Source organism: Halichoerus grypus, chromosome 1, assembly GCF_964656455.1.
Source record: "Halichoerus grypus chromosome 1, mHalGry1.hap1.1, whole genome shotgun sequence".
Lineage (NCBI taxonomy): Eukaryota > Metazoa > Chordata > Mammalia > Carnivora > Phocidae > Halichoerus > Halichoerus grypus.
In genome coordinates this window covers 108,726,493-109,014,850 of record NC_135712.1, presented here as the reverse complement: position 1 = coordinate 109,014,850, position 288,358 = coordinate 108,726,493, and the positions used below count along the sequence as shown (strand labels likewise).

Sequence of the window (288,358 nt, the reverse complement as noted above, 5' to 3'; positions counted from 1 at the left end):
ATGCCTCTAAAGAAATTCTCATTAATAAACTCTATAATTATAGAGTCCACATGGTTTGTTGGGCTAAAGATCAAAGAACCCCTTTACAAATAAGGGATTCCCTTATTTGTAACTCCTATTCAGATGGCCTAGAACCTCTAATTAGAACATAGGGGTACTTGTTATCTGGTACTTTCAGCTTGAAGGTCTCACCTGAAAACTGCCAAGAGAGGAAACATCCCACTTTAACATTCTATTTAGTGAATTGTACAGTATCACAAAAATAGCTAGTTGCAAAGCCAGAAAGAAAACTGTCACCTGGCTGGAAATCAATTAAATTAATAAATCTCCAGAGAAATTTGCATTTTTTCAGAGATCAAAGATAAAGGGTAAAATGGCAATGGATATCTGTGGTGTGTGTGCAGTAGTAGTGTGTGTGTGTGTATGTGTGTGTGTGTGATCTGTCTGCAACCCATTTTCCCTTCCTCTAATAACAGCAACCTGATTCTCTTCTAAGGAGCTACTCTGTCCATGCCTCAGGCTATGTGATTCAGGCAAGGTGTAACCAGTTCCCATAGTTCTAGCGATGGTTATATGAACTCAGTCCAGCCAATCATCAAATCTCATTTCTCTGCCCATATGTAATAACTGGTAGAGAGATGTACAAGTGATGTGGTTTAGTATAGTGAATGCCTCCTTAGACGTATTCGGGAACTTTTGGAAAATAGGTGATTTATTTATTCTGGGCTTGCTAACCAGGTTGAATCTAATTGGTAGTCCATTTTGCCACCAATGGAGATAACCTACCTAAGTACGAAGCCAAAACATAGGAAAATAATCCAAAAAGGAGAAAAAATCATGATGGCATAACCAGAAAGCCTGGATCCAGTCATGTCTGAAACCAAAGACTTGAAATTTTCTATTATATTGAACTAATAAGTTCATTTATGTATTAATTTATCAATCAATTTGCAACTAAAAGACCATAATTGAGTATTGTTTTCAACATTATGAAAGATAAAAAGTTTTCACAGGGACTATCATTCAGTGTTGATTGATTTTCCTGATACTTCTGAAGTCATATTTCATATGTAGTTGATTTCCCTGTGCCTATGACCCAGACACTGTCAATGCCCTATGTACATTTGGTAGTAACATTTGTGCAGAACCATTGGCTTGCATATTTAATCACCTGAGAGTCTTTGAGGGCTTCGGGCTGTTGAAGACTATTCTGCTCATGTGCTGATAAGACAGAATATCTGGGCCCTTTATGCCCCTGGGAGCAGCTCTCACTTAATGACTGTCGGAACTTGGTAAATAAATACCCTAGTTCCCTCATACCTTATTTGAGATGACACACAGCCTACCAGAGGTCCCTAGAAAGTATGAGCTACTATATCCACAAAGGTAGCCTGCTCAGTAATAAACATTTATTGGCTTCCTTCCCTATCCTAATTCACCATTTTCCACTTCTTTATTCACTTCTTGAGATCACCTCCCAAGTAAATTCGTACTCAGGGTCTGCCATTGGGGAAACCCAGTTTAAGACACTTTGCATTGACTATATGCCCTCCAACATACTTATATGTGCAATGGTGATTATTCACACTATGACTGTACGTGGTCAGACCTCACTATTCCTGGGCTTTCAAAACCACCCCAAGTATCACTTCCCCCTGTTCCATCTTGCTGGGACAGGTGAAAGGGAGAGAGGACTTCCTTAGTTGTATTCTTTTCCAGTTCTGAGGCTCTCAACCACTCAATACATGGGAGGACAGTGTTCTAAGACAACACCTTGTCCTATCTCCCACAGCCTTGCTAACCTAAGCAGAGATACCAGAACAGAGTGAGACAGGTAACTCTCCTAGAGAAAGAAATCACAGAGTTACCATGTATCTCTGAATATTAGAGGCTTTTCCCCTCTTATCTAAAGGAGGAAAAATGGGACAAGAATAGACTTTCCATAAGATTTATCATGCATTCTGGACAATTTTGAAAATAAAATTTCTCCCACACTTATATTCTTAAAATTACCTTTCCATTCGCCATCGTGCCTCCCATTTTACCACCTATTTTCTATTTCCTCAAACAAGATTAATGTTCCCTAAGAATATAGCCACCACCCTAGCTGTCCCCCAGGAACATTGTCATTTTAAAAGAGAAGTTTGTGCAATTATGGAATGTACTATTTAAAAGAAATAGAGATAATGGGACAAGTAAAATTTATAAATAATATGGAATAGATATTTGGGATAGGAAAACTTTCATATATTCTGCTAAAAAAAGAAATTGAGCTTCTAGCTCTAGATTTCAGGTATAGAGATTTTCAGTGGGGTCTCAAAATAGCTCCCTGCCTGTTGTAGCTCTCTTATTCCATTCCCTGCTTTGTGAAGGGTGCCCCCTGGAGCTTCACAGGATAAGGCCCTGTGCTGGGACCTGGTCTTCAGGACTTAGAGGGCAGACATGGATAGAGTCTATCTACAAAGACAGTTTATGTGTTAGGATTTGGGTACACACCCCTCTCCAAACATTATCTCATATTCTAATATGATCAGGTTTCAGAGTTATAGAGTACCTTTCTTTTTCCCTTGATGAAGATGCCACTGCTGAAACATTGTTTATGAAGTACATGCAGTAATTTTATCTGTGAATTCATAATATTGCCATAATCTCCCCAGTTGTTGTTGTTTTTTTTCATTTCATTGAACCAAGAAAACAGAAGCACATACCTGTGTGCACACATACACTTTATTTCTATGCCCTCTAGACACAAAGTTTTTCAAAACAAACAAATAAAGACAATTAATTTTGACTATCAGTCTTACACATTGGCTGCTCAGGTAATGTTTCAAAATTTTCAAATGTGTTCTTTTATATCTTAGAAAAAGTAATAACGTTTGCCCTGAGTATATAATATATGTGTGGTGGAAAATATAAATTCTTACCAGAAGAAATTCAATGAGAAAGAACAAGTTAATTGTTTCAGTTAGGAATTGTTTGTCTGCCAGAACAAAGAAGTAACTCTAGTGACTTAAATGTGGAGGTTTTATTCTTTCACGGAAGGAAGTCCAGAAAAGGACCTTCCAGGATAGGTATGATGGTTCCATGCAGTCATCAAGAGCCCAGGCTCCTATATATTTTTGCATTTTTAATATAATCTTCAATTTTCAAGGTCAAAAGATGGCTCATGGAAGAAGTAAAAAGTAGGGCCCTTTCTGGGTTTGGGGTTCCTCTGATAAGCAGAGTATGACATAATAAGTAAATGACCGATCTCTCTTAGACCTTTGTCTAATGTGGCTGTTTGCTAAACAATCACTTTTGCTGATGCTCAATCTTCTCTTGGGAAAAAAATGCTCAGTTTCTTCTACATTTGCCATCTCCCTGTGCTTCTATCTCAAAGGTGATATGCAATCTGGTGGAAAAAGTGTGTGGTTTCGGTGAATTAGTGTCTCTGGCAGGACAGTGCAATCCCCTAACCTCATTGTGGGTCTTTGCTGACATCCACAGGTCTCCCATGCCCAGTTCCTGACATCCTGCCACCTAGATATCTTGCTGGCTCTCAGGGCCAAAGCTTGTACCTATTGAACTCATAGCACATTTTTTGGCTACAGTGAAGCATGCTGTATCTCTACCTTCTTGATTCGGTTGCCTCTTAGCTCCTACTGGATATAGACCAATCCACCATCTTCCTATCCCAAATATAGCCTCCTAATTGGCAACCCACCAATTGCCTCTGCTCTCAACTCAATGTCCACACTACACAGGAAATGAAAGAGGCTCTGGAGTAACCCTAGAAATTCTATGTGTCTGACCATAACCCTCTGCCTTCTTAAATGAACTAGGCTGCCTGATGGTAGTATGAGATATCCTACACAGCAGTCTCCTCCTTAGGTACCAAGAAGGGAAGTAGGGTAATACCTTGGTATTACCATCATTTATCAAACATACTGCTTCTCTCTGGGTCAAAGCAGAGAGAAGTCTGGATATAGCATCTGACCTCTTGGAAACATTAATGTATTTTCCACTTTTGCCTTTCTAAATACGTGAACTCATAAGCTTGGCACTAATAGACCTAAAGTATCCATCTGCTGAAGGAAGATTAGAATTTATTACAAAAGGAAACCATTTATTACAGTGAGAATGAAAAAAGGAAGGAGATATTCTGCTTCTGATATGCAAATAGGATAATGCAGTAGAAAAGTGTCTTGCAAGCCAGGATATTGTCTTGAAAAATGATCTCCTAAAATTTTTTCATCTGTTTTCCTTATCCTCTTGCATTTCAATAACCAAACTTGGAGAATCAGCTTCACCTGGACGATCAGTTTTCACCCAATGTAGAGAATATACCCCTGTATGATTAAGGTTTGAAAGGAGGTCAGAGTCATAAGAGAGGCTGCATTTGGAGGGGAAAGCTCCCAGGAAATGGCAGGAAGAAGGACAGGTGAAAGATATTCCTCCAGAAGAGGAGAGAAAAGAGATAGGGACTGACTTGAGAGCAAGACTATCAGACATGTTTCTAAGCCCTGAGCCTTGATCATCCATACCTACTGGAATCTTGGCATGCTGAGTGAGGCCCTGAGATGTAGCTTTCCTCATCACCTTTGGTTTCTATATGACATAAAAAGGACATTGACATGGTTGAGAATCTGGTGTGGAGTTTGGCAAATGGGATGGCTTTGGCAGGACATGTGACTTTAGGGAAAGAACTACAGAATAGACCACCGTTTGGAGTCCAAGTAAGCATCACAGCATAGTATGAGAGGTGTCTATGGCAACATTAGAGACTGGGGTGGGGCTGAGTCATCCATTTCTTTATTCCACCCACTAGACTCTTACTAAACTCTCAGAAAGACTAGGGTGTGCACCACCTCACTCCAACCTCAAATTGGTACAGAATACTAAAGTGGATAAGCAACAACAGGTAGAAGGAAGACATTGCCCAGAGATTGAGGGTGAGGGAGGTGGGGGCAGTGCAAGCTGTGCCCAAGGACAGCAATGCCTTTCTGTCTCACCCTTCACCCCAGACATGTAGTTGTCACTTAAGAAGAAAAGCAAAGGAAAAGGGGTGACTCAAACTGAGCTATTCCTTTTTCCAGAGAAACTGAATATTAATTACCTAAAGGAACTATATAAATCTAATTGGGTTAAATTTTAAATTAGATTGGGTATTTAGTAACTTCTTTTCCCAATCCTTGGTGGGTGAGGGTTATCTTTGCCCATCTGAGTTATAGTAAGAATTAGGCTTTTGACTCCCATTATATTAGGTTTTCTCTCTCATATATTAGATTCAAAATCCTATCCAATCACTTGCTCCTCCATTTCAACATCCTGGAAAAAGAAATAAAACAGGACATATTCTACAATAAAACTACTTTGGACTAATATTTGGGAATAACCACATCTGCCTCCAAATCCTCATTAGCTATATTGATGAACTGAGCCAAATAATGAAGAAATTTTCACAGCTGTATTTAAATGTTTAGCTGGAGGCCCACTAGGCCAAGGCTTTCTTGGGTTTTTTGTCCTTACAGCTTCCTCACCTCTTGCCCTATTTATATTTCTTAAGAGATGGACTGTATAAACCTGTATAAACACATATGGAACAACCCAAACTCCGTGTTAGAGGAAGGAAAAGAAAGGTACTGATATAGGTTTAACTATATTGTCTTTATTCCTCCTATTAAGGATTCAATCTATTTTGGCCCTCAAGTCCTTAAAAGGGCCTGAGGGCATTATCTTTGTAGGATAGATAACAGTGGCCCCACTTCCTTCCTCTACTTCCACTTTATCTTTGAGACACAACCAAGAGCCCTCCCTGAAGGTTTTGGTTGTTAGGGCAGTGTGGCAACATGGTCCTCTGCTCACTACCTAAGAATATTTGCAGGAAAATTGCATAAGAGTTGAATCCTACATATAATTTTACTTCAGATTCATAAAGGATTTTCCATCAAGTAAACATTTTTCCCACTTTTTTCCATGCTTCTCAATTGGGATATGATAAGAGTTTTTACATATGTGGGAGTGGGCCAACTAGTGTGAGAAATCACCCACTCACATTTTCCCCCAAAAAATCAAATACTTAAAAAGACTTAACTAAAAATTGCTACTAAATTCACATGAATTTATGCTAAAGCAGGACTTCAAGGTAATTTTATACATGAAGCAGGCAACTTAAAGCTATGATTCCAAACCACCCCACTCTCGCCATCCCACCACTGCTCTCCATTCCTCAGAGATACATGCTGTCTCCAGCCATTGCCAAACTTCCTTGTTTCTTAGAGATTGGAAGCTTTGGAGTTCTTCGAATAGGTCCAAACTCAAGAGTGATCCTATTTAAGAACAGAGTTCCTCTAGGGAAATTTTCTACAACAATAGTACAGGAATGAAGTAAGTCAGAATTTGAAGCAGTATATGATCGTAGTGTACATTCAAGACAATCTGACCTGCAGATTCATGATTCAAATTCTCAGAGGCAGAGTTCTTGAATATTTAGATATGAATTATCCATATTTAATCAGCTAAGCAGTACCAATTAGGTTTTGAAAGAAGATTATGAAATTGTACTCATATAAATTAATGTTATTATTTGGGCCTGATTGTGTGTGTGTGTGTGTGTGTGTGTGGGTGTACACCCATTTTTTCTACTCTAGAGTGAAGCTTGTTCTGTGAGCTACCAGCTTGGTTAAAAAGCTTTGAAAACATGAGAGCAGTTCCAGTCATAACATTTGGACCTTCATTTCAATCCCATAATAGTTAGCTTAAGTAATGTCTAAATATTTCTTTAAGCCACAATATCCTATTTTCAGTAACAGACTCTAAATCATAATACACTGTATCTGCTTCTTTCTGACTTGGAACAAGTCTCTGTGTGGAATGGTTGTGAGCTCCTTTGAGATTTGTCAACTGCACCAAGGTATAAAGTAAGACTGGCAAAAGGAAATATGTTTGAATCCCTTCTCTGATGGAATAATTAAAAAATATATATATCATCTATATGTTCTGCACCTGACCTTGGCATTTGCTTCACATAGAGCAGAAGCACATCTGTGACTATTAAAAGGCCAGGGGCTGTCTTTGAAATTACAATGGTGTGCAATTAAGGAGAAGCTATTTCAGTTATCAACATACAATAACTCAACTGGCCATAGTTAAGAAAGTGTATAAATTCCAAAGGCATGCAAAACATCTGGCTTTGGATGCTTCTCCCTTTCCATAAATGATGTGTTAACTGTTCATGGGTAAGAGTACATATAGCACATTTTAGTGACATCTGTTTTAAGTTAGGGTTAATTGAGTTCCATTTGTGTGTGTGTCTCTTTTTTTTTTTGGCCCAAAATATATTAGAAAATACAGATCACAGCCGAAATAGCTCAGTTGGGAGAGCGTTAGACTGAAAATACAGATCAGGGGGTGAGGGGGAATGCATTTGCAGATAAGACTTTGTATTTCGATACATGTGTTAAGAGAGAAATAAACAATTAATATGAAACTTTCTGGAATCTTGTACTATACAATGACTCAGTTGTGATAACTGTCCCTAAAAGCATAAATAAGACCTATTGAGTAATTAGTATGTCCTAGACATATGTTAAGTAGTTACATTCATTATCTTTACTAATCACAGCAACAACTGTATAGGGGCCAGCGTTTTCATTGACACAGTTTTCCAAGGTAAAAGTTACTCGCCCAAGGACACAACTCTAGCAAAACTAATAGCCAGGATTCTTACCTAAGTGGTCTGATACCAAAGCCAACATTCTATAATTGCACTAATGGATTATAAAATTCCACTGTAGCCAAGCCATCACGTGGCATTGATAGTGCAGAGCCTTACATGAGATACTTTCAGAATTAGAAAAAACTTACAAAACTGTCCACCTTACAGTCCAGAGGCCATCTCACAACATTTGACAAGTAATTGGGATTGAATTTTTATCCCAGTAATCTATGTGACTTTTCACAAGTCTCTAAATCTCTCTGAATCTGGGTTTCCTAAGGTAAATTGGTTTTACCTGGCTGACAAATCCAGTAGGATTGTTATGAAGGTCCAGGGAGTTAATCTGTATTGAAATGTTTTGCATACTCTAAAGAATAATTTTCCAAGTGTTAAATCAAGAACTTACTTCCCAGAAATGGTAACAGATGTTCTAAGTGGAAAGAGTTTCCGGGCAAATTAGTTTGGGAAACTCTGCATACTGTCGTAAATATCCCCTCCGTGTAGAGGACATGTGTTGTCTTATTCAGACTCTCTGCCATCCTTTTCTGGTTATGGGATCCACGCTGTGGGTCATTACTCCTCCTCCCACTCCACATGCAGCTGGTAAAGCTGCTATTCACCCAGGAATGACAGCAGGGCACACTACCTTCTGCTCTGGAACATTTTAGTCACTGTAAGATTTGTGGCTTAGCAAGGTCTAAGGATGTGAACCCAGACCTGCGGGCGGCCATGACCTGCCCCATAGTAAAATCAACCTGTAGTAAAGACAACAAAATTAAACTTCCTTTTTGGCTGCTTCGATTTGGAGTTCTGTTTAATATACTCTTCATAAAGATTCACTATGAAAAACACAAGAAAATACTAGCAGATTTCAGTGAAGCATGGTTTGAAAATCAAACAAATGAAGTTAATTTTTCTATTTTTATTAATTTAAGCCATAGTCACCAAGAAACCACAAAAAAATGTCACATACCAACAAATTATGATACTCAGTAGGAGAATTACTGGGCTAGAATTACTTATAATGATGTTGAAGACAGAAATTAAGCATTAACAAAGAAATCAAGGGGCGCCTGGGTGCCTCAGTCAGTTAGGCTTCTGACTCTTGGTTTCGGCTCAGGTCATGAGATGGAGCCCCATGTCGGGCCCCACACTCAGCAGGGAGTCTGCTTGAGATTCTTTTCCTTTCCCTCTCCCTCTGCCCCTCCCTCACTCTCTCTCTCTCTCTCAAATAAAAATAAATAAGTCTTTTAAAAAAGAAATTGACAAAGTAGTTTATAATATTTTTAAGAATTTTGATATTCTGACGATTTTCTCCCTAGGTGTTCTACCCAATAGTCCTTTCGTTGATTCTCATGACAATATTCTCAGCAGATCACTGATATGTGACTATCAATTGCATTTTCTGTAAAAGCAGGGCCTGACAAAGTGTCCAAGATTGTGTGAAATCCCCCCAAAAACCTATGTCTTGTTGATCAACTTGTCAGCCATCACATCACGATGATTTTGTGGTCTCATATGATAATGGATTGAAACATTTCAGATTCACTTTATAATAATCTACTGGGGAAGAAAAGAAAGACAGAGAAAGGGAGTTTTCAAAATGTAAATGATGTTCTAAAGGTAAGACCATAGCAGCTTAACCCTGTGACTATGTAATTTTAAATATTGAAATATTTTCAGAAATACAGATATTTGGAATGGTGGAGTTTCAGCCTCAGCTTAACATGGCCTTCATCTTAATTGGCTGAGTCTCCACATTCAATACAAGATACTGAATTAAATAGCACCTTCGGCTCCTGACTTGCAGCCTCACTCTCAACAGAAGCCATGAGCCTCCCAAGATGGTGATGTATCTGTTAGCATGCTTTCAGTGAAAGTAAGAGGATGCTACTGAAAGTGGCTTAAACATAAGATGATATAGTGAGTCACAAAGATTTTATCATTGACCCAGGGTCTGTCCATCTTTTCTTTCTAATCCCTCAACTTTGTCCTCAGGCTTATCTCTTCCACCTAATTGCAAATTGGCTACACCAGCCCCAAAATTGCATCCCCACTCAAAAAAGTCTACTAAAGGCCATATCTTTTCCTGGTGCCTCTAATTCATGGTAATAACAGTTTTCCCAGGTGCCTCGTGACAGGCCTTCCCTTGGCTAGAATCACATCACATGACCATCTCCTTTTCTATTACTGGAAAGATGAATAGATGTCTTAAATTAACCAGTATTTACCTTCCTTTGGTGGACAGAGTAATCTCCTGATATTTCAATAAAACCATGCTTCTGTGTGGACATGGAAGGAGTGGGAAGAGGGAACAGCAGTATTTATCACAAGTCCCTTGCAAATAAAATTTTCTGGTACACAATTACAAAAAGAAAAGAACAATTTAAAATAAATTTAAAATAAATTTAAAATAATCTGAGGAAAATTAAAATAGAAATTACTTTAAAAATTGTCAATAAATAAATAATATTGCATTTTATGTTGTTACCAGAAATTATGTTGAGAGAAAATGTATACAACTAAAAATCAAAAGGAAATACTTACTTGAAAAAAATACCTTTCTGCAGCCAAATTAGAGAGAAAGAAAGCTATATAAATTATCACAATTTTGTTGACATTCTTCTATCCTGCTTTTTGAAATGGGTCTCCAATTGTCATCTAGACAATATACTTGATTAGATTAGATTAGATTCACAGATTAAATTCACACTAGAATTAGATTCACAGATTAAAGTTTTCTACAGTTAATTTGGCTACTTTATGAGTAGATTATATATATATACACATATATATAATCTATATATATACACATATATATAATCTATATATATACACACACACATATATACATAATGTATGTGTATATAAAAACTTCTTTTTAAGAACTGATACTGTTTCTTAAAGAATCAGGAGAGAAGCAGAGCCCAATCTAGATTGATCTTGTTTATAAAAAACATTCTTTACAGGATGCCTTTTATACACACCTGTGAAATATTTATCTCTCTGCAAATGAATGTGTTGGCACTCTGCCCCACAGAATGTAGTAAATTTGAAATGTAAGTGTGGAAATGAATCCTTCCTAATCCCTTTCATTAAATCAGATGTTTCTATCATCTGACAAAGAAATGTTTGATAGGGGTGCTAATTGGACTCCCCCACGCCTCCTCCAGGCCCAGTATTTTGGGGGCAGAAGTTAAAAATGAGTGCCTCCTTTCAGATGTTAAAGCACAAGCCAGGCACTTCAGAGAGCAACTCACCCCAAGGGGGAGGATGTGGTTCACATCGAACAGAGGCATCAAAGCAGGCCCTGTGCTGTAAGCTCTCCTGAAACTCTGCCTCCCCCTACCACATGAGCCTTGCCTCCAGGACAGAAATCACTCTGCTTTTCAGAGCTCTCTCCACCATCCCACATGGGCGCATTCTCATATGTCTTTACAACTTCTAGGCCTGGTATAAATTTCCCATTAGTTCAGACTGCTTTCATAGGCTTGCTAGTTAAGTGTCAGGGCTAAGGAGATACAGAGAACCATAGTGTAATTTAAAAGAAGAATGATCCATGTTTTTTTTTTTTTTTTTTTTAAGATTTTATTTATTTGCGAGAGAGACAATGAGAGACAGAGAGCATGAGAGGGAGGAGGGTCAGAGGGAGAAGCAGACTCCCTGCTGAGCAGGGAGCCTGATGTGGGACTCGATCCCGGGACTCCAGGATCATGACCTGAGCCGAAGGCAGTCGCTTAACCAACTGAGCCACCCAGGCGCCCGATCCATGCATTCTTTCATTATTCATTTAATAAGCATTTATTATCTACTAGGAGCTGTGGATAAAAATATCAAGAGTATGTCTAAATTTGCAAAATGGTCCCTGTACTTGAGTACTTTCAGCTAGAGAGAAAGAAATAAAATGGTAAAAAGAAGTACAGGAAGATTAAGAGATGCCATGAAAGATTTACAATGTATTAGTAGACTACCAAGGAGGAATTTTCTCTGAGGGGTTCAGAAAATAAAAGGTTGGAGGATGATATTTTGTTCATAAATATTATAGGTACATTGGGGCGCCTGGGTGGCTCAATCAGTTAAGCATCCAACTCGTGGTTTTGGCTCAGGTTGTGATCTCAGGGTCATGGGATCAAACCCCATGTCCAGCTCCACACTTAATGTGTGGAGTCCGCTTGGGATTCTTTCTCTCTTCTTTCCCCCCGCCCCCACGCTCTCACTCTCTCTCTCTCTCTCTCTCAAATAAATAAATAAATAAATAAAATCTTTAAAAAATAATAATAATATAGGTTTGCTATATTCCGCCATTACAACGTGAATGCAGTCTCTTGGCATATCCATCACATAACTGAGAATCATACGGTGTTCGTGGAATAAGGAATATGGATAACTCCATATCTCTAAATAATCACCCAGTAGACATAATACTGGATTTATTCAGTCCTGTTTGGTTGCATACATTTAAATTTCACCTTCTCTCAGAACAATATTTTTAGTCACTAATTTTACAGTCTGTTCTTAGCTCTTCTGGAAGATGATAAAGTACTGTAATAATTATTAATGAAGAGTTTTCTTTTATTATTCGTTTAACAGAGAGAGAGAACCTAAGCCCACACTCAGCGCATGCATTCGATTGTCCACCAAGGTCCTTAAAAGGCTTATGTAAAATAAACTTAGAATCTGTGCATTGTATCATTGGGAGGTGAATTGGAGGGTATATTGTTTAAGTCCTATTTACTCTGCAGGCACCTTTTTGACTCACTGCTATAAGTAACTATAAAACTCTTGAGCTAAGATAGTTTAAGTTGTCATCTGCACGAAGGAGGCCATAATCTATGGATCATTGACCAGACAGATAGTGAGAACTCAGCCTGTCCTATGGAAGCTCAGTAATAAGTGTTGACTATAACTTGGTGAGCCAGTGGATGAGATAAAAATCCTTCTGAATTCTCAAAGGGGCTTCTCAGTGGGGAGAATAAGTCAGTAAATAACTCAATATTTATCCCAGGTTCTCACAAATACTTGCCAGCACTGTACTTGTCTAGACCAAGTACTAAACTAGTCTTTCAGGTCCCCAAAGTCACAAGTCTTCAGCTCTAGAAGGTCCAGTTTCACTCACTGCCAGTCCGTCATTAATCCTTGATAACTGAAGGTCTTTTGCTGCTACAGCTTTTTCTGCAAACTTCTATAGACTCACCAGCAGAGGCCTGAATGACATGTATTTCTCAGCATTGATATCTCTCATTCATACTTCTGGTATGCAGCAGGATGCAAAGAATTCACAAAATGCAAAAGGATGAATGGCCTAGAAAACAATGCCTTGGACTTTGACCTACCCATCTCCTAATGTTGGGGATGGAGATTGAAAGGTGATGATCATGAAAGAAGACACTTCAACAGAGAGGGTTCTAGGAATATCTAAATAAGTCAATATGAAGTTCAATTTAGTATTTAAGAAACAGTACACTAGAAGACTAAACTTCTCTTAAAGGAAAACTTTGTCCATTCCTTAGCCATCCATCACATAACTGAGAATCATACGGTGTTCATGGAATAAGGTAGACTCTAGAAGAGAAAAATGCCCTACAGTACTATTCCAATTAGATCTCTTTAATCCTTGAATCACTCATTCACTCAGGAAGTTTCTTTTCATTCAACACTGGCTACCTAACTTGGGGGTTTCAGTGAAAAATGAAAGTCCGGGGCCTTGTCTTCAAAAAGTATTAAAAAATTGAAGATGATGACAGCAAAGGATTAAATCAAGAGTGAGTCTTTCTAAGTGCAGGCCCCTGTAGGGTTGCACATGTTCCACACTCAGGAAGCAGGCCTGTGCTCATTATCTGCTGGGCATTGTACCAAATAATACAGAAGACAAAATCTGAATAGGAAATAGTTCTTACCTTCAAAGAGCTTAAAATCTAGTAGGGAAGATGAGACATGTCCAAATCCATAAGTCAAGGATATCAAGGATGGCTAATTACCTAAAATGTGTCCACTGCTTAGATTAGAAGAGGGAATGGAGGAGCATATCCATGTTTGCTCCTCAGGAAGAGTGACTCTCTAGGTGCAATTCCCTCTCTCACATTATGCAATAGTCACACTTCTCGTTTTCAGAAGGTTCTTCGGTGCAGATGAAAGAAAGCACTGTTGCTTCTGACTGAACTGATTTCCACCTACTCTTTGCTTGGCTAATCCTGCCTCTTACTTTAGATCTCACAGTATTACTAGTTGAGAAATCCCCAAATTTAAATTAGGTCCCCCTGTTTTGCTCTCACGGCTTTCTGGATCTTTCCTTCTAAGCATTTGTCACAAATTTTTAATTTTACACTTAATTTGGTAACTTTGCTTTTATTTACAGTAATCTCTTCTTCAGTTGTTCACTGGCATTGCCCTCCATCCTAGCTTGGGGCCAGGGACATGGTCACACTTAATAGGTATTTGTTAAATAAATGCCTGTTAAATATCAATCCTGACAGAGGTAGAGGTAGGTAGGGGATAATAAGCTGAGAGGGAGAAAATGTAAATAAAAAGGTTGAGCAAACCTACAAGTTATAATTGGAAAACAGCAAAGAGCCCACTTTGGCTGTAGAGTAGGCTTGATTGATGGTAGGAAATAGAGGATTGAAGCCCTTGGGGAATTGGGTGGGGCCATATTGTGGAAAAGCCTGAGACCCTAATGGAGGAGTTTGGGTGTAAGTATAGGTAATGGGGATTCTTGTTGAATTTTTTTTAACCCAATAATTTTTTTTTTTTTTAGCAGAATATAAGAAAATAAAAAAACAGAGTAGTATTTGAAGCACAAGTGCTTCTAAGCAAGTTACGGGCTGATTGGAGTGGGTATTGGGGAAGAGGTGATTGTCTAAAGAATAGATTTAAAGAAAGTTAAGGCATGAATCCAGATAGAGGGAGAGGATTTGGGGAGGACATATGGAAACAAATATGAAGATAAGAAAAACACTTGACATTTTTTTAATAGAGTGAATTTAGTCATGTAACATGTCACTCTTGAGAAGCACTTTTTAAAACAAGCATTCTCCTTTTTTCTAACCCCTTGTTGAATTAATAGAGAAACTATTAGCTGTAGTACACTTGCCTAAAATAAGGAACTTAAGTTGAGAAACATGTGTAAGCTCAGTCTACAATAACCACACACAAAGTTTCATTTTTAGTCATTTTAACTTACAGAACTGCAAAGAGAGGCTGAATCCTCCATACTGTCACTTTTGGGGGTAACTTTAAATGTATTATGAAGAAAATTACCACCTACTAGAATTCATATTACTCAGAAGCATCTAAAGATGTTCTGACATGGAAGTTTAAGCAGAAAAAAATATCCCACCCCCCCAAAAAAAATTCAGGATCCAACAATAAATTATAAAAATAAAATATGTCCATTCTTGGAAAACTTTTTATTTAAATTAGATGTATGAAACAGAAACCAAAAAAAGCCATTTTTAAAATACACAAAAAATGTGCATTCCATCAGCATCTATCAAACATATTTATTACAGTGCTTTCGAGTGTTGATGTAAGGCAAATGTGCAACCCCTACCTCTGCTTAAAGGAAACAAAATGCTAGATTAATGGGGAAGAGGAATTCTATCTCTGTACTGTCCACAACAGGCTGGCATTTCACATCCTGACATATTGCTTCTGAACATGGCACGTGAAATTGGATGATAGTAAAAGGATTGTTGAAATTTAATGATTACAACACATGCTTTAAAACTCAAGGCTTCTATTACCAGGTTTATGACTCAGATATCCTTCCTAATAGGGTTATTTTTTTGTTGCTGTTCAGTTTTTAAACTCCTACTAGTTAATCTATGAAGATGAATCAGCCTGCTTCAGATCCTTCATCCATTTTGAGACTTTCTTTCAAACTACCCAAATTATTAATCAAGGCAATGTATGTTAGTGATTATTCACTCATGATTTCAACGTGCATTAATTGTCTATAATGTGATAAGAACTGTGCCAAGTGCTGATGACACAAAGAATAATAAGATAATGTAGCCCAAAAATAATTTTCAGTGCTCTGTCTTCTACTTTGATAATTATTTGGAAGAATATTAAACATTTGGTTCGCCTCACCTTGTAAAGTAACAGCAAATATTTTGCTTCTCACACTAAGCAGCTAATAGATTCTATTTCTGAGGTTTGAATAAAGCAAAATAGCACCACAGATAATGTAAACAATATTCCTGGATATCTTTTCATAGCTCTGGAGGGAAGATTGGTTTTGCTGCAAGCTAGTGAGGAGAGAGATGAAGAATAGATACCCTTCTGCAAAGAAATTCTCTAAACGGTAATAATTGCATTGAGTTCACTTTTTTTGCATTTAATATTTGTTAATTTAGATGTAAAAATTTTGCAAAATGTTTCTAAATTCCCCCTTGGTTTCTGGTAAAAAAAACAACGAGGCACAGAAGGTATAAGGTCTGTTTGACCTTAGGAGAAATATTTGTGGTTAGATAAGGAGAAAATTTGTTGAAAGGAATTTTATTACATGGGATGAGTAAACCCTCACCAATTTTAAGGAGCACCAGCATCAGTGATAGGACCATCAGTCTTCAGACAAAGTGAAGCAATTTGGTTTCGTCCACAGTTTGACTACTGTTTCCCACGCCTTAAAGAGGCGCGTAGGATTTTTGAGCAGGAATGTTAACACAGCTTCCCTGACTTGGAAAACACAAATGTGGAAGAGAAACAAGACCCACTGGAACAAAGCAACATTTACCAATATTAATCTAAATGAAACTCAGCCCTCTTCTCCTTTTCTATTGTTTTAGGAGCATAGTCATATTTATTTCACATTGACAAATCATGTTAGCAGTTGAAGAAGCTTGGCCACACCTGGTGTTTGCGTTGGTGTTATAAAGTGGTATAGAGGAGACAGAACTCTGCTCTGAAAACCAAAAAGTGGTCGATGTCAAATATGCCAGTGTGATACCGGAATATCCCTCAGGGGTCTTAAGCATTTCCACGCCGCTTAAATTCTCTGTTCCTTTAAGGACTTGGTTTTAGGGGTTTCTGTTTGTTTTGATTGTTCCTGTTAGGTTTGGCTTTTGTTTTTGTTTTGCTTTTATTTTTTAATCTTTAAAGTGAGTCACAGCTTCCTAACAAAAGAGAAGATTAAATTGTTAATGTTTAAAAATTGTTATGCACTCTGCTCACCTCCCTGGAAATCTTAAGGGTGCGGTGAACAGGGAATGGATTAAGGGGAAGGTCGTAAAGGCATAAAGACATAGTTTGCGAATCAATTTTCCGAGATTATTGCAAAAATGAACTCTCCCCACACAGGCTAACCTGAAACATTACAAGGTTGTTGAAGAGCCCTGAACAAAGCAATGATGTCAAACATCATTGTAAACAAAAGCTGGATCTGTGGGGGTTTGGGAGTTGGGTTATTGTCAAGAAAGCTGAGTGCTAGCATTGGTTCAGCTACTATCTATAATACAGATTCTCAAAATGTGGCAAGTAATCCTGAATGACCCATTCAAACATAGACTGCTGTGCACCTTCTGCACAGTTTCTGATTCAGTAGGTCCAGGGTGGGGCCCAAGAATTAGTAACAAGTCTTCAAGTGACCTCCCCCCCCAACCCCTGTTTCAAATAAGACCATTAAAAGAGGGGTTTGAATGAAATCAGGGCCACGGAAGGAAAGTAAACGTAGGAAGTGGCCACAAGGCAGAAGACATGAACAGACATTTTTCCAAAGAAGACATCCAAATGGCCAACAGACACATGAAAAAGTGCTCAACATCGCTCGGCATCAGGGAAATCCAAATCAAAACCTCAATGAGATACCACCTCACACCAGTCAGAATGGCTAAAATTAACAAGTTACGAAACGACAGATGTTGGCGGTGATGCGGAGAAAGGGGAACCCTCCTACACTGTTGGTGGGAATGCAAGCTGGTGCAGCCACTCTGGAAAACAGTATGGAGGTTCCTCAAAAAGTTGAAAATAGAGCTACCATACGATCCAGCAATTGCACTACCGGGTATTTACCCCAAAGATACAAATGTAGGGATCCGAAGGGGCACCTGCACCCCAATGTTTATAGCAGCAATGTCCACAATAGCCAAACTATGGAAAGAGCCAAGATGTCCATTGACAGATGAATGGATAAAGAAGATGTGGTATATATAAACAATGGAATATTATGCAGCCATCAAAAGGAATGAAATCTTGCCATTTTCAATGACGTGGATGGAACTGGAGGTATTATGCTGAGTGAAATAAGTCAATCAGAGAAAGACATGTATCATATGATCTCACTGATATGAGGAATTCTTAATCTCAGGGAACAAAGTGAGGGTTGCTGGAGTGGTGGGGGGTGGGAGGGATGGGGTGGCTGGGTGATAGACATTGGGGAGGGTATGTGCTATGGTGAGCGCTGTGAATGGTGTAAGACTGTTGAATCACAGACCTGTACCTCTGAAACAAATAATACATTATATGGTAAAAAAAAAAAAAAAAAAAGAAGAAGAGGAAGAAGATAGCAGGAGGGAAAGAATGAAGGGGGGCATATTGGAGGGGGAGATGAACCATGAAAGACTATGGACTCTGAAAAACAAACTGAGGTTTCTAGAGGGGAGTGGGGTGGGGGGATGGGTTAGCCTGGTGATGGGTATCAAAGAGGGCACATTCTGCATGGAGCACTGGGTGTTATACACAAACAATGAATCATGGAACACTATATCAAAAACTAATGATGTCATGTATGGTGATTAACATAACATAATTTAAAAAAAAAAGAAAGTAATGGAGCCTGCAATAGAGAGAAAAAACACCCTGCCTGAAACATTCAGTTTGCAAAGAAAATAATGAGTGTTGTTCTGGCTAAACTGAAAGGATATGGGCCTGATTCATCCTGTTTGCTTCTTGAACTCAAAAATCTTATAGGGTCCTTCTATATACTATTGAGATTCTAAGTATTCTAAATACAAACCTGATTATGACTTCATTAAATTTGGTCTCTGTATTTTGATAGCAGACAACTGAAGTTCATGGAGAAAATGAGAAATTGTTAAGAGGAAAACCACAGGGAAACATCTCAACAAGAGGGATTTTTTAAAAATAATTACACGGACTTAGGAATCTAGGGATAGGCTGCCACCTGCTAATGGAAGCTCAGGAACAACTAATCAAAGTCTGGGGCAATGAGTAGCACGTTGTAATGTGTGACCAATGGCTGGTCCACAAGGAAAAGGGAACCGACATTTATTGGGAGCGTACTGTGTGCTATGATCTCTTCTAGGTACCCTTTGAATGTTTTTCTCATTTATCCTACAACCACTGCAAGATGGTATTATTAAAACATTTTAGCGATGAAGAATCTGAGACTCGGAAAGGTTAGGAAACATGCCAGATGTCACATATTTAGTAAATGTGGGATCTGGGAACTGCAATCTGCTTTCCTCTGATGGCCATTTTGTTTTTTTATTCTGTCACTGCCTTTCCCTCAGCTGGAGAATTGAGAACTCTGAGAGGTCTGTCTCTATATCAAACCACTCCTCTGTCCTACTTTTCTATCTGAAAATAAATGACCAAATTCCCCTTTTTTCTTACAGTCAAATAACACAGCCACTACCATCCTCGAAGACAGACTATCCTAAAAGAAAGACTATATGTTTAGTTATGTCATGGAAATTACTCCGGAGAAAGTGGGGTAAAATGCAAAGAGCAGAAGTTTTGAGGGCCAGCTAACCTCAATGTACATCCTGGTTTCATTACTTGCTGTCACTCTGTTTTTCTGGGTGGCATACCCAGAGTGAGGTAAATCATATCTAATTTATATGAGAATAATCAGACCAATGTGACACAGCTGAGAACCAAGTGACAGAAGCATAATTCCTACCATCTTGCAGTTTACAGAAATACTGGTTTCTTCTGCTTCTCTCTGAGTAATATTATAAGCCCAAACACTCAGAAACTGTTTTTACTACTCCTTAGCAGCTCTCTTTTGTTTTTCTCAGCAGTCCCTTATCTTAACTCTTTTACTTTTGTTTCCTGTTCTGCTGGTCTCTTCCGTTTTGCACTGCTTCTAATCTTTCAGTGAGCAAAAATGTCTTTTGTCTCATTACCTCCTTAGAAAATACACACTAGCCAAGATCGTAACATTCTCTGGAGAAAAGATGCTGTCTGAATGCAAAGTTGAAGCAGCCTGAAATTGCACATGCATACTCATATTCCACAATTTAGTTTTTATGTGTATATTTCTATGAAATTAGTTTTAATCTTTCCTGATTATAAAAGCAAATATGCTAATTGTAGAAAATACTAAAAATACAGACATTTATTTTAAAAAGGAAAAATCCTCCAAAATCCTGCAACCCAGGAAAAAGCCTACATTGTTAATATTCTCAAATATTTTCTTACAGGTTTGTATTTACCCTGTGTGTGTCTGTGTGTGTGTGTGTGTGTGTGTTTATAATTGAGTTCCTGTGGCTTATTTCACTTGAAATTATAGCATATTCTTTCCCCCTGGTCATTATGATTTAATAACATAGTTTTAATGGTTGCATAATGTTTATGAGATGGCAAGCTCCGCCTTCTATATCTGTTTGTTTATAATCCCCCCACGAGAGGAGCCACAATATATCTATTTAAGTTACCATTGCTTGAAAAATAGGGCTAACGAGAAAAGACATGGTAGAATGCATGTCCAATCTCATAATTGTTTACTTAATAATTTGGAAAAAGTGTAGAGTGTACAGCTATGGATTTGGCAGCAGAAGAATTAATGAAAGTATCAAAAATTCAGTACCACAGTGATTCAGGAATGGTTTTATAAATTCATGTTATATTTTGTTATTATGAAAATGTTCATTGACATACCATTTTTGTTATTCTTTGGAAGGTAATCAACTTCTATAAATGCCCGTTGTGGCAACTGAGAATAAAGATGACTTTTGTATCTTTATATTTCTATGATATAAAAAGTATTTTTCAAGAAGGGAAACACCAGTTCCTAATCTTATACAAAATAATACAAATAATGGATGGATAGGGGTTTATATATTCACTGAAAGAAGAAAGTTTCAGATTTTAGATTGTGATTCTTTTATTATTTCATATTCCAATTGCTCTATGTACTCTTTATTCACATCTACTATGTGAAACCAGGCCATTTTTCATTCAGTGACTCTCAGTTTTCTAATCTGCAAAGGCAGTTGAACTAGATGATTTCTTAGGCCCATAATAGCTCTAATATGAATTTCTGTGTTCTGAAAGGTTAATTAATATGATTTCTAATATCAAAGCATAATAAAATTCTATCAGGCGCCTTGTTTTGGAGAATGGAAAAGAATATGCTTAAAAAGATTTATCAGGTTTTTTTCAGACATATTGTTATATATTAGTTATATTAAAACTTTAGAAATTAAAAAAATACATAAAGTATCATGGTTAACTATAGCCATTGATTACATAGAACTATATTGTGGGTGTTTCCATAATTCATTATAGTGATCATTATTAAATATTTATTGAGTTCTAACAAAAAGCTCTAGGAAGAGTATAAATCCAACTGGCCAGTGACCAAAGTCTAATTAAATAGCTCTAATCTAATACACAGTCAAACAATCAGGTATAGGCACAAAACATGCATTTAAAACAAACAAACAAACAAACTTTAGTTTAAAAAAGAATCCTATTATCAGAGCACTATTAGCCTTAATAAGACAGCCATTTCAGTAAAGGACAGCCAATGGAAATATTCCTTTATCTGGTAAGATAAAGGGTTACATAGGAAAGCATGCATTATCACAAAATTTTAATTGTTTGGAGTATTTGATAGTATAGAATTTTTTGTGTTGGCTCATAAATAGATTCCTTACAAAGTTATTTTTGAGGAGTACTTTAAGAGTTGCAATCTTACCATACAAAGACAAACTATAAAGTGCATACTTGTTCGCAGTGCCTCTCTGGCTTCTTTTTGACTCCCACCGAAATCAATCAAAAATAAATAAATAAAAATCAATCAATTTTCATTTTCTTTGGTGATATCTAAACAATGCCAATATATTTGACCAAAACATAGCAGAGTCAGAACTTTTGTTGGAATTCTGTAGAGGAATGCCTCCTGTGTTGCTTACCTTTGTCACGTGAACGCAGCGGGGACCCGGAGGCGTGGTCAGAGTAGTGACAGAGACTACCAAGGAATCGGAGAATCCCTTCAAGCATGACTGACCAGAATGGCTTCTACTCTTCACTCCTGTTTTAAAGATTGCTCAGACTTTTTCAAGAAATGTGTAGAAACGTGTGAGGTGCAGCGTGCTTCTCTTATTTTGCTGATAAAGACTCTCTGGCATTAGCCAAACAGGCTTCTTGGAACAGTGACCATTTTTAATGGCAAGCAACCGTGTCCTCCAACAAAAACCACCCTTTCACATTTTTTTCCTAAGCAGTTTGCTGATTTCCATTTAGTGTTTACTTTTTTTTTTTTTTGTAAGAGCCTTAAATGCCTTGCATTTTGGCAAAGTGAGCTAATTTTATCTTTTGGCTTCTAAATTATTTTAAAATAAACAAAAATGTTGACTGCTTGAACTTTCATTTTCACGACAATTGATATTCCTGACCTTCTTTTCATAGGAACTAATGTTTCTGAAGGTATAAAGAGGCCACTTATTTCGGTAAATAAAAAAGCATGGTCATTTACTATTTCCAATTACCAAAATTTGTGGCAAAGAATCAAAACATGCATATATCCAACCTGCGAAATAGCTGTAGTTAAAATATAAGCTGTTTAACATTAACTTTAATGTTAAGCAACCTCACAAATGCCTTCTCTACAAGCCAGGGCCTTGCAGAAAGCCATAAAAGGGAAGGAATATAATTTTGTTTGCTGGCACTTACTGAAAAGCTAAAATAGAATAGTAACAGAAATCATATTTGCCAGTTCTAACCGAAGGAGTTGTGAAACATCATCTCAGAAGATTGTAAGTTATTGTAAAAATGTTGTAGTTACTGTGTTATTAACTATGTTTTATAGGAGTTGAAACTTTTCTTTAGCTGAAGATTATTTGGAGCAAAAAACAACAATTAAGTAGCATAGAAAGATCTAAATATGTTTTTCAAAATGTATGCCACACAGTGATATGGAGCATTTTAAAATTTAGCTTTAAGTTGAAATATGGTAATTCATTTTTTACTCCCTGATGAGAATTAGATTTTTTGCAATGATAGTTTTCAAGTATGATATTATAGTTTTCAAGTAATATCTTTGTAATAATTCACTTATTTTTTCTGGTTGATGGACCAGAAGGGCAGTAAAACTATATGTTGTTGATTTCATAAATTCTGAATTTTTTAAAGCAAATTTTAGCATTTAGCAAGTTAGCTAAAGCACACATATAGTAAGAACTGGCTTGATTCATACAGTGGATTCTTCTTTTTTAAAGTGGCTCATTGACTGTGGCTTTAATGATGCAACCCTTTCAAATACATGTACGTGTTCGTACATATTGCACATATTTTGCAAAATTCATAAGCTTTGAATTACAGATTTGTATATGGAATTGCAAGGCACATAGGAAAAGTTTGAATAAAATGCTGCTTTGCTAGAACTCTAAAAAAATTAGTGCCCGCTATGTGTTTTATTTCCTAATATTGCAATAATGCACACTTCAGTTCACCTTAAAAAATGACTCCCAGTTTTGACCTACTAAATTATGTCATTACATTTCTGTGGGTTTTCAAGTGTAAATGTGAAAGATTTATGGAATTATTTTTCATTCCTTTTCTAATTATAATTTTTCAATCTATGTAAAGCCGAGGGAACATAACAAGAATGTAAATCAATTTATATCTCCGTGGGTTTTGTTTTAATAAAAAGAAAACGAAAAATTTCTGACTTTTTTTCTGAGATTGCTTGCTTATACAATCTGAAAAACAAATTTGTCTTAAAATTTAAATTCAAATATAAAACCTTTTGCCAAGATATGCATTTAGCACTTTTTTTTTTCTTTCAGAGAACTTTGTTCCCTGTAAGAACAATTTCTACTATTGAGGCTCTATGTCCCAAAATAGTTTTAAAGTGGGAAAAGTAGTTTTAAAGAATTTCTGTCTTAACTGGATTTACTAATGCCTCTCTTCTCCTCTCCACTGCCCTCACTCATATACACTTCAACCAGGCCTCTGGTCAACAAACCCACAGACTATTTCCTCCCTAGGTCAGGTGCCTTGCAGATGCCTTATGGGTTGCTCATGGATAAGGCAATAGAAATGTTATGCAAATGAGTTTCTGGGATACATGTTAATAAAAGGTACAGATGCAATGCTATGAACCAGCCGGCTTCTTTGTCCTCAAATGCTGAGTTATTACATGTTTGCGGAATAGGTTTAGGCAACGGGTGGATTTACACACAGCTCCATGTTCTGCAGGGAAATACAGTTGCTTCAGAATCAGGACAGCAAAACTTGGCTCTTCTGAACCTAGAAGAGAAAATCCTGACCCTGCCTACTTCCTTATTTTAGTGGTTTGGCTAACCAAAGCAAACACCCTTTAACTATTTGGGGAAGTAGGTTCTTTTATGGGTTTGAGGACTTCTCTAGATTTTTTTTTACAGGTTCTTCAGTCTAGGCTGTGATGTTTCCTGGTGTCTTCAAACACCTGAAAAAGCAAGATGTCTGTTTTCAGTTCTGTATTAGCTTCTCCTCACACTAAGAATTGTCAATCTCAGTTGCTCATGAACTTTTTTATTCCCTTGGCTTTTCACCAATGATATTCCTTAATTTATTGCTTTGAATTTCTATATTAAAGACCATCCATGTCCTGTATATTTCCCTCCTTACTCTTCACTGCATCTATCAATGTATCAGATGCCTCTGATCCTTAAAAGATGAGAATACAAGATATAAGTAGAAATTGAGGAGTTGTTTTAAATCTCAAACAAGAAAATTATTGGTGTTACACCTAGCTGGCATGAATCTATATACTCAAGTATTCAAGAAATTCCCTATTCTTTTACAATCATAATTAAAAAAAAATTAATTCTGACTCCTAAGACCTCTTCCCATGGGAATGACACACTACTGCCTACCTTGCCTCCCCTCACCCTCCCCTGGCCCTGGAGCAGGATTAGGGGACAGAATCCAAATGAGATGCAAAGGCAGGAATACATAGTACTTTTCAAGAATTTGTTCCTCCTCTATGTAGGACCAGTTAATTGTTGATCCTGCTTTGTTTTCTGTGTTCTCTTCTATATTTTAACAGAGGCCATAAAACCTAATTTCTATGTGAATTCTCCCAAATTGTAAATGTGTACTTAAATTAGGCGGTTTAAGTGAAATACAACTTTGAGCCAATTTAGCCCAATGGCCATCATTTTACAACTTTTATCCTGGACTTAATAAATGTCCTAATGGCACTTGCCATTAGGATATGTCTGCATTCTGTTCTGCCTGAAGGCAAAGGGTCAGTCTAGCTACCTTGTTTCTTAACTTTTCAAGGCCAGGAGGCTTCATGGAGATGTTCACTTAGATGGCCCCCCTTCTAACGTGTGGTGATTATGATTTATTACCTACCACTTTGTGCTTCTGGATTTTTCTGATACTAAAGGGTATGCACATAAGCACAACAATAACAAATCAGTTTAGCAAATAATAGGCATTGCATGAGTTCTTACATTAAAAAGTCTAAATGAAGGAGAGTTATACCGTGCTTTATAGTAATGGCATTAGTTTTATTATCAAAGTCATAAAAATGGAGCACTGCCTGAAGCTATTTCTAAATGCTCCCATAGCTCAGCAGTTAGGCACAAATTTCGGTGGCTTCTAGGCTCAGATTGATCTACACCATGTACCAACATTTCAAAGGAGCGAACTCAGTGGTTTATTTAGGGCGGTAGGAATCTTATTTTCTCTGAGTTAGTGCCAGCAATGAGCAAGTCCTCTCGTTCTACAGGTGATATGAAATAAGGATTTAACCTATCCCATGTGTTTAGGGACTAAACTCCCAAATTAAAGTTGAGGCAGGGAATTCAGGAGAGGGAGATGCTCGCAGAGTTTGCAAATACAGCTAAGATATGCTGTAGTGTTAACAGTAAATTGTTTTCTTCGATGCAAATGTAAAATAAGATAACAAAGCACCAGTACAGTGCTTCTGAGATAGTAGGTGCTCAACAAAGACTTACTAAAAGGAAAGAAAAGCCTTCTCATACCAGGTGGAACTGGACAAAGTGTTTGGCATATTGGTTTATTCTTTGCAGTTTTCATAGCACCACTACGGTGGGGAATATATTAGTAAAGGAGTGACACCAGAGGCTGGGACCCCAATGTATGATGGCTTCAGAAATCTAGGCAAGAGCTAATAGGTGAGGCTTGAATCTGGACATGGAAGATGGAAGGAATGGAAAGCAAGTTGCAAGAGATGATGCAGAGTAGAATGGGTAGGATTTGGTAGCAAAGAGAGAGAGATCGGGACGGGGCAGACTAGACAGGGATGTATACTTTTTTTTTTTATTATGTTATGTTAATCACCATACATTACATCATTAGTTTTTGATGTAGTGTTCCATGATTCATTGTTTGCGTATAACACCCAGTGCTCCATTCAATACGTGCCCTCTTTAATACCCATCACCAGGCTAACCCATCCCCCCATCCCCCTAGAACCCTCAGTTTCTCAGAGTCCATAGTCTCTCATGGTTCATCTCCCCCTCCAATTCCCCCCCCTTCAATTTTCCCTTCCTACTATCTTGTTTCAGAGGTACAGGTCTGTGATTCAACAGTCTTACACAATTCACAGTGCTCACCATAGCACATACCCTCCCCAATGTCTATCACCCAGCCACCCCATCCCTCCCACCCCCCACCACTCCAGCAACCCTCACTTTGTTTCCTGAGATTAAGAATTCCTCATATCAGCGAGATCATATGATACATGTCTTTCTCTGATTGACTTATTTCGCTCAGCATAATACCCTCCAGTTCCATCCACGTCATTGCAAATGGCAAGATGTATATGTTTTAAAGACTGAATAGTTAGGAGGAGAAAGGATCCCTTAATTAAAATTTTGGTAAACGAAGGGTTAGTTTCCGAGGATCTATATATAATCTGTTCTCTTTCGAACAAATCACATCATGAAGTTTTGCATCTGAAAAGTCTCTTTTTGGCTATTACCAATGGGACAGATTTTAACCTCTTCTATTTGGACTAAAAAGTCCTTTAACGTGAGATCTCTTACCGCCTTTCTAGTCTCTGTACAGCACCCTGAAGCCTTGACGTTCTACAGCTACTGAAATATACAGGTGCCTCGGGCATGTTATGTCTGTCTGCAGTGCCCACCTGCCTCTGCTCTGCCCAGCAAACTCGAACCAGTCCCCGCACAGAGAGAAGATGCCTCACTGCTGAGGCTGCTCCCAGCTCTCCCAGCTGATCACTCCCTTTGTTCTTGGTTACAATAGCTCTTGCTTATAACTTCAGTAATATGTTCCATCTCTAGTCTGTGGGCTTCTTAAAGAAAGGGACCATATAACATTTATCTTTGTGTTGCATGTACTGTGTGTAATAGCAGTTTAATAATTGTTAGTAAGATGATTTGAACATTTGAAAAGGAGAGTGGTCTGTGATGTTAGATTAAAAGGTAGGAGTAGTTTAGGGAGAGACACTGGCTGTGGGGATTTGTGTGGTTCTCTGGGGGAAAACTGCTCCAGGGCACCAGGGAGGCCAAGTCTAGACTCTCAGTCGCTGGAGAGAGAGACTGCCAGGGCAGGAAGAGAAAGCAGAAGGAGCAGACTACCTTTTAAAGAAGTCTGGCTGGGAAGTAAGAGAAAGAAGATGGCTTCTTAAGTTGAATACAATAATGAGGAAAGTTTATTTAGTTCAGTGACAATTTGGGCCTGCCTTCGCGGGGGAGGGGGGTAGAGAGGGATTGAATGAAAAAAGCAAGTGAGAGAAAATTAAAGGAGCTGGGAGACAGTGTGCTTGCGAGATGGGAAGAATTAGACTCAAAAATGTAGGTGATAAGGTTTAGCAAGGAAAATGGAGAAATCTCTCTTCCTCTATAACAAGAGCAGAAAGAAAAGGTCAATTGGGATGAGACCATACGACATTACAGGAGACAAGTGGAGAGTTCATATTCAGAAGCCTAAATCCTCTCCATGAAAGGGGTATAAAGATCTGCTGACAGGGAGACAGCCAGAAGTAAGTTTTAGATAGATAGCAAGCAAGGGCAAGTCAATAGAAAATAAACCAGTAAAATCACAAGAATATTACTGAAAAATGCTGAAAACCCAGCTGAGGTCAGGGAGCAGAAATTCATGCCCCTGTAAGACACATCTCTGATATCCTTGAGCAATATGCAGCTATGGGATAGGAGTGGAGAAAGAGATTGTGGAATGTATCCAGGACTGGGGAATAGTGCTAAGGACAGGAAAGCATAGATGGTTGACCATGGGATCTTAAACTTAGTAATGAGGCTAAGGAAACAGGGGGTTTCTCATACCTAAAGGCAGGACAAAGGGGTTAGAACCCAAGAGTCATGATGTGGACAAAGCAACAGATTCCATAGATGTATGGTAGCTCCTGACGTGAGGAGGAGGACATTGTGGACTGAGAGGCAGGTTTCAGAATTTGCTATCTTGAAGGAACACTTTTGGGCAATGACCAGGGTGTCTCTGCTGGAGTTGAACAATTGGGCCGAGGAGTTGGAAGGGACACCGATGGATGATGGCAGTGGTAGGGAGTGGACTGAATGATAGAGTTCAATCCAAGTGTTGAAGTTGTAGAAACTGAGTCTCCTGGAGGTCAGTAAATGGACTCTGTAAGGAAAGTAGTAACAACAAAAAGGCTTCAAAGGAGAAGGGCTTGGTGAGCGATAGTTGCAGAACCAGGGAGCCTGAGTGAGACTGGGGAGCAGGAATAATATCTCATCCTCCTGGTTCTGCTTTGGGAGAGTAGGACTAGTAGAGATGTCCTTTTGAGAAGGGACATAGTATCATGAAGGGAAACCGGTAAAGGCATAAGGGAAGAGGGAATATCGTAGGCAAGGTTTATAACCTGAATGAATTTGCTCACAATAGACAAATGTTAAATATATACCAAGGGAATATAACTAACACTAAAAGAAATAATTTCCCATTCAGAGGTTACCATTTTAAGACATAAGATGTTTAGAAAACACAGTATTTGTAACTAAATATACTGCTGCTATTCATGGAATACTTTAAAATAATTTCACATCTCAGAAAGTATCCTATAACCAATAGGTCCTAGTCTAGGATTAATTTGATTATTGACTTATGTGGTAATTTAGGTCATAATTTTGGGATGCTTAAAATTTTCTAGATGTCCTCTAACATACAATATAAAATGTTAACAGATAATAAAATAATTCACAGTAGTTCAGTAAAATTGAACAGTTTACTAAATTTTACTGAGTATAAAATATATACCGGGTACTGTGCTGTGGACTGAAGATGCTGAAGAGGGGTCATCAGAGAATAATCTCTCTCTCTCTCTCTCTTTTTTTTTTTAGGAATGCTGAGGTTTCAAACTATTTTTAATTTTGTGTAAGTATGCAAATAATATTTGAATGTAATCAGAAAATTTTGTGACATTTAGAAATAGATTATTTTGAACTTTAACCTTATTTTTAATAGGTATTTTTGACAAACATAAAACATTAAAACATAAACAACATTAAAAGATGATAGCACTATTTTAGAACATTAAAATATAGTAAAACTAGGTTGTCTATGAATTCTTACACATAAAAGTCTTAAATCCAAAGCACTTCATTTTGAATATATGTATTTATGCTCTGAGAAGATCTGGAATATATAGGTTTGTGTCTGTCATATTTGTAATTACTACTGTTTTATAAATTAAACAAATATTCAGAAATTAGTTCCTTTGGAAAGAAAGCAGAGCATACTTTTTTTTAAAGATTTATTTATTTATTTTAGAAAGAGAAAGAGAGCATGAGCAGGAGGGGCAGAGGGAGAGGGAGAGAGAATTTCAAGCAGACTCCACGCTTTGCACAGAGCCCAATCCAGGGCTCCACCTAATGACCCGGAGGTCACGACCTGAGCCAAAACCAAGAGTTGGGACACTTAACTGACTACACCACCCAGGCACCGCAGAGCGTGCTTCTAATGTCTTAAATGAAGCTTCTGTAAATTTTTGTGGTTTTCACATTATCTGAAGATTTAATGTATTTTCAGCTTCCAGGATGTTATAAGTTAAAAAAAAAAAATCACCGAACCACCAAAGAAAAAAACAGTTTTGAAATATAGTCCTTTATTGTGCTGAATATGGAAAGCAATCTTTCCCTTACACAGTTGTCCTATTGGGTGAAAGCAGGAAAATTGTTTCATGATTAAACAGTGACCAAGCAGTTCATTAACCCCTTTCTGCCTTTCTGGAAAGTCACAGGTATGTGGCTGACAAATCACAAAGAGCCACAGAGAGGTATAGGAGCAGAGATGAGGGTCTGTGAAGACTGCTAAGGAAGCTCTTTCATTATTATGCTGGATGCTGGTTCTGCTAACTGGGTCACTGGAAATTGAATCTACCATGTTTACAAATTCTGTTGTATAAAGCCATATTTCTCCGCATAGAGAAAGAAAATTGCTAAACAAAAATGCTAATTTTTCATTTTCTATGATTATTTTACCACCAAAGTTCCTCTAGTTCCAGGTATTCATTATTAAATTGGCATAACGACTCTATTCAAATCAGTTTTGCCTAAAACACTCAGTTTTAACTCTGGCCTATACTTTCCCCACCCAGGTCCTTTGAAAACAACTTGAAGTAGCATCCAGATTTATCCTCCTTCAATAAAGTTCCTTTTTTTTTTTTAAGGTGCTAATTGAATTCAAAGAAAATGAAAATTCTCTACCATTTTTACTAATTGAGTGTCTTTGAACAAGTGGCTAAACCTCTGGGGGGAAGAAAAAGATTGGGATGCTCATTTCAAGCATTAAATGAAACCATGTTTGTACAATAGATTCTCAACAAATGTTAGATTCCAGTGAACTGATTTACTGTTTGGCCAAAAGGAAATTGAGGCCACAAAAGTACAGGGAATTGAAGGATAGAAGAAAAAAGGAAAAAGAAAATTCAGATAGCTGTATGGTACCAATCAAGTTCCTTTAGATGTCTTTTACTCAGAGAATTAGATAGGCTCTTGCCAGAATATTTAAAATATATATGTGTTAATTTAACAAGTGCCAGGAATATATATTTATTTAATAAATTACTACTATACTGGAAGAATTTGGATAGCTTATGGATACATTATAATTATAAGATTTGAGTTTCATGTTCTATTGTTTTGGAAATTTTAAAAGCAAGTACCTTTCCTTGTCAAAAATCATACTTAATGTTGTATTTTTGCATGAAGCAAATTTGTTCCTGACAGCAGATGAGGAGAAGAGGGTAATAAACATGCTTGAGGAAATACCTTATATTTCTATGCTTCCTAAAAGATTTCTCAAAGGGGAACTATGAAAGAGAACAATTTTTCCCCGGGTTTTGAGAGAATAGGGGGGAATAAGCTTGGCTAGGAAAAGGAGTGTGGGACTTCTGATGGCCCAAAAACATGGAAGGGAGGGAGGGAGAAAAGGAGACAGGCTGTATCTCCCTCTGTCTGGATTTTCAGCCACAACTCCCACCCTGTATTTTCTCACCACCCATCTCTTGTCCCAAAGCTTAGGACTCCTGCTGACATGACCATGTATTGCTAGATGCATGTGGGTTCTCATTTACACCTCTGGCTTTAAACTTGACTAGAACCTGTCCTATTCCATTCTCTTTTCCCCGAAGATACTATGTGCTCACTTCTCCCCAATGACTCCTGTGCTCCAGGTCACCCATCACCTATTTAAGCTTCCCCATCTCAACTCTGTCTGGAGAATTCGAATCACAAATCCTCCCCTCTATACCGTCTCCACTACTGGAAACCCCTCATTCTTTCTACAAAACTGGATGCTCATCAGAAGGATATCTTTAGGAAAGATTGTTGATGGCTATGGAAAGTTCAGAGACACCCCTCAGCCTCAAGGTAGGAGCTTGCGCTCTCTCTCTCTTTCCACCCCACTCTCCTAAAATAGAATGTCTAAAAGTCGTTTGTGATTCAGCTCTTGCACTAAGGTGGACATTTGTAGTCACAAGATAGAGGGTTTAATTCACTAAGTCTTTGTGCCAAAAACCTTGGGATGAGGAGGGGCTTATATGGACCAACCAGTCAAGGTAAAGTTCTTCAAAGGGTCTGTCAGGAGGCATCTTACAGTGGAGGTGGCTAATGAAGGCAGTTAATTTGTTCCTGCCCTTCTCCTGACTTTTCATTTCTCGGAAAGTTTCAGAGAAAAAAAAATCACACTGCTTTCGCTGTAATTCATTTCCATCTTGTGGGTAGGAAGTTTAGGTCTTTTAAATGTCCATCTCCTTTCTTCCTCTAGCACCTTCTGTCCACTGACCTTTTTGCTGAATTCATGGCAGCTGTTCAGTCTCCCAGGGCTCCTGCCTAATTAGGTCTCCTATAATGTTCGACGTGTTCGTTCTGTCTAGCGGCTATCAACCCTGTTCCTTTGCCTTGCTTCCTTAGGCACAATCTCTAAGTTCTCATCATTATTCAGTTTTCAAGATCTTCATTGTAGTTCTCTGTGTCTCTGTCTATATCAATTAAGGATTTTGATTGCATATATTAAGGGAGGCTTAGAAAAGTTTTTTTTTTTTTTGGTTTTCTCATGTAACAGGAAATCTGGACATAGTTCTTAGTACTGGTTCATTGACTCCAAAATATTAGGACCTAGGTGTCTCTGATCCTCTTGACATTTGTGATCACAAGATGTCTGCTCTAGCTTCAGTCACCAAGTCCAAATTCCAGGCAAGACAAAGGACAGGGAAAGGCCAGGTGGCCACATAATAGCCAAATCAGCTTGTCTCTTAAAAGAGCTTTTTCCCAAACTGCACTCAGTAACCTCTACTTAGATTTCACTGGCCAACAATTACTCTAAAGGAGATTAGAAAGTTTGATATTTTAGATAGGTTTATTGGCTTTCACCTCAAAATTTTATTTTTTGTTAGGAGGAAGAAAAGGAGAATGAGTATTAGATAAGCAACAAGGAGCACATACTACATTGTCCTTTCTATCCTATTGGCTCCTAAGCCTTTATTTATAACAGAAAGAGCATAGGTTTTTGGATTAAGAACCCTGAATGTATTGGTTAATTTTATGTGTCCAAACAATGTGGCCTGGGGGCACCTGGGTGGATTGGTTAAGCGTCTGATTCTTGATTTCAGCTCGGGCTGTGATCTCAGGGTCATGAGAGTGAGCCCCGAATCGGGCTCTGTGCTGAGTGTGGGCCTACTTGAGATTCTCTCCCTCTCTTTTTCTCTGGCCCCCCCACCCCCACTCATGTACCCAATCTCTCTCAAAAAAAAAAAAAAAAATTGTGGCCTTGGCTAGTATACTGAGTTTGAGTTTGGGGTCCCAGACTTCTTAGTGACTTTGGACAATGTACCTGAGACTCAAGACTAGTTGAAATAAATCAGGGATGTTAAGGCTGTGCTCTAACAAGGTTGAATAGGTGTGTTTATGGTGGGTGGGAGTGGTGGTGGGGGAATATTAGACCTTCTCATTTCTGTAGTCTTGTTTCAACTTCACCGTCACTTCTCTTCAGTTGTATTTTTTTAAATTGAGCTTTCCCGTTAAATTCCACTTGAAGAAATGGACCTACTGATTCAAGTAACACACCAAGTGATCTTAAAGTTTCTTTCCAGTTCTGACAATTAAATGTCATAATTAAATGGATTCATCTTAACACATGCTGGGATCTCTACCTGCTGGGACCAGCTGGGACTATATGGCTAAGGGAACTGATTCTCAAAGTAGATGAACTCCCCAGAAGTATTCAATGCCCCCAATAACAGTGCCATGAGAGAAGTCACAAACGTAGACTAGATCGGTGTAGATATGCAGGATTTCAGTCTAGTGTATAGGGAACCATCGGTAAGAGTTCCCAAACAATAGTGACAGCTGAAGTCATGTGGGTTGTGACGTCATGGGTTAATGCCATTGTTCAGTTTGGCCTGAGGCTGCACAAGTAATTCTCTGCCTCTATGTGAGGTGGGGGGATGCTCCTGATCAGACTGCTTCCAGAACAGAGAGGTTAATCTTCATACGCAAGTCTCTGTTATCATGGTGAGCCTGTTTAGAGCAAGTAAAGTCTGACACTAGACCAGGTGACCTTTTTATTGTCTGAGAGACCCTTTGCTCCTGGAGATAATAAAACGATGTAATATAAATAAATCCTCTGTAACACCGCGGCTCCAAATACACACCCAAAGGTCAGCACAGTGTTTGAATGTAAAAATATCATTTCCATGTTCTTAAAGATATGTTTTCATTAAAGTTGTTAGATTATCACCCCCCCCAAAACACAACAACAACAACAACAACAACAAAACAAATCCTTGTTTTTCCAGTTGTGAGAACATTTCTGGAGAAAGACTTTAAATTAACTGGAGAATTGATGAATTGTGTTTAGACCATCTTACCACGCTACATGAAAAGATTTCTACAAGAAGAAAAAAAAGCCTTTTTGATCATAATATGGTGAAATATAATGCAAGCAGAGTTTATTGTTGGAACTGACTCTATTATTGGCCCAAACAAATTCTCTGTGAAATTTGACCAGCCTGCTTTTTGCATTTCATTCAGTTTATTCTATAATAGCTTTAGGAGAGTAGTTTTTGGCCGAAAGAGTATCAGATATGGCTTAATATTAATAATTGAAAATCTGTGACAGTATAAGTGGTTAAGAGCCCTTTTTTTTATTTTTTATTTTTTTTTTAGAAGAATCTGGTTTCAAGTCTTGAGTCCAAATACTTATTGGCTGTGTGACCTTGAACAAATGGCTTAATCTCTGTAAGTCTCAATTCCTTTACTTGTTAAGTAAGGATAATAATAAGAGTACCTATTGCCTGATAGGTACTGATTTTGAAGATTATATGAGGAAGTTCGTGTAAAATACTTAGCCAAGTACTTGGCACATAATGAAAATTCAGTTAAGTGCTAGTTATAGTTTTCCCATTTTGAAACAAAATGATGGCTAGTTTCAATAGATATAAATCACCTTTAATTTCTAAATAGAAGTGAAATCTTGTAAGTAGGTAGTGATTACCCTATTCACAGAGCTTCTTATTTGTAAACTAAAAACATTATCTCGATAGTATCATGGTCTAACATGGTTCTGCTCACTCTGACTTTGGAGAAATGTTCTCATGAAATGAAAGATCATACTTTGGATCGATCAATATAGGATCGGAGAGGAGGTCAGGAAAATCAGCATGAAGGATGAGGAGTGAGGAGGGAGACACGGATGAGCAAAGGAGTTGGGGGAAGAAAAAGAGAGGAAGAGGAGGAGGGAGGCTTTGTAAACAGTCTAGGATAACTGGTTTCTGGGTAATTGGAACTGAACCCTCAGCCCTGGGGCTGATTAACAATTGTACCTCTGCTCCCTGCTCTCCCTTTTACCCTCCACTGGGCATTGCTGCCGTTCTGGCTCTTTTCTCCCTAGTAGTACCCTCAGGCTTGTCTCAAGGTGATGTTCACAGGAGCTTCTTTCAAAATATCTGCAGCCACTGTCCTTTTACTACTTACAATTTAGGAATTCAAATTCTATAGGATCACTCTATAAAGAAGAAATGACAAAAATGAAAGTTATGATGGGGCGCCTGGGTGGCTCAGTCAGTAAGCATCTGCCTTTGGCTCAGGTCATGATCTTGGGGTCCTGGAATGGAGCCCCATGTCGGGTTCCCTGCTCCGCAGGGAGCCTGCTTCTCCCTCTCCGTCTGCCGCTCCCCCTCCAACCCCGTGCTCACGCAAGCTCTTGTGTGCACCACGCTCTCTCTCTCTCTCTCTAATAAATATAAAAATCTAAAAAAAAACTTGATTAAAAAAAAGAGTGAAAGTTATGAAAAATATTAAGCTTGCTTAGGAACCGCCGAAGTGACAATTTAGCTCAATGACCGAAGGATAAGTTTTGAATTGCTAACTAAGTGTTATCAAATGAGGCTACTGGTTTTTAGCCAGTTGAAGTGCTTCACGCTAAGATTGAAATCGGAAAGACTGCCAACCAGGAAGAGAAGGTAAAAGCAGGACTGACAAGGGATACCCGGTTGCATTAGTGAAGAGGCAGTAAGTCTCTCAAGGAGACTCACATTGCTGGCATTCGTTCAACTCGAGAGGAAAGCCGGGGCGCAAGCTGCGAGTCTGTAACTCTCATATACTTCAAGAGCATCTTGATCGACACCTCTACTGCATTCTGCTATGATAGGAAGTCTGTCTCCGTCTCTTAGATTATTTAGCTTTAACCACTACTCGATTAGCTATACCAGACTTTCTCACAAATCTCTATTTAACTAACACTTGCTGTGTATTTTTTCTCTTCATTCTTATTCTACTATCAGAAGCAGCCTAAGTTTTGAGTTCACATCTGTAACTATGGATATAACATTTCTATTTTTTCAGTTTTTTTTTTCCTTTTGTTGTCACTTGTGCTGGTGCAAGCTTTTCATCTCAGCCAGGAAGAGTGAAATGCTCAGTAACTGAGAAGTTCGTTTTCAGTCCAAGTGGGGGTTTTACCATAGGAAACCCTCAAGCAAGAATTTTGTAACAGACATGAAAAAATCTCTGACTCTAGGCATTGAACAGTAACATTCAAATCTCTTTGCATGAAGAATTCATACATATGTGTTGTTATTATTATTTTCCTTATTTCCATTCTGAGTGATGGTGTGATGAATTGGAAAGAACATTACTTCTTGGGCCACACAGACAGCGTTTGAATTCTGACTCTCCCCCTTAACTCTCATTGTAACCTTGAGCAAAAGACTTGACCTCTTGGAGTATCAGTTTTTCTTCTATAAAAGCGAGATGCTGCCCATTCTGGAGAACTATTAGAGTTTTATTTTCTAATGAGAACCCTATTTTGATTTCACAGTCCTAATGATACTATTCTATTATTCCTTCTACATTAAACACACAAATTTTGTCGTGTTTTTTTTTTTATTTCAGTTCTTTGGAAAGTAACTGTTATATAAAAAAATGGAACCTTTTGTAATTATTTTGGGAGGTAGATTTTTAGGATAGTGTTTGGTTGGAAAAGATGCTCTGAAGATTTTTTTCTTTTTTGTTTTTCCTTTAGGGTTTTGATTCTTTAGCTCTTGCTCCATAAAGACTCTTAGGTTACTCTTTCTAGTATGAGATAAATTAGATCTAAATCACATGTCCCTCGTTAAATGTACACGAGTTTTAATAACTTGGTTTAAATGAGTTCAGACCCTTTAATTTCTATTTCCATTTTCTGTCACATGAACTTAATACAAGATAGGATCTTAATTTTCCTTAAAATCTTTCCTCAAGAGTAGGTTTTTCATCTGACATTGGCCATTGGCACCAGAGTTTAGAGAGGAAAACTTATAATAGCTTTGTTGCAAGGCTTTAAAAAACAGAGGCAATGTTTTGAAGGCATAAATACTATGTCTAAAGGTTTTATAACACCTCATCTATCAATCATCACCAATGAAAGTAATATTCCATAAGTTGAAAAATAGTGGAAGCTTATCACTTTTGATGCCTTTTTCCATTTCAATCACTTTGCGGGAAGTCTTTTAAAATGCATTCCATATTGCCTTGCTATTGGAACAATGGTATTATTAACAAAATCTCCTTAATTCTCTTCTTCAAAATTCAAATTCCATTCTGGCTCATATTTGGCCATTTCTAGCTCCACAGTGTCTCATTTGCTACCACTGGTCAACCTTTATGAAACATCAAAACAAACAATAAACAAACAAAAAAGCTTGTTGCAATTGCACATAAAGTCAAAAATAAATGATGATCTTAAGGAATACTTTGTGATAGCTCTGTAGTGATCAGAAGTACTTTACTGGTGTTCTTCATGTTGACTCCAAATGAGTAAGGTTAATGAATGATGATTACTGATAAGTGGAATATTGCTGTAATTTTCTGAGATAGTCATAACTTAAATACTTAAATTTGATTCTAGACAATTTATGTTAGAAGATATGATGGGAAGGATATAGGGAAAAATATCCCAATAAATTAAATAAGTTAACCATGGTTTTGAGAGTCATGGGTGCATGGAATGACATTCGCTCTGTGTTGGATATTTTACTAGCAGCTAAAGGGAAGTTTATTTTTCTGAACAGATACCCCTGTGTTCCCATGGCACTCTACACCACCCTATATCATGGTTCATGTATCTTTTGGTAAAATTAAAATCTTTCTGCCCCTCTAGGTTAAAAAACAAACAAACAAACAAATCCTAAAGGGAAAGATATACCGATATCGTAAACACAAATATCTACCTAATATGCACTTATTTTCTAGTTGTAACTAAAAAGAATATTTAAGGTCAGTATAAAACCAGACAAATGCAGGAAACTGAGATAATGAGAAATAATTCACTCTTTCTGGTTTCAGTCATTGAGGGAATCTACTAGATAAAAACAAAAACAAAAACACAACTTCTGCTAAGCCCTACATTTTCTCTCTCTTCTAACTTTCAATCTCCTTATCCAGTCTCCTCTGGATAATGATTTAATGATTCTCTGCTCTAGGTATGCCCGTTGTGTTCATCACCATACACCGTGGAAGCTCTGTTCCTGTTCCTCCTTTGAGGGAAATCTCCTGGATTCAGCCCCAGCTCTGATCCACCAACGCTCAAGTCCTTGGGGCAGAAAGGGTGTGCTTTGTACAGAGCTACACCTCGTGTCCACATCCTTTATTATCCTAAGTTATTTTTAGACCCATTTTAAGGGCAGAAAATGGAAGTTAATTGAAGTTAAGTAATATGTCCAAGGGCACAAAAGAGAATCCATAAATCCGATATTAAAGCCAGGTTTAACCTCTCCCATGGTGCTGGATGCAGCACCCTGTTTCTTGGCGTCATCTTTTCTTGCAAGGAAGTCTATTTTCCAAAGCAACCTGGCATTTTTGTGAAAGCTCCTGCTGACAAACTCTGCCCTCCCTAGTTGCCAATGCCCCTTTCCTTCCAGGTTCTATATACCTAGGGGCGTTACCCTGTTATATTACAAACAGCTGCATATGGACACCAGATTGGTACACGGCACCCAGGAACTTGCATTTTAGTAGTGAACTTTGAAAAAACTAAACAATTTCAGTAACATGCTAGGATTTCAAGCACTGTGACCAGATTCTTGGAAGGTATTTGGGGGCAAACATATTTATTGGAGACCCATCAAAGACAGAAAGCTGTTTCCTGAGGTTTGTATAATCCAATCTTTTCTAGTCACAGAATGACAATTTATAGCAAATATTAGTGGCAGCGGAAAAGTTGCTTTATTTAGCAGGGAAGAGGGATATGGATGGAAATGGTAGATGTCTCTGTGTTGAAAGTGCAGATTGAGCAGGAAGGATGAAACATCAGAAGTATAAGGCAGACAGGAGGAAATGACAATTGAAAGAAATGTCAGAAGGAAAACAAACACACCAGATGCTCTTTTCACAGAGTCACAGTTTCCTTACCATGACAAGAGACAGAGGGAACGTAAGATTTCGTACCTACAGCTGACAAGGAATTTTCTCCAATTTACAGTATTTTTCCATTTCTCTACCTGTCCAATAGAACTGCTGTAATGATGGAAACTCTTTACATCTCAGCTATCTAGTAAAGTATCCACTAGCCCCATATGGCTATTGAGAACGTGAATGTAACTAGCACAACTGAGGAACTGATTTTTAATTTCTTTTATTAAATTTAAATAGTCTCATATAGCTAGCGGCTACCATATTGGACAGTGCAGCAGGCAAAATAGAAGTTGGAACTATTCCTCTACCATTCATTTCTGTCAGATAAGTTTTTGTTCATTTTTTATTTCTTCTAAATGTTATGAAGAATTTGAGGTTTAATAGCTAGTAGTCAACTTAGCTTATATCTGTGAGAAATCTAAAGCAAATGAGACGGATCAGACTTCTAAGCCTAGATCCATAATTTCAGCTATCACAAATAGTACTATTAAAAGAAAAGTAATTCCAAAAGTATGCATTAATAATTTCTACTCAAAAACAAAGCATGAAATTCATTTATGTAAAATGGCATAGGATATTAATGAGTTAAAGTAAAAATTATTTAAAACTGTGGTTCCCTCTGGGTCATGGAAGAACGTGCTATGTAGGAGAACATCAGCCAATGCCACAGACCTCCCTCCTCAGTGGTTGCACATTGAGAGGAAAGATAGAATGAAAAAAAAGAAAGGTGAGGATATAATGCAAGCTTTTCAAACTCAAATGTCTACCAGGCCTAGACAAGTCATGTAAATATGTGACTTGCAAAGCCATGCTAAGGGTGAAGCAGAGAGCACTGCACACTCTCCCAAGTTATTTTTACTGCTCTGGTTATGCCAGGGGTCCACCTGCTCAGCCAGTGTACCCCCAAAACCACTACTATTCCCCCAACCCACCTGGGGCAGCCACCTGGCCTCTGCCAAGTGAGTTTGAAAACCACTATACTAAATGATTCTAAAGTTTCCTCTAGTTCCAGCACCTTTTGATTCTGGAATTATCAGTCCAGATCTTAGGAGAGGGAGGTAAAAAGTGAGTCTTGTTTTAATCAAAATGCTGTATCTTGGAGTTTTGATGCATAAGGATAACTTTATAAGTACTACAAGTATTTATGGGATGGGGATTTGGAGATTATTGTGTGCAAGTTTTTTCTTATCTGAGGCACTACTTACTGTTTATTTGCACACCAACTCAGAGCTTCCAAATTAGGGAACCATCATGGGCTTCACCTAACTAGTAATATGCATGCCTTTTACATTTTGCATAACACCACCATATATCCACCTGCAAACAAGCCTAGGAACACAGTAAGTGCTCAATGAATGTTTAATGAAAGAATGATGCCGAGATTCCTATAAATGCACGTAATCAAACTTTTACACAATAAAACTAATTACCCAGTATCTTCATGATGAAAACTTCTAAATCTTTTGATTGTGACAGTTCCTGAGATGACAATCCTCATTTCAATTTGTGTTTTTGATGTAGTTTACGGTTTATTATGCAGTGGTTTGATTGCTCCTTTTATAATACGTTGCTTGGGTTCCTATTTGAATTCTTTAAAATAAAAATAAAAGGTGATATTTTTAAAATTTAAAATTTGAAAATCTTCAGGAGCCAGGAAAACACACTCAGTAATTTAAAAATATGCCTCTGTAGTGGTCCACAATTAACAAATATCGCTAGGAATTTATTGCTGTGTCTCCTTTAAGAAGACAAAGAAAATGGATAAAACAAGTTGTTCTGTCAGTGTAAATTCAGGCAAGAAATCTGAAAAGAAAAAAAATTGCTGGGGAGCCTGGGTGGCTCAGTCGGTTGGGCATCTGACTCTTGATTTTGCCTCGGGTCATGATCTCAGGGTCGTGAAATCGAGCCCCACGTCGGGCTCTGAGCTGGGCATGGAGCCTGCCTAAGATTCTCTCGCTACCTCTCCCTCTGCCCCCCCCCCATTTGCATGCTCTCTTGCTCTCTCTCTCAAAAATAAAGGAAAAAGAAAGAGAAAGAAAGAAAGAAAGAAAGAAAGAAAGAAAGAAAGAAAGAGAAAAAAGAAAGAAAGAAAGAAAGAAAAAGAAAGAAAGAAAGAAGAAAGAAAGAAAGAAGAAAGAAAGAAAGAAAGAAAGAAAGAAAGAAAGAAGAAAGAAAGAAAGAAAGAAAGAAAGAAAGAAAGAAAGAAAGAAAGAAAGAAAGAAAGAAAGAAAGAAATTTGCAAGTGGGGTGGGAGTTTGGGAGAGGACACAGACAATGTCCTTGACTCATTTTCTTAGGGATCCTGCTACAAATGTGCAAAGAAGAAATCAGGATAAAAAAGAAATTAGAGATGTGTGAGTAATAAAATGGGACAAAACAGAGTGAGATCCTGTATATTCCTTGGACAATCTTCACAAGTAATATTTCTATTAGTATTTATAAAAGTACTACCAGAAAAGTGAGTGGTTGATTTACTTCTAAACTCCAGGTGATTTTCTACCAATGGTTGGATGTTACATTAGACTTAAGTACATTATTAGGTTTTTAATGTTTCATTTTTTTTTTTTTTAAAGATTTTATTTATTTATTTGAGAGAGAGAGAATGAGAGACAGAGAGCATGAGAGGGAGGAGGGTCAGAGGGAGAAGCAGACTCCCTGCCGAGCAGGGAGCCCGATGCGGGACTCGATCCAGGGACTCCAGGATCATGACCTGAGCCGAAGGCAGTCGCTTAACCAACTGAGCCACCCAGGCGCCCCTAATGTTTCATTTTAATATAGTGAAAAGAATTCTGGGGCAGTGGAAAAAGAGCATAGGATTTTAAGGAGTACAAATAAACAAGTGACAAGTAAAAAACTCTCCTTCCATTCATTCTTAAATGTCATATTTTGGAAGTTTTGAAACCTGGATATTGATTATATGATTTTCTAGGTTTGTGAAATGAGCTACATAATTTTTTAAAAGTTCAAAAAACATCAGAGCTGATTAAGATCTTAGAAATAGTCCCAATGTCAACTTTTATAAATAGAAGAACTAAGCCTCAGTGGTTTGAAGATGACATAGTTGGTTGATGGCAGAAACTGATGTAGAGGTCAGTTCACCCAGCTCGCCCATCCAGGGCTCCTCTCACTCCAGCAGATGCCTCAGCCACAGTTAATACTCTCAGAGATCTCATCAGAGTCTGAGATGGCAAGAATAAATATACTCATGTGGATAACAAGACCATATGTTGGTCACCTGGGAATATGTAAATCTCTGAGTTCTTTTCCTTTGCATCACATGGTCTTTCCAGGTTCCCATATTGAAATATGTCCTGTCTTAAATGCATTGCCCAGCTCCCAGCTGTCTGTCCCTGGAAAACATCCTACTCCCTACTAAGCATCTCACTCCAAGTTTGAGTCAGGTGGAAATGCTTGCTACATAAAGATAGAAGAAATGACATATATCAGTGATATACATTCTACAATGAATATATTTTCTTAAGACTTTCCTGTATTTCTTTTAGTTTTTTTAAAATCATAAGTTACATAAAATAGTCCAGATAAAATTGTTTTCTATAACTGTTCAAACTTAGTTAATTTTAGTTATTTTAAAATAATATTTTATCAAAGATATGCTGAACCACTTAAAACTCCTAGAATATGGATTATTTCAAGCATTATTTTATTCATAAAATTAAAATATTTTGAAGGCCAACTATGTAGAAATAGTCAACTTCCTTCTTTTCTTTAAACACACCTGGGTGTTAGGGTCCTGTTGATGGCTCCTGCTGAGTCCATGGCTAGTGAACTACTTACTAGTCTCCTCTCTTGATGTTGTCAGGGTTTTGTCGCTCTCCTTGGCTGATATCAATCCCTGTCTTTACCACTCTTCATCACGGTGGACCCCATAAGTCTCTGCCCCTCCACACTCAACCCCTAGTTTATCTGTTCATTATGATAGTGCATTCCTACCTCAGCTCTCACCGTGTCGTCATGGCCAGTGTCCTCTTACCCGAAAGAGAATGCAAGAACATTAGGATTCATACCTGCCATTTGTCATTGAGGGAAGCTTGACAACTGTAACTCAAGATAACTGTTTAATTATACCACAGCCCCACAGTATGAACAGCACCTACGTGAACCAAGATATTCTTTGGTGGCCCGTGGCCTATAAATTCTAGGGAATTAGGCCATAGTCCTTTATTCTGTGAGATCTTTCCATCTATACACACATTTTTATCTTTTCACCAAACTCTCATCCTCAACTCTGAAGCTGGGTCGGAGTCTGAATCCTTGAGATCCCCTTTCATTTCTTTCTTTGACTCTCGAACGCTCCCTAGAAGATTTGTTAGTTTTATTCCTGTTGGGTAGAATTTCGTATCTTCCCTTTTCTTTTCTTTGATATTATGCCTTACCCTTAATAAAGAACAGATGAGGAAAGAGAAAGATGGAGAAGAGAGGATTTACAGGATAAAATATCTAATTGAGAGGCCTTGAATATGAATGTAATTCTAAAGGAGCATAACATTATTCTGCATATTCAAGAAAGACTCTCCTGATGGGGTAGCTAAAAATTATAATAAGTGACACACAGTCCATAGCTTCTCTCCATCCTATTCTCTGACCTCACCCCACACCCCCCATATATCTCCAATAAATATTTTTGGCTATGTGTAGTTTATAGGTTTTTATTAACTGTATGTTAAGTATCCTCAATTTTGTTCACTTTTAATGGCAGACTAAAAAATAAATTATGCCAATAATTAAAGTCAGTGTTAAAAATTTACCTCTGCCTGTTGTAAACCTTCAGAGAATAGTAATGGAATGCATCAATTCACGGGGCTTTTCTCAGTCATAACCCTAATTCCATCTCCTTCCTGTCTTTAGACCCATCTTCAATTTCAAATAGCATTTTTTTTGGCAATTTTTTTATGTTACATGTTGGGATAGTTTTCTTTGTGTTTATTTTGTTTAAAGATTGTGAGCTTCGGGGATCTGAAAATTTGTAGTTTTCAACAAGTATGGGAACTCTGTTCATTATTTTTGTCCTCTGCTGCCCCTCATTTCATTCTGGGTCTCCAGTTACCTATAAACTAGACTGCTTGATATTGTCCCTCAGAGCACTGAAGCTTTATATTGTTTAGTCTCTGTTTTTTCTGATTTCATTTTGCATAACTTCTTTTGCTATGCCTTTACATTTACTGATATTTTCTTCTGAAATGAATATACTACTGTTATTTTATCCAGTTACTTTCTAATTTCAGATATTTAATTTTCATCACTGGAAGTTCCATTGGTTTCTCTTTTATGTCCTCTATTTGCATCCTTGTTATGTTCATATTTTCCTTTATGTCCTTGAGGATATGGGCATATTTATAATAGATATCTTAAAGTTCTTGTCACCAATTTTGTCATCCCTTTCATTTCTGGGATTACATCTACTGACTGAACTTTCTTTGGGTTATGGGTCAAGTTTTTATCCTTTTTAACATATCTAGTAATTTTTTTTTATCAGGTGCCAAACACTGTGAATTTTAGGTTGCTGAGTGTTGGATTTTGTTGTATTCCTTTAAAGATTATTAGATATGGTCCACATTTTGGAAATTTGATCTTCTGAGTTTTCTTTTTAAGTAATTTTAGGGAAAACCTAGAACAAAACTTATTCTGGGCAACTTTAGCCCCACTTCTAAGATGCCCAGGTCCTTCTGTAGATTCTACTGAATGTTTTGTGTACTTAAGAAGGCATCTCTACTCTAGCTGATGGGAACTCAGTAACTCCCAGCTCTTTGTGAGTTTTGGGAATTGTTCATCTTACAGCTCCAACATAATTTTTCTTTCCTTGGATGATGTTCCTAGTCTGGATTCTGGATTTCATATTATTCATATGTATTTGATATTCAGCCAAATACTCATGGTCTGTAGCTCCTTCTCTACATAGTTTATCTCAGATACATTGTCCTGCAAACTAACTTCTACAACCTCTTCAAATTGGAATATCTCCCCAACTCAATAAGATTGCCAGGCTCATTTTGGTTTCTCCATTTCTATACTACAGCCCAGAAATGACTTTCACACAATAAGCTCAACTCATTTGTTTCTTTTCACAGAAACATTAGTTGCACTGCCTATGTTCCAGTTTCTGAAGATAGATGTTTTCTATATTTTGCTCAGTGTCCTAGTTGTTTATGGATTAAGGTTAATTCTAGACTCTGTTACTCCCTCATGGCCAAAAGCAGAAATATCCTTCTTTTCAAGCATGACTTCCTTTTATGCTTATGATTTCACTTCAGTTGCTTTTAACACGTAAGATCCTCTCCCACCACTGTGCTTATGTGTACACAAAATTAAAAGTTCCTGAATAACTGACTGCTTTCTCTTAAGTTGTTGCTCTTCTCTCTTCTCAAGAGATTCTAAGATATTTTTCATCTAAATTTTTGACTGAATATACGAAACCACTTTTGGGATAAGAGTGATTTGTACTCTAGATGAAGAATCAGGTGGTGGGATGCCTGGGTGGCTCAGTCGGTTAAGCATCTGCCTTCGGCTCAGGTCATGATCCCAGGGTCCTGGGATCAAGTCCTGCACCAGGCTCCTCCCTCAGCAGGGAGTCTGCTTCTCCTTCTGCCTGCCACTCCCCCTGCTTGTCCTCTCTCTCTCTTTGTCTGTCTCTCTCCCTCTGACAAATAAATAAATAAAATATTTAAATGTTTAAAAAAAAAGAATCAGGTGGAGATGCATGGGAGGACAGAATTGTGTTCTATTCACTCCTAGTATCTGGAGTTGTAGGCTGCCATAAGAATGAATTTTAAACATCAGTGAAAATAAAAGTATGGATATTACAATAGCCAAAATATAGAAAAAGCCCAGATGTCCATCAACTGATGGATGGATAAAGAGGATGTGGTATATATACACAATGGAATAATACTCAGCCATAAAAAAGAATGAAATCTTGCCATTTGCAGCAACATGGATGGAGCTAGAGAGTATTATGCAAAGTATTAAGCAAAGTAAGTCAGTCAGAGAAAGACAAATATCATATGATTTCACTCATATGTGGAATTTAAGAAGCAAAACAGATAAACACAGGGGGAAAAAACAAGAGAAAGAGGCAAACCAAGAAACAGACTCTTAACTATAAGGAACACACAGAGGATTGCTGGAGGGAAGGTGGGCAAGGGGATGGGTATTAAAGAGAGCACTTGTTGTAATGCACACTGGGTGTTATATGTAAGTGATGAATCACTAAATTCTACTCCTGAAGCCAGTGTTAAACTATATGTTAATGAACTAAAATTTCAATTAAAACTTGAAACAAACAAAACTACTCAAATAAAAAAGTATATTACATAGATTTTTATCATAATTAATTTATTATACTGTAACAGAAAGGAAATGTCCCCTTGGTAATTTATTTTTCTTTCCTATTCTAGATGTTTAGCACCTCTACATTTTCTATGAAACTCAAGATGATTTGACAGAAAGTTTTGTTATGAAAAATTTTTGAAACCTGGTTTTAAATATAACTGTGAAGTTAGGCAATTACTATTCACTCCAAGTCAGGAAGAGGAAGTAGCTGCAGATCTAGCTAGACAGAAATCATCATGGTTTTTAGCCTAGAAGATGAGAAATATAGCACTATTACCAAAATTGATCTTAATATAATCATTATCATGAAGTATTAGAGAACACATAACTTAACTTTATTCTATTTGAATCAGAAAATTCACAGGTTTCATAGGATGCAAATGGTTCAAAGATTGTATTGTATCAATGTTTTCATATTGTTACTCATATCTCCATAATACAATTTAACTGAAAAAAATTAATTTTATGTGCAGAATTAAGATATATTGTGGGCCCTAGAGGGAGAATAATACCCCCCAAATTTTGGATATTGACCTAAACCTTTATTCAAGGCCATCCAGAGTTTAATAATAATGTTGGGTTGTATAAATCTTGTAAGTACATAGAATCATATTTTTTAAATATACTCATAAATGAGTATAAGTCATCCTAAGTAAAATTACTCATTTATTCAGGTAAACAGCAAAGACCTTTTTACCACATACTTCAGAGGGCAATAACCCTGTGATTTTTTTTTAAACTTCAAATATTCAGCAGCATAAACAGTGGTAAGTTTGCCTTAGACAATTTGGAAAATTGCCTGGAAAGAGTCAGGGTGCTGCAAATTATTTTATCCAACATGAAATCTATGAATTGGGGAGCTGTAAACACTGTGTATGAAGGTACCACCACATTCCCATCTCCCTTATAGTTAGTTATAGGACTTCCTTGTAATAATATCCCTTTCAAGTATAACTATTTTCATGGATGATAGTTTATTGATTCAGTCACATTTCTGGTCTTTTGTAGTGCAGTTCAAGATTTTATTGTTTTCTTGACCAAGCTAAAATAAAACAGATGCAAGCAAATCAGACAAAGATGTGAATTTGACATGTGACTAATCAGAGAGTAGAATTAATGTTTCTTCCTTGTTTAGTTAAGCAATATTAAACATATTCTGCCATGGTGAACAAGGGGTAATCCTTTCGTAGTAAAAATTGCTAGGTTTTGGTAATTCTGACATTTGTAATCAATTAAGCATTAGAAAAAGTAAGAGAAATATGATACTAAAATCTGGGAAATCTAATAGACAACAGGAAGACCTACTGGTCTCAACTTAAAGTCTTAAGTGTTAATGCTCATGTTAATTTTTTAAAAAACCATTTATTACATGAGCACTTTATCCCTTAACCTTGAGCACCTACTACCAGGATAGTTCATTCATCGAATCACCCAGCCAACAAATATATATTGAATATGTGTGTATTTATATACGTATATATAATCATAACTATCATAACTAATGTGTCATGTGATGTGGGGCTGCAAATTACATTTGGTCAAAATGCAGCCATTTTAATATTCATTGTGAGATAAGAGAGGGACACTATCAGTACATGACAAGCAGAATTTATTTTTAACTCTCAATAAATTTACATTTGTGTTTTACAAGAATAAAGAATAATTTCAAAATGTACTGATACGCCAATGTTTAAAAAATTAATGTATCCATAAGTTCGGATGTTTCCAAGTGAGACAAGACTGTTTTAGTCACAAAATAGCTAACTGATGCTTAGGTCCATGGACTGTGATGTTCTTGCTTAGCAAGAAAATCTAGATATAGTGTGAGGGCATACTGGCAAGATCTTGGGATTAGTTGTCAAGAATCTGTGAGAGTTTAAATGGAAAGCACATGCCATTTTCATTCTAAGAATGGTATTTATTTTTTTAAAAAAAATATGCCCTAGACAAATATTTCAATATCAATACTCTGTCCAAAACTTTACCAGGGTGTATCATGTCCTGTTATATCAATTTTCCTTTTATACTTAGCTAGACATTACTTTATATATAGTAAGACAGTGAGTAAAAAATCTGAACTTGAGGTAATTTCATTTCATTTTCTTCTCTTTCAACATCATTTTATTTTTTTATTTTTTTTTAAACTTTTTTTTTTTAAGATTTTATTTATTTGACAGAGAGAGACACAGCGAGAAAGGGAACACAAGTAGGGGGAGTGGGAGAGGGAGAAGCAGGCTTCCAGCCGAGCAGGGAGCCCCATGCGGGGCTCGATCCCAGGATTCTGGGATCATGACCTGAGCCGAAGGCAGACGCTTAACGACTGAGCCACCCAGGCGCCCCTCAACATCATTTTAAACAAAAAATTATGATAGATTTAGATCATGATGATTTTAATAAATTAAATAAATTATAAATTATAAATCAATAAAGGAAAGACAGGGTGTAAAAAATTATTGATAAAGAAATTGATTAATATTTATAATATAGGCAGGGAATCCTTTAAGAAATATTTCTTGTTGAAAGTTTTCTTTCTAGCTGAAGAAACTTCTTCATTGTTATCTTTCCAAATAATCTATGTCACCATGGAGAAAGAAGATGATTCATCAACAATTTAGTACGTTTTATTCCAACCCTGTGTGTTTTTCAGAATCTTCAAACAGCTGAAATTCTTGCATTTAGAGTATATTTTAAAGTATTTCTATCCTTCAATCTTGCCACTTAATAGTAAATGTAACTTAACAACATCTAATTTTTAATCAGTGCTCATAAATTGAGGATTGTTAATTTTTTCTAATTTACTACATTGTGAGGGAACCAAAGGATTTAGTCTGTTAAATAAAAAATTAAAATTTCCTCCTTGAGAAATAATAGTAGAGAATAATTAGTTTGATGTTTGAATAATATATAAAATATACATATTTTCTATAGCTTTTGAAAATTGTCCACAATATTTGATAGGGAGTCACCGATGAATTTCTATTTTTCTCAAAAAATACGCTATAGATATGAAATAAATAAATCTCTTTACATATATCAACCACATAACTATTATTCTTGAAGTCAAAATAACTTGGACTCTCTAATATATTTAAAGTTTTGAAAGAATTAAAATGCTTTAGTATAATTCCATACCTAAACCAAAAAAACAAAACTATGTGCAAGGCAGTGGACTACGTGTTATTTGCAAAATCATTTTAAATTAACTGCCCATGTCATCACAGCACTTTCTTATCCTTCTAATCTATTTTATTAAATTGTTGAATAATTTAACTGTTGCCTTCTCCTTTGTTCCAGTTCACATAGAATCAAAGAATAGTCAAGAATTTAGAAATGATTTATTCTAAACCCCCTCATTTTACAGATACAGAAACTAAAGTCAGGAAAGGTGGTGCAATTTTTTCTTTATATTTGAAAGTTTAAACCTGTAGAAAAGCTGAAAGAATAGTACAATAAACACCAATATAACCTTCACCAATTGAGAACATTTGTCAAATTTGTTTGTTCTCTTTCTCTTTGCACACGTGTGTATGTATGTATATTATGTATGTATGTTGAACATCATGCCACTTCATCTCTATTTTAGAACACATCCTGATTAGGACATTCTCCTACAAAAGCACAATACAGTTATTAACCTCAAGATTATTTACAGTACTTCAATTATAACACCTACTGTTCAATTTTCTTTCTCCAACATGTCTTTTATAACTTGTTTTTTCTTCAAACCAGGATCCAATCAAATTTCATTTATTGTATTTAGTTAAGTCTCACTGAAATATTCTTATCAAAACAATCCCTAGGCTTCTTAGTTTTTGTTTTTAATGACACTGAATTTTGTGCAAGCTCAGGACAGATGTCTAGTGAAAAGCTCCACATTTTGGATTGGATGATTATTTCCTTATGATCAGATTCAAGTTAAACTTTTTGGGCAAAAATATTACATAAGTGATAACATATAACTCTCATTGCATTAATCATGAGTCACATAAAGTTACAGTGTGTCACTAATGGTGATCTTAAATTAGATGGCTCAATTAAGGTAATAATCACAAGATCTTTCCATTGTAAAGATCTGTTTTCCTTTTGTAATTAAAAAAGACTATATGTATGATGCTATTTTAAAACTATGTAAAAATTCTGTTTTTTAATAAACTTTCACCAAGTTATATGCATATGTCTTCTATCTTTGTCTAAATTTCATGTTACATTGGGGATTGCATAATGGTGATTTGCTAATTCTAGCGTTTTTTCTATGCTTATTGCTAACACTCCTCTGTGTGGAATATAGTTTCTCTTTTTCAGGCCTCCTTATTTCCTTACCCCTTCCAATCATTGTAAGGGCTCACTTGATCACAATTGTCCCTTTGGCCAGAGATCACTGTCTCACACATACTCCTCATCTTCACCATGGCCAATGCTCTAGTCCTTGTCCATGCACCAACATCCACCGTTCTGGCCACCCCAGTTATGTCTTGGGATCTACTCAGTCCCAGTTTACTTTAGGACTCTAAAGGGCTGAGGAAAGACTGGATGAGAGACCCAGAAGAAAGGAAGGACCCAAACTATTAATTTATAGTCAAAGGATTCAAGTTTAATGGAATCAAAGTTTGGGTCTCAGGATTAAGGCTGAGAGACATGCTATTTATTTATTTATTTATTTAAGTTTTTAGTGGACATTCTCAAACATAGCAGAAGCAGAAAGAATAGTAGAATAACTCCCTAAATGCCCACCACTCAATTTCAAAACTCAATATTTTGCCAATTTTATTGCATGTATTCCTCACTCTCTTTTTTTGTTGTTGTTGGATTATTTGAATACAAATCCCACACATCATGTCATTCCATCCTCACATGTCAGTATGTATCTTTAGCTGATAGGGTTTATGGTAGGTAGAATTCCAAGGTGGTTCCTCTAGATTCTTGGGCCCTTATGCATACACATCTTCTCTCAGTTATTCAAACACTAACATAGGCACTGCTGTAAAGAATTGTGCAAAAGTAACTAAGATCCTAAATCAGTTGACCTTAAAATAGGAAGATTTTTTTTGAGGTGGGTCTGGCCTAATTAGTCTAGGTCTAGAAATCAGAGACAGAGGAAGTCAGAAATTCATCCCATGAGAGGACTAGACATGCAAGATAATCTCCATTACTAGCTTAATGATAGAGGGGTCCAGGCAGCAAAAAAATGTGGTCTTAAAGAGCAGAGAGCAGCTTCTGATCAACAGCAAGTAAGAAAATGGGGACTTCAGTCCTAAAACCCCAGGGAATTGAATTCTGTCTACAACTTCTATGAGCTTGGACTCTATGCCTCTGATGGGAAGAGCAACCCAGAATGTCACTTAGTTTCAGCAGTTTGAGACCCTGATCAGAGAGAATGCAGCCATGCTGTGCGAGACTCCTGATCCTCAAAAACTATGAGATTATTTTTAAGCTGCTAGATTTGTGGTAATTTATTATATAGCCATGGAAAACTAATCTTTTTTTTCCCTAAATATAATCACCATACTATTATCACACCTGACAATCACTGCTTACTATGTATTATGTATGAAGGGTCTTAAAGAACAGGTCATCTTGGCTGCCATGTTATGTAAGTAGGCTTTTATGAACCCTTTGGGAAAGTTAACAACAAAGTATAATCTTATAACTATGTTCAGACAACTATAATTCAGACAACTAAGATACAAATAAACTTTTGGATCATATTCTAATAAAATTCAATGTCCGTATTTCTGAAATTAATCAGTTAAAGAGTTGTAATGAAATGATTGTGGAGACCAACTTACTTAGAACATGTTAAATCATGTCATACTTAGCCTCTCCTCTTTGATGAGTCTCTGCAATTTTAAATAATTCCAATGACTCATTTCTCTAAAAGTTTTTTTGAGTGTGTGTCATTTACATTACATAGGAGTTACTTCTCCCAAACATGCTTTTCCCCTTTCCAGTCTCTTTTGCCATATCCCCAACACTTTACTCAACCTTGTGCTTCAGGGTTTAGTTTTTAAAGATATAGGAACTATATAGAAGAAGAAATACCTGACAAAAAGATACCCAGAGATTAATACTTTTTTCTTCTGATAGTGGGTACACAGGTGTTCATCATATTGTTTTCTGAACTTGCCTTTATTTAGAATTTTGTTTCCAAGTTAAAAAGGAATCTTTCATTTTCTAAATGGTACTTTTTCTGCTTCTGATATAAATTCCTTTGTGAATTTTGATATCTTGCTCTTCTTCAATGCAATACTTACTGGATATTTCTTTGAGATTTTGACTACACATTTCCCTGAAAACTTCATTTGCCCAACTAACTTCCTTAAGTATTATAGTCCTTCTTTAAAGATTGCCTCCAGATCTTAGCTCTTTTTAGAAGTCTTCCCAGGTTTGGGGAAGAAAAATTATTGATGTATCTCACTCACCTTCAGCATAAGAACCACAAACACTTAATTCCTGAAGTCACATAATTACATAATCAGACAAACTGATTCCCAAGCTCTTCTCTTGCAAGTTGAGGCCTATCCTGGTTTGTAACAAATATTCCATGTGTGTGTGTTGGTAACAACAGAAGCTCTGGCAGTTGAAATTGCTTTGAATGTAGAGGAATCAAAAGCAGCCACACAAGCATGGCTGGTTGTTAAAAGATTTCAATCAGCAGTTCTAAATGTGTGAGATACACTTTTTACGAAAGGTTTCCAAATCATACACCCAAAATATTTCAGTAGCCTGGATATATATGTTCTGTAAGAATACGTGCTACTATTGTTCAAATGTATGTAGGTGATGATGTGAATAAGAAGTATTATTGAATTGATAGTAACTTTGTCATTATGTATTTTCCTAGCCTGTGAATAATAAAAATAGAAATGCAATTATATAGGATCCTCCTATATTTCTATGTTCTCCATTTTTGAAAAAAATTTACATATATGTGTATGAATCTGGAAGGATGTATGTAAAAATTGAATAATAATAATCCCCAATTGATTGAAACAAAGAGTGATCTCTATTGTCTTCCTTGTAGATTTATGATGATCACATATTGCTTCTATAAATCCTATCCACCAAAAAAACTCCATTTATATATGTATTATGTCAATATACACATATATTATATCTGTATGTGTGTATATGTGTGTGTATCTCAAAAAAAAAAAAAAAAAAGAATTTCCAGGAAACAAAAATGTATCATACCCTCAGAAACCTTGCAAACCACTGATTTAGTTAAGAACACAGAATAAGAGATTTGAGCTTTGATATTTTTGTGAATTTTCTATCGCTGTGAAACATAAGTGACTTCATTTGAAGCCTTCTAAAAGCTGTGTAACTGCTGGTAAAATTGGCTTTTAGGAAGAACGGAATGCATTAAGGCTCATGCAAATGTTTTACAACAAAATAGCACATTGTAAACTTCTCAATAATGATTACCAAGGGCTCAGTTGGTAGCGGCCAAATGGATATCCATACTTGCCATCAACTGTCAGAACTGGTCTTCAAAAGTCAAAAACAGTTAAGTCTATTGACAAAGACAGCTGCCTTCCAAGAGGAAAAATTAAATCCCCCCTAAGAAATACCATTTCTCTTTTTGGTGCTTACGGTCCCAAAAACTGTGAATCCCCACAACCTTCCTAAAGAGGCATCTCATCATTGCTCCAAACAAATAAAAAGCAAATAAATGAAGTGAATGTATAATTTTATGAGAGCTTCCAACATTACACAACACCACTGTTCCCTAGAAATCTTGTTCTAAAAGTAGTCCCATCTAACTCACGGGCCTGTGAGCCATCACGGTTACAGCACAGGTTAACTGTGGCCATCACCTACGGCTGTCACATTACCTTCTCTAGGTTAAGGCGTGGCCAGTCTGTGGCAACTTTCGCCTGGGGACGTTTCTCCTGACCTGACCCCCATTTGGAAACGTGTTCCTCTGTTGTAGCAGTTATGTACCTTGGAAGGAGAACATATCCTTTCTTTGTTTCACCACAGAAATAACAAACGTAGCCCTCACCCAGTTGGCTGAAACAAAATGTTTCACTAACCACATAAAATGCCTGTGTTCAGGAATTTTAAATATTCTTAGAGAGATAGGGTGTTATAAAAATTTTTCTGTTAACGTGATTCATTTGCTAGGACATGAAGACTCTTAGAATTAATATAATCATTGGTTAAAATTGCGATGAATGTTTGAGAAATGAAAAGTGTATCTCTAAACCATTTTACATTTATAAAATATAGAAAATGGAATGTTGATCAGAAAAATTTATTCAAGAAGTTACTCAAATATGTTGTCGATTAAAAATTAAACTTTTTAAAGTGTTCTGTTTTATTTTATATTAGTTATCCAAGAAGAATTGAAAGACTATGACTTGTATTTTAAAATTCATTAGTTCCATTAAACAAATATAGTTTTAAAAATCCTACTATGGGTGCCTGGGTGGCTCAGTCGTTAAGCGTCTGCCTTCGGCTCAGGTCATGATCCCAGGGTCCTGGGATCGAGCCCCGCATCGGGCTCCCTGCTCAGTGGGAGGCCTGCTTCTCCCTCTCCGACTCCCGCTGCTTCTGTTCCCTCTCTCGCTGTCTCTCTCTGTGTCAAATAAATAAATAAAATCTTTAAAAAAAATAAAATAAAAAAAATAAAAAAATAAAAATAAATAAAAAAAATAAAAATCCTACTATGGGCAAAAACCTGGGAGGGAACAAGAACAAAGTGAAGCATATTTTCCCCATTTGGAGCTGACAGTATATGGTATATTTTCTTGACTCTAAGATTCTTATTGTTTCTCTGTTTGAATAGGTCTTAAATTGGGATTGGTCTTTTAGTTAATGCATACATTAGGAAAAAAGTTTTTAATCATTTCTGCATCTGACATTTGATTTCATCATTCCACTGTACCTGATCGTCTAGAAGCAGGTATCAGAAATTGGCACACTACTTAATGCCACGGGAATGTTCCAAATCTCATTAGGGACAAAAGAATGCATAGGCAAGGTCTTGAGAGAATCCTGCTCAACAACAGATTATTTTTCTGGCTGCCTTCTCAAAATGGATAAGTGTTTCTATCCCTAGAGAGTCTGACATGTGTCCTTACAACTCCATGCAAGAGGATTATAGAGAAAGGCATCATTAATTTGACTGGGAAATCAGGAAAGCTTTAAGGACACTAAAACTGCCAGGTTATTTTTATTGAAGCATTGTTTAGCTTACATCAATTCCCTGTTCAAAAATATTAAATAGTTCCCCATTCTAATCCTAGAATTTGACTATAGGCTCACTTTCAACTGGACTCCAGTCAACTCCTGTACTTTAGGATCTAGTTGAGGGCTATGCTGTTTGATGCTATTGAACACTTGAAATGTGGCTAGTGTGACTGAGGACTGACATTTTAATTGTATTTAATTTTAGTTAGTTTAAGTTTAAATTTAAAAATTGGGGGTGCCTGGGTGGTTCAGTCATTAAGCGTCTGCCTTCGGCTCGGGTCATGATCCCAGGGTCCCGGGATCGAGCCCCACATCGGGCTCCCTGCTCCGCAGGAAGCCTGCTTCTCCCTCTCCCACTCCCCCTGCTTGTGTTCCCTCTCTCACTGTGTCTCTCTCTGTCAAATAAATAAATAAAAATCTTTAAAAAAATATATAAAAATAAATTTTAAAATTAAACAGGGTACAATTTTCTATATTGACTGCATATTGAAATATTACTATTTCTGTATATTAAGTTAAATAAAACACTTTATCAAAACTTATTTCACCTCTTTCTCTTTAATGTAGTAACTAAAAAATTTTTAATGATAGATGTGGCTTGCATTGTATTTCTAGTGGACAGTGCTATTCCAGGGACAATGAAAAGCTTGCTTTTCTTGATATTGATATTTACACTTCAAATAAAACATCTTTTCTTTTTTTTTTAAAGATTTTTTTTTATTTATTTATTTGACAGAGAGAGACAGCGAGAGCCGGAACACAAGCAGGGGGAGTGGGAGAGGGAGAAACAGGCCCCCCGTGGAGCAGGGAGCCCAATGCGGGGCTCGATCCCAGGACCCTGGGATCATGACCTGAGCCGAAGGCAGACGCTTAACGACTGAGCCACCCAGGCGCCCCACATCTTTTCCTCTATAGTTTTCTTCCTGATGTAAAAGACTTTTGTGGTTGTAAGTAACAGAAATCTAAGAATTTTTTGGCTCAGTAAATGAAAAGAACAAGAGTTCAGGCATAGTTGGAGTCTGGGACTCTGATGATATCATCAGAACTTGGCCTTACAGCTAGCCAATCCCAGCGAAATCAGAGCTTAAAATTTCCAGAAATAAGTCTCACTGACTGGCTTGAATCACCTACCCATCTTTAAACCAATCACTGTGACAAAGGAAAAGGATTAAACTCATTTGCCAGATGTTGGTCATGTACTTACACCAAGTTAGAATGTGAGGATAATTAATGCCTCCCTTACATGAGCTGATACTGAGGATGGGCTTGTTTCTCAGAGAAAAAAATCATGAAACTTATTACCAAAAGAAAGAGAATCAGTAAGGAATAAGAAAAAGTACAGATACCCTAAAGCCCTGATTGCCCATGCTAAAAGTAATTTTTTTCTTCTTCAGTGGTCATATTTCATGGCCCATTCCTTACCATGCCCTTCATCATCTTCTGATGCCTCCTCTCTGGCTTATTCTAATGTGCTCCTTTACGATCCCCTTTCCTAACCCCCCAGCTTATCCCTCCCAAATAGCATACTTCAGGCAGTTCCATGAATAGGATACTCTCTCTCTTTCTCTCTCTCTGACTTCTGTTTCTTTTCCAATTCCCTTCCTCTCCCCACCGCGCCCCACAAACCCAGCCCAGCTAAATACCCATGAAGTCCTCCTTATCCTTATCCTTCAAGTCTCAGTTCGTCGCTTGCTCTGAACTGCGATCCTGGATTCCCCCAGCCTAGTACATCTTCCATAATTTTCCACCTTTGTGTTTCCTCTGAAACTGTATACCTTTTACTATGTCACTTTCAAAGTAACATGTATAATTTGATCGCGTGCCAGGACTAATGTAGGGTAAGTTCTCCCTGAAATAGTACATTAAGTGAGAAGATTATTGAGAGGTGTTGAAATGATTAGGAGTCAACCAGGTATGGTAAAGTACCTAGAGCTTAGCAATGGTAGAAAGCTGTTATCACCCCTAGACCTGAAAGGCAAGGAAGAACCGTGTTACTGGAGCTTGATCAGAGGTATAGTTGAGGAAGAGAAGCAGCCAGAGAGGAGCCATGGCTGTGTGGAGAGCAATGTAGCCACTTCCCAAACCGTGGCCTCACAGGATGAAGGGGATACAAAAACACACTCCAAATTCTGTCTCTCCATCTCATGCTTATGCATCCATTGGCTAAAGGTAACCGGAAGAAAAAGGGCCAATTAGTCTAGTATATGCTGTGTAGAGATCAGCCTCCAGGCAAAAAAAGCAGGACAGGAAAGGGCAAGACCAACAGAATAATCTGCAGAGTCTAATTATTATTTTTTGTATTCCAAGTCCCTAGTACAACTCCTTACATAGAGCAGACGATAAATATTGAATGGATGAAAAAAAAAATATTGAATGGATGAATGAGCAAATGACTCTCCACATATCTCCCATAGTCCTGGTTCCTTCAATTCATTTTTTCTTAACAAACACAATAAATATAAATGTAGAACTAGATGTGATTTAATTTGTAAACCTTTGTAATGCTTTCAAATAAATAAATTCACAACTTAGAAGAAATTTTTTGTGCAATTGTGTTTTTCAAATTAGATTTGGAATTATCAGCATCATACTTATCAGGAAACTTAATGTGCTTAGCCCTTTACCTATAATAGCCAATTAATCCTCACGGCACCCCAGTGAAGCTGGTATTCTCAATCTCTTTTAGAGATAAAGAACCTGAGGGTCAAAGGTATTTAAGAATGATCAAACAGTGCTTCCCTCTTCAATTCTCTAGCTGTGCAAAACAAAACAAGACGATTATATGAACACTTAAATATTAAAGCCATTTCTTTAATAAATTAAAAATAAAATCAGTGAATCAGAAGTACTTCTCTCGCCACTGAGCTCTGCAGATAGCAATTGAAATGTTGCTACTTCAGTAGTTTTAAAGTGGCCATGAAATATGTCTTGGGAAAAAATGGTGGCTAAAACCATGAATATATTTATTTTATTCTAATTGAAATCTTTTTTTCAAGGACAAATGTAAAGATTTTTACTTACTTTTAAGTGGTAAGTGCATAATAGCAAAATAGGAAAAAGAAAACAAATTGAGAATCATAATGATAAATGAGAATGAAAAAAATGAAAAATACAGAAGCTGTGTAATATTTTTCCAGTCTACATGATTTTTGAAATTTCTTTGGAAGGGTATTTTGAAAGGTCCAAATGCAAGACATGACAATGACTATGTTATTGCCTTTCTTTATCAAAACATCCTTTTTAGTGCCTAGTTTTTATTTAACAGAAAATATTTTCTTGTAGCAGATATGTTATTCTTAAATTACTTTAATGCAAAATATGGTGTAATGTTAATGCATGCTATAAACTCCTAGTACATATTTAAATATATCTTCCAAATATATACTGTTTCACATATAGAAATAACTAACATTATATTGACTAACTGCTAATGCTTACAATACCCCAGTGTATGCCTAATGCTAATGAATGCCCATTAGCACCGCTAATGTCTAAATTGCAGTCTCAAAAACCCCTGTCCCACTAGAAGGACTCAAGGCCCTTTAGCGAAAGGGCCAAGTGTAGGTCTGGAATAGGAAATTTACAAAATGAGCCTGGGACATCTCGTGCCAAAATGCAAGGATATTATCAAAGAATATTGGGATCATCTCAAAAAGCTACAGTATTCAATGACTGGAGCATTAAAAAAGAACAATGATTACAGTACACTAAAACAGAAGGTAAATTTAACCCTGCAATTCAATAAAAAGTTGACAATTATCCAAAAAACAAATGTCTGGAATGAATGAACAGGCAATTTACAAAACAGGAAATAGAAAAGGGGATACAAATATTAAAATATGTTCAATCTCCATAATAATCAGGGAAATACAAATTAAAAATATTAAGACATCATTTCTTTGCCCATCAGATTGGCAAATCTTTTAAAGTTTGATTATATCAAGTAGTGACAATAGAGGGGAAAAACAGGAAATGTTGGAAGTTCAAACTGGTAAGGTTTTTTTTTTTTTTTGACTGGGCAATTTGGCAGTAACAATTTTCATTTTAAATGTGCATACACTCTGGCCCAACAATTCTACTTTCCTATACTTAACCTTAAAGAAAGCCTTGCACATACTTTTAAGGAGGCATCTATAATGGTGACTGGCTATACTGTTTTTAATTGTGAAAAAGTTACATAAATTTTATCAATGGGGGATTGGATGTGTATGAGTCAGTTCAAAAGAATAACTTGGGAATATCTTCAAGCTATACTGGCAAGTTAAAAAAAAGTCATGGTGAAAAATATACTGTGATGTTATATATATTTAAAGACCCACAAAATTATTTCATTCCATATGTCATATATATATGGAGAATCATGCTAGAGGGAAATAGGATGACCTTTTCCTTTATCTGTATTTTTTATACTATAAACACAACAAAGTATTCTTTATTTTATAATTTTTGAATGTTAGGAAAATAATCTTTCAATAAATCCTCCAAAGTGGTTGTTTATGGCCCGAGTTTACAGATGAGGAAACAGGGCTCAGAAATAATCGCTGACTTGTCCAAGGTTAAACAATAGAAGTAAAAAATCTGGCTGATCTCAGGCCGTTTATGCAGATGCTTTTCTCTAGATCACAAGTCAAAATGACCTTGTATTTTGTACTGGTCAAAACTTTTCTAAGGAGATATCTAGGTTGGAAACAGAAACGTGGGAGCAATAAGTATTTGCCAACTGATACCATGGAAGTACACTGAGGAGATTGTGGATTGTGCAGGCTCAGAACAGAATCCTGAGAAGCAGCAACATTTAATGGATGAACACAGTTAAGGAACCCTGTAAGAAAGTCAAAGAAGAAATTGCTACACAATCAGAAGGAGAGGGTGAAGAACTCAAGCACAGAGAGCACTTCTATAAGAAGGAAGTGGTCACCAGTGGCATATGCTGCGAAGAAGTCAAGAGAGCTTTGAAGTATCATTTGGATTTGGTAACATAGTCATCTGGTGACTTCGGCAAGAGAGTCTCAGCGAATAGGAGAAGCAGAAACCAGAATGCAGAGGGATGAAGCATGAAGAAGACAGGAGAATTTAATAGTATGGTAGATACTCAAAAATTTAAACATAGAATCATGATATGATCCAGCAATAAAGAGTACTTAAGTCCAGCAATTTCTATTTATTGGTTAAATACCCAAAAAGAATATACCCCAAAGAATTGAAAGCAGAGACTCAAACAGATTATTTGTACACCCATGTTCTTAGCAGGATTATTCACAATAGCCAAAGGTAGAAGCAAACACAAATGTCCATCAAAGAATGAATAGATAAATAATATGTGGCATATACATATAATGGAATATTATTCAGCCTGAAAAGGAAGAAGATTCTCAACACATGCTGTGACCTGGGATGCACCTAAGTAAAAGAAGCCAGCTACAAGGACGAATGTTCTATGATTCTACTTGTATGAGGTACCCAGAGAAGTCAAATTCATAGAGACAAAGTAGAAAAAGTGACTGCCAGGGACTGTGTGGCCGTGGGAGGAGACGAGGAATGGGAAGTTATTATTATTAATGAGTATAAAGTTTCAGTTTGTGAGGATGAAAAGATCTAGAGATGGGTGGTGGTGATGGTTGTACAATAATGTGCATATACTTAATGTCTCTGGACTATACACATAAAATGATAAAATTGTCAATTTTATTTTATGTATATTCTAGTGCACACTCACAAACACGTGTGCACATGCACACACACATATGCGCGCACACACACACACCAGCTATGAGGACTTTAAGGAAGTCAATGAAGACAACTTTTTCAAATTGGAAAGTCATAGGGCAGGTCAAAGGGGAACTGTCTAAGACGGAGGACCCTTGAGCATATTCACCAGCCTGGACAGGATCATTGGAGAAACGGAGATACACATCCACCATCCTGGTGAAAGGGACACAAATACTGAGCCAGCACATTAAAACCATCTACTGATACCCAGCACTGTGCTTCCGGTAGTGAGCCTGGGTCTTTGATGGGCAGATGGACCTCGTGTTTTATAAGAGAAGTCAAATACGGTCATATTTAAAATTTTTCAAAACACATAGAATCTAAGCGATGTTAATCACATTAATAACTTTTTCTTCAAGGATTTTCTTATAAGTATCTAGTAAAGAATTCCAAGCTGATTTTACACTGAGGATGCTCTGGTGTTCTGCTGTTGTGGTGGCAATATTGTTTGTTCATTTATTTTTCCTTCCTGCCAATTCACATCACGTAGGAGTTTAGGTGGAAGGGAAAAATGCTTACATTTTTCATTATCCCCTAATTGCTCTTTATTGCCCCTTCGAAAATATGGTTAAGTAAAAAGCAGAGTGTGATACCCTGGGAGCATGATAGTTTACAAAGTCCAGAAAGTGGTTCTTGCAGTGTGTGGAGGTTTGCATAATTCCTGTTATTCTTGCAACCCACTCCGCACCCCGCTTCCCTTCCCCAACAGCAAGGGAGGGTGAGAGGGACTGCCACATACAAGTTGCCGCTGTTATCTGCTTCTGCTATTCAGTAACCTGGGAGAAGTATATATATGAGTAGTTCCTTCTATTTGAGGTTGGCAATAGTGTTGGCTTTGATCAACTGTTTTTGTGTCCTTTTTCTACCATTGTCCCTACTGTCCCATAAATATTTTCAATTAGTGCTCCAGCCTGTTAGAAACCTAACCAGTTATGTTCAGCAGTGCAGGACCTGCACCTGTTTTTTATTCTTGTGGCTGAAGTTGAGAGAGACCATAGCTTATGAATAAGCAACAGTTTCAGTTTTGCAATGCTTTATCTATATGTAACAGGCAGCTATTCATGAGAAAGGAAGTTTAAGGCTTGTAGGTAAAAAACCACTACCCACGTTCCAGGAAAATGCCCGTTTACTGAAGTTTTTTTTTTTCTTTCTTTCTACAATATGTCTATAGTCAGATTAGCATTTAGGTCATACTCCAAAGAGTTTAAATTAATTAGTCTTATAAAAGCAAGTTTATTCCTCATGTATCAGCTTGACAGTTTTTGTCTGCATAGAATGGTATTTTGTTTTTCCATGATTATCTTTCAGCTACAGAGGAGATGTTTCCTTATGTAAATGAGCATTGCATAATCAAGTATAGATTTAAATAACTTAACTTTTTGAAAACTTGCTTACATATATAAATTTGTGTATACGTTAATTATATATGTATATACGCACAAATTATAGCCTGTCACCATGATTCTAAAGGTAAGGTTTGTGAAGACTTTTCCATTCTCCATAGAATTTATAAAGCAAAATGACTCTGATGTTTCACAACTTCCTCTTTTGGTAGAGTGTCCTTTTGCAGAGAAAAAAAAAAATTGACTAAAGAGAGCTGAGTGGAGTCAGAGCCCTTCGAGATGCTGGTTAACTCAACTATTTAAGCAGCTTAACAAGCAACTGAAAATAAGACATTGTGGTAAGAAGAAAGTGATCACTTGCTATTTTTCATTTTATTATTTGGATTACTGTTTGTGGAACAACAATTTAAATGCTGGTTGGATTATAAAATAGATTAGATAAATCTAATAATTCTAAGTAAGTACTCAATATTTTAAATGAAAAGGTTTACTGAATTTACTGTTTCAACTTCACATACAACCTTTTAAAAAGCTGGGGAATTTAAAAATTCTTATTGATCTCCAAATTATTTTAACTGAAAAGTAAAAAAAATTCTCTTTTTTTCATAGTTTTGTACACAACTTAGTGCTGAAAGAACCTTTGTCGTAATATAAATTTTGAAAACTTTTTCTTCCCCTTGCTCCAGTAAATTCCTAACATGTGTAAGTTATCCTGCCTATATTTGTTTGTTAATTTTGCATATTACTAGCTGGACATATTCTGGAAAAAAAGATATTCTTGTGCTTGTTTCTACCTACTGTGAAAATATATATTATTTAAAGTCTTACATTTCAGTATTATTTTTCATATCATCACATTGTGATGATATTTAAATACTTTCGAAAAAGCAATTTGTAGTGTAGATAGTAGTATTTAAAAATGTAAATAAGGTAAGTAAATCAAATTTTAGAAATTTGTTTGTTTTAAGATTAATTTGCAGTTGTAATGCCCAAAACTGGAGCAAGAACTATAAAACCATTTGGATTCATAATTTGGGATCAAACTAAACTGAAACTAATTTCATTAGGCAACTCTAAAGTAATCTAAATCCAGCAGAATTATTTTTATTTGTGCCAAGCTAGAGTAATGTATATACATATTAACTATTTAATAGAATTGTATTTCTCATACAGTAATTTTTAAATCATTTTTAAGCAAATAATATATCTGAATGCTTACTTAATTTGGTTTGTTTTTAATTAGAATAATCACATGGCTTCTGAAAAAGAAAGTCTGCATTGTTCCATTAATTAACAGACTTAATTTTAATCAGTTTGGTTAAATAATGCCGTCACACTGGTTCTATTACATTATCTAGAAAATAGGGTGTTTTTAAAAAATTATTTTCATGCAATGTACTGTGACGGGAGTAGTTGTCTTTGGTTACAGAGAGAAGAAAAACAGATTGTTAGTGTTATAAATTCAGGCAATGAAGAGTTGACTCAAGTTTGACATTCTTAACTAGATCAAAATTTTAAAATTAAGTTGATAGTTGTGAGGAGTCCATTAAAATTGTGCCTATTCATCTTTATGTATCACACGCTAATTAAACACACCAGAACTTGATTATTGTTCTTTGCAACACCACCACTTATAATGTCCCTCTCTTTAAAAAAAAAAATGATGGAAATATTTTGAAATGTCCAGAATTTTAAGGAAGAGATATTTTGATATCATAAACCATCAAGTGCTGTGTGTTTGTGATACATAGTGTGGTATTACACGGAATAACTGATAACAACCAAGAAAAACATGGCCCAAGGAAATTACAATCTAAGTTGATCAACACTATAATTCAGAATGGCAAATGAAGGCCAAAGAAGTAATGAAAATCCTGTCTTGCTGGCAAGATGGATGTGTTGTAGTTGTGGTGGTTGTGATTGTCACGAACTGTTAAAGTCTCTGAATGAACAGCCTAGTTCTAGATTATGGAAAATAAGTTTAGAATTTGTTCTATGACAAAATCATATTTACAGAAAAAAATTAGTGCTACCTGGTTGAGTTTCCTTGAGTCATGCGGATTGTTAAAGGGGGCGATCTTACCATTACTGGGAGAACAGCAAGATGCATTGCTTACGCTTTTCTTTCACGTAGTGTAATAAGGAAAAGCCTTTAGAATCCACCCCCAAATCCAAATTTTTTGAAGTGAAATTAGATATAATATTGTAAATAATTTATTACTGGCATACATAAATATTTACTTTTGAACTATAGATGTATATTTTACTGTTTCATTAAGATTACATTCATGTGACACTAAGACATAAATTTTCCTTGACTAATAGAAGTTGAAACTGGGTGACTGCTGTAGAGCATTGTGAAATTTTCTGTCTTAATAAGACATGGTTGACTCTGTGATGTGTGTGTGATCTTACTGGGCATCCGTCAGATTGTTGAAATCCAGGGTTGAGCCAACGAATCTCACAGTTTAGTGGGTGTCTGCCCCCTCCTTCACAGTGTGAACTTTCTGAAGCCGCCCACCTGTGCAAGAGAATGACCTGCTTCTAGAGGGCTCTATCCCACCTTGGCAAATATATTACCTCTCCAGTAATAATTTCACTTTGAAACAATGATGCTATTTGTTCTTAACATAAATAACTGGACTTCCAAAAGAACTTTTCAAACATTGAAACACTTGTTTGTTTGGTTTCCCCTTCTTTCGGCCATTTTCTCATTTGCAAAAGTAGATGAGAGTTTGTTGCCCGAAAGAAAGATTGTGGTTTGGGTGCAGACTAAGAGGGATGGCGTGTTTTGAATTCAGAAATAAAAATCCTCTGAATCTGGATAATGTGTCTCTTCCAACCTTTTAAATGCAAATTTGTGTCCACTTACAAACATTGATTTTCTATTTATTTTTAGTGGACACGACTTCCAAATAAGTGCCACATGTAACATATTCATATTTATTCTATTAATAAAAATATGTGTTCAATGGGAAAATTATTGTGTTCACAAAAATATGTGCTTTGGAAGTACATGTGCTCTGTAAGAGGGAACATGTATCTCATTTTCATACAGGAAATAATTTCTGCAAATATAAAGAATAAAAGCAAGTTCTTTTACATTTCTGAATATTTCCATTTAAAAAGATACATTTTATGCAGTGTAATGTACACATCTGTACCCTAGAAAACAAAAACACTGTTTAATTTTGAAATCTTTAAAATGTAAATTATTTGCTGTTTGAGAATTATTGTTTCCAATACTTACCTAACATCATTGATATTGTTATTATTTTATATGAACTAAAATTAGGCACTAATAGATTTGATGTTTTCTAAATACTTTCCAACGTTGTCTTTTCATTATTTTATATGTGTACAAAAATGGGTCTTAATTTTTCAGTATTACTAAGGAAAATAGCAAATTTGTGGTTTTATATCCAAATTGAAAGAAAAATGGCATTAACATCATTAATTCATATTGGAACCATGGAAAGTAAATCAGAAATGAAGTTAGCCTACTGGTTTTACTCCACAAGCTAGTGTAAAATGTCACAGCTCATTATTATTCTATTTTACAGATATCTCGTTGTAAGTTCTCAGTTTTTGCAATAGTTGGTGGTTATCGCAGTATCAAAATTCTTTTCACTTTGGAAAAAAACACAAATAGTAATATGATCGTGAAAAAAATCACAGTTCTGATTCTGAAAAAAATAAAATTAGCAGCATTTTTCTTTAATCATACCTCAGTTCGATTTATTTTTGCTTTGCATAAGAAAAAAAAATCGAAGCAGAATACTTTTATGCTTTTCCTGTGTTGGTGAACAGATCTGAATTAGAGAAGAGGCAGGAACATTCTCAAGGCAATTAGGCTGCCTTCTGAGTAAAAATCGTATCTAATGCCATTGGAGTTTCTTAAATGCTCACTAGAAATGTTTATTATACTTCATCTACTTAAATTTTTTTATTAAGAAATAATTTCAAGCTCAAAAGAATTGTAAAAATAAAAATAGTGTAATGAATACCTACATGCCCTTACCCAGATTTACCTAATCTTAATATTTTATTCTATTTGCTTTATAATTTGCTCTTATTCTTTCTCTATCTATATCTTTGTCTCCATTTTTTCTTTCTGAACCACTTGAGGGTAAGTTATAAAAAAACATGACCCTTGACTTCAGCTTGTACTTGCTAAAAATAGAGGTAGTCTCTTCTGTAATGGTTATAATATCTACTTCATAAATTTACATCGATACATTTATCTAATATTTGCCCATATTCCAATTTTGCTATTTATCTAACAATCTCCTTTATAATATTTTCCCCTCCAGTAAAGGATCCAGTTTAGAGTCATGTGTTACATTTAGTTGCAATGTCTCTTTAGCCTCCATTAATCTGGAACATTTCCACATCATTTCTTTATCTTTTATAAAATTGAAAACCTTAAAGTCTATCCACCAACTCTTCTTCTTTTCTTTTTAACAGAGTGTTCCTCATTTGTATTTGTCTGACATTTCCTCATGATAAGATTGTGGTCATGCATTTTTTGCTATGATACTGCATAGGTGATGTCTCCCCTCATGCTATCATACCTAGAGCCACACGATCCTCATCTATGCCCCATCGGTAATGCTAATTTAGGTTGCCATGTCAAAGTGTTGCCTCATTTCTCCCTTTTATAATGACAACGCTTCATGAAAAATTTCCCTTTGGGTTTAATATTAATTGATGTTCTCATCTGATGCAGTCTTTACTGTAATGCATCATAGTTATAAAATCATGATTCTCCAGCTCCAGCACTCTCTGCGTATTTCAGTCATACTTTTGCATTCTAATGTAAGCAAAAGAACTCCCTTCTGTCCTGTATTTAATTACTAATTTATATATCTGTTACTGGTATAAAGTCACAAATTTCTGTCTTTCCGGTGGTTTATAATTCCTTGCTGCCTTAATTATTATGGTGCTCAAATTGTCAAATACCTGTTTGAGTTATTGGTTAAACTTTTATACTTATATTATATTTATATTTATAACTTTATATTTCAATTCTGTTCAATCTACATTTAGTCTGAAGTTAATTATCCTCTTGGACATTCCAAAAGGTGGCAATGTCAGAAAAGAAAGTAGGTTATCGGGAGGTATTTGGTCAACCTTATGAATTTATTATTCCAGAGTGGATTTTTAAAAGTTAAATGTGCATGTATCATCACATTTACAGAAAAATAGATAAGAAGCAACCATGAATTTGTGTAGTCCATAAGCATTGGAAAAATTCTCACCCTTTCTATAAGTGATTCTAGATTCCTGCCCCTTGCACTCCCCCATATTCTACTCTAGTAGAATGATGAACGCATCCTGATAGTTGAGGTAGGAAGAGAAAGTGGATCAGTGTCAAGATTCATTTTCAGTTTCCATTCTGTCACTTACTGACTGTGAATTTTGGATGGTTACTTTTCTCTTCTCTCTCCAGATATCTAGCCCCATAACTGTAAGTTAAAAAAATATACCTCCTTAACTTTTTGCAAACTTCTGTACTCATACCTCAAAGTGATTATTAAACCTCAGATGTTAACAGGTATCTTAAAGTTAACATGTCCAAAAGACAGCCCCTCATCGTCCAGCCTTCTCTCTGCTCCATGCCCAGTCTTCTTGGATTAGTAAACGATACCACCTTATACTCAGTTATCCAGGTCAAAAGCATCACTAGTTTCTTTCTTTCCCTCACCTACATCCTATTTGTTGGCAAGCCTGTCACTTCTATTTCCAAAATACATCCCAACATTGACCACGTTCATCCTTTCCACCATCTTGAGCTCAGTGTAAGACGCTATCATCTCTGTTCTGGACATCTCCATTCTTCTTATAGCCTATTAAGAAATCCCTCTTTTTCAACTCTTGCATTCCTGCCAGCATGATGTTTTAAAATAGAAATCAAATCATGTGACTCCATGCTCAAAATTCTTTAATGGTTTCCTATTTAAGTATGAAAAAATCCAAATTCCTCTCTGTTACTTATGTGTCTTGTCCTCTACCTACGTCTCCATCCTCATATCCTACCTCTCATCCCTTCATTCGCTATGCTCTGGCTCCACTCCTTATTTTGCCCCTAGGGCATCCTAAGCTCATTCCTGACTCAGAGACTTTGCACATGCTCTTCCCTCTCTTTTCCTGGCATATTCTTCCCACACATTACTGTGACACAACCCTTCTTCATTCAGATATTTGAATGCTCCTCCTAAAGGGTGTCTTCCATGACCAACTACATATTTTATTATCGTGTCCCTAACCCAGTCACTCTATCCTTTTAGCTCATTTTAATTTTCTTGATAACACAATGCTACATAAAATTTTTATCTTTATTTCTTTGTTTAGTTACTCATTGTGTTTCTGCTACTAAAATGTAAGTTCCGTAAGGGCAGGGTTTAGTCTGTTTTGTTCATGTTACATCCTCAGTGTCTAGAAAAATACATGGAACATACCAGGCACTCAAATGATGAGTAAGCACAAGGCCTCACCAGTTCTGAGCCTCCTATACAAATAAAACAAACGTGTTAAAAATAACAGCTATCTCCCAAGGTCATGTTAGGAGGCCATGGTTATGGTGGTGTTCTGAGCTGCCATGCAATTGTCAGGTGGGATATTTCTGTTAACACGGAGTGAAAGGAACTGAAACAAAAGAAGTGGTCCCTGGAGACAACAAATAGACCGAGAAGTTCTCTTCTTTGTGTATTGGCTCTCTTCCACTGAGCTAAAAAGGGACGGGTTCACAGTGGTTGCCACTAATCTCTTAGAATCCTGGGGGCGATCGCTCTTGTATTGCTGCCCCACTGACTTTGCACTCGTTCTGCCTCTGCCTTCACCCCCAAGAAAAACATGTGCCCACCCTCCCTTGCCAGTTAGGGCTCATTGCTTCCCTCAAGCCAGATGGAAGAGCAATCTCCTTCCAGAATTCTTTCTTGATTAACCATCTGCCTGTGCTGGCCTCATGGCTATGCATATAGTTCACATATTGTTTTGTAATTATTTCCTGGTTCTATTTTTCATCTCGAAGTGGATTTTAAAGCTATTCTAGGAAAACTGTTTGGGGTTGTTTTGTGTGTGTATCCAACAGATCAAGTTTAAGGTTATAAACATAGGACTTGGTTCTTGAGACTGCTAGGTCCTAAATGATGATGGTGATGATGATGATGATGATGATGTTAATAACAATAGCTTTACTATTACATTTTTTAGTACTAGTTTTTAGTACCATTGCATATCATTTTTAGTACCAGGTTTTAGTACCAGTTTTTAAAATACCATTGTATATTAGGTGCTTTACATGATTAACAAATTTAACTCCCTCACTAACTTTGTGAAATAAGTATCATTATTACTATTTTACAGATTTAAGGAAAAAAAGGTTCTGAGAGTTAGTTTGATAATGGTCACAAAACTGATCCTGGTGTGTCTGTCTCTACAATGGATCTTTATCATTAATATACTGCCTCTAGTACTTATATTGAGAAGCAGGGTAGGCAAAGCTTTGGTTTAAATACAGTTATAAATGTATACATTACATGGCGCAGCCCCTCCGAAATCTTATACTCTAGTAGGAAAAATCTCAAAAGATGTGAATTTTCAGCCACGATATGAAAAATGTAAGGTGTCACCTGAGACATTAAAATATTTGAGAGTTACACTTCTTGGTGCAATGATGGCACAAGGCTCCCTGGGGGAGGCAGCATTAAGGTTGAATGATCAAAGTTTTCATCAGATGAAGTAGAAAAGGATTCAGATAATACATTTTCAAAAAAATTCAGAAAATTGTCAAAGAACTGGAAAAACATTTTAATATTACATGAATTTAACATTGAGGCACTTTTTTTTTTTTTCTATTCTATGGTCCAGCCAGAGGAGGTATTTGGTGACCCTGCCTTTGTAGTTCTTCTCAGGAAGTGGGCTATGTGAAGAGAGGATTTTAATTCTTGTGAGAAGCCTCTGTTTCCATTTTGAAGTGCATCTATTCATGTATTCATATATCAAGTATTATGCATTAAGCACCCATCTAGATGCTGTGGGAAAACAGTGACCAAGACCAAGTTTCTACCCTGAAGGAGCTGAACTTCAGTCTAGTGGGGAAAGATGATGAGTAAGCCAGTAAACAAGTAAATTTTTGAAAAGGGAATTTCAGATGATGACAGATAGCAGCATGAAGACAACTCAGCAAAATAAAAGGCTAGAGAAACAGAGAAAGGAAGCTTCTTTACCTACCTGACCTCCCAAGACAGCCTCTGTGAAAGGGAAATATTTAAGCTAAGACCTGAATGATGAGAAGTTTGAGTGTGCCGTGCAGAGGACCCTGGGAAGAATGACGGGCAAGTGCAGAGGACCCTGGGAAGAGTGACGGGCAAGTGCAGAGACAGGAATGAGATCCGCCTATCTGGAAAGCAGAAAGGAATAGTGCAGGTCTCAGAGGGTAGTGGGAGATGAAGCTGGGAGGTGGGGTTGACCAAGGGCCAGGTTGCCGAGGTTGTGGGCCAAGGCAAGGAGTTGTACCCTGTGAGCAAATATTCGCAAGGACAGGCACGTGTATGCACTGGGGAAACAGGGGCAGCAGATGCCCCATTCATTATCTGTGTTTAACACAGGCTGGGAAAAACTGTGGTTTGAAGAGAAGCAGCAACTACTACATAGGTCAAAAGCTTTCTCAGGTGATAAATTATTATATTTAGATAAATTTCAAGTAAGCTGAGTTTATCTTCCGAAGTTAATTCATTTTCTTGCCTTTTCATTTTTATAACAGATGCGGGTTTGATAAAAGTGAAAAGGGCTTAAATATTATTTAAATTAGTCAATTTAAGATTTTTCAGCAAAATTCCTGGGGAATAACCGACCTTTATCACGGCCATTGAAATAGGTAGCCTGATGTCTGGTAATGGGGTCATCAGGCACCTTAGTTTCTGCATGGATATGAAGTACGTAAGACTAGAGAAAAGGCTGTTTTCCAGTCTCTGGAGACAACAGATGTTCTCTTATTTATTCTTCTCAAATCCCAGCGCCAATGATGGTAGGGACCCTTGCAGCATCAACCTGTTCTTATTATAAGTAGCAGTTATTTACACTGCATTTTCAGAATAATTATAAATTTCCTCTGATTTATTTGTATTATCCGAAGAGATCTAAATCATCGAATTATTACATTTTAAATCCCAGAATTATATGGACACAACTTTTGGTGGGGGTGGGGGAGTTGGGAGGCTGAGTGTGATTTGAGAAGGGAATACAGAATATCTTACTGAAAAGGACTTCTTCCTCTTCTTCTTCTTCTTCTTCTTCTTCTTCTTCTTCTTCTTCTTCTTCTTATATTTAAACAAACCTAATAGCTATTAAGAACAAATGGCATCCCACTGGGTGTTATGCACAAACAATGAATCATGGAACACTATATCTAAAACTAATGATGTAATGTATGGGGATTAACATAACAATAAAAAAATAAAATAAAAAAAAAGAACAAATGGCATCCCCATATACTTGAGAAGTTAATGACAACAAGTGTGGCTGCTTCTATTTCTGATTTGGGTTAAGAACTGACAATGACCAAAAACACAAAAACAACAACAACAAAAAAAAACCTACCAGTGGCGTTGGACTGAGTGTGGCTAGGTTGACAATGGGTGGGGTAGGGAGGAACACATGGTAATTTCCCCAAGGCAGGCAGACACGAGATTGTAGGAGCCACAAGCTGACTTTTGAGTGTTCCTGACAACGCCCAAATAGAAAATCATTATGTTACTCGTCCTGGGAAGTGTGGAAGAGTACAGATGACTTCCGTGCTTTTAAATGATGCAGTCCATTGTATCATGCAAACACATGGGTATGATGACTCACGTATCATTGGATTATTGCAAAGTGTGAGATGGTGTGTGGTTTCCGAGAGCATGGATGTGTAAATGCATGGATATCTGCAATATGTGACTATTTAGAGAACACTCCTGAAACAGGAAGCCACTTCCTGACCTGCTGCTTACTCCAGGTGGACAGATTCACCAAGCAGCAAATATACTGAAGTATGAGAGTAGCAGGTTTTCTACAGTAAGAATAGTACACATTTGTTGACAGGAACTAGATTCAGGAGGGGAGAGTAGAAAGAGCATGTGGACTTGGGGCATGACTCCAGACTCGGATGCTAAAGATGCCTTCTCCAGAGCCAGGTGTCCTCTCCTCCTGCCTTATTTGGCTTTGTTCCTCTGGTTGGTGACCCATCACGTTGGAAAAGAATCTCTTTCAAAAGTGTAAATGTTCCTCTTTCTGTGGGTGATGTCACCATTCCCGTGGCCCCAGCCTTTGCTACTAAATAGTACTTAACAACACATAATCATTATTTTCTCCACTTAGAGCTCTGAAGTGTATTTGTTCTGATGAAATCGAGAGATACATTTCTCAGGGAGGTAGGAGTAAAAGCTGGAAAAAAAAAAAAAAAGGGAAACTATGCCTGGAACATCTTTTGACTTGTATTACTTAAAAGAAGCAAGTAGACAACTAAATTTTTATCCTGTGGCAACAGCCCCTACTGCATTAAAAAAAAAAAAAAAATCACATATGGCTCCAAAGGATGTGGTTTCTATGCAACTGTGCATTATATACTCTTTTTTAAAGTGATAGATGCCTTTTACTTGGCTTGGCTTGTCCTTCCCAGGTTTTTTCTTGTAAAATGTAGAGGGAAAGTTGGACAAAAGAAGCTGTGCTCTGGTCAATTAAGAGTGATGTTTCTGAAGTGCCTGCTGATCATTCCAGGGAACATCTTGGCTTCCCTTCAGATTACATCCTACCTGTCCATTCAAAAAACTATGAGAGGATCTGTCTTTTGTCTTATAAACCATAGCTGTAAATTTCTTAAAGTTATAATTTGATTTTAATCCTCATATTTTGAAGAGATCTGAAGTTTCACATGAGCTTGCTTTTTTTTAAGTATTCTCTATTTTTAAATTCATCATTTTAAATAATTACAATAGCTGCAATTTGTCAAAGGCCTGACCTATGCTAGCTCAATTCCTGTGAAATCACTCATTACCACAGTTCTATGTGGTAGACATTTTATGTTAGCAGGAAACTGAGAGTCAGGGAGATTGTCAGGAAACGTGTGCCTCGTTACAGACTCCAAAGACTGTCTTTATTTTGTAGGAGCTGAGGCAAAGGCAGAGCAGCAGCCTTGGAAATAACACCCCCTTCTGTTTTAACCTGATTCTTCTGAGGAGTGTGGTGCATACACAAGCCATTGCAAGCGTTTGGTGGGGGAGAGGTGGCTATGCTGTTTCCAAGAGGAGCCAACAACCAGGGCAGAAAGACCAGGCTGTAGCAGCCATGGCTCTTGCCAGTGGAAGCTAACCCCATGTCACGTTTGGCACGTGTATACCTATTGCCAATAACCCCAGAGGAGGCTGCGTTTTCTCTCGAGTCACCTGGGAATTTAGTCATAAATGAAATAGATTGACTTCAGCTGGCTTCTTCCATCACAGTAAGGAAAATACCCAGCGTTGGACCAAGCATCATCCATGTACTCCTTTTTCTTAATAATTAACTTTGGCTGTCTCATATAAGTTGGATATTTGGTGCCAAATATGCCCTTTTCCACAAGTTCAAGGCTAATCTAACAAAGTTAACACCTCCCGAGGCCCACATAGAGTTCTTGGTCTTTAGGGACCCTGACAAACTATTTACAGTTTCTACCAAGACAGACTTACCAGAATGTTGTAAGAATAAACAGACTTCAAAGTCTTCACAAGAGGAGAAGCTGTTCTGGCTAAGTCTATAATTTAGACTATCTTCGGAGAAGAATGACTTCATGAAAAGAGAGGCCCAGAGTGGCCAGCCTCTTTCAAACTCTTAACTTTTTCTTTATTTAATTGTGAAGACTAAATGACAGGTAGGAAAGTGCTTTTGTAGGAACGTGGGAGTCTTGAAGCTATAGAAGGAAGTTACACTGTGCATGGGGGTAAGCATGTGGGTAGGAGTTATAGACTAGTGCTCTATTGCTAGTCTAGAATAATCATGCATACACATCTTACGATGGCACCTGAACAGAATTAATAAACTCCTATTAAAGGCACTTGACACATCATTTTTTTTTAAAGCACACATTACCTATTATATTCAGGAACAGAAAAAAATAATAATTTTACATCCAGGAACAAAGATTAAAAAAGAGCCTTTAACTTTGACAAAACAAAAAGATGATACAATTGGATTTTCATATGTTAATTCAAAAGCTGACATGCTATACTTCTCTGAAAGTATGGTAGAGAAGCTGGCTTTGTCTTGTAGATATCATAACCTTAAAAGATTAAGCCTGAGAAATGAATGAAAGTAAACAACAAAGAACACAGCAAGGATGGGCATAGTAGTGATCAGTCACAGATTTCCCCAAACCTCGCCCTCGGGGCCTGTATGGTGGACAACGTGCATCCTGACAGAAATAAAGTCACCATTTCATGCAACCAGGAATAGAATCCTGTCTTACAAATTAAAAGGAATTCCAGCACTGAAGACGTGTAGTGTAAGTACATGGCTGTAATTCTAGACATTTGAATTGTGTGGGGGAAGAAAAAAAGAAAAATCATAAAGATAATGATAATTGTCTATCTTTTGAGTTTAGATTCACCTGTTCACATTCTTGCTCTCTGTCACTACACATTGTACATTTATATTGTTTACTTAATAGATTATAATTATTTACTATTTCATATCTGTAGCTGGCTTGACTGTATGTTTCAAGAGCCTTGAGGTCTAGTTTTGCTCATTCTATAGTCTCAGAATCTAGGAAAGGCTGGAATTATGCCAAGACTATTTGTGAACTGGATAGGAAAGTTGACAACAAAAAGTGAAAAATGCAGTGGTTACTGGTGAGCTGGTGACCTATAGCCAGAAAAAGTTTGAAAAGGGAAAAGAATGTTCAACATTGTCTAAAAATACATTCAGTACTGGAACGGCTCAATGGGATCAGGTCCTGTCGGCAGTTACTCATTGCTAAGCCTGCGGCAGAAAATATGGGCATTCAGAGCTACCCAGGTGCGGCCATTGGGACCGATGGCGCGTTCACAACAACCATAAATTAAGACTTCTAATGTTACCTGCAAATGAGATTCGAATGAGAAACGTCCCATTAATGTATTTGTATTTATGATTTAACCATGTTACTTTACTGAATGAATTCATAAGGTATATGAATATACCTAAGAAAGTTATATATATATACACACACACACACACGCATATGTGTATATATGCACACTTTTATGTAATACACACACACACACATACACACACATTCTAGAGTTTGATACAAATAAATCCAAAAGGAAGTGGCCTAAGATACTTTTGATCTCTCAGAGACACTAATGTCATTCTCAAAGGGTGCTCATGATCACAGTTTCTTAGAAGGAGACAGGATTTGGAATTATAAATAAACAGCAACCTAAGCATTATAGAAGATGTAGGATTATCCTCTGTGTGGACTTAACCATATCTAGTTTATTTTTAAGCCCACAGACAGACGACTGACGCTTATCTGGTATAAAGTGAAACATGTTTAGGTTGCACCATGAGCCAGCAGGTGCATGATAAAGGTGCAGTACCACCTTAGCTTCAGACAACTAGTCCTGAGTCCCACACTTCTAGATGCATATGTGTGCATACGTGTGCCGGTTTACCCACACCTAACTCTATTTGAGACAGAGTTTCCTGCAGAGAACACTGTTTCTTTCGAGCCAAATAGAACTTACTTGCCTTGCCAAAGGGAGAAAGTGGACCAGGTCAATGGGTCACCGCTGATTCTGGGTATTTCCATTTCCTGAACTCTAGCTCAGTGGGAGGACATCTTGGCTGCATATTGGAGCCATCTGAGGAACTTAAAAAAAAAAAATACTGATGCTCGTATGCTACTCCCAGAAATTCTGATTTGATTGGTCTGGATTGCACTCTATGGATTCAAAGTGAAGCCCAAGTCAGGAACCACGGCCTTACTTTTGGTCTCCCCATTTCTAGGATGGGCTCATAAATACCACCTCATTTGCCTCTTGGGAGAGTGCAAAGAAGACATTATATGCCATTAGAGTCCCCTCACATTCCTGAATTCACTGGTTTCCCTTCTTCCTTTATCTTTAGAGAGGAAATAGAAAGGGAAGGAAATAATGGTGGCCATCTTGGGAGGGTGAGAAGGAGGGGCCCTTCCCCAAGAGCCCTCCAAGCTCGCCAGTTAGCAGTTCATTAGGGTTAACCAACTATCTTTTGTCAAAGTAATCACTTTTGAAGGATTAAGCCTCAAGCTCACCTTAGTGTGAATTACTTTAATCAGATAATCTCCTATCACCTAGTTGAGGATTTGTTGCTGAGGGCCCGAGGGAAGCAAGGAGAGAATTGCAAAGCCAGCCTGGGATTCACGGAAGGTGAGGTGAGGAAGCCCGCAGTCTGGGAACTAGTCTTGGCCCTCAGTAGGCTAAGAGCAGCATAAAAAATTAGAAAAACAAACTTTCTTCTCACATTGCTAGGGCAGTGATTTGTTCAAAGTGTTCCTATGATCAAGTTGTTGTCCGTCTCATGGCCCTTTATGACTTTTCTGTCTTTCTTTCTGCCAGGAAGCACTTAACACGTGCCAGGTAATTTTACCATTTGCCAGCTCTTGGGAATCTGTGAGGAGCAAGGCCTGGCGAAGCCCTAGCCTCCTTACCATCTGCCTGGCACATGGTGAGCACTCAGGGTTTATTGAATTTAATTGAATTGTTTCATTTACTACACTTTTTTTCCCCCAAAAGTGTGAGGGTTTTTTTTTTTTCCCACATCTACCCCCCCACCCCCACCCCACCAACTAAACTAGACTGTGAGTACCTTGAAGAAATCTTAATAATTTCTGGGTATCCCCGGTGCCAAGCACAACTCTTGGCATATAATCAGTGCCCAATAAATATTTGTTAAATGAATTAAGAAGCAAGAGCCAGCATACCAATGCCTATGTTAAGATATTAGAATTAATTTATGACTGTACTGCTCAGTTTCCACACTATTGGACAAGGCATAGAGGGCGAAAAAGAGAAAAACATGTGTATGTGAATCTCCCACCATTTATTAATGCAACAAAAGTTGTTCTTTCTCAGAAGTCCTTTAGGACACCTGTTGAGAAATGGTGTGAAGGTGATTTCTGGAAAGAGAGAGGTAACAAGGAATAAGAGGGGCCGACAAGATCCAGAAAGAACCCAACAATGGAATGAGAAAACAGAGGGACATAGATGATCATAGAAGCCCAAAGAAAGAATGCCAAATACAAAATGAGTAGAGAGATAAAATAGACATTCAGGAAAGGAAAAATCAACCTTGCTATTGGCATTTTCAGAAATTTGTTTGCCTTTAGGAACCAGTAAGGCAATGGCCATATTTTCAGATGCTTTTTTTCTACATAGACAGAGTCAGCAGGTAGAAATGTTTGCATTATGGTACATAAAGAGTTACACTATAACATTTACACTATAAGACCTATTAGATACTATTTTTAAAAGATTACAGGGGATTCTGGGCTAAGCCACAACACACAATTTTATGAGATGGTAGAAAGCATTTCATAATATTACATATAATTATACACTATAAACATGCATAGGTAATACGTCCACTTTGGCTTCTTGGCTACCTGTTTCATATTTATTGTTGTTTATTTTTAAATTTTTTTTTAAGATTTTATTTATTTCTTTGTCAGAGAGAGAGACCACAAGCAGGGGGAGCAGCAGGCAGAGGGAGATGGGGAAGCAGGCTTGCCACCACCGAGCAGGGAGCCTGATGCGGGACTTGATCCCAGGACGTTGGGATCATGACCTGAGCTAAAGGCAGATGCTTAATGACTGAGCCACCCAGGCACCCTTTGTTTCTTTAGGGTGTATTTCCTGGGCTGGAATTGCTGTGTCATAGAAAATTTTCTTTTTCAGCCTTTCCAGATAATACCAAGTTACTTCCCAAAATGACTGCCTTAATTCACACTCCTGAGTTCTTACATCTTTATATAGCATTATGTCACATAAATTTTTGCTTGCTTATTTTGTAATAACTCTGTTAGCAAATAGAGGAAGATTGCTTCTCAGTGTCCCAAATAAGAAAGGAAAATTCAAATTGTATGTCATTCATCTTTTTTTTTTTTTTAAGATTTTATTTATTTGTCAGAGAGAGAGCACAAGCGCACAAGCAGGAGAACCAGCAGACAGAGGCAGAAGAAGCAGGCTCCCCGCTCAGCAGGGAGCCCGATGCAGGACTTGATCCCAGCGCCCTGGGATCATGACCTGAGCCGAAGGCAGACACTTAACCGACTGAGCCACCCAGGCGTCCCTGTATTTATTTTTGTAACTGCTTTATTTATTAAAAGACCATTATTGTATATTTTCTTTTCCTTAGTGACAGTTCTTATTAAAAAAATGTGTATATCCCAGGTAGAATGTCAATATACTACATATTAGACACATTAATTCAGGATCTGGGATATAGGTTGTGAAACACTACACTGTGGGTCAGGAGTCTTGGCCCCTCATTAGCTGGGAAGTTTTGGTCAAGGGTCAATTGTCCAGTCCCCATAACCTCATGTGATAAATGAAAGTTCAAATGAATGACATGAGAGATGTCATTTGTTTTATAAAGTTATACTATGAGATTAAGTGGGAAAGAAAACAGAACACAAAATTGCATATATAGTAAGTACAATGTCAGCTATGTAAAAAATGTGTTGAGAAAAACCTGGAAGAATATAAACTATAGTATGACCAGTGACTATCTCTGGGAATTGGAATCACTGCTGATTTATATAAAAAATATTCTATTTTCAGTAATTTTGAATTTTCTATACTGTGTTGACTTCAAGAAAGAAAGAAAGTGTGTGCAAGTGTGTGTGTATGCACACAGACACACACACCCCTCCCAAATATCTCACTTCCCTCAAGGCATGGAGGTGGTCACCTTACAGATTCTCTTCAGTTCTCAGATGTAAGATTCTAATGTTCACTGTATCTCACTGTTAAGGGTTTTCTGCTGGCCTCCAGCCATTTGCTGCCCCTTGCCCTCCTGGCAGAGCCCACTCTTTTTGGTGCAACTCCTGCATTCTGTTCTGGGACTAGACCATTAGCCTCCACACTAGCAGTCAAGAGAGTACTCTAGTTATATCTGTGAAAACCAAATCTGGATCGTGTGCCATCCCCCACCTCTAATATAACCAAACACTTGGCTAGTTTCCACTGACCACAAGTCTAATGACTGCAGTTGTACATTTTGAGTGTGATTAATTTGATTAGGATTCATTGTTTTTCTCACTTGACTGTAGGCTCCTTGAAGTTAGGTGTCCTGTTTGTTTTTATTCACCATTGGACTTCTAGCTCTAGTGTGAAATCGGGATTCAAGGCTCAAGACCTCTAGTTCCCACTCCTTTGAATGGTCTTTCCGCCAGTGTTCTGCCTCTCCTTGAGGACTCTGCTGATCTCGGACTACCTCAGTCCTTGACCATGCCCTTGAACACACACCCTCCCTCCCCAGTCCCGCTAACCTGCTTTCTCCTATTTCACAGCGCTTACTGCCATCTGAAATTGCTTCCCATGTTTACCTGTTTCTTTATATTTATGCTTTCCTTGTGTAGTGCCTGGCTCCTCCTAGCAGCCTGTAAATTCCTTGAGGGAAGTGTTTGGGCTGTGCTCCTATCTCAAACTCTACTACCCAGAACAGGACTTAGCACAGTGGATGCTCAATAAACATTTGTGAAATACGGAACAGAGTGATTATGTGAAAAGTATTTTCTGATAGGAAGAAGGAAGGAAGAATGGGGAAAGTGGGAAGAAGAAGAAAAAAGGAAAGAAAAAATAGAGGAATAAAGAACTATACTGAAAATCTTGGGTGGCCCTTCTTTACATTAAACTTGGGGAACGTTTATGTCTATATTAGAGTTTCTTGTTGCCCCCGGTGTTTTTAAGAAAAACAATGACAATAAATGGCCCGGGAGAGTCAGAAGACATTGATGCCAGTTCTGTTCTGTCACGGTGCCAATTTACTTATACAATGTTTTCTGGTCTAACAAAGGAACAGGGCCAGATAGTCTCCAACACTCCATTCCCAACTAAAATTCTGTGGTTCTAAACTTTTAATTCTGAAATGTATGTTTTATATTGCCCTATTGCCAGATGTCAAAATAATTATATTGATTTAGATTCAAGTTTTAGTTAAAATAGCTTGAGATATGTCCAAATATTTGTAACTCAGTTTTAATCTTTATAAACATTTTAAGACAAATATGTTGATTTTATGTAATATTTTCACACTTAAGCGGTTTATACATTAAGTGGCACAAAAATTATACATACAATGTGTTGTATTACATAGCATATTATATATACATAATACATAATACATAATAGAATATAAGTTATTTATATTTAAATACTGGCTATGATTTTAAAAACTTGGTGTGTGAAATATATAAGGTCCTTGAAGGTAAACTAAAATCATCTGACTCTATCAGTATATTTATTCAGATACCTAAACAAGTTTGAATCCAGGCTATAGAAAAGTGCCTCCCTCCTCCACTGTGGAAGTTAATAGAGACACATTTAATGTATCTGCTTAAAATGGATTCTCCATACAAAAACGTTTCCAACTCTTCCCTGCCTTCCAGAAGCTTCTTCTCTCAACCATATGTATTTAAACATGGACTAGAAAGCCAAAGATCTACATCTGGGTCTGTTTTGGCACTATCCTGCAATGGATTATTTTTATCCTGGTATAATAAAAACAACATTCCTAGATCAGTGATTCAAGACCTTTTCATATTTTGACTTTTAAAAAGCATACCTTCTTGGGATTTTTTTTTTAATTTTTTTTATTTATTTATTTGACAGAGAGACACAGCCAGAGAGGGAACACAAGCAGGGCGAGTGGGAGAGGGAGAAGCAGGCTTCCCGTGGAGCAGGGAGCCCGATGCGGGGCTCGATCCCAGGACCCTGGGATCATGACCTGAGCCGAAGGCAGACGCTTAACGACTGAGCCACCCAGGTGCCCCACCTTCTTGGGATATTTTCATTGAGTTTTTTGTTTGTTTGTTTGTTTGTTTTGCCAGGAAAGCCAAATTACATTTGGGAGGCAGTGAGAACTTATTGAGCTATAAATGTGGTTTGTAGGACAAGGAAGATGACAATTCATACACACACTCACACACTTACAGAGGTGCCTTAAAGACGCCCAGTTGGGTGAAAAAGATAAATGCTACCATTTCCTTTATCTGTATTATTGGTAAACCAGCTAGTTGATATTATCTCTAAAAACCATACTCCTTAACTGCATTTCTATTGGGATTCACTGGTATAATTAAAACTTGAATGGTCTGAAATATTTCAGGAACCTGCAGTGAACATTCTTTCCTTTATCTGAAAATGTAGTTTTATTTCATCTGAAATTGTTTTCTCTAATTTCCCTCCCCACCCACAAATGACCTTCTTTTTGTACTTATGGATCTACTCACTCATGAGCCCATGAACTGTAAGTACACTTCACAGAAGCAAAAGAAACCATACTGCTCATGCTTTCCTGGCACTGAGGGAATATCAGTGGTATTCTAAATGGGAAACTATTTACTTTTTATGACTAATGATTTTTTAATAATTTCCATAATTTAAAATGCAGTCAGAATGCTACTGGTAGCTGAAAGCTGGCAACATGATTTAATATTTTTAACATATGATCTGGTGTTTGTTACAGTGCTTCAAAATTTTCAGTGTCATTACTCATGTTATAGTATTATCAATAATAATAAATTAAGCTAAATCCGTGGCAAACTAGTTTTATATCACAATTTATTTTGATTCATTTTTTAATCCTAGATTGACCATTATTTTATAGGAGCTTTTCTTAAGCATCCCTTTTTCTTTTATCTAATATAAGATAACATTTTTTTTTCTCTTCTTTGTCATTTACGAGGATGTTTATTTTACTGTTTCCAACATTCAAGGGTCTTTCTTGTATTTCTTTGTAATCTGTTCGGTGGAGCAGAAAATCTGTCTCAGTTTCAATTTCTCTTTTGTTCCAGAACTTCCCCCCTCCTCCAGTGCTGAAGTGGAAAAATAATTTCCCCTCTTGCACCATACACAGGTTCAAAGTCCTGCTTTTCACCACGTTGCTCCAAACAGCAAACTTTCTAACCCACAAGAAAAAAGAACACCAAAGTTCTAACTTGGAAGTCTACAAGGGTCTGAGAACAATTGAAAATAAATTCCTACAACGGGGATTAGGCCTTAGCGGTTCATTGGACATTCTGAGAGGTGCGTGGAAGCCGGCTAGGGCACCAACCTGCTAGCAGACGCATAGGTGGCCCAGCTCAGAAGTCAGGGTCCGTTGTCATGGAGAATGAAAGGCAAATTGAAGACATTAAAAGGCAAGTAGCAAACAATCCAGTAGGCTAAGCCAGGGATTTGGGAGCTTCCCAAGGTTCCTCCCTTCCTCATTCCCTGCATGAGTCATTTTTCCAGTCTGTCCACACCCATTCACCCTTCTTCTATGGGCCACCACCCCACACTCCCATTCACCCTCAAGCTGCTGCCACAGGATCTTTCTGAAATACAAGTCCAAACTCTACCTATCCCCTTGCTGTGTAAACTCTTCCAGTTCATCATGGTTTTCAGACTAAAGCTGAGGCTCCTTGGATTAAAACAGACCGACTTTTAGCTCATCTCCTGCCACTCCCCTACACTTATCCTTCCCTCACTTCTAACAGGAAAGTTGGCAGGTCCGTTGTATTTGCCATGCTCTTTTCTCCCACTTGACCAGACTCAACTCCCTTTCCATCTTGTTAATTGCTATACACTTTTCAAGGCACCTGTTGAAAGTAACTCCTCCAGGAAGCCTTCCCTAACCCTCCTCAGGCGCCCTTTGGCTTGCCAACACCATTTTAGCATTTATCCCTGAGGCAGAGTTAATTGGTTTATTTGTCTTTCCCCTAGCAGGAGTATTATCCTCTAGGGTAGGGGCTGTGTTACCCATTCTCGTATCTCTGGCATAGCAGGCGTTCGATGTAGTTGTTGAAATGAATGCTGAATTAAGAAAAAGGCATTCCTCATAGCTACTAATTGGCAGATAGAGAACGCCCATTCCTGTTCTCTGAGAAAGTGTCAGTGTCCTTTTTAGTTTGCTTCGACTGTGTGTGCACTTGGGTACTTTTCAATGATTAACACTGAGAAGTAGGGCCATTAATTAATTTATTTGTTATGGAAGGGAGCAGTGCACAATATTAACTGTTTTGTGGATCTAGCCAAGGGTCAGAACTCAAGTCTGTTATTAATGCCTCTTACTCCTGAACTTTAGCACCTTTCACGATGTTTTCCCTTTTCCTTCTTAAGCCGGCGCCACCCTCTTTAACACAACAAAGTTGTAGGAGGAACATGGCACCATATCCACCATTTCATTCCAAATTGTGTCCAAAACATGGAACCAATGTTTTAAATTAGAATCATTATTGAACAAGTTATCAAAATTCCTTAAATTCAAAGGAAATTCTGCCCCCAAATCTCCAAAACATTATCACATCACTTTAGTCCAGAATTCTTTCCATTCAAAGTGAAGCCAAGTTGCATCTTATAACACCCAATGAATTATGATTTGGGGCTGTGGTTTGTTTTGCTCCAACAATAATATGACCTAGTTGCCTTGGAATATTCCAGTATTTCAGAAAATGGTATTTTATTTTCAGAGAAGGGTCTCTGCTTCCTATAAATCATGTAATGCAGAGTTGGGAAGAAAGGGGATTTTACATTCCAAATATTACTTACAAGCTAGACTGGAAGCTGCAGTGGGAGTTTTTGTGCTTGTGTGACAATCAGTTTTACTAAAGAACTGCAAAACTGTGGACACCCTGTTACTTGAGAAAGAGACACACTGGCAGTCTTGCAGATGTTTTTCCCGCCTGTGAGCCATCCAGGTTCAAAAACGGTGTGGTGCATTTTAAGGCGGCAGCCCCATCAGATCCCTGCCGTTTTCTGCCCATCTGATTCTCACCTTCAACCTAACCTTGCCGGCTTCCTTACAAAAAGCCTCATCCGCCGGCCTCTTTAAAAAACGAACCTATGTGTCCGCCCGGCTGGTCGGAAGGAGCAGAAAGTAGTAGGGGTGCGTCCCATTCGCACTATAGCTCGGCTGTTATAATGTTGAACGTGTAAGATGGAAGATACCACCGGTTGGCTGCGGGGATGCACCTCGCCAGCGCCGGCTCCGGTTTCCTTGTGCTCCCGGCGCCGACCCGCGAGCGGCAACGACCACCCCTTGCGGACTTTGTTCGGTTGAGGGGCGCCAGTGCGGCCCGGGCGAGGGCGGGAGGGCGGCGGAAAGTTGGAGAGCGTTTTTTCGCCGCCGCGTGCGTCCGGGAGCTCGACGAGTCCGCCCCGGGCTTCCTGGTGGGGCTGGGCTGGCGGGGGAGGGGCCGCGCAGCAGCAGCGGAAACCAGACCTCGGCGATAAGAGGCTGCACAGCGACATGCAACAGTCTTTTCACTGCAGCTGAATGAGTTGTGGCGCTCACAATGCTCCCGTGACCGGGAACTGACAAGTTCAATTTTAAATCGCGGGCCTCTTGGAATCATGACTCCCACAATGCCTTGGGCACTCGGTCGGCAGTCGGGCTGCCTCTGAAAAAAAAATGTGAGAGGTAAGTTTCCATTTTCACAGTTTCCTTGCGCTGCTCTGCTGCTCTGCATTGTTTGTACTCTTTCGGGGCTGTACATGGCTGAAGGAGGAAGTGAGAGGAGGCTTTGGCCGGCTGCGTCTCGTAGCGGCAGGGGCTGGCTCGCCACGGTGGATGGTTTCCTATCGCACACCAACTCGAGCTAGGGGGAGAGCGGGAGGTTGCAGCTGCAGCCCAGCGCCGAGCAGCCCTTCCCCGGGCGCTGCGGACACTGTCAGAGGGCAGCCAGCTTCCAGTTTGGCAGCCTAGACAGAGAGAGAAAGAGAGAGAGAGAGAGAAAGAGGGGGGAAATGAAAGAAACAGGTGCGTGGAAGTGTACTTACAACTTAATGACCTTCGTCAGGCGAAGATGCGAGTCCATCAGACGCGAGCCACGGTTTCTCCCAAGAGATCCCGCATCCCTGGCCCCGGGGCTGCCGTCCAGCCCGGTTTTCATCTGGGCCAAATATGTGCACGCAAAGGTTAATTCTCTGCCTGCTACCCATAAATTACGCATGACATGTTTAGCTGGGCTTCCTTATATGGAGAGTGCTGTATTTCAGTCCAGTTTGCCTTTTGCCAAGTTTACAGGGCGGAAGACGCCCTGCATGAGAGGGCTCCTCTCTCTCTCTCTCTCTCTCTCTTTTTTTTCTTCATCGTTTTGTAGTGCGTCACTCAAAAACTGTAAGAAAAGTAAGTATAGACGCTCTCTGGGTGGAGCCGCAGTTGGTTGATTGAATTGCTTTCATGAAAGGTTGAAAAGAATGGAAAGTAGTTAGTACTTGGGTTCTGGTTTTTAGACAAAAGCAGGACAAATATGTGCCCCCCCACCCCTGCACTTTTTTTTTTTTTTTTAAACGGAGCCGGAATCTGTTATTGGTAGTAATGTGTCATGTGAGAATACTTTGATTCCAGAGCCTGTAACACGAGCAGGTATATGGTGGAGCTTATGCTTGCCCCTCTCACAGCACTTTACAACTACAGGGGTGTTGCTAGAAGAGTAATTGTGTTCTTAAGTCTCTCCCCGGCCGGGAGAATATACGGCTGCTGGGATTTGGTGGTGTATTTCCGTGGAGTGTGCTTCCCTAGGATTAAGACGGAGTAAGAAGCTGCCAGACAGGTTATTGCCACTGTCTTTACTTTGTGTGCCCACCAGCGCGGGCGATAGCAAATGGATGGTAAACTCTGTCGTACTCTGAGGAATTTCTTAAACAAATTAATAAACCGAGAGAGAAGTCATAATTAATGCCTCTGGATTTGCAGGCCCTCTGCAAGGCGCTTTGAAATACTACACCAGTGGACACGATGTTCCTCCCTCCTGGGTTTGAACACGGTGTCTGTTTATCCACAGAGGTATTTAGGACCTAACTATTCTATACCAGCATAAGTGATCCACTCCATGTTATCTGTGTGCGTTCCTGAGAGCGTTGGTGTTTCTCCTTGTCGTGCTGTTGAGATAAACTATTATCATTAAGGCAGGTTAAAATGAAAGTTCAACGACTGTAGAATTCATCTTAAGAATATTTAGTTTCAATACTAGAACGTCTTAGATGTAGAGTTATAGCCAGAGACACCGAATAAAGTTATTTTGTAGCCTGAGAAAGCACATTGTGGTCACTTATATCTTTGCTTTCTTAAAGTTGGTGACAACTACAGCTCAAAACTGTTTTTTAGGAAACCTACAGTGTTCTGATTTTCATCCATTTGCATGGGGGTGAATTTTTTTTTTTTTTTTTTGTAGGCCTTCTTTCAAAATGTAGACATTAGTTTTTAGTTTTATTTGTTTAATGGGGGGTTTCTTCAGTGAGGACTACAAAAGTTGCCTTTTGTGTTTTAGGGAACAGGTTGGGTCAGCACCAGAAAACCTGTTCATCCATCCGTCTATAATTACAGTGTCACTTAAGACATAATAATTGGGTTTTATTATTACTAAGAGACTCAGAAAAGCTCACATGGGCCTAGTTTAATTTTTTCTCATGTAACTAAGAACAAATTTGTGTGCAGACACACATCAAGTGTGATACTCTATGCAGCCATGCCAATGGAGAATCCAAAGTGTTTTATGGTTTAAAATATTATTGCTTGTGTTTACGTTTCCACATTTGAGACAAACTTAGACTCCAAGTTGAATTCATTAAATTTTGTTTCCAACATTCTGTTCTTCCTCTGGGCACAGAATTCCTATGAAATGAAGCACTGGGTTCTGTTCTAGATCAAGAAAAGAATATCCCAAGGTTTCTCCTGGGGTCGGTGGGGGCAGGGAGTAAAATCATTTTCTCATTGAGTAAGGGTGTGTTACTTTATCATATAAAATTTCTTATTTTCATCGTAAGCAAAAAAAATCGCCCTTGCATTTATCACTGTTGCGGTTCATTAGGCCTGTATTTGATATATCTATTTATGGAAACTGAGAGAGAATAGCCTTGCTGCACCTTCTGGTTTTCTGCTTGGTGAGGAGGATGCACAGGTTAGAGAACATCCCAGATCTCACTTAGAAGAAGCTGAAGAGAATAGGTCACTGGGGTGGAGGAAGTGGAGGAAGAAAGTGAAATGTATTCACTTAAATGTTTGTCTTAATATAAAATCCCAGCGGCAATACTGATTATACAGGATGTTACATAGGAAGATTTTGAAGTGGTGGCCTTTTAGGCCAAAAAGCTTCATGTTTTTGAAAATCTAGAATGTGCCGTCCAGCGCAGAAGCCACTAGCCACATGGGGCTGTTGAGCATTTGAAATGTGACTACTTAAGTATAAAATACATTCTAGATTTGGAAAACTTTGTAGGAAGGGAAGAATGTAAAACATCTGATTAATATTTTTATATGGATTATATGTTGCAATGCTAATATTTTGGATATATTGGTTTCAGTAGACTATACTGTTAGATTAATTTCACCTGCTTCTTTTCCCTTTTTAAAAATATGACTACTAGAACACCTAAAATGACCAATGTGGCTTGTATTGTATTTCCATTGGGTAGTGCTGTTCTAGAATAAAGCAGGGAAGCAGCATTCTAAGAGAAAGCTGAAAGAGTTTGCTGGTTAAAATATGATAAAATTGACTTTTATTTTTACAAGCTAAAGAAGTTATACATAGAAGTACCTTGTCTTTCTTATCCATTGTAACCAAAATTTGAGAAAACACACTACCTAACATCTATTTTTATTTCCTCAAAACTACTATTTAGTTTAGAGATTTAATGGTGAGGTAGTAATAAGAGAGAAAAGGCTTATAATTAGGGGATGAGTTTTAACACCTCTCAAAGGCCAGAATAGAGTATGATTGCTACTTAGGAACATTTTAGAGACACTATAGTTATCATTGTCCTGAAGTTTCCAAACATAAACGAGTCACTAAAATTTATTTTAAAATACAGTTTTTGGTAAATAGCAATTATCCTCAAATGCTTAATATGTATTTTCCTTTCCTATGACTTTCCTTCCTTAGAAAATAGAAACATCAAGTAAATCCAAACAAACTCCTGACCACATGTTAATCAAAGATTAATAAATTCACAAGAATGAGATTTTCACTTGTAGGCTATGAGGCCTTGTTTTGAATGTTAAGAAAGGTAAAAATAGGTTTTTGTGGTAGTATGGTTTTTGAAAGATTTCTATACACGGAGATAATTGTCTTTATAATTTGAACACATTCTTGAGAAAGCATCTGACTAGCAAACAAAGCACAATGGCATGGGTCCTGGAAACATTCCCCTCAGATATTTTCATAACCAAAGTACATTTTGCCATACACAGTGAGTGTTACGCTGAAAAAATGCAGTTCTTTTCTACCCATATAAAGCATGCTTACTTTTACTTCCTTGAAGGCTGCTAAGGATATAGGACAGGGTGGATATAGTGGGTTCTTTTTTGGGGGGAGGGCAGGTTTTATAGAGGAGCTTGGAAGAGTGACCTCCTGGCTAGGTGCCATCTTGAATCTGTCTCCCGCTGTATGAGGCGTAACCGCCATTAGTGTCCATGCATGTATGGAGTGTGAGGGGGAGCACTGATCGCCATTAACTTCGTGTATAATTTCTGATGAGTCATGGAGCGTATTCGCTAATGGTTAGAGAACTATTGATTGCAAAGCAGAGAATTCAAGAAGAGCTATTGACATATGGCATTAAGTGTCTCTAGACATATTTTATATTTTTAGATGAGATAGGGAAATTGATTTTTATGTAGTGTTTTTCATATTATAAAGATATATATTTATGTAAACATTTCAGCTATATCCTTGAAAAAACACTTCACAAATACATGGTTACAGTGTTTTACGTGTTATTATTATTAGGTTTTAATGACCCTGGTACATCTCTTACAGATAATTATTCACATTTTCCAGGAGGCGTCTTAACACATGTGTCTGTGACATCCATAAAAATGAAGAATCTTTAAAGCATTTATGTTACAGTATTAGACATTACGTATTTGGCACTTTCCCCACTGTTTTTGAGATCCTACTCAGGTTTCTGTGATTATCCTTTGTTAAAACAGTTCAAGATATATTAATCTCGTGATGATATACAGCCGTATTGGATAGAGTGAAGAATTCCTTTTCCACTGAGATCAACTCTTTTTTAGAAAGGTGAAGATGTTTCTGAGATAACTTATGCTTCCAGTAGTGTATATGCTCCCAAGGAAAAACTGTCGTCTCTTTGGACATTGTTTTAAGAAATTGAGAATTATATCGTCTATATACCCAAAGAGGTGAATAAGACTTGATAAGGGTAATACTCCCATGAAATGTGGACAAAATTTTTATGTAAGTGTTTGTGTGAAGGCTGAGTGTTCCCAAGACAATGCTAATTTATTCAGATAATCTGGATGTTAAATAATGCCATATTATTAAAAAGAATTGTGCTAAATATCATAATCTAAAGGCTGATGTCTATGCAGATATCAAGTCCGTTCCAGTCCTTCTCTAGCTGATATTTCTTCCTCCAAAGGATTTTTAAGAGAAACTTATGGTTGTTTTTTTTTGTTTTTTGTTTTTTAAAGATTTTATTTATTTGATAGAGAGAGAGACAGTGAGAGAAGGAACACAAGCAGGGGGAATAGGAGACGGGGAAGCAGACTTCCTGCTGAACAGGGAGCCCAATGCGGGGCTCGATCCCAGGACCCTGGGATCATGACCTGAGCCGAAGGCAGACACTTAACAACTGAGCCACCCAGGTGCCCCAAAACTTATGTTTAAAACTGGGTTTTCTTTATATTCTCAATTTTAAAACAGTTTGGGAGGTATTAACTAAGAATGAACTTGTTTTAAAGAGCTAACAAGACCCGAAGATCATGGGAACAAGTTTAATCATATGAAATAAACATTACATTGCTGATTTGAGATATTCTATTTTGTAATGTTATTTTTAAGTGTATACATACTAGAGCAAAAATAGCAAGCTAGGCTCAGTGAAATCTACCAAACTTAATCAAAATATACCTGGTCTTCAAAGAAGTGGTAGTCTGGTAGCAGAAGTGAGAGTTTTGAAAATAACTGTAAAGTAGAAAGTGGTATTTCATAAACAGTGGCTTGGTAACATGGTTTGGAAGTACAGATAAAGAAAGATAAGTTTCTGACCAATACATGTAATAAAGGGAACAGTCTTAATGCATAAATAATGGAAAACAAAAGCTATTCTTTATTTTTCAACCGTGCAAAAATAGTATTCTGTTAAGCCAGCATTAATTATATCTATTCAGTGATATTTCCATATTTTTCATACATTTATATTTAACATCCAGGGACAGGATTTTTGTATGTGTTCAATTTCATTTCTTTAGTTCATTTCTCTAGTAGAAAGATATAGATTTCCACATGTCCTGTACTAGAATATCGATAGTTTTTGCCCTCAGTTTTACTGTTGAATACCATAATGTATCACCTTTTGAAGTCACCAGATAGTTACAGATGTGTCAGAAGACCCGAGTGGGTAAGGAAGTTGAACAGTGAGCATAGGGAATTTGCCAAAGACTAGATTGAAAGTAAACTGACAATTACAATGACGTTGTTTGCTAAAAATCTATATATTAATGTTAAGCAGTGGAAATAATACTAAAATATATTTAAAAAACAGTGATTTCATTTTGGGAAAAGAAACATATAATACATAATGAACAGCAATGGAGAAGTATATATTAGCAGGAGATTTTAATCAGAAACAGCCAGACTATCAAATTTAACATGACACTGAGTAAAAGAAAAGTGGAGAAATGAGAACAGAAGGTACAGACACAGGTAGAAGTGTCCCAGTTGTGAATACACTTTTGTGGGTTTTCAAAAATAATAACTATTTTAAGTACATGTAGTTGGTGGAAGACTTAGCAACATTGTCTATACTTTTTGTATTTATGTTCCTACCCTGCTAACATCTGTCTACAGTGATTGTGACTGAATAGACTCTTCCAGAAGATGCCAGAAAGTATGGTAACAATAATATATGCAGTGGGAGTGTGAGGAAATATAAACAGTGAGACTTTACAGTTTAATAGTCAAAACACATCATAAGCATGTTAAATAGCAGGGATGCCAAAATAAGGCAGTTTGCAGTTCTTATTTAGAACATCATTAAAGACATTTTCTGAACTTGATTTAGTATTAGAACTTACAGACCATTCAGAGCTTATTGCATCCAAAATCTGTACTCCTATATCTAGCAATCTGTTTACCAGCATTGTTGAGGATAGTAGTAATGACACATTCACATTTTACTTGTTTCTATCTTCTCTGATTACAAGAAAAGAATTACCTTTACAATGACCTTTTAACACTCCATGTGGATGGATAGCTCTTATCCTACCCGAAAGATAGTCTGGGCCCGGGTGGTGATAGTCAAGTTAGGTGACCGAAAGAAAGGAAGGCATAGGGCTGGCCGGGGCAGAAAAGTTGGTGGGAAAAGCTCTGAGTCATTCGCTGGACTTGCAACTCAGTATTCCCAAGCCAAAAGCCCCCTCATTGATATTTGTATTTACTAAGTTTTAGTTTCAAAAAAGCTGTGTTATGAAAAGACACATCATTTCCTTTAAATAGTTTCTAAATTTGTTTTGAAAGTCCAGTGTTTGCTGCAGTGTAAGTAGAACAACAAAGACAGACCTCAGTGAGGGGTAATTTTTGAAAAGTGGAATACTCAGCAAATGTAAGAGGTGATATCAGTTTTATTATTATCAGTTTAAAATTATTGTATCTGTATATATTTATTGCATTTTTGTCTGTATCTTGAAAGGAAAGACTTTGCTGGGGGTTGGCACAGACAAGCTTCACAATGTGTAGACTTTATCAGACCAGATCTGACTAGGTATGTGGCCTGGGGAAAACTATTTACTCTTTCTAATCCCTAAGTTCTGTATCTGTGAAATGATAAACATAAGTAGTTATTAATAATAGAAATTCTAGGGGCACCTGGGTGGCACAGTTGGTTAAGCATCTAACTCTTAGTTTTTGGCTTAGGTCATGATCTCAGGGTTCTGGGATTGAGCCCCGGAGTTGGGCTCTGTGCTCAGTGCAGAGTCTGCTTGATATTCTCTCTCCCTCTCCCTCTGCCCCTCCTGCTCATATTCTCTCTCTCTCTCTTCCTCAACTAAATAAATCTTAAAAAAATAACAGAAGTTCGACTTGCTATATATTTCTTTATAAAAATATCTCATTTAATCTTTTTTTTAACAGCTGTGAAATGGGCCCTATGACCTTTATCTTCAAGATTAAGTAGCATGACTAGAAATCTCTTTGTCATTTGTAGAATTATGAGGCTTGTTTTTTGCCTTTATTCAAATGTCCATGTTTTTAAGCAATTTTTTGTCTTGCCTCCAATGATATATAAAGAATAGTAATGAGGACAAGAACTATAATGATGATTACTAACATTTTGGACTGTTTTTAATATGCTAGGGTAGGGGTTATGAATTAATTCATGGATTCCCCAGAACAACCCTGTGAGATGAGTACTATTAGTATATCAGCTTCACAGATGGGAAAACTGAGGCACTGATAAGGTAATTGTCCAAAATTAACTTAACTAAGAAGTAGCACAAGATGGAGTTGAACCAGGGTAGTCCAGTTCTAGAACCCATGCTTGTACATAAAAGAATAAAAACAGATTAAAAAAAATGCTTGTGTTAGGCGCATAGAGGAGATCGGGACCATAAACATTTGTAATACTCTTAGCAGAGTCACACTTCTACAGCATTTAGAAAGTAAGAGGATAGAGAGAAAAGCCATGGGGGTAGGTGGCCAGCATATAAGGTAGGAAGAAGGAAGGAATCAGGTGGGAGAGGAGATTGGTACTGCACTTTGGGGAGCATTGAGGAGCAGGTGGTATAAGTTTGATACACAGTGGAGAACATGAGACATTTGGTTAGGCCCGTATTTTAGTGACAATTTATAGAGGAAGGATACGACACATACAGGATAAAGTAGAGATTGTAGGAAAGAGATGAGGGAAATGCCAGGGAATGAAAAGGAAGACATATATGCTGGGGGGAAAGTGACAGGTGTAGGGTCCACAGGATGTAGCAATTGATTAGATGTGGACATGAAAGACAATGGGAAGTATTAAAAATAATTTTAAAAATACAGTAATTTTTTAAACTTCTCATCAAAAATTTCTCATGTAAAAAACTTAATCTTTAATGTTAATTCTGTTCATTACATTGCTACTTGCGTGCTCTTTTAGGATAAAGAACTATGGGGTGCCTTGGTGGCCCAGTTGGTTAAGCGTCTGCCTTTGGCTTAGGTCATGATCCCAAGGTTCTGGGATCCCGTCCCACATCAGGCTTCCTGCTCAGCAGGGAGTCTGCCTCTCCCTCTGCCCCTCCCCCTGCTCATTCTCTCGCTCTCTCTCTCTCTCTCTCTCTCTCTCTCTCGCTTTCACTCGCTCTCTCTCAAATAAATAAAATCTTAAAAAAAGGATAAAGAAGTCTATTTTAAAATATCAGTAAGAGGGGCGCCTGGGTGGCTCAGTCGTTAAGCGTCTGCCTTCGGCTCAGGTCATGATCCCAGGGTCCTGGGATCGAGCCCGGCATCAGGCTCCCTGCTCTGCGGAAAGCCTGCTTCTCCCTCTCCCACTCCCCCTGCTTGTGTTCCCTCTCTCGCTGTGTCTCTCTCTGTCAAATAAATAAATAAAATCTTTAAAATAAAATATCAGTAAAACACTTAAAATTGTGTTTTGTCAGGAGCTATATATAACTCAATTAAGTAGAAGATGCATGTTAAATTCTTAAAACATTTCATTTCTGTGTCCAGCTCTTTTAAAGAAAGCACAGGATCTGATGAACTGTAGAAGGTTGCCAAATTCTTCATCCCAAATTGGTAATTCTGAAATAAGCATAATTTCTTCTTTAGGGATATATTGTTATTTGCTAAGAAATGTTTCTGTGTTGGCCAGGCAGTTCTGGTTCCCTTATTAAGGGAACAGCGGTGTCCCCTATCCTCTGTGATAAACCAGGGGGCGCATAGATACATGATAAAGCGAGTTTGCAATGTGCTCAATGTGACTGACATTTATGCTTCTCAGACCTTGCTATTTTAGGGAAGGTATCAGGATAACTGTGATAAGTCTTTTCCCTGGAAATAAAACCCCTTAACAATCAGACACTCTTATAAACAGAATGATGTACATATGGGAATAAATAAGCAGTTACCTTAACAGTTTCCTGGTGTCGTGAGGATAGTTCTAGTTCAAACGGAATAGAAAGCTTGGTAGCAATACTCACGGGCCTTTTTGCTTAAGGTCCTTACATGCTTTTTACAAGTAAATGGCTTAACAGAGTTTAAGCAGAAGATGTCAGAGCAGTGATAGATTATGTTGTATTTAACATGCATAGAAAAATTCCCATGAAATCAAGACAGTTTCCAAGAAAATGATTCTATTTATAAATATTTACCACTTATTATTCATTTAGATGGTCTATATCCATGAAAAATAATAAATATTGCACTGTTTATGTCTTTATAACATGTTTATATAGAGCTAGAGAAAATAATGTTAACAGTGCTTTATTTCGCCTTTTGTTTATATGCCTTTTAGTATTATGTCAGAGTCACACTTAGGACATGGCTTTTTCTATTATTAGATTTTCTTTTTTCCTTATCAGATTTTTGCCTTGTGCTATAAAGATATGGTAAGATCTGTTTTGTTGTATTGTTAAGGTAATATTCAGAAGTGTTCATTTTTTAAGTAAGTAGATTAAATAGTGTTAAAATTAGAAATTCTTCTTTGCTTTCTCTATTCATTGGGCTAATATTAACTAGACAAATTTACTCCAAATTATTTTTGAGCCATTATTTGAATTTCATTGCTCAGACATTTCAGGGAAGGCCGCATTGTCAACTTAGTGGCATTCAGATGAGGTGTTTGGTTTTAAATACCCCATCCAGAAGACTTGAAGAGATCTGATGAGCATAGCAGAAGTGAACAACAGGGAATACAAGCAAATCTGTGACCCAGGTGTAGAGTCTCTCTGAGGTATTGCATGACCTTTCCAAAAAGTAATTTGAAATGTCCAGAACATTTGAGATTATTGAAAAAATACATCCTTCAAGCATAATTCTGCATAATGCTTTCTGGGGGATCACATTTACTGAAAATTGCATGTAGGAAGTCACTCAGAGAAATATATTTTTGAGGAGTGAATTTTAAAAAGTAAATATTGTTTTGGGAGCAATTAATATAGGAAGAAATTATTGTGTCTGTTTCTCAGTAATGGATTAAAGTTTGCGAAGTGCTGAGGTGTTTTCACGTAAAAAGTTATTTTACTATGTTAACATAAGGCAATACAGGGGAATCAATTCATCCTTTGTGTTCTGCTAAATAACCAATTAACAAGCATATTTTGAGCACCTGTTAGAGTTAAGGGATCATAGTAGGTCAGGAGAGGGGATCCAAAGGAGAATTATGTTGTTTCTCTTCGTTGGCCTATAATTGACCTGGAGGGAAAGACATGAAAGGTGGATAGTACAACTGAGTATTTTTATTTTATTTTTTTAGAGAGAGAGCGAGAGAGCGCATGCGCAGGCATGTGCGAGCGGTGAGGGGGAGGGGCAGAGCAAGAGGGAGAGAGAGAATCTTAAGCAGCCTCTGGGCTCGGTCTCATGACCCTGAGATCATGACCTGAGCTGAAATCAAAAGTTGGAGGCTTAACCGACCGAACCACCCAGGCGCCCCTACAATTGAGTATTGGTGCTCTACAATTGAGTACCAAAGGAGGAAATTCAAAGAAAGAAGAAAATCCAAAGAAGGAAGTCTGTGGACCGAATAGTCAAGACAAGCTGTATGGAGGAGAAATTTGCCACTCTGTTCAGAATGTGGAGGGAAACGTATGAACAGGGGAGGGAGTAATGAGGCTAGCTGCCATATTTGAGTGTCTTCTCTGTGAAACATTGCCAGCTTACATTCTTTTATGAAAGAAGCACCTCGTAATGGTGTTAGTTAGGGAACATGCCTTTGTGGCAGGAGCCCACTCTCCTGGTAGAGGTGAGGAAACAGAGACTCAGAGAAGTTAACCTACTTGCCTCAAGTCACACAGCTGGTGAGCAGCCAAACTGAACTGAAGCCCAGTCTTTTCTTACTTCACAACAGTGTTCTTTGTTACCCCTTTATGATTCTGCTGGGAATGGGCGGGTATAGTTAGATACAGGGACTTTAAAACTTCACCCACAGCACAACTGACACAGGTCGAGAAGGTATAAATTCAACTTTAAAGGCTGGCAAATAAAATTTTGTCCTTTTGCTTCGACGCTGGCATGGAGTTTGACAAATGCTTGTAACCTTTCTTTCTAAGATTTATAAACCAAACCAAACCAAACCCACTAGGCCTCCTGTCTTCAGCAGATAGGGGAAGGGCTTGCATTCCTGTGACCTGTTACAACATTGCATTTGGGAGGCTCTCAGAGGAAGCTTTGTGAAGTTCCAGAAGATAATGTACTTCACAGCAATAATGTGATGCTATAAAATTTTCACCAAGAAATGATCAGGGTAACTCCAGAATGCGTGCTAAATTCATTTATCTTCCTCATGTGGTTATTTTATGCTTTCATGTTCTATCATATTCACACACCAGTCTGTGTTCTCAGCTACTGTGTGGCATAGCTTACAATCTGAAGAGATAAACTGTTAATTGACAACTTGTTCTGTTGGAAACATGTCACTTTGCTAACAAATTCCTCTCTTCATAGAGCTATTTAGAACACATACCAAATAAAATTATATAATGTCTAGAGAAGGAAAATGGAAGAATCTTATGCCATTGCTTTTGGCCTCAAAGGAAAGCCCTCTTATTTAGCAAATGTCTATTGAGTGCGGTGTCCATGTGCCACCTGTCATGCTCTGTCCTTCAGAGGATAAAGAGGTAAGATATGCCCTGTTCTCAAAGTAGTTTCCAGTGTAGTGATAGAAATATTCACAAGTAATGTACGGGCAAAACAAAGTGGGCACAGGAGCCAAGAATAGGCTGCTTGTGGGCAGAGTGTGGAATTTGCCTAAAACCATCCAGTAGACACATTAACTCTTTACATGCTCTGTATACTAGAGAAAAGACAAAGCCAACCCACAATTTATTTTAATGATGTGATTTCATATTTAAACGGCTTATTTTACTGTTTAAGTGTTTGATAAATAAGCATGACCCAAATGTAGTGTCATCCTAGATTAGACGGGAAAGATTACTTTATTTCTGATGTTAGCACTGTGGGAGAAAGGTGGGGACGCATAATTCATCCGAGGCTTTTTTGTGCTAACTCCTTAATGAGGAGATTAAATCACTCTGAATTGACAGTCTAAGTTTCAGAGCCTGAAACTTTTGTTAACAGAAAAGAAAAATCTGTAAGAGAAAGGTGTGTTGTATTTAACTTTAATGACAAAGGGTTTTAGATAGGCACACTATGCTCTTTTTCCTCCAGCTTTTTCTTTGTGAGCAGGAAATAAAGCTGTATTTTGTAGGCTAGCTTCCAAATTTTGAAATGGTAAAAGTGCAACTGTGTGTATTCTGTAAGACCCCATTCAGCTGGGAAGTGTTCGTCCCTCATTTCCAGGATTTAAGCTGCAGTCTCGGTTAGAAGACTCAGAATTTTTATTTTATTGCTTACCATTATTCATTTTTAATCCTAAACACTTCTTTAAAGCCCACTGCATAAAAAGCTTCACAATAAGATTTTGACTGAAATTTTCAAGAGAAATTAAGGATATACCTTCTGCTTTTCTGAAGTTTATAGCCTAAAGAAAAAGGTCCATTTTTAGTGAAATAATGAAAACAACCCAAACCACAAAAGGACCAGCCTGTTAGCAATCGTAATAATTGTAAAAATAGCAACTTACTTGGTAGGCACTTATTCTTTTCCATATGTGACCATATATGGTTCTTATACAGTGCTTTGAGATTTATGTGGTGCCATCCCTCTCTCTAGTTCACAGGTGAGAAAATGGAGGCTTGGCAAGGTTAAGGTCAGCTAATTTGCCCAGGGGTCACGTAGCACAGTACTGGGAGTGCCGAGATCCTAACCCAGTGGTTTTGCTGTTTGTTTCCATCAGTCTGGTATGAATTAAGTACACAAATACTGACAGCAGTGTTGATTTGAGACCTAATCCAAGTTAGCTCTGAAAAAGACTAAATGAAGAAGGGAAGATGTGAGAGATGGGTTTTCAAGCATTGTGGTCATAAAACAGGAGAGATGATGAAGTAGACTTTGAATTTTCGTGGCTTGGAAAGAAGAGCTTGATCAAATGGTCTACTATGCCTGTGTGGTTTGCATAGTATTAGTTCTACTCACACCTAATACCCTCTGCCCTGGCGCTCACTAAGATCAGCAAAATCTACTTTTAGACTCAAAATCTTTGCCACCTGTGAAGTTTCTGATGTCACTTCTGAATGACATAGCACTCTGCCAATTGCTCAGTTGGATGGCTTTAAGTGGCACATTTTAAGAAGTGTCTTGAGCCCAAAAAGAGTATGGCAAATGTGCTTCTAATTTATTCAGCTGTATTAATGAAGGCATTAGAGAATTCAGTTCATTTCTCTCATCAATAAAATATAGAAATCTGTTGCCAACATTAAAATAATAAAAAAATGTTATTGAGAACTGGCATTCACTTGAAGATTTCTGATTAAACTTTCTCACTTTCCCCTCACATCCCTAGCAGGGTAATTAGAGCATGTGCAGGTGTATGTCTTGTGTGCGTATATGTCTCTTGATCCACCCATCCATCCAGGTATATTCCATAAAGGATTATGAAGTAGTACATGAGTTACAGTTAAAAATAGAATAGAATAACTATATGAAGCTAAGGGATACATTCACCAACTAATGTTAAGGAATTTGCTCTGAAATACTTATTTTACACCATTTTGTGGTTCTCTGCACTGGCAAAGTAGGATTTGTGAAAATATAAACCCTATGTGGAAATAAAATGAAAGATATTCTGATAGACAAGCATCAGTTTGAATACACCATCACTCCAATAGTTTTTAAGGCTTGAGATCAAACAGTTGATAGAGACTGTTATTAAGAATCTTCTGTGTCTTAATGAGTTGATCTCCATTGCTCTTTTCTTCCATGGGTGTTCAACTCTAACCAATTCATACAGCAAGAGTTTTTTGTTTACAAATGACCTGACACTCATGGATTTGAAAAATATTTTCCCTTTATGACCAAGAATTCTCAGGCATATTTTTTAAGAGGAATATTCCATGCTAATATACTAATTTTTTGGCAAGAAAGCGAAGCACTATATTTCAGTCCAATAGTTCTGTGATAAATGAAGTATAATCAAATGTGCAGATTCTGCAACATTCACTTAAATATTAATTTGGGTTCTTTTATATTCTAGGCACTGTGCTAGGCATTGAATACATAATGGTTAGCATAAGCAGATATAATTACAAAAGTGCAATTATAAAATTTAGACATCTCTCAAATTTCATATTGGCCATTGCAGAAATAGTGACATATTATTATAGTTCTTACTGCCTCAAAATTTAAATAATCTTGACAAGTGATTAAAACATTATTTATAGATGTCAATAAATATTTATTTGAAATAAAATAAATAAATGAAACCCCTATCCATGTTAGGTTTCCTATGTATAAGGGAAGTATTTTATTTTCATGTAAAGAAAAGTACCACCGTTTGCTTAGAATACTCTTCTACAATTATGCAAGAGAAATGGCATCACAAAGTAATGCAGAAAGAGAAAACTCAATTTTGAGTGGCATCGCAATATTGTGAGTTTAAAAGGTCAGGCTGGCACAGGAGGCTCCAGTTTGCCACTCAATCTCATGCAGAATGCTGTGACAGCCAGGGCTGATACAGCTGAAAATATCTGTAGCCTTGGAAGCTTTGTAAGTTTCAGAAGGTCATTTTGGCATCTAGTAGGAACACTGATTCACACGGAAGGTCAAACTGGACAGCCAGGCCAAAAAAAAAAACCAAAAACAAAAAACAATAGGTTGCCGAACCCAGCAGTTGTAGATTTTAGAGCAGTTGTCCACTGCAGTAACCGGAGGTATCCTGATCCAGTGTGACCACCTTTCATTGAAATATTTTTAGAGGAGTACACTTTACTTGATGGTGAATTCTAACTTCTCTTTTTTCTTCTGAAACTTTTAAATATTGCATCTACAGCCTTACCTTGTACCAGGACAAACGTTACTTTCATTTTATTTATGTATGATGTATGCTCCATCAAAAAAGATGTGAGTCGGCTTACAACAGTAAAGTGCACATAAAATAGGACTGTAAAAAAGAGACATAACAAATCAATTAGAAGGAAAAGAGATGAAACAAGTACTTGAGATGAAATCGAGCGCTAAATTTCTTTCTCAGCTTTCTGGCAACCAAAGCAAAAGCTTTAGGAAGTAGAAAAATCCCGAGTTTACTAAATAGAATCTCTTCATAGCCCATGTACAGTCTTATTCTTAGCCCTTCAGGTGTTTAGTTAAATATTCTGACTGTCCTTGGGTGAAATCTTGGAATGGATGAGTTCCAATTAAGTAAGAAGTGAAGGCCAGATTCTTCAGCCTGGCCTTCAAGGCCCTAATTGATTTGGTTCCAGTCCCCAAACGCAGCTTTATTTCCCGCCAGCCCTGTTGCATGTGGGTGTTCCATATGGACCAGTTCCCCCAGGGCTCTTGTTCTGTGCTCTTGCATACCCCTGTCTTTGCTCGCTCTATTCCTGCCATCTGGATTGCCATTCCTTTTTTGTCTCTAGCCAAATGAGACTCGTCCTCCTTTCTTTCCATCCTAGATGTCTTGTCCGTCATGAGACCACCCCTGACTTCTCTCTCCTTTAACTCACCAGGCTTTATTGTTATCTCTGTTGTGTACTTCTCACTTTCTTTTTCTATGTACAGTTATTTGTGTGTTTGTTTTATGTTCCCTATTAAGCAGTTAATTCTTCACAGCTGGATCCCTGTACTCCCCCTGTGTCTAGGTTACATATAAAGGGCCGTCAGTAAACTGTTTGTATAATCAAGACATAGATATAATTTTATCTGTGTATTGTTTATTTTTGATGAATATATTTATTCATTTAATAAGGTTATTGTATGTGTTGGATATATTTAGATTTCTTTTAGGAAAATATTTCTTTTTTCAGGAGAGAAGGAAAAAAGAGAACTAAAAATAAATGAATAAAAAAATAAATGAGCAATTTTTTAATTGTTTTGACTCTGTGCCTTCATATCAGAAAGCAACTTAATATTTACCATTTCTCTGTGCCATAAGGTAAATAATATAATACAGAACAGGTTTGTTACATGTAAAGAAAAATATCATTTATGCCATTTCAGACCCTCAGTGCTCGCTCTCTAGTATCCTTTTCTATGGTTTTAACAGCTGCCAAAAGATCTATCTGACTCTACATGGCTTAGAAGTGTTTTAGACAGTTACTCTATCCCCTTCACTGCTTTTCAAACACTGTTTTAGTAGTTGATATAGATCAGCCTTACTATATGCAGACTTGCTTAGCACATATTCAGTTTTATACTTTTAGAGCAGTACTTCATTTTACGTATAGGGAAACTATACTGCTGATACATTTTAAGCTCTTGTAATGAAAGCTCTGAAGAAAATGTAGGCTCTTCTTGCTCAGAGGGCAGACAAATAAAAATAAAATCATGCTGAAAGACCTCTTCCTCAACAATTAATCTTTAAATCAGTTACTGAATATTTACAATTCTGTAGTGTATTAATTACTAGATTAAAATTGATTAACAGTCTTAGGAAGCTGATAGACGTGGTGTATAATTTTCACATCCCTAAGTGTACATTATTAGTGTCTAGTGCATACCCCATGGACATACAAGGACAATAGCATCCATCTCTCAACTCTATAAGGGACCATCTGATCTACTTCAGAATCTATATGCGAGCCTTTCTCTTCCACTTAAATCTCAGCACAAACCCCAGGTGATACAATTGTGGCCGCTGTACCATATCCCACTCCAGCCCCAATCTCTCTGTTCCTGTTGTATTTACAGTCGTTGTCATTTCCGTAAAGCTTGGTGTTAAATTGCCAGCAGGTGTTGTGAATGAAATGTTAAACCTGGAATCAGAAGACCTGATCTGGGATCCTGATTCTTCCATTTAATTAGCTTAGGGGACTTTGGTGAGTTAGTCAAATCATACAAGCCTCCATTTATTTGTTCACAAATGGGCAAGATAATATAACCATCTCTTAGAATTGTGAGGATCAAATGGCAAAAATCAGATAAAAATAAATGTATATGCCAATATATAAAATATTATTTGCTGTGTTGTACAATCATAGAATGTATGAATTCTGGGAGGAAAAGTAAATTTTTCTACTTAGCTCCTCCGGTAGAAACTTGCTATTAAAGAATCAGATGAACAACTTGCAGATTTTATATATAAACACAAAAAAGAAATGTAGCATAAGCCAACTTCTCAAAAGTTCATCTCTTCAAGGGTATATTACTTAATAAAGTAGTGAACATAGCTTGTAGTTTTATCCATAATAAAGTGGTTCTCATTGCAAGAAGATTAATTTCTTTTCCCCCCATTAACTTTAACACAGAGTTTTTTACTTCCAATTTAAATGAAGAGCTAGGAAATAAGTCTATCAGAGAAAGACAATTAGCATATGATTTCACTCATATGTGGAATTTAAGAAACAAAACAGAGGCTCATAGGGGAAGGGAGGGAAAAATAAAACAAGATGAAATCAGAGAGGGAGACAAACCAGAAGAGACTCTTCATTATAGGAAACAAACTGAGGGTTGCTGGAGGGGAGAGGGGTGAAGGGATGGGGTGACGGACATTAAGGGGGGCACGTGAAATAATGAGCACTGGGTGTTATATAAGACTGATGACTCACTGAACTCTACCTCTGAAACTAATAATACACTATACGTTAATTGATTTTAAATAAATTAAAAAAATAAAGAGCTAGTTTTTTGTTATATACGAAGAACATGATTTGACTAATTCCCTCATAAAAGTTTTTCCTTATTCTTTGGACACACACACACAGACACACATACAAACATACATAGATACCTACACACCCATTCATAAATTAATTCTTACTTAACATTTATCTATACTATTAACAGTTGATCTTATATTGTGGTGATTGAATAGGTGCTTAATTGTTTTTTCATCTTTTTACAAAATAACTTTACTATTATAAATTATTCTCATTATTAGTAAGAAGTAAAGAATCTATCACTGTCTTTAAAGAATTTAGTGTGTGTGTGTGTGTTTATATGTACTGGTTTATTTGACATTTAAATGATAGAATGATATGAAGTTTTAAGAGTGCTATATGATTGCTCTTTAAATTTATCCAGTGTATTCATTCAGATATACTGGGGAGATTTTTTTTGTAAGTTAAGTAGCTTTTGCATGCTAACTTGGAGTGACTATGAACAGGATTAGCATATAAGTGGTTTGAGACAGGATGAGTAGTATGCTATGGTGAGTAGTATCTTAGGAATGATGGGGAGGAACATGTATGGTGCCTGATAAAAAATAATACTTTAAAAAGCGAATATAACAGGGGCGCCTGGGTGGCTCAGTCGTTAAGCGTCTGCCTTCGGCTCAGGTCATGATCCCAGGGTCCTGGGATCGAGTCCCGCATCGGACTCCCTGCTCTGCAGGAAGCCTGCTTCTCCTTCTCCCACTCCCCCTGCTTGTGTTCCCTCTCTCACTGTGTCTCTCTCTGTCAAATAAATAAAATCTTTAAAAAAAAAAAAAAGGCGAATATAACAGAATTTTACATAACATTTTGCAGGTGGGTTAAGTTTCTAAAGTAGTTCATAGAATATAATAAAAAAGCTTGTTACCAAATCTCAAACAATCCAACTTTTCAGGACAGATATTCTTTGTTTTTAGGAAATTATTGGGTAGATACATAATAAACAATCTTTGGTGGAAGTAATATTCATAATTGCCAAAATTTAATGAGATTAAGAATAACCTGGAGTAGTTCAGTTAAAATGTAGACTCCTGGTCTTTATCCTCAGCTAGTCTAAGATGTAGGGCTCAGGAATATATATATTTTAACAGTCATCCCCAGGTGACTAATTCAGATAGTCCAAGACTCTTTCTAGAGCATCAGTATCCCAGAACAAAAAGTGTTGCTGTTAATAAACTGTTGGCAGTTGTTTGATTTTATTTGCAACTATCCGTGCATTGTGATTTGCCGTGGAAAGCTGGTCATTGCTTTTTAAGTGTATATGATGCCAACAGAAACACACAGAACCTTAATCACTGTCTCATTAGAAGGGTGTAGTCAGCTCTTTGGATTTCCACATGTGTGACAGCTTTTTTGGAATGCACAGAACCTTATGGGTAATTGAAACAACTAAGAAAGGGGTGTTCTTTTTCTGTTTAGCAAAGGAACCAAACCTCAGCTGCCATATTAGTTTGTTCATAGCGTGTTCAGTATGTATACTCTTTTGGAAAGTACAGAATCCTAACAATAAAATTTTTGATCTCCCGTGAGAAGCAAGACATTATTTACACTTGACAACATGGTAAAATCGCATTGTGAAAAAGAATGAAAGCATTGAACATGCCCACGTTTTGCCAACGAACCAACTTATATATGGGTACCTCTTTATTCTGTGAGCTGTTACTCAATAACTGGGGAAGAGTTTGAGGAAGGCAGAGTGAGGGAAGAATGTTTTATTTTCTAACAGGACATATGTCTATTGCCAAAATCCTACAAGAATACCGTGGTCATTTTAATTGGATGGGGAAGGTGCTTCAGGGAAGTACTCTACTCCAGGGTCAGAAATGACTACATGAGGACTCCCAGCCTAAGGGGAAATTACCACATGAGAAAATGTGTGTAGGCCTACATGAGTTCACCACAGTTCTATTGTGCCTTAGCTAGTTTGATAATGCCTTGCATTATTTATAGCAGTTGTCAGAAACCATTTCCTTTAGTCAATTCATGTCTAAAAACGGAGAGGGGGGAGCAGGATATTTTCTGACATTTGTAGAAATAATGTGTAAAAAAAGCATTCCCTTTATCATATGACAGTGTGCTGTCAGTGATTTTCCAAATATAACGTGCCCTGCAGACTCTGTTAACTACACATTTTGTTTTTATTAGTAAGAAAAGAATAGTAAGCTATATATTGTCCGTTTTGATACTCTCTCAACCCAGACATTCGTTTGGACTCCCAGTCCTTGTTCTTTAGCAAATTATACATATATATATACACACACACATACATAAATATAAACATTATAATTGTTTTACAGTGAAATGGTTTATTTTGAAATAATGGGAGTTGAAACACTGATTTTACAAATGTTTCCATTGATTAGCTGCCATCTGAGGGCTAACGGTTGAAAATATTTTGCAAAATACAAAGACAAGGCTTTAAGTTCTGCTTGTAGGAGAAAAGACCCATCATAACTTTGGCCTAGTCCCACAATAGAAATTTACAATCTTTTTTTTTTTTTGAAATTTACCATCTAGATATAGGGATTGTATCTTTTAAAGGACTAGATTTAGCAATATAGAAAAGCAGTGTTCATTGTTGGTGGAAGTACATATTGGTAAACGTTTTCTTGTAGGAAGCGTGTTCACAGTTAATATATGCATATACATTATGTTGTAAGTATGTTATTGAAACCACTCAAAATGTAAGAATAGTTTTATACATACATTGCAATGTTGCTTGTGAAAAATTAGCATTAACTTAGGTGGCTGCTATTAAAAAAATGGACATAGAGTGGAATAATACATAGTTGTTAAAAAGTATTTACATTGACCTATGTGTATTGACAAGGAAAGGTCATTATCCTATATCCTAGAAAGCAGGCCTCAGAACAATATGCTTATTAGTATGTTGCCCTCATTTCTGTAAGAATGATAAACTGTATGAGTGTGTATGTGTAGATGTGTTTATGTGTATGTGAATGCATAGATAAAGACTGTATATACCATACTAATAATAGTGGTCACCTTTGGGATGATAGGGGGTCTGATTTGGTGGTGGAGCGGAGGGGGGGTTTCACCTGGATTTTATTAAAACCCTTCTGTATGGTTTAAATTTATTACAATTGAAAGTGCATTTATTTAGTGATGTCTAAAACCAATGAAAGGAAGAAAGAAAGGATGGGACTTGATGTATGTAGTTCATGTAAATTACTTGCTAGAGATTTTTGTTCACTATTTTAATTTATACTTTACTATCTCTTCCATTATTTAGTAGTTTCTTTTTTTTTTTTTAAAGATTTTACTTATTTATTTGACAGAGAGAGAGAGAGACAGCGAGAGAGGGAACACAAGCAGGGGGAGTGGGAGAGGGAGAAGCAAGCTTCCGGCGGAGCAGGGAGCCCGATGCAGGGCTCGATCCCAGGACCCTGGGATCATGACCTCAGCCTAAGGCAGACGCTTAATGACTGAGCCACCCAGGCGCCCCTATTTAGTAGTTTCTATCTCTATACAGAGAATAGCCTTATAATTTATACCATACTTCTCAGTACACCAAAAAATCAGAATCATATTTAAGAGTGCAAATTGTTAATTGACTTTGAAATAATTTAGATTATTGTAGTCACTGGAAGGGTGGAAGTCTAGGTCTGGAGGGAGAAAAGAGGCTTAAAATTTAAATAACAGTATTTGGTTCAAATTTTAATTTGCTCCTGAGCCTTTACAATTCTAATATGAGAATCCTTTATTCTCATAGTCCTAATTGCACCACTTGATACGTTTTTATTTTATTTGACATCTCTTTCTGAATGTGAGTTCTGTGAAGACATGACATTTTCATGTATGTCTGCAAAAGAGTTCCTGTGAACCAGTGACTCATCTGCATTGTTTGATGCATTTATAATGAGCTTTCACTTTTTAAATATGTTAGAAATTCAAGGACATAGAGCAACACAAAGGTGTGGTAAACAATGTACATGTAGCTAAAAAAGGCAGGTATCCCATGGAGACAAATTATCTTTCCAGCTAATATTATGTTTTCTGACTTGTAGATTTCAGTGTGTTTCTCTTTTTTATGAAAAGTTGGTATATTTACCTGCACACACCCTTCCACACCCCCACAGGAATATTACGCAGCCATAAAAAAGGATCCATTTGCAGCAACATGGATAGACCTAGAGGGAGGTTAGACTGAGATATGATTTCACTCATATGTGGAATCTAAAAAAACAAATGAATAAACAAACAAAAAGCAGAATCAGACCTATAAATACAGAGAACAAATTAATGGTTGCTAGAGGGGAGGGGGCAAGAGGATAGGCAAAATGAGTAAATGGGAGTGGGAAATACAGGTTTCCAGTTAAGAAATGAATAATTCATGGGAATAAAAGGCACAGCATAGGGAATATAATCAGTGATATTATAATAGCAGTGTATGGTGACAGATGGTAGGTACATTTTGGTGAGCATAGCGTAACATATAAACTTGTCAAATCACTGTGTTGTGTATTTGAAACAAATGTAACATTGTGTGTCAACTATATTTAAACAAAAAAAAATTTTGTATGTTAAGCCTTATAAGAAATACTGAGATAGGCATGAACTAAATATGCCTCCCTATTCCTTGTCTCTTTTAAAGAAGTGTGGACCAGGGGCGCCTGGGTGGCTCAGTCGTTAAGCGTCTGCCTTCGGCTCAGGTCATGATCCCAGGGTCCTGGGATCGAGTCCCACATCAGGCTCCCTGCCCGGCAGGAAGCCTATTTCTCCCTCTCCCACTCCCCCTGCTTGTGTTCCTGCTCTCGCTATCTCTCTTTCTGTCAAATAAATAAATAAAATCTTTAAAAAAAAAAAAAAAAGTGTGGACCGGCCTTTAAATCTAGGCTTCTGCAAAATTCAATCTGAAGCTCTGAGTTATTATATCGCACTTGCAATAATATGAGCATAATTTGTTGTTGTGCACATCTCAGACCTAAGTGAGTATGTGAGTTATGTGGAACCTTCTCCAAAGTATACTTAAGCTACACTGAAGTGAAAATATGAGTTGTCGGGCGCCTGGGTGGCTCAGTTGGTTAAGCGACTGCCTTCGGCTCAGGTCATGATCCTGGAGTCCCCGGATCGAGTCCCGCATCGGGCTCCCTGCTCAGCAGGGAGTCTGCTTCTCCCTCTGACCCTCCCCCCTCTCATGTGCTCTCTCTCGCTCTCTCTCTCTCTCAAATAAATAAATAAAATCTTTAAAAAAAAAAAAAAAGAGCTATTTGCTTAAAAAAAAAAAAGAAAATATGAGTTGTCAATGCATGTCCTTGTTTTGTTACATATCTTCCTTCCTCCTTTAAATTAGGGAAAAACAATGGGGTCTTGACTCACTATTAATTAGGGAAAATTCTTGTTTATATGTGAGTGTATGTGAATTTGTGATTTTTTTTTAAAAAAGCTCAAGTTAAAACAGATTGTAATATTTTATTATTAGGAATAAATTATTTTTTATTATTGTTATGTTAATCACCATACATTATATCATTAGTTTTTGATGTAGTGTTCCATGATTCATTGTTTGTGTATAACACCCAGTGCTCCATGCAGAAGGTGCCCTCTTTAATACCCATCACCAGGCTAACCCATCGTCCTACCCCCCTCCCCTCTAGAACCCTCAGTTTGTTTCTCAGAGTCCATAGTTTCTCATGGTTTGTCTCCCCCTCCGATATCCCCCCCCCTTCATTCTTCCCCTCCTGCTATCTTCTTCTTCTTCTTTTTTTTTTAACATATAATGTATTATTTGTTTCAACAGTCTTACACTAACATTGGTATATTAAGAGAATGCTTGAAATTATTTGTGAAAAAAGGTAAATTTTGAGGTCAAATATATCAATAGAAGTATTCAAAGAATGAAAATAGTAAACCTTTATAGCTTGAGTATTTGTAAAGTTTGCAGTAAGAGATACATTTTTAAAATGATAGGGATTTTTGCTGATTAAATGGAAAGGAGTTGTTTATGTACTGTGTTGTGTCATGAGAAGTCCACTAATTCATTAAATTGGATACATTCATGTAATACCATACTATATTTATAATTGGTTTCATTCATTATATTCTGAGGAATAATTATTTTAGATCTCTTTATTTAACTACAAACATACATTTTACTTAATTTTCTCATAATGATTAATAATTAAGCAACACATATTTTGGGCAATCTTCAATAGAAATGTCAGTGCAATTTCCCAGATTGAGGTCACTATGTTAGGTTTTAAATCAGACCTATCTGGAAATTCAAGATTCATCTGTTAAGATGAAGCTTTTGTACTCAGATATACTTGATATTGAGATATTGAGAGCTATTGCCACTTAAGATTTTAAAAATTCTGGAAAGTGTGACAACTACGATTAAATCTGGTTCTAATAGATATACTTTATTTTTGGTGTACTCTCTTGCTCACATGCACTCTCTCTCTATGTATATACATATATACACACACACATACATCTATATCTATACATATATGTATACACAGAAAGAGACAAATATTATACATACATATATATGCAGTATATGTAGTATATATATAGTCATTTCTTCTCATGTTGACTTTATAATTTAGCTCATTTAGTTGAGTCTGCTCAAGTGAAAAACAGGCATAGGTTAATTGTGGAGAAGACCTTAATGACCACCGGTTGTGAGAATGATTTCTGCCCTGGAAGGAAAGTCAGGACAGTGGGACAAAGAGGTACGCATGCAGCAGATTTCACTGATGCACAGGACGCCATGGGAATATTTCCTCAGTTTTCTCATTAATCACCTTTGAGTTGGGCAATAACAATATTAGGGAAGCATAGATGAATTTGCTACCATTTCTCATGCAATGAAGGTCACATTTAAACATGTGTTAGGCTGAAGTACCACCAACCTTGTAAGAAGGTAGGTGATGTTATTCAAAAGATATAAATGTGAAAAATTTAAAACTAAGATTTTGGCCCCCAGTTACTATGCCAAATAAAATTAACTCATTTGAGTAAACTTTAGAATCAAAGTCTATAATTATGGCATTGCATTGGGAATAACAATATCAGTGTTTTGGCATTCACAGTTTTGTCATGCTAATTTCACATTGGTAGATTCCATTTGGGTCAATGTACCGTTTTTCCTGAAAATTGCCAGGATGGTGAGATTTGTTTTTTCCTACCATTTTAGCTCCTGAGCACATAGCAACATTGTTAATTTTGTTGTTTGTGTTCTGATTTCCTAACTATTTGTTATTTTGAAATATTAAATAATATGGATAGATCAGAAATGATGTAAGGCTAACAAGATGACTTCTTTGTGTAATAGGTAGAGCAGGCAAAACACTAAATAGGCTTAGTGTTTTTTCCTTAAGAACGATAAAGTGGCATTGTAGTATTATGTCATTATAATTTCTTGTAGAATAGACGGAAATGTTAAAAGGCTGCCTGTTTGAATATCATCAGAAAAAAAATGCAAATTTTCCCTTCTTTTGCCAGAACTGAAGACTGATTCTGTCAGAAATTCACAGATAATTATTTAGATGTTTTAAATTTGCAAAGCCACATGTAACTATTTCAGATTCTTCTGTGGATAAGAAAATCTTCCATCAACTTCATAATTGAGGAGGTATATAAATACGGTCCTGTGTTAACTTCCCTGCCTCACGCTCTCTTTCCAATGAGTGGAGTTCGATGCTGGTTTCATTCAGTTGTGAAGGTAACATTGCCAGTGTATCAAACGGGCCTTGTAACTTATAGAAAATACTTTTAAACTAGCATTCAGATGTACTAAGAAATGTTTAGTCATGCCACAAATAGATCGCTGGCTTTCTCTGGACCAGGCACTGTTTTGGTGCTGGCTTGTTCAGTGGAGAGCTAGCTTAACAGCTGCCGACTCTCACGGAGCTTACATATTAATGGCCAGAGTAGATGATAAGCAGATGGTAAGATAGGTACATAATATTACACCCAATCCTAACAAGTGCTCCAAAGAAAAATAAAGCAAGGTAAAGGTCTGGCAAGTCTGGGCTGGTGTTGAGAGGAACAGAGAAGGTTGGATACTCTGACAGCGGCCGGAAAAGCTTCTAGGAAGATAACTTTGCAGTAGGGGCGGGATGAAGACCTAATTAGGTACAAAGCTAGTGAGCCACTAAACAAAAAGTACAGCCTGCCATTGTGATATTTATCTTCTAATGATCTTAAGGCTTTTAATTTTTTTTTATTTTGCCTGATAACAGGAGACCATTCAAAATTCACTTTTTAATCATTGCGTAGAGGCTTCCTGTTTTCTTTGGTCTCAAATATAAATACGGAAGGGACAATAAGCATTTTCTATTGAGTGCAGTTTAGTGAGTTGCTTTTGGAATTCTAATCTTTGGCGATAGTGTATTTCCTAACCAACACTCCTTCGTTATCCTTCTAGTAAGGGACCACTTGATGATTAGGGTATTGAGCCTACCAGAATTGTAAAGGAGTGCTTTGACAGACCGTAGATGACTTATTTGAGTTACCAAACTTCCCTTTTCTTGGCAGTAGCTTGTCAGCCTAACACAGAGCAATGTGTCAGACCAGCCAGCCTCATTAACGGTCGGCATGTGTGGTTGAAAGTTATCTTTTTTTCTCAGCAGTATTTCTAAAACTTCAGTTATTTGCATATCTCCTTCATGATTTTGCCAATATATTTACTTAGGGTTTTTTTGTTTTTTTTTTAGTATATTAGTCTTATTCTCTAAATTACTTCTATTAAATGTTAGCTTCTTTCTAAGCTATGGTATCCGTGTGATCAGAGGCTTGATGAGCTAGTTTTTGCATTCTGATGCATCTATTAAAATTATGTTGTTTCTGTATCACTTAAAATGGCCATGGGTGCTACCCGTAGTGTGCTTACCCCTTGCTGAGAAACACTGATCTCAGCTTTTTGTTATATGGAGTTGAATCCTGCTGAAGACTGCATTAACCCGTTCATACTGCAGTTTTCCCCATGTAATAACTAACGGCCTTGTTACTGTATTTAGTACCTTAATGAGTAGAGAAATGGCTGTACAGCTTCCAGAAATGCTTAGTTGGTTTGTATACTAAAATCTCTGTTAATATTTGGGGCAAGCCCTGGGCAAAACTGTACTGTGAGTTAATTCACTAAAGTCATGCATTGCTAATTATGGACTTTTTGACATCAGTGCACCTGGGGGAAAAGTTATGGTTTGGGGCAAGGGGCTGCTTCTTGTCACCGGCAAACATTATATGGTGAAGCTGGCTTTCTTTTCCAGTTAGATTAAAGCTGTCTTAGTAAATTAAAAAAAAAACAAAACACCTCAAATAATTACTCTGTTAACTTCCTCAATATGTAAGCTATTTCAAAATCAAAAGCTTATGAAAAAAGTCCCCAAAATTCCCAGCTAACTGCTCTGGGATGCAGTAGGACCAACCTCCCTATATTTGGTTCAGAAGAACTGAAATGATTATTACATGTATATGACTAAGACATTTAACCTTGTTCGTAGAGGCCATCCAGTTCTCCAAAACAGAATTTCAGTCTCCTACCTTGCAAGCACCTCTTTATCCTCTATTGCAGTATGTATGCATCCCTTAAATAGATTTTCATATGAAGCCATCCACTGTCAGCTTTGATGCTAATATATATTAGTTGCTTTGAGACTCATTTTTAGTAATTTGCCACACTCTTTTACTTTATCCTTGATTCTTTTCTTAGCTTCCTTCCCTCCAGCTTTACATTTTCTTCTTTTCCTTTCTATTTCCCCCTTTGTATCTTAAAGTAGAAAATGTATGTTATTTCTGATACCACTCAAGGAAGAATTGGATCTTGGTTGTTACGGCAGAACATGCTTATTTGTAGAACATATCACATAATGTGAGGAGCTCTTTGGTTAGTGTTTGGAATTTGATCAATAGGCACAAGAGGGCTTGTTGTTACATAAGTTTTAAAAAAGTTTGAGTCTTACTGTAAAACTATTAAATGGTCCAATCCTTTTTTTTTTCTTTTTTGGTGCAGGGAAGTTTATTATAATATGTTGAAGTATAGGTCAGAAATTTACTTCAGAAGCAATTTAGCTGTTAGTAAATATCTTTCAAGTAGAAATATTTCCTTCATAATTATTTACAAACAACACATACTTTGGAGGCAAATATGTTTGCAAGAATTCTCACAATGTGGAAATTACCCACACACTTTTAAGCACCTTCTCTATCTATAGAATAAAAATCCATTACCAACTGAAATAATGTTTTGGGAATTCAGTATTGATCCAAATCTTATTCAATCGTAATTTACCAAAACACTCAATTATGAAGATTTCCAGTCTTCTCTGAAGTTCTTCTGTTTGAAAAAAGAGAAGGATTATAAGACAATAATCTGATCTCAGCAATTTAGATATAATCTCTGTTCATTACCCCAGTGCCCCATATCAAGGACTGGCATGCACATTGCTGGGTACAGCTACACTAACAATCCGTAAAGGTTGGTGTCTGTTTTGACTGCTCAGTCTCTATGCCTAGTTAGTAGGAAATATTTTGATTCTCATCTTTGCGTATATATTTTACAATTAAACAGTATTAAACTTACAAATACGTGTGTATCTATAATTTTTTCAGTAACCCTTTGTGAAGTGAATAGAATATCTCTGCTATGGAAAATAAAAATGTCCAAAGTATCCATTTGCAAACATTTTACTAATTAAAGTATATTTTGTGCCCGAGTGAGATTAAGCTTGGAACATGGCAGAGAGGAAAAATAATCAACTCTAGATATTGATTTTGTGGTTGTATTTACATAACCACCGACCAATGAAGATATTTCTAATGGTACCATTATCCTTTCTCATGCTGTGTGGCCCCCATAGATCATGATGAGCTATTTCCTTCCTTTTGGGGATACAACCTCATGTACATGTTTATTCCTGTGAGTTTGAATAAAATTTATTCATTTATCAAATATTTTGAAAATGTCTGTTATGTTCCAGGAACTGGGATAAAAAAGTGGTGATAGACCCTGTTGTCAGGGGATTTATAACCTTTGGGTTAAAAGAGCTATAAAATACTGAGGGTATTCTGAGATGGAATAATGTTTAGCATAGTTGGCCCAGCCGTGGAGAGAAGGTGATACCTGAATAGCAACTTAAAACAAGAAGGGATTTACCAAGCTGAAGGGGTGAGGAAGTGTGTCACTCCAAACAAAGGGTTAGCATGTAACAAGTCCCAGGAGCCTACACCCGTGTGGCATATGCCAAGAACCTTCCCAGCTCCTGGCAGCTCCTGTCTATGGCGGAGGATACGAGAGGGGCAGCAATGGGAGAAACGGAAAGTAAAGATAAGGACTAGCGTAGTCTTTGAATTTGGCTTGAATTAGAGCATTGATGGCCATCGCTGACCAGTAAAGTAATGAGTGTGGAGGTCACACTGATATAGATTCAAAACTGAAGAAGCAGAAAAACAGCACGTGTAGATGACTCTTCAGACATTTGTCTGGGAACAGCCGATAAAGAGGATTAGGGAGAGGAAGGACGCATAGCTAGGCAGGGCCCCCTTCCTCCTGCCAATCCGCCCCCTCTAGTCCGGAGCTACCTCAGCAGGTTGAGGACTAAGAGAAAGCGTGTAGACAAGGCAGGGCATTCACAGATAGAGGGAGTGTAAAGGGAACGGATGTTCTGAGAAGGAGCGAGTCAAGGTGGACGCTTAACGGTGTGCAAGCGAAGGCAAAACTGGAAGACGAAAATGAAAGATACGTAAAGATAGCTTAAAGATGGGTGGCAGGAAGGTGAGAGAGAGTTCATGTCTGAGGGCTACTCTTTTGACTATGAGATATCTGTGACCTGGAAGATCATCGTAGGCTGTGAGTGGGAGGAATATGGAGGAGGGAGGAGGGGCTGGAAAGTGTTGAAGTTTTAGAAAAGCTGCTATGGGGAATGTCCGAGGGAGCTGTCCAGGGCTGGAGGAGGATTCCTAGGCTGCGGGAGGGCCTGCATGACCCAGGAATATAGTAATTTATAGAGGAAGTGATGGGTGTATGTGTGTGTGTATGTGTTTGAGCGTGTGTTTGTGTGGTTCATGTGTGGTGTTATACGTGTGTTTATATGAGTGTGTTCGTATGTGTGTTTGTGTGTTTCTGTGCCCTAGAGGTAATTCCAGTCCAGATGTAGTAATCGATCATTTAATTTACCAGTTATGGACTCCGTATATTTTCCATCACTGTGCTGAGCACTGGGGTTCTGAGACGAGTGACATTGTTTCTGACATATAATTTAGTGGGTCATACGTAGAAGTGAGTAACAGACCATACTGGGGTGCAAAGATAATTCAGAAAAGACCTCATTAATAAATGGGTGGATGGAGATGGAGAAAGTCACATCTTGGGAGTTTCTTGGAGGAAGTGACATCTTAGCTGGCTTCCAAAAGAGGTGAATTGTTGCAGGTGAGGCACTTGAAGATTTTAGCAAGAAGGACAGAAGAGGTTGTTGGACACAGATGGGTACATGCTAAAGGCCTGGAGTAGTTGAGAAGTCCTGAGTGTAGAGCAGTCAGGAAGGTGGATGAATCTTAGAGTTTATGACCGACTTGCCTTTGTTTTTATATAATCAGGAGTTAGGACCAGAAAGTGTTTTGAAAACAAAAATATTTCTTGAGTTGGTTCTTTTTAACCTTTCTCAAAAGTTGTAGTCTTACTACAGTGTTTCCCAAACCTGGTATCTGCTAATTTTTTGTTTGTTTGTTTGCTTTGTTTTTAATTAGTATTAAGAATGACAGTATTTGGGCACCTGGGTGGCTCAGTCGGTTAAGTGTCTGACTTCAGCTCAGGTCATGATCCCAGGGTCCTGGGATCGAGCCTTCTGTCAGGCTCCCTGCTCAGTGGGGAGCCTGCTTCTCCCTCTCCATCTGCCCCCTACTCATTCTCTCTCTAGTGCTTTCTCCCTCTCAAATAAATAAATAAAATCTTTTAAAAAAAAAAAGAATGACAGTATTAATCCTTAAAGAAATTTTTAAGAATTCTGCTAGATATCTATAGATAGATCTGTTTGGGTTCTATTTTTACATATTCATATCCTGTATTCCAGTTTCCAAATTATGGTTCCACATGTACCATATGCCAATTGGCCATATTTGGCCTTCGAAGAAGTAAGTGTGATCAAACACTATTATATTGTGCCAATGCTTTTTTGGAGTGCAAAACTTTTGGAGTTATTAAAGCCTTGTTTCCTTTGTTGGTAACATTCAAAAGAAAAAAAACAACTGTGTACTTTTGTTTCTGTAACTACTGAGCATTTTCTGAAAGTTTTTCCATCCCGATTGAAAGAGAAAGTTAGTTGTGAGAGGCAAAAATGCCCTCTGTAAGGAGCAGTCTCTTAGTAGTGCGGAGTTAATAGATCATCAGGCAACAGGGGATCCCCCAGCCCCCAACCTCCGGCTTCGTTCGTACCTCCGAAGTGCATCACGCTGCCCAAATCCAATCGCTCACTTAATATTTAATGTTTCTGCGATGGAATCACTTTCCCCCTTGAGGTTGACTTCAGATTTGCCAGACACACTGACAACAGTGCACTCCTTATTTTCCCCACATGACCTCAGCTTCTGCTTAAAAAATGTTCAAATAAAGGATGCTTTTGTTCGCATCTCGCCTGCCTGTGATATATTGACAAAGTGTCTGCCGGCTGAATGGAATAGTTTTACAGTATGAGAGCTGCTTTCAGTGGAGGGGCAGGACTTGGGCTTTAGAAGGAAGTGAATTGGATAGGTCAGGAGAATGTACCATTTGTAAACACCCCTTTCCTTTTTTATTCACGTGTCAGGACAGCGGGAGCAGGCTGTTCAGTGCCTGTCCCTGCACAGAGCCAGAGGGAAAAGCAGCTTGGAAGTCAGCTGCAATTTTTAAACCTTGCTTTTTATTCCCCGGTAATGATCTTCAAGTGCTTGGACTTGTCTTAGAAGCTGTTTTGAAACTAACATGGTTTAGTCCACTAACTGCATGTTGGGTAAATTCAAAACCCACATGCTCGTCCTCTTGCAGTGGAATAAGTCACATCTGATGGACATTTTCTGTGCTTATAGCATAGTAATGAACGTCTGACAGGCGCGACCTTTCATAAGACAACCCACTCTATTGGCTTTCTGCCCAGAATATTGCTGCAACACTATCTGTGATTGGTTATCTCTCTATCATGCATTGCTTCACAAGGGGAAACGGCCCCTTTTTTTAATAAATCTACGATGGCTGGCTGCAATATGCCTCACTGTAAGTATTTGTGTGTGTGTGTGTGTGTGTGTGTGTGTGTGTGAGAGAGAGAGAGAGAGAACAAGCAAGAGACAGAGACAGAGAAGGAGAGAAGCTGACTTGAATATTACTTAGTCTGGTAGCACATGGCAAGGTTGTGATACTGTAGGACATCAGTGAAGTGCTACTTAGTAAATCTTAACCTATCTCTTTTTTCTACAGGTTGGTACTAAGAAGTGCCTTTCCTGACGTCTCTGCTGCTTGGACCCGCTTCTAGAGCAGTCTCTGCTTTTGCCTTGCTTGCTGCCAGCTAGACTGTGACGACAGCACATCCACCCTCCACCTCTAGCCCAGACACCCCCATTTCTACTTATAATCAAGACAAAAGCTCTAAGTATCTGGCATTGCCCTAGGCTGCTTTAGTTTTAAAAGAAAAGTTTGCTGAAAAAGTAAGATCTCTTCTGCCAGGAAATCAAGGAGGAAAAAAAAAATCATTTTCTCGATTTGCTCTAAACTGCTGCATCTGTCTATGCCAAACTAATCAATACCGATTGCACCACCAAACTCCATTGCAAATTCAGCTGTGAGGAGATTCCCTTTCAGACAACTTTGCTGAAAGCAGCTTGGAAATTCGGTGTCAAAGGGTCTGCCACGTTTTCATGCTTGCATTTTGGGCTCCAAATTGGCACTGGGAAGGGGTTACTGAGAGCACAAGGCTGATTCGAGGCCCTACTTTTAAACATTCATCTACTTACGATTCTAGTATTTCTCTAAAAACCAAAACCTCTTTGAATTAACAGTTTCATGCTGTGAATTTCTAGTGGGAGATCTTTTCCTTGATATTGACAACACAATTTTCCATGTACTTTTAAAGCAGGGAGTGGGGAAAAAAGTATTTTGGAGGGGACACTTTCATCATCATTTTACAGTTTTATCAGTTCAGCTTTTTTTTTTTTTTTTTTTGCTGGTTTTTTTTTTTTGTGGGGGGGGTTGGGTTTGTTGGTTTCACTGAAAAATTTAACTACCTGTAAAATCTAAACATGGCTGTTAGTGTCACACCAATTCGGGACACAAAATGGCTAACACTGGAAGTATGTAGAGAGTTCCAAAGGGGGACTTGCTCACGGCCAGACACGGAATGTAAATTTGCACATCCTTCGAAAAGCTGCCAAGTTGAAAATGGACGAGTAATCGCCTGCTTTGATTCATTGAAAGTGAGTAAATATTATATTATTTTAAGGATATGCAATAATTGAATAGAGGGGATATGGACATTTAGTCCATTGAGTTTGGAATTATGGATTGCTTTGTTAATAGTTTAGTTATACGGTGTGTTCTTATTGATGTTTTTGGGGGTGGGGGACTTTTATTGAGAAGCAATAGAACCATGTCTGGCCAAACTTTGTTATGAATAACTTCGTCAGTTTTTTTTTTCTAAAACAGAGAGTATCAGCATACTTTTTACTTAGTAATAGCAATGTCAATGTCTATAGGAATAGTAAATGTACATACATAGGTGTGTTAGCATATACACAGATTATACAAGGCCATGGCAATAGCTGAATGAAGATGATACGTTTTTCCTTGTTTGTAAAGGTGCTGTACCGTTGCTTGTAAAAGAACAGATTTCTAGGCAGCTAAACTTGACTAGACTTTTTATATTAACATTTTGACATTGTGGGTTTCCTTTTTATTGTATAAGCGTATTCTTTTAAGGCCAGAAACAAGGCATTTTGTGGAAGATAGAGAAGTAAGGTTCTGTTGCTACTCCAGTACCCTATCTGAGGCATAAACTTTGTTGAATGTTGAGTTTTATAAATAAGTAGAAACTTTTAGGTACTGTTACTTGGATTTTTTTTTTTTTTTAGCTCCTAAACTTTTAATGTGAAATAACTTAGTTTATTTTGTTGGATCCTGATTATTTTGAAATTGGTAACAGTCTCAGCTAGGAGTGTTAAAAGTTAGCTTTTGTTGGGCACCATAATACTGAAAGATCTGTTTTAGTATATCTTGACATTCAAAAATGTCATTGGTTCGTGTTTCAGGTATCAAGTTTGAAAATGCGCCTTTTAAAAAGATAGCATATGTGTCTTTATTCTGACATGCAAGGTCAAGACTAGAAATGTGAAGATTCCTGGGTACTTTCACTTATTCGGTTTAATTGAATTGCTTTTGAATACTAATGTGCCAGTGGAATTCATTCTTTGAACCCGTGGGGGGGGTGGTCACTATCATTTCTACATCTATAGAGAAGTAAAAAGTTTCATAGATCCATCTTGTCTTTTGCAAAAGAAAAAAAAAAGTGCTGTTATAATAAAAATGCTTTATTTAATAACATGGGGTGCAATTAACTAATATAGTCAACTCATATGTTAACTCATAACTCACCCTGATGTGTTATGAGTTAATGTATGAGTTGACTATTCTAGTTAATTGCTTCTTGGCTCAGCTTGGGCTGCCTACTTTGCTAAAGTTTTCGCCAAAGACTCAGGTTATTATCTTCAGAGTAGCATTTCAAGGGAGGTGTTCACAACAACAAAGATATCTTATAGTGTTAGATTATTCTTAATGTCATAGTCATAAAGATCAATAAGCCAAAAGTTATAAATTACCATTGGGCCTTTCTCTTACTTTCTTTTGAAAGGCTTCGATGAAGGAAGGGCACAGTGGTTGTACCTTTGTGAATGTGTATTCCTAAATTCCTGCTGACTGAATTTAGGTGTGATTAGAGATGGGGACCCATAAAATGAGGGGGCAAATGGCTAATTACACTTCTCAGTAGCCAGCTGTGTCCATAAGTAACCCTGTTTTGACCCAATTACTAGTAAATCCAGTTTTTAATCCTACAGACAGTTGATGGCGCACTCGTAGCTACAAGATGAAGGACATTAAACTGGCTGTGACATTGAGTGGTTTCACAGAAGACCTGCCTCCACAGCATTTGGAAACATTGTGAAATGTTAAAATTCAGTTGCTATTTTTCCATCTCAAAATATTTTTTTAGTGGCTGTTCACTTGTGGACACAGAACAGTCTCCCTTTGAGTAAAACAGGAGCATTGCTTAATGACATGCTGTGTGGGTAACAAGATTGAACTGCCACATCAGGGACTTTTTTTTAATAACGAGTAATTTCAAGATTTAAATTTACTTATGAAATGAACTCAATATCGCAGCTAATCAATGCAAACTTGTCCTTATTCTTTGTCTTTCGAAGAGAAACTGAAATTTAATTTATGGTGTCTGAAACTTGGTAAAATATTTTGATTTGAATAAGAGGAAAAAAAAAACAAACACAAAATTTGTTTGTGGTGGAGGTTCATACCCAGAACAATAGCTCCTAAAATGTTAGTGAAATAACCAGATTAAGAATTCATGTAACATATTTGGAATGTGTAATTAAGTATTTATGTTTCAAAAACCACCTTTCTTAGATACATATTTATAACTAACACATTGTGTGATTTTTAATACAGTATTTAGATTACTGCCTTTTAGGTAGTTGTCTTCCTGTATTCAACGTTGTGACTAAAATAGATCAAAAACATATTTTAACAGTTAAGGTAACTCTGTGACTCATGCTTGAAGTTCTGAAATTTGGGAGCATTATGAGGTTTCCATGCCAATAACCACTAGATCATTTGTATTGTTTCAGAGAGTAAACGGAAGGAATTTGGAAAACTTGTAATATCCTGACTTCTTTAATTAAGTGTGTTGTATGTATTCCTACAATCCATAGTCCAGCCTTTTGTGAGTTCTTGAGCCATGAGATGGAGGTAGCCTGTGTAATCTACTATTTTTAGCAAGTTAGGAAAGCAAACCAAATACTCTGTGAGAGGACCCTGTGAAATGGCTGTACCCTTCAGCTGTGCTGTTGCAGACTTTGGCCAGGCTCCCAGGTGACTTACGTTCATAGCAGACTTCTGCTTAGAAGAGGAGAATTCGTTTCATTAAAAACCGAAGTCAAACAGTTCAAGACAGTATTTACGTAAAAGAAACCAATTGGCATATTGCTAAAGGTAACAGGAAGAAGATTAGCTGATGGCATTTTAGTTGCATATCAGTGATTTCAAAGTTTAAATAATTAACTTAGATTAAATTTACTGCGTGAAAACACAGAGTTCTGTATCTTAGTAGATGTGTTGCTAAGTGAAATGGGAGTACATGATAATTAGGAATATGTGTATATATTAAGTATGTTGGAAATAGAATGGTAATAGGAAGAGAGAGCAAAAGTTGTAATAATGTGTGTTAGTTTAGCTATTTTAAACACTTTATTGTTCTCACTTAATTTTGCTTTTGTACTTGCAGTCTCAATTGACAACAGTCTAAGAATATACTCAAATTGAGAATTAGATCGCTTACACACCATAGATTTGAGTTACTTCAGAAACGGTGAACATTTGAAAAGGTAGATTATTTTAGGCTGGAGAGGATTTTTTTTTTCCTTATGGCTTGTGAAAGGGATACCAAAGGGGGAAAAAAAAAAAGCTGAAGGAAAAATGTCAACACAGCAAGCTGCCATTAGAATACTATATTTAAGAAATGATTCAAATAACAGTTAATTGACAAGTTACCTATTTTCTTCAGTAATAATCAGTCAACTAAAATTTAGGTAGTTGTTTAAAGGAAGCCTACAGGGACGCCTGGGTGGCTCAGTCAGTTAAGCGTCTGCCTTCTGCTCAGGTCATGATCCCAGGGTCCTGTGATCGAGCCCCGCATCGGGCTCCCTGCTCAGCGGGGAGTCTGCTTCTCCCTTTGCCTTCCCCCTGCTCATACTCACTCTCACTCACTCACTCTCTCTCTCAAATAAATAAATAAAATTAAAAAAAAAAAAACCACATACCTGAAAAAAACTTAAAAAAAATAAAAAATAAAGGAAGCCTACAGAATGTATTTTATTGTGATGTCAAGTTATTTATACTATCAAAAAAGTATGCTTTCAGCCTATGCACAACACAAAAAGACTACTGCTTATTGAATTTTTCTTTTTCAAATATCCGTTCATTTCTCAGGTGCAGGAGGAAGGGAGATACATATAACCTTCATATTTACTATCTATTTTCCAAAAATCTAGCAAAATTCTTTTACCTTTGAAAACTTTACTCACTTGTCTTCTTATCAAATTAGGCAGTGTTGTTTTAGATAATTGAGTGTTCATTTCACTATTCTACATGTTTGTGTGTATTTATAGCCCAGCCAATCAGATTTGTCACAGACACATCCGAGATCAGATTCCACTGCAAAGTGTCAGGGAATCAAGGGCCCTGAGTGAACACATTTAAGGTGCTTCTGAAGACCTAGCAGAATAAATGGATTCAGCTATTAGAAGACATACAAATGTGTAAGCATCCAGGTAAATGAGCAACTAGAAAACTTAAAGCCAGTAAGGAAAATCAAGTCTCTAGCTTGTCACACAGGAGCAGGGTGGCCTAACTGGACATGATAAAGTGGTCCCGAAGGTTTTTATAGTTAAGTTGTAGGATGTCCTCCGGTGTTAGCACGGTGTATTTCCAATCGCTTGTGTTGTTACTGCTCTTTCTGAGTTCCTGGCCTAGTCTTTTCATCCTGTCTTTTAAACCAGTTTAACTGGTAATCCTTCCAAAATGATTATTTGCAAATTTCACACTAAACGTCTGATTTTGAAACTTTGATCGCATAGGCTCCTAATCGGAATAACTTCTACCAAGAGTTTTGTCGTTGTTACTGCTTTGCTGATGGCATCTCCTGTGTGATGTTACAACTTGGACGAGTAGGTATACATGTCACCCTGCAGGTGCACATGCAGTGTGTCCCTCGGTGACAGGTGGACATAGGACTATCTCGTTCTCCCCTAATAACTTAGGAGATGAACTAACCAGAAGGCATAACTTGTGGAACAGTGTGTATCATGTCAAAGTTCAAATTGTATTTCCTAACCAGAATCTCCCCAACTTTGTCAAGAATCCTCTGTGAATGTGCTACGATGCCATCCACTCTGATACGAACTTTTCTTTAATAAATTCTCAATGGCTGCAGCGGCTTTGGTAGTACTTACAGGTTTTTGTTTTTGTTTTTGTTTTTAAGATTTTATTTATTTATTTGAGAGACCGAGAGAGTGAGCGAGCACGAGCGGGGGCGGAGGGGGGGAGGGGATAGAGGGAAAGGGAGAAGCAGACTCCCCGCTGAGCAGGGAGCCCTAGATGCAGCCCAATCCCAGACTGTGGAATCATGATGACCTGAGCCCAAGACAGATGCCTACCAACCCCAGCCACCCAGGGCCCCAGGACTTAACGGTTTTATTCAGTTACCTATTTATATTCTTAGAATGAGAATTTTTTTTTAGAAAAATAGTTTTTAAATGTGTTAAGGTTTTAAAACTTGGACAAATTTCAAGTCATGTTTTGAATCATGCTACCGAAGGCTTTAATTCTAGAACTAGTTTTTTTGTTTCCTTTCCTAAGATTTTGGTACACTGCATCTATTTTTCTTTTTCTCGTTAAACCTCCCTTCAGTTCCTGTGTGTGACAAACAGTTTAAACCTAAAGCAATGTGGCACTTAGAGTTGAGTTCAACCTTTAATTGTAATTCAGACTTCTGAACTAAAGCAGAATTCTGAGTCTACAAATAGCCTCAAAATAATTCCATGTAGAAGGCTGTTACTTACTTGACAGAGTCCTCACAGGGTGGGGCAAATCTTCTATCCAGGATGTGTGTGACATACTCCCAGTTCACGCGAGAGGTGAGAAATTGAATGTTTTTCAGTTCCAGCACAGGTACCTAGGGACCTCGTTTGGGAAGCTCTCCTGTCATTTTCCTTGCCGAGGATAAGTAGAGGATTTCAGCTATCAACATCACTAATCTGTTACCTTTCATGCTGAGCAATGTCTCTGCCTTCCCACAGTCTTAGACAAAGCTGCTTATTTTCTTACAAAGAGATACTATTGAGGAAATTCTGGGTTTTTTTTTTTTTTTTTAACTTTAGCAAAAACACATTCCATGCTTTTAGATAAGGGAGCAATTTTCTGTGTTAACAGGCCAAAAATTATGACAGTCAGTGGGAAGTGGATTAACCAGATAGTGTTCGATTTAGCACTAATGATAGTTATTAATAAGCAGAAACTTCAGTAAAAGCAACTGGAAAGGCTCATTAGAATTACTTAGCTGTTCGAAGTATAATCGATTATTAGAATAGTGATTTTTCTTTTTCTTTCTTTTTTTTTAGAATAGTGATTTCTTTGTGAATTTCACTATAAACGAGTCATTCTGATGAGGAGATCTTCTTCTAGTAGTCATTTATAATAAACAACTACACAGTTTTTATCTATTTCTCATGCAAATAACATCAAATACACCTCACCTACAGCATTATCTATCATCTTTTGGCACATTTTTGAAAGACTTTCACTTTGAGGTAAAGTTTGATTTGTTGTTAGAGATAACACTTTCTATATTGTAAGGACTTGTGCTTTGAAAATACCGATAGTTATGATCCCTCATATATTATAATTTGATTGAATGGGTGTCTCCTGGACACCTTTGGGCCTTGGCAGTCTCTGACTTTTATTCTTCTTGTGTTACCTCTGGGTTCTTTCCAGCTTGCTAACAGTCCCTAGCTTCAGAACTGTTGGTTCTAGTCCTTCTTTATATTTCTCTCTGAAGTTATGCTGAAATTACTTAGACATTTTGTCTTTAAGGAATTGTGTCCAGCATTGAGTAATAGAGACACCTTTCCCTCCCCAGCATGTGGCATAAACAGATTAAGGGTTGATATGCTCGTCAGTTGTCCAGGCCTGTATGATGGTGCCACAGTCCCTAGAACTTGGGTGTCTTCACCCTTAGTCCTGAGGAGCACACGGCTTCCAACCTGAGGATTATTTAAAAATCTGAAGATGTCCAGTGCAGCCCCAACCATCATGTATTCATTCCAGGAAGCAGGAAGGGGCAAGGGCAAAAGAGACGACAACCTAGCCTACTTAGGCTTCCTTGCCCTATGATCCTCCGAGCTTCGCCCAGTGATTTATCCTGGCCTCTCATTGGCTGATTTTGGCAGTAAGCATAGCTGGGAACTACAGTCTTTTTAAAAATATTATTATTAAGTTTTTAATTTAATTCCAGTATAGTTAACATACAGTGTTATATTAGTTTCAGGTGTATCATATAGCGATTCAGCAATTCTCTACATTACTCAGTGCTCATCACCATAAGTGTACTTACTCTTACTTTCCTTCACTATTTCCTCCATCTCCCTACACACCTTCCCTCAGATAACCATCAGTTTGTTCTCTGTAGTTAAGAGTCTGTTTCCTGGTTTGCCTTCTCTCTCTCTCTCTCTCTCTCTTTTTCCCCTTTGCACGTTTGTGGGAACTATAGTATTTTAACTGTTGTCCTGATTAAAATTGGGCCTCTGGGTGGATAAGGTAGAAGGGGAGAATGGATGTTCAGGAGGGCAGTCACGGGGATGAAAGAGTTAGAGAATTTTTTTTTTTTTTTCAAGAAGAAATTCAGAATCAAATAACTCTCCCTGAAAAATACCTAAGTATGGGGGTTGCTGAGGGGAGACCACCTCTGAAGAGAAAACTTCTGTCTTCTTCTCTTGGCCAACATATTATCGGCCTCCTGTCCTGGATAACCAGAGACATTTAGACAACTCAGTCATGATATATTTAGTCAATAAAACCTGGCATATCACAAATGGATTGCTTTTTAGGTATATAGAGAAAGAAAATTTCTTCATTTTTTATTTTTCCTTTGCCAGTACATACTTATATATGGTTCTATAATTATAACTGAACTGTAACAGGAATGCATGTCATAAGAACAGGTCTCAAGTGACTTTATTCAACAAAAGAATCTGTAGTTACTCTGATATCTGTTTCTGCTTCTTCCACAAATTTATTTTTATTTCCTCTCTATGAAATAAAATGAGTTACTATTTATTGAAAAATTCCAATATGCTGGTCAGTATTTTCAGTGCTTTTAATTTTTTCATAGTATTTAGTCCTCACAAAAACTCTTTGAGAGCATTCCTGATATTCCTCCCACTTCACAGATGGCCACGCTGAAGTGCAGAGAAGTTAGGTGATACGCACAAGGCCACTCAGCCGGTAACATGTGAACTCCAAGCCTGGTCACCTGATTTTGCAGCCTGCACTTGTAACCACTTTCCTCTAAAACTTTGCTTCTTAATTTACATATCTACATTCTAAGGGTTCAGCAAGGGAGTGCTTAAGAATAAAAATTAATGTTTAAGGCAGATTTACAGCAGATAGCTTAAAACAGTGAATACTCAAAGGTAATTATATTTTAAGTCAAGAAATGAATCAGGAAGTGAATACAAGATAGTAGCAAGCTAGCAGGTGCCACCAACTTTTAAAGATGTATGGTTGTATAGGAAAATGTTTTTAAATTCGTCATTTTCAATAAACAGTCACCATAGAAACTATGTAACCCCCCCCCCCATGTATTAAAAAAAAATAGCCATATTCCGAGTTTTAATTGCTTAGAAAGCATTTTCCCACAGAAGCAATGTGGTTAAGTCATCGGGCCAACCCCGGGAAGTCAAGTAACTCATAGGATGCTCGACTTCTAGTCCAGTACAAATACTACCTGGGAAACTATGGTTATTAATGAAACCCAGGAGGCCCCACAGAAGCATTGTGAGTGCCATCTCATCATACATCTTAAGTACTACTAGTCATAGACCTTAACTGCTTTTGTCAAACTGTTTCTATGGGAACGGTGCATTTCAAGGTTCAGTGTAGCACTCCAGAAATTCATCTGGGCCTAGTGCAGGAGAGGTGGTTTCTGCAGACTCCTGAGATGCTTTCTGCGGGCAGTTCTCAAGAGGTTCCGCAGCTTCCTGTTTGGGCCGCTCCTGTTTCCCAGAGGTGGTTGGCAACAGGGCAGTGGCTCAGAATCAGGAGGGACTAAAGATGGTGTGGGATGACGGACTGTAGTCCAAAGCTCACTCAGGGTGGGAAGACTTCTTTGTCAGTGTCTTCCAAGTGACCTCCCTCCCCCGCCCCAAAACCTCAACCTGCTTTCTTTTCAAATGCACAGCTTGTTGACCCTGAGTCTGGTCCACTGTGGCACTTAATGTTAGTGACCAGTTTCTTTTCCCTTTCATTCCTGAAATTTTCAAAAGCGTAGCTGTTGTTTTGATACTGTTGCTTTATAATTACTAGTACCATAGGTGGATAGTGAAAATATCAAAACTAAAAAAAATATATATATATATATATATATTATTTTTTGTGTTCTGGCTATCTTATCACAAGATATAGTGAAAAGATCAGCAATAAAGACCCAGATATGAGAAGAAAGGCATATAGCAGGTCTAGGGGATGGGTAGGCCCCAATTCAAGGAGTATAACTTAAACACTTCCTGTGTCAAAGTTTGGGAAAACAGATACGAAAAAACGAAGTCCTTGGGGGGCTAATTGCTAACAGGGAGACCAGTATGTTAGGGGTGGTGGTGATGGAGTTTAGAGGGGGAGCTTCTTCACAGCAATTGGAGGGTCTGTGGAAAAGGCACTTAGGGAAGGGAGACAAATGTCTCTGGTGGTTTATCTTTCCTTTTCCTTCTCCATTCCCTCTCACAACTACTAACTCTCAGACCACAAGTGGAAAGAGAAGAACTAGAGGGAATCCCCACTAAGAGAGTTCCCATAGCCATGGGCCACCAAAGTAGGGTGGCTGTCCCTGGATCATCATTGGTCGGTTGGGAACCACCTTTATTTTGACCCCAGGTCATATTTTTTAAGCCCAAAAGGATTCTTCTGAAGTTGTCTCCATTTATTCAACCATATTTATATTTTAATTTCTGTTAATGTTAGGTTGAGACTTACTATTTAATGAGAATCCAGCACTCTGTTTCCTTAAGACCCCATATGACTCCAGGCCTCTTGCGTAAAATTCAGACTTGGTATGTAAGGCTTCGGGATTTCAGAATCACTTATACTTATGTCCAGGCCATTCTCAAATAAGGCAAGAAGCATCTGCTATTGATAGTTGACAGTAAATTAAGCAAAGTAAAACATGGGAAATTAAAGTTAGAAAAGCTGGGGAGCTTTTCTATCATTTTCAATTTTCTGCACAAGTACGGACATAATCAGTGTTTAGGATCTGCTTGTGACGGATAAATTACATCTGTAATTCATTCTTTTCCATGTTACTGCATTCAGACGATAATTTGCTTTCAGATATCTTTGCTCATCTAATATTCTAAAACCGTTCATAGACTGAAAATAAGTCTCGTTACATCTCCCAGTCCCAGGAAGCTTTTAAAACTAAAGAGTGTTAGCTCACCAAATGGGTCAAATTAAAAAAAAAAAAAGAAGGGGGGGGTGTTTTGAGAGAAACATAGCCAAATTTATCATGCCCCAAATAAGGTTCCTCTTTGGTAGATGACATTGCTTTCCGTAAAACAATTCTCTTTTAAGGGAGGCAACCAAGAAATGAACCATGAAGAAAGAAATAACTAAAGAATTCATTATTTATATAAAGAATCCTGTTAAGAACGATCTCTGTTCTGAATGAACTATCTTTCTTCACATTATCTCATATCTCTTCATGGTTAAGTGGAAACTAATGAAATCTAAATCTAGCCACGAGAAAAGATTATCATCCTGATTTTATTTATTGAACTTTTTTTTTCTCTTACGAACTTTTACTGCCAGACATTGCCTTCCATGAATCACAGCAGAGTAATAAATTGAAAACAAATGTCCACATAAGAAAATCCAATATATTAAAAAAAAAACAAAAAACCCACAGGTTGATTTACACTCACATGAACTAATGAGTCATGACCTACGCTGAAGAAGAGTCATCTACCTTGCACGTTTTTGCATAGGTGGGCTCTATTTAGGGAGCTCCTGCAAAGCCTTTAAACTATAATTAACGTATAATAGCCTAACATGTAACATACATACGGTGGGTTAAGTATGCGTAGTGAAAAATGCAAATTTATTATTTAAAAAAATCTTTCTTAGGTACTCTTGGCTTCTGTATTTTGCACTAAGGATGAATAATGCTGGAGGAGAGATTTTCACCAGAAACATGTTTTTATATGGAAACTTTAGGAATTAAAAGAAATTGCAGACCTAAGTTTTTGCCATTTCTGCATATCAACCAAAGGAAAACAATCCATCACCATCCCCCTTCCCACCCCAGCTTTCATCATTTATAACCTGCTATGTACCAGACATCATGATGGGCAATGCTGCTGCAAGGGTGAATGACTCACAGGGCCCCTGCCTTTTTGGGTGTTGATAGGACCAGAGGTTACTAAAAGCCTTTGAGCTTCTGAGAAGTACAATGAAAGTTAGAATGATCGTAGAATAATAAAACATTCTTTTAACACTTCTGTTCTTTAATTTTAAAATTTCCCAGTAGAACACAAATTTGCCCATGTAAAACGTTAAGTAGGCATTAAATGTCCTCATGTGTGTCTGAGGAGGTTTGTTAGGAAAAACACTGTAAACTGTTACGTAGTCAGTGTAGGAAGAGCAGATGAATTTCAGCTACGGTGATGTGTGTTGCAAAAGAAACTGTGTGTTTGTATTAGCCTGTCTTCAGAGCCTGTGCCCTCAGCCTGCGCTCCAAGTTTCACGAGTCAAAGCTGGGCAGTATTAGGAAGCCCGACACCATGACCTCGTGCCGACGAAATACAGTGTTCATTATTGGTGAGCCCACCTGTTCGAATGATGGACACAGTTGGGCAAGTATTTGTTGAGTCGCTGTAATTGCCTGCATTTAAGACAACTCTAGTTTTTAAATCATGATCACTCCCAGTTTTCGTAATTCAGAAAACCATCCCTGAATAATCACTAATGAGATTTTTTTTTTCACCTAACATGGGAAATTTATATTAAAATTTTAACTAGAAGTCTGATAATGTCGAGAACTTAAGCGTTAGATCAGGAAGAATTTTGGAAGTCATGCCAGACTGGAATCAATTTAGCACATCAGAATAAGAGGCTGCTGTGGGAAAAAAAAAAAAAAAACAAATGAGAATTTCAGGATTCCAAGACAAAGTTTGGAAGGGAAGTTTATAAAGGGCACCAGATAAGGAGGTTTTCATTTCATAACTACTTTTTTTTTTTTGCATAAGATAGAATATGCTTTCTTATTCAGAGAAATAGTATAATTCATATTTTTCTAATGCATGAGATGTTATTTTGTGAGAGGCTGAGATTTCATTCTTATTTTATGAGTTTTCCTGGGCATTTGTGATAATATTGGTAAAAAGCCAAAAAAATATGCTTAAAAGCATTTGTAAGTCTTGGTAAGTTATACTATATAAAGTTAAAATCTAGAGGAAACCATTTACCTACCTCTTTTGCAATGGTTTATGTTATAGGTCTCTATAGTGTATGTCTCACTCATGTATTTATAATAACTTTTTAATATCATAGTTTAAAATTTAGCTGGGAATAAAATTTTAGTAGTTCATTTTAGTTCTTTGTATATTTGTATAACAACTATTATATTAATATTACTGAAATATCTAGATCCAGTGAGAGGAAATGTTTCCACATGAATACTTCAATTTTAAAATAGCTCATACTATTCTTCTTAAGACTTTCACATTCTGTGTAATTGGAATAAAAATGACTATGTAAATATAAGCATCACTGATTGCATTTTGTTTGTGATATGGCAGAAAGAGCATGTTTGTTCTCAGAAAAACGTGGATTTAAGAATATAAAATACCTGGGCTTCATGGGTATTAGTAAATATTAGTTTAAATTGTAATTCTGGACTGTCAAGAGATGTATCTCAAATATTAGTGTTCATTATATGATTTAAAATGCCCTGTGGGAAATATATATTCTCACAGAGCAGTTCATTTGGATGAATGATAGTGTGGAGAAAAGCGAACAGACAACCTTTAACATCAATAACAAGTATTACGAGGATTCTTTGAATGATTAGAAACTCCCAGCCTTGGGGCCATTTTCTTGAATGTATCAGTTTAGTTGAACAGCTAGTTAGAATGATTCTTGACACAATTGTCTTTGATATATAAATTCAAACAGAGTAAAAGTCAAACTTATTTCATGTCTAGGACAAAATTGATCACAGGAAAAAGTGAGCAGTATTTTTTGTTCTTTGACTTTATTTCTCTGGGCATTTTCTTCATGAGTTTGCTTTCGTGTTAGCTTGATTGATTGATTGATCTTTTCTGAATGTCTGGATTGGCCTCTGTGTTCTTTTCCTTGGGATGAAATTTATAATGAATATTACTTTATAGCATATAAATATTGGTGCCAGGAATAAGGAGAAAATGGCCATTGGTGGTTTTCGCTTAGTCCCAACGCTACCTTGGAATTTTTCATCAAAATAGGATCTCCAGAATAATTGCAAAAGCCAAACGCAAAAATGTTTATGGCAAAGAGTAAGAGCTGGTTAAGAGCCCAAAGCATGAATTCAGCTGGATCTGGGTTTGGTTTCATCAGTTACTTCTTACTGACTGGGTGTCAGTCACTTTGCGCCTCCTCTATAAAAGGTTGCTCAGAATACCTGCTTTGAAGGTTCGTGTGGAGTCGGTGAGATCAGTTATATAATCCAGGTCACCTGATGCAGTGTCTCACTCATTGTAAATACTCTGTATACATGGTAGCTGCTAGTGTGGTGGTTCTTGTCCCGGTGCTGGAATCCAGTCTGAGTTATCTTTCCCCATACGAGAGGAACTTGCCTTATGTCAGAATAAGTATCACATCAATTCGCATATTGTCCCAAAAGTATCTATCCATTATTTGATTAAAAAATTAAAAACAACTTTTATCTGGATGATGTATATGAATGTGCAGTATCACGTCCTAGTTTTTTACTTACGTGTTATCAAGAGAAGATGCCCGTTAGCCTCTCAACATGTGTGCCCCTTGACGTTAAACTCATTGGGGGTAGTATTAATGAAATAATTCAGTGTTTATATCATTGTCTGGGCATGGAAACCCATTTCTAAATGCAGTTATCCATGAATGAAAAAGTGGTTGTAGCCATCTGTTCTGAATTTAATTTCATTTAGAACTAATGCTCTATGCTGGTCTAAAATAAATAATTCACATTTGATATTTCAAACACTATGTTATTTAAGTAAATTTCTTCCTAAAAGACTCACCTAAGACTTTATTCAAAAATAAAATTGATGTTTATTCAGTAAAGTACCTGCACAGAGTAGGTTAAATATTAAAGTCCCACTTTTTCGTGATTTGCACTATCCCTACTTCGTTCTTTCTAGGCCTGTATATACTTACTTGGTGAAATATCTACCACTTACTTCTTCAAAGGCGTAAAGAAGTATCCAAGGTCATGATATTCCATTTACCATATCCTTATTTTCCCCCCTTTCACTGTTACTCCGAATTGATAGGGATCCAATTCTAGTCCTGTGAAATGGTCCCTTTTGCTCCAGTGTATTTAAAGGTGCTGCCTAATTCACGAGCTTGAGACTTTTGACATTGGTTAGACATAGGGGAGTATATCTTTTTGCAGCAAGTAGGGGAAAACCCAGCTTCGTGATTTTACTGGTTCTTCAGGAATAATACAGCCTAGTGGTTTCCCATGGCTAGCTTCAGTATTTCCTTTGCAGTTGTGTAGAAATTTTGTTACATCCTAATCCAGAATATGAGTTGTGCATTTACTGTGTGATTTACTGAGCCATGCCACTGCTTTACTGTTAAGGATATCGATTATTGCCCATTCTCTTCTGCTGTGCATTGACTTAGTATGTGGCAATGAGTTAGTTGTATTACTTGATGTTGAAAAAGATCAAATATATGTTCAAAGGAGATGCTTACAGTCTGTTTAATTGAGTTGGCCATTTAGGCTTTTAACATGTGAAAGAATTAGGAGAAAGTACAGGAGGACCTCTGAGGCAGGGAAAGTAAAATTTGTCTTCAGCTTTTTAGAAGATGCCAAAAATTATGCAGTAAGGCCTTCCTGGAATTAAATGGTCAATTGATATTTAGTGAGCAGATGGGTAAAACCTGGGATTTTCTTTTAAAAATCAAGGTGGGTACCACCTTCAGATGCTCATGTTTTATTGATAAAAATTCACTTCTCCTTAAGAATGGTTTCCTGTTGAAACTACATATTACTGGATATAAGTAGAAATAATAAGCAGGATGTTTATGTGTCTGGGGTACTCATATTTTGGGGGGATTGCAGAGATAGAAAGTTAAGCGAAATAAGCTAGGAATCAAATGAGTTTTTTTTATCGACTGTTTTCTTTCATGTTTCATAGTTAAAAAAGATTTTTTCCATGTAAATAACAACATGTAAGATAAGGCTCATATTTACTTAGTTTCTTTAACATTAATTGTTTAACTTTTCCAAACTTTAGACAGTCCACACTTAAGGTAAAAAAAAATTAACCTTCAGAATGAGATCATGGTACCATGGTTCACTGATGAATGTTACCTTTTGTTTTAGCAGCTCAGTTGGCTCTAATCCATGGAAAAGTTTTTATTTCCCATCAGCTCCAAGGTAGGAGCCAAACCAAAGTTAAAGAAACATTTTCCAGCAGACAAGTCTCTACAGATAATATCAACAGTTGAAGAGCATGCACTTGTGCATTCTCTCTCTCTCTTTCTCTCTCTCTCTGTCCCTCTCTTTTTCTCTCTCTTATGGAAATATAAGTTAGGAAACAATATTGGGATACTGATGATGAAAGTGACTTTCATGTTAATAAAGGTGTTCCTTATTAATCCTTCCTAGAATTATGACCTCAAAGTTTAAGTTTGCTTACTTTTTCAAAATACATTTGCTTCAGAATGATTGGAGGACCACCCTCTCCCTATGTTAATACCTTCCAGGGTTTTTTGATCTACAACATTTCGTCACCTCTGGTTTATTTGGCTAGCCTATGATTTTTGAAGAATGAGGGAACATAAACAATTATGACAGTTTTTTTTTTTTGAAATGCTTATTAAAATCCTGGCCTCAAAAGACCTCCCAGTTCAGAACTTTAACAGTAGAAATATGAAAAGCTCAGGATTGAACACAGTATATAAGAGATGGTGCCAATTGGACCACTTATGCTCCAAATACCTACTAGACCTAAACCTTTCCCTTGTCTAGTGATCAACCATACTAACAGTAGGATCCACTTAATTCCAAGTGAGTCAACAGCTTACGTGGCATGCCCACCGTGTGCCAAACAGCATCTCGGGTACTTTTCCAGGCTTCCGGCACAAAGCAAAAAAGACTTGGAAAAGTATATTCCCCCCTCTCCTCCCCATCACCACTTGCCCTACCAGCTAGACTTACTCACTTGGAGTCCAAACCAAGAAACAGGGCCAAATATATTTTTAAACAGCTATATGCTCCTGGTTAACAATCGCTCTTTTAACATTGCTGAGAGGTTCAGGAAACATAGTATTTTTGCCATGACTTCTCAATCTATATAGAAGATGTTTTTTTCTCCTAAGGATAAAACCATCTGGAAATCTTCGCATGCTCCAGAGTCTCACACAGAGCTGGCTTTGCTTTTTGATTAGCACTGTAGATAAATCTTAAAACATGATTTAAGAAAACAAAATAATCTCACCTACTTAGTAATTTCTTATTCATAGTTAGAGGGTGGAGTCACTTCATTTCATTAATGTCTTCATTAGATTTCTGATTCAAAAATATTTTTTCTCTCTAAATGACATTCCCTGTGATCTCTGTTCCCTAAAAAAAATGCTATTTGGTGTATGTTGATTATAATTAGCAGGTTTCCATTTATTGTATACCTTTCATTTTGCGATCTCTTTTCTATTAATTGTAATAGCCAGTTGGTAAAAGAAAAAGTGTTACTTTTAAGTCTTAAAATGTGTGTCAACAAATGTGGAGTTACAGTGATGACCTGGTTGACTTCGTAACTTCTTGTTTTGGACAGAATTTCATATTTTTTTTTTACATATTTTATTTCTTAGAATTGCCAAATAACTCCAAATAGAGTAATCTCCAAATGACTCTTATTATAAATGTTCTCTTTGAATTTCTAATTGATTCTCATTTGTAGCCCTGAAGTTAAAAGTGATGATAGTCTATTAAAACTTAGAGACCTTCTTCTGTTCATTTGACCTTTTACCTTTTAAGGATAATGGATTTAAACGTGTGTAACTTTTCTTCCGTAAGCGGCGGTCCTCAGACATAGCAAATGCATAGCCTGTGTGGATATAGTTTTATAAACTATCAACACATGAAAGTGGTACTAAAACCCCAAATGCTCTTACTTTAGAACTTCATACATAAATTGCGTGTGTTGTTCTAGGAAATGGAAAATGGATGGTCAGCCTTAGCCTGTAGTATATTTTGACAGCATGAATGAGTCAAGCAAGCAATTTTCCAGACTGTTTAATAGTACAAAGGAAAGGGCTTCTAAGGAAGTCATTCTTATGACTAGCTGAAAATATTTTTCTGAGTAACTGTTCTAGAGAAAAACAGGTCACTGTTGGAAGAAAAATGAAATCTCAAGTTTCAGAAATCTCAAGCATTCTGAAAGTGATTTGATCACTAAAACGTGTTTATCTTATGACAGAACTCCTTAAAAGGATACTGCTTCATACATTTCCAGTTATTTAATGAATATTGTCTTGAAACTCAACAAGAAATTATGTAATAGCATTATAAGTTTTAACTCAGCCATCATGGTAGAACATTGGCCATTTTATTTCTTGAACTTTTTTTTTTTTTTTTAATTCTAGTAGCACAAGTAAAGCTGCACATCATCATAATCTTAAAGGTAAAATGTTTTAGGTTGATAAAATTACTGCATTTATTCCATCATGTAGTTTTTTTTTTTTTTAAGATTTCATTTATTTATTCATGAGAGAGAGAGAAAGAGAGAGAGAAGCAGAGGGAGAAGCAGGCTCCCAAGGAGCAGGGAGCCCGATGCGGGACTCGATCCCAGGACCCTGGGATCATGACCTGAGCTGAAGGCAGACGCTCAACCATCTGAGCCACCCAGGCGCCCTCCACCATGTAGTTTTAAACTGTATTTGAATGAAATAGGATTTGATCGATGGAAAATCATTTGCTTGTGGGTTTACGGATTCTGTTCTGGGTGGTTTGAAAAGACGCATTGTCCAGCACCAACTCCTCACCCACCAGGGGCAGTGCTCAGTGTGAGCTTGATGGATTCCAACCACGGGGTTTATCATCACCACATAGATCTTTGAAAGGACGGGCTGCAAATCTTGTTTCTAAGCCATGACTAGCTCTTATGTCAATTTGAAGTATAGAAATAAAATCAATACAGATTAAAAACTAGAAGACACTCCAGTGATTCACAGACTGCAGCCAGCTTTCGAACTGTAATATCCTAGCTAGTTAAGTACCCTTGATTATTATGATTTTCCAATATGAGGTTAATATTGAAAATTTGGAGTATAACCTACTAATCTCATTTTTATTTGTACTGTTGGAAGCGTTTCTAGTATTTTTGAAGTAACTTGAAAGAAAATTGAGATTTAGCTGTGATTCCACTTAAAGTTTTTACAGAGTAACTGTGTCAAGGCAAATCACTCAGTAGTCAAAGACTCCATGGCAAGTGAGGCTTTATAAAAAATTTAAGAATAAAAACCTCAGGTGCTAGGTTTTTCCATGAAAAAAGAAGAAGTTCTTTCCTTTATTGCTTTTAATATTGAACTCAATCCCAGTGATCCATAGATTTTTGGGATTGCAGTTAGAAGAGTCTTTAGAAACAATGTCATACAATCCATTTGTTTTACTGCTTAGGGAACCAAGGAGCCGCCAGTGAGGTTAGGGCCCAATTATAGTCATAAAGATCCTAAGATCATCGGGACCCTTTAAATATGACTAGTCAATAGATCCTGGCAAAAACTGGAATATCTTGTTTCATTTCATGAAAATGGCATGACTGACACACCTGGTTGATGGAAACTGCTATTAAGGTCAAGTCCCTGCTGTTTGCTGCTATTAAAGGTGAATAACTTTCTTGACTCTTCTGATGCCTTGATTACTGGTGGCATTAATGGTTTATGGTATCTTGCTCTTTAATAACAAGCTCTCCAAAAAAAAAAAAAAAGTATGTATGTACATACTTGAGTTTGTTATAAAACTAACTAATAAAAGGAGAAATAGGACAAGTTTAAGATTAAAATATACAATACCCTGTATTTATACCCTATATTTTAAATTCTGCATAGCCAATTGATTCTTACATAGATGCTTTTTGTTTGTTTGCTAAACTCTTGGATCTGTAGCCAACCTGTGGTTTCAGGTGACGGATGGATTTAGTTCTGTCTGTGTACCCTTACTCATAAGAGGCCCTCATTATACAATGATTATCAAATGAGACATACTCCATGAAATGAATAACTTTTCTTGTCTACTTTTCCCTAGCATTCTGTGTATCACAGGATAAATCACATTATACCTGATCTTACAGTTCATTTGTTCATGTTTCTTTTTTTTCCATACTAGCTTTTAAGCTCCTTAAGAAAGGGAAGCTTACATTAATCACCTCTGTATGTATGATGTTTTGAATATCCTTGCCATTTATTAAGTGTTTGATGAACTGAAAGCAGTGTTTCTTCCTGACCATGACCAATAATTATGAGCAGATTTTATGTGTTTTTTTTTTTAAGATTTCTTTATTTATTTTAGAGGGGAGAGGGGCAGAGTGAGAGAGAGAGAGAGAATCAGAGACTCTCAAGCAGACTCCCCGCGGAGCAGGGAGCATGATGTGGGGCTTGAACTCAGGACCCTGAGATTAGGACCTGAGCCAAAATCAAGAGTCCTGACGCTCAACCGACTGAGCCACCCAGGCGCCCCGATTTTTTTTTTTTAAAGATTTTATTTATTTATTTTGAGACAGAATGAGAGAGAGAGAGAGAGAGCACATGAGAGGGGGGAGGGTCAGAGGGAGAAGCAGACTCCCTGCCGAGCAGGGAGCCCGATGCGGGACTCGATCCAGGGACTCCAGGATCATGACCTGAGCCGAAGGCAGTCGCTTAACCAACTGAGCCACCCAGGCGCCCCAGGCGCCCCGATTTTATGTGCCTTTAAATTCAATGTTAGAGGATTTTTTTCATGGAATGGGACATTTGTTGGACAGCAACATATAACTATAAAAAGTATTTCTCTAAGGCATCCTTCATTTATGGTAGGACCCAAGCAGTTAAATTGCTCTGACACTCTAATGGATTGTGTTTATGTTATCCTGATGTAAATTTCTGCAACAGGCCTTTCTTTGCACTTACTCCATGTTTTGTATGTTATCTTGTACAGGCAGAACATAGGGACCTGGTCAGGCTTCCTGATGCATGGCTGTACATACAGCCCATGTCTCTAATGGGGAATGATAATTGGTGGGGCCAGTGGTGCAAAACACAGTTATTTTGTAACAATATTAACTCTCTGTTAATAAAAGTGCTTTGTTAGAAAAGTATCAAGCTTATGTAGAATAATATTTACCCTTCAAAAGTTGCATAGGGAGAAGTGATATTACCAGGATGGCAACATTATCAGTGTTTTGTTTTTTCTTTCTTTCTTTCTTCTTTCTTTCTTTCTTTCTTTCTTTCTTTCTTTCTTTCTTTCTTTCTTTCTCTTTCTTTCTTTCTTTCTTTCTTTGTTTCTTTGTTTCTTTCTTTTTCTTTCTTTCTTTTTCTTTCTTTCTTTCTCTGTCTTTCTTCTTCCTTTAAAAAGACAAAACAAAACAAAAAAACCTCTACTGAGAATGTTGAGAAGAGCCTAGATCAGTGTTGGTATTTATTATGAGAGGAACATTCTGGGCACCAGACTGCAACTATAGCAACTATAATTATTGTTGTTTTATTATAGAAATAATAATAGCAAAGATACATGTTATTTATAGGGAGGTCCATATATCTCTGTTGCCCTTAAATTTCTCCACACTTTACTTTTAGAAAGAAAAAAAAATTTGCCTTCCAAATGTGAAAACTTTACAGTATTGTAAATCTTCAACCCGAAGCAGAAAAGAGAGTCTAGGCTTCTAAAAAGTGTAAGTGCCTAGGCCCTGCCCCTTGTTAACCTGCTCATGACTTTTTCCCTCCAGTAATTATTTTAGGAACTATGTGATATAAGCTGTTTTAAAAAGAAATAAAAAGCTTTAGAGGGTCAAAAATGATCCAGATTATGTGTTGATACCAGTATCCTAGCAATTAAGTATTTGAGAAGAAACCTATATTTATCCATTTTGAAGAGGGTCATCGGGGGGGGTGGATTAAAAATTTAGTACTTCAGGCTCATTAAGGGTTAGAGTGGTGTAATTATGTAGCTGGTAACAAATGCTACAATCGCCACATCGCCACTTGAACATTAAGATATATTACTCCTTGAGACTTATTGGCCCTCTTCAAGGAGATTCACAATTTGTAAATGTCATCTGCTTGGAGAATAAGTTCTGCTGATCCATTATTTTAGATTTGGCATGCTTTTCTGCAAACAGTGTGTGTTTTCAGAAAAGGTAAGGCCTTGATAATAATCTTAAAGAGATATGTACTCTATATAGAGCATCTCCCCTTGGAATGAAGTAATACTTACGTCCTCAGCAAAAGAGATGAATTTAGAGAAGACCTCCCCACTACGTTTGTTTTGTTTGCTCATAATTATGAGGCTAGTCTAATTTTCTAATCTTGCAGGCTGAGAAATAATGAAAATATTCAGGAGATAGCAAATTGAGCCTGGCATGCCATTCTTCATCATGAAAATTGTAAGGAGTTTAGTATCAGTAACTCTGTATCTCTATTTCAGGCCTTGCTTCCTATTTGTATAGCATGTAGTGACATGTTAATTTCAAAAGCCCGTGTAGCCAGATCCACTTTCAAACTAAGTGGAAGAGATAGTAGTATTTGTTTTCTCTTGAGTTTTTTTGTTTTATTTGTTTTTTTACATCTGGACAGAATAATTTTCACCTAAGGCAATCTCTTAATCTCTGGCCCAGAGCCTATTCACTTTTGTTTTAGATAGGATTCTAGTAAATTAGGTAATACTACTATTGTATAGAAATATGAAAACACATATATTACTCATAAGGTTATTTTACTGCATGAAAACGCAGTGTCAATAGACATATTAGAACTCTATCATACTCTAGTATAGACCATTGTAGTTAGTTTGAACGCCCATGTCCCCTGTCTGGAAGCTTTTTTAAAAGCAGAGACTGTGCCTTTTGTCATCTGTGAATCTCCAGTGTCTACCCATACGCCTGACACATGGTAAACTTCCAATAAATATTACTTTGCTATTATTAAAATGGGATGAAATGTGGAATACCAGTTGAAATCTTAGCTCCTGATCCATGCTATAACCTTCCCTATCCCACCTCCAAGCTTTACAAAAAAATGAACTAATTGTAGATGTTACAGTTATAAATTAGACCGTACATTTCATTAAAAGTTGACGCAGTCACCTCTTTGAAAGGCCTCTTTCATTCAAGGAAATGAAATCAGCATTGCATGTAGAACACTAGAATTATTTGACTTGAATTTTCACTTCTCAACTAATTGTGATACCACAAAGATAAAAATATACACCTATACTCTCATCTCAGTCTGATAACTGGGCTGAAAAATTGTTAATTTAATTAAATAACAAAATTGGTTGTTTGAGATATTTTATATACTAGGCAGTGTTGATTTTTTTTCATTTTTAATCATTTATTCTATGAATTTTTCTCCCCTAAGGCATTAGGCTAAAAAAGTGATATCTTTCTGCCTTTGATAAACATTATGAGTAAAAATCAGTAGTCAAATTGACCCAATAAAAGATGTCTAGGACTACTATTGAGACAAGAACATCAGAAAACAACGTACTGAGACTCTAACAAGACTCAGAAGCATCTTTTGCATTTGTTTTGCATGTGTATTAAATAGCATAATGAGGTGCTAATGAATTGTGGGTTTTTTTTTTTTTTTTCCCTATGGAGTCTCTTGAAGCCAGGATTCTGTTAACTAATAGATAGGCTGCAGGTTCGTGAGAGCCCGATTCAGTCCCAGGTCATCGGACTGCCCACATGCCCAAAATGGAGACATCTGGTTTAAGGTTGCTAGACCTCTCAAGAAATTTGTATTTAATTTATCTTTTTTTTTTTTTTTGCTTTGCTAATCACCAGTTGCTTCTCTTCAACATTATATTTGCATTTATGTGAAAAATCTATTTTATATGTTTCATTAAAAATTCATCTAGGTGTATTTATTTATTGCACACTGTTGTTCAATGATAAAGGGACTTCATAAGGAGGTAGGAGCAATATATTAATATTAATAATTCTAACTCCCTTTTGTACACATATAAAATTCATTTAACTGTGCTTATTCTTTCAGTGCTATTGTTAAATGAGTAACCTAAAGGAATGTTTTTTAAAGCAATGGTGTAAATACGCTAATATTAATCATTTGTGAACTCCCTTTTATATACATATATCTGCATATTCTTTAACTATAAATAAGACTAATGTATATAAATCTAGTTCTATGATTGGCTTTTTTTTTTTTTCTCTCCTTCCTTCATATCAGTATCATTCAACACCTTTTATGTGGCAGGAAGCTTGTAAAACACAGGGTATGCAAAAGTAATCTCCCCTTTTTTGGTTGCCATGTCTGTTGATGACCCAAATCAAATAATTTCCTTCAACTGTGTTTTCATTTTTAACTTTTCTAATTAGAAATAAATCCTCTTATGTGTTACCTTAGGGAGGAATAGTTTAGTAGGAAATCACTTAGTAATCACAGTTCATTAATCACATAGAAAGAATACTTTTTTAAGTGTCAACTCTTCGTTCACAGAAAATGTATGTTTCCTTGAGGAATCTCATTGCCTTTTATACATTATATTCTACTTAGGAGTTCATTCATTTCAAACATGAATTGGCTGTTACTTGTATACAGAGTCCTGTAGACAGAGCTAGTGGTTGTACCTTTTCTTTGATTTGCTTGTTATCCTCTTGATCATATGATCAGCCTGTTAATATAACTCTGTACCTGAATGGGTTGTTGAGGGCTATGGCCAGTGGTGTGCTGGAGCTGGCTCACGTAAAGATTTCTTCCCAACTCCAGGTTAAGTGATGTCATGTCGGCAGCTTGAAATTGGCCATGGTGGGAGTATATTTACATCGTGGAAATGGACAAATCCACAACTCAAGGTCCTTCCCTCTCCAGAAAGCCACTTAGACACTTAGCAGCACTCACTGTTTATAGTGTCATGTTTTCTTTTTTTAATCGATTGACCTTGTAGAATAGCCATGTAGAATTTTATTTCCAGATATTTTCTTTCCACATTGTTTGAAACCTTCAGAACATTGCTTAATATACCACTTGTTAATGGAGTGACTGAGCAAGTTACTTAGCCCTTCTGTGCCCCAGTGTCCTAATCTGTAAGTTAGGACCTACCTTGGGGTTGATGTGAGGTTGAATAAGAAATACATTTATCTCGGGGCTCCTGGGTGGCTCAGTCAGTTAAGCATCTGCCTTCGACTCAGGTCATGATTCTGGAGTCCTGGGATCGAGCCCCACATCAGGATCCCTACTCAGCGGGAAACCTGCTTCTCCCACTCCCTCTGCTCCTCCCCCTGCTCCTTCTCTCTCTCTCTCTCTCTCTCTCGTTCACTTTCTCTCTTTCTCAAATAAACTAAATAAAATCTTAAAAAAAAAGAAATATGTTTATCTCAATATATTAGCAAAATGCCTGGTGCCCAGTGAGCACTCAAATAGTACTACCATTTCTCTCTCTGTACCTTAATTAATAGATATTTATTGATCCCTTACTAAGTATTTAGCATTTTGTTGAGTCCAATGGGTCACTGATTGAGGCCCAATGCCTGTAACACTGAGTATTAGTGATAGTGCCCTGTTAGAAAAGAGGAAGCTCTTTTTGCTGTTCCAACCCAACCTAAAGTTTTTTGTCCTTTCTTTCTCCTTAGAACTTTTTTTCCTTCCCTAAAATATTTGTAAAGTTTTTTCATATTTAGATTTAGTTTAGATATTAACTCCACTAGGAAGTTTCTCCTCACCCTAGCCCTGGCCATGTTATTATCTAGTCTTTTTTTGTGTCTGTAGTATGTCCCATTCATATCTCTGTAACTGTCTTTGGCACATGAATGGTAATTATGTACCTTCCTCTCTCTCTCTCACCACCTTTGTGTTCTTACTATTTAGTGGAATACTTGATATGTAGTAGACCCCTTAGAAACATATGTTGAATGGTTGTTGATTAAAAGAATAAGACACAGACTTTGATCATAAAGACCTTATCATTTGGTTGAATTGATAATACATATACATGTGACATGAAGGTGAACAAGAAAGCATTTTAATAATGATATCTATATTTTTAAGATTTTTTTAAATTTATAATTTATTTCCATATATATATATATATATATATATATATATATATATATATATGTATATATATGTGATTTTTTGAAGTAGGTTAAGTCAGTCGTTTTTCTGTTACAGATAGAGATATTTATGTTCACAGATGTAAATGAATTGGGTTAGGTCACCAAATCATATTGTAAGAAGCAAAGTCTAGCTTGTCAACTAGGCTTTGTGACTCTGGGTCAGAAATATAACAGAAAGTTTGGTTATTCTTCCAGATAGTAACTTAACTCATTCTCTTTTGCTTTCTGTTTGTGGTGATTTTTTTTAAGCTTTAAAAATTATTATGGCAATTTTCAAACATATCCAAAATTAGAGAAACTATAATGCTATTTTTGATGTATGAATCAGCATTTTGTATGCATGTATCCTGTATGCATCAGTCAACATTTTACCCATCTTATTTCGTTTATTACCTCGCACATAACCTTTTATCCTTGATGTATTTTAAAACAGATTTCAGACATCCTATTAGTATACCTACAATTTTTTTAGTATGTATCTGTAACAGATGAGAATTTGTTTTGAATGTAACTCTATTTCCAAATCTATGAAAATTGATAATAATTGCATTATATTACTTAGTACCCACTTTTTGTTCAATTTTTCCTATTGTCACTGCAAGAGCCTTTTTATAGGTGGAGTGATCAGATGAGCATCTAAACAGGATTTACATACTCCATTTGGATGTCATATCTTTTAAGATTCTCCTACTCTGTGATAATTTCTGCTCCTTTTTTTCTCCCCATGCCTTTATTTGTTGAAAACTTCAGTCATTGTCATGAAGAAGATTTGAGGTTCTAAATTTAGCTAATTGTTTCCTTATAGTGATGTTTACCTTGTCCTTCCATCACCCTGATTTTCTGTAGACTAGAAATTGAAGCTAGATTTGAGTTCAATTGTAATGCAATTTATTATTATTTGGTGAGAATACTTCCTACATGGTGCTCTGTAGTTTTGACTGCATCACACCAAGGGGGCATAATTTCTGTTGTTCCCACTTTTAATGAAGCTGAAATCTGTCAGGGAGTTCAGGTCAGCCTGGGCCAGTCCTATAAAGTTCATCAGACTTGGACCAGTGGTTTCACCTCACTGTTGATCAGTTCATAACTCCATGTTTTTTTTTAAGGATTGCAGAATGGTGACTTTTAATTATATCATTCCTCCTACATTAATTACCTGTAATTTTTCTATAAAGAACTTTTTCCTACTAACTAACTGGTACCTCCACAATATGGTTTATATTAGAAAGGTGGAGAAAATGCATTAGTTTTATTTTATTTATCAATTTCAGAATCAGACATTAACTTTTTTCTTAATATAAGACCTAAATATAGTTACAGCTTCATTCAAAGTACTCTAACAAATTTTGATAAAATTTCCTTTGGGGATATTCTTTGAATGATTTCTCCTAATCCTCTTTTTTTTGATTAATGCATTTTGAGAATATTACTTCCCATGGTGCCAGGAAGTATCTTGTCCTTCCTTTTTTATTTACCATAATATACCCCTATATGACTGAATTTATCCACTTAGAAGATATTTAATGAGCATCTTTTTGGGGGAGTGGGGAGAGGTAAGCACTGTGCTAGTTGCTGGGGACATGGACATGAGCCCTGCCTTTTTCATAGAATATATAGTTTGGATTTGTTTTCTACTTATAATGTGATGCAATTTAAAAAAACAAACATGTATATGAATCTGGTTTTGGTTACTATAACATTAGATGTCCTATATGATAAATATTAACCAAGAATGTTTTAGCTGACTTTAGAGTCCCTGGCCCTAGGGTCTGAAATAGGGACAATAAAGAGGCTTGAAAGTTATTTGTGCTGACCCAAAGAAAAATGCGATGTCTCCATATAGGGCATTATATGTGACAAACAAGGAAGTTTTAGTTTTTGTTATTTGAAAAAGTAAGAAGAGGAAATAATGGGGATTCCCCCAAGACTAAAAGTAAATAGGAAGAGCTTATGCTATTTTAACTTGAGCAAATATTTGAACTTTATTTGCCTTTTATTTTCAGAAAGTGAGGGTGACATTTTAGGGATATCTTTATCTCCTGTAATTAAAGTATGTTTTTTTAGGATTTTTAAAGTTGTCTTTGGATTTTAGAAAAATGTACAGTTTCTAAAACCTTGTGAGCATCTTCTTGTATGAATAGCCAGTGTAAATAGGACTAGTAAGATACTGCTTTCTCTGTGGGATTCTATGACTATGAGATAATGAATATAATATTGAATTTGCCAAAAAATGGACTATGTAAATCTGAGATTGTGATTAACATTTTGTTAGGCATGCAATATTATGTCATAAATTTTAGGTATATTTAAATAATCATTGTAATTCTAAAACTCAGATGTTTTCTCTTAGGATAGAAACTCTACTCTTTACTCATGTTCAGATAATATATAGCTATATAGCTGTTATAATTACTTAAAATTAGGGTAGAAGTCAGATTCTTGGCATATAATTAAAATAATTTTTTGCAATTGAAAGAAAGATGAAAAACTTTACATTCTGCTTGTAAGTCTATGCTAACATGTTTTATGATGTTATGGAGAAGTCCTGGAAAGCAAGAGAATTTTATTTTATATTTTTAAGGAAATTTAAAAAGAAGTGGCATTATGTTGCTTTGCTAACACTTATCAGGAAATTTGAAAGGAGACAAAAAGCTGAGGCCTTTAATTGTGGTGTCTGGTAACGGAGGATTAGACTGAATTTAATTTTGAAGATCAACAAATGGACATTTATATTATGTCAGTTGAAAGAATAGTTGCATTTTTGGCTTGAGGAGATAGCTTAATCTGAATAACACAGAAGTTGACAAAAAAGCTTGCTAATATATAAATATTGACTGTTTTAATCTCTTGAAAACGGAAGGCTAGCATCAAGGATATAGTAGTAAAATTCTAAAAGGAGTCGTTGAAAAGTAAATGTTACGCAACATGAAAAGAATACCAAGGGAAAAACTGACAGAGTAGAATAACAACAGGAAGATTAGTCATTTCTGGAAGGGAAAAAAAAAAAAAAAGGTGGAGAGGGGGGGAAGAAATATTTTAAACAGGAATGTAGAACTGGAAGTGCCTGTGCTAAGAGACAGACAGGAGCTAATTTAGGAGTGAAACTGGGCCTAAAAAGGAATAATACTGGTCGCATTTAATTATACAATATAAAGTTCACGTTCACTACAAACAAAAATAAAAATGGGGAAATTTTCTCTTTGACATTGAAAGAGCCCTGTAAAAATTAAAGAATGTTTACTCCTTAGCCGAGTTGACCTGGCTGAGGTCAGCCAGCAGTAGCAGTGTCAAGCGTGCATAAAGAAAATGTATTTCTTTTAAAACAAACTAATGTTCTACTATTTTCGGGTGTTGGATAAAATAAAAGCCTTCTGGGCATTTTAAAATATGTATGCTATTTGGTTTGAAATAATTTTCCGTTTACATTTTCTTATCTGACAACTGAAGGAGTAGCAGTCTCCAAATAGTTTAAGAATTATTTCTATAAATCCTCAAAAATATAAATTGCAACTCTCTGTGTATCTTAAAAAATATGTATAACAATCCCTATAACAGAAAACAAGAAAGTAACCAATGCAAGTGTGTGTGTGTGTGTGTGTGTGTGTGTGTGTAATCCCACTAGTCCCTAGTTTCTACCCAAGGTATTAGGGGCATTCTGATTTTGCTGGACAGATTTTCCAACCTCTCTGAATGTTCTCATCTGTCAAATGGGAACAGTAATATACTTGCCTCAAAGTTGTGCAATGAGGATTAACTGAACTAGTAGATGTAGCCATATCCCTGACATGGAGGTGGTATTTGTGCTTTTAATTCATGATCTTGTACCCAGACATGGAACAGAGGCTTGTATGATGCGTTTCCAACTAACACATGGGAAGATGGATGGTTGCAATAGAAGCCCTTACTCATGCCCTGACAACTTAAACTGTTGTTTAATAGGTTACATATGTATCCATACTTGACAAATACAAAAGATTACTTCTCTTGGTCATTGCTTAGTAACTCCAGTAAGCAATAAATTGCATGAAATGTATTAAAATAAAGTAGATACCTCTAGTGTTATATAAGCATGGTATCAGGACAAAACCCACTTATTCTTCTATCAGGAAAAAAATGCTGATATTATTTAAATGCAGAAAATGGTTTATGTATATTGAAATAAAGATAACAAATCAATCCAATTTAGAGACCCAAGACTTATATTACTTTATGTAACTATATATGTAATAAATCATTCTGTATCATTGAATTAATAGAAATGTGATATATATGATCAGGTAACCATTTCCTGTTGATTTTACTGACAAATTGCAATTCTTTCATGGCTCATGTGCACATAACTTGCTGAGATAAATTCTAACTCCAGCACAAAATTTGGTGTTACATGAACACTAAATACTACTAAAAAAATCTTTCTCTTTTCCCCTCTCCTCCTCCTCTCTTTCTCTCTACCCTTACCCACACAAACACAGGCGTTTTCCACACACACACGTGCACGCGCACACACACACACACACACACACACACAGTCTCTGTGCTTAACTGCATAGGAAATGTTTATTTTCCAGACTACAGAAAACAAACGTTATCTCGAACACTGAAAGTCCTTCCTTTTCCTGGTTTGGAAACACTAAGTCATACTGAGTTGCTTGTAGATTTTCTTTAGCTAGCATGTAGGTTTATTTAAAGAATAAAGTTGTGAGGTCAAAATGACTCAGGAATTTGTAATGCACAATTAGAGCTTTTCACTTTTAGGTCACCAGTTTATACTTGACTGACTTGGTATTAGTTAAGGATTGGTAATAATGTGTTGTTTAGTTTCAGAAGAATGTGGATAGCTCACTGCAACCTTAACCTGTTTTGATCTAAGTATGACCCAGAGTTGGTGCTTATTAAAATATTTCTTTCCAGATAAAGCCAAGTTCAAAGAATTAAATAAAAGAGAGTATACCCAGTAAGAGTTGATGAATAAGAAGCAGCTAATGTATTCATCTACAACTATGACTTCTGTTGTTTGATATCTTTCTGAAAGTAAAGTCTTAAAATGACCCAAACTTGTACTTCTATATTTTTAATTGCACTGTCATTAACATCAGCAAGGAATAATAATTGTAGCTGTAGTAGATAACTTGAACAATATATAACTTGAACAGTCAGAAAAAATATATATCCAAATATATATATGTTTGGAGATATATATATATGTATAATCATATATATAATTATATATATAATAATTGTAGCTGCGGTAGATAACTTGAACAGTATATAACTTGAACAGTCAGAAAACAAATATATATGTATATTCAGATGACTGCATAAATGAGTCCTGATCTTCCTAGCATATCACTTAGTAGTGTTAAGGTCATAGAAATAATTTGTTATGATCTATCTTATGTAAAAGCCTATGAGGTTACTTTGTTTTTTCTCACCCAAAAGATGTCAGAATGTGTTTTTTAAAGAACTTTTGAATAACTTTTGTGTTAATTTAATGTTAACATCAAAGACAGATAAATTTAAATCTTGTTGTCAGCCAAAGAGTGAATCAAGCTTATGTGGGTACAATGTATAATGCCACCACTCAAGGAATTCTGCAGAGAAGATAATTGTCTAGAAATTGGGTAAAGCATTGTCATCTTCCTTCTTTGGAAACTCTTGATTTTAAAAATAATCGAGAGTAAATAGGCTCGAATGCATCACCTCAAGCTGTGCCACATGGGCACCTAAATTTCTTGCTAAATGCCACCAAATGGCTGCATTTCTTACAGCTTGTGGCTAAATTCTGAGAGGGTAGATGCCTTCACCATAACTATATTTTCTCTCTGAAGTTTTCATGGTTTCTTGTGCTAATTTATATTAAGTTAAAGCCAAAAAAGCTGAAGCTAGCCAAACTTAGTCCGGAGAGTTAGGCTTGCTGCCAAATTAAAGAGATAGGTTGGTCTCAGTATTCTTCATTGGTTTCTCAGTCTTACCTTTGCGACCGTAAGTTCTTGATTTGAGCTGAGGTGACCCAGGTGGCTTTGTGTCCTCAAGCGCTAATTCAAAGAAGGTCATTTCAGCTGCTGAATATTCAAGGAGGTATCCTGGTCCAAGGTTGCTTCAGCCCATACCTCAAGGGATGATCCTCAGATTTCTGCAGCCTCCTCTAATCTCATAATTATTGTCTTGGTCCTGCACATAATTAAATGTATAATTAAATGATGGGAATGAAATAGAAGTATGGCTGCCAGCAGTGGTAATCCCCCAAACAGGATGACCAGTACTGTGCTGATAATAATGTTACCACCCTCTTAGTGCTTCTGAAGATACGATATACTTGGAAAAAAATGTGGATACTGAAATTGTCCTTGACTTTTTTTAAAATCTGAGAATCACACGAAACATGTAATTCCTTGTTAGTAAACATCATTAAGAGAAATGGATGTAGACTTGTATATCATATAAACGGACGTACTTTATGCATATTAAGTTTTTGAAAAGATACAGTAATAGCAGATCCTCTGCCCAGCAGGGTTCCGGCCAGACCTGACATTTCTTACTCCCTTTCTTTAAGTGTAACACGCCATCAGCTTTCAAGAGGCAGTGAAGGATAGGTGTAGGCATAAAACCACAACTTTAGGAGCTGCCTTTCCTGGATCCAGAGTTTACACTCGCTCCTTAGTAGCTGTATGACCTTTGGCAACTCCCTTGACGCTCTATGCCTCCGATTCCTCCGATGTACCCTGCTAAATGGGAGTCTATCTGCCTTGTTGAGGTGTTGTGAACCTTATAATACATGCATGTCAAGAACTTACGGAATTTTCGTGGCACACAATACGTACCATATACATTTTAGCCATCATTAAATCTTAATTCTACGCGAACACTTTCTAATGTCTATCTTGTTAAAGGTATACATGCAATACACAAAGAAATGAAAACCAAAACTAATGTGGCAGTTTTAGCAAAACGTTTAAGACCTCCAGTTCTGAACTGGACAACCTGGGTCCATGTCAGTTGCGAGCTCTGTGACTTTTAAATGTGTGAGGGAACCTGACTGAACCTCAGTATCCTCATTTGCGAAATAAGGCAGTAATAATATCTGATCTGTAGTTGCTGTGAAGATTAAATGGGATCACACGTTTAAAGCACTAAGAACGGTGCCTGGCAACTTCGTGAGCATTCAATAAGTGTTAGTGATTGTTGCTGTTACTACTTTGATGATGAAGTGAACATGAAAAGTATTAATATACAAGAAACATTATATACTAAGTTCTGTGTATGTAGGGTTTCCATTTTGCTAATGAGAATTGGTATTCTCTACTAGGCAGGGAACAATGTTTCTGTGTTCTGGTCTTTATGTCTCTTTACGGTTATGCTCTAATAAGTAAATAGCATTTACTTATTAGGAAAATGGTAATCTGTATTACACTTATCCTTGGTTGAGCTATTGAAATTTTTTTTGAGCTATTGATATTTTTAAAAATCTCTAGATACTGTCTATATCTATAGTATTTTAGCTGTGGATCAATCAGTTAAGTAAAGGAAATGCTTTGTTAATGATGTTACCTGCCCGCCTCTGTTTTGCAGCCATATTCTAGCCACTCATTAAGTTGAACAGTACTGGAAGTAAAATCAGCTCATCAATAACATCAAAATGGGAATAAAATATAATAGCAAAGAAGTCATTGTTTCTTCTGTAAAATAAAGATCATAAGACCTGGTATTTCCCCATCTGTTGGGAGTGTTGTAAAGATTATGAAAACTGTGTTTGCAAAAAGTGACCCTATGCCAGGAAGGCAGATAGAACATTAGGAAAGAGGTGACCAGTATTGCATGATGGCATTTATTTTATATGGTAACATCCTTTCTTTCATTAACAGGAAATTTTAGGGCAATCCACTTGCTTATTAGGAGCGAGGAGGGCGAATGAATTCTTAAAAGGATTCATCAAGGCTTCCTTATAATAAAGTAAACCTTTAAGAACATGTTTTCCATAGAATTAGAAACTTAGGATTTCCTAGTAACAGTATATTTATCACCTTGTTTGGGGAGCAGATTTTAAGCATGATCACAGGAAAACACCTGTTTTGACACTCTGGGAAAGGTACAAACATACGGGCAAACTCCGTCTAGGTGTAGAGTAAACAAGAGTGCTTTGGCTAGCATCCTGCAAGGAGTTGGGTCTAAACGGTCTGCTCCAGCTTCTGCTGCTGCCGCTGCTGCTAATACTGCTGGGAAGGAAAAGGGGCTGACCTGGCACATCCTTTACTCTTGGTGCTGCAGCAGTCACTCAGGAAATGTTGTTTAAAGGGAACCTTCTGGATCCTTTTCATGGCACCATGGCAAGAAGAAGCTGTATCTTATCTATTGAAGATAAAGCATGGAGTTGGCTAATGGATGCTGGTGAGTGAATAAGGCATATGGGGAGCCAGTTCACAAAGGTATCTTTTGGGAAAGGGCTGATCTCCCAAGGACTGACATGGTGCCCATTGGAAAATGGCCTCTGATTATCTGAGCATCAGAATGTTGTTTTAGAGGGGAGTCCTAGTTTTCACACTTGTGACCTGATCTGTGATCTTCTATATATATATCTTCCATAAATGAAGTTCATATGTATTCCCAGCTTTACTACTTGAAGATACTAATCCTGAAGTTTGTTAGATACTTCAGTGTATGGAACAAAGTTTCCACTGTAATTTCCACTATTTAATTTTTACTCTTGTTTTTCATATGACCCACAGTGATCTAAAAAAAAATTATGACTTTTTAGTATATGAAAGCAGTTTTTCCTCCTTTCAATTCTAAATGAGCACCTCCTTTTTTAAACAGCAATAGAGTATAGAATTTTAACTTAAACTATTTAGTATGCATAGTTCTTGCCAGGAATATTCTTTTCAATTTAAGATAAGTATGTAAGCAAATTAGTAAGATATTGGATATATTAGATAGTTGCACAGGATGGGTCTTTGACATTGCTAATATATTTATGTACCAGTACAAGGTAGTTTCCTTGACCAAGTTTCTCTGTCAGTAAAATGAATAATTCGAATGAGCTATCTCAATTTTTCTCACTCTAAAATTTTATTTTCCCATTTTGACAAAGCCTGCCATGTGACTTAAGATACATATATATCTCTTTCCTCTTATAATTTAGAACACACACGAATATATACCAATTAATAGTTCACCTGTGTCTTTCATTTAAATTGGAAGATATAGACATAATAAGTTTGCCATAAAGGTATAGACCAAGTTTTCCTAGAATAATTATGTTTAATAGGTATTGCATAAAAAAGGTAGACAATTAAGTTTAGGAATTCATGGTAGCATTATAAATGCTCTGACAAGCCATGCAGGAAGATAGCTGTTTAACTTTTAAGAAATTTATTTGACCACAACGCCTTCTCCTCCCATCCCTGTACACTCACGCGCGCGTGCGTGCGCGCACACACACACACACACTTTTTGAGGAGTGCCTTTTCTCATGTGGTATATCAGCCAGTGAATAGTTATTGAGCACCTGCTATGTTTCCAGGCTAACTAAGTACAGGGATATGATTGTTTGCACATTTGTAAAAAATTTCTCCCCTTGTGATGTTTAACAACAGGGAAACACAAATTTAGATTATGTGGTCTTATTACTTTAGTAGGATACTTCAGTAGCGATAGAATGTATATTTTTAAACAGCCAGTAAGGATTTTTCTGTTTCCACTGAAAATAATCCTGACATACCATAAACTCAAAAGAACTCTATAAATGCATCGATGCTGCTCCGTCACATTTGGTGACACTTAATCACTTTTTGAGTACTGTCTTCCACATTTACATTTTTTTGTTTGTTTGTTTTAGTTTTTGTTGGTTTGATTGTTGAAACTGATGTTCATGAGTGGGATTGACAACATAGGTCAGAAAGACAAACTGTAATTGGGTTTTTATATTTTATTCAATAAAGTCAGAGTATTAATTTTTTTCAAGTCCATTTCCATTTGGTTTCTACCATAGGGGCTCACTCAGTCTTTCCTTACCCAAACCTATCATATTGAAATGATTGTGTTTTAAAATATTAAGTTTCAGTTCAAACCAACATCTAAACTTAGGTACTGTTTATACAAGAAAAGTATTTTTAAAGGGAAATTCAGATTCATCACCCCCTTCCCTTATCAATTCTTAGTTCTCTCAAATTGAAAGTACTAGCTACCTGCGCAGTACTTACTATTATGTAATATAAGGGCTATTTCATTTTATAAAAGTGGTGGACCCTTAGTGACTTACGGAACATAAGTAAATTTGCCCAACAAGAACTGCTTTGATTGTGCATGTTATTAACTGTATATCTGTATCACTATGTCTATATGGTGAGGGATGGAAATCAGCCTTTCCTAACACAAGCTGATTTCAGCTTCTTGATACCAAGTAAAAGATTATTGTTAGTATTTTAGGTAACTTGGATTTAAAAACATATGTAAACAAATACCTTGAAGTCAAGAATTGCACACATAGAGCTGCCATCAACTGGCAGATTTTCTTCTCATTTAATTCTGAAACAAGCATAAGACAGCACCCATGGTTAATTTGTTTCTAGTCTTGAAAAAAAAAGATAGTTCCCAAGTAAGGCTGATTCTTTTTATTTTGGCACATATTAGGAATTATTAAAGTTCTGTCAGAGTTTATATTTCCTTTCTGACTTGATTTTATCCTGATCCTTAAAACAAAATTGCCTTAGGGTCTGTCTCTTGTACCTGTTGGATGTTTAATATTCAGTGGGCCCCCCCAGATGAGTTCCTGAGGCCTTGTGAGTCGTTGAAGAGCTGTGAACAGTGGTTAACAAACTAGAAGGAGCTCTCTGGACAAGAGAGTATGACGAAGTCCAGTTTCAGGAGAGTCTTAGTGAGAGGTTTATCTGAGGGTGCATTTAACACCTAGTACGTTAGTCACATTTTCCTGTCTTCCTCCTCTTTTCTTCTTCCCTTTACTTCTGTGTCATCCTGTTCTAATTTCTGAATTCTCTTTGTCCAATTGCTTCTTTTTCTTCATATTCTTTTTCTCTTATCTCATTGAATTCCTCAGTCTTCCTAATCTGATCAGAATACAAAGTGATGTATTTGATAAAGCATTCGTTGTTCTTATTTCAAAAGCAATTTTCGTGATTTCTCAAGTTAAAAATCAGCTCAGTTTAAAACTTCTATTACATTTTCTCCTCCAATAATGGACAACTTCGCCTTTTAATTTCTGCTGCCTTGTGGGTTAGCATCCTGTGGTTTGATATATTTGTAAATTTCCTTATCTTAATATGAATGTGATAATGACAGGACTTAGGCATTTTTATGTCACCTGTTAGATTTTTAAGCTCAAATACAGTAGGCATACTGTAATATGTCTTCCTTACTTTTCTTTCTAGAACTAGAGCTCCATATCCCCCCCCCTCAACTGTGTTTTTGGCTCTCTTATGGGATGCTAGAATGGCCTGTCTCCATGTATTTCGTTGCATTTCGCCATTGCTTCTTGTGTTCTGTCGGGGAATTTTGGTGATTCTTTTCAAGCGCTACCTGAGCTCTGTGCTAGTTGTTCCATTCCCCCAGGGTCTCGTGCTGTGTGGTCATGTCTCCACTTGCTCTGCCCTGTCCATTGACAGAGCCTGGGTTACCTGATGGCTGCCTCTATACCCTTGTGAGGGCGGGAATATTCCTCCCCCTGCTGCTACGATTGAGCCCGTGCTGGGTACCACGTTGCCCTCTACACTTGCTTTCAGTTGTTAAGGCTTCCCAAGCTTTGGCTGTGGCTCAGTGATCCTGCTGTCAAAACCCTGAAGCTTTTCTAGCCTCGACACTCAGTGGTAGCAGCAGGTGTTGGGATTTCTCCAAGCCCCTAAGACCCTGGGAGCACAAGAATGGCCGTTTGACATAGACCTCAGGACTTTTCAAAGCACCAAGAAACATCTGCGGAAGACATGTAAAGGTAAGACTCTGATTTTTCCAGGAAGCTGTTCTAGAACTAGAAACCTATAGCCATGGATTTAATGTGGACTAAAGAGCTGAAGAATGTCCTTGGGGAACTCTGTGCTTGATGACAAAGCCAGCATATGAGTCTTAGATTGGGGAACTACTTATTAAAACACCTCTTTTAGGAGTTCGGTATGATGTTAACATTTCTAACCTATTTTATTTATATTAAACTTGGCATTTAATAAATTTTTAAAAATATTTTTTTCCATTCTTTGGATTGGAATCTATGAAGCACTTCTTTTCTCTTTCACAATCTGCATTGTGTATCCAGTAAGAGAAATCTCGAGAATGAAAACAGTTAAAACAAAAATAAAACAGAAGTTATTTATGTTTCCAAAAGCCTGTATTTTATTTACCTGTTAATGTTCAAAACCAGAAACATTCAATTTTATACCCTCAAATTCTTTAAACCCAAATTTCTAAAGCCATAATTAATTCAAAAGGAATAGGAAGAGCTGCTCAGATCATGGTAGTGCAAGGGTACGTTATTGTCCTTTGTCAAAAATCACTGCTTAGCATTCTAAATGTAGCACTCGTTTTTCTTTTAGGGCTTTATTTCTGGTTTTTTAAAAGGGAATTATTCCCTGCCCCTAATTTTTTGGGAAAAAAAAGATCACTCCATATGGGTGTAAATAACCTGGATGAAGGGTGTGGGGGTGGGTGGGAGAGAGAGATCAGCAGCATCTTGGAGTGAACAACACAGATCATCTCTTCAGCATTATTTATAACCCTTTATTCTTTACCCTGCCTCCATTCATAAGCATTAATCTGGGAAGGGAGGTTAAGGCAGCTCTTTTAGTGTGAGATCTTCAGTGGCCTTACTCTCCATTCATGTCTTCTTTTTTCTCCTTTGTTTTCTTTTCCATATGGACTCAATCGGTTAATTGATTCCCTGTAGTTGGAATCCAGGCTATTAGCTGTCATGCTGAAACTCCTTCATTTCAATAACTAAATATGTAACTGAGGTTTTAAAAATGGAAAAGAAGAATGTTTACTAATAGCTGTACAAAACGAAGAATCAGACTTTTTGATAGTGCTTATTTAGGATGCTTATTTTTAAAACTAAAAGATGTGCAATGAAGTATTTTATTTACACTTGAAAAATCCCAATTTTATTTCCTCTAGACCTCAAAAGTATAAGTAAATAGAATGTTTTGAAGGCTTTCTACTGTGTTAAATTAGGTAATTGATTTCATATGTAAAAACAGAAAAAGAAAACTGTAATGCTTTAATTCTTAACATTTATAATGAGTTTACAGTTTTTGAAAATGTTAAGGCACAGTCTCAAGCCAGGAGTTTGCATTATTCTCAGGTTGGCTTATGAAGTGCATTTCCCTTTTTCTGTTTATTTAGAATTCTTATATTCCTCCAGGACAAGAATTGAAACAATATATATAATTGTCATATTACATAATATACTATGTTGTAGATTATTTATTATGTTAATCATATACTTAATACAATTAAATATTAAGATAGAGTGATTGATGTTATTATAGGCATTTACAAAATTATTTTAAAACTTTAAAATTACTTAAAATATCTTTAACAGAACATAATGAATTAGTGGTATCCACTGTGTTTAATGTAAGGGACAAAGTAACTTCACATAAGCTGAACTCAGTACAGCAATATTTAGACTTCAGTGATTTCTTTTCTTAGGACGTACAGAAAAGGTACATGATATAAAATATTGGTGCCATGGAGCTCTCAGCCACTACCTGAATAGAAAAAATCTATTGAATAAATAAAGGAATGACCCTTTTGCAGATAAGGAAACAGAGGACTGCTAATTCACAGTTTTTAAGCCCAGAGCCAAGACCAGAATGCAAATCACTGAATTCTAATCCCACGCACTTGCCTCTACGCGATGCTGTTTGCTAAAGTTGCGGTCCATTCAAGCGGCCGTCCTGCTAGTGTCTGCAGGGCAGTGAATAGATTCTAGGAATTAAAGTGATTTTCTGCAGTATCAAATGTGTCTGATCATGGCTGATAAACATGGGCTCACTTCTGCAATGTAGCCTGATTGAGGCCTTTAGAATTGCCCTTTTATTTCTGCTTTGTTTAGTGTGGCTTTCTTTATTTGAGGATTTTGAAAAGTACAGTGGAAGAATCATTAAAATATTTTTGTTTGAAAGGAGTATTGAACTTCTGGCATGCCATTTATTTTAGTTTATCCCATACGTTTGACAGGTTTCTGAAAATTTAAATTCTTAAAATTGAAAAGATTAGATCTTCGTGTATATATAGGCAGTTCATTTTCTGTTTCTAAGCAAAAAAATTTTAATTGATTTCCATTGTTTCCAAAGTTGAAAAATCCCTCAGCTTGCATCTTTAAAGATGTCTGTTTATTTGTGATATCATGAAAGTGGAAGGAGTGCGCATTCTTGGTGCTACAATTAGAATATGTATGTGAAATTATTTGATATATTTATTAGTTAAGTGCTTTCTGGTTGTCTGACTTAGAGTTATTACTTCAAAATCCAAATTCTCCCTGACTTGACTGGATACCCATCATCATTTAATAGGGCCATTCCCAGGCTCCTTTAATGTGATTTTTTTGGGAGGTATAATTGTAATCCAGTCCCCTTGAATGATGCCCAAGTTGGACTCAAGACCCAATATGGACCTAAGAGAAAAACTAAGAATGTTAACTCTGAATGCTCTTTTTTAGGAAGTTCAATTTGAAAAATAGCAGGAGTACTTTTGGGATAGGAATTTATAACACTTATTTCAGAAAAAAATATGAAGTATTTGTTCACTGAAAGTCTTAGCAGTCCTAGCCTAGTTCTCAAAATAAGGTTCTTAATCCCCATCATAATGATCCCTGAGTATTTATTTCTGCCATCACTCAACTCATAAGACTGGTACCTCTCAGTTCACACTGTTTACTCTTTCCCATGTATTCCTGTCCTTTCTTGGAGAGAATGAGAGCTGTCTGGACTGGTGGACAATGAGCAGAGGTTCTAATTAGTTGTAACCCCTGGCCATGAGTGCTAGTTCCCAAATTCAGTCCTAATATTTTCATGGCATAGTGCCATCAAGATGCTTCTGTCTGAGACTCTTTTCAACTCAGTCTTGGACTACTGTTCACTCACTGGCTCTTTGACCTTAGGAAGAAAGTCTACTTACTCTCTCAGTTGTAGTCTCACACACTCTAAAATATGAAGAATATCATCTCCTTGTCAGGGTTTTTATGAAGATTTAATTTAATTTAATTTAATTTAATTTAATTTAATGAGACTGTGTATGCCAAGCACTTAGCACATAAGGCTAGCATATAGAAAATAGCCAATAAATTGTTGATGCTATTATGTGATTTTCCCAAGGTCACACAACTAGAAAGTGATTGAGTCAGAATTCAGACCCAAGTCTGTCTGACGGGAAAACCAAATGAGACAGGAACACATACACGTTTTCCATACACAACAGCAACAAGGGGAACCATGAAGCAAAAACTCATGCTGTCTCTGAACTCTGACTCTTCTTCTCATATGGACTCATACCTTTTATGATGCATAAATCATAATGTCATGTATGCTGATGGGGTAAGTAGCATAGTTCAGTGGTTTAGAGACAACTCTAGAGGTAAAGCTCCCAAGGATTGGAATTTCAGCCCTGCCACATGCAAACAGTGCGTTATTAGGTAAATTCTATACATACCCCTTTACAGTTCTTTGTCTGTATATGAAGCTAATAATAGTATCTATTGTATTGCATTATTGTGGACAGTAAATGATAGAAATTAAAGAACACCTCCGATAAGTGACTTTTATTAATAATTGATAGAGAGGTAAATATTTATTTAAAAATGAAGTATGTTCACAGAATGAAATGCGTGGTTGGTGAAAATCAGAACCCATACAGTGTTAGATACGGATAGGATCTTGGTGATTAGATGTCATTCCTCTCTCCGAGAATCTGTACGCTTTCCCTGTCAAAGACATTTTACCTTAGTGGCAGGCCAGCAGAGAAAGGGGGAAAAGGCATTGAAGATCAGAACTGACCCAAATATGGAGTGGTGGTACCATCCAGAAGGTAGGTGAACTTCTCTCAATCTGGGTTGATGTCAAGGACTGACGTCAGTGTCACTAGATGTTGAGAATAGTCCCGGTTACGCAGATGGTAGGATTATCATTCTTGTATTCTTTCTTTTTTGAAGCAGAACCTAGACCAGCAGCTGGGGCTCTAGTTCTGGGAAGAGTGAGTTAACCTGGGCTAAGTCGAGTGTCAAGGGTTAGCCTTGAATACTAGTCAGACCAGGGACTTTCCTTCCTAGATTCTTGACTTTCTGAAGTCAGAGATGTTCATTCTATTTGTTTGCAGTGTTTTACTGTAGAGTCTGGGAAACATTGGGCACTTGATGCATGCTTGATAATTAAGTAAAAGAAGAACTCATTTAAGGATATCGTGGCCACCAAAGGGATTGGAAAGCAGGGCTGGCCTGCAGGAAGCATAGGGCGCCTGGGGCTCCTTCAGGGACGGAGGGAAGGGTTAAGGCAGATCCTGGTGGTGGACCAGGGAGCTGAATGTACCTAGTCTTTGTAATGACTGTCAGTGTAGCCTGATTAATGAATGTAGGAATAAAGTATTGCAAGTTTTTAAAACTTTCCAAGAGTTTAGAGAAAAGAATTTAAAAAATCAAAATCTATTAGAATCATGTACATTAGCTTTTCATACAGTTAAAAATGGTATTTCTAACTTTAAAACTCAATTTTGGTGCCAGGGACTTGAGGAAAAATGTATCTGTAAATACATCTTTGTTATATATATATATATATATATATATATATATATATATATATATCCTTACATAAAGAAATCATCAAAATATGGTCTTAAATATGTAATATTGTGACGTAATTTGTAATACATGGACATAAAATGAAGAGTTTATGCAGATGTTGTGGGAAGTCAGAGTGTAATTCTAGAATTTGAAATATTTGTGGGGGACTATTTGTAAAACGTTGAGGCTTTCTAATTACAAATTTCATTCCTCTTTTGATGTATATTTCCCAAAATAATAAGATGAAAGCATCTTTCCATCAAAGTCTGTATTAAAAACATGAAACACACTAAAAAGAAGAAACTTAACTATGCTTAGTGTTAAACCTAACCGTTTTTGTTGATACTTAAGTTGCCATAAAGGTGTTTTTAGGTATTCCTGTTAGTTGGCAGAGTACGTGGCAGACACATTAGCTCCTTGCCATCAAGGCCAGGATATTGTGTGCTGGCACCTGAAGGACAGTTGTTTAGAAAACTTCAACTGAGAGTTAAAAATCACACCAAATGTTTCTGCGAACATTTGTGTCTCCTTAATTTGAAAAAGACCATATGTTACAGTAGTGCTTCTATAATATTAAGATAGTGTGGAACTTTCCTTAGTATCTCGAGAGCAAACTCTTAAATCACGTGCTAAGTCATTGCACATTTAAAAATTTTTGCTTTGCAAAATACCCATTAATGTGAAGGTAAACAAAAAACTGAGTTCAAAGTGGCAAAATCACCACCAACAGATACACCTTATATTGTAGAGAGTGGGGTCTTTCTGTGTTTTTCTTTTCCAGTGTGACTGTAAACTTGGCCCCTTCCTCTAGTTCTCCCCCTCTTCCCACTCTCTCTCTCTCTACGTGTGTAGAGATGGAAATGCACGCACACACAGGCTTTTGCTTTTACCATAAAAGATTTACACCAGAACAGCAATTGCATGTTAACTCCTTATAGTCCTTTCTAATCATTTGCTTTTATGGCCTTGTGTCCCTGAATTCTAGAGGGTTGAGCATACTCTGTGTGTGTGGAAACACCCCCGTAGTGCTTTTCTTTTCTTTCCTGTTATTTCCTGATGCCTGGTTTTAGTTTATCTCGGCCGTTCATCTTGTGAGTTTTAATTAGGTAGTAAGTTAGAGATGTTACTGAAGCAGTATGTAATAACTAGCAAAAATTCAACTCCTTGTGAAGTCCTGTACACATGAAATAACCAAGATAACTGAGTACCAGTTTTTCTCTTCCCAGCCTTGCCTGGGATATGTTCTTAGCAGTTCTAATCTGTTATTTTACCCTTTTAAAAAACATGACGGGAAGTGGTACAAATCACTACAGTGCAGTCTCTCCTTGAGGAGAGTTTTGTCATTGGAAATAAAAGGGTCAGCGCGAAGAGGGGGAGTGCTCTAAGAAAGTGAGCAGTGTTTGGTCATTGTCACCATTCTTGATTTCCTATCTGGAAACCTCTCGTGTACTAATGATCACAATAGTTGTGGTGACACTCTGTCTTAGACCCTACACCAAATACCTAAATAAAATTACTTTAAGAAAATAAGTCATCTGTTTTTACTTTCAGAGTCCAGGATTGAGGGATTGAACTTATACTTTCTTTTATGTAATATTCATTTTGAAACTGTGTTGATATATTTGCAAACAAACGTTTAATAAACTCGCACATAACAAAGGAGTACCTAACGGTACCATAGTAAGATTGCTGCGTGGAAATAGAGCCCTTTAAACAGGACATCTCAACTCAGAGGAAAGTTTGATTTTAGGTTCATTAGAGAACCAAAATTGTTTTTTGGTTTTTTTTTTTTTTTTAAGATTTTATTTATTTATTTGACAGAGAGAGACACAGCGAGAGAGGGAACACAAGCAGGGGGAGTGGGAGAGGGAGAAGCAGGCTTCCCGCCGAGCAGGGAGCCCGATGCCAGTCTCGATCCCAGGACCTTGGGATCATGACGTGAGCCAAAGGCAGACGCTTAATGACTGAGCCACCCAGGCGCCCCCCAAAATTGTTTTTTAATGTCTTTAGTGGGTTTAGAGGTAACAGATTGAAAGTAAATTACTTAAAAAATATGAATTGAATTGACACTTTATTTTTATTAACAGAATCTCAAATTGATTTACAACTATCCTTTAATTACTTTTAAGTTATACCTTTCCATTTGAAAGATATTTTAAAGTTAGATTTCATGTTTAAGGCTTCACATGGGCCATTTTCTACCTGTCACTCAAATCCACCGATTCTTATGGAATTGGGTCCGTTTCTACTTGAGCTTTGTAATGTTTGTGGCACTTTTGATGGAGTTAGGAGCTGTACGGCAAAGAAGAGTAAAAATCATGTAAGAAGGCTGTGGACAGAGCGCTGGACTTGGACTCAGTTAGTGAGTTTCCTGGGACAGTTCCGCATTTAATCACCATGGTACTTTGTATCATGTGTCCTCAGAAGCATACCCCTTATTTTGCCTCCCTGGATGTAATGAAATCTAATGGAGATAATGCACAGCACAGCACCTTTTGTAAAACTCTGCTTTATCTTGTTTGTGAAATAATTCATTTATCTGAAAAGTCCTGTAAATCCAAGTTGTAAAAGTAAACTGTGAAAAGTAAGCCTTTTCCAGAATCCTGCCCACTGATGACACACCTGTGTATCACTCCCATGAACACTAAAGTTGAAAGTATAATTATTGTTTTTATAATATAATTGGTGATATAAATTTTAATCTGTTTGAAACAAAAGTGGTGTTGGGGGTGGGGGAGAGTCCAGACTCTTCTTTTCCTTCAAGATAAGCCATAAATTGTAAAAGTCGAGGTCACATTTAAAATTTATTCTACAGTTACGAAGTGGATTTCTGTTGCCCCAAAGAATTTTCCAAGAGAGAAAATGCATGTAATGGGAAGAAAGAAAAGGTACAGAAAACAAGCACCTTCCCCTAAGGAGAAAATGTATTTTTAACACTAGAGAATATAGAACTTGCTGTATCAACAAAGTATATTATTTCACCAAAGAGCTGGATAAGCTAGTGTGTATTTATTGAATAAATGAGTGTGTGTTGGTGAAAATTAAAGAGTGAGTGGATGAATGAATGGATAAGTTTAGTAGTAACACATTCTTCTTATTTATTATTTTTAGGAAAAAATAGTTATTTTAAAATACTACAAAGAATTCACTGAGAGAAACTGGGTGAAATTTCTCATTTTCTCCTGTGGTAACAGCCAGTTGTTACAGTAGGATGAGAACTTCCTAGGTTATAAGATACTGTTTTTGTAGGTTGAATTACCCTCCACTTACAGAGCTTTGGGGAATCTGTAGATGAGAAAACACAAACCTTAAGCAAAAGGGCAGTTAGTACTATTCTAAAAATAAACATTGATCCATGTAATCGCATTCTAAATAAAATAAATAGAAATGAATTAAGAAAATTAGAGTGGTTTCAAAGAATTTAGTGTATTTTATTTTCCATCCCTATTTTCATTTGGATTTTATGGCAATTGTTATTAAAGGAACACCACACACTACATAGTTTTAAACTTTCAGCCAGCGCGCAACACCCAAAAGTACGTTGGATGTCTTTGCTGTATAAAAAAAGCACTATGCTTCATACTGTCATGGCAGGTTTTTAACTGCTGGAGAAAAGGTTTGAGGAAACAGGTTAAATATTAATATGGAAATGAGGCTTTTTTGGAAGTCTGGGGACATTATGGAGAGCATAATAAACCTTACCACAGCCTGGGAACAGAAACAGGGGTTGCAGAAATAAACTGAGGTGGGAATTTGAAGAGAAAGGAAGAGCCTTTGCCGACAGTGAAGCAAGCTCTCATCAGCCCAAGTACTGGCTATCATGCCCTCTCATGGGGCTCATTCCCCTGGAATGTATCCCTTGTGCTAAATAGAGTACTTATGTAAACACACACTGTAGACATTTGAAAATACTTGAATAACAGTTCTTCAGGGCTTACCATGTAATTATTGCTAGCTGTTGCATTTATTTATCTTGGTACTAATTTATAGGGCTCGTTTTTGACTTGTGTTACCTACAGTGTCTTGTTTCATAGTTTGGAAAAGTACATAAACAATATTTAAGAAAAATGCAAACATCAATGGCTTTCTTGAGCGAGCAGAACAACTGGAAACTTGTTTCTTATTATTTTGTAAGTGAATCGCTTAATGTAACATTATATCTATGGCATGTTAAGAAATGAAAAGATAAAAAAAAATTAGAAAAAGAAATGAAAAAGAATGGAAACTTGCACTTCTGAATGAACAGCTTATCAAAACACTAGCTTTTGATTTTATCTGAACTTTCCTGTAGAAAGTTTTTACTATTGCTACAAAGCCTCGAGGCAATTACTGAACTAGAAAAGCTGAATATCATTTCTGACTAATCTATTAGTCATCCTAATCATAGGAAATTATTTAATTCCTACTTCATAGTAGTCCATCTTGAACAATAAAATCATATAGCCCACTCAAAGATATTTCAGGAAAATTCGTGTGATGCTTTGAAAAAAATAGTACTTAAAAAGTGTGCACAGTAAATGTTTTGTACTGTGCTACTGTTTTATTCCTCATTTCTCAACAGGAAAGCTAGGAAAGTTAGCTGAGAAGGACCTTGAGGTTTATAGTTTGGGTGATCAGGGATGGGGCATTGCCGTTTGCCAATGTAAGAAATATAGGTGTTAGAATTGATGTGTTCTCTTCCTGTGGAGAGAGAGTAAGCAGGAGTAGATCACTGATTTGGTTGGGTAGTTGACTTTACAGAGAAAGCATCTGAAAGCCACTCTTCTAGCACTGATAGCGCTGTCCCAGGTTAGTGCTGTATTATATTCAGAGAGACAATGGAGGGGAGAAGAAGGGATGTAGAGACAAATCTTAGTGCATCTCTCTCTGATCAGCCGTCGGAAAGGAGAGAAGCTAAAGAAAGTGAGAGGGAACAAGAAAGGCCAAAGAGAAAAGAAGGAAGTAGTTAATGGTGCAGATGCTACAGATAGGACAAGAAATGAAAAAAAGGTCACTGACCGGCAGTGAAAAGGACAGCAGTAACCTTTAAGAGAGCACTTTGAGTAGAATTGGAAGGGAGGAGGTAGGAGGTAAGACTCCTCAGCTCAAACCAGATTCCAAGAAGATGAGTCACTAGTAAGAAGATATGTATGAGGACTCAACAAGTTTAGACAACTCTATAAAGAAATTCAGTAACAAAAAGAAGAGAAGAAGTGGGTGTCAGCTGGAGAAATCAGCAGAGGAGAAGAAGTTGTTGTAGAAGGCTAGAGATGTTCCTCCAATGGAAACATGTTTGTTTGTTTGTTTGTTTGTTTGTTTGTTTTCTACTGAAGGAAGGTACAGGAGCCAGTGGAGAAGAAAAGAATGAAGAGTCCTTAAAGTAGGGATAACGGAGGGCACCATATGTCAGAGACATTGAGAAGGGGTCAAAAAAAAAAAAAAAAATGGGGAGAGAGGCTGACTTTAGGAAGCAAGATGAACCAAACATTTCCTGAGAGTCAGATTGAAGAAGGTGCTCCTCTGTATCTTTAGTTCCATGTTGTTTGCTGTGTGGGTAGCTCACTGCCTTATGTTTACACTTTTTTGTACATTGCTTTTTAAATCCATTAGTTTAACTTCTTACCTTGACTGTTCATTCTTTGAGGGTGGAAACATGTTTTATCCATGTATATACATTGTTTACTGTGATCCCTTTCTATGTGATCCGCTAATGTATTTCAGTAACCCCACAAGCCAGTGCTATCTCAGGGGAAAGGTCTTGCGGCCTGGCCTGTCCGTCAAAGTACAAGGCTGAAGGCTATAATTAGCTATCTTTGTGAACCTCAAAAACGGTTTCTAAAACAAATTCTTAATTTCAAAAGAATGGGACAGGTTATTATATCAGACTTTATTTTTTCCTGGTTAAGAAAGTTACAACATAACAAAATGTAACTTGGAGCTCAAAAGTGGATACTTACAAAGCCAGTTGAAATTTTTAACCAAACTTTATTGTAGAAAGTGGAAACATTTGACTGAAAAACAATCATGAAAAGAAAAAAAATTTGCAAAGCAAATGTTTGCTTAAGTGCTGTGGTTGATACCGCTGTTTATATCGACCAAATAAGATTAGGTTTACATCTTTAACTTTGGTCTGATCCACACTCTAGGCATAAATCCCTTATTTAGAATTGTTGAATTATGTTTTTTGATTCTTTATTAGCAAAAATAATTCTAAGCAGAAGCAAAAAATTAAAGATTGTCTCTGCCTCCCATTTAGCAAAAATAGAGTAAATATGTTTCTGTTTATAGTATGTTACTATTTGTTTTATGGTTATTACTAATCCACTTTCTTTACCTTTCACATAAATGATCAGTGATCCATTTTTTTTCTTCTAAGTAGAGCTCCATAGACACAGAGAGATTATGAACTGGTTACCATTCTCATGGTTTTAGACTCAATATTATACTGAAAGTAAAATATTATATCTGTTTAAATTTCTAAATTATGTAAAACTCTAAAGTTTATAATGTAAGCCACTTGATTATAATTCCTTCTGAAAATATTTCATTTTCTTTCTCTTCAAGATAAGTGAAGAAGGAAAAATTGAAGGGTGAGACAGTATATCTAAATGAGTAAAATGTGGTTAATGGCAATTTTCATATATTCATCTTTTTGTATTATTATTATTATCCAAAATCTTTTAAAGCACTGATTGATCGTGACCATCATGCAGTTGCACAGACATCTTATTGTCTCCTGGAAGTGCCCAGGAAAGCATGAGAAGGTCCTTTAATTACATTGGGATTTTAAATTGAAGCGCCATTTTGCCCTGGCCCCCCTCTTCAGAGCTACGCCGAAACACCCTTCAGTTTAGACTCTCCTCTCCAGCCTCCCTGCAGTTTTTTATACACACATCTCACTGCCTCACATTTGTGCTTTCTCATCTTTCTACCTTCTCATGAAAAATCTTTGCCACCCTTCTTAATTACCTACTAACTGTCCTTCTAGACTCAATACCAGTGACAGTTCCTTTGGGGAATCTCCCTTGGTCCTTTTATTCCCACGTGTGGGCGCTGTCCCCATAGCACCCCACACTGGTTCCTACTGTAATTGTTTACTGATTTGAGTCCTCTGGGATGTAGCAGGACTGTCACCCTTAACTCTATGTCTACTGTGGCTGGCACCGTTGTATGAGTGCTCTCTACTATTGCTTGGATGACTACATGGACACATACCTGTTTTGATTTGGACATTAAGCTAGGTTTTATCCTTATTTATTAGGGAGGTGCATGGACATAAACTTTTTGGATTATGTGGTATGTCACTAAATAAACTAGTTTAAGTCTAGCTTGTAATGAATAGTTTATAAAAATACAGAAATAACACTCGCAATAAACAGCTTTTTTAATTAATGCATAGACAGATTTAAACTGATGTATTTTTTTTTTTATCTTCAATTTGAGGATGTCAGGATAGGCTGATACTGGTAACAACCACTACCTCCGCTCCTCCCACCAGTTTCGGTGGCTAATTCCAGCAAAGATTTATTTCTTGCTCTTGTAAACTCAGTGGTGCGCTCCTCTATCCAGTGACTCTGGGATATAAGTTTGCTCCATTTTCCTCCAACATGTGACTTCCGAGGTAGCTGAAGCTCTGACAGAGTGAGATGGGGGAAAACATTGGCTTCTACTCATCTCAGAGGTTAAACTAGCTCAGGGTCCCTGGGCTAGAATTAGCTATGTGACACCAACTTAATCACAACAGAAGCTAGAAAAGGAAGTATCCAGGGTACTTACACAGAACAGTGCATAGACATTGACCAAGCCACTATGTGTTTTGCTTTGTTTTTTATCTTCCTATTTTTTGGAAGGCATGATGGGACAAGTAGATGGGTAAGAGGTAGATACCTCTAGGTGAATTCAAGTGGAAAATATTAATTCCATAGCTTTTTACTTATTGAGTCCTTGTTATATCTCCTGTGTATTAATTCCTGAGGAAGAGTCTATCCAAATACATCCTCATTTTTTTAGCTTATGGTTCCTTTTGAGAACCTGGTAGAAGTTCTGAAATAGAGTGCATATGAGCACTTAACCCTGAAATCTGGCAGGCAAGTTCACGGGTTTATGAGATCTCTGCAGCCCACCCATCCTAGCCCTCTCAGTATTAAGAGTACCTGGCCTATGCTACATAGATAGGAAGTGTTGGAGAAGATGAGAAATCAGTGTGAACATAAATTTTTAACTGCCTTAGGCTGAACACAACGGATCTTTTAAAATTAAAACTTAGTCCCTCAATTTGAATGAAAGAAGTAATTTGGTTGCTACCTACATGCCTTGATGTGGATTCATTTAATGAGAGAGATGTAGATAAAAAGCATAATTGAGAGGCAGCTGACTGAGGAATGCACAATAGCTTTTATTCATAGTATCTTTCCCCAGTACATCTGTACAATATGAGGCTTTAATGATAAGTGGATTAAATTTTTCATGTTTTAAATGGTTGGATTACAGTCATTGCTTTGCTATTAAAGCAAGTACTTCAGGTATAGATTCAGGTGGAAGATCATACAGATTAATGAAAGGACTGTACAATTCTTCTATAGCTAAATTCTGTACTCAAGTTCCCTTTATTCTTAAAGATTATAAAGCAAATCTCCTAAATTGGAGTTTTAAAGTCTTAATTACTTCACTGTAATTTTACGTCTTTTACCATGTGAAAAATAAACATCTGCTCCCAAGCCCATCATTTATAGAGTGAAACTGAGCTTATTTATACTGTGTAAAAGAGGTTAATATCAAGTTGACATGGTTTTACAGTTATTTTCTTCAGGATTAACACTTGGTATTTATGCCTTTTTTACAGTTGAGGGACTTGAGATTCAGAGTTTTTAAATGACTATCCCCAAACCTTTGCTTCTCTAGGAGTTTTTACCTCTCATTTCAGCAGTTTTGTCAGTAGAATTTAAGTATTTCATCGAAAATCTGCTGTCCTCCCCAGACTGGGAACATTATACTAAGAGGCCTACCTTGTGTATTATTCGTCATTATTCCTCTAGAGCCTGGCACTTACTCAGGTGCCCAGAACATGTTTATCAAGTGAGGAATGAGCAAATAACTAATTGAAAGTATGTGCATAAAACAAAACAAGACAGAACAAAGAACGATAATCCCTGCCCAAGTATCCGAGAGACAAAATAGCATCAGGGTTTGGTGCTAAGACTTCGGAGCCCAGTTTCCTTTGGTTCACATACTCCATCAAGGAACCAAACAATAACATGACCTATTTTGTAGTATTGCTTTGAGGATTAAATGAGTTTGTATATATATCCACTTTCGTTTTGCTCTGCAGATTTAAACCCCAAGGATTATGTAATTAGGGCATAAATATTTAAATTTTTAAAATAAGTTACAGAGTGAATATAATTTAACATTGATTGAATAAAAGGAAGCAAAATATTTTAAACTTTGGCTTATTACTCTGCATCTGATAATCCTGGAAATTGAGACTAAATTTCCTTTTTAGCTTTAGCACAAAATATTTAAGTATACATTATTTAAGATATAACGAAGTTTTAGGACACTGAAGTCTTACGAGATTATAGAATTAACCTTTTCTTCCAGATTTTATTTTCTTTCATTGTCCAATGAGCATCCAGTTAGAAAAATGCAATCATTGATTAGCGAGCAGAGGATGTGATACTGCTAGGTGAACTGTATTATGAGATACTGGCCAAAATGTAGACTCAGATGCTGAAAATAAGTATTCTCCTATTGTTCTATGAAAGAATGGGTATTTCCAAACCAATTTAACCTGAAAATTAGCCACTAAATGTGACTTTGTTTCCAAGAATTATTTAATCTGTTTCTAGCTGATTGTAGTATCCCAATAGTTTTATCCAGAGCACAGAGTGGAGAAGCAGCACAAGATGTCATGTATTTTTGCCATGTGTTGGGCTTGAGTCATCTCAGAATATGAGGGAGTCGCCATGGAGCTGGTCCCTTTAACACAGCACTTGTTGCCAAAGTGAATGGATGAACAGCGATAATAGGAGTGGCCATTATGACTCTGCGGCTCACTCAAGTGCAAAGAAGAAAAGAGCCTTTTTTTTTTTTACCCCCTAAATATATACAAAATTGCTTCGGGCCTCAATTTCATGACACTTTGTTTCTCATGGGAAGAAGCAAGAACTCCAGAATGGTGTGAAGTGGAAAGACTTTTTGCCCCCATTGGTTACACAGCCCTATAATCTAGTGCCACAGAGCAGCATGGGTTGGTGATAATCATGAGACAAGCGTCTGTTTTCATGGTTTTGTGAAACCTCTTTCTGATTCATTAAGATGTGTGCTAAGAAAGACACGAGTCTCCCTAATTTATGTTTTATTATGCTCAGATACAATTTGTATAGACTCAGACTAAAATAAGCAGGTATTCCAGCATACTTTTTGTATATAAATACTGGCCAAAGAATTTATTACTCTGTTCTTTTCTGAGATTGATTAGTGTCCTTCTCACTTTTGTGCCCCTGCAGCAGGAAACCATTGTGACTTCAGCCTGCCACCTCTTTATAAAATAGCTTGACCAGTATCTGCTCCTTAAAAGAAACAGCTCAATCCTTGAATGTGCATAGTGGCAAGAAAACTACTTGGTAACCTGGGTTTGCCTGACAAAGGACACCTTTGAAAGGTGTCCTAGTTTTAGATACTATACAGATACCGCTCCCTTTTCTTCTGTAATTTTTAAGGACCAGAAGTTCAACTGTTCATGATATCTGCTCTAGGAGAAGTGGAACCCTCTAACAGGGCATATGTTTTAAAGTCTGTGCTACCTGGAAAAGTTGAAATTATTATGTGGAATAAAATAATGTCACTATACTTTTCAGAACATTAACTTTATTGTAGAAATGATTTTTTTTTTAGTTTTTAAAATTATAACAATGCAGTTATTTTTGTTGTCTAATCCTAAGAAGGTATGTGTATGTGTGTGTGTTGTGTGTGTGCATACAGTTCCCCAAATATATTTTAACGCAAAGTCCTACATTTCTCCTGTGATATTACCATGTGTATAGTCCCAAATATAGAGTCCTATGGTAGGGAGACAGCCAAGGAATGAGAAGACCTGAGTTCTAACCCCAAATTCACCATTTACTATTGTGCCTTTGGGGCTTCACTTTCCATGTTTTCTAAGCAGAGATCATGCAGTCCTGCATTACAAAGTATGCCTTGTCTATTTTTCCAAGCTGCTGGAAGAATATGATTGTAGAGAGCCCAGTACAGTACTTTGCCCATAGAGGCTCTCAGGAGTGGTAGCTGAGATTAGTTATATTATTTACTATCCTTAAAAGTGACACAGGAAGGAGGCTGGTCAATTCTCAGCAGACCTGATTACAGTTAAGACCACTGCTATTCATTAAAGATGTGATCCTTGGCCAGACATTTCACATCTCAAAGCTGGTTTCCTTACCTCTACAATAAGTTAGTAGCATCTGCTTGGATGACTCCCAATGGCTGTTGTGGGGATTATAGAAAACAATAATGTGTTATGTAAACATAAACAGTGGTAGTTTTCACACACTGTCTTTGGTGCTAGGTTCCCATCCCTGAGAGGGAGTCTAGTAGGAGCAGGGGAGCCCCCCTGCACACATATGGGAGGAACACTTAAAGACTACTTGTGTTTCAGTAACGTGATAATTAGGGTTCTGGGAGGATGTGTGGTGGTTTAATTTGGGGGCAGGGTGTGGAACAGGAGGAAGGATATGTAGAAAACAATGTCAGAGAATCTCAAATGGTGTCTCATTTAACCATCTTATTCTTGCTTCTTTATGTTACAATTCCCATAGGATCCTGATTGTAGACTGACATTTGAAAGAGTAACGTTACTGATCAGGGGAATCTAAACTTCAACGAGGTAACATAAAATGATCAAAGCAATGAGATGCAAAGAGTCAGAAATAAGGTTGGCCTGTGTTAGGGTATATATGGATCGTGGCAGAAGAACAAAGAGAACGCATATTGGAATTAGAAATGTGGGGGTCCACAGGATCCATGAAACAGAAAACACTTGAGAAGTTAAAAAAAAAGTTGTCCATGTTCAATTAGTTTTCTTCTTAAAGAGGTGTGTTTGTATGTGTGTAAATTAAGGAATGAGTATTTTTGTAGGCTGTATTTAAGAAAAAAAAAGAATTTGTTAACTTAGAATATTTAACTTCGTATGCCATATCATTGAGAATAGCTTCTGGCAGCCCATGGAGAGTCAAAATATGTATAAAGGAGAATTATTAAACTTTAAAGACAGATTGTGATTCAAGGAGCTTTAAAGTCATATGCAAGTATATATTGTGATGAGCACTGGGTGTTGTATGTGAGTGATGAATCACTAAATTCTACACCTGAAACTAATATTACACTGTATGTTAACTAATTAGAATTTAAATAAAAACTGTAAAAAAAATTAAGTCATATACAAGTTAATTCTCTTTGGGGGTCTCATAGCAGTCCGTCGACCCTTCTGCAGGCACTTCTACATTATTTATTGACATAAATATGTCAATGTTTTTGATTACTGATATATTTGATTAAAGATATTTCTCATTTATTCACATTTAAACAGATGTGTTGATGAAGATTGTGAGTATAATGTTCATTCACCAGCTTCTTGAGCATTGTTTTATGCCTGATTTATAGGGGTGGGGGTGGGGAAGACAAATGATTGAGGAGAAAAGTAGAGTTGAAAATTTTTTGCGATTTAAGTGACTCATTAGAATAAAGGATAGAAAAGACCACAAAAGCTATTGAAAAAAATATGTGTCTCATTCACTTTGAAATATCCACGTGCAATTAGTTTTCTTCTTGATAAATAGTGGCTTTCCTTTGCTCTTAGGAGTGAAGAGAATGGATTGAGATGATGTGATGACATTTTTTTTTCTTTTATGTTTCCTTTTATTCATACTGATAGAACATATTTTACTTCTTTTCTGATATGGATTGCATGAGACAGCACTAGTTTAGCTGTCCTTTCCATCAAAAGAATTGAGTGATTCACATTGGGTCGTCTCTAAATTATAAAAGGTATCATCTGGTTTTTTATTTATTTATTTATTTATTTATTTATTTTTAAAGATTTTATTTATTTATTTGACAGAGAGAGACCAGCGAGAGAGGGAACACAAGCAGGGGGAGAGGGAGAAGCAGGCTTCCCGCAGAGCAGGGAGCCCGATGCGGGGCTCGATCCCAGGACCCTGGGATCATGACCTGAGCCGAAGGCAGACACTTAACGACTGAGCCACCCAGGCGCCCCTCATCTGGTTTTTTAAACAAATGCATACATATGGTATAGAAAGATGATCAGTTGCTCAAAAGTGGGGGAAAACTACTTGAATCTCAAAAACCATATTTAGTACTTACGAACAAAGATTGATTATTCCCCCAGAGATTAAAACCTTAGATCCCCAGAATAACACAATTAAGCTTGTCTACCTGTTCTATCATTTGACTTCAACGACATGTATAAGCAAGAAATGGTTTTGGCTTTTTCTTAGTTGACGTTAGCAGGATCTATATATGCATATATATTTTGATCTAGACACTTGAGCAGGACAAATGACAATGCAAATTTCAAATCATTTGATTTATAAGAGGAATCCAAACTGATTTGCTTGCTAACAGATTGCTGAGCTTTTTTAGTTACTATTTATCATGAGATGTGTTGTTGGTTTCTGACTGTTGAGATGGGTTGGATCTAGGGGTATGCTGGTAAATGTTTAACAACCTGCTCTCTGAGGGGATCTGTCAAGTTTGCTCATCTGTTTGCTGAGTTCTGTAATCCCATGACTAATTTCAAGCTATCAATATAAGGTCACTGAATACGGAGTTGAGAAGAGGTGCCCCCAGTCAGCTAACGCCAGCCAGTGCTAACAGTCCATGCCCATCCCCTGAGGGGTCAGCATTACAGAATCCCCAAATGTCCGTTCTGGGGTTTGAGAGAGGCATGGAGTACCAGACAACAATGGCTCTAGGGATCTCTACCGGTTGGTGAATGTGACTGCTCCCCATGTGCTCCAGGCTCCTTCTTCTATCCAATGGCAAATAGCAAATGCTTCAGTGAGTCATGGTAAATTAAAAAGCCAGAAGAGAGTTCAGACATTAGGTAAAATATCCCTGTTTTACGGTACCTACCTTGGCTTCATTTGCAGTCAGACCGGACTCTTGCTATAAAACTCAAGGCAGAGTAATACTCAGAACATATTCCCAAGAGAGATTTAGAAAATTATAATCTTATTGCCTCTTGAAAACATTGGCCTTTTTCCTCTGTGTTCAGCTTCTCCCAGGATACCTGCTTGTCAAGTTTTCCGTAGCTTCTTTTGGCTTTGTCATGGCAACCAAGTACCTTGGCCCAGGACCCTAATGATTTCCAAATGTTTAATTATCTCTAGTTTCTGATATGCTTATTCTGTCATTTTTTTTTTTTTTTTAAGTATCTTCACCCTAACACTTCTTCAATAGGTCCTTGGCCTGTGCTTATAATCAGGTTAGTATTCCATTACTTCTTCAATCTTCCAATAGATCGCTCATATTTATTTGAAGCAAAGACAGCTCCTGTGTTATATACCATCACGTAACAAAACTCTTAACACAAGCCCCACGTCCATATCCCAAACCCTGTTGGTTAAGATTAATTGAACATAAAAAAAAAAGATAATGCTTGCAAATAGTAAAAGTTTGAATTTTTTTCAATGTATGTATTGCTCTTTAAATCAACAAATAATAAAATATAATTTAAAAACAAAATAAATAAATAAAATGAACAAAGTAGAAAAAAAAAGATTAGTGATACCTAAAAATTATACATCCGTTCAGTAATTATCTGTGGTAATATTAACACACATTTTAACTTTTTTAAATTGATGGAGTGCAATATAAACAATGTCTTCCCTGCTTATGCTATTTAGGTCATTCACTCATCCTGGAATCTCCTTCCCTTCTCCTTTTCCTTACCCCTGTCTGTCCTTCAAGATTCATCCCAGGAATCACCCTTGCTGTGCCATCTTCCCTAATAGGCCTCCTGTGCTCCCAGAGCTGGGGAGGGGTTCCTCTCGTGCTTCTCTTTGGGGGTCTCATAGCAGTCCGTCGACCCTTCTGCAGGCACTTCTACATTTATTATAGCTGCTGGCATTTTCCTCTCAAAATTTCATTTTGAAAACTTTCAAACCCAGCAAAATTGCAATACTGGTATCATAAATATGCGTGTATCATTCAAGTGGATTTGCCAAGTAGAGTTAGGTGTTCGTACACATTGTTTTCCCAAATCCAGAAAGAAGTAAGTTGCACATTATCCCCTCCTTTTGCTAGTCAGCCTTTACTGAGATCCTTCTCTCCTTGGATTAATCATACTCAACAACTTTTTAAGGATTCGTTTCTCGATTTGTTCATTCATCAGATGTTTATTAAATAGCTACTATGTAACAGACGCTGAAGCTGAACCTTGAAGGCTTCAGTGAGTAGATAGCTTGATTATAGAATATGTATAATAATTGAGGATGGCTAGGAGAGAAAAAAATGTTTACCACTGTCAGTGGAGAAAGGAACCCATATACCCAGATCTATGAAAGTACCATCGTTCATCCATTCATTGATTCAGTCACCAATGTTCCTAATGGTTCTATACCAGCCACTCCCGGGGGCTCTGAGTCTTCACAGATGAGGCTCCTTACCTTTAAAGAATCAGTCTCACACAGGAGGCAGAGCAGCAGATCACCAGAGGATGTAGTGGAATATGCTCATTGATGGAGGTTCCCCAGGATACTATGGAAACAGAGGGGAGGGAAGGCAGGGCAGGCTTTCTGAGTAGTTCCAATGATATACTTGGTAGTAAGGATAAGGCTAAAGGTGTAAACAAGGCAGATAAAAAGAGATAAAACACATTTGAAGCGAAGCATCGGTGTATTTCAAGTCAAGCCTGAAAAAAATTTGGAATGTTCCAGGAACTGCTCACAGTGTGGTGTGACTGGAATGACAGTTGCTAAGGGGCAGTTACGAAAAAAAGGGAAGGCACAGGGCCAGAAGGTAAGGCCCAGGTTTCCAGGGACCTTGTGAGTTCACCTGAGGAGTTGAATGTTTCCTTAAAGGCTGTGGGAAACCATTGAATGGTTCAGGTTGGGGAGTGGCAGATACCCGATTTGTGTTTTAGCAAACGTGGCCTGAAAACCACTGGGAAATGAATAGATCGTAGTATTTCTAATTTGGGGAGACTAAATATCACTGTAATAAGAGCTAACTCAAAGAGTAAAAGTGATTTAATGGCAGGGCTAGCTAATTATTGTGCATTTAATAAATTAACCAAATTATTGATACCTCAACCAATGTTTCTTACCCAGTCACCAATTTTATTTTCTTTCAGACGTTTTCCCCTAAGATAACTGACATGTAACATTTAAAAATGTAGCTCACAATGAGGAGTTAGTAGTCTCTGCAGCTAATATTGCTCCCTAGAAGAAGTGAGTGAGAGAGAGAGAGAGAGAGAGAGGAGGGGTTGCTATAATTAGACACCTGGCTTTGCAGTGTACTGGATGTGATTTAAAGCATTTTATTTCTTGCTACAAAACTCTTTCTGTTGAGTAAATGAGTAGGAATTAATCAATGAAAACATGACAGTGATTTTGGAGATTTTATAATTGATGTAATGTTTTTGTTTATTGGACCAATTAAGCCTGATTGACTTGCAGATTGCAGCCGCTCTGACAAAGCACCCATTGCTCACATTTCAATTCTCTGTTCTCACTGCAGTGCGGATCCACTGGCAGGATCAACGGGCTTCAAGATTGTGTCAGAGATGGCATTAATAGGGATCACTTATGCAGATGTCTAAAGTCTAGGATAAAGAGTCAAAAAACTTCGCCATATTACTCTAAAATATCACACTGTGTTTGTCTTAAACTCCTACAAAAAACATAGTTCTTACTTCAAGGTTAATGCCACAAAAGCGTGTATCAATTTCTGAAGGGCATATTATTAAATTGACCCTGATGTGAAGTAGGGTTTCTCAGCCTCTGTGCTACTGACATTTTGGACCTGATAGATATTTGCTGTAGGGGACTGTCCTGTATATTATAGATGCTCAGCAGCATCCCTGACCTCTACTCACTAGATACCAGTAGCAATGTCCTCTCAACCTTGAGGTCTTAAAACCCAAACTTGTCTCCAGATATTGTCAAATGTCCCCTCGTGAACAAAATTGCCCCTGCTTCAGAACTGTAGGTTAGATATTTAAGGGTTAAAATAAAACAAAAAAAAAGTAGTTCAGTTAACCTTCCCATGGGTTAATTGCATGTATTCATTTCTCAAAAAAAAAAAAAAAATCTATATAGAAAGAGAAATGATGTAGATAAAATGTTTTGGTACTTTGCTGAGTGCTCAAATTTAGAGAATATTTTACAGAAGGAACAAGTATGAAATATCTGTGGAATTGTCTAAATTAATATATGTGAAGTTTCCATATTTTTAGTAGAAAGGAAACTGAATCACAGAAATGTGTATCAAATAAAGTAGGTGAAGTTCCATGACAAATTCTGTATTTTTACATAATAATAGCAGAATTAGGATTAAATTTGTAAGAACATAAATAAAAGACAGTCCTTTTCAGCCATGGTTTTATAATATTGGAACTATACATTTGTTTTAGAATTTCATTTTTACCTACAAATTTAATATTTTTTCACTTTTGATATATGTTATTACTAGCATCTGAAAATAGCATTGAGAGATATAAATTTAAGTTGCCATAGTAATTTAAACATACCTTACACACCAAGAGTCTAATCATTATTCTAGTATGTTAACAACTCAGTTGCTAATTTTATAGATTGAGCCACAAGATACCAGGATAAAGGGTGTTGTAGTGAGGATTTAGTTGGGATATACTAGTATCATTAAGTTAAAATAGAGCTATTAGAATTCTTCCATTCGGTACCAGGCTAACTCATCCCCCCACCCCTCTCCCCTCTAGAACCCTCAGTTTGTTTCTCAGAGTCCATAGTCTCTCATGGTTCATCTCCCCCTCCGATTTCCCCCCCTTCATTTTCCCCTTCCTGCTATCTTTTTTTTTTTTTTTTTTAACATATAATGTATTATTTTTTCAGAGGTACAGATCTGTGATTCAACAGTCTTACACAATTCACAGCACTCACCATAGCACATACCCTCCCCAATGTCTATCACTCAGCCACCCCATCCCTCCCACCCCCCACCACTCCAGCAACCCTCAGTTTGTTTCAATGGAGCACTGGGTGTTATACGCAAACAATGAATCATGGAACACTACATCAAAAACTAATGATGTAATGTATGGTGATTAACATAACATAATAAAATAAAAAAATATTAAAAAAAAAAAAAAGAATTCTTCCAGCTAAATTCAGAGATCAGTAAGTTTCAAAGAGGAGTAGAATAAAGGTGGTAGATAAAGGAAAAGCCCAATGAAATTAATTTCTGTTTTAGCCCAGTACTAAACTATCTCTAGCATTTTTTTTTTTTCAATAAATTTTTACCAAATACTGACTATACGCCAGGCATTGTGGTGCTAGGCTAGGTGCTTACACTTACATGATTTCATTCATTCTGTAAAACAGCCCACTGAGGCAGGTATCGATTGTTCAGTTTTAGATATGAGAACACTAAGAATTAAATGCTTAAATACATGTCATAACATGATGTTAACATCAGCACCAGAGATTGAGCCAATATGCTGTCACCCTTTCTTTGCTGGATATATTCAACAAGCACCTACCATGTACCAGGTACTTTGCAATGGAGAAAACATATGTCAGGTCCTGCCCTTTTGTAGATAATAGTCTTCAGCGGATCCCCCTCACATTTCATTCTTTTTCATGCTTTTTCTGTACCATAATCAAGAATGAGATCCATCAGTCACGCAGCTGATAGCCCCAGGGAACATAACCTGGTAGTTAGTAGCCACGTCCCATCGAAACCTTTCCATAAAGAGAATATCTGTCAGGTGAATTTTTTGCTCCCACAATATATTATAAATTCAGGATGCCCTTATTCTTCATGCAAAACTTCTGGAATAGAGTTCCCTCTTTCTCCAATTTGATCCCTTCAGTTATGTAATTGATAGAGACTATAATATCATCTTTGTTTAGCAGTGCCTGCATCTTTTATATTTAAAATTCCTTAGGACAAGAGACATCTGTGTACAATGTAGCTGTAGTGTGACTTACAATAACTTTGTGTTTTTGTTATCTCAGCAAGAGATCACTTGCAAGGAGACAATGCGCTCTTTGTGATTTCTAATAAGACACTGTACTTTTACATGTCTAGCGTATGTACGGCCTGGTGGAGGTCAGGAAGGATACATTCATTACATGCCTGCCATCACTCCAGAAATCCACCTCCCATCAGCATTGATGTGGAAGTTGAAACCTGTCTGACATCCCAGGTGATACAGTAATCAGGGATGTCCCCTGAATTGTAAAACCAAGGCTTTCACTGCACTATACATTTATCGCCTAACTTGACCGATTAGTGAACAGACTTAATTTGAAAGTAAAAATCTAAATATCTTAAACACTTTATTTGGAACATATTTATAACCTCAGGTTATTTTCCAAACCCAGTCCTGCCAACATGATGTAGCTTCTCATAAAATACTTTAAAGTATTAACTTCAAGTTGTGACCAAAACTTCCAGCCTGGAAAAAGAGAAGTCAGACACAGTGAGGATTGCAAACGAGTAGACAGGGGCTCTGTTATGACAAAGGTAAAAATGAAACCAGTTTGTTATTTTACGACTTGTCCTCCCTTTGACTTGGCATAGCCACTTTTGAGGTTTTGAGTAAAGATCCAGGGCGGGCCATGTTAGGACCTTGGGTACTGATGTGCCGGCAGCTCCATGGAAATGGACTGCTTTGCCTGAATGCCTCACTGTCTCCCATCACACTGAGATTAGCCTTGTATGACTGACCTCTCTATTGGGAAGCTCTTCAGAGGGTAGCGGTCTCTAACTCTGTGCACCACCAAACTGAAGATGGTTGCAGGTGGCGTATTTAGAAAGCACTGAACTATGCTAGAGATTTGAAATACATGTGTGTCATATCGTTAGTAAACTTTACACCTATAAAATATATGTTGAAAAAAATTTTCTAAAGAATAATCCCTGAAGTGTATTATTTATCAGTTCGTAAATTTTGAAAGTGGAATGGATATATGGCCTAAATGATTTTCTGATAATTTTTATAATTTTGTAGTCCCTTTTATTACTTGGCTAACCAAGTGAAAGATTATTACATGACTTAACTTTTTAGGTCCCAGCAAACACAGAGACAAAATTCTTGAATGTTTGCTGTTTCCACATGGCTTCACTACAAGGCAAAACAACTCATATATTAATATTGTCTCATGATTTGTTCTCTGTCTGAAGGCTTAAAGCCTTTCTCAAATTTTGAGACCTCAAATTGGATAGATGTAATTGAGCCTTTTAAGCTCAGTTTATCCTCCCTAATATGGAGATTGCTAAAAAGCTGTATTGGAGGTTAAGTTGATGATGTTAAGCAGTTAATTTTTTTTTTTTTAATCCAGCTTCGGAAAATAGAATGAAGAAGCTTTTGCTTAATTTTACTTTGTCTTAATAGCAGTTTGTGAACAACTGATACAGCCTTGAGGTTGGCATATAACAGGACTAAATTATTTTAATTATACAGTTCTGTTAAACATCTTTTACAAGGCTGAAAGTTTATGCTATTTTTTTTTTTCCTGGAAATTCCAAGATAGTTTCCAGGGGTTTTTTCTCTTCAGAGATATTCTGTCAGCTTAAGAGATACCTCTCTTATATACACACACATATAAATCTTTGTGTGTGTGTGTATATAGGGGTGGGTAGGGAGAGAGAGAAGTAAGCTTTTACACTCAGATATATAAAGGGATCTTTCAAAAGCACAAACAAGGAAGCCTGTGTCAGGACAAACAAGTAAAGGCTAAGTTTGCTATGACCTAGGAGGAAGGCAAGACTGACATTCTGTGAGCCTTCATTTCTTTATCTACACAATTAGGTGGTTGACTTAACACTATTTCTAAATTCAACTCTAAAATTCCACAATTTATTAACTGCAGAATTAAAAGTGGGAAAGAAAAAAAGAAGAAGAGTAACCTCAGTGATCATAGTGGAGCTAAGAAGCTGTTAACTAGGTTTGTAATCCTAGCCAGAGGGTTTGGTTTCTGTTTGAATATTGAGTAACAACTTTCCACACTTGAATTTCATTCCCATCCGAAGTGTCTTATTCTGGTCTTAAAGACCAATTTATCTCTGATTTGAAGATGGAATTTTTAGAGAAAGTACAAGTCTTTATCACGCATAATTTTTACCAGTTGATTTTTATAGCACTTAATTTTATTCCATTTCAATCCATTTTTCTTTTGCTGTGTGAGTCATCTTGCTGAGCTTCACAGAGTATAATGTAATATCCTCAGCACCTAATAAGCTGGCAGATACATTTCCATTTGAATGTAGATGCTATGGAAAATTTAACTGAATTAGGTTATAATGCCTCACTTAGTTTTAAGTGGTCCATGTTGGAAGATTCATGAAGGAATCTTACAGTTTATTGTTACATTTTAGAAATGCAGCAATCCGAGGCTTTGGGAGGGTAGATTATGACACATGCAAGGCTGAAATTTAAATATGTAGACATAATTAAGAAACAAATATTGCAGCCAGTGAGGGAAGTGAGCAAGCTTTTGAATGTCATAGTCATTCTTTGTTGTTTTACTATTCGTTATGAAAATGAGGGACATCAAAATAATTGCTTACTAATGTCAGTTAGTTTGGATGGTGAATTAGGACAGATCTTCTTTAGGTACCATCTCATTTGCCCTTAATTAACAGTCAAGTTATAGTTTGCAGAATATTAGATATTAATAGTTGGATATAGCAAAGAGGCTAAAATGATAGTGTTCATAATTCTATAATGAAATTGAGAATGTATTATATATTTCTTTAAAGTAAGTAAAGCTTTAATTCTAACGGGAAAATACATTAGATTTGTTTATATTTGACTCTCAAGTGATTTGGTTAGTTTAGGGAAAGTAGTGATTTAAGGGAAACCTCCATGTTGATAGGTTTCTAAGTAAGTTTTTTAAATGAGGATTTTCAAATATATTCTGTAATATATTTGGTGGAGAGAATACTATAAATATACCATAATCCAGTGTTGACAATTTTTGATGTTTGTTCATCTTGTTGCTTCTGTCATCCCACTTTTTTGGGGGGTGGGGCACAGTGGGCTCAAGTATTTTAAAGCAAATCCTAAATGGCATGTCTTGTGTAAATGCTTTAATATGCCTCTTTTACATAGAAAGGCTTTTTTTTTTTAAAGAAGATCTCCTTTATCTTTTTTCCTTTAAAAACATTTAAGTTTAAAGATAACTATGAGTTAGAAGAGTAGCCCAACTATAGAAGAAGCCCTTCTAAAATCAGCTCTTATTATAAAATCTGTTGGGTGATTTATTATTTGAAAATTAGCCAATTTTTAAAAGTCCAACAAAAGACATGTTTAGTTTAGTTTTCTTGTTAGTTTTTTGTTTTTGTTTTATTTTGGATTTTTTGTTTTTGTTTTGTTAGCAAGAGGAGGGGGTTGAATATCCACTTTAATTTTTTTCGATAGCGGGCATGTGCCGTGAGCCAATGAGACAAGATACATTGAGGCATCTTCACTGGGAAAACATCTGTACCGCTTTCTGTAATTGGTGTCAGCCACCAGCGTCTCCCAGCAGCACGCCAGTGGTCACTTCCCAGCTCTATTATAAATCATTAAGGAGTCACACTGCAATGGCTTAAACCCATAGAGCTGACAGATACGCCCTGGCATTTCCCTTACATGCCATGACCATTCAAGCAAGGGTGTCAACACGCCGTCACAGGAAGCCAGCTGAAAACGGGCAGGGTGTGATTGCTAAGAAAGTGAAATTGATGTATTACCTGTGGACTCATCTAAATAAAATTTACCAAACAAGAATAAAGTGTTTCATATGTATCTGAATAGGGAAAGATAATTAGAAAAACAGAGGAGGACTTTAGGGATGCTGGAATTGTTAACAAGGCAGATTGCCACCCCCACATCTCCTGCCCACCGCCCACAGAGCCTTTGCATTCTCATAGGTCAGGAAAGGACCTGTCAATATTTTTCCCATAGGCAGAGAAGAATTGACATCATCATGTTTCTTCTTGAAGCATGTCTATTATTCTTATATCTTATTTATATGGCACCTTAAAGAAGGTGTTTCTTAGACATGTACATTACAAGGAGTTAAGAGTCTTCGCTCCTTTTGAGAATAGTTATGCATTGCAGTAAATAAAGATGGGTTTGCCCAAGGGGGGTTGTTTTTTTTTTTCCTCCTGCAAATAAAGCCTTGGTGCTAAAAGGCTCCTCTTGCAACCTGTTTATAGCTCTTTTCACAAAGAAGTGTAGAGAATTGAAGATTAATTCCTTTGAATTCATAAATGCACTGCAGTCTGTAGATTATTAGTCAAGATAAACACCACTGATTACTGCTGAATTATGCATACAAATATTTACAACATTTTGGTAATGAATTCATAAAAATAAATAATAATTATAATAATAGAGATCTAGTACTTAAGTTTCTGTGTATTCCTCAAATCCTGAGAGGAGTATTTTCCAACTGGTTTAACGCTATTGTATAATTTAACAAGGGTAAGAAGTATTTGCAATGCAATGTTAGCCACATTTATTTCCCTTTAGACTTAAGAAAATCCAAGGGTAGGTATCAACCCTTTGTTTCTTGGAGAAATTTCTCTTGCTACAGGACACATCAATATATTCATAAATTCATAGTTTTAAGTATAATATGGAATTACAGTTTACCAAAGAAGTTTTTTTTTTTAAATTTCAGAAAGTTTTTAAATTCATGACTAAAAATGTAATAAAATTAATGTAGTTTTTGTCTTAAGACTATATACGAATATTTGACTCCGATATCTTAGAAAATATTCTCACATACTGTCTCGAAGGGCTATAAATTAAACTGTACTTTAGTTGTTTATATCAACTGTTTCAGTCTTTTGTTTAAGGCCGTGATATAGCTCTGCCTTCATAGTTAGAATCTCTTTTTTTTTTTAAAGATATGATTTATTTATTTGACAGAGAGAGACACAGCGAGAGAGGGAACACAAGCAGGGGATGCGGGAGAGGGAGAAGGTTTCACGCTAAGCAGGGAGCCCGATGCTGGGGCTCAATCCCAGGGTTCTGGGATCGTGACCTGAGCCAAAGGCAGACGCTTAATGACTGAGCCACCCAGGCGCCCCGATAGTTAGAATCTTTTAAGTGAGAGATTCTTTGAAAGTGCCATTGTGACTCCTGGTTTATACCTGAAATATGAAGCTGTTTTAGAAGCATAATGAAATGTTTATGGTGGGTAAGACTTGCTGACTAATAGTTGTTGGAAACTTTCCATTTGTCAAATTGTTATGTAGATGATCGTTTATTAGATCTAGCTGAGAGGAGAGTCGAAGCCTGAGGAATCCAAAATAACACTCTGTTGGGAGACAGTGTGTTTTTAGGAAGAAGAGCTTGCTGTGAAAAATGCAGAAGGATCATACCATTTGTCCCAACTCCATCTTTAACAGAGGATCTGAGGGGTAGGGCACTCTATGTCTTCTGGGGAAGCTGTGATTCTTGTGGTCTCCCTCAAGGTCTGCATTTGGTTCCGCATCTCCTCCTGGTTGTGTTTCTCTTTTCCTCATTTCCTCTTTTCCCTGATCTTCCCTTTTCCTCTCCTTGCCTAGACTCAGAATGTGATATGGAGTAGAGGTCGTGCTTGGTGATTCACATGCTGACTTCCTGTTGCTTTAATACAAAACCCCACAACCATGGCAGTGAGGAAAATACAGCACTAACAGCAAGGCTGTTCCAAGTAGCTGGAAGATTTTCATCGTAAGAAGCTATTAATAATGGCTCTAGTCATTCCTTTCCTTAGAGGTGTCTTCCTTTTTGATAAGATGACATTTAGTCTTTTTAATAGAATTGTTGCTCGAGTATAATGCTTTCTCTTTTAGATCGCGGGAGTCCTTGTTCTTGTGTGGGCCTTTGAATCTGGGTTCATTTGCACCTGACTACTTGCGGCTTCCCTGCTGCACCAGGACCTGTGGAGAGTGTAGAAGAGGCACTTCAGCTGGGGATGGTAGAGTGGTTACTGAGCTCCTTCAAGACCTAGTTCAAATCCTGACACCGCCACTTGTCAGTCACGTGACTGTTAACTACTGACTTACTGTTTCATCATCCTGTATGTGCGGCTAATGATAGTACCTACTGAATAGGATTGTAAAGGCTTAAATGAGGGAATACGTATGAAGCCCTCAAAACCGTGCTTAGCACACATTATGTGACAATAAATGTTAGTTGTCATTATGTGCCCAAAGACAAATTATTGATAGAATGAAAACCTGGGATGGGAAGCACCTTAGATATTTGGAGGTCACATTCATGATTCAGAATCTTTGGCTGTTACTTGTTTAGAATTCTTTAACATTGACTGAACTACCATCTACAGTACCCTACATTTCTTTTACAATCAAAACTATCACAGATTTGTAAAAAACTATTACATTAGTTAATATCTTGTTCAATAAAATGCACAGTGGTCAAATGCAGGCTACAAGACAGAGTATTAAAAATATTTCATCTGGGGGACGCCTGGGTGGCTCAGTCGGTTAAGCGTCTGCCTTCGGCTCAGGTCATGATCCCAGGGTCCTGGGATTGAGTCCCGCATCGGGCTCCTTGCGCAGTGGGGAGCCTGCTTCTTCTGCCTCTGCCTCTACCCTTCCTCCCTGCTTGTGCTCTTTCCCTCTGACTAAATAAATAAATAAAATCTTAAAAAAAAAAAAAAAGAATATTTCATCTGGGACACCTGGGTGGTTCAGTCGGTTGGGCATCTGCCTTCGGCTTAGGTCATGATCCCAGGGTCCTGGGATCGAGTTCCGCATCGGGCTCCCTGCTCAGCGGAGAGCCTGCTTCTCCCTCTCCCCCTGTTTGTGCTCTCTCTCTCTCTGACGAGTAAATAAGTGGAATCTTAAAAAAAAAAAAAAAAAAGTATTTCATCTGTTCTTGCTATTTAAATGAGAGGTAGTAGTGTACTTGTTCCTATAATAATTATGTTTTAATTATTTTGTTTTATTTGAGCTAAACACATTGTGATAAAATATTTTCAGAAATAACCTCTCTGAATTTGTTTAAATGTTTAATAGGGTATTTCTACCTGATGTATATATAATAACTAGACAATTTTTTTGGAAAACTATTTTTAAATGTGCTTATGAAAGATTTCCTCTTTGAAGATTTTCAAAGTTTTTTACAATTCTAATAATACTAAGAAATCATACCCAATATACTATGTTACATCATTATTAGAATAGGAGTTTTAAAAATGTATGTTTGTAGTAGACTGAATACGCTATTGACTATTTTGGTTTATATCATGTTTAACATACACTGAACAACTTAAAACTAGGTTGAAAACAATGGCAATTAAATATAAAGACTTGTGTGAGAGGATGCCACTGACATTTCTGATAATTAACCTTGAGTATTTTTATTGAAGACACTAGAAAATGGACCGAATGTACACTGAAGGAGGAATTCCTGTATGTGTAGGATATGGTTATTTCTGAAAATATTTTATCACAATGTGTCCTTTTGCCAACCAATGATTATTAATATACAGCTTTTTCTCTTCTGTTGCAAACTACCTGTGGATGCATAGTAACTTTTCTTGGAGGCCTAAATATTAAAATCATTTCAGCTTTTCTTTCAAACTATTGTTTTGATTGTACTTTATATTTTTGGCAAGATGCCTTTTCCTTCCCTGGGACCATTCCAGATTGCTCAGAATTGTCTTCATTAAATTTACGGGAACACAGATTTTTCTAAATGACATCACAATAATTGCTACAAATAAGTGACAAAGAACCAGGAAGTTATAGTAGGGTTCTTGGGGGCTTTTATTTTTTTCTTTATTTTTGTTTTTGGATTGTTTTGTGGTTTTTAAAATTTGTTTTCTTTTGGCTTTTTTGTTTGTTTTGGTCAAACATTCAGATGAAGATGTTAAAGTCCCCTACCTCTGCTCCATTTGAATTGCTGATGGACTCTAATTTCCTTAAGATAGACCAAAGTCAGTGACATAGGATGCTTACATTATAAGGCAATTAAAGACCTTCTAAATAGGTATCATTTTTTTAAAGATTTTATTTATTTGACAGAGAGAGAGAGAGAACAAGCAGGGGGTGTAGCAGAGGGAGAGGGAGAAGCAGGCTCCTCGTGGAGCAGGGAGCCCATGTGGAGCTCAATCCCAGGACGCTGGGATCATGACCTGAGCCGAAGGCAGACGCTTTAACAACTGAGCCACCCAGATGCCCCAATGGGTATCATTTCTAAAAGCAAACAGAGCTTAAAAACCACAGATTGCAATTCCCAGGCAGGGTGAGCTAATGTTAATTCTAAACAACAAGGAACTCTACTTAAAGATTTCTAGGTGTGAGGATTTTTATACCTTCGTTCAATAGCACATTTCATGTTGTATAACCTTGAGATCAAGGAACTCCTTCACTATCCATCACTTACTATGTTCTCTGTGTTTGAGCACACTCCTTTTGTTACACGCTTGAAGTTTAAAAGATGCGTCATAAAGTATAAAAATAGGAAGTGCCCACAAAATCCAACATTAACAGTTGTAGAACATATTGGTCCTTGAATGCCTAAAATAGTGCCTGAAATGATCAGAGGAGGAAAGAAAGTAGGATAATTGGAGAATTTGAAACTCTCCTTATCTTCCAAATTGCTCAAATTGAACTCTTTCCTTGCCTCTAAGTTCAGAGTTTATCTTCAGGTCTAACTGGTACTGAGCCCGATAGAAGAAATGAGAGAAAGAAGATAAGACAGAAAAACAAGAGTGTGGATGGAAGAACTTTGAGATTATTAACTGATTACTAGGCACAAGCCTCTAAAGAGGTCTTGAAAGAGTTTTTATAGCTTTTGCCTCATCATCCTTAGCCCCAAAACCTTGGCTAAATCTATCTGGAGTATTGTGAGCTTGAATAAAGACTATTTCTAATACCTTACTACATTATATTAAGCCCTTCATATGGGAGTTACTACATTTTCACATGCTATATTTTCATATGGCTTTTATGCATTTTCCTGTATTGAGTTTTTTTCAGTCATTTATGAGTGTTTATGCACTTCAAATGTGTATATATATTCCACTGCACATTTCTCTAAGCATCTACTATTTTTTCCCTCTGAATATTGATATGTTTTTGTTTGGCATTACACAGTAAGATTCTTTGAATAGTCAAAATATTCGTAAGAAAATGCTTCCCTACTTTTAGGCTAATCCAAATGGCAAAAATCATATGTTTTTTCCCAAGTTAGGATTTTACAATAGGTATTTTCATTATAACAAGTTTTACATTTACATTACATTTATATAACAGCTCTAAACTCTGCCCATATTCAAAATTATTTGTAACAAAGCCTGTATTGAAAGGTGAACACATCTGGAGTTGGAGAAATATGTACAAATATGGGTATATGGGAAGGTAGCAGAAGTTTATAGGTTTCCTTGCTAGAACCACTTCTATGTATTTTAGGCAGAGAGTAGAAAAATCCCAGGGCATATTGAATTAGTATGTATCCTTTCTTGCTAGAAAATAAAAATAAAAAACCCTACCTATAAATGCACACTATTATTTTAAGAAAAATTCCTGTTAACAGTTGGGATATTTTAAATTTTGATATAATATAAAAAGATGAACATGTTTTGATTAGTTACTTATTAAAACATTATAGCAGAACAGGGGACCATATGGTATGCTGTTTACTGGAAAAATCACTTATCAGAAAAGTCATTTTGGGGATGATCTAGCATATTCAATAGTTAGCAAAGTTTAATTTAATTTTCCACATTCATATTTTTATGAAAATTGGCCTAATGGGCAAATAATTACTTTTTCCTTTCACACATGTTAATTTCCACATGTGTTTCTGTAAAAGGTGTGTGTTCATCTCTTTGATTTAAAATGTGATCTAGTGTAGCTTTTTAACTTAGTAGTATTGGTATTTCTCTAAGATGCTTAACTTCATTTCCAAATGATCAACCCAGTCAGAGTTTGAAAGGTTTAGTTGTTTGATGTCAAATAATTGATTGACTTACTACGTTGTATTTCAACTGCTCTTTGACACCCTAACCTGCTTCAGTACAGGGATCCTATTTTTTTGAGGCCAGGAACATATTAGGCATTTGGTATATTTGTCAATTGATTTAGAAACAACCTTAGTGTAACTAAGTAGTCATAACACACTCCTTAGTTACCCCAAGGAAGGTATATTTAGACTTGTTTAGTAAGCAGAGGTGGTAATGTTTAATCAAGTAAGCAATATAAGTATGACATAGTTTGCCTTTAAACCCACTTGGCAATAGAAGGAGCCAAATGGAAAACTAGCTGACCGTTCTTACCCTGTTTGTCTTACGCAGTGCTTAAACCGAATGCCACTCAAGACAATGATTTATTAAGGGAAAGGAGACATTTTTCTTTCCTAAAATCATAATGTAAAATCATGACTGATGACTCTATGATAGAATATTTGTCCCTTGCCACATAACATTTTTAAAAAGGGACAAGAGCTGAAGAAATCATGCACTGTGTTCCTAAGAGGAACTAGAGAGAGAATGGAAATAAGACTTTTCTGCCCCTTCCTTTTAAAGCTTCAAATAATTTGAAATGTGAAAGAGAAAATAAAACTTTGGAAATCCAAAATAAATGGGAAAACTGCTTTTCTAGAGGCTCATTTTCATTTTTATACTAATTCTCTTATCCATGAATGCTTTGGATATGTATCCTAGGCAATTATGCAAACTGCATTATATCTTTAATATTTTCCATTTTGAAGCTAGTTGTCCTCAATGGCAGAATATAAGTAGGAGTTGGATAGGTGCCCTGTTTTGTTAGCTCTTCTTATTTCATCAGGCAGGATCTATCTCTTACTTATTTTCCTTGCCATTTATTTATTTATTTATTTATTTTAAAGATTTTATTTATTTGACAGAGAGAGACAGTGAGAGCAGGAACACAAGCAGGGGGAGTGGGAGAGGGAGAAGCAGACCCCCCTCGGAGCAGGGAGCCTGATGCGGGGCTCGATCCCAGGACCCTGGGATCATGACCTGAGCCGAAGGCGGACGCTTAACTGACTGAGCCACCCAGGCACCCCTTTCCTTGCCTTTTAAATTCAGTTTCCGTTACCCTAATATTTTCTGCAACTTTATTTTGTTTTGTTTTGTTTGCTTTAGCATTCTTAGTTCTATAATGCTACTTTATTTTGCCTGTCATTGCATACTTATCAGGGTATTTCCACACAGTATTGAGTCTCCCGGTTAACCTCTCCTTCAAGGAGTGGTTCTCACCTGAGAGACAGAGGGGCCACCCTTCCAGTCAGCCCCAGAAGGGAAGACCTGCTTGGTGTCACCTCTGGATTCCAGAAGCCCATGCAACAAGGGCTGTCTTTTAAGGTGGTATCAGTGTTTTGTTTTGATACAAGTTTCTACCGAATTTCTCTAAAATCTCTATTATTCACCAGAAGCCTCTCCATCAGACTGCTTGCAAATAATGATTCTGTACAAACTGATTTGCTTTTGGATGCTTCGACAAGTCCCACCTTCTGTAACAAGTAGTGCAGTGGGGTGGAGCGTGGCATTCCGCCTTAACTTGGGGATTCTTTTGAAGTTCACAGAACTGCTAAAGAAGTTCTTGATTTGGGAGTGGGGAGGGGAGGGGGGTTTCAAAGGCCTCGGTGTTTTATTGTAATTCCACATGTGCAGTTTTCTGGAGAGTGAATCCATAGCATACAGAGGTGTCTGTGACCCTCCGCAGCTTAAGAGCTGTTTATATGCCCCGGATAGAGCCAGAGAGTATTCTGAAAATAGTGAAGATGTGAAAACTTTTGGTTATAGAGAAATACTGTTTCATGAATAGAGAATACATTAGATTAAATTAGATGAGCTGGTGTAAAGGATGCATTGTAACAAGATCAACAAAGTTTTGTCATCCTGTGGAAGAGCTGCCACGGGACTGATTCCCGAGTGCCCACTGTTGAGTTGTTTTTGGAGGAATCCTCTGGGCAGTTCTGCCTTGTATTGATGCTGAGGCTGGGAGACGGATGCTTTTTACTATGTAGCTGTGTTATGATACACTTCAGGGTTCTTTTACCTTGAAAACTATGTTGTTGTCATGTAGGAAAAAGAACATGAACCAAAGTGGTTTAGAGAGTGTCCCTTTAATTTGTGACTAAGAGGAAGAGATTTTACCTTCACTTACCCTTCAGATTCCCTTTTATGTGATGGCCCTTGAGCAGATGTATATTGTGCTCATAGCACCTGAGTAGATCCATGCCATTAAAGGGAGGTTTGGATTTATTATTCGTCAGACTTATTATTTAGTTAGATTAAATGAGAATTTCGCTTTGCAGCGTGTGTTATTTGGGTAACGGAGTAACAAACATTTTTGTATTGCTTTTCAAAATGTAAAATGTAAATAATTTGTATTTGAATTATTATAGACACCCTATGCTTAGTAAACAACAGAAGTCTATGTTTTATTTTAAGGAAAGTTACGCTTGAGAGGGGGTGGTAGATGGAGGTTGGCTCTAGCCAACTCTGCTCGGAGGAAATGCTTCTTAGTGGAGTGGCTACCTGCCATTGTACTTTTTGTCCGTATATCCGGGTATACTAAAAACTTTAAAAAACATTTCTCATATGTCAAAGAACCCCTTATCCCCAATGAGTGTTGTTCCCTGTTTTTTGCCTGGCTAGAGAATTTTAGAAAAATAATTGAAGATAAAATGTATACAGTTTGAAAACAACACAGACTAAGTTCAAGTGATTTTTAGAAGTTACATTTTTTTGAATTACATTTCACTGTCAATTTAAAAACCATAAAACTTAATGACAATAATAGTGATACCCTAAGAGCAACCCATCTTAGAAAAAGAAGCTGAACAACAGATCGATTATAGCTACAGTGTTTTACCATCCTTGTGGGCAGCACTGACATGGTTGCTGGTTGTTGATCCAAATCAGACACGCACCCAAGCAGGTTGTTGTCAACACTCACTGGCAGGTGCAGAGTTTATATGATGTTTGCTTTCCAGCTTTGATTTTAAAACTTGAAATCTCAATCTGCAGAGGGAGGACCTTATTGCTAGATGAAACAGACATTCTTTTGTGTTGCTTGGGAAATGTCTAATTTTATAAACCCGTGCTGTCAGGTGTTTATAATTCTGAACTTTGTACCATTAGATAGGCTGTGTCCGGAGTTGGCCAACTGTTTTTCTGAGTATCGCTTGCAGATTTGATTCTTTAGTGGGCATGTTCTCATAAAGCTTATTTAGATAATTATTATTTACTCTTTAGGCCTGAAAAGAAGACCAAATAATGGTGGTGTAATTTTCAGAATTACTTATGCTTTTTAATGTAAAGCAAGAGAGGTTACACATCTCTAGTAGGAATCTCAGAAAGCGAACTCTATTTGGTAGCAATAGTTAGTTTCAGGATGTGATTTGCATCTGTGTTGTAATTTGAAAGGTAAATAGCTTAAGGTTTTGTTTTTTTTTAAATGAATTTGTAAGGAATTTTAAAATACATGTTTTTTTTTTTTTTTTCAAGAATATTTCTTCTTGTATTTAGGCTTTTCTTAGGTTAAATCTTCCAAGAGCCATTGTTGTCTTAAATAAAGTACTCTCTAGCCCTCTTTGATGGGAGAGAAAATGTTCACAAGGGAAGACAGAGGACAATTTATAGGACTGGTACTCTCATACACTTTGTAATATTTTAATTCAGATGATATTCTATGATTAAGAAAATTAACCTCCTCTTTCCTAACAACTACTTTTTTCATCTAAAATATGCTTAGTTAGAATCTTTCAATTATAAATAATCATACCATTTCTGAATAATCAAAGGTGTACAATATTAATGTATTAATTAAGTATTCTATCAGCACCTTTCCCACATGAATGGATAATTCTATGCTCAACTGATGAAGGAATAAATAATTTTTAATTTTCATCAGTCATAGGATGACTTCATTTTATACATAATGAATCATTTCACATCATAATAGATTGAGCCTTTCAAAAAAACAAATTTTAAATGTGTCACTTGCTTTTTACAGTGATACTGAAATGAGTATAATCTGGGAACTGCATGATAGAATTTCTACAAAACATTAATATTTATCTTCTGGGTCACCACCTGAAGACTAATAGCACTATGTCCAGAATTCTTGTCATAGACTATGTTAGTAAAACAGTAATAAAAGTGATAGAGTAGTTCACTATTTTATATCCTGTGGCTGGTTATGGTCATCTGGCTAGAGTCTAACCCATATTAATCCCTTGAGTCAACAGTCAGGAACATTCAATGATGTACTTAAAATACTTTTTAACATGTGGTATTTAGAGTGTTTAGAATGTCAAAGGATCCTTTGTAATGATCTTCCCCTTGAGCAATTCAAAAGATATTTTAAAAGTTATTTTTCAAAGAGCACAGTATTTGAAGACTTTCAGAAAACATAAATCTAGTAGAGTACTTTGGGGAAAAAAAAAGTTCAGTTCTAGAAAAAAAAAATCACACCATACACTGAAGTGATATATTACTCAAATAATCTATAAAAAATTCAAGAAAACAGAGTATGTGTTCATTTTTGGTTGAGAAAAGGGACTTTTTTTACGAACAAGAGAATGTTTGATGCTCCCTTAGGGAGCTACACTCCTCTCTCTAATTGTGTTTTTCACATTTCGTGTTCAAATGTAAGTGACTAAAGAGAAAGCATGACATGTTCATATTTTTCATAGAACATATTAAAGCCTGTTTCTATGGCAACCACTTTTAATTGGCAAATCCCATTCTTGTCAGTACTCTCAAGCTTATTTTTCTTGGGTACGTTGAATTGTTAGAAATGCTTCATGAAGTAAAAGTTCGATCTGGCATTGTTCTTGGGCACGGGTTTATTTTATTAAATAATTTAGCTATAGCATGTTTGTGTTGTAGGTTGCTTTAGAGATAATACATCTATCCCGACAGCCTGTTGATTATCAAGAAACCTGCCGAAGATTTGGTGCAGACACTCAGATCAGCAAACTGGGAATGGCGACGTGTGCTAGTTCACATAGGTGAAGGAGGCAACTGTCTGACCTGGCAAAACAAACAGAGTTGGAAAAAAAATTAAAATCTTTTTGGGCTGTATTTCAGACGTTTAAAGCAGTGTTATCTGTGGTTCCTTGTGGCCCTGACTTTAATAGTATAGAGTAGATTGATTTATTAAAAACAAACAGAGTTTCCTGCTTGCTTCTCATAAATTTTATCTCTTGAATCAATGTGGTGCAGAATGTCGAAGCAGGTATTTGGTAAGTTGGTTTCAGCTACTGCAGTGTTATAAAAATAGATTAAGTAAACAGACACAGCAGGCCAGTGCAGCTTGGATTTTGAACTCTTCTGAGACCCAGTATAACTTTAATAGTTTATTGGTCTGGGGAGAAAGAAATATGATTCCCCAATGTAATTTTAATATTATATAATGAAAGAAGAATGATTTTACAGCATGGAATCAGGTGTTGTAACTATTATAATTCTTTCAGAGAGCTTTATCCAAAAGCTTCAATTTTTAAGCTATTCTGGTCTACTATTCCGGTCTTCTGTGTGGTATTTTGTTTTTTGGTTTTGTTTTGTTTTGTTTTTGCTATTTTTATAACACTGCGGTAGCATAACCCTGCACCAAGCACAAGACGGCATTGCAGTTGGTGTCGAATGTAAAACTGTTATTAAACGAAAGCTAAGAAAGCAAATCCTTGGAAAGAAGGGAATTGTCTACATTGAAGACTTGCAATATTAAAATTAAATTTGTCTTCTAAAAATTAAAATATGAAAGGAGTAAATGACAGTGTATGTTTCCTCCTTCAAAAGCCATGATTTCATATAATCAAGAACTGAAATATGTTTAGTCACCCCCTTTTAATTATTCTTCTCTGCTGAAGATTTTCTGTAAAAGTGTTCCTCCCTCGTATACGCTCTTTGTCTTATAAAAGTGTTCTCATTGCATTTCTCATTAACAGATGACTTTGTTGCTTTCATCAGAAGTCCCAGAAAGCATTTATGTCTGAATAGTTCAACCTCACCTTGTGCCCTTCTAATCCGTATATGTTTCCTGAGCAGTTCTGACTCTCGTAATATTAAAATCAAATATATAGAGAAAGTAAATTATGTATATTTGCTACCTATGGGCATAATAGGTATATACATGTACATGCTCACTGATCTCCAGTTGCCTGAGAAAGGTGATTAAAGGGTACAATTAATTTAGTTAAAGAGTGGGAAATCAGCTTACCAGGGCCATTCCAGAAGCTCATGAGAAAAGGAAACAGTAAGAATCGAGGGTAGGTGGCTTACAGCTTCCTAACAGTGCCCTCCCTGTACAGGGCTGTACAGTGCTGCATTCTCTGAGCCACTGGCCCTCAACATTGTTTTCTAGGCTAACAGGACTTCACCAGACCCGGTACATTCATGTAGTTTTTGGGTATTCAGGAACAATCCCAAAGATTCATGACATGTACATGATTGTGTTGGCGCTTGGGAGGAAATTTGAGCCACGTGCTCTGAGTAGGCTTGGTGACTCAGCTAGAGAGGGCACCTAATTGGCCACCCACCTCAGTATGTCCTTGTTCACTGTTCATATAAACAGCAACTGATGAAATGGAGCATTGCTACGTTTGGGCATTTATAAAGCTCTGGGGGACATAAAGCTTTAAAATTTCAAGGATCATTTCATATCAGTACTGTACCAACAGGATTTGAAAAAATGACAAAGTCTAACAAAAATTAGTTAATGGTCTTTAGATTTTCGGCTCTCATAATCCTAGAAGTCCCAGTCTTATAATTGAGTGGAGCAATGTTCTTCCTCTGTCTCCTTTCTACTCTCAATTCCTGTACTAAGAACATCTGTCTTGCTCATGGGTGCTTCAGATTCCCAGTTCATGTCTTACATCTACCTACCTACATCTGATCTGGGATTTATGTCTCTGAAGAGGTATGACTAGACGCCTAATGAGAAAAAGACAGGGCTGAAGGGGCCATAGAATTTTCTGGGAAATGGCCAACGATTCTGGTTCAGAGACCTAGCAGTTAAAAGTAAGAGCTGGAAATCTGGAAACATTCACTGACAGCATTGGGTAGGTATTCACTAAACACATCTCATAGTCTACATGTATTTTACTTACCTAGGCGCATAGGTAAGTGAACTAATGGAGAGAAACAGTATCTTTATTACATAAATCATGCTCTAAAATAAGGGCAAAGGAGGAAGTTTAGATGGTAGTGAAGCGATTTCTGAGTTACTAGAAAATATGACTATAGATATTAATAGATTAATAGTAAACCTTTTGTGGTTTAGAACCTAGTTCACTTTCATTTATCCTTCCAAAGTCACATGAAGTATTTCATAGACCTTGAATAGGGATTAATTTCCATATGTGCCCTTTGTATATGTATGTATATTGATATCTCTGTATACAGATCCATACACAGGCATCCATCTCTGTCTCTTATATATACGTATCTTTCTGCACACACAACCACACACACTCACTTACACACATACACGTGAATGGATATAAATGGGGGATAGTCCTCTGGTGACTTAGTCTGAGATCAAGCTTTTGGAAATAAGACATGGTGCTTTCTTTCTTGCAGTGAGAAAGCACACCCAAGTAATAGTAACACTGATCCTGGGGATACCGGATTCAGGGAGAGGGCTGGAGAGCACAGGCAAGAATGCCCTTGTCCTGCAATCTGTGGAGCAGCAGAGCAGGGGCTGTGACTTTATGGAAAGCCGCCCTCCCCCCACCCCCTTACCAGAACAATGAACTGAGCCTTCAAAATACACTCATGTGAGAGACTGGAAAACTTTCACCTAACAAATCCGGATAAACTTATAAGAACAGCAACTATATTCTGCTGGTGTTCTCTAGGTACTAGCTATTGGCTTTACACACATTTTTATTTAAGTCCTCATAAATCCCATTGTCAGGTAGATAGTATAGTTACTCCCATTTTATTGATGAGGAAACTGAGGCTGAGGATTATGAGTTATGCACAAGGTCACAGGGCTGGTAAGTGGCAGAGTGGGATTTGAACCTTGAACGTATCTTTCTGCTTTTTGAGCACCCACTATGAAGCACTGTCTCCTTTATCAGTTTTTTTCTTTTCTTTTTTTTTTTTTTTTAAGATTTTATTTCTTATTTGACAGAGAGATTGAGGGCACAAGCAGGGGGAGAGGCAGAGGGAGAGGGAGAAGCAGACTCCCTGCTGAGCGGGGAACCCGATGTGGGGCTCGAACCCAGGACCCGAGGATCATGACCTGAGCCGAAGGCAGACGCTTAACCGACTGAGCCACCCGGGTGCCCCTCCTTTATCAGTTTTAAAGGAATTTTGCAACATACTGCACATACAGAGATCTTTCTTGGAGAAGTGAAAACCTTTCCTAGAATGGTTAATGATGGTCCCAAATTTGAAATACGAAGTCTTCACCACTAGGAGCAGATATGTAACTGTGTAAGCTTCTGTTCATAGATTTCTGACATTACCCTTCAAATTCCTGACCTTCTTGCCACGTCTCCCATTTTTTTCTTTCATATCCTCATACCTGTAAACCTTCCTCCTTCTGACCTTGTCATTTGCATTTAAAAACTTGGTTCATGCAACTTTCCTGAAAATCACACCTGAAACCGCAATGCTCCTTACAGCTCTAGAAGGCTTTTGAGAGGAAAGCTAGCAGTATGGGTCGGGAGGGGGGTGGGGGGCCTTCATTCTGCAAGCTTTTTTATTCTCCGGGCATTTGGCTCCTGCCTGACATGGTTTTGTTTGTGCAGCATTTTGCTAAATATAGGCCAGGCATTATTTCAGTGGGGTTTTCTATATGAAACCCCTTGGCATAATTCATGATGAAAACCAGGGTACATCTGAGGGAAGAAAATCAAATTTGATCGTCAAAGTGCTGACATCCTAATGGGATGCCATGAGAAGTAGCCTACGATTGCCACAGGCCCACAGAACCTGTCTGTCCCCTTCCCATCCCCAATCACAGGGAGGCAGATTTTTAAAATTCTGATGAATTCTTTCTGATTCTATTTTGGTGGGGGGGAAGGCTAAGTTTGCAGGGAATCAGAAAGTAGTGGCATTCTCTTCGCTTTTATCATCTGAATGAATTGCGAACGGTTTTTAAGAGTTTCTTTTACTGAGCATGGGTTAGGAAGAGAGGGAGCATCGTGAAGTCCCGTCATTTGCTTAAAAAAGAAAAGTATGTTTACATTGTAGAGGCCGTTGAGATTTATAAATAGCAAGATAGCAAGTAATAGCATATAACCTTCTTTCCTCTTCATAGGATGTGATAGAAATATCAACAAGAGGTCATTAAAGATGGGTCTTATTTTTTAATATACAGTCCCCTGCTTAGGTAATACTGTATCCATAATAATAACCAGTTCACCTCTCATTGCTACATAATGCCTCTATTAAACGTTTCAGAGCTTCTGACCCAACAGTGAAGAATTGTAATTGATATGAGAGCCATTTCAGTGGTGTTCATGGGGGCAGAGTTCAACTAATTGAGTCCGTTGTACATATTTACATTTCATGTGCTATTTCAAAACTCAAAAAATGAACGGAATGCTTTTGAAAACCAACATACCTATCTTACTTCAGCCTCTTTGAATAAACAGCCCTCCTAGAATTTCTGCTTTTGTTAAGCAGCAACAAGAAATATAAAACATTTGAAGTGTCAATCTTTAATTTGGGGAATAATATATGTTTGCTTTAACATTTCTTCTTAACCAACCCGTTTCTATTTTTGGCAAAATTACATAAGACACACACAAAGAAAGAACATATATTATAAAAGTAGCATTTCAGAATATTTCAGTGTACTGCCAATACTATCGTGTTCTTCTGAAAGGTAGCTGTTCCCACTTTTTGCAGTAACGTAAGGGAAACTTCATATAAGATGCAAAAATATTCCTGAGAATTCATCTGAGTAGAAACTCCCAGAGCCCCTTATCTGTTTTTAACAGGAAACATGCCTGTGCAGATGGCCTGTTGAATTTTCCAGCATTTTACTGTGGTGTACAATTTGTTGCCTGAGATCCTAAGTTTCTAGAATGGTGTTATCTTATCTCTTTGAGGTGCCTCCTAAAAGGAGTCCAGAATCCTTTGCCTAGATGCCAGAGAAGGTGACAGAAGTCCTCTACATAAACAAGGCAGTCCTTCCCACCCAACTCTTAGTGGGCTGTCTCCCTGTCCTGTGTCATTCCTACCTCAAATCCCTCTCCATGTGTGCCTGTTTTCTAGAGGTCCTTTCTCTGAGATCCTAGAAAGCAGTGACACTGTATTCCCAATAAAGTAGGTACAGAAGGGGATCATGGACATTGGTTGCTTGTCAATCTGTGATGGCAGGTTACAAACACAAATTATCTTGCAGCTAGAGTCTATCCTAGACGATTGATATCCAAGACTGATCCCATGTTCCAGAGCACTATTAAGGAGCATGATAATTCTAGTCCCTACCACAAAATGGCAACAAAGAGCTAGAAGTCTATAGAACCATACTGGACTGCTAGGTTAAGAAAGCCACCGACTTACCTTTTCAAGAGAATGAATGGTCAGGTGGAATATGAAGCCTCTCCAGGTCTGAAAGAATTTCCTTTCACCATTTGAGCCCAATTTTATCCACTCCTCTTTTTTTGAGGATGTTTCTCATGAAGTCAGATGCTGCTGATCCCTCCTACATCTGACTCTATTTATCAGTAGGAATTGCATTTTATATTTCTTTTTCTATCCTCTATCACCCAGCATAATGATAAGCTATTAGGCAGCCAATATACATGGATTAATAGATAGATGGAAAAATAGGAAATTAGCAAAATTGTAGATCTAGGATCCTCTTTCCTATGTATGTGCAATAGTTGGCACAGTGAATTTGAATGTTACTTATAATCCATCAGTTCTTTGTAGAAATTGTTTTCTCAAGAGTCATTTTTTCCCTCGGAATTCTCATATGTATCACTTTTAGTAGAAAGTATAAAATTATTTTAAATATTCTTTTCTAAGGACCTCACCGAAAAAAATGGTGCCTAATTTATAGAACTTTTCTAACAGTTATTGAGAGTAGCCATTTTTGTATGAATCTATTTTTATCACTGACATTCAATTCATCCTACATGGTTTTCCAAGATGAACCTATAGCTTTTAAAATCAAAATTACCAGATAGATTTTCTTCACAATTTCATCCAAAGTGAGAACTACGGAGACCTGCTATTATCTTTATAGTGGCAACACTAATACTTCGGGGCAAAATTGAGATTTTTCCAAAGGGTAACGTAGACAACTTTGTTTGTGACAACTTTGTTTATGGATTTCACACAAATCGACTATGACATACCGATACATAGTTCATAACAACTGACGTAGTCAATTGTGAATAGTCAATTTGTGTGAAATCCGTAGTGTAACTCAAAATATATTGTGGTGACAGCTATAAGAAGTCTGTCTGACTGTACTTATATACAGTGGAAAGAGTCCTTAGAGATTGTTTTCTTAATTGCTGCATTTTAAATACTACTGGCTATTTGAATTTCAACTTGATATTATCTTTGTTCTAAATACAGCCTGCCAAATTTGTTTATATAGTACCTATAAATCAGGCAGATGAGTTTCCATTGCTTTAATTGTTCTGTGACTTTGTATGAATTAATTTCACAAGATCTCAGAATTCCTGTCAGCAAATGGGAGAAGAGGTTAACAGTATTCCCATCATGAAGTCGTGGGGAGGATAACGTGAGACCTGTTCTTTCTTTTAGCTAACAGTGCGGCTTACTGTGAGCTAGGGGAAATAAGGCTTTGCCCCCATGGATCTTACATCCCTAGTGGAATCAGTCAGTAAGTGAACATATAAATCAGCAATATAACTGTAGGTATGACCAGTGCTATGAGGAAGATAAACAGGAGCAACAGTCCTGTGGAGGCTGGTTCTGGGAGGACTTTGGTTGGGTAGGTTATGTTTACTGCTCTGTCTGGAGGAGCATAGACAATAAGTGGTGATATTTTTCCCCTTATTGTCCATAGTTAATTTTCTTACTTTCTACTTAACCATTGTGTTCATAATTTATAAAACAAAAAATATGGATAAGTAGCTTTTATTTTGTGACAGATGTTTTTGTTTTATAAATTCAAGATTTCAAAGCAGATATTTTGTTGCTTGAGGGGTAATGGAGTGACTAGGTACATTTTCATTTCTTCACAGAGTAATATAAATTATTGTAAACTCAGATATCATGGTAGTTCTGATAATTGTTCAAATCTGTTTTTCTCTTCTCTTTTGGTATATAATAAATTTCACGGAGGACATGTGTGCACTAGCTTACCTTTAACCCACTTGAACAGTTTAGTGCAGCTGTTTTGTCTTGGATTGTTGGGTACCATAAAACCACAGGAACAGCCATTACTCTTGTTTAATGAGTGCTGATCTTTCTATATCCTTATGACTTAGGTCTTCTTCACCATGGAGTGTCTTCCTGAAATTCAAGTAGTCCTCAGCAAAGGCATTCAATGAATGGATTATCCTTGCTTATATTGTAGATTTCCTAATTAAGCATTTAGGTTACTTCCACTTACTTCACCTTGTCAACCTTAAACATTAAACAACGAAGGTTATGGAGCAGCAAATTAGTTTATTTGGAAACGGCAGAGGGAGGAATTGCAACTCAGAATAGGAAAACTCTGCAAACCATTGGCAAGTCTGGAGAGCAATGGAGGAGAGCATCCCTTTATAAAGGAAAGGAGTAAGTTGGGAGGCGTTTTTGTGACAAAAGTTCACTGGAGGAAAATGAGAGTTCCGGGTGGTGGCTTCTCATTGGCTGCAGACCAGGGCAGCTTGCTGTTGCCAGGCTGAGAGGAAGTCTTCCTTCTTCCTGCCAAACTATGCAGGCTGGGCTCGGTGACTGTACATGAGAGCCCCCTCCCCTTAATGGCTTCCCAACTCCATTTTGAATGAGTTTTCCTTTCCTCATTTTCACAGCCTTTACTCTCTGAATGTACCTCCCCTGAATAAAGCCTTCATCCCAATCAAGTTGGTTTAACCACTGGCCATCGAATGGCCCGAAATTCCTACCTGGATGCTATTTTACCTGTTAGGTCCTCTGGCTCTTTGGATTCCTGGGAAGCCAGCTGTGTTGTAGAGGACATAATCCTCCAACTTGGTATCAGACCTGAATTTGAGACTTAAACTTTATTTGCTACTTCGGTAATCTTGGGCAAGTCATTTAACTTCTGTGAGCCTTAATTTCCCCATTGGCATAACATGGTTAATACTAGTTACTTATACGGTTATTGTGAGGTTAATTGAAAATACTTGTGAAAATGCTTGACTCTCGGCATGTTTTCCTCTGCACTTTGTCCACTTTGGTAGCACTTCATAGTATGAAGGACACTTCATAGTATTGATTATCTATTTTCTGAAATATACCCTGTGGCAGGCTTTATGGTCCACCCCGCCCCACCCCACCTTTTCTTTTCATACTATTTTCACACGACCTTTCCTTTTGGTTTTTGGGTGTTTTGATAGGCAGTCAGATAAAAGAGAAGTAGACTAAAATTCTCAAAAAGGGAATTTGGAGATAATCTCTTTATTTTGATGAACAATCTATCTGTTCATTTGTGTGTGCAGCGTTTTATTTATGAAAACTGAGGTATAAGAAATGGTCTGTGGTGAATTGACAGATGTTTTTACATAGTGGACCCATAGATACACACTGAGGAAAAACATGGGGGGTGGGTGGTTTATAACATGTTTTTAAATATATCATTGGAAAGACAACAAAAGGAGAAATGACAAAGTTTCCCACAATAAGTAGTGAGCTGGCAGGACTATACAAAGAGAAAACACTGTAAGGCAGTACTGTTAAACCCGTGTAGTAGTAGTGATGTGCTGTTAAGAAATGGATGATCTGCCCAGAAAGCAGTTAACAGTACCACTGGTGTTCCAACTGTTTAAAATTGATCAGGGACCATGAAAAGAAACTCATGCTTCACCAAAGAAAAATATCTAAACATCGAAAAACTTAAACATTATGGGAAAAAAAACATTGCAAAATATAAAATAAATAAAAAAAGGAAAGGAAACTTTGAACCTTATGTACCGAGCAAATGCCAGGTCTAGCAAACATAATTCTAGTCTTAGATTACTTATTGATTTAAAAAACAACAACAACAACAAAAAACCCACAAAGAAATAGTAAAATATAAAAACAAATTAATGTTTTATAGACCCTGGGAAAAAGAATTTTTAGCAAAGTACAAAAATTTAAAGCATTCCTTTCTTTAATTTTGTAATTCTTTACTGTGGAATAGCTCAGAATGTCACTTCTGTTTTAAATAACAGAACTGATAACTGAGCAAGGAAACATAATTTGGATTATAAAATTTTTGCTTTAATAAAAATTCCTTAAACAGTGGAAAAAAAAAAAAAAAGAAATGGATGATCTAACCTGAGAGTTTCCCCAACTTTAAAATCTGGCAGTTAAGAACATCATCATTTTGGGAGCTGTTTAGTCTCAAATGATAGTTGATATGTTTTGAACATAAGTAATAGAGCTGTTGATAATTTGTAGTTTTACTTGAATCTCTTTAAGGTGTTTCTTGGTCCTTCCATGGTACTCTGTTTAACCTTTCCCTAAAATAACTGCATTGACTAATGCATTGTAAATCTTTTCCTGCTGCGTGCTGCATGGACTCCAGTAATTTCATCCACTCACTCAGGATGGCGGGGGGTGTGGTAGGGAGGGACCTGTGCCCCTGCCCCATATAAGCTAGTTTCTCTATAAAAACCCTGGCAGTTTATAAAGTAGAATACTGCTTTTAAGAGGAATTATTTTTTGTTTGTATCAATCCATTTGATTATTAGTTTTATTCTCTTTCAGAGATTAATATTAAAAAATAAACTGCCTTACTAAATGGTCCTTTTCAGAGCACAGTTTATTTAAAAAATAATCAAACCAAAAACAGTTGCCCTAAATCAGTACAAGAGAAAATTATTGTAAATTAGGAACCACAACTTTTTAAATGAAATTTGAAATTATTTTGACTTACAGGTGAGTGCTAACAATGAAATAAACCAAAACAAACAATTTCAGAAATAGCTAAAAATAGTTGCACATAGAGACTTAAATGTATTTTGGATAATGTGAAACTTAATCACATAATTATGACTCACTGAAATCGTTTGGGAAAAATTGTTTAGAAGGTAGGAATATATTGCTAATTCTTATTTTTTTTATGTTAGTGCATTTACTACACCACTCTAGAACAATTCCATTTAATTTTAGAAGGGCTTTTCATATTTGATTTCATGATATTATAGGATTCTTTTAGGGTGGATAGTAAAATTGTTATTTTCAAATATTTTAGATGAATATGTCACATGCAGAAAAGCTACATTAAAATTACCAGTATCAGCTACTGGTAGAATAAAAATGAGGCAAACATGAACTTTTTTTTTTATTATTATTGTTTTGGGTTTTTATGAAATCAGGAAAATTGTAAAGTGGTTATTCTATCAAGAAATACTACAACAGGGGTGCCTGTGTGGCTCAGTCATTAAGCGTCTGCCTTCAGCTCAGGTCATGATCCCAGGGTCCTGGGATCAAGCCCCGCATTGGGCTCTCTGCTCGGCGGGAAGCCTGCTTCTCCCTCTCCCACTCCCCCTGCTTGTGTTCCTGCTCTCCCTCTCTCTCTCTGTCAAATAAATAAATAAAATCTTTGAAAAAAAAAAAGAAATACTGTAACAGGAAAGCAAAAGTTAGTTTCACTTTATTGGTATGTCTCTTGAGCAGTGCTTCAGAATTTTTGCCAAGCTACCTACCATATTGAAGTTTCTAAGTAACCTTTTCCAATCTGAGTAATCCATATTACAGTTACTATTTACTCTTTTCTGATGTGATTGTAGTGTGGAGTCCAGTTTTTATCTTGGCACAAGGAAACAATGAAACAGAATAATGGACTAATGATTGAGCCAGAAATTTGCTCTTAAGTTGCAAGAAATTGTAAAATGATGAAGCTTAATTTGGCAGTTAGTCAATAAGCAGTTTTTAAAACATTGCTAGGTGTTGAAAAAGCACTGTTCTATGTGTGTTTGAAAGTTAGACATATAGTTAATGTATGTTCTATGTATGTATGTCTATTAAACATGTATTATATATATAGTATATAATGTACATCTTGCTTTATAAGATTCCTATATGACTTAACACCTGTTATGAGGCTGATGCTATTCTAGGTATTGTTTTGGGAATGCAACTGGAAAATAAACAGTCATGGTTTTACTCTCATTGAGTCTGGTCTAGTGAAGGAAACAGGCAGCTGACATGTAATTATGATAATGTGTAACGAATGCTCTGGAATCAGCCAGAAGAACATTAAACAAAGATGAAGTTTAAAAACAAAAACTTCCTGAAGGGGGGGACATTAACAGGAGATCCACTCTTAACTCTAACTACAAGTTAGCCAGGCCAAAAAAACCTGGAAGGGCAGAGTATTTTGGTAGCTGGATCTACATGGTCAAAGTGATATCTTGTGAAAGACACTGAACTTAGTTCAGTTCGCTATGGCTGGGGGGAGAGAGAGAGAGAGAGAGAATGTGTGTGTGTTAGCACGTGTTAGAATAGGAGTAGGGGGGAGATTGTGAAAAAGATGGGTCTGGGAGACTATTTGAAGAATGGTCAGGTCTGTGTTAGCTCTTGCCTGGACTGTTAAAGTAATTACTTCATTGGTCTCCTCTGCCCGGCTCGTGGCCACTTCAGGAGCTCCCGCCCTCCTGTCTGATGAATTCATGAAGTACAGCTTTGCCTATGTGCTGATAACGGTCCCCGACCCCAGTCTCAGTGGCTCTCCCAAGTCTACAGAAGGAAGTAGACAATTTGTAACTCAGTTTTTAAAACTGTCCCCAAACTAGAGTCAGCCTATTTTTCACACTTCTTTCTCACATCTCTTATTATAAATGTATTATTTGTCATTGATGCTTCAAACTATGCTCTTTCCTCTACCTGGATATCTTTTGTAACTCTTCATGTTTAAATTCTACCTCTTCTTCAAAGCTATTATCTGATTCTTCTAAACGGAAACATTCTCTTTTTCCTTCAGATTATGAGAACTCTTTAACTGAGTGTCCCTTATAGCACTCTTTGCCTTCCCTCCTTATATTCTAGTTATTTAGGTGCATGCCTTATTTCTCTTCATGAAATAATGTCTGATTCATTTATTGTCTCCACTGCCCCACAGCACTGAGAGCATGAGAGGCCTCAACAAATGGATGATGAGTAAATGTATAAATGAGTCATTTTAGAAGGTAATAAGATTTAAGGTGAAGTATATTCAAGGCAACCCCTTGACAACAATTGACAAGGCAACAGCTCTCCTCTCCTCTCCTCTCCTCTCCTCTCCTCTCCTCTCCTCTCCTCTCCTTTCTCATCCATTCGTTGCCTATATTCTAGCTTACTTTTCAGTTTGATTAAGAGACAGTGAATCAGTTGTTTTGTTCTGCTTTCTCTTTCATCTGTGTCCATGTAGGTGTGTCTGTGCGCATGCACTGTATTTCTTATCTGATATATATCTAGCTCTTTTAGGACAATTTCATAGACTCTGTATGCTCTGGTATTATTGCAAGAAACACAAAAGAAACCTTCTGTTTAACTTTTGATAATTTCTAATGGGGTGGGACATATCAATTTCCAATTTCTCTCTGTGGATTGTTGTAAAATCATGTGTTGCATCTGCAAGCAAACAGCAACAACAAATTAAAGTTACCCCCAGCCCCTAGATTGTCTAGGCCATCCATACCCTGCCTACCCATCAGTGGGATGCATGGGGGCTCTGACATGTCTAGTACTTCCTAACTTCATTGCTTCACAATGGTAGGGCCTTACATCGGATATTTAACCTCTGAAAGCTTCTGTTTCCTCATTTGTTATAGGAGGCTAATAAGAATCACTTCTTGGGATTGTCCTGAGGGTAAATGATAGATAATATTGTGAGAGTTAACGATAGACATTGTAATTACACCTGAACAGGACACAGAGGAGGTCACCATTAGGGTAAGGATTCTATCCATTGTAATGGTCTTCCTAAGCAAATGGTAGTAATCCTGTGGAGACCTCATATCTTCTTATTTGAAAATTTACAACATGCCAGTTTACCTCCATAAATATTTACTGCAGCTATGAAAATTTTAACTTGAGCATAGGCAACTTACAATTGAGTCGTAAAAGCAATACTGTGAAGATTGGAGCAATACTGTGAACTTAGGAGCCCACCTAAGACCTCTAGCCCTCAGTGGATGAGAATGAAACTAAACTATATAGGAGCTGTTATTAGTAATCTAAAATGCCATCAATATCTTTGATACACTCTTTCTTTAGTGTACTGTCAATGTTGAGTATATAACAAAAATACTTAAGGGCTCTCATGGGTACATTGATGACACGGATCCTTTGACTCCCTTTTCCCATGAGCTCTTTTGCTTCCTATGAACAAGGTGTTCAGAAGCAGGTGGTGCTGGTCTGAGGCACCGAGGCCCAAGGGAATGAAAGGTAGTAGCTCTTTTTGTGCAGTCCTTGCCCTTGAGCGCCCTTTCCACCACTGTATAGGGAAGGAGCTGTGAGAAAAACAGACAGGTTAGAAACAGAAATATCAGTCAAGGGATAGTCAGATAACATTAGCAGTTGTCCTGGAGTCATTGGCAAACACTGGGTTTGCAGGAACTATGGAAAAAGTTGTGATTGATGTGTAAGTGAGAATGTGGATTGGTATATATAGACTAACCAATGGTCCTCAGAGAAGCAGTCATTAGAATCATCTGGGAGCTTGCCTGGGACCCAGCCAAGATCAATGAAATCAGAATTTCTGGAGGTGGATGCTGGGTATAGAAATGTATTATTTATAATGTGCAGCCATGGTTGAGGACCAGTGACCTAGGCCTTACGGTACCATTGCAGTGATGTGATAGCTGGGACACCGGAAATGCCCTCCTGTCTCTTAAATTGCTTATTCATCCTACAAACATTTACTAAAAATGCTTAGGTTGCTCAGTTAGATTTAGCCCTATCTTTAACAAGTTCTTAATCTAGAGGAGTAGACAGACTTGTGGAAATTACCTGTAATACAATTTGACAGGTGCTGAGTTCACTACTGTGAGCTTTCTCTCTCTGGCAAGAAAGTAAAGAGGAGGAAGGGAGGGACAGTGAGAGAGAAAATGTCCCCAGAAAGTGACATTTGAAAGGGTCACCTCTCACAATTAAATTTAACTTAAGAAAATGATTCCCTATTATTATCAACTCCTTTTAAAATACCGATGCCCCGTTTCCTAATGGTAAGAGAAATGAGCATTAGTTGGCTCTTACCTTGGGCACTGGGAAAGCTTTCTCACAGCCACTCAGGAGCTATGTTACTTGGATGCAATGTCACCGATGAAGGTACTGTTGAGCTAGGAGTTGAGTACCTGCATAAGGTCACATAGCCAGTGGGCAAAGAATTACAGTGAATCCAGGTCTCCTTGGCTCTAGATGCGTGTTTTTTGTGCTGGACTGTGTACATTGCCATCCTCGGCTACTTAGAGGCTTAGTGTGAGTTCATTAGAAGCTAAGATTCTAACTCAATGGTGAGCTGAAGGACTCTGGAAAAGGGGAGGTTGAAGGAAGAGGAGAAAGGGTGCTTTTAAGCTTATCCAGAGAAGTGGGACTGAGTAACAGGAAGCAGGGTTTGCAAGGTTCCAGGGATGTAAAGAATGTACTTAGGAGAGTGAGAAAGGCCCAATGATGTCCATTTATTGAGTACCAGACCATAATTGAGGCCCTTGTGTACATTCTTTCCTTTAATACTTACATCATCCCTAGGATGGTATTCTTATCTTCATTTTTATAGAAGAGGAAGTTGAAGTTTAGTGAGGTTGAATAATTAACCAAAATCTCACTACTAATAAGTATCGAAGTTGGCATTTGAACAAACAACTCTGGGATTCTAGCTCATGTGATGTTAACCATTGAGCTGGGGCTCAATTGCTTTTTTATGTCAAGTCCTGGGACATTTCCTGTGTGCAGATTTCTAAGGCCTGAATATGAGAAGCTTACGAGCTAAGGATACAGATAAATCCAACAAGTGACCATATTCCTTATCTGGGGGGGCGGAGCAGAGTACAAAGATGGGGTTGGGTAACAGTAGTAAGAAGTTACCTGAAACAGATAGGGAAGAAGGGAAATAAAACTGATGAAGAGAAAATGGGACTATAGCATGTGAGTTGATAGAGGTCCTGGAGAAGATGCTGAAGGAATGTTTGAGAACGTTATTGGACAGAATATCTTACCTTCTGAAATACAGGCAGGACTCATTCACTGGCAAACAGTTGTTGGGCTTACTGGCCTGGTCCAGAGGGTGGGCACGAGGGTGAGACATGACACTGCCTTCTGGAGGCAGTTGGCATGGAGGAAAGATGTATAAACAATGCACAGTAAAGCCGTGTGACTCTGTTAGGAGAGAAGCATGCACAAGGTACCAAGGAAGGTAAACAACGAATCGCTGCCAACAAGCACTTGCTTTAGCCAGAGGGAGGGAGTAAATTCATGCATACGTTGCTTTACTCACTGCATCCAAGCCTGGTGTTTAGCAGACCGGGCTTTCAGCCTAAATGTTGTTGATACGATAGCAAGAGAAAAACATCAGGTGACAGCAGCCTGTGCTTTTCGAAAACTCTTACGTTCACATTCCGGCTTATTAAAAAACGGTGTTGCCATGCCGGGCGTTCTTGTGAGGCCCAGCATCTCTGTACTTTTCATCTTAAATAAGCACTTAAGGATATGCTCTGCAGCCTCTGATTGCCTTTTAGAACAGAGCAACCTTGTGATGATTAAGCTTTTTCAAGTGCCTCTGTTTAAGTGATGACTTCAATACCCTCCTGCCTTAAAAAGAGTCTTCTTATAGATGCCTGTAAGAGTTTCATAATTCACAGACATCTCGTTTCACTTGTTTGTTTATTGTGAACATGGATCCTTTCTCAGAAAGCTACTGGAGAATACTAGAAACATGAATTCTTTCTCAAAATTCTTTCCCCAAATTCCTGTTTTATTCCCAATGATGATTTTTAAGTAACTTTCGTTGAGTGTCATTTCTTTAGATATTTGGGGACATGCCTTAGAGAGTCGGTGGAAGTGTCGGGGGGTGGGAGTGGGGTGAGAGAAGGAGCCAGGCTCAGATAGCCTGTGTTGTGATACTGCTTTTTTTTCTTCAGGAGATTTTTTTTCACCCTCACTGCCTGTGCTGCTGCGGTCAGCATCCAATAGAGACGTGTTCTGGGCTCATGAGCCAATTGTCTTTCTCCTCGCTGCAGCCTGAAGTCTGAGAGAGGGCTGATGGCTGTGAACAATTTTAGCAAATTGTCATGGGGATGTGGGGGGAGGGGAGCGCTTTCCCCACAGGAACAGAGCCAGTGTCATTGAGCACATTTTGTTCAAGTACAAAGTTGACCTGTCTGAAGGAGACAGTGGCCAGCAGTGGTAAGGACCTTTGTCGCCTCACCCTTTCTTCGTGCTCTGTCATTGTTGTTTATGGGAAGAAGTAGCACTTAATCGCTGGACTTGAGATCAGATCTGTGAGGTCAGCAAGCGACAACATTTGTTTTCAGTTAGGGAATCCCAGAGGTTAACAGAGGAGTCTGAATGAAAAATTGGGGGAAAGAAAAAGTGTTTGATATTCGGCAAAGACGATGATGTCTCTAAAAGATTTAAAGAGCAGTATAGTGTAATAATTTCTGCATGCAATTGACAAACAAAATTTTGGACATCTGTTACAGTTGAGAAAATTAAGCACTAATCCTATGCATAGTATACACTATCCCAACTAGTGGACTTGGCTGAAAGATTTACAATGGAAATATTGAAATGGGACTTTAAAAATATTGCATAATATTATTCTTTTAAGTTTATCATAACTAATAATGAATCTTATTTTAGGTATGTAAAAATAGTGTTACCTTATATTTTTAGGAATGTGTATCTAGAAGGTATGAGCATAGCAAATGCCTCATATAAATACAAGGTGGTAGTGTTATTAAACTGCACCAAGATGTTTTACCTCTTTGATTTTCTTTAGTTTATTTTATATTGCTGAATAAAAGACTTATTCCTTAAAACCGGCCATCCTCTCTATATCACTAACTTCTATTTTTCATTTTATATATATAAAGAATATAGATACACATTTATATATGTTTATATAAATATACATTTATATAAACATATATATTTATATATACACTTATATAAGTCAGTAAATATATATATATAAAGAATATATATATTCTTTTTTTCTATATAAAGTCACCTTTTCTGTATATGTGATATATCCATTATTCATTGGTATATCCATTGTTATATCCAAAAATCCATTTGTGATATAACCAAATCACAGAGGCCAGTCAGGGGAATCCATAGGTAATCCAAGAACCTCTTGCCTCGCTAGGTGTCTTGTTGAAATGGGTAGCGTGAAGCAGAATTTTAACTTGTCTGGTGTTCAGTTATTTTCTGCTGTTGACCCTATAGTATAAGTCCTGCTGAAGGAAAAAATAAATGACAGATAAACTGAAATTTATAAAAGAATCTAATGCTTTCCATTACACTTTGGAAATGCCATGTGGGTTAGTCTTCTCCAAAATCAGTTGTTATATTGTGAAACATTTTTTCCTTTGTAGACCTCAACAGAGATGGAAGCATTAATTTGGCTCTGACCTATTCTGGTTAGAGTCATCTATGTTTTAGTGTGAGTAATGATTAGAAAAACATACATACATGATGTAAAAGTGATCATCAGCATGAATGAATCTCTCTGGCATGGCGGTGAACAGTGCCAACTCTGTATTTAGACTGCCTTCATTCGGTTATGTGCCCTTGGACAAGCAGCCCCCTCCCCACACCCCCACCATCTCCTCCCCACATACCTTTGGAGGGGTATTTAAAGATGGAGGGCTTTTGCGTTGCCAATGCACTAGGACTGTAAAGGACTGTTTAAACAAGTCTTCCAAAAGATTGTTAAGGAAAAAAATTAAATGCAATTGACTTGAGACATTTACCTTCTTTTTACCCTCAGGAAATCCTTAGAAATATAACAGATATAGTCATGTGGTAATCCAGCTAATAATGGTGTGATGATGAATTGGGTACTATTTCTAAAACATTTTGTATTTCTCAATTGGAAGGCATGTGCTACAAATAGAGCACTAAATTTTATTATGTCAATGCTAGGGTTTTTAATTATTAGCCAAGATCGAAGAGTGTCTGATTTGGATGCCATAAAACTTCAGAAGTGTTTCTGCTACAAACAGTTTAGAAGTCTGACAGTTGCTGTACCGAAAAAATAATGAGGCAATTGAAAAAATAATAGAAACATAGTGACCTGGCATTTCCAATTTTATGATGCCATAAAAAAGCAGCCAAGAAATGTTGGACTGTTTAATGATGCTGGCACCTACCAAATGTCACTGGGCTTTCACAAGGTCATGGAGACTCTGGTTTGACTCAGGGATGTTGGCCAGACCCATGTTGGGAACGGAGGAAGACTGTGGAATAGGGACAGACGGTAGGTGCCAATTAAACCCTTCACTTAACTTCATACAGTAGGCTACACACTTCTGTGGGATTCTGCGGGGTAGAGGAGAGGCCACGGGTGGGTGTAACTAAAAGGTGAGCCCATTTCTTCTTACAGCATCCCATCACAAACATTTCTTAACATAAGATCCTTGTGGGCCCTCACTGAAGAGACTAAAATTTCTTCAGATGACTGTCAGCTAAAGCTGTGTGTTGATGTAACTGTTGCTGTCACAGTTGTATGTATATGTGATCTCTCACAGACAAAAGCTGCTGGAGAAAGGAGTGGTATTTTTGTCACAAGAATGTGTGTGATTTGTTGCCTTTTTCCCTTTCCCCACCTCCTCAGACTCTCATGCCTTACATAATACTTCTTGAGATGTGTAGAGTTTCAGTTATGCCATGTTCAAGATGATTAATGGGAGTTGTGCAATTAAAGCTCCTAAGTTCTCTGGGAAAAAAGTCATAGTATCCCGATGTTTGAGTTAGAGTACGTTGAGTTTGCGTCAGCATTGAGGATATTTTGGGATATTGTAAATGTCACCATTGGTTTTAATGTCCAAGAATCTTCATCCTCACACTTAGGAATGTTCTATGAAATAGTGCCTAGAACAGCCTTTGAATACTAGCTAGAAACGTCGAAACCTAAAATTGCTGGGTTGAGATCACATTAGACTCTGACGAGAAAATGTTTAACCTGAGTGAAACAGAGTCTGTTACATTCCTTCAGGCCATGGTAAAATTACAAATTTGAATTCAACAGATTGTGTGTAGGTACCTGGGTTTGTATTTTTCTTTCTTTTCCTCTCAGTCTCTGTCGTTGTTAAGCCATAGTGTATGTGTGAATATGAACTTTTTATGGGATCAAGAAAGGGAAAAATCTAAATCGGCCTTCTGTTGTGTTTCATTCGAAAATATTTTGAATCTCGGGTAAAATAATTTAAGAAATTGAGACTGTTTCAATAAAAATACATTCATAAATGTCTGCTTTTTTCTCTCATTGATAGAAAATTTTCCCAGCTCTTGTGTTGACCTCTGAGCTCTAAGCATTTGGCCATATGTTGATTGAATGAATATATAGTAATTTACACCTAAAAAGTTAAGCTTTAAATATTGATTAGTGTTACTGTATTTACTTCATGTTAAGTTTAGAAGCCTAGAGATTATTAAATGCCCACCAAAATAAAAGGAGAATTGACTCCTTTCTTCATGTTCTGTAGGAATGCTAAACCTTTGTTCCTGGTGTGGCCTGAAAGTCCAATGAGGAAATTAAAACAGGAAAAGTAGTGTTTGGTGTAAAGAATATTTATCTTTCCACATGGTAAAACTCTGAAATAGGTACAGGGTGCAAAAACAACAACAACAACAACAAAATTCCCATTTTGTTATCTGAGTTAAAGGGCTATAATATTTGAGAATAAAAAGAAAATAGAAAAATTATTGTTAACATGTTAATATTGTATATTTACTATATTATACTAAAATATAGTAAATACATGGTATTGGCTTATTAAGAGTATATATACTATATATATATATATATATATATACACACACACACACACAATATAGTATAATACACTTTATAAAACACATCAAAACAAAACAATAACATAAAATCAGTGAAATCTCCATGGAGATTTTCTAAGAAAAAAAATGAAAATATCTGTTCAACTATATTAGGGATTTATACCAAATGATAGTTCAGTGTTCTTTGGGGTTTTATTCTGGAGCTTTCTATAAGTCCTTATGTGTTTTTCCAAATAAAACATGAAATGTAAATTTTAAGTCTTATATTCTAGGTTTCTTAAATTTGTAACATGAACAGAATCTAAGTTTGTAATACATATGCTGCTCTTAGAAATAGGTACATAATTGGGTGAATATGTGTGTGTGTGTGTGTGTGTGTATAATTACTTACATATATATGTATACATTTGCATATGACTAAAAACAACATTATGCAGTGGGTCCGCAGGAATTTCAGGTGGTGGTCAGGAGTCGTTTGTTATTTTTCTGGGTTCTCTGGCTACTTAATTTACCTTTCTCAGCAGCTTCTTTTCCAAAGTAGGAGCTATATGTCTCATGTTTAGTTATCCTGAAAAAAACTTTCTGTAGGGAAGTAAAACCAAGAAAATGTTACTTACCCTTAAAGTCAGCATAGCCAGTATTCTAGTTAACAGGTGAATGGAGCTATTAATATGATTTTGGAATTTAATTATTTGCTTTTTTACATACCACAGCCTTTATTTGTTTTAATTTCAAATTAGAGAAAAATCAACAAACATTGAAATTCACATGTTCATACCTTAAAAATTTTTAGAAGCCATAGCTATTAGAATTCGACAAAATTAGAAGGAATAACTGGTCAACCACCCACTCTTTTTGAGTCAGGTTTTATAGGACAAATCTATTATCTTATGTTCGAGGAAATTGACAGACATTTAAATGTAGTATGAAAATACTTAAAGCTAATTACAAATAACTTTGGGTTGGCAGTTTTTAATTGCGTGCCCCTTTTATGGACTGCATGTTTGCTTCCCCCTAAAATTCTTATGTTGAAGCCTTGTTTCCTGTATGGCTGTATTTGAAGATGGGGCTTCTAAGGAAATAATTAAGATTAAAGTCACAAGAGTGGGACCTTGATCTGATAGGATTAGTGTCCTTATAAGAGACACCAGGGAACAAACTTTCTCTCCTCGTGCATGCACCAAGGAAAGGCTGTCTGAGGAATAGCAAGAAAGTAACTGTCTACAAGCCAGAAAGCACTCTTACCAGAAACTGTGAGAAAATAAATTCCTGTTGTTTAAAACACTCAATCTGTGGTATTTTGTTGTGGCAACCAAAGCAGATTAATACAGCCCCTATTAAATTCCGTTAGGTTTAAAGCAGTGGTTGACTCCCAACTGGAGATGATTTTGCCTCCCCCTCACTGCTAGAGAGGTTTGGCAATACCTAGAGACAATTTTCATTGTCATAACTGAGGACAGGAGTACTGCAGGCATTTAGTGAGCCAGGCATGCTGCTAAACATCCTATAGTGCACAGAACAGCTAGCTCCACAGCAAAGCCTCTATGGCCCAAAATGTCAATAGTGTTGAGATTGAGAAAGCTTGAGCTTCCTTTTAGGATGCGTTGTTCTTGTAAGCTGGAGCAAGTCCTTTATGGAAACAGGTAGATTGTAAAGAAACATACATTTAAAAGCAACAGTATCCTGTGTGTTAGGTACAATTAATTTATTTCCAATATTTGCAAGCCAATAAACTGTAATTTCTAGAGTTAATCAAACTCCTGTCCACCTAAATGAAAACAAAACAGTGAGTGTATATGAGTGTGCATGCATATAGTTTTTTCTAAAAGTTAATCACATTTTAAACTGCCATAAATTTCCTACCACTAGATGCTTGTGATTTTAAAATAAATATTGTATATGTAAATTTGTTCACCTTGTATTAGAATTGATAATTATAAATTAGCATGGTAGAACCGTAAGAAACATTTTTGGAAATGCGTGAAACAATATTTCCTGACTGCCAATTTTTTTTCCCCTTTGGCAAAATTTTTGTGAGATATTTCTATCATCTTAGCTGAAGAAAAAATAGTAAGAATTTTCAATAGGAAGCTACCAAATTCCTTTGCCAGAGTTTCTGGCCAATATCTGAGCAATGAGTATCTCCAGAAAGTTCTTCAAAAACATTGGTATATCTCAGTTGTCCCAAAGGAAATATTGGTTTTGTTTTAACAATTGAAATAAATAGTTGCAGTTTGAACAGTTTTTCCTGAAAACCAGTATTTCCATTGAAAGTTGGAAAAGACTTTTGAGTATAAGCTGGTACCCTTATAATTTTTTCATTGCCCCTTTATTTCCAGAGTTTGCCCAAATATGACCCAATAATTTTAATTCTACCACATAGTTACCATTTGGCAGCTTAATAAGATGTCTTTTTATATTCTGACCTCATAATCACAGTATGCCTTTTATTTTAGGTAGAAAAATTATAAACAGTTCAGTTTGTCTGATTTCCAAATAGAATTTTGAATTTTTAGCTTATTAGGTTTCACCGATTTCTAAGGAAGATGTTTCATTTTTGATCTTAAATAAATACTAAAAATAGCTAAGAAACCATTTTTTATACTCTAAATTGCCATCTGTAGTTCTATTCAGTTCTATCTTTATTCTACAATTTATATCTCACTATATACATCATATACTGTATATACATACACACAATTTTTAGATATGCACTCTATATGCTCATACTATTAATTATTTAAAAGTACACTTCACTGGGGCACCCGGGTGGCTCAGTCGGTTCAGCATCTGCCTTTGGCTCAGGTCATGATTGCAGGACGCTGGGATCGAGCCCCATGTAGGGCTCCCTGCTCAGTGGGGAGCCTGCTTCTTTCTCTCCCTCTGCCCCTTCCCTCTGCTCGTTTTCTCCCTCTCTCTCTCTCAAATAAATAAATAAAATATTTTAAAATAAATTTTAAAAAGTGCACTTTATTAAACTAAGATGTTTAAAAATTATTTTGAAGCTCACACAGTTAATCTAAACATACATTTTCCTTTGTTATAATCACAAACTCGTACGCATTTCAAAAGCTGATGAGAAAAATCCTTAAATTCACAGTCGAACAGTTTATAACTTCAGAAATTAAAGACTTGATGAGTTGATCTCTTGAATGACCATGATTGGTCTCATACAGGCTTTTAAGACTATAAGGGGAAAATTTTGACTTTTTTGGAAAGATTACTTTTAAAGGAAGGTAGAAAAAATATTGGAGAAAAATGGACTTAGTCTGAATTGATACTTTACTGAACTTCCTCCATTCTCTTAAAATATATAGTATGTACATTACAATGATGTCTTTGAAATCTGTGTTCAGTTAACCTATAAAACGCCATTTTGAGTGGCGTCGAAGGTATTTATGGTATAGACCCTATATAGAGTAGCCTGCTAGTCAGCTGGCTAGCTCACTGACAATAAATGTCAGTACAATCAACAAAAGCAAACCACAGCAGTATAACACTATAAGAAATGTATTAGAGTGGCATTTTCCGTAGTGGATGTGGCAAATGCAGAATGATGATTAAGGGCCAAGCTTATATTATTAATGATTGACATGCATTGTCACAGGTTTCCTTTTTGTATTTTTTTTAGTACTTTTAACCGATACAGTGCTAAATTAAGCAACTGCTGTTTGTTATTAGCTTATTGAGAGCCTGTTATATCAGGAGCCATGAATGAACTTGGCGCACTGTCTTGCTCAACCCTTATACATCACGAGTGAAATCAGTGGTGGTGCTGCTTTTCTACCAAAAAGGTATGGCCACTCAGAGAATTTAACTCCTACAGGGTCACACAGTAAGGAAATAACAAAGCTGCTATTCTGCAATTCGAACCAAGCTATGTTGTATAGAATGTACAATTATATGGCAACAGGTAGAACGGCATAGAGCAATCAAAACGGAATAAAAACTACTTTCTATTTTAGCATTACTCCTAGCAGCCCAATTTAATGTATCTTGGAGGTGATATCTCTGGATGATTTAGAATATAGTTCCTTTGTACAAATTTGCATATGTGAGCGCTAGGTCTGACTGAATTTCTGTACTTAGATTTTTGGAATGTATTGTGACTGTATAGATTTTAGGACACCAAATACATCACATCTCTACACAAATCTAGTTTCATCCCTGGTGAAACTTATGAACCTTCTGTTACCTTTCCTCCCTTTATTATGGCAAGCTTTATCGGGTGTTCAAATTACTGGCCTCTGAATAAAAGCGTAAGTTAGTACAGCTCAGAATCAAAGTTTGGTATTAAGAGTTAGTTTTCATTCTATTAGTTTCATTGTCTCCAGAACAGAGTTAGAGTAGAATTCATCTTTAAGGAATTATTAAGAAGTGTTCATTCATTCATTTTGCAAATGCGTATTGAGGTATGGTGCTGGGACCGCAGGTGTAGACCGTGGACGAACACGGAGAGTACCGGTGGCACGTTCACCTTAACTCTTAACAAAAGGTATCCTGGTGATTTTCTCCAGAGTTTTAGGCAGTCCTCTAGAAGAGGATGTTTATTCTGACTTTTTCTTGACCTTTTTATTTGTCAAACCACAATTATTCAGCAGCATAGCCAGCATTAAACACGTTTTGAACTTCCTAGGAAGCTGAGTTTATCTAACGTCAATTGCAGAGGCTACTCTGGTTTTTTTCCCACACATGTCAGTGGAAAATTCACGTGGCTTTGCGGAATTTTGTTTTTGCAGTGTTTTTTTGCCTGATATAGCAATAATGTGGAATACTATTAAAATGCAGATCTCTGGGCTCCCCGAGAGCTACCACCACAGACTGTGGAAGAGGCCTGCTCGTCTGTATACCTTTTCACCGAATATCCTCAGTTGATTCTTAGGAACATAGCTTTTGAAAGTGAAGTTTCAGTGCAGTCAAATCAAGCTGTGTATAGAAAGGTAGCATGTGTAAGAAATTAGAATGGCATTTTTCCTGAGTAAGTATAAATAAAAAAATGAAAACCAAAGGTGTGAGCTCCTCTTGAAAGGTTTGACATGATCTGACACAGAATGTATATAGGGCAATATGATTTGTCTCCATTATTTCAATCTGAGCTGTGTTAATAGGGAGGAGGGGCTGGGTGGTTTGTGTGTGGGGAGGCACTGGGATGAAGAGCTTAGGAAGATCAGTGTTAGTGTTGGCCAGGCCTAGTTCAAGGCCTAGGGCTATCTCTGTGCTATTTATGGAGCTATAGAAACTGATCTGAGTGAATTGACAGTAACCGAATCCTCGGGCTGGATATAATCTTGCTTATTTTCACTTAAATAGATCCAGTATTAGTATGAAAAATAATGTGGCGATACTGAGAACCAGAATTTCTCTTAGAGCCAAATTGTTCTTTGTCCTGAGAGGAAGCAGGTTTTCTCTAGGACACCTCAACTGGGTAGCCCTGAGATCGTACCACATGGTAGCCATGAGGTTATTTATGTTGGCCAGGCGTTCTCTGTGGTTTCTCCTGTGACTCTTAAGTGTTGTTTTTGGGTAAAAGTTGCTTTTCATCCGGATGCTTTCAAGCTAATAACATGCTCATGATCTCAACAGATACCAAGCATGATTTCCTGTAGAATAAGTCATAAATATATAAATGTTACTTTGTGAACATATCAATAGGCATAACTAAGAGATATTATAAAAATTACCTTCATGGCGATATTTTGTTTTTCTTTCGCTGGGTATATGATTAAAGGGGGTGGGGGTCGTGGCAAATAGCAGCTCCTGACCTTTACCTTGCTCACAGAGTGCCGTGCAGGGCCAAGGGCGTGACATATACATTATCTCCTCTGATCTTCATAAGAAACGTATGGTGTAGGTTATATAGCAATTTTGAAATGGATAAAAGGCCTGAGACAAAAAAAAAGTTAGTTTTGTATGCAGTTCCTGCTGCTGATGGGAGACCTAGGCCTCTACCCTAGGTCTTAGGACCTGACAGTTTCTTGGTATCAACTACTGTCTTCTGCCACCTTCTGATTTAAAACATTATTGGTGATGCTTTATTACATAAAGCTTGCTAAAATGAAAGGCAGTATCCTATGATATTAGCCCTTTGCAGAAACTTGTTCCTAAAAAACTGAATCAAAACAAGCCAGAAATAGATCTTTCAAATTAGGATTGTGACAAGATTTTTGTCACAAACTCAAGCGTGCTGCATCAGTTTACAGTATAAGGTCAAATGATGGCAAATGGATTTTTCTTAGAAAAATCAAAGAAAGCTCAGGAAAAGTGGTTGATGGCTTCAACTGAATCTTTCTTTGACCCTCCCAAACAGTTCTAATTAGATTTATTGGTGAAAGAAGTTGTCAGGGTAATAATTGATAAGACCTTTCATTATAAAGACTTGAGAACATATTGAAATAATATGGGAATAGTGGAATGATAGAATTGAAATAATATGAAATAAATCCCTTATACACTATTTCATATTACAGACTTTAATACATATTTTTGATGAAAAGAAATGTCCCGAAAGGAAGGGTATATTCACATTTCTTACTTTTTTCTAATATTTTGTTTCTCCATTTTACATTATAAATCTTTTGGAGGATGGTATATATGTCTATTTTCTATTGTTTTATAGCTCTTGGGCAATGGAGACTAGATTTATCTTTGAAAGGTTAAAGGCTACGTTTTCCACCAGTATTTCATTATACTTACTAATCTCTATGTACAGTAGGAACATATGGGCATTTTCTTTTTTTCGCCTGCAAATTTCTTAATACACGGGTTTGTAAAGCTTAGTAGTAATTTAATTTTATTTGTTATGAGATACTTGTAAAGGTGCTTAACTGAAGACACAGTGTGCCTTGAATCCTCTAAGTTCATTTCCTTAGAACTCAATACAAGTAAAAATAGATGCTAAAACTTCATGTTTCTCTTGGGTTCATTAAAGTTAACCAGGAGATTTGGAAGGAGCTAATATTATTCTTCATTTCATATTCTTTATTTTAATCTTACCCTGGCAGTTTGTAGATTTTTAAACTTGGACCTAGAAATATTAGTGCTAATATTAAAAGAAGGGAACTTCTTTAAGCTTTAAGACTTTCTCAAATGTCTTAACACCTCATTTTGATAATGCATTTGGGTGAATTCATTACTTATTCTAAATGTATGATAAATGGATATGGACAATACAGTGTGTTAGAAACCCATGGTAGATCCAGGTGGTAGGTTTGCATTATTTTTATTTTTTAAGATTTGCTGGTCTAATGGTATTTTAAATGGTATTTTCTGCTTTTGTTTTTTTTAGGGTCGTTGCTCCAGGGAGAACTGCAAATATCTTCATCCACCCCCACACTTAAAAACGCAGTTGGAGATAAATGGGCGCAATAACTTGATTCAGCAGAAGAACATGGCCATGTTGGCCCAGCAAATGCAACTAGCCAATGCCATGATGCCCGGTGCCCCGTTACAACCCGTGGTAAGCACGTTTTCAGTCCTCATTCATCAAGTTTGTAATTCCAAGTGCTTAGTTTCAGTATGAAAGTGATGAGTGCACTCGATTAAGTGAACATAGGTAACGGTATCAGGTGTCTAGCATTTTCTAACAAAATTACCAAGCAAAGCCTGAAACAGTTTTCACACTGTGAAGTTACTCATCTTCTCGCTAAATCATGTGGAAATTTACTTATGGCATGTTTTCCCCCTAAAATTCTCTTCACGTGAAATCCTGTGATTTGCAGGAGTTAAAATGGTCATCAAACTGATCAATATAGTCCATGTGCATTTTCAGACTCCTTTAATGGTAATAATATTTTTAAAATTTGGTATAGATCATCTTTAGTTTTGAGAAAAATTTTTCCTTTCCTGCTTCCTTGAAGAGAATCTGTTTGCATCATTTTCTTTATTGAAAAGGAGCCTTTGTTATTCTTTCAAACTCAAAGTGAAATTATTTTGTAGTTACAAATGCTAGCAAAATTTTGACAGTGGTGAGTCGGTATCATGCATTAAAAGAGAACTAATCAGGAGCGGCAGAAACTCCCAGGGCTTTTAAGCAAAGAGCTAAATACTTTAAACTGTAGGTGGTCATAGAGATTTAATGTTTGCTGAGCAGTGTATGTGAATAACTTTTGATTCTGAGCACATATATTTATTTATTTATCTGGAGTTTGGGGGAGTGTATATGATAAATGACTTTAATAACCTTTACTCACATTTATTCATAAAAATGTAAGATTACTATCATAAGTAATTGTAGATTACAAAAGGTTATTCTGATGTTGATTGTGATATAGTAATTATGTATTTAAATGCATGTTAAAATTTGTAATGATCAGAATATATCTGTCAGTAATTTATGTCAGTAACTTATATGCACTGTTAATGGGGTTGTGGGAATGTGAAGACCCACATTTTTCTGATATGCTGACTGTAGCATGTGTGCTAACTAATTTTTTTCCTAATACATTTTAACACCTGAACTCAATGTAATTATTATTCTCTCTTAGAACTTAATGCACCAATCATTCCAAAAAAGAGGGGGGGATTGCATTTCGAGGTGGGAGGGATCTCCATATCACATCGGCAGTGATACCAATTATCAGTACTATACAGTTGAGGTGAGAGAATATTATAATTCTGTGTCTGTTTTAACCTGATATATTTTTTTCCATTATTGGGGGCTCAGTTAAAAATATGGTATCTTAAATTTATTTTTGTGGCATCTGCTAGTATTATATCTGCTTTGGGATAGCATGAAGATTTCCATGTGGTTAAAAAAAAAAGTTACAGTCATTCTCGCTAGCATAAAATACAGGACAAGAGGTGTCTTTCACAGCTGGCCCTCTCACACAGTTTCAGAGCGATCTGATAAATCCTTGGGGTGGCTACTACTTTAGCTGATCTAAGATTTCTCCTTGATGTGAGATACTTTGTTCCACTTAAACATTTAAAGGCTGCTAACCATCAGGCTCTACCCGCTCAGTGACCGGAAGCACCTCTGGTCAGCAGGTGTGATTCCTGTGCTGCCGGAAACAGTGCTGGTCACGGCATTGAGCTCCTCACCGTGAAGTCTTGGCCCGTCTCCTGACTTAGTCCTTGAGCTTTACTCTCAGGGCCATTCCAGGGTCATCACAGGGGTAATCCTGGGACAGACTGTAAACAACATTTATGCTCATGTCTGTAAAATACAGTAACACATTTGTGGTGTGCATGAAATCACGAAATCACAATTTCTGAAACCAGCAGACAAATCACATGTCCTGGTGTTTTTGTTGGAAAATTCTCTACTTAGACAAAACATTTATTTTTATTAGTTGTGAGCACATTCGGGCTTTATGTTAATTTTCCCTGGTATGACTAGATTTGAATGCAGAATTAACCCTTCTACTAAAGGCATCCCGAGATCATAGTCTAAAAATATACTCTGTTCAGGGTGACATTTTTGTAATAAGTATAGAAGTCATTTTAATTATTCAATTTTAAAACATTTGAGGCTTTAATGACTGTAGAGAAGGCTTTAATCCAGGAAATTTGTCTTCAGAATCCCACCTGAGACTTTTAGATCCTTTGTGTAGTCAGCCCTGCTGATGAGAGTAATCATACAGAGATTCAGAAATAAATGAGATGGTCATAACCAGCTGCTCACTGGAACTTGAATTCTGGGTCAGCAAATAGGGATTATAACAAGGCTGGAAGCTGCCAGGTGACCAATGCAGAACATGGTTGCCACTCAAATAGCATGGCCACTGGTATAGATATTAGTGTTCGAAGACACAGCACACGCTTGAATCCAGCCCAGGTAGGGGTTCTATCGAAGGAGGTGATACTGTGAGCAGATCCATAATATCAGGAGCGGTAGGAGTATCTGAGCAGTTTCAGGGTTTGTAGTCAAGTAGGTGAAGCCTCTTATTTTTTTAGGGCGAACCAGTTTGGCCCCTTAAACCGTAGCTGAGGGAACACGAAGAGGGAGAAGGAGCAGGGAAGTTCTAATCAAATCTGGAAGCCTCTCCTATTGTGCCTGGCATATAGCGAGATCAAAAATTACTTGATGAGTCAAAGAATGAAGTAAGGAGTTTCCTGGATACAAGGAAGACAGGCAGAGGTTTGTGGTAGTTTACCTGGCCCTGTGATTCCAAAGGAGTCGGCAGCAGGAACCAGAGTACAAGCCCCATCCTAGAGCCCGCAGCATAGAATGGGGCCTACGGCTGGATATATCCTAGCACACTCTCAGCAGGGGCGGCCTGGGGCTCGATGAGGGTACCGCTGAGACCAGGCAGTAGCTGCTCTGCCACTCGGTTGGGTTTTCATCTTTTCAGAAATTTTGAGAGACTGAGTCTCTCAACTTAAGGTCTTGAGAAGATGACACTGAGGTGACTTGGGGAATGCAGGGGTTTATAGGAGAGCTTCCTGTTTTCGTATACTTTATTCTGTTGTTATGAAATGCACCAAGCCAAGAGGCAGAAAGAGGACTTCCATTTGGGGGGCAGATAAAACACTCTAAGGGCATTTACTGCACTCACTACTTTTTGTATCATAAATCCTCACAACCGTCCTATAAAGTAGATGATATTTTCTCAACTTTAGAGGTATTTTATTTTATTTATTTATTTTTTATTATGTTATGTTAATCACCATACATTGCATCATTAATTTTCGATGTAGTGTTCCATGATTCATTGTTTGCATATCACACCCAGTGCTCCATGCAGTACGTGCCCTCTTTAATACCCATCACCAGGCTAACCCATCCCCCCACCCCCCTCCCCTCTAGAACCCTCAGTTTGTTTCTCAGAGTCCGTAGTCTCTCATGGTTCGTCTCCCCCTCCGATTTCCCGCCCCTTCATTTTTCCCTTCCTGCTATCTTCTTCTTCCTTTTTTTTTTTTTTTAACATATAATGTATTATTTGTTTGAGAGGTACAGGTCTGTGATTCATCAGTCTTACACAATTCACAACGCTCACCATAGCACATACCCTCCCCGATGTCTATCACCCAGCCACCCCATCCTTCCCACCCCCCACCACTCCAGCAACCCTCATAAAGACACAAGAGGTTTGGAAAGGTTAAGTAATTTGCCCAAGGTACATAGCTAGTGCTTAGTAGGGCCAAGATTTTAACCCAAGCTGTTCAGGTGCTAGCATTCAGGCTGTAGAAACACTAATTGGAGATATGCCACCAACCAGCTCTGGGTCCGTCGTTGATTCATTTAAAATCTCTGACCTTCATTAACATATAGTGATAAGTTTCAAATATATTATTATCTGCAAGTTCCTAACAATTTCATAATTATTTCTGTTTCATAAGATAAGAAAATAAGTAGTTGAAAATAAGTAATTGAATTTACCTGTGTGTCTACTCCCTAAAATTTGCATAAGAAATTATTAAGTAACTGGCATTAATTCTATTATCATTCCTAAGCCCCTAAGAAAAATGTAAAAAGATCGTATTTCTCTTTATTATGTGATCTTTGAAGAGAAATGGAAGACCTATAGTATTTGATTATCCAAATGTAAAAAATTAAATATTTGGATTTTTTTCTAAGTACTACTTTAAAAAAAAAAATTATTACATTGCTATGTACTCTCTGATGCAGAGATAATCCAACCAGAAAACTAAGCAACCTAACCAAATATAGACCATATCTTGTGGCTCACAACTTGGAAGCATCTGGTGTGTTTCTTTGATCCATCCCAGAAAGATGTCTTCAGCAGTTCCGTCGATTCCAGGCTTTTGTCATTGCCCTTGAAGAGCTCTGCATAAGGAATGGTTATGAAGAGCTGTGTCTGAGCTCTGCACTTCCACTCCACTCCTGTGCCTTTTCCCTGCTCTCCCAAAGCTTAGCCCTGGCCATCGGTAATGTCTGAGGGCAGCTCCCCTTAAGGTACACACACACCTAGCTGCCTTGAGGTACATAACTCAAGTTGAATTCCTGTGCATTTCATGAATTTGAAGTAGCCTAGGGAAAAAGAAATGCAAAGTTACCGGACTTAGCTAAAAAGTCTTGGGAGCTCTCTTGCTGTCCCCGTCGCCTCACCTTCGCTGTCCTGGTGTTCCCACCTCACGGTTGTTGGTGGCTGAGTGCTGAAAGCTTTGAAGTCACCATATGTCACATTTCCAGGAACACCTAGAATTCTTAAATTGCTTTACCCTCCAGGTTTCCCAACCTAGTGCTTTACCCTCCAGGTTTCCCAACCTAGTGATTGAGACAAGGCCACTTCTGAGAAAGCATTTCCAGTAAAATGTGGCCACCATGGCCGTCATCCGTGCTCCATCTAGTGCCTGTTTCAGTCAAGGAGCCGGCCGGTGCTTCCTCGAGCAGCTTGCAGACAGGCCCGAATCTTAGGGACCAGGCCATATGTGTTGATACCTTTTTACTCGCTGGGCCAGAAGTGAGTCTTCTTTATGTAAATGTTTGTTACTTCAGGAAAGCTAGATTGAAGTGGTAAGGTGAGATTAAAAATAAAGCCAGGTGGTCACTGTGATTTGCCCAGTCAACAAGTCGGTCTAGAAGCAGACTTTAAAATAGTATTTCTTATTTTATTAGAGTCATATCCTACACTCTTAGGGGAAAAAAAAAAAAGAGATTGTAATGTGAATTTGTTGGGAACGCCCCTTAATCTTTGGCTGTTTAATATTCAAAATAATTGTTTACAGGGACTTCTCTCAGTCCTATACAGGGTTGAGTGTACCCAGAAACATGGCTTTTTACACCTTGATTATGTGCTGTCAAGGAACAAAAAAAGCTTTATTTTTTTACTACTTGCAGGTTCAACCTTTACAAACACACACACACACACGCACATGCACAAAGGTAAAATCTAGAAAAATCTGAAAAAATTGTATTCCATAAATCGTATCAAATACTGATTAGATACTATTTATTACATATACTCCATTTTTTAAAAAATCACAAACACTGTTTCACATAATGTATTAAAATAAGTTAGGGCCCCTATGATATTTGCAACATTACAGCATGGCAATACCACGGTACTGAAACTTAGAAACCTCAGTATTTTAAAAAAGCTGCAAAACAAAACTAAAAGAAATTATACTTTTCAAACAAGCATCCTAGATCAATTAATGATTACATTGTCAAGTGGAAAGGAAGTAACATTAAATCACTTTTTTTTTTTTTAACATTCACATAGCTATACTAGAAAATATTTAATGCATTTGCTAGTGAGTTTGTGTGCTGGAGAAACACAGCAAATGCATTAATACCGCCATGAAAGAAGTGTGTGCAGAGGGGGTGTGTCGATGGCAGCCACAGGCTCCGTGCAGGGTGAAGGAAGCGTGCAGAAGTCACACTCGGATGCCTGCAGTCTAGTTTGAGGAGGAGAGAGGGTTAAGTAAACACATGTGGTGATCAATGCCAAATTCGAGTGGTGAGGAGTTCTATGGTAACAGAGGGTAGGAAAAAACCTCTTCGTAGTTGGAGATGTGGGCGGATCAGGGGAAACTTGAAGAGAGAGTCGTGATTCTTGAAGCGTGATTAGAATTAAGCAGGAGGCCTGGGCAGGAACAACCTTCCATGTAGAGGGAAAAGCATTGTAGAGAAGAAAGCTGTGAGGAAACATGTCTCCTTGGAGACCTCACATACAATCCAAAATCGGAACTTGTTTCTGTTTTTCAATAGTAGAAGACCACGTAATGTATAGAAGGGGAATGTCCCAGGAGAGTTTTAAATAGTACTGACGGGATTGTGATGAGTGGGGAGGGCCAGGGCGTTCAGGGGTTGAAGTTCTCCAGAGGATTCTAATGGCCAGCCAGCCCCGAGAATCACTGGTTTCAGGATCACCTGGAACACACCTGTGTCCAGATCTTAAGTCTTTCATGCTCTCCTTTGTGATGATGGATATGTAATCTATGTGAGCCCTTTACCCTGTCGGCAAAATGGGAGGGACTAATAAAACCCACCTGACAAGACTGTAATTCATCCACACATTCCTTCATTCACTCACTTATTCAGTGTATATTTATTGAGTACTTACTATGTGCTAGGCATCTAGCTAGATCTTGGGGATTTAGCAGTGAACGATACAGATATCTGCCCCCCAACTCAAAACAGAAACAATGGAGTTTTTGGCTTTATTTGCCCATGGAGTTTACATTTTACTGTTATGTGCATTAAATACAGTAACATAGGTAAAGCACTTAGCACAATGCCTGGCACACGATAAATAGAAGGAATTATAGTAATAATCATGTTTGCACACATTTAACTAGGGTCATCATGTGAAATTGAATATCATTTTAATTTCTAATAAAGCCTGATTACTTTAATGGAATCAAATGTCTACAACAAACAAGTGATTAGCCCATAAATGCACGAGCATTTAGTAGGGTTGCAATTTGTTTTTCTCTGCTGAGGGTGTTCACTGGCAAAAGGCAATCATAAGCCAACCTTCCTTATGCCTTCCAGGAACAAAGATATCTGTAAATCGTTATTACAAGGACGTAGTCAGTATCAGATATGCCAGTTACATAGTTGTATGTTATCCTGTGGATACCTCAGAGAAAATAGGATGCACTTGATAAAACCATAGCATTAATGTCCGTCCTTGCGATTCTGCCGAAACCCTCTGCAGGATGGCTTTCGGAAAGGAGACTTGGCAGCGCAGAAGTTCAAGTGCCTCTCTAATCCGATTAGGGCACTGATGGGGCCACGCGGTGACCTACCTTCAACAAGGTGCTCTTTGAAGAAGGAATGTAACAAATTTACAAAACCTCTAAATAAAGGAAGGAATGTTGCACTTTCTGGGAGCAGCTTTTGGAATCAAGTTTCAAAGTATAGAGCTATTATTATTGATCCTCTGCTGGTTTAGCAAATAGCTTCACTTATCTGGAGAGAGAACAATTGGAGAGAATGCTTGCTGAATAGTTGATGTTTTAGATTTTTCAAGCTGCTAGATTTTACTTGGGGATGGTGCCCTAAAATTTTTCAGATTTGCATTTGCTCTGCTGCATTAAGTTAGAAAATCAATTCATGTGACATCTCTGTAGAAACAATCCAGCAGGAAAATTGTTGCCAGTTAGTGAGATCAATATTTTTATTTAGGGGAAGTATCCTTTTATTTGTGACATGCAACTGCTGCATTATATGCATCATGGATTATAAGTTTATTCACTGAGATTTAACAGAGCTGCATTTTATTGGTCACTGGTCTTATTTTCTTAAAATAAGAATGCTTTCCTTAGGAAAAAAAAAAAGAATGATTTTCTTGCCTCCAAATACGTTTGTAAATTTGACCTCTGCTTCTAAATAATGTACAATGACATAAACATCTCAGTACCTTTCCAGAGTATACATTAAAAATCCACTACCTGGAAATCCATGTTAATTCATAGCAATAGAATATGAAGAGGAATGATATGGACTGGCTGTGTTCTCCATATTTTAAACTGGTCTTCTGGTCTTTTATGCTAAATTTCTTATAATTTTTAAATACCTAATATAGAACATTAGAGTGCTGGTCTGGTTGGAATGGCACATTTTGTATCTGACAGTATGTAACAGTGTATGTTCGACCTGAATATTTCTGAATAGAAGTCCAAGTTCAACATGGACTCACCGTACAGGTCAGCCCTCGCCATGGTAATGCCTTAGCAGCCATTAGACAGTGGGGCAGCATAAGGTCAGCTGCTATTCAAGTAACTGTTGATGGACAGAGATTGCTCTGGGCCCCAGTTTCTGACCGATTATGGATTGTTAGTATCTGGAGCACTCAGGTAGTTTCCGGTTGTCAGTGTTTTGGGCAGGGATGGGGGTGTGCATCAGAGGTATTGCTTGAGGCCACTTCATCAGGCAGGAGCCACCGACCTGGCAGGGTAGCTAACCGTGGCATTCAAACCAGCACGTCTGGAGGCGTAATTATAACTTGAAAATCCCAGTGGAATGTACGGTGTTATTGTTTCTTCTCCCAAGTGAATCAAATTATGTATGAAATATTTCTATTTTCCATGGTCTTCTTAGTAAGAATGTATACACTAGCTGCAAAGATTTTGTCCTAAAACAGTTTGTGAAGTCAAAAGACGAGTGCGTCCCTTAGGACAGGGATTTTCAACCTAAACACTATTGACATTTGGGGCTGGATAATTCTTTGGTGTGAGGTGCTGTCCTGTGTGTTGCAGGCCACCTAGCAGCATCCCTGGCCTCTACGCATTAGATGCAACAGCACCCCCAAGCTGTGACAATCAGAAATGTCTCCAGACATTGCCAAATGTGCCCTACAAGGCAAAATCGCCCGAACGTACTTGAGAACCACTGCCCCAAGAAAAAGAACACTTGAATTCCATTGTACTCTTCTAAATACAGGATAAGTCAGGGCCAGACTAAATAAGGACATATTTTATTTTTTAAAAACATTTCTTTTGAGCTATAAGAATTACTTTTACATCTCAATTGCATAGAACTTTATTCCAAAGCTCTCTTGAATTCTGTGTAAACTCAGTGTTCATCTAACTTCTTATTTCTATAAGAGGGAAGAATTAGCTACATTCTAACATTCCCTTCATTCTAAAAAATTTCTGCGATTCTGTTCCTTACGGTAGGGTAAAGAAAATTAATTGTTAAGAAGTCCTTTAAAGAACAGGATCCATTTTGTCCATGAGTTTCTGAGTTTTGGAGACAAACATTATTATTACACAAAATATTAAACTTCAAGAATTGAAACCCCATTGAATCAGGAAGTTAAAAATACACCACCCATAAGGTGGAAAATTGTTGTGCTATATTATGCTTTAAAAAAACTGGAAAAGCAAATCATTAAAGTAGCTTTCAGGTAAATTATTTAATTCTACTCAAGAACAGATGTATTTCCTGATACGCAAATTGTCATATCACAAATAGAAACCACCCTCCTATATCCATGAAAGCATTTCTGGCAGAAATTCTATCTTGTGATATTTTAGTCAGTGCTACCTTGTGTATTTCCTTGAAAAATCATGTAGCATTTGTTTAGCTTTCTGTCTCAGACTTCAAATTCAGAATGGTTTCTTCCTAGTAAGGTAAATTCTTTGTTAAATATTTCACAAGTGTGTGATAAGCTGGTGGAATATTTATAGTTTCTCCAGAAAAACATACAACAAGTGAATATGCCAAATACTTTACCTTGTGTGTTCAAAAGAAATTGTGTCATCATCATCTTTCACATATCCCATGAGATTTATTCACAGTTTATATTGACTGTGAAACTTTGTTATCTGCTGGGAGTTCTGCTTTATTTATTCCAGATAATAGGATACTTGCAACCCATTAACTGTTGTAAACAGATCTTTCAAGTTCATCTGACATAGCAATTATAAAATTATTTCTTAGACAAGTTTCTAGGATTAAATCAGGACAAAAATGGAGATGAGGTGACCACAAGAAATTACTGCATTGAATAACTGATCTATTATTCAAAAAGAAATTACAAGTATTATAGACACCCAAGTTTCAAAATCCCAGCAGAAATTTAATGGGTTAATCACCTATTATATTTTAGAAAAACATTGACTGGATGACTGCTTATTTAAGAAACATTCTTATCCCTAGTGGGAGTAAAGAAACAGAGTTAAATGAAAGGAGGGAGGGGAGGGAAGGAAGAATGGATTATGGATGGGTGGATGGATGAAGGATCGATATGTAATGTGGGATATCAAATTCGGGCCAAGACCTGTAGATTAAATTTTGCTTTTTATTTTCTTTTTCAGCCAATGTTTTCAGTTGCACCAAGCTTAGCCACCAATGCATCAGCAGCCTTTAATCCCTACCTGGGACCTGTGTCCCCGAGCCTGGTTCCAGCAGAGATCTTGCCGACCGCACCAATGTTGGTTACAGGGAATCCTGGGGTCCCTGTACCTGCGGCTGCTGCAGCTGCCGCACAGAAACTAATGCGGACAGACAGACTTGAGGTAGGAATGATTAGTTGGTTTCTTTTTTTTTTCTTTTTTTAAATTTTATTATGTTATGTTAGTCACCATACATCATTAGTTTTTGATGTGGTGATCCATGATCCATTGTTTTCCTATAACACCCAGTGCTCCATGCAGTACGTGCCCTCCTTAATACCCATCACCAGGCTAACCCATCCCCCCACCCCCTCCCCTCTAAAACCCTGTTTGTTTCTCAGAGTCCATAGTCTCTCATGGTTCATCTCTCCCTCCGATTCCCCCCCGCTTCATTTTTCCCTTCCTTCTCCTAATGTTCTCCATGCTATTCCTTATGTTCCACAAATAAGTGAAACCATATGATAATTGACTTTCTCTGCTTGACTTATTTCACTTAGCATAATCTCCTCCTGTCCCATCCATGTTGATGTAAAAGTTGGGTATTCATCCTTTCTGATGGCTGAGTAATATTCCATTGTATATATGGACCACATCTTCTTTATCCATTCGTCTGTTGAAGGGCATCTCGGCTCTTTTCCACAGTTTGGCTATTGCAGACATTGCTGCTATGAACACTGGGGTGCATATGGCCCTTCTTTTCACTACATCTGTGTCTTTGGGGTAAATACCTAGGAGTGCAATTGCTGGGCCATAGGGTAGCTCTATTTTTAATTTTTTGAGGCACCTCCACACTGTTTTCCAAAGTGGCTGTACCAGCTTGCATTCCCACCCACAGTGTAAGAGGGTTCCCCTTTCTCCACAACCTCTCCAACATTTGTTGTTTCTTTCCCTGTCCATTTTTGCCATTCTAACTGGTGTAAGGTGGTATCTCAGTGTGGTTTTGATTTGAATTTCCCTGATGGCTAATGATGATGAACATTTTTTCTTGTGTCTGTTAGCCATTTGTATGTCTTCTTCGGAGAAGTGTCTGCTCATGTCTTCTGCCCATTTTTTGACTTGATTATTTGTTTTTTGGGTGTTGAGTTTGAGAAGTTCTTTATAGATCTTGGCTTCTTTATGGACTCCATTCTGATTTTCGAAGTGTGCTCTTTGTTTGCTTCTTCCATGGCCATAAAGGTTAAAAAAAAATCAAAGCAGAGATTTTGGTTTAGTGTTTGGAGCATTTTGTGAGAATTGAGGTATGCTGTGTTTGAATGGAATGTGTATAAAAGCCACAGCATCTCTACGTATGACAGTGGATAAGAACTTGAAACTGGGGTCGGACTGCCTGTTCACCTCGTTATGTCTCAGGTTCCTCATCTTTAAAGTAGACGTAATAACGACACTTTCCTCAAAGAGTTAGGCCAGTGTCTGGCACACAGCACATGCTCCCTAAATGTTCATCGTTGGTGTTACTTCTATTAAGAATAAATTCTCTTCCTCCCCTGACACTTGTTCTCACGACGGTTTGCTCAGTGACTAGGTATCAAGCATTTTAAAATTTATTACTGCAAGTTTCCTCACAGACCTCACTGTATTTTGGTTGGAATAGCAAGGCAGCTTCGCTTGTGAAGTGTGCTCTGATAAAAAAGTTTTTAAATTGGAAATTGCATCATGCTCTAAGTCTCAGAGTCAGGGATGATCAGATGTATGTGCTTTGCTATTGCAGCATGAGAAAGAAATGAAAGATGTAATTCTTACATTGAAGTGGTTGTTCAGAATTTCAGCATGGCTATAAATTAATGGATTTGGTAAGCTCTAGAATGAAGAAAAAAATGGCAACATCCCTGTACAGTGAAGCTCTAAAGCCTGGCATTCTTGTCCAACTAAGGAACAAAATGATTCTTCTTTTCCCTGGTTAGGATGAGGCAATACTTAGGGCTGAGAAGTTTTGAGTGTTGTTAATTACTGAGAAAGAGGCAAAATAAGGCTGTTGTGTGAGCATAATTGACACTAATAATTTATCAGTGGAGCAGGAATTCATTTAATAAGCACCAATTTCTTGTTTATGGGGTTTCACTACATGCACTGCAGAGAGGATCTCAGATTTCAGTGTAGTTATAACTGCCACTACCTTTTTTGATGGTACTAACAATAGTTGGTATTTATGGGGTATTTACTGTCTACCAAACGCGGCATCAACCCATCACATGCATCACATAGTTCACCTTCAAAACAATCTTCTGAGGAAGATACTATCATTAACTCCATCTTACAGGGCAATAAATTTAGGGGGAAAGTTGAGGCACAACTATGTGCCATATGTTCTATGGGTCATAGAAAGGATCTTTGTTCCAGTTGGGTATGAAGTAGAATTCCGTTTTTAAACATTGTATAACTCATTCCCATACAGGTGATAGTACAGAGAGGAAGCAAGAGATTCTGGCTCCTGTATATTGTTTAGAGTTGTTTGTTTAGACTTAGTTCTTACCTTTCATGAATATTTTGAAAAAAGCTGCTAATGAAGAGAGGACCATACGGAGAACTCAGAAAGGACTTTGAGACCTGGTTGCGCAGCCCCTGTGGACCAAGGACCGCTGAGCGCTAGAGATACATTTTGCCTTGTGGGTGGTTTGTCACTGTGCAGTTGCACTTGCTCACTAGTAAACTGATGCTGTTTGCGGGTAAATTAGGAGGAAATTTAGGAAATTGTAAATATTTAAAAATTACCGGAAGCTTAACATGTGAATCATCTTCCTCCTGCCCTGATCTTTCTGAATCATACCCTGGGTTCCTAATGTATAATTGTGGATTGAAGGGAACCCAATAGGCAATCTGGGATGAACGTTAATGAATTAGTTATTAGGAGGAGATGATATTTAGGAAACTTAAAAATCTCTATTGAAATCTCTTTAAAGGCTGAGCTGTGTGGTCAGAACTCTTATAACCTAATCCTCCCACAGTTTTAGGTAGTCTGTAATCGGTTGTATTTTGTATAGTGTTTAACTAAAATGATGACTTTTATCATTGGCTTGGGGTTTCTGTCTTTTTTTTCTTTTATTTTCTTTCCTTTTTTTTTTTTTTTTTGTGAGAAGCTACCTTGTGTATTTTCTTCTGCTGCTGGACTCACAAGTGGCTACTGCTACATGACTCTCATTTCCCCTCAACCTGAATTCCTCTTATCTAAATGCTTGACAGTGGGAGGGCAGCTTCCTATCTTCTTCTGGCTAAGAGGATCTGCTCCAGTGTCACAGTTACAATCTGTCAGCATATCGCGGAGGCCCAGGGGCGTGGCTTTCTGCTCGGCACTGAGATTTTAGACACTCCTCTCTCCAGCTTATTTCCCCTCGCACCAAGTGCACGGCACACAAGGATCTAAATGACGTGGCAGTAAGTGCACACACGTACTTGCCGATTGGCCACATGCTTAGTTATTTAGGTTTAAATCTATAGTTTTTCCTCGTGGAACTCTGAAGTACATGTTTGAATTTTGAGTTCCTTTTAGGGTGAAAAAAAGTTTACATTAGTTTAAATATTGGCCAACTGTTCTTGCCACTTCTTTCTCTCTTTTTGCTTCACATTGTTAGACCATAAGGAAATTAAAAATACCATAGATTATCAGCGTTCTAGTTCTTCTGTTTGGAAGAACTGACACATATTTACAGCACCCGACGTGAGGCTACAAAAAATGTTAAATCCAACAACAGGAACCCAAGAATAGCGATTTTGCTAATTTAGGTGAGTAGCCTTGGGTCAAGTTTCTCATCTTTTCTGAGCTTCATATTCCACACATATAAAATCAGGGGATTGAACGAGATAATCCATAAGATCGCATCCAGTTAGGACATTCTAAGGGACATTTAGGTTGTCTTTGTGCTTTTCATGCCAGCTATAAGCTATTGAAAATTTTATTTAAATATAATATTTAAATAAATCTATTTAAATATATTGCATTAATTTCAATATACAAATATATATTACACATTTTATTTAAATATATAGATGTAAAACACACACATAAACTTTGTATCAGTATCCCTATTATCCATTGTTTGTTGGATACCTTTTAGGAGACTGTAGCTGCGTACTTTCTATACTGTAAAATTCAGTATTTATGGTATTCTCTAAAGAGGAGCAAAGGTCTTAAATATTGGTCACTGAAATGAGGCTTTTAAAATTCCATTTTGTGACTTTGGGATACGTTTTTGTAATTTCCAAGCAGCAGTTTTATTTTCAGTGATTATTTTAAGAAATTGTTAAAATCTATAGGTACTGGAAAGGACCTTACTTTATTCTGAAGAGCAACAATATCCTAGGGAGAACTAGTGAACATCTTTCAAGTAAAAAAAATATGGTGAGGAATATCTTTGAAACCTTTTAATTGCTGTCTTATCCATAACAAGAAAAGGTCCACATCAGGATAGTGCCAAGCTCGTAAATGATACCCAGTAACTTGTTAAATGAATGCAAAATGAGCCAGTCAACCAGTTAATTAATTAATCACAAAAAGACACATGCCTTTATTCAGAGTTTAGTGTAATCCAACAGAGAAGATAAAACATGACGAATTTTTAACATTTGTTAACATTCTCCTTGGGAACATGTTTACATTTTGAGCATTCCAACTACAAAATATGTCATCTCGTTCTGCCCCTAGTCCTAGAGCAGTGGTTTTCAAGTTTTAATGTGATTAGAATCACCTGGATGATTGCGAAAAATGCAGGGCCTCATCCCCATAGACTGATGCAGTAGGTTTTCAGTGGGGCTTGGGAGTCTTTTTCACAAATCTGCCCGGTGATTCTAAATGCAAATAGTCTATAAAATACTTACTCCGCAGGGTGCCAACACCTGCTATTTAAATCCTAACTTCTCATCATTTACCTTATGTACAGTTATTTGTGACTCAATTAAAAACCTGCCTCCTCCAATACACTTAACATTCGACATTTTGTTAAGTTGCTAAGAACACAGTGCACATAACGAAATATTTCAAGTAAACTGGTCATTATTAAGGTCATTTATACTGCATAATAGCATTAATCAAACAAAAAACTAACCAGTGACCGTGTATTTCAGATACTGATGAAGATATTAATATTAGGTTGCTATGTGGTTAACTGCATCATTTTTATATCAACAGTCTATATGAGATAAACACAGGATATATTCCAGGAAAGGTGGGCACACCACTTGGCTTCTAATGTTTTTCAGCTGGAGTTTGTTTATTTCAAAACAGATTATTCTTGTGCCGAAAGTTTTATTCTACTGACGTAATCATGACATGAGTACCTAATTTAGGCCATTGGATGCTGATCGCTTCCTCTCCTTATTGACACAGAAGAGTCTAGTGACTTTTTTCATACAGGCACAAAACAATATGGTCCCGATTGACTGCATACAAAAAAAGAGCATTTAAAGCTAAATGAGGGTTCAAGTAGTAGTGGAAGGCATGCGTAGCTTGAGATTTTTATAGGAGTTTAATGGATTTGTCATGATCTATTGCATATAAAAGACATTTGATTCAAAATACGATTAGAAAAGCAGATGCTTTTAATGAAAGAGCCTTATTGATAGGATTATTGTAATTTTGTATTTTTGTGGAGGGTGGTTAGCTACTGCTTCTATGATATTTGAATATCTTTAGAAAATTACTAAGAAATATGACAAGTTTTATGCACACAGGTCTATGTAGTTTATTTTTTAAATCTGTCATAAGGCTTTAGAATGGCTCCTTAAAATTAGTTCTATCCCGTTTAAAACATCTAGTCCGTCAGTTACTATTCCCTGTAGCTAGTTGGAGCTTTGTTTGGGAGAGGAAAGAGTTGTAAGTTGTTTAAAATACAGTAATTACTAAGCTTGGCCACTCATTTTTGCAGTTCTTCCACTCATTTCTTCCTTCAACTTAAAGCTAAACTTTCCCAATCTTCATTTATCTAGAAAGAGTAATAAAAGTAACTATAGATTTCAGCATTTTGGCATATTGATGAGCTTGTTTCAAAGTTGTGTGTATTTTCCTGTCCTATTGGTTTATGCATGCATTCATAGGAATGAATAAATGAAAATCTGGAAGTGGATTTAATGGAAGGTTTTTTTTCAGTTGGCCATTCCTATACATTCAGATTTTTTTTTTTTTTTTAATTACATGAGGTAAGGTGACAAACTCTTAGCTATATTATCTATAGAAATATGCTTGTGTTCTCTGGCCTAATGGTAATGAGGGGTTCTGCCTTTTAGATTTCAAAGACAATTCCCATTGTTTTTTATTTTATTTTATTTTTCTAAGATTATTTATTTAATATTTATTTATCTGACAGAGAGAGCACAAGTAGGCAGAGGGAGAGGGAGGAGCAGACTCCCCACTGAGCAGGGAGCCTAATGCAGGACTCAATCCCAGGACCCTGGGATCATGACCTGAGCCGAATATAGCTGCCTAACCGACTGAGCCACCCAGGCGCCCCTAAGACAATTCCCATTTGATCTTAACAGAAATCCTCTGAGGTAGCTGACATTGATGTCTGAAGTTTAGATGGACAAAATTTGTACAATTATTTGATAACAGATTGAAACTAGATATGACATCATCAGATATCTCTCTTGGGAATTAATTATACAATCAGCTAAGATCATTACCCATAACCACCAGAATTTTAAACTGTGGAGATTATAATCCTTTTTGAGTTGAAAATACAGATAATTCTTGGCATTAGCTTGTATGCTCATGACTACTAATGCTTTGGATACCTTGATAAACTTATTGATTATCCAGTACTCCTTTTTTAAAGTTTCATATAGCTCAAGCTTAATGGAAAATAAAGTCTATGGTGGTTATTATTGAACAACAGGTATACACACACACACGTATATGTGTGTATATATATATATGTGTATATGTGTGTGTGTATATATATATATATATATAAGCTTATAATAAGCTCCATAATATTTGTCATGAAACTTTAAAATGACTTTCTAAAATATTAAAATAGTGCCTGTTCCTGTTATGATAAGCTCTCTGTTCCTGCTTCTGGAAGTTGTTCTCCAAACATGGCTGAGTTAAATATGGTGAGCACAAAATATATTACTTCAGAGAGCTCTCTCCTTAACAAACATGCAAATGACTGTCCAGTTTTGAATAAGTTCAAACATTGACATTAATGTCCTGAGAATTCCAATGCCTTAATTGCAGAACATTGCTGAATTTAATACTACTTATAAAACCTATTATTATTCTAACCATTTTGAAATACGCTTGTCACATTAATAAAAAAACAAAACAAAACAAAAAAACCCTAGAGGTCAAATAACAGAACTGTTTATTTTAACCAGATTTGTATTATGTGTTTTCAGCTATCTATCCATTATCTTACTCAGTATTCATGATTCCATAGCTGGTAAGTATAGTAACTAGATAGAACCCACAATTTCTGATGCTAAACTCTATTTTCTTTCCACTCTACTACTGCTATTTAATTAACAAGAAAAGGTTTACATAGAATAATTCACATTTCTTTGGGAAGTTTTTCTAAGTACTTTTTTCTTTTGATTTTTTAAAGTTATAAACTTTATTGCATAGATGGTTCTAGAAATGGAATTTAGTATTTAAATGTTTTCAATGGCTATCTTTATTGACTTGATGGGTTTTAATGTAAAAGCAGACTCTTACCTATTTTGTATGAAAATTTATTAAACTTACCTGATTTACAAAACAAATCCTGCCTTAATGTTTACAGAGTAAAAGACTCAGCATTTTCTTGATTGAAACACATTTTGTGTTTAGCTAAATAGATGGAATTATTTTAATCTAATTAATTTAATCTAATTATTTAATCCACTTACCAGACTATAAAAAGTACTTGTATCTGTTGACCCACTAATGCCATTTCCGCAGATTTAACCTTAGAAAATGTTTTTTTAAATATCTATAGTCGTGAACATACTCTTTGCAATATTATTTGTAACATGAGAACATCTAGAAATAATCTAAATGATCTCTGAAAGAGTTACCTACAGTATCACATCGGTTTGATGGAATTTGATGAAGCCATCACAAATGATCACGCCAGACACTATTGAGTAAAACAAAAAAATGCTTACGCACACTGTTGCACAAAAAACAGGTCACCAAGTAGTAGCTATACCATCATTACAACTATTTGAAAAATGTGTACCTGTGGAAGACTGGATGAGAAGAGAAAAAAGAACCACAGTGGTGTTAGGATTTTAAACCTGTCGTGTTTTAACTTCTCTGTATGGTAAATCGTTCAATTTCTTATCCTGATTCGAATTATAAGATCACATTTGTTGACATTTTGTCAGCCGCTTATTTCATTTACTAATATAATACTACATCTAAGAGATTTTTTTTTTTTTTGAGGATCAGCATAGTCTAAAGTTTTCTTGAGTTCATCAAAGAAACCAGGCCAAACCCAAGTTCGACAGTCAAGGGATAGATCCTGTTTTATTGGTGATCATTAGACAAAAATGTGTCTTGAAAGCCTTGGGAAATTTGCTCTGTTCAGGCAGGTACCAGGGATGCAGACGCACATCTGGCACGTGGCGCACTTCGCTAGCCCCCCTGGCAGATAGCTCTCAGCAGTACAAGTTTTCACAGGAGATTTTTTGGTTTTTGTTTATTTTTTCAAAAGCAGAAATAATGGGAGAACAGCTATTTCAGTGTATTTATTCTGTTCCATTTCTCATGTTGGGAGAACTTGAAGCTAGGAAAAAATAAGACCGTAAAAAATGCAGATCATGCCAAAGCAGTTGACTAGATCCTCTGAACCTTCGAAAAGGCTGGTTTGGGGACAAATTCTAAGTGGATTCCTAGTTATCAATCCCCTTAAATACATTGAGAATTCTCCTGAATTGCATCTTGCAAGAGAGCAAAGAGTGGAAAAGTATAATAAACCAGTCCTTAAGCTGTACCAACCACACACTCACATGCATGAAGCAAACAGAGAGGAACGAGGTGTATTAGAATGACCATTTGTATGCAGTCTGCATCTCGGTTTATATCACTGAAAGTGAAAAGAGTGTTGAGACAGAGAAACAAAAAGTCAAAAGCCCAGCACTCAGGTTGTATTTTGGGAGAATGACACTCAAATGTCTGGCACCAGGCACTGGCGTAATTGTTTTTGGGAAAATAAGGAATCTTAGATTTTAATAGTTATTAAAGAGCCCACAAATAGGCTGCTTTCAGATCTTTCTTGTCAGTGTGGCAAAGAGTAAGATAAATTGACAGGGAGGGTGTCAGCTCATCTGTTGCCAGTTCGTTTGTGAGCATGTTCAAGAAAGCAAGAATTACTGGAGAACTAACCCCAGAAGTGTGCATTCGTGTAGAGTTTCCTGTCGTATGAGACTGCATTGACATGGATTTGCTTCAACACAAAGATAGCCTTTTTGTTCATACGATAGTATAAATTCAGCATAAATTTCATATACATACATGAGAAGTTTTTGTTCTCAGTTAAGTGTGTCTCTCTTGTCCTGGTTGTTTTGTTGAGCCTAATCCAGTTAAGTGTTGGTTAGGGACTGGGGATTTGTGGTGTAGAAAGCTCCGCAGCTAATCAGCTAGAGTGGAGGACAGTAGTTCAGGGGAACAGCTTAATCACTTTCGCTTTTCAAATTATAAACTCCTGGTTAGCCTTGTTTTCTTCTGTTCAAGAAGACAGACGCAATGAGAAAAAAACAAGAGGGTCCTCTGTAACTTCCTAAGTCATCTCTGGATTCTTAATATCTCTCAGAGTGCCTGGCGTATAATATTTGTTCAGTAAATTTTTTAAATTAAATAAATGAATGAGGTGATGAATAAAGGCGGTTCATTGCTGTGTATATGGAATACAAGGCTTCAGCTAGCTCGAGGTTTAAAAATAGTGCCAGATGTCATTTATAATGCCCGTTTTCAGATGTAGCATGATACGAATTATAGCGGTCTTCTTAAAAGGAAGCACTTTGCTCAGTAATGGGATATGGATATAATGGGGAGGAAAAGTACCTAGAATTGAATGTGATCATTTTATGTACACAAATCCGAGAAAACCTTTGCTTTTAAAATCATAACATGGTTCCCGTTTCTCTTTCTTGCTGTACTCCAAAATAAAGTGCTTGGGGTCTGTATATTTTCTCAGTTTGTGAAAAGATACGTGAAAAATAAAAACTGTCTCCTTGAAGCACAAAGTAGGAGCATGAAATATTAAAAGGACATTCTGTGTTTTAGATGGCCCTCTTGTGGTAAAAAGGTCAAACTGTCCCAAATGAAGCCGGTGTTGGCAACTTCCTGATTTCAGCAGCCATCATGACAAACTTCAATAGGAAGAGTCAAAATTGAGCAGACACATGAGAAATGATCCATTTTCACCCTTTCCCCAGGGACTCCATCCACAATTAACAGATATAAACCAAATAGACAGTAACAAAAACTAATCTTTTTCCCTCTGCTTCATATATCTACCAAGTGAATCTCTAATGATCAGAAACCTAGCACTCGGAAACATTTTACTAAAAAGCTATCAAGTTTTACTTTTTGTACTTTTACTTGTAAATAATTTCAGATAGCACAGAAGTTGCAAAAATAGAACCAAGAGTTCCTGCCTGTCCGTCACCCGGTTTACCTAAATATTAACCACTCACACGACCGTGTCATCACTTACAAAACAAATTGGCGGTGATATTCTGCTATTAGCCAATCTACACACTTCAGTCAGATTTCACCAGTTTCTCTACCAGTATCCTTTCTCTGACCCCAGGATCATTCAGTCGGTGACAGTGTTTCATCGTCCTTTGCCTTTCACGGCCTTGATACTTTTAAGAGAGTACTGATTAGTTATTTCGTAAAACATTCCCCCACTTCAGTTTGTCTGATGTTTTCTCATGATTAAATTCAGGTTATGCAGTCTCAGCAATAATAAACGAAAGTGATGTGGTGGCCTTTTTATCGGTGCGTCCTATCAATGGATACATGACGCCATTATGTCTTCTTGGCGTTATTAACTTTGATCACTTGGTTAAAGTGGGGCCTGCCAGGTCCCTTCACTGTCAAGTTACTGTTTTTCCCTTGGTAATTAATAAGTACATCAACATAATTTAAATTAGATGTCTTACCATAATTCATATCAAATATGCATTTTCTTTCTCATGGAAGTCCTACTGAAATGGGGTTATAACTTGTGCACTCAATGAGGAACTCAAGTTATTCGGTGTCTTTTTTTCTTTTTCTTTTTTTTGCAAATGATCTTTTCCCCCTTCGCGTGTGGCCTTCTCCCACTAGTCTCGCACTTTAAGTCAAAATCCTCGGAAGGGTTCTCTTTGCCCATGTTGACTGAGCCCCCTGCGCTTCATGACCTCGTAGGTATGTCGAGAGTACCAGCGAGGCAATTGCAACAGAGGAGAAAACGACTGTCGGTTTGCTCATCCTGCTGACAGCACGATGATTGACACCAACGACAACACAGTGACCGTGTGCATGGATTACATCAAAGGGAGATGCTCACGGGAGAAGTGCAAATACTTTCACCCTCCCGCACATCTGCAAGCCAAGATCAAGGCTGCCCAGTACCAGGTCAACCAGGCTGCGGCAGCTCAGGCTGCAGCCACTGCAGCCGCCATGGTGAGTAGCGGCCCCGGCTCTGTCTCTCCTAGCCGCCAGACTGAACCACTGTATCTGACTACAAGCTGTTCCTTTATTAACCTTTCAATTTTTTTTTTCTTTCTTCTTCTTTTTTTTTTTTTTTTGCTGAAGATATGTTTGTTCAGGTATCCCCGACAATACATAATGAAGTTAACCATTCACAGATGTGAGGGTAACTCCTCAAATGGTTCCGATTGCTCCTACCCTTGGCCTAACTCTTACTACTCTGTCTTATTCTGGATATAGGGTTTCTGAAATTTCCGCTTTGTAAAGAACACCCGTCTCCTTTTTCAACCTAACGATACTGCCATTTTCGGTCCTCTTATTTTTCTGTGTGCCATCTAATCAGCCGTTGTTCCCCTTCGGTGTGTTCTTTTGCACATCAAGGCTCTTCTCTACATGTATCTTGCTTTTAACAAGAACATAATCTGGAAGTATTTAGGAGAATTGCTTAAGCAAAATTGTTCTGAGGATTAGCCACCAGATTTTCAACCGTGTGCTACCTAGATCGTCTTAAATCATGTTGTGGCATAAACATAATTGTCAAACTAGAGAAGCTTGGCTATGCCATCGTACAGAAAGGAGAAAGACAGACAGCAGTACTCAAGGAGTTAGAGATTGGATCCTTTAGAGCAGATACCTATATTCTTAAGGTAAATTTTAATGTGATCTAATAGCTGATTTTAATGAGTCCATTCTTTGTTCTTTGCTTAGCTGTTTTAATGTTGTCCTTTTTTTTACATAAATATATATGACTTAGTCATGAAAATATTCATAACACATACTGTGTGGTATTCACAGCACAGTAAAATAATCACGAGAGAGGTCTTTTCTGTGTTTGTTTATGGATACTTGAGCAAAAATACAGAAGGCAGACTCTCTCCTCCTCTCTTCCTTTCACTCTTTTTTTTTTTTTCTGTTAGAGTATCTTGTTTGTAATTAACTACAAAGAGGAGTTATCCTCTCAATAACAACTCAGTAGTGCCTTTATTGTGCATGCTTAGTCTTGTTATTCGTTGTATATGGCATTCCGATGATTTGTTTTTTTATTTGTTTTTTCTCACCTACCCAAAAATGCACTGCTGCCCCCATGATGCACCTCTGCTTGCTGTTTATGTTAATGCGCTTGAACCCCACTGGCCCATTGCCATCATGTGCTCGCTGCCTGCTAATTAAGACTCAGTCGGCTGTCAAATCACTGAAGCGACCCCTCGAGGCAACCTTTGACCTGGTACTATGACCTTTCACCTTTTAGCTTGGCATGTAGCTTTATTGTAGATACAAGTTTTTTTTTTTTATCAATTTAAAAATATATATTCCTTTTTCTGTTATAAAATTGTAAAGTACAATGAAAAACTGAGTGTGGTTTCCTGACAAAATTAGTGGGAAGACTATACTATAAGTACCTGGACAGATATCATACCATGAAAGATTCCAAAAGCCCAGCAGCCCACATTCAGTTTAACTACATTGTAGAATGTTCTAGTGAAATACTTTAAGGACATTAAAAATGTATTTTTGACTGTATATTTATGTACCTGTTTGGTTAGCATGGCTTTAGTGATAGAATTATTTATTTGTAAATATTTATAGTTCAGTGTTTAAGAAAAAAAAAAACTTGCATGCTCTGGGGATATTTGCATGTCTAGGTAGGTCTGGGGGGAGGAGCAGAGTGGAAATAGTTTTTATATTACCTGTTTCGGTCACTCTGTACAATTAACAATTAACATTGCTTATACTCGTCAATCCTCATGGAGCTCGCAGTGCAGCTTTTCTTCTTTCCCCAAATCAGTGGCTTCTCACAGAAAGCCTGAAGCATTATGGGACTTAAAACACTTTAACACATTATAACATGTGCTCTCGTCCTAGTGGGGTTTTTTTTTGTTTTGGTTTGGTTTGGTTTGGTTTGGGTTTTTTTTTTTGTTTTTTGTTTTTTTTGGACAAAAATAATGCTTCCTTTAAAGCTTTTATCTTGCCTTTTTTTTTTTTTTTCATTTTTGTTGATTGGATTTTTTTTTTTCCCCCTGGGTAGTTCAGTGCTCTGCTGCTTGCTTGCTCATGCTTCCTAACAATTTTAGCCTTCAACTGATTTTTCTTTTTTCTTTTTCTCTTTTTACTGGTATTTGTTTTTTATACTCATTCACTGAACAGGGAATTCCTCAAGCTGTACTTCCCCCATTACCAAAGAGGCCTGCTCTTGAAAAAACCAACGGTGCCACCGCAGTCTTTAACACTGGTATTTTCCAATACCAACAGGCTCTAGCCAACATGCAGTTGCAACAACATACAGCATTTCTCCCACCAGGTAAGGGGTCTGAGCTTGTTAATGAACGAATCTGACGAGCTGCAGAGAGTTGTGCTGGTAGAGCAGATAAGCCTTGCCCCCAGTTTGCTGTTAGCCATAGATAAGGTGAAAGGTAAGGTGGTCAACAGTGGAAACTTAAAAACGGAGAATTTTAGCTTAATGAGAAGTGGATTAAAGATCAGTGTGATGTGTTATATATTTCTTTTTGTTTGTGTAATTTGGAATTGAAATACAGTTCTCTCTCTTTTTTTTTTCCTCCTTCCTCAACACTGTTATATGTCTGTCAAGCTATTTTATGACACTTTCCTGCTGTAAGACCCCTTTGCCGTCATGATTCCATAGAGTAAATCTGAATTCGATGAAATGACACTTCCAGTTTTGATTTTTATTTTTCAGCCTTTTTGTTTTCAAGGTGGAGAATAAAAACAAAAACAAAACAAAACAACAACAAAAAACTGACTCTGTGTTCCAGAGCTCTTCAAAGGTGCTCTTATTGGTACCAGTCAATACATTGCTTAAAATCATTTTTTGCTCCTGAGCTAATATTGAAATTCTCCTAAGTGCCCAGGGAGGTTTACATCTACTATTGAGTTATACATTTGTGGTTTCAGTTGATTTCATCTTAGTCACATAAGCATACTCTAGTGCTATCCACAAGGGTATAAAATTTAGAAACAATCAGTCATTTAATTACTTGAAAATTTATTATTTTTACTCTTCGTACAGAAGAAGAAATACATATTAAACTTCTTAAAACCTGGAAAATACATATTATTTCAGAAAATACACATTAAACTTCTCATAATCTGGAATTCAACTAACTGGAGACTAATCCCATTTTCCTCTTTCCCTCTTAACCTTTCTGAAATAACTACCATGGGTTCAGAGATGTATTTAATAAAATGATTTTATCTTACTAATTAAATTAATAAATGAATGACGAGGTGTGTAGGTCAGAGGTCCAGCATCATTAGTATATTACCCTATATTGACAGTATTTAAATGCATTAGGTTCAAAATGCCGTGAGGGAATGTGATCACTTATTTTTGAATCATGAACAAAAGAATAAATTACATTCACGGTAATTTTTACTGCTAAGCACAACTTTTTATACAGTGCATCTCCGAAAGCTGGCCATCCAGATGTAGAATAGGTAGCAACATTCAGTGAACTGGAGTATCTGGAGTATTCCATGAATTAAAATAGCATATGCCTTAGGCACCATGGATAAAATGTTTGTACTCACGAAATAAGATCTAGCAAGTTGCGGTTTGTCCATTGTAGAATACAAATTAAATCATTTTGATCTGTAAGGTATTTATGCATTCAGAGGAGAAAAATCTCTCATATCTTACATATTTCTCCTATATTTTATAAGATTAAAAATTTTTTCTCAACATATATAGGTCTTCGGAGATTTCCAGAATTTAATCTTTTTGCTTTTATATAAAAATTGCCATACCCCTAGATTTATGCCATCTTCAATAAATAATCTATCAATTTTTCTATAGCCAGATCACTAAAGTTTAAAGAGATTGTGGGTAGCTACCATAATCTCTTTGAAGAAATTAAAGATTATTTTTGTCCGTTTATTTTCATTGAATAAAACATTGCCATTCAAAGTGAGTGTCTTTAAAATCTAAAAATAAAAGAATCTAGGGCGCCTGGGTGGCTCAGTTGGTTAAGCGACTGCCTTCAGCTCAGGTCATGATCCTGGAGTCCCTGAATCAAGTCCCGCATCGGGCTCCCTGCTCGGCAGGGAGTCTGCTTCTCCCTCTGACCCTCCCCCCTCTCATGTGCTTGCTCTCTCTCATTCTCTCTCTCTCAAATAAATAAAAAAAAAAAAAAAAAAAAAAAAAATCTTTAAAAATAAAAGAATCTAACTTCTTCCATATATTATTTAAGGAAATCTAACATTTCTATCTTATTACATGGGTTTTATGTTAGTTTCTCCAACAACATTCTGATGACTAAGGACTTTTCTAAATAAGCTTAACCATTAATTGAATTTATGCAATGATATTTATGACAGTAATCCCTCCCTAGAAAGGCTTTTAGTGTGTGGATAAGACAGAGCAAAAGAAGCTAAGTAAGGATCAAGTTAGGGAAAAACAATAAACACATTCATAATTCAAAATCATACTTATCTCTCTGTTCTAGAAACTAAGCCTTGTTAATTTAAATAAAATGTGTCACATATATTGAAGTGTGCTGAAAATGTTAAGATATATTTGCATTTTATGATGAATTTTGCATCAGAGATATTCTATATTCTGTTCTTGATATTTCTAATAAATATGATACGAAATTATTGCAATAGTAATATAAAATTACACCTATTTGTAACCCAGTTTTAAAGGGCTTAACCTTTATTAGTCACATAATCAGAAGTAGGTAAAACCTTAGTCATTCTTTTAAACTATTGTCATTATTTTAAACTATTGTCATTATTTGTTATATGTGCTTGAGTACAAAAAAAATTGGCTGTATGACATTAGAAGGTTAAAATGGATAACCCATCTTTACTTCTGCCAAACCACTTTGTCAGCCAGCCAGAAGGGAAAGAAATGTAATGCAGAGAATGTAAACTAAAATGCCTTAGGGGCCAGGCAGGAAACATAAACAAATGGAACAAGAAATAAATTAGGAACTGTGGGGCCTGGGAGGCACTGGGGAGCACAGGCCCAATCTAAAGGGGGCCGGTGAATGTTTTGACTTAGCCTCTAATTGCCTCAGAGGAATATCTGCCTGGCAGGTTGTACCTGTTGTATACTGCACATCCTTTGTGGCTCCATCTACTTTATAGGGTAGTTGTGTCTCTGCCTCCCATGCAAGCCTGCACAATCTAATGTAGTGGCCCTGATGTCCAGGGTTGCCAGATCTTGTGACTTTTTTTTTTTTCTAGTTATTCACCTCATTTGGATGTTTATACGTGAAATTTCTCAATTTTTAAAAATTTTCCAGCTAATTCAATTTTTAAATGCTCTTTAAGAACTACAGGAAATCCGTCCTGCCACAAATTGATGTAATCTCATATATAATACCTGGGAGAAAAGGAAGTTTATTTTCCAAAGACTATGTTACTCTGCAGGCATACAGGTGAATTATATGATCAGAGCATCCTAACTGCCCACAATATAATAATTTGGAAGGTATATTCTGAAGGCTCTATTGGAACTGAAAAGAAAATAGAAGTTACTTATTTTTTTGTAGCTTAGAGTTTTAGAGCTCTGTAGTCTCTTGCTTCACTAATAACTTCAGTGGTATGTAGGTCTATTCCATTGAAGTTACAGTGAAGTATAGTTGTCTAGATCATTAGAGGAGGTGATTGCATACAGACTAGGTTGCTGGCAAAAGATCGGGGTCCAGTGGCAGGCCAGGTAGCTAGCTAAGAAAAAATTACTATATATCATAACTTTTAATAACAAAAGTGGACTTATGTGGCACCTACCCATCTATCATCCCTCCATGCATGCATGCATGCATACATCCATTTATCCATCTATCCTTCCAACCATCTATCTCTTCTTCCTTCTTATCCTCCTTCCCTCCTTTGTCTCTCACCCTCCTTCCTTCCCTTCCTCTTTTCCTTCCCCGTTTTCCATCCATCCATCTACCCATCCACCCACTCATTGATCCATCCATCCACCCACCCACCCACCCCTCCATCCATTCACTGAATCAATGCCACATGGTAGACCAGTGTTGACACTAGGGATTACAAACTTATGGCCCAGGAGCTAAATCTAGAATCCAGAAATATTTGTCTAGGAGTGTTTAAATAAAAACAAAATGTCAATCCTTTAGAAGGTCTGCATGCTCTCCAGTTCCAAGTTCCACGACTCCCTACGGCTTCTGGCCCAGTTGTTTCACACATTTTGTTCAAAAGAGCTACCTCTATTGAGTGTTTGCTCTGTGCCATACTACACTGGATACTTTATATACATTATCTCACATTTGTTCTCACAACAACCCTGAAAGGTTGGCATTAATAGTCCCATTTTACCAGTGAGTAATTTGGCACCTAGAGAGGTCCAGTGATTTGCTCCAAGTTGCATGGCTTGTAAGGTTTAGATAGAACTTGAAATCAGGTTGGGGGGATCTCAGTCAGTCTCTTAACATCTATGAGCTTTACATGAAGTCCTAAGAAATAATTTGGCCTAAAAGATGAACGAGGCCTTATTGATAACCTGTCTCCATGACTGGTGTTTTATACCCTCCATCTCATTTAAAAATAAATGCAAATATTAGATTAAGTTCACATTCAAGTTTCCTTTTTTTTTTTTAAGTTTTAGATATATACTACTTTTTTTTTTTAAATCTTCACCCTTTAAAACTAAATTGAATATTCATACAGATCATGCATAATCTAGGGTCTACTTAGGTTGTTGGTATGAATTTCACCCCCAAGATTAGAGTAGGTAAGAAACGTCACTGTTATGTACATCAGTTTATTTTCTTGAATTTAAATTAAGTCCACCTCTAAACTCCAAGCTCACTGTGTTGGATAGAAATACCAGACATTGCTAGGATTCCAGAACCCCCTTCTCACATCTCCTCCCTCCCATCCCCACCCTCAAAGAGAGGTCCTGTGAGGTCCAGTAGGGTAGACAGGCTGCCCATTCTCCATCTTTAGCGGGCACTGGTCACGCTGCTGTGATCCTTGCCCATGCTTACAGGGTCTCAGCGAGGCAGGCATTCCAGAGTTCCTGAGGCTGCCTTGGGTACCGGCATGCCTACCTGAGCGCCTTAGCCTCATAAGCAGCCCGTTCCCTTGACAGCCTGTGCCTGTGGGTGGTTGTGGAAGAACAGGCCATGTGTCCAGCTACTCATGACCCTGCAGACTCCCCTCCTCTGTACCTTGAGGACTTTTTCTCCCTGTTCTCCTTCACCATTTGTGCTTACTTCCTATTCTCAAAAACACACCTCTCTTCTCTCCTCCTAGTATATTGCCCTCAGTGTGGGCTTGTGATTTAAAACCATCTAAAAATATATGTGCTTTAAGCAACTTCAGCTTTGGCTTGTATTGCAACTTACCAGATAGAAAGCAACAGAAGGCCAGGAAATTTTCTTTGGGGGGCAGGGAGTGAGAGGGGAGGTGCAGGGGGCTGAAAACAGAAAAAAAATTCCCAGCTTGTCACTTTTACTATAATTAATGAAATTAATGCAGATGGTTTACTTGAAACTCAGCATAGTGATTATAAATCAGGCTTGGGAGTTTAAATCCAGCTCCACCACAAGTTATAATCTCTCTCCATACCTTGTTTTTTTTCATCTATAAGTGGGGATACTAATGGTAATTATTTCATAAGGTTGGGTTTAAATGAGTTTTAAACAATTTCATATAACATTCTCTTAAAGCACTTTCATAGGCAGGTCTAAGAGTTTAGAATAAAGCCTGGAATGTAATAAGCACTAGGTTTTATTTGTTATTTCTTGAATTCAGTAGTGCAATCGAATAGAATTCAAAACATAGAAACAAATAAACTGTATGAAGCTGTTGCTGTTTTGGATATCAATTTTGAGAGTAATTCAATTGATTGTGAATTTTGAGCCCTAAGTGACACAAGTTTAGTCCTAAATGATACAAATTTTAGAAAACCCTAAATCAGCTTTATACTTGTAGCCATACATAGGCTTGAATTACCACATCCAAATTCAAACCTCTCCGTTAAAATCCTTTTTCTCTCTTCTACTTCTTTCCCTTCTCCTTGAAGTATTCTTAACTGTGCATGTATCGCATTTGTGAATTACCTTCCTACTTGTTTTCCCTGCATCTTCAAACAGTAATGCATTCCTCAAAAACACATCGTTCTGCTATGCAAATATCTTCATAGGGGAAATTTGAAATTGACAAATACATTCACTTAAAATTTGCCTTGTGTTGAAAATTAAAGAAAAAAATTTCAATTGGCTATTTGTGCATCGTTATTAGTAAATCAACCCAATTTGATGTAAAGATGGATATTATGGTCATTTCAAAGTGATTTTTGGTTTTGGTAAGTGGGTCCTACAGCATTATGTCTTCATTTTTGTGAATTATTGCACCTGGCTAGTATTTTCATTGCTGCCTTATGTTTATTTGCTGCAAATCCCTCTCAAAACTGTGTGCACTGGTTATAATGGTAATGAGGAAGATAACTCAAACTAAAATTCAAATCATAGAAGCTTTAGACAGATAGGAGAGTTAACTCATTTTCAGCATGTGCAGGCTAAATTATGCACGGGATGAAATAGAATAGGCAAATTGCAGCATAATAATACACAGTAAATTTAAAACATATAACCTGTACAGTATTTAAACTGGCTTTAATATTCCTTGAATACCACATTATTGTTTTTCATTCATCCTCTCATTCCTCTCTTTCCCAGTCCTCGTGCCCCACCTTGAGAGGATAATGATTTCACAGGATCTAGACTCAGGATTAAGTTTCGCTTGCTCTACTGTCTCCAGTTAACGTCTTTGTTATTACTGGTCTGTTTTTGTTGTTGTCTTTCACAAGTCTTTGACTCGGTAGCAGTAGAAAATGATAGAGATCTTCAAGTGTCTCAAAAAAAAAAAAAATGCCTTTCAGGGTAATATCACTCCACCTGAGAGGATGCCTCCCTGGCTCCTTGGCCGAGCTGAATCACTGATCATTGTGCCCACGGTCTAATTGTGATAACAGACTAATTGCAGCTGTTACGGGGATGCCAGCTCAGTAATCTGTGTTTCTCAATGGCAGCTTTGTTTTGTAGGGCCATCTCTGACAAGACTCAATTGGCAGATATTTTTCTAACAAATGTTCATCCCAGATGCTGCTAGTGTTTAAATAGGATGTGCCAAGATTTAGATAGAAATATAAAATCATTTGATATTTTAAAACCTAGAAATCTAAAATAATCTCAGAGAAAGAACAGTAGTTCTTTATGTGGGGAAGTGCCCTGTGCTTGGTAAAAAAAAAAAAAAAAAATACATTTTGTACTGTTTATATGTAAAAGAGAACAGGGCCTATATTTGTAATACTTTAACACCATGGTTGGAACAATGGAAACATCACTGTTAACCCCCCATATGCGATGCAGATATCTTCATTATCTCCCATTCAGGGTTTTCACTGAAGTCTAATCAACGATTTTTTGTATGTGCAATTTTCTAGAACGTTTGCTCTTCCAGGAAGTCCTGAAGGTCTAACCCAGCAGTGAAAACCAGTCAGTTTCCCCAGATACCTATTAAGCAGACCACTTTGAGACTTACAAGTAGATCCCCTCTAAAGGTTTTTTCTACATTTAAATTCCAAACAAAGGCAATGCAGAAGTTTCACTTTCTCTTTATGCATAATTTATTGCTTGGTATCCCTCCAAATAAAATCCCTGTGCGGATGGATGATCGCCACCCCTTCCATGTCTGTGTGGTTGCTGCTAGAGTGAGCAGGGAAATAAAACCAAGGGAATGAAAATGAATATTTTGGTTTTATTACATCGTTAAGCCAGTTTTGTGCATTGGATTATCTAGCATTTTAGTAATAAATAATTTCTCTAATTATTTAACATGTGCGCAATATAAAGAAAATGTGTAATACAGTCATATGTTAAAGTCAGGAATAGCAAAGCCGCCAGATGGCTAGTAACCAGATTAAAACAAAACAAATTACAATATGATTTTTAAAAAAATGAAGCAAGTCCGAACTTTTCCCAAAATACTTTTATTTTTAGGCAGCGATTAGGAGAAACAAAGTGTACCAGCACACAGTTAAACTGGCTTTTATTCTTCACTTGAGACTAGTTCTAATTGATCACTGTGCTATTGTATGATTTGATTGTGCTGACAGTTACATGCCACTGTTCCCATAATAACAATTTTTCTTCTTTGTTCAAATGAATTTCCTAATGACACGTGTGATGGGATGTTTTAATTCTTTTCCCTTTTCAAATCCACCTTCCTGTTGCAATGCATGATGGGCAGGCTCAATATTGTGCATGACACCCGCTACAAGTGTTGGTAGGTCCCAGCTTTGTTTCTTGATTATCTTAAACCTATGGTGCACCTCACAGCCCCTCAAAATCCACTGCTAAGTTTTAACTTATATCTATTGGGCAAGTCCATTTCCCTTTTACTAACACCTGTCAATTAAATGCCATTTTCTATTTAATTGACATGGACTCACATAAATGTTTTCTTTACACACAAGTTTCCTTTAGTCACCTTTGGTGGATTTTGATTGGACTATGAGTTCTGGTGTGTAAAAAAAAAAAAAAAAAAAAAATCTGTATCGTAAAAGTAATATATTGTGTATTTTTATAATAATAAATAAGAAAAAATACGTTCATTCAAACAGATAACTGTATAAATGAAGTAAATACCTGTATTTTGATGTAGATTTTGAATGTCTGACTGTGAACACTATATAAAATTCTTGTTTTTGACGTAGCAAATTAAGCCTGTTGTGTCAATTTTCTTGATTTGATGGTAACAAGCTTTTTTTCCCCTTTTTTTTCTCTTTCATCCCCCTTCCCCTTCTCTCCTTGGAATGTTGTCCTGCTTTGCGCTGTGATTGCATGTCACTCGCTGGTGATGATGTCCCGTCACATGGCTTATTGCTGTGATAAATACCATGCCCAATTATCGCCTCCATGTTGCCATGGTTTCCATATTGCTACACTCTTCTGTATGTTTGCTTATCTGATTTTCCCTCCGAAAGTTCCCATGGTGCACGGTGCTACGCCAGCCACTGTGTCCGCAGCAACAACATCTGCCACAAGTGTTCCCTTCGCTGCAACAGCCACAGCCAACCAGGTTTGCTAATTTACAGCTTTGTTTCTTAAAAACCAACTCTAATAGAGCTCGGTCCAACAGCCCTTACGCACGTGGCTTTCCCATTGAGGTCAGTGGGAATCGTGTGTCCGTGAGGGCTGTGGTGGGTGCTTTAATAGCATGGGGTTTCAAAGATACCTCTTGTTGGCCTACACATTCTCTCTATGATGAGCAGCAGAATGCTTTGATGCCATTTATAAGTGCTCCAGAGTTGTCGCGGCTCCGTTTCTAAAGCTACTAAAATGATATTTACACAAGCAATTCTCACTGGGTCTCCATCGTGCAGGGATTTTGACCGGTCAAAAATGCAGCTAATTTTAGGTGTCCATTATAAACATTTGGTATATACTGTTTCTTAGTTCTTGCCTAAATTCTTAATAAAAGGCAAAATGTTTAAAAATATGTTATATATGCCACAGATGACCAGTCTTGTAAATAGAGTTTGTTACAAATTCATGACGGTTTTGTTTGATAAGCAGACTGTATGTTCAAAATAATTTAAATTGGCGTCCAGGTTTTGATTCTCAGTGCTTTCAAGGAAAAACAAACACAAAAACAAAACAAAACAAAAAACCCACGCGCTCTTATTTCTGTAATTAGCCAGCATAGATTTTGGAGAGTTACGAAGGAAAAAAAGACATCAGAGATGGTAAATTGAGTCATTCTGTGTTCCATACATGTTTGTGGAGTAATGGTTTCACAGTTTACTCGTAAGTAAGTGGGATCTGTTTCAGAAACTTGAGTTTTGTGACGTGTAAGGATGACTATTTAAAAGAAAATGATTATTAAAATATTTAAAGTTTAAAAATTGACCTTGGCTCAGCCAGCATTCTCTGATCCTATTTTAAATTGTGCCCTAGAAAATAACGGTTGAATCAGTCAAACTTAGGTGAAGGAGGTTTTGGCTTTAACGTATAGGTGTGTTTGTTACAAAAGCAAAGTTCAGTACGGTTAATAGCATGTGAAAAATTCTAGAGCCAAATCAAGTTTCAGATAACCCACAGACTACGGGTAAATGTAGCCAAATGAAGCAAAGGAGTCAACATGTGGCCCCTTGGGCAGAGAAGGCCAATTAAGTGCCATCTGAATTGGTATTTACTGCTGTGAGAAGCAGGCACCCCGCTCTCTACCGGACACCACGTCCTGTTGGAGAACCATAAGCTATTAGTGTAGCCATTAAAAACTTTCAAAAGCAGCCTGCCAAAATGGATGTATTTTAAAGTTTCAGGCAAGCTTTAAACATTTCTTGGCAAAAAACCATTAGTTTTTCTGAAGCTTGTCAAAATAGCCCTGGATTTATGCTAACACATCAGACTCATTTACAAGAATTCTAGATTGTGCATATGTGGCATGTTAGTAAGTAATCTATGGCAGAAATTTCTTAATGGATTCAACGCGATCCATTTATGGTGCAAATTGATGATGCTGAGCTCTGTGCGTTTACCACGTATGACGACAGAATTGCTGGTGTAAGCCGAACTATAGCAAAGCAAATTCCAACATGCCCTGGGCCACCTGGGTTGTAGGGGACACTTTACTTTTTGCATTGTGCTGTGACCATTTCATGCATAATCTTGGGTCTTCGTACTGTTTTACAACCAAAAGAAAGAAAAGGGAAATGGATATATATATAGACACATATATTATATCTACATATACATACATATGTATATGCCTACAGTATATTAGCAATGCTGGAAATAGCTGATGCCACAAAATGCAGCCTGCATGCATGCAGAAGTTTATAGCTGGCCCTTCATCTGCATCGATTGGTGTTGAAGGTCCTTGGTATGTTTCGACAGCCCCATCCTTGATGCTTCTACACTGTTGGGTGCAACATCCTGTCCTGCAGCAGCAGGAAAAATGGTATGAGAAGCTTCATTATGCTTGGAGCACATTTTCGTGCCATTTGCCAATGCTGTAAAATTGTGTAAAGATGTCAGCTGAGAAATGGAAATAAAATAGAAGCATATTAATTTACACTCCAGACTGTGGATTATAATATGTTGAATTAGTCTAGGACATCTAAATTGAAACAACAACAACGAAATGCCTTCACGGACGTGATTTCGCTCTTCTCCCATCACCCTTGCCGAGATGGGATGAGCGCCATTTTACAGACGAAGAAGCTTTTAAGCATGGAGTAATTAAGTGCTTGGCTCAAGGTTACATGGCCAAGAAATGGATCCACTAGGGTTAGAACCCGTGCTTTCAGTCCTCTGACTGCCTCACGCTACCGCGCTACCTGTTCCCAGGTTAGCGGCCACAGTTCTGGGTTAGAGGAGAATCAGGCTACAAATTGGAAGGTCATTGCTTTGGGGACCATTGCGATGAGGCACCTGTATATTGATTTCTTACTGTATTTTCTCTCAAGTTTTTTAAATTCTCGTGCCCCTTTATAATACGATAAATTGTGCCATCAGGATTCAGAAATGGGTTCTGAAATGAACCTAGGCTCCTATCGGGTTCCTTTGAAGTATTCCTTCAAAATTCCTACTTGGTATTTTTAATTTTAAAAAAAAAAAAAAGCTAGAAACCATAAGTTGAACAAAAATGTTAGAAATTGGTTGCACAAAGGTAGGCAAGGCATTTCCTACTTGGATTTCTGGATGACTGCCTAAGTGAAACCACAGGTGTGTGTGTGTAGGCCAACAAAAAGGGCTTCTTTCAATTACTGCTGTGCATGAATTTTTGATAGTTTTACTTCTCTTACTTCCTAAAAACTGATAACATTAATAGAATAGTATTTAACACAAAGATTTTAAACAATGAGTTGCTACCTTGATATTAAGTTTACATTAACTTACTGTTACGTTGGCCAGATAAGGACTGTCACCTCACAGCTGAATTTCACTTCTCTTAAAAAAATTTAATATTAAAATGTTTTCATCTCTTGGTTGTTGGCTTGCTTGCATGGATCATTCATCAGATAATTTTTTATTTGCTAGATACCCATAATATCTGCCGAACATCTGACTAGCCACAAGTATGTAACCCAGATGTAGAATTTTCATCACTAAACAGTAAGTTCATTATGTCATATATAGTGTGTATTTATTCGTAGTGGTTTTTTAAGATAACCTTGGTATGATGCGCTGCAGAAAATTTTGCAAAATTTTTATGAGAAAATATTTATATGTTTTATTTTATTTTAATTATTTTTTTAAATTCAGTATCATCAGATACTTACTGAACACCTGCCTAGTGACTGGCACAGTTCTATACGTAGAAGGTACAGACAAATTAAACAAAGCTTAGATGAATGAATGTACTTAGAAAGCAGCATCTGTTTCAGTACTGAAGGTTTTGAGTGGAATAAGGAATTTTTATCTTAAATGGGTTATCTTTATTTTTTATTTATCCTTATCTTTATCTTTATCTTTATTATATCTTTTATTTTTATCTTAAATGGGTTATGAGGAATTTTATTATACACATTTATAATACATATGTTAATATCACTTAAATATACGTAATACTTAGGGAAAATAAATTTTGTTGATTAGATTGTTATTTTTATTAGAAATAAACACAAGCATGAAGAAAAAAATATGACTTAAAACTAAATAGATGGTATCGATCTGAAAAGCCCAGGTCGTAAATATTTGTGGCTGTGTGGGCCACATGGCTTCTGTTGCCACTCTTTTCTGTTGGAGCTCTTCAGCTCTGCCCCTGTAGCATGAGAGCAGCCAGAGATGATATGGACATGAAAGGGTGTGGCTCTGTCCCAATAAAACTTTATTTACAAAGCTAGGCAGCAGGCCTGGTTTGGCTCGCAGGTAGTAGTTTGCTGAGCCCTGGTGTAGGTCATCATTTTTTAAAATATTTTTTAATTTTTTGCTAAATCCTAAATGAGAACATGTACCCACTTCCCGCCATGCGTCACCGCACACACACGCACACACACACACGGGGTTATTTGAATGTAGAGTCGGACTTTTTTTTTTTTTTTTTAAAGATTTTATTTATTTGAGGGGGAGAGAGACAGAGAGCACAAGTAGGGGGAGGAGCAGAGGGAGAGGGTGAAGCAGGCTCCCCACTGAGCAGGGAGCCCAATGTGGGACTCGATCCCAGGACCCTGAGATCATGCCCTGAGCTGAGAGCAGATGCTTAACCCACTGAGCCACCCAGGCGCCCAAGAGTTGGACTTTAAATAGATGTATACACACACTCACATCTATGCGTACACATACATCTACGTATCCGAATGAATTTTAGGTACTTCAAAATAGTCACCTTAGAGGATTGCATAATTCTGAAGATGTTGCCATTGCTCAAAAAATAATTTGAAAGTCTTGTGATTTTCCTTCAGACACATTGACTTAGATACTTGTGAAAGGTGGCCATTTTTCATCCTTAGAGGATCTGCTTTATTCAGAATACATGCATTCAATCTATCATATCTGCTCAGAATATTCTTTATACTTAAAAAGAGCCACCGTGTTTAAAACTGAATCTGGTAATAAGATGGGTGATCCTTCTTTCTTGCTTCCCTCCATGTATCTGTTCATGAACACACTTAAAAACGATTTTTTCGTGCTGCTATGTATTACTATGTGCTACCATGTCAGTGAGATAAAGTGAATAGACAATGAGATAAAGATGGAAATTTCAGCACACTATGTTAAAATACGAGAGTTTTGGGGCGCCTGGGTGGCTCAGTCGTTAAGCGTCTGCCTTCGGCTCAGGTCATGATCCCAGGGTCCTGGGATCGAGCCTCGCATTGGGCTCCCTGCTCGGCGGGAGGCCTGCTTCTCCCTCTTCCACCCTCTCTGCTTGTGTTCCCTCTCTCGCTGTTTCTCTCTCTGTCAAATAAATAAATAAATAAATCTTTAAAATACGAGAGCTTTGAACAAATTTCTCTTGGAGCAAAGATGAAGGAGCAACTTCTTCCAGCAGAGTCAGCAAATAAGTGAATTGGGGCAATGGTGGTCGCTATAGAGAGAAGGGAGGAGTGAGGGCCTTTCCAAAGAAGGGACAGTGTGTGTGAGTGAGAAGATGGTGGCAGAGAACCAGTTCTGAGGCCCTTGTGATCATAATCCACAGCAATAACTGGACAAAGGTTGAGCCCATGCAGGAGAAGAAGATAGACACAATTTGAGAGCAATCCAAGAAGTACTACCAAAGACATGCTGCAATCATGAATTAAATTATTGAACATGATTTTTGTCTACTTCAGAAGCTTTCTCAATAATCTGATAATAAATTATCCTGAACAAGAGCCACATTTTTGAATAAGCACATTACTTTGTAGTATGTAGGTTTGGAAGAAGAGTTCTCCTTTTGACATGTTTTAAAAAAGATCGACTTTAAGCTTTTGTAGTCAATTGGGTATGTTTGGAATGTGTATATGTAACTATGTTTAGTTCTGAGCCATAATCCAGGTTGAAAAAAAATGATACCAAGTGGCCGTAAGTTCATCAATTAGCAAACCAGTGGATTTGTCTGTTTTGAAGCTTAGAGTCTTAATGTTCTGTTTATTTATCAAATGATTGCTCATTTTCATGAGTAGTTGCAATAATTAAACTGGTTGTTGAGTGTAGCAAAATGGTGACTTCTTTCATTCGCAAGATTGTATTCTAAAGCATACTTTTAATATTTAAAGATCCTCTGATGAGAACAAAGTTCATGTAAAAACTGGAACTGTTAATTCACAAGTACACTGTAATATCTCTTCCACCTTAATTTGTCAGGAGCATAAGAGATTTTTATTTTTCTTGGCTTTGGGGGGGAAAAAAATCCCAAACTTTATCCAAAACAGTTATTTAAAGTATAATTTTTCCCCAAAACATATACTGTGCTAATGAAGCACCCAAATATGATGAGTCATGTTTAATAGGACTTACTGTTGCATGGACTTTAATTTTGTAGGACCAGATGATTACTCTTGCTACCTATTAAACCATAAAAGAGACGAATTAAAGTGAGCTTAAGTTCTGCCCCCCAATGATGGTGCTCAAAAAGAGCTCTACTACATTCTGCCCCTTGATTCTGCAAATAGATCTTATACTTTTAGCTCAGTATTGGGTAATATTTGAGCAAAGCCCACAATTTTATTAAGTTGTGCGTGTCCTGTTACTCTCTTAGAGATGTAAATTTAGGTCCACTTGTACTTGTGAAGTGTTTTTTGTTTTTATATGAAGCTAGAACGACATACGTGTATTTACACTTGAAATCAAGAAATACAATTTTCATATTCAGTATATATTGGAAACTGCTTTATTGTCTGTTTTAACAAAGCTTATCTCTTTTTCCCTTGTAGATCATACTAAAGAGGAAAGGACAGTGTGCTTGGTTAGAGTAAAGGACGAGGTCATTAGCCATATTGTATATACCGTCAAGCAACACACACAAAAACCCCTCAGCCACAAGACATCCACATATTGCATGTTAACCAGAAGAAGAGACACCATGGAAATCCACTGCACACTGTTGCCTATACACTTTGTACATTTAATTGATATTTGTGCTGAGGTGATATTCCTGTCTAAAAGAACAACATCGTCTTTCTTTTCTAGCACAGAGTTATGCATTAAAATATGCATACCTAATTAGTTTCCTATATATTCATGCCATCTTGAAAAGACAGACTGTGGTGTAACCATGATTCTATGATGTATTGGTACGTCGGTAGACCAAGATATAATTTTTTAAAAATAAGTTTATTTCTTTCAAGGTTTACAAATAACAAAGGTGCACCTTGTATTTAAAATTGCCATTATAGATGAGAGCGTGCATGCACAGTCATTTTTGTTTGAGAGTAATATTTTTAATGTAATAGATTTTAAGATGCGGTGAGGGAGGGATCTGACAGAGATGAATGTGCCAAGCAAAACCACAACTGTGTATCTTTTAAAGCACATCATGGCTTTAAGTACCATGTTGTTAAGGATTCTCATGAAGTGCCATAGACTGTATATCAAATTAGAGTATTATTTCTTCAGTGTTACTGTTTTCAGAGCCACATTTTGTTGCTTATCTGCTAGTACTAATCAGTCAAAGGGCACCATTCTTTTTTTCTTCTTTTCTTTTTTTTTTTGAAACCAAAGCTGTCTCAGAAATGGCCGATGTAACTCTACAGTAACAATAGACAGCACAACACAAGCTCTCTCGATACAGATAAACTCACACATACTGGAGATATGTATAATAGATATATATATAAAATTATTTCAGTGCATTGTAGTGTAATATCTCTGCATACTATACTGTATAACATGTTATTCAAAAGGGATATGCCATTTCTGAGACACGATAACAAAAAAAAAAATGTTTGAGGAAATTATTTTGCTTCTATTTATAGCTCTGTCAAAAGTCAAAAGACTATAAATGCTTTGCAAAAATGGTTTCACATTTGCTTAAACGCTTCATCACAGTCACATTTAAAATAGTGACTCTAAACAGAGGAGAAAGCAGCACTGTCATCAGATGCATGATAAACCAAAATATGAAAATGGGAAATGTTTAATTAACCTAGTAATTGGGTGGGTTAAGTACATGGGTGAATTTTATATGTGATTTGTTTTGTTTTGTTTTGTTCTGATTAACTGCTTATAGCCTTAGAAAGCCTTTTACAAAATTAAAAAAAAAAATAGATGTGCATTCAGTTTTTAAGAATGGATTCATCCAAAGGAATTCCTTTTTTTTGTGGTTTGGATGTTGCAGCTAGTAAAGGATATTTTTGCTCTGTTCAGCAGTTCTAAAAATTGCTGAAGTAGGGGCTAGGTCACTGGTAGTTATAGTATGGAATGGGAGAAGTGAAAGTTCGGTTATAGAACTTTCCATACTTCCAAGTTTACTGCAAGTTTTTATGCTTGAGAGAGATGCTTTCTAATATAAGACTGATGTGTTGATTTTACTGATTGTACTGTACATCTATTAAAGCCTTAGATTATTACATTACGGGTTGGAACCCATACCAATGTAATTTCAATCATGTTAAGAGAGTAATGGTGACTTCACATGTTATTGTAGTTAGTTACATTATAGAATATTACTTATTTTTCTTGTTAAAATGTAGTTTTTCATTTCCTACATTTATTAGATTTCATTTTCTATTAACAATTGAATACCATTTCAGTTTATAGACTATTGTTTTATTAGATTTTACCGATGAATTTTTCAAAATACAAAAAAAAATTAGTTTTTCCTTCATAACATACTCAGTTTTGAATTACATGTAGTGTCATACGAATATTCGTATTATTGTTAACTAAATGATTTATATTTTACTGATTTAATATTAAAGTGTAAGAATGTCAGTCATTGTTAGTTCTTGTCTAGTTTTCATTAAAAGAACAAAGATCTTTTATATGGATATCTTATAAATATATAATCATTGCTAAGTAAGAAGTTAAGTTGTTGCTATCGCAACAATCCTGGCAGACAATTGAGTAATATTTTGATGATTTATTTTGTTTGTAATTAGTTATTATAAGAAGATCTAGATCCTAGATATTAGAATAAAATTTATTTTCTACTGTATCCATTTCAAATGTTAAAGTATTGTTTAATATTTTTGAAATCCCTGAATATCAGGCCTTGTTATAAATAAGCTGCATAATCAATAAATAGAACAAGGGACTTTTTGTTGATAATCCAAATACTCAAAGTTTACGTAATGAGAATTATAGCGTGTGTGCAAACTCTTGAGGGTTGATTATGCTGCAATTTAGCATGTTGGAACGTCTAGAGAGAAGGTTGACTTTTTGCACTTCTGTATATAGTCAAAAGAGAGAAACCTGTATAATAGTAAGATCTTATTTTGAATAAAAACGTCTATAATTACAAGGAGTTTTGTTAAGGCTAATAAAATGACAGACTGAGCAAAATTGCTTGCAAAAGTGGCACAGAGTTAGCACTCCATATCCCTTCAAACATGTTGCTTTGCTTTATTGTGGACAGCTTGTAGTTTGCCAGGATTTTTTCAGCTGGAAAGATATGCCATCCTTCCGAGATCTCATGACTGACAAAAACTCCATTGGGCCAAATCTGCCTGAAGATCATTACCAAAAATAGCAGGTACTTCAACCATTAAGGTGAAATCATGGATCAGATATTCCGTACATTTTTCAAAACTACTGCATGTTTAAAACTTCAACGAAAAAAAAAAAAAACAAGAGAGAAAGAACTATACTAAGGACATATATTATACAAATCAGTTTCTGCCAATTTCAGTGGTTTATTGTTCACAAAAAAAAAAAAAAATCTTCAAAACAAGTATTGACTTTCACAAAATTTAAACCATAAACAGGCAAACCAAACAGCACACCGTAGCTATAGTTATGTGATTGTTTTTTAATTGCCGTAGGATCCTGTTCTTTCAGCAGGTGAAAAATAAAACACAGTTCAAATTTCACGGTTTTAATTTTCAACTCAGAAGCACTCAAAAAAGCAAATGTGATAATGGGCACTTGTTTAATGAATTTGTGTATCCAGCCTTCACTCCAGCTGGTTATCATGTTGCACTTATCAGCAACCCACCCGCTTTCATCTGCTGAAAGGACAGATGTGCTTGGTTTTACTATTATGTAATCACAACTTACTTTCTGCTTGTAGTTGCTTAAAATTATGTATTTTGTCTTGGGCTGCAATTTGTTTTATGCTTATTTTATTATTACTGCAGTAGTTGACTTTGCTGTATGGAAAAATAAAGTGAAATTGCCCTAATAAAACTTCTCTTTCTTAAGTATATTTGTGTATCTGAGACTGAAGAGTAAATTATTTTTGCGCGTTTCAAGCATTCATGCCTGTCTTTAGGAACATATTGATATGAAAATTCATCATCTGGTTTTAACCAATTGCGAGGAAGGCGTTTGCTATTTTTTCACCAACTATCCTTTGGTACTGGGAGTGAATCTGAATCACAACGTATTACCCAGTATTTTCTGAAAACTCTTGCCCTCCCCTCCCCTGATACTTCAAGTACTGTCTGATATTATTTTGAGTATAGGGGAGGGAAACTGTAAGTGGAAAAAATTCTCTCATCAATTCCAGAGCACTGTTTTTCTATTAAAGAATTTGTTTTTTTTTTTTTGTCTGATTTCCCCAAGAGACTAACACTGGAAAATCAGGCAATCTAAGGGAATACTTCAATAATGAAATAATGATTGATTCAGAGGGATGAAGGGGGTTACACATATACAGCTGAGCAAGGCCATGCCATAACTGTGTGTGTGTGTGTGTGTGAAGTTTTTAAACAATGAATTAAAAATTTGGTTGAAGTGAGGGTCTAGTATCCCATAGAGCTTTGCATTTTGCAATTTCCACAAATAGCAAGTGAAAGCCAAAATTCCCATGTGAAGAAATTTGCTCATTTGTTTCTTTAGTGCTGTTTTATGTGATTTCCACTTCATATTTGGCCAAAGGCTGCAAATTCTCCTTTATAGATCAGTGCTTTTTTTCCCTAAAACTTAACTGCAATGAGAGTAAGTATATTATTTATAATTAATACAATTCTGTTATTGTTTGAGTTCTATAGAACATTTCTGTTATTCTCAGTGGACCCAACTATCTGGGGTGCCACTTATCAAAAATTGAGTAACTGTCCTGGAGATGAGTATCCAAAGCAAGAGTTTGTGATCTTGAATAACATCAAAACATCCGACTCTCTCCAGTTAGTCATAGTATTTTGGGTATCTTTTAATTGAAAAAGAATGACAGTAATGAACAGCCATTGTTACATTTTCAGTACTTTAAATGATGCTGTATTATATTAATCACAACAGAAAAATGGTGTTTCAGATACTTAACTCATTTTCCAGGCAACACTTACTGTTCAGAAGGAGCTATTACTACGGCGACCACTAGGGGTCCTCAGCTCACAGGATGGGACCCTGTCTTAGAAGTCCTTCGTTTCTTACCCGGGGAGCAAAATCATTTGCTAGAGCTGTTCTTTCATTACAGACCCTTGACACAAAGTTTACACTTTGGAATCACCCTGGAGGTCAGTGAAACGTAGCAATCTATAATGTCACTGAGGCACACTTTGAACAGTAGCTTCCTTCACACAGGAAATAGTCACTTAACATGTAAGCAAAACTGTGGGACACTCAGCAACAAGATTTTGTGATTTTTCTACTTGTTTTTACTCCATTTTCTAATGAGTCTGAGGCAGTCACTTTAAGACTTGAGGTACTCTTATGTTTTGGAGAAAATAGTGTGTTGAAAGCCTAGGAGGTATCTGCTTTAAATGTTTCAAGTCTACTGTATTACAGAGAGGTCCAAAAATGTGAAACTGATTAAATGTCAAGCGATTTGTTTTAAGTTCTCTTGATCTGTCAGAACAACACTGGGTCTCACTGAAATGGCTTTAAAGTGGCGCTGTGCCTCTGCTGGCATTGGCCCAGCCTCCAGCTCATCATTCTTGCCATGGTTGGCCCCAGCCATCTTTAGAAGGGGCCTTGGCCCCAGCAGCACTTGGGGTGGGTGGTAAATCTGCAGCTTCCTTCAGACTGGGGCTGTGTGAGGCCACACCGGGCCACAGCTCCCCCTCCAAATTTCTTGGGGGTTGGACTGTAGGTTTCTCCCAGAGCTGTGTGTGCTCTGAACCCCAGAACAAAATCCAGATGTGTGCCAGGCCTGAGCTGGGCCTGGGGCTCAGGAACTCTCCTTGTCCCAAGCCCTACTGCCAAGCTTCCTCGAAGTCGTCAGCACTTGCCCTGGACACTTGTCATCCTCAGCTGCCCTGTCTAACCCCCACCCCTGCCAAGGGTTCCAGGCAACCAAACTCAGGGCCGACCCCTTTATCAGAGGAATCTGAGGAATCTGACCCCCAGTTCTCTCCCCTTTTGTTGCATGAGCTTTTCCTTTGTTCATGTATATTTTTTTTTCTTTTGCTAATTAAATGTTGGGAAATAGAACAAAATATAGCCTGCCCCTGAATTTACCATTTTAGGAAAAAACAGCAGGGGCAGGTTAGAACGCAGATAAAGTCTGTTACTATTAGTGGCCTGATAAGGTCTTTCAGAAACGATTTACTGAAGCAGGAGTGATCAGTTTCTTTCTCCCTATTTGGGTTTCATAATGACAAAGGGTGGGATTTCTTTTTCAACAGCTAACAAACCATGAGGTTTATTCATGGTGGTTGGAAGCCTCCAGGTTCTTATGTAAATTCTAACTGCCACTCTCAGTCCCATTTGCCTCTTGGTGGAGCCTGGAATGTGGAATCCTTGACCTTGGAACTTAGAGCTCAGTGGCGGGACTTATACTCCAGCTTTCCGTGGGCTTGCGTGATTCCACGGTAAAACGTGCGGTTTCGCTAGAGGGAAATTTTAGCTAATGCAACCATGCGCCGTGGCCATGAATACATCTCCTAGGACATAAAAAAGCAGCCATGAAAGAAAACATGTTCTCCATAGGAGGGTCCCACATCTGTGCGACTCCTCAGGCCCAAGTGCCTAGTTTATTAAATCTGATCTGGCCCTACACACACAGCTCTGGGGGGATTAAGTACTGAGTCGTACCCCCCAAGTTGTAACTGAAAGGCAATTGCTTGGACACGGATAGCTATGACCAAGCTTGCCCCTGCAGACAGGAGATCTTCACAGAAAAACAGCCAAGTTCATAGTAGACTTAGAAACCAGCAGTCATGGTGACTCTGAAGGTCTGGAAATAAGTGAGTGTTCTGTAGGAGTACATACTTGAACTTAAATTTAGAGCAATGAAGTGCCAGAGAACCAAAAACTTAACCAAGCAGATCTCCAAAGTCCACTTAGAATGGCACACAGTACACTAGTCTGGAAGAAATTACATGCCTCTTGCCTGAAGTCATAGAGTGAGAGTAGCAAAGCTAAGCAGAAAACCTAGGACACCCCCAACCCCCGGAAGTCCCATAATGTAACATGACTTTAGGTTCAGGATGAAAGAGGAACTTTAAGCCTGCAGCAGAGGCTGAACAAAAGAAGCCATAGTAGTTGGCGTCTAACAGTCAAAACCTGGGACCTGAATGGGGTCTCGGGAACAGAAAGAACCTCAGTGTATGCTCCACTTTGCTTGACCCCTGGGCCCCTTTTTTTCACAAGTGCAGCCAATTCCCAGATGTGGACTTCAGTGGGCTCTAAAGATAAATATAAGTAGCAACAACGTCTGGGGGTGGGAGGAGGTTAAGGAATTGGGGCACAACCTTTTTCATGGTAAAGATAGGTAGTACCCAGGGAGACCATATCACAGATGCTGGTAGTAAACAAACCGCATGTGAATAGATTATAATCTCCTAAAATGTTTATTTTTAAGGTGTGTGTTGAAAATTTCCTTAAATTCATAAAAATCAAAGTTATGCGTTAGAAATGGCAGTAAAGCACTGGGGAGCCTCTGCAGTGGTTAAGATGAAGGGCTCTAGAACCAGACCACCTGGATTCATCTCTCAGCTTTTCAACCCTTTGCATTCCTTTACCTCCCTGTGACTCAGTTTCCACCTTAGTAAGACAGGAATCGTAACAAGAATATTTACCTTGGGTGATCATTGAGTGGTTCCCAGACTCTGCTACAGTTTGGAATTATCTGGCAGATCTTTAAAAAGTATTGATGCTGGGTCCCTACCCTTAGACCTCTGATTTAATTCTATGGAGGCAACTCCTGGGTTAATATACGTAAAGAGCTTCGAACAGCACCTGACATATAGCAAACACTTGATACGTGTTACCTATGATCGCTATTTTCTTATTAGCCATTGTGTAGATTATTCTACATGATCTTTACCTTTTGGTCCTAGTTCTTAGGTTACAGTTCCCTTTGCAAGGAGCCTGGGGCCATACCCTGTAACTATTGGTGTTATCCATAGTTCTAGCTTTCCTGTTAAATAGTGAAACTTTATCTTCTTCTGATTTACCACAGCTCCTCATTGCTGCACATGTAGTGAACGGTTCAAAAATAGAATCAAGTACTTTTTGACTCATTCTGAAAATTTGTACTTCATTTTCCGGCACGATGTGACCATGGATCATACCTAAACCATGTCAGTTTGAAAGTGATAGTTTAGACATATGTAAGCTTAATTATTTGAATTTTCCTGTATTTAAATTGTGCTTGAGAGCCAGTAACGGAATGGATGCATTAATCATCATAAACATGTGCCTTTAAACAATGTATTTAAAATATCTATTATATTTATCAAAATAATCTTTCCATATCATATTTTATCATAGGTTTATTTTAGATGCTTAACTTAGCACTCAAGCTCTATAAACACACACTGTAGTTAGACTCTACGTGCCAGGCACTGTGCTAGGCTCTGAGATACAAGATTGAATGGCAACAAGTTCTCAGGGCAATGACGAAAATAAGATGTATAGAATACTGAATACACACTGATCTATTATTTCCTACCTCCCACAACCGTCTCAAGCCCTCTAACTGTATCACAAAGTCATTTAAAATAACATTAAATGAAAATTACTCTTTTTGAGTGTAATAATCTGACTACCCTACTCATTACCCAACTCATTTTATCCTTAAGAAGTAATCTGAATATTGAAAACTCTGTATGATTAAGCATGTTAATTGCAGCAGTTTTTATAATGGCAAAACCCAAGAACAGTCTTGGTTTCAATAGTTAGAAAATGACTAAGTAAAATAGAGTGTTATGTATGATTTAATTACATGGGAAAGTAATTTTAGTGGTAGGATTATAGGAGGCTTTTTAAATTTTCTGGGTTTTAGAATTTCTAATTGTTTTAGTAAACATGTGTTGCTTTTTATTTAAATCACTTCTGATATTTTTCTTTTATTTTTTACTTTGAATCATTTACATTGTTTCTTAGACCATCCACCCATTTAAGTGACTCAGTTTGCCAAATCCAGAATATTAACGTCTTACAAAACATGCACTTTACCTACCACTGTTAATTGAAAATTATGTAAAATATCTTGCCAACTCAGTAAAATATGTATGTTGTTTTAGGGAAGAATAGTAAAAGGGTATTAATAAAACCCCTCTTGGTATAATCTTTGGTCACAATTCTCTAAAACTGTAACTGGTTTCTGTGATTATATCATTCCCGATCTACATTTTATTTACAGCACAATTTTCTGTTTTAAATCAATCAATTAATTAATTTATTTAGGTAGTTATCTCCTGGCCCTCCTGCCCTTCAAAAGATACTCCAATTGATCAAAACTGGTTAATATAAATTACAATTTTATTGAAAAAGACAGCTGTCTTTGGAAAGTTCAAAGACAGGAACTTCCAGGAAAATCTGCTAGCAGGGTAACTACATTAACCAGGGACATGAGGACAAGGTGCTGCTCTCCATCTGAGCCGACCTGAATGAAGCGAAGGAGGCATAACATGACCTCGGTGGCGAAACTTTCCAGACATATTTCCTGCTGAATGCTGACTCATTTCCTTTCTGCTACATGAAATGCCACTGCATCCAGAAGCATTCTCTTCTTCCCTCCTGACGCCATGAAGGAGGCATTCATTATTTCTCGTTCTATTTTCTCAGGGCTTATTGCTTTTAGCTCTGTTTTCGTACTTCTTTTATTCTTCCTGATATTGCAGGTTTATTATTTACGAATCTGAATCTCCCCAAGGAAGATTTACAAATCTTCTCCTCCTCTCTTCCTAGGAGGGAGGAACCAGTGTTACTCATCTCTGAAGGGCACTCAGTGCTTAGCACCAAGTTTTGTATTTAGTAGGCACTGGCTGAATGTTTGTTTACTTGAATTTTAATTAAATCTATCTGCTAGCTTCAGTTGAAAATGCAGATCAGGAGCATTCTCTTGAACTCTGCTTTTCAGGCCATGAAAACAATGCAACCACTGAGAATCTAGAAAAATTGATAGAATCTCAAGGTCTTCGGTTTTTTGAAAAATAGTCTGGAGAAAAGGACTGGTATTTCCAATCCCACAACCCACTCTGAACCTCCTTCACTGTACCACTAAATAGAGTAATTTAGAATGTGTTTAATTAAGCTTCTCTCCCTTCTTGAATAAAAACTGTGATTACCAAACTCATTATCTGTGGAGAGGAGAATGTAGGAAAGGATATTCTGGTATGTGTGGTATACCTTATGAACATATTCTTATAAGGAGTCTGTGGTGAGAGAACAAACCTTTACAGTATTTTTGCATCCTTGAAAAGATTTCTAAGTCTGAGGGTGAAAGTCTGTTGCCTTGCATGCAAATGTCTTCCCCTATCATCTGCTGAACTGTTTTTATTTATATATTCCTTTTCCCAGGCACCTCAAGCCTGTGTAATTAGCATCAACAGCAGAGCATAGGAGGAACATAAGCCACTTATTTGTGAACAAATTACAAGAATTGCAGCAGAAATTGATTTGTACAGAATATACACGTACAGTCTGAATGCTTTTTAATATATTTACCTGGTTCTAATTAGTTGGTTTCTTTTTCTTCCTTCCTGTCCCCTTTATATTATTTCACAGAGCTCAGAGCTTTGATCATTATTTTCGGCTCCTTGGCTCCCAGCAGAACCCTCCTATGAAAAGGTGTATTGAACCTTTATTTCATCTGATGTGACTTGAAAGGGTCTGGGAAGCCACTCCATTCCCCTACAAACAATTTTCCCACCTGTTCAGTGCTAATTAACAACCCCTGCATAAGAGATGAAATTTTCCATTTTATAGTTAATGAGATTTAAATGCTTTAGGAGACTTCATGGGAAAATGACTTAGATTCATTTCTTTCTTTCCTCTCTCTCTCCATCTCTCTCTCCCACCCTGTCTTCACCTTTTCTCCCCCCGTTCTCTCTTCTGTAAGAATTTAGAGAATACTAATCTGTGCCATGCACTGTGGTAGACATTGACAAAAATACATTTAATCTGAATCAGTTTTCATGCTCAAAGAACACAAAGAAGAGTTGGAAAGATAGATGTCAACAAATAGACACAATTCAAACTGATAACTTAAATCCTAGAAGACTATGCAAACTGCTATGCAAAAGAGAAAGAAAGACCCCTGATTCCTAAGGAGCAATGGAGAAGAAAGTGTCAGAAGATGATGAGTCTATGGAACACAAACTTTCCCAACTTTACAGTTTTCCCATGTCATGCAACTTTCTAAAAGCTTTATCATGCTCATATGATAAAGAAAATACTATTTGCCTTCCTTAGTTGCACAATATCCAAACCTTAAGTTTGTTAAGTCAATGATGTAATGATCACCTGAGTTTTGGACCCACAAAATCTGATGATACTGTGTCTTCAACCTGAATTGATTGATGCGTTGGCAGAATGTGTGTATCTTTTTAAATTATCTGATTTGCCAATATCAAGTGCATCCCCACCACGTACTTGGGTAAATGGTTACAATATTTTGAAATAGACTTAAAAGAAATTATTAAAATGCTTACCTTATTGCATTAAAAAAAAAAAAACTCCAAAGACCGGATTTATTTACTAGTCTTACTTCAAATATGAATATTTAGGGTTGAATGAGTAAACTAGATCACCACAAAATTTCGACCTCCATTTTATCATTAGTATTAACATTTTAATTTTTCCCCCATGTTGTTATCAAAGGAAAATGGATTGCTCCTCACTTGATATTATTTTTCTTCTTTTGCTGACCTTGTGGGTGGAGGTTCCCATAATCCTGAAAGGAAGAAAACCCTGGGCAGTCATTGCTCTGTCTTGTTAATTTCCAAAGTACAAACAACTTGTCCTCTCATAATAGCAAAACCCTTGAACAAACTAATCAATTATTTTGTCTTCTGAGAGCTTTTAAAGATAGTAAATTAATGAATTACTAGAGTCTAACACTTTCAACTGAAAAACAAATATTTATTGAATGACTGCTCTGGGCTAAGCATGTGCTTATGGAATTGCAACAAGGCACCGCTCCTGCCCCAATGGAGATCATAGTTCAGGTGGGAAAAAAGGTACAAAGCCATACCATGTAGGACCTAGAAGCACGTAGGGAACAGGGTGATTGGTGGGGTCTGGGCACTAAATCTAGCTTGAGGTGATGCAGGAAGCTCTCCCAGAGAGGTGCCAACCAGATGAGCAGTCTCAACTAGGCGAAGAGGAGGGAAGGGCATCCCAGGCAGAAGAGGCCACCCTAGCTAAAGCCTACAGGAAATGAGTAGGGGACATTGATGTCATTATCAATGTACCTAAAATACAAGGCACAGAGGGGTAAATGGGAAAGATGGATACGCTGGAATGGGATCATAGAGCCCTCACAGGTCTCGGTAAAGAGTTTATACTTTCAGAGGCCATCTGTAGACAGATGGAATATTCTGGTTGCCCCTGGCAGAGGATTTGTGGAGGCAAAACTAGAAAGAGGAAAACCAGTTCTTGGTGATGAAACATGATGGTCAGAATTAGGATAATGAGCAGTTAGGGCATCCTGGAAAGCAGATGCCAAGATGGATGAAACCTGCAAAAAAAACCATACTGGGGAGGAAGCTGGAGAAAGTGGGAAGGGCCTGCAGATTGTTCTGTTATCTGAGCTGGTGAGGGAAAGGGGGCAAGGAGGAGGATAGGGTAAGAAGAGTTTCAGACTACAGCACAGTTAGAGGGAAGTTTCAGCCAGGCTAACAGAGACTCCAAGCCAAAGTGGCCTATTAAAGAAGCCCCACGTTTTGCTATTTTGTGTCTGCATTTTGTGTGTGGGGGTGTGAGGGAGACAGAGGCTTAATTTTACTATTTGGTGGGGGTGGGCTGGGGTTGGGGAGCCTGGTCAGAGGTAGCAGAAGGGCTAGGAGTTGCTTGGCACTCGTACTGGGATGGGGAGTGGGGGGCGGAGGGGGGAAGGGCTGCCTCAAGGCCTGTTGGGAAGGAGAAACTGAAACCAGCCCCAACTGAGTCCAACCTAGGGAGGTAGGGATGGGAATTGGGTATGGAGGAATGAGGGGCCACCCTGTCTCAGGGCTGGACAAGAGGTCCTGGCCCTGCCTCGCTTTTCCCTTACAGGGCTTCAATCCCTCCTGCTCCCTGGGCCACACGAACCCCAAACATTGCTACCCTGATGCAGAGGAGAGGGCTAGGCGTGTGAAGGCAGCTGACAGGGAGCCTAGGGGAGTTAAGGAGCACAGGGTGGGGCCCAAGGTGTGGAGAACGTGGCAGCCACATGGGCAGTTAGTTCCTGGAAGTGATGACCACAGAGAGAGCCACACTTCCCAGGGCGACTGCAGTGCCCCAAGGCCACTTCCATGGGCTGGATCAGGCACCCTTGCCAGGACATTTGATGGGCAATGGGCTGGGGAGGGGGGCAGCGTTTTCCAGTACAGGGCAGTCTCCGTGCTCTGCTGGGCTGTGGGCCACTTCACCAGCTCAAAGGACTCTGTGTGTGGAACGTTCCGTCTTTAAGACCACCCTCAGGATGGGGATGACCTCTCTAGACTCACCTTGCCCGGCTGGCCCCTTGACCTTGAGGAAGAGCACCGTGATGTTGTCAGGGAGGTGCTCCAGCACAAGGCTACAGGAGCTCGGTGAGGCGCAACAGTGGCCCAGCTTCAGCTGCGACGAAGCCCCCAGGCTCTTCATACACTTCACCCTGAGCTGCAGGAGCTACTCTGCTTCCTCAAATGTCACATCTGCTTTGGCGCTGGAGGTGATGGCCGTGAAGGTGAGGTCGTAAGAGTTGGCTGCCGGCGCCAAGTTGACGTTGCTCCTCTCCTTCTTCCAGTTTGCTGTTGCCCCACGCTCCAGCCTATGAGCATCTCCAGGTCAGGCCCAAACATGCAATCCTCAGGGTCATCTCTAGGCACAGGATAGGTTGCAGAGGGCAGTGTCTGAGGCCTTGGCTGTCCATGGAGTCAGCAGTGACCATACGCATCTCTCCCACATCCATGACTTGGACACTGAGGTCCAGGGCCTGGATGACATTATAACAGCCCAGGTTAGCACTGGCTGTGGCTCCTCCTGAACCTGCATGTGGTTCTCCAGTGAGGTCTGCACTTGCAGGGACGAGGCCCTTGGCTGGGTGGCTCCAGCAGGGTAGGCCTGGGACCAACGTCTTCTTCCTCAATAGCAGATTCCCCTGCATGTCCAGGCATTCCTCCAGGCCAAGTTGGGCTTGGGCTCAGGCTCCAGGAACTCTCCATCTACTGCTGCGGTGTGGTGCGCCTCCTCCAGTGGGGGATGCCCCAGGAACTGGAAGGGTGGCAGCTGGTTCAGGTCCTCCTTATCCTCTTGGTTTACCTTCTCCTTCCCCACCTCTTCCTCCTCCTCCTTCACTTTGCATCTTCTACCCTCACCAGCTCCTTGAAGTCCTCAAGTGTTGGGATGCCATCTGATAAAGGGTTAATTCATATCCAAAAAAATATAAAGAACCCCTACAAATCAATGGGAAAAAAAATCTGATTGAAAAATGAGCAGAGGATCCGAATAGGTATGTTTCCAAAGAAAACACAGATGGCCAACAGGTATGTGAAAAGGTGCCCAACATCACTAGTCATCAGGGAAGTGCAAATCAAAGCCACAATGAGCTCTCATCACACAGGTGTTACAATGGCTATGATCAAAAAGACCAGGACTGGTGACTGGGTGATGGACACTGGGGAGGGAATGTGTTCTGGTAAGCGCTGTGAATTGTGCAAGACTGTTGAATCTCAGATCTGTACCTCTGAAACAAATAATGCAATATATGTTAAGAAAGAAAAAAAGAAGAAGAAGAATGTAGCAGGAGGGGAAGAATGAAGGGGGGGAAATCGGAGGGGGAGAAGAACCATGAGAGACGATGGACTCTGAAAAACAAACTGAGGGTTCTAGAGGGGAGGGGGTTGGGAGGATGGGTTAGCCTGGTGATGGGTATTGAGGAGGGCACGTTCTGCATGGAGCACTGGGTGTTATGCACAAACAATGAATCATGGAACACTATATCTAAAACTAATGATGTAATGCATGGGGATTAACATAACAATAAAAAAAAATTAAAAAAAAAAAAAAAAAAAGACCAGGACTAACAAACGTTGGTGAGGATGTGGAGAAAACTGAATCATTGTACACTGTTGGTGGGGACGCAAATTGGTGCAGCCACTGTAGGAAACAGTATGGAGTTTCCTCAAGAACTTAAAGATAGAACTACCATACAATATAGCAATCCTACATCTGGGTATTTATCTGAAGGAATTGAAAACATGAACTTGAAAAGATATCTGTACCCCCATGGTCACTGCAACATTATTTACAATGACCAGGACGTAGAGACAACCTGTGTTCATAGATGGATGAGTGGATAAAGAAAGAGAGAATAAAATAGAATATTATTCAGGCATAAAAGAATGAAGTCTTGCATTTGTGACAACATAGACCATAGATGGACCTATGGACCTCAAGGGCATTATGCTAAGTGAAATAAGTCAGACAGAGAAAGACAAATACCTTATGATCTCACTTATATATGGACTCTAAAAACAAAACAAAACAGAACTCATAGATACAGAGAACAGATTGGTAGTTGGGTGGGCAAAACGAGTGAAGGTGGTCAAAAGATAAAAGCTTCCAGTCATAAAATAAATAAATCTTGGGGATACAATGTACAACATGGTGATTAGAGTTGATATAGTTAAGAGAATGGATCTTAACGGTTTTGGGTTTTTTTTTGAAGATTTTATTTATTTATTTGACAGAGACAGAAATAGTGAGAGCAGGAACACAAGCAGGGGGAGTGGGAGAGGGAGAGCAGGCTTCCTGCCGAGCAGGGAGCCCGATGCGGGACTCGATCCCAGGACCCTGGGATCATGACCTGAGCCGAAGGCAGACACTTAACGACTGAGCCACCCAGGCACCCTTAACGGTTCTTATAACAAGAAAAATATATAATTCTGTGTGGTGATGGGTGATAACTAGACATGTTATGGCGATCATTTTACATTGTATGCAAATATTGAATCCTTGTGTTGAAACTAATGTTATGTGTCAATTATATCTCAATTTAAAAAACTTATTGATAAAAAAGAATACAAATTAAAAGACCTTTATTTTCCCACTGCTTTACAATGCCAAAAAAAGAAAGGAGAGTGGAGTAGCACATAAGGAGGAAACATAGCCTTGGCATGAATGCAGTGGTGGATTGAGGAGGGAAGCAACTAGGATTGTCAGTCAACCGTACTTCCTACACAGTTGGAGATCTGGGAGGTGCATATTCATGGCTGCTACAGGGATGAGAAAGAATATGTAAAGTATAGAAGTCTAGAGAAATGTGATTTGTGATTGACTGAATATGGAGGGGAAAGAGAAAGAGGAAGGACACAGGGTGACTGAAGTTTCTGGGCCACTGGTGCAAAGCAATACAATTGATGGAGAAAGAATGGTGGATATAATAGGGATGGAGATAAACTCCTTTTGTCAGATTGAATATTAAGTGTTCTGGAATATCTATGTGGATACAACCAGCTAACAACTGGGAAAACATATCTGAAGACAGATGGGTTCCCAATGGACCTTATGTTTATCCTCATCCTCAGCTATATATATATATATATTCCTCATTATTTCATAAAGATGAAGCTATTTGCTTCCAGAACATCAGATTTAAAAAGCATTCAGTCTGAAGTCATTTACATGACGCAACTTTATAAAATTAACTGTATTAAAGTAATTCTGTTCAACAAAAGATAACATTAAGAAACTGAATAGACAGGCCAACAAAAGTCAAATACACAGAATTTTTTTTTTAATTCCAGAAATTAATAAGAAAAAGACTGACAATCCATTAGGAAAATGAGCAATGGACTTACGTGGGTACTTTATAAAAGAGGATATTCAATGCAAGATAAAAACAAAATGAGATACTACTACAAATACACCCCATCTGCTGAAATGAAAAAGTCTGACCATATCAAGTATTACCAAGTATGCGAAACACTCGTATATGGCTGGGTAGAGTACACATTGGCACAAGCACTTCATGAAAAGTTTTGTGAAGTTGAAGCACCATATAACCTATGGCCCAGCAAATCCATTCTCGGGCTTGTATCTAACAGAAATGCCTGCAAATGCACCAGAAGACATGCCCAGGAATGCTTGTGGAAGCATTAGAACCAGAAACAGCTGCGGACCAGAAATGACATGAATATCCATCAATGATAGATTGGATGAACAAATGGTGATATAATCATAAAATGGAATAATAATATTGATCAGTGAAGATAAACAAGTCATAGCCACATGCAACAACACAGACAAAACTTACAGAATGTTGACTGAATGAAGCCAAACATAGAAGAAAACATGCACTATGACCCCATTGATATAAAATTAAAATCCCAGTAACACTATGTTTTCTTTTTTTTTAAGATTTTATTTATTTATTTGACAGAGAGAGAGAGAGCACAAGCAGGAGGAGCAGCAGGGAGAGGGAGAAGCAGGCTCCCCGCTGAGCAGGACTCTGGGATCATGACTTGAGCCAAAGGCAGACGCTTAACCAACTGAGCCACCAGGTGCCCCCCCAGTAACACTATGGTATTTAGAGATGTATACTTAGAGGTTAAAATGTCAGGAAAAGCGAGGGTGTGGATTGCAATCGAGAAGGGGCGACCAGGGCTTTTGTAAGCATGTTGGCAATGTTTTATTTCTTGATCTGAGTGATGGTTACATGACTGCTCATGTTATTAAAATACATTAAGCTATACTTTAGTGTTTTAGATGTAGGCATACCTCATTTTATTGTGCTTCACAGATACTCTACTTTTTTTTTTTTTTTTTTTTACAAATTGAAAATTTATGACAACCTTGCATGGAACAGATCTACCAATGCCATTTTTCCAAAAGCATTTGTTCACTTTGTATCTTTATGTCATTTTTTGGTAATTCTCGTAATATTTCAAACTTTTTCAATATTATTGTATTTGTTACAGTGATCTATGGTCAGTGATTATGACTCACTGAAAGCTCAGATGATGGTTAGTATTTTTTAGAAGTAAAGTATTTTTTTAATTAAGGTGTATACATTGCTTTTGTTTTTAGACATAATGCTATTGCATACTTCACAACCTACATTATAGTGTAAGCATAACTTTTATATGCATTGGGAGAGCAAAAAATTCATTTGACTCACTTCATTGTGATAGTTGCTTTAGTTCAGTGTTCTGGAATCAAAACCCAGTGTCTCTGAGGTGTCCCTATACCTTTTCTGCTTACTTGTTGCATTTTACAATAAAGAGATAAAAACTGAGAAACAAAAAGGGACAAAATAAATACCTTAGTCCCTCAAAAAGAAAACTTATGGAGAAAGTTTAGAAGAAAATATGAACATCTTTTAACAGATGATAGGAAGCTAGGAGCTAATTTCTACAGTAACAATTTTAAATATACAGGTTTGGGGGATTTGTTTTGAAAAATAAAATAATTTCCTTGAGTCACAGAACTTTTTCTCTTACCAAAAAGTTTCAATAAATAGGAAAAATAAATGTAGAAAGAAATATGTTACATCTGATTATACTTAAAATTTATAAACAAACACATGGAGGAAAGTATATTCTTCGGTTTGACTCTTTCTCAAATACCTAATTAGTATCACAAGGGAGACAGCAGAAAGAAAACCTAGGAGAATAGGTAGAATAACACAAACCACAGCGACAAACCATCTGTCAAGACTCTTCTTCATACCCATGAAAAGTGAAGCCTCAAAATGAGTTAGTGCTTCCTATGATCCAGAGAGCACGAACCATGCTATTTATAAAATGTGAGGTGGAAATTAATTGAATTCCCCATTTGCAGAGATATGTCTCTTATTTTGCTTTTTAAAAAATATCAAATATATTTTGGGGGCCATGCTAAAGGTTATTTATAAAAGAATTAGTAATTCAGAATCATAAGTCTATGGCCATGTTTATCACCAAAAAGTTGTTTGCCAAGATTATATTTTCAATGAAAGAAATGCCCAAGATTGCTTAAGTTCACATTTTCTTGATATGTTAGTTCTTGGTTTGGATTCTGATGTAGTTTTTAGGTAGTTTCTTATCATCTTGCACTTTTTTTTTCCCTTTTTATAACCAAGTGCAGAAAATGCAGAAAAACCAGTGTGCATTTCCAGCAGATGTCAGTGTTGGCGTTTGATGTGATCTAGGAAGGCCTCCAAGCCAGGGGCCTCACCTAGAAGATGAGCAGTGTTCTGTGCAGATCCTCAGTTCTTGTGCAGTGTGGAAAGGTAGTCAGAGAATTCTGTTCTTCTGTAGGATGTTTTCTTTCGAAATATATTGCTGTGAGTTAAGAAATAGATATGGCTTCAACAGATTCTTCCATCTCTTTTAATGATTTTTTTTTTTTTAAAGATTTTATTTATTTATTTGAGAGAGAGAGAATGAGAGAGAGCGAGTACATGAGAGGGGGGAGGGTCAGAGGGAGAAGCAGACTCCCCGCTGAGCAGGGAGCCCGATGCGGGACTCGATCCAGGGACTCCAGGATCATGACCTGAGCCGAAGGCAGTCGCTTAACCAACTGAGCCACCCAGGCGCCCTCTTCCATCTCTTTTAGATCGAGCTTGTTGTATTTGCACATAAATTGTATGAATTTATTCTTCCTTTTGCTCCAAAAAGTATATTCACTATCTATTTCTCTGTCTGAACTTCTTCCCAGAATGATGATTTTTTGGCTTGAAGAATTTCAATGTGTTTGTCTTGGAAAAATATATTTAGCACCTACCAGGTACCAAAGAAATAGCATATTCTAGCTGCCTTAAAGGAAGCCTTGTAATTTGTAATTATGGCAGTAAGTTCTATCACAAGATATGAACAAGTTACCAAGAAAGCACAGAAGACAGGGTAACAGATACTGTCTGGAGGAGAGAGGTAAGCTTCATTGAGGATGGCATTTGGAGTCTTGAAGGATGAATATGAACGAGTTTTCCAGGGAAGGGTTTTCAGAGAAGAAGAAATGACATGAAAAATTCTAATGAATGCTGGTCATGCATATAACTTCAATACAAGTGATTTTAGGTCATAGTCCTGATTCTTTGGAGACTACTTGAAGTATATTCAAGTAGTTAAGAATAGTTTGTGATTAAGGGTGCCTGGGTGGCTCTGTTGATTAAGTGTCTGACTCTTGATTTCAGCTCAGGTCATGATCTCAGGGTTCTGAGAAAAGAATAGTTTGGGATTAAAGACCACTTAAAAAGTGGTTAAGGACACAGAGTTTAGAGTCTACCTAGATTCAAATTCTTGCTTTCCAATTATTAGGTTATGATACAGGAAAAAAATGTAATATTCTTGTGCATAAGTTTCTTCATTTGAAAAGGAGATAAAGATGACATCAAGACTCTCTAGGATGGTTAAGAAGACTAAGTGAAATAAATATTATAAAGTACTAAGTACAGTATGTGGTGCATAGTAAGTATTCAAAATGTTAACTATTATTGGTAGCTATTTTATCTCATTAGTAGTAATGAACAAACACACAATAAGGTTGACACTGAGTAGAGTCACTCAGATTATAATTGGGAAAATAAGTGAACCAATCATTTTTTTTAAAACCAGTAGTTCACCAATGTTTGATCTGTTTGCAGAATTTGCTTTGTCCTTTATGAAAGAGAACATATCAAAACAGGCATTTTAAACAGTTGTCTGTTTCTGTTGTCTTGCTGTGTGGTTTTGGATCAAATTCACATGCTATCATTGAAGGACCAACTCAGGTTCAAGAACACACCAAGAAAAAGACAGGCTTAAAGAACAGAATGTGAGAAATCTCTTCAGTGCAACAACAATGCTTAAGCACTTTCCAGAGAAAATCAGGGTTATTGAGGACTTTGTCAACATAAGCCTGGAAGCCAATATCCTACTTGAAACTCTGATCACTAGCAGTCTGCCTTCCCTCCTGTCTTGTGAAGAATAGTGACTCCTTTCGTAAGTCATAACTAAGAATGAAATGCATTGGTTGAAGGAGAGAATGGGAATCGTATCCATAGCTCCCAGGTTTAGTGGCTAGATCTCCATCTCTGTGAGGCAGGTGAGTGATGGGGCTTAGTAAATTTGGGTGGACTGTCCATATTTACTTTATCCAAGTGATATGATTCAAAAATGAAATTAAACATAAAGGGGGGGAAACAAGACTTAAAGAAGAAAATCAAATTTTCCAACTATAAGGGTGAACAGAATTCCAGTGACTGAGCAGATGTATCTAACACTGATTTTTTCAGGCAACCAAAGTGAGAAGGTTGACTGAGTTGAATTATTCACATGAAAAGGGAAACATATATTGACAACCTGATTCTGAAGTTTTATGGAGAAACAAACGTCCCAGAGTAGCCAACACAATATTGAATGAGAAGGACAAAGTTGGACGACTGATGCTATCCAATTTCAAGACTTAGTATAAAGCTACAGTAATCAAGATGGTGTGGTATTGGCAAAAGAATAGACAAATAGATCAATGGAAGAGCATAGAGAGCCCAGAAATAGGCCCACATAAATATAGTCAAGTGGTCTTAGAGCAAAGATAGTCTCTTCAACAAGTGGTGCTGGAACAACTGGACATCTACATGCAAAAAAAAAGAATCTAGACACAGCACTTACACCCTTCACAAAAATTAACTAAAAATGAATCATAAAGGTAAATAAAAGTACAGAACTCTAACACCCCTACAAGATAAACCTAGATGACCTTGGGTATGGCAATGACTTTTTAGATAAAACACCAAAGACATGAGCCATGAAAGAAAATAATTGAGAAGCTGGACTTCACTAAAATTAAAAACTTCTGCTCAGTGAGGGGGCACCTGGGTGGCTCAGTCGGTTAAGCATCCAACTCTTGGTTTCAGCTCAGGTCATGATCTCAGGGTCATGAGATGAAGCCCCATGTTGGGCTCCTCACTCAGTGCAGAGTCTGCTTAAGACTCTCTCTCCCTCTCCCTCTGTTCCCACCCCCCACCACCCTCTCTCTCTTTCTAAAATAAATAAATAAATCTTAAAACAAAAACAAAAACAAAAAAAAAACCTCCTGCTCAGTGAAAGACAATGCCAAGAAATGGAAGACAAGCCACAGACTGGGAGAAAATATTTACAAAAGACACATTTGATAAAGGTCTGTTATCCTAAATATATAAGAACTCAAAAGAAGCCAATCTGAAAAGGCTACATACTATATGATTCCAGTACATGATATTATGGAAAAGGCAAAACTATGAAGACAGTAGGAAGTTCAGTGGTTTCCAGGGGTGGACTGCGGGGGAAGGATGAATAAGCTGAGCACAGAGGATGTTTTTAGAGCAGTGAAAATACTCTGTATAATATCTTAATGATAGATACATGCCATCATACATTTGTCCAAACCGAAAGAATATACAACATCAAGAGTGAACCTTCAAATAATCTATGGACTTTGGTGATTGTGATGTGTCATTCTGGGTTCATCCATGGTAACAAATGTACCACTCTGGTAAATGATGTTGATAATGGGGGAGGCCACGCATGTGTGGGCAGAGGGTATATGGGAATCTCTGTACCTTTCTCTCAATTTTGTTGTGAACCCAAAACTGCTTTAAAAAATTCAAGTCTTAAAAAGAGAGAGAAACATATCAGTCTCTCAAAGAAAGCCAAGTTTTTACCAAAGAGGAATTTTGTCACACAACATATTACGTAAGGAGCAGTGAGTTAAATAATTAAGAATATTCCCAAAAACCATTTCACAGTAGTTTTCCTACCCCTTAGCTTATTTGATGTATATTTGGGTAAGTAAGATAGCTCTAACAAAGTTTTAAGCACACCCTTGAATTCTTCTTTTCTTAGAGTTAAATTTTAATTACTCATAATTGCAGTAATCTATCCTCTTTACAGGGCCTCTTTTTGGCCACATACCATCTCCTAGCCATATGAACTTGAATGAGTTGTGCACTCTTCATGCACCTTCCACCATCCTTTCACATTCAAAATGGGAACTAATATTAACTACTCAGTGCTTGGGATTTTAGGAGTTCAGTAATTTTCCAGGAGGAAACAACCTCTCCTCTGCCATGATAAGACTAAAGATATTACCCCAAATAAATTCCATTGACCCTGGAAGGATCCAGTCAACTCAAGCTGATGAAAAGCTATATATCCCTTGGTTTAAAATTTGGAAATATGAATTAATTATCACTTGACACATGTGTCTTGTTTGGTAGATGAAATATTTCAACATGGAGGATATAGAAGAATACATTACAGGAGTTAAATTATTGGGAGCCTAAGTTCTGAAAATTGGTATAATTTGGGGTAGAAAACACAGGATTTACTTAATTTTCCTGCCCATGGCTCTGGGTCAAAAGATCTGGATAAGATTCCTGGCTTCTCTCACCTGGTACCAACAACCTTCCAGGAATAGTATGTGCGCAAAACTATACCTTTATTTTCCCTGCGAAGAAATTTTCTTTATACAAAAGCCCTCGTTGTGCTTGCCGTAAACAACAGTAAAAACAAAACCCACATGATCCTAATCACTCCCAAAGAAATAGAGTCAATTTTGTGATTGAGCTTTCATGGTCCGGTCCACGCTGGCCATCTTCTATGCTCACCGCATTCACAACCAGCCCCTGCCCCGGACAGTTCTGCACACATCTGCTGCTACAGAACTCCTCATCTCGGCTGAAGGAACCAATGCCAGTCTTACATTAATCATTTCCTCTCTCATCCGACTTCTGGAGCCTTCCCCTTGGACATTGAGAAGTCTTGGCTGCTCTCGCACACCCCTCTGTGGTGCTGAGAAGCTACAATTTGTGTTTCTAACACCACTCACAGGTTTCTTGAAACTAGTTTTCACACCATTTGGTGGGCGGACCTCAACAAGGTTGGCAATCACCAGAATCCAGAGGGACTGGTGATTCATAGGTCTTCTCAGTTCTTGAATCATCCTCAAATTGTTCTGAGGGGTTCTACTGCTATGCTAAAGTCCTCCCAGATACACTGTGGGGTGAAGGTGGGAAGCAAGACAGAGAACCACCAATGTTGAAATACTCTCAATTCTCTCCCCGAATTTATAAGAGCTTTATCTGGTCTGGAGGTGGGTGGAAGGAGGAAAAACTAGTTCTGGTGGATAACCAGTCACTTCCTAAATTATTCTGTCTTAAGCTTTGTTGGTAGGTTGAATCAAAAAGCTATGAAGTTTCCTTCTATCTCACCTCCCTTTCTGATGCCTCTTTGCTGAGCAAGATAGCTCAGAACTCTTGGCCCAAAAAAGCTTCTCAAATTATTATCCCACCACATTAATTTTTTAAAAATTGGCCTAGAAACTGGTGAAGTTGTAAGAATAATCTGTCACATTAGTCAGTTAAACATTTGCAGGTGCTTTTGTAAGAAAGAACTTAAATTCAGTTGTATTTGGCATATACCTTGGGATAAAAGCTTTGAATTTTATATATATATGTACTATAATATATATATTATATATAAAATAAATTTTTCATAAAAAATTGTGTTTCCTGCCATATAAACATTTTCAGAACAGGAAGAAGAGAGATTATTTTCTTCTTGTGTGTGCCTATAACAGTTTGTTTGTATCATAAGCACCTGAGCATTAAAAAAAGAAGGAGAGGGGAGCCTGGGTGGTTCAGTCAGTTAAGCCTCTTCCTTTGGCTCAGGTTGTGATCCCAGGGGCCTGGCTTTGGATCGAGCCCCATGTTGGGCTCCCTACTCAGCGGGGAGTCTGCTTCTCCCTCTCCCCCTGCTCCTCCCTCTACTCCTCCCACAGCTTGTGCTCTCTCTTGCTCACTCTCTCAAATAAATAAATAAAATATTTTTTAAAAAAAAGAGGGAGAGGGGTTACAGTAAATATAAAGGGTCTGCTTGAGACGTGTACAACCAAACAGCCTTAAAAGTCATCTTGCTGTGGAGCTGACATATTAGTTCAGAAGAATATGTATCTTTAGAAGTGAAGAAGAAAATACCCAGAAAGTGCAACTGTACCATAATGAGATTAGTTTCCATGTATGAGGTGCCACTGTGAACAAGGCACTGGGCTCTGCTTTTTTCTGAAAAATCATTTCATTTATGTGAATTCTCACAACTCATCTATTGAGGTTGGTATTTTTATCCCCCTTTGGGAGATGATGAAACCGAGGCACAGAGAGGACACGTGCCTTGCCAAATATCACATTATTAATTCACCAAGAATTCAAATGAGGCCTTTGACTCCAGAGATCTTGGGAAAACCTTGGTATTTTCAAGAGAAATGTCACTGGTCTTGATCACTTTCAAATTCGAATTAGCCTGATTTGTTCACAATTATTTAAACCCACAAAAAACTTTTATAGAAATGATGCAGCTGATTTACTTGGTCAGCACTGGTTTGGGCTAAAGGTTATATCAGGATGTATCATCTGTTTTAAAATCAATTTCTCTTTCTTTAGGGAGAAAACAAGAGAAATGTTTAATTATAAAGATTCATTGATTCATTTGGATCCTTGACAACATTTTATAAGAAATGACTTCTAGTCATTCGAGTTGTATTAATTGAGAAAATTACTTACAAAAAATAATTAAGAGAAAATAGTTACATCATTAATCGTAGGTATCTAATATTATATGGTAATAATATTTTTGATTTTTATATCTGACAGGTGGAACTGATGTGTGTAATTTTTTTCATATAAAATCACTTCCTAATATTTTGACAAATTTAAGTGAGGCAAGTGTCTCTCCATCTTGAATGTTTTCTAGTATTGGGGAACCCCGTGGAGCTCCTTTGTTGGGCAAAATATTTATTTGCTTCTATAAAAGATGGACAAACTCTTTCTAAAACTCTATGTCCTAGAACTGGGGAAAATAAACCTTGAAATTTATATTTGAATCATCCAAATTATTCATATTCTAAGACAAAGATCAAGCAAGTGCATTGATCAGACTGCCCTCCTCAGGAGGAATCTTGCTGGGGGTTAGATGGTTAGATTGGAAAGGAAGCAGTGCAGTGTAGCTTCCAGACCTATCACTCTCAGTAAGTGCTCACAGCGACACCAGTACAAGTGAGCTTTGGAGCTTTAATGTTTACTAACAAATTCAACCCATGGTGTCAAGTTGACACTAAAAGTAGTTTATCTCTAGTCCCACATGTCATGAAGGAGAGTGAGGTGTGAATATATATCTTAGGAATAAACAGAAATGGTTCTGGGTTTTTTTTTTTCTGAGATATATTTTCAATGGAAAAAAAAGGAAAAATGAATTTGGATACTTTCTGTGAGAACTCCACTTTAGGAGTTTTATACAAATGATAAAATTTAATTCAGAAGATCTTCAGTGATCTTCAGTTTTGTTTTCCAAAGGGAATATCAGAATTTCTGAGTCTCCTGAGTCTAAGACAAGTTTGTGTGAAGTTTCCTCATTTAGCCTCAAGGAAGCTAACAAGCTCTGCAAACCACGTGTCTGCATTCTTCTGCATGGGATGGGGTGTGTGTGGGGGTGTGTGGGTGCCCACGCACGCACACGTGCTAGATTACTTAGATTTAA

The 288,358-nt window shown here is 37.2% G+C and overlaps 1 protein-coding gene, 1 long non-coding RNA gene and 1 pseudogene across 22 annotated transcripts; 1 reads left to right on the top strand and 2 right to left on the bottom strand.

Annotated features, from left to right (window-relative positions):
* The first annotated feature begins 63,126 nt into the window (after positions 1-63,126).
* Positions 63,127-265,737, top strand: MBNL1 (muscleblind like splicing regulator 1). 21 transcript variants are annotated; one of them, XM_078070192.1, is made up of 13 exons: positions 85,413-85,544; positions 152,829-152,921; positions 155,918-156,474; positions 222,874-223,044; positions 224,072-224,182; positions 233,262-233,462; positions 244,666-244,923; positions 246,122-246,175; positions 247,096-247,249; positions 255,196-255,231; positions 255,932-256,026; positions 258,993-259,067; positions 262,307-265,737. In XM_078070192.1, exons 4-12 carry the CDS (start codon positions 222,976-222,978, stop codon positions 259,047-259,049), a joined length of 1,035 nt encoding a protein of 344 aa, XP_077926318.1. In that variant the 5' UTR covers positions 85,413-85,544; positions 152,829-152,921; positions 155,918-156,474; positions 222,874-222,975; the 3' UTR covers positions 259,050-259,067; positions 262,307-265,737. The 21 variants fall into 21 exon arrangements, 19 of the variants coding, with proteins under 19 accessions (XP_077926327.1, XP_077926249.1, XP_077926326.1 ...); XM_078070188.1 differs by having other exon boundaries at positions 85,440-85,544; positions 152,802-152,921; XM_078070123.1 differs by lacking the exons at positions 85,413-85,544; positions 152,829-152,921; positions 155,918-156,474 and adding exons at positions 63,129-63,220; positions 118,396-119,387.
* Positions 84,558-86,041, bottom strand: LOC144381562 (uncharacterized). Its single transcript, XR_013446919.1, has 2 exons — positions 85,904-86,041; positions 84,558-85,524 (listed from the first exon to the last, which is right to left on the bottom strand). It is a non-coding gene; the product is annotated as an uncharacterized LOC144381562 (long non-coding RNA).
* A 9,347-nt stretch (positions 265,738-275,084) lies between the features above and the next one.
* Positions 275,085-278,889, bottom strand: LOC118522857 (peptidyl-prolyl cis-trans isomerase FKBP8 pseudogene; annotated as a pseudogene).
* Between the last annotated feature and the right edge of the window lie 9,469 nt (positions 278,890-288,358).

What these genes read in the sequence shown, in the direction of transcription:
- MBNL1 (XM_078070123.1), top strand. Translation starts at nt 119,214, where the DNA reads ATGGCTGTTAGTGTCACACCAATTCGGGACACAAAATGGCTAACACTG. An exon ending in GTGCCCCGTTACAACCCGTG is followed by an intron (nt 223,045 to 224,071) that starts GTAAGCACGTTT and finishes ATTCTCTCTTAG; the next exon opens with AACTTAATGCACCAATCATT. An exon ending in TACAGCATTTCTCCCACCAG is followed by an intron (nt 247,250 to 255,195) that starts GTAAGGGGTCTG and finishes CATGATGGGCAG; the next exon opens with GCTCAATATTGTGCATGACA.